Source organism: Sarcophilus harrisii, chromosome 5 (genome assembly GCF_902635505.1).
Source record: "Sarcophilus harrisii chromosome 5, mSarHar1.11, whole genome shotgun sequence".
NCBI lineage: Eukaryota > Metazoa > Chordata > Mammalia > Dasyuromorphia > Dasyuridae > Sarcophilus > Sarcophilus harrisii.
In genome coordinates, this window is record NC_045430.1 from 39,289,899 (window position 1) to 39,515,035 (window position 225,137).

At 34.5% G+C, this 225,137-nt stretch overlaps 3 protein-coding genes and 2 pseudogenes across 11 annotated transcripts in view; 2 read left to right on the forward strand and 3 right to left on the reverse strand.

Moving 5' to 3' along the window:
- LOC116419218 (ankyrin repeat domain-containing protein 26-like) overlaps positions 1–2,173 on the forward strand; it is an 18,249-nt gene extending 16,076 nt beyond the window's left edge. For 2 of the 4 annotated variants that reach the window (XR_004229469.1, XR_004229471.1), the window contains one exon: positions 822–836. Coding sequence is in view for 1 of the 4 variants with exons in the window: in XM_031937985.1 (XP_031793845.1) it covers positions 822–864; positions 1,823–1,938 (159 nt within the window). In the remaining 3 variants the exon portion in view is untranslated. Of the gene's footprint in view, positions 1–821; positions 865–1,822 lie in introns of those variants that run through there. The other 2 variants (XR_004229470.1, XM_031937985.1) reach the window with 2 other exon arrangements.
- A 77,529-nt stretch (positions 2,174–79,702) lies between these two features.
- Positions 79,703–80,273, reverse strand: LOC100934198 (annotated as a pseudogene).
- A 49-nt stretch (positions 80,274–80,322) lies between these two features.
- LOC105750666 (centrosomal protein of 290 kDa-like) lies at positions 80,323–113,988 on the forward strand. Of its 3 annotated transcripts, XM_031938320.1 has the most exons (21): positions 80,323–80,469; positions 81,940–82,056; positions 82,431–82,508; positions 86,625–86,671; positions 87,691–87,834; positions 89,209–89,262; positions 90,638–90,808; positions 91,308–91,397; positions 92,779–92,901; positions 94,525–94,639; positions 102,766–102,890; positions 103,252–103,329; positions 104,712–104,778; positions 105,078–105,124; positions 106,062–106,205; positions 109,136–109,189; positions 109,861–110,010; positions 110,442–110,612; positions 111,011–111,100; positions 112,588–112,710; positions 113,598–113,988. In XM_031938320.1, the coding sequence occupies exons 4-21, from the start codon at positions 86,648–86,650 to the stop codon at positions 113,730–113,732; spliced, it is 1,905 nt and encodes a 634-aa protein (XP_031794180.1). In that variant the 5' UTR covers positions 80,323–80,469; positions 81,940–82,056; positions 82,431–82,508; positions 86,625–86,647; the 3' UTR covers positions 113,733–113,988. The 3 variants fall into 3 exon arrangements, with proteins under 3 accessions (XP_031794180.1, XP_031794179.1, XP_031794178.1); XM_031938318.1 differs by lacking the exons at positions 80,323–80,469; positions 81,940–82,056; positions 82,431–82,508 and adding an exon at positions 86,258–86,329; XM_031938319.1 differs by lacking the exons at positions 80,323–80,469; positions 81,940–82,056; positions 82,431–82,508; positions 103,252–103,329 and adding an exon at positions 86,257–86,329.
- LOC105750667 lies at positions 100,614–101,009 on the reverse strand (annotated as a pseudogene).
- A 15,790-nt stretch (positions 113,989–129,778) lies between the features above and the next one.
- TMTC3 (transmembrane O-mannosyltransferase targeting cadherins 3) lies at positions 129,779–213,361 on the reverse strand. Of its 4 annotated transcripts, none has more exons than XM_031939712.1 (15): positions 213,027–213,361; positions 189,239–189,417; positions 181,855–182,068; positions 178,956–179,174; positions 172,264–172,363; positions 169,850–169,965; positions 169,214–169,386; positions 168,219–168,471; positions 166,726–166,874; positions 161,755–161,875; positions 143,541–143,652; positions 140,300–140,403; positions 136,202–136,371; positions 133,946–134,172; positions 129,779–130,909 (listed from the first exon to the last, which is right to left on the reverse strand). In XM_031939712.1, the coding sequence occupies exons 3-15, from the start codon at positions 182,038–182,040 to the stop codon at positions 130,095–130,097; spliced, it is 2,745 nt and encodes a 914-aa protein (XP_031795572.1). In that variant the 5' UTR covers positions 182,041–182,068; positions 189,239–189,417; positions 213,027–213,361; the 3' UTR covers positions 129,779–130,094. The 4 variants fall into 4 exon arrangements, with proteins under 4 accessions (XP_031795572.1, XP_031795574.1, XP_031795573.1 ...); XM_031939714.1 differs by lacking the exon at positions 213,027–213,361 and adding an exon at positions 212,824–213,010; XM_031939713.1 differs by lacking the exon at positions 213,027–213,361 and adding an exon at positions 190,254–190,273.
- Between the last annotated feature and the right edge of the window lie 11,776 nt (positions 213,362–225,137).

Sequence of the window (225,137 nt, forward strand, 5' to 3'; positions counted from 1 at the left end):
AAATTCACTCCACATATATTAGAGATATCTCGAATTCAGGACAAAATCTTTATATTGCTGCCATGTCAAGTGAATTAGGCTTTTCTTCATCACCCCTTCTATGTGTAATGGGTATGCATATGTGTGTATATTTATATTTAATTTTTCCAGTATTTACTTTTCTGTTTTGCTCCATGTAAATTGATATTCATTTTGTATGTGGACTGTCTGTAGCTTAGTGAATTATTAATATTTATAATTATTTCACAGTTTAGGCTACAGAGTTGATTTTCTTTTAAAAGAAAAATGTTATATTGAGCCAAAAAGAGAAATAATAAGGGTATGATTTCCTCAGAGTAGAAGGCATATATATATTCCAAACCTTGAGACATCATTACTATGCTAACAAAGTTCATGGTTTTTTGCATTAAATTAATAGTGACAAACTCTTGATGCTGTTAGTAATAGTATTATTTTTGTTAGAACCCACCTTCTATATGGAGCCTCATAGCTGAGTGTGGGAGTCACAAAATTATGATTTATTAAGAGTAAATATTTGATTTGTATATGTTTCACATATCTATATATCTGGAGTAACATAAAAATGCATTGTTATTAAAAAGGCGTTTGTGAGTGGTAAAATTTTAAGCCTTATATTATATCTATATATTTTCTGTTGAATGACCAATAGTCAAACTAAATGTTTATGTCTATGTTTATTAATAATTTGTTTGGATGCCTGCAACTTTTATAAAAGATTTCTTGAGTTGTTTGTATTATCTGTAGTGCCTTATTCTTCATTTACTTCATGTTTTTGAAATATAGTTTTAATGTTATTTCAGATACAGCAGGCGATGGAAAACTCTGTAGCTACAAGTGATGATGGTATGTTCAAATGATTCATAAGTAAAATGTCATAGTTTTATGCTATGTCTGATTTGTAAGTATACTTTTAAAATCCTCCTATGGTGTTATTCCAATGCCACTTCCCTCCTCTTTACCACCGTGAAGTGACCTTGGATTATTCTATGCAGGCATTTCACACTCTCTTTAGGGCCATAGATTCAAAGTCAGAATAAAGGTCCAACTCTCACTCTATCAGGTGAATAAGTCATGTTATAGATTTAACCAAAAAGTACTAGGAGTAGGAATAGGAGGAGGAGGAGGAGGAGGAGGAGAAGAAGAAAGAAGAAGAAGAAGAAGAAGTTCTTGTTGTTGTTGCTGTTGCTAATATAATAGTGAAATCAAAGTGTGGTTTACATTTCCTCAGACAGGCAAATAAAATAATTGGCATAATTTGTTTCATCGTGAGCCCAAAGTCAATAATATCTATAATTAAATAGGAAGTAGAGCTCCAACAAGAGCATAAGCAAATAGACAACACAAGCAAAATAGACTACTATGAACGTAACTATAATTGCAGTTTATGTACTGACTTCTACTTCAGAAGGTAAAATGATAATATTATGTGGACAATTTGATGAGTTGCTCCAAAATCAACATAGATCTGAGATGTAATAATAGAAACTGACATTTATACAGGACTTTAAAGTTTGGATTTTGAATATATTATCTGATTTGAAATTCCAAACTACCCTGTATGGTAGATGACTTCCAGAAAATCTTGAAGTCCTCCCTATGAAACATATAGTCCTTGAAACCATGACCAAATCACTTACCTTCAAAACGCTCAGGAAACTCTTAAGACTCACTTGGACCAATGACCATTTCCATGATTTTCCCACCCAGAATTCCTTGATATGATGAATCATTGCTGCCAACACAAAAAATATACATTCACACACATGTATAAATTGCTTTTTATTCTTCCTTTTTTCCACAGCTGTTTCTGAGCTTCCATCTACATCTCACTGGGCTTCACCAATAGGACATACTAGAAGGCCAAATCTGAATTGGGATCCAGTTTCCAGGCCAACTCAGCAATACTTAGGAAATTAAAAAAAAAAAAATTATGAGCTTTAAAAAAAGGAAGAAATAATGTAGATTGAACTTTGAGAACTCTACTCCCATCACTATCAGTTTGATATCAAAGCTCTGTATATAAGACTCAAGAGCTGTGACCTGCAGAATCTGTTAATTTGCTTAATTATAAAAATTTAGTGTCCCTCCGCCATTGTTTTTCCTACTCATAATGACCAAGCCAAGTGTAACAGTTAATAATTAAATGCAAAGTCCTCCCAAAATTTCTTGTACCTCTGAATTAATCACTGGTTTAATAGGAGCAGGTGATCATCTTATGACCACTCAGACCATTCAACACATCATTTGTACCATTTCCTCACACCTATATTAAGGAGAATCCTGTCCATTTGTGAGATATTTCTTATTTCACCCACCTTGCGACCCTGCTGACATATGATTTCACTTAGCTATCACATGTCAATCAGTAGAATTATTCAGTATCTATTATAGCTGTTCTTGAATGTGCAGACATCTAGCCTTATAAAAATCGGGCCCTAGAAGAAGGAAGAATCTCAGATCGTGGGGAAGAGCTGACCTCCTCTCCATTAGAGAGAACTGTGGATCCTTTAAGTCAGTGCTGTTGGCTCAGAGCTCGACTTTAGGCTCTTCTACTGGAGGTGGGATACTCTTAATTTCCATAGTGATAGCTCCTCTGGTGGGATAGTGATGCATGGGCCACAGCCTTTTTTGACCAATCCCTGCAAGGACTCAAAAAGGAAATGCTCACAAAGTGGCATTTTCATGGAAGGATTGTCCAGGGACACTGGCCCCTTGTTATCTGCACACATATTCTCTGCGCCTAAGGTAAATCTCACCCAGATTAGAGAATCTGTCTTGATTAACAATAAATTCATTTTCTTTTAAGAAGGGTCCTTATTTATCTCAATTTATAACCTTTGGACCATTCCCATTCTATTTTATAAAGATTATATGGCTTTCATTTTAAATTTTTCAATGTGCACTATTGGTTATTTTTCTCTACTTTACTTACCTTTATTTTCCTAATTCTGGGGAGAGGTTCAGCAATGGAATTGCCAGTTCTTCACTTTCAGCCAGCTAGCTAATTTTGGAAACTTGGTAGGAGTTCTCCTTTCCCCATTTTTTCAAATAGTTTATATAGTACTGGAATTAATTGGTCTTTGAATATTTGGTAGTATTCACATGTAAATCCATCTGGCCTGGAGATTTTTTACTAAGGGACTTGCTTGATAGCTTGTTCTATTTCTTTTTCTAAAATGGGACTACTTAAATCCCTCTTCTGTTATCCTGGGCAATCTGTTTTTGTAGGTATTCTTCCATTTTACTTAGATTATCAAATTTATTGGCATAGAGTTGGGCAAAATAACTCCTAATTATTGCTCTAATTTCCTCTTCATTGGTGGAAAGTTTTAGCTTTTCATTTTTGAAACTAACGATTTGATTTTCTTCTTTCCCTTCTCTAATCAAATAAAGTAAAGGTTTATTTTGTTGGATTTTTTTTTTCATAAAACCAAGTCTTAGTTTTATTTCTTAATTCTATAGTTTTCCTATTTTCAGTTTTACTAATCACCCTTGTATTTTCAGAATTTCAAATTTGGTATTTAATTGAAGGTTTTAATTTGTTCTTTTTCCTAGTTTTTTAGTTTTTAGCCCAAATCATTCATCTTCTCTTTCTCTACTTTTTTCAAGTAAGCCTCTGGAGATATAAAATTTCCCCTTATAACTGCTTTGGCAGCATCCCACAAATTTTGGTATGTTGTCTCATTATTGCCATTCTCTTGGATGAAGTTATTAATTGTGTCTAGATTTGTTGTTTCCCCCATTCATTCTTTAGCATTAGATTATTTAGTTTCCAATTAATTTTTGGTCTATTATGCCCTGGCCTTTTGTTGAATGTGACTGTTACTTCATCATGATCTGAAAAAAAAAATGCATTTGCTATTTCTGTCTTCTGCATTTGATTTTGAGGTTTTTATGCCCTAACACATGGTCAATTTTTGCATAAGTTCCATGAACCACTGAGAAAAAAGTAAACTCCTTTCTGTCTACATTCAGTTGTCTCCAATCAATGGTCTGTCATACCTAACTATTCTAACATTTTGTTTTACCTCCTTAATGTCTTTCCTATTTATTTTGTCATTTGGTTTATCTAGTTCTGAGAGAGCAAGGTTGAGATCCTCCAGTAGTATAGTCTTGTTGTCTCTTTCTTCTTGTAACTCCCTTAACTTCTCTAGGAATTTGAATACTATGCCACTTGATGTGCTTCTATATTTAATATTAATGTTGCTTCCTCATCTATGGTACCCTTTAGTAAGATATAGTTTCTTTTCTCATCTGTTTTAAATACATCTATCTTTGCTTTTACTTGATCTGATATCAGGATTCCTACCCCTGCTTTTTTTTTACTTCACCTAAAGCCTAATAGATTCTGCTCCAGCCCATTACCTTCACTCTGTATCTAATACAGAGTGCTTTAAATGTGTTTCTTGTAAACATATTGTAGAATTCTGGCTTGGAAACCAGTCTGGTATGTGCTTCCATTTTATGGGGAAGTTCATCCCATTCCCATTCACAGTTAAAATAACATTCTATATTTCCTGCCACCTTATTTACTCTGTTAGGCTTTTCTCTTTTCTTTCCTCCTCCCCTCCTCCTCTCCTCTCCATTATTTTCCTTTTGATGAGTACCTCTCTCAAACAGTCCTCCCCCTTTAAAGTCCCCTCTTTTTTTACACCTTTCCCCTAATATTTGTGTTTTCCCTTCTATTAGTCTTTTCCTTTCTTTTCCCCCTTTCCCTTCCACTTCCCTATAAGGTGACACAAGTTTCTCTGTGAAACCAAATATGTCTGACATTCTCTCTTAGAGCTGAATCTGATGAGAGTAACATTTACACAATGCTCATCCCCCTCCCTTCTTTTCCTCAATTATAATAGGTTTTCTTTGCCTCTTCACAAGATGCAATTTCCTTTATTTTACCTGCCTTTTTCCTCTTTTTCCAGTATAATCCTCTTTCCATCTCTAGTTTCTTTTTTGTGAAGTGGAGACCATCTCATGTCTCCCTTTGGGGCTTCATCTGGAGTTGCTTTGCATTAGAAACCTTAGGATTTGATGTCTATTCTCTCTCTCCATAATTGCTGTCTATGGTGAAGTTCTTTTAGATTTTTTATTCACTTTTTTAAGGCTTGAAGTCTGTTCATTGCAAAAGAGCCACAGCTGCTTTAATTTGCCCTGGGCCATTCTGCTGATTTCCAGTGTTGAGTAATGATAGCTAGGTCCAGCATTCTTCCAAGGCTCAATGATTTATAATTTGCCAAATTGGACAAATCTACCAAACCACCTGCTTGCAACTGGGACAGAGTAGCTTAAGAGGCTCACAGGAGATTGCCAGTTCTGTGGAAGCTTCAAAGCTCTGACTTCCCGCCACAGCTCCTTGCTCCAATCTCCCTGTACTGTAGTCTGGGCTAGGCAGACTGTCTCCCTGCCCATTTGAAATAGACTTGTTCTGAAGTTCTTCCAAGGTGTCTACTTCTGGGAATGTGTTGTACTCCACATATTTGTGGATTCTTAGATTCCAAGACCTGTTTAGAAGCTCAATCTACTGTTAGTTTGAAAGTCAGAGGAGGTCACAGATAATTGTGTTGCTCTCTACCATCTTGGCTCTGCCTCCCAATACTCATCCTTTCAAAACCTTGTGTTACATGTTTTTCTCCCTTCCTCCTCCCAAACTCCTCCCCTAGATGGCTGGTTACCCAATATATGTTAAAGATGTAGAATTCTTCCATATGTATGTATGAATGTGTGTGGGGGGGGTGTGGGTATATTTTCACAGTTATCATGCTGCACACACACAAAAAAAAAATCAGATGAAAAAGGGGAAAAAAAGAAAGAAAATAAAATGCAAGAAAACAATAACGAAAAGGAGTAAAAATATGAAGTTTTGGTCTGCCCTCAGTCCTCACAGTCTTCCCTCTGGGTGTATTTGATTTTCTTCATTATAAGTCTGGCTTGAATCATCTCATTGTTGAGAAGAGCCACAAGCCACATGCATCAGAATTGATCATTGTATAATCTTCTTGTTGTTGTGTATACTCATTTTCTTAGCATTAGTTCATGTTCTACTGATTGTTTCTTCTAGAAAATAATATTGTATAATATTCATCTAACCACAACTTATTCAGCCATTCTTCAAGTGATGGGCATCCACTTCTTTTCCAGTTTAATGCTCTCTTTGAGATATGGATCCAGAACAGATATTTCTGGATCAAATGGTATGCACAGTATGATAATCCTTTGGGCATAGATTTAAATTTTTCTCCAGAATGGCTGGATCAATTCACAATTCGACCAACAATGTTTTAGTGTTCTTATTTTCTCACATCCCCTCCAGCATTGATCATTATCTTGTCCTGTCCTTAACCAATCTGACAGGTTGGTAGTGGTACCTCAGAGTTCCCTCAACTTGAAATTTTCTGATCAATAATGATGATGTAGAGTACCTTTTCATATGACCAGACATGGTTTCCATTTCTTCTTTAGAAAATTGTCTTTTCACATCATTTAACCATGTATCAGTTGCAGAATGACTTGAATTCTTATAAATTTGAAGCAGTTCTGCATGTATTTTAGAAATTAAGCCTTTATCGGAATCTTTGAATAGAATTCTTCCCCAAGTTTATTGCTTCCCTTCTAATCTTCTCTGCATTTGTTTTCTTTGTAACAAAACTTTTCAACTTAATGTAATCAACATTGGCTATTTTTCATTTCATAATGTACTACAATTCTTCTTTGGTCACCAATTCTTTCCATCTCCACAGGTCTGAGAGGACAACTACCCTTTGCTCTTCTGATTTGCTTATAATATCACTATGTCTAAATCATGAACCCATTTAGACCTTTTCTTGGTATGGAGTGTGTTTCATGTGGGTCAGTGCCCAGTCTCTGCCTTACTAATTAACAATTTTCCCACCGATTTTTGTCACATAGTGAGTTCTTATCCCCGAATGTACTTATTTTTTAAAAAATAATAATAATAAGTTAAACCAAATATCTGAATTAATTGATCTGTTGGATCAATTTTTTTTAGTATTTTCCATTAAAATTTAATGAATATTTACAGTAAGGGGGCATAATGAATGGAAGAATAAACCTGGAATCAGTAAAACTTAAATTCACATTTAGCATCAGGAGTTTAGTGGCTGTGGGATAACTCTTTCTGCCTCAGTTCACTCCTCTGTTGCCTCACGTGTAAAACAGGGTTATCACTTAGACCTGCCGCCCAAGTTGACATTAGAAAATGAGAGAAAATCTGTCAAGTATTTGAAAACCTGAAGCCCTGCATAGAGATTAGTTGTGTGGTGTTGTCATTACATTCTGGATTGGGACGTGGATCAGTGTTTGGCAACTTGAGAAGGCAGAAATGGCATCCTTATCAAAATTACATATGACACAAAGGGGAAGATCCTTGACAGGTCAAAACATTAGACCAAAGACAAGTTGAAATGTAACAGTGATAAATATCAATCAGAAATAGATCCATTTCTACCTGGGGAAAGGATAATTAGAAAGTACTTTGTTTTTAAATATCTAAGAATTTACTTGAAGCAGGCTCAAAATAGCCAACTGTGTAAAATGGCACCAACACAAAACGCTCATGTAAGGAAGCACAAATATAAAAATATCATCATCCTTCTCTATGTTTCCCTACTCAGTTCATACCTGACATTTTGTAATCAGTTCTGAATGACATTTTAAAATTGTTACATCTTCTTCCCTGCCTGGTCTCAACTTCATAGAACAAGAACAAGTATATCACTTCTAAATTCACCATCAAGTTGCTGTCTTCGGGCTACTCTTCCCACTGACAGCAGCATTGGAGAATGGAGTACCACACACTTCCTACTCTGTTTCTTTAGGGACAGCAAACCTGGACTCTTACATAACTCTTCTTTGCATCTGATTCCCTAACTGGTTTCAGTTCCAAGGAACACAAAGTATTAGTACCTGGTATCCCTCATGTCCCATTTTTTTCCTGCTTATCCTTAATGTTCATGTCTACACTGTTGCATTGTCTCCTCTTTTAAACTGTAAGCTTATTGAAGAAAGGGAGCTTCTTTTTATTTGTTGTATGCCTAGAATTAAGTAGAATGTGCAGCATATCAGAGACATTTATTGAATGTTTATTGATTGAATTCATTTGAAAGTATCCACAGGAAAGCCAAGAAAAGGAAAAAAAAAAAAAAACTTAATTCCATTCCAGTTGAATTGTTTGAATTGTATAGGATGACTAAAGATGAGTTTCAGTGGGGAATAGCTGCATTCAAGTATTTGGAGAAGAATTTCAACTTGATCTGTTTGGTCCTAAGAGTTCAGAAACAGGAATAAGAGTTAAAGCTGAAATGGAACCAATTAAGTTTGATGTTAAGAAATTCTTCCTAATTTGAGTGTTTTGCCAAATAGATTGAGTTGGTGGTCAATTTTTTTTCATTAAAGGTGTTTGGGCAAAGGCAGGAGGATTAATTACCAAATGTATAATCATGGGGTTTACATTTTTGGTACGGGAGAAGGCCATTAGAAGGCCACAGTGGTCCCTTTCAATTCTAATATGCAATTATGTAAGAGTGCTTGCAGTGGTGGGGTTGAAATAAATGTTTATGGAAATTTGAAGTGTGTATTTAATTGAGTCCTACCTCTTCTCAGTTAATAGATGAAAAAATCAAGGTACAGAAATGTTAAGTGATCTGTCCAGAATCACACAGGTAGTAAGCATCTGAAATAAGATTTGAACTTAAGACTTCCTGAATCCAAGTCCAATTATTTGTCTACTCACCATATTGTCTTGTCAACAAAAAGTGAGGCCGCTGAACGGGGTATCTGGACTTAAGAGAGAGCTTTTGATCTTTTCTCAAATGTTCTTCACTTAATCCTTGGGACAAAACTTAGAAAAATACTTATAAATAGTAGCCGCAGTTTAGTAACATCTCTCCAACTGAAGCCCATTTCTAAACAGTCGAATAGTAAGGACTCCTGGAGAAGAACCAAACCTTCCATAATGTGTTACAGTTATTAGTGAGGCTAGCTCTTCTTAACTAGTACAATTTAATTTTTGTTAAATTTTAATTTTTGAGAACATCTGCCAAATATAAGCTGATGTCAAGATGTTCTTTCTAATGATAACATTGATAAGTCTTTCCACTTAATTCATTCATGCCTAGGGAGAAATTGTTTAAAACCATATTTTCCCCAAAGATATCATGCATTTTTTTTCCATTGCACTGTATCTGGAAAATGAATTCACTTAAAGTTTGACTAAGTAGAGAGACAACAGATTCATCTCCAGGTGATCTTCCTTGATCTTAGAAATGATGTGATGATGCTAAAGAAAACAACATTGAAAAGGAGTGTACTTGGAGAAGCAAAAAGCAGGGATAAAATGGTGTAAATTGCATTACATGAAGAGACACAAAAGAACCTATTACATTGCAGGGAATGAAAGTGGATGAGCATTGTCCGAAACATTCCCGTCAGTTTAGTCTCAAATTAGTAACATAAACCCTCTAGTGAAAATAGAAATGTATCTTATCCTATAAGGAAGTAGGAAAAAGAGGAAAGAAAAGGGAGAGGCTGGATAGAAGAAGAGAATCAGAAACATGGGGAGAAAGGGGAAGGAAAAGGAAAGATGGGTGATAGCATGTTGAGGGAGGGATTGGTCAGAAACAATATACAACTAAGAGACAGGGTGGAAAGAGACACAAAATGTATATACATGTGAGAAACTAAGATGGGGCAAAATACACAGCTGATAAGAGAATATAATTAGGATGAACTCTTAATAAAATGGAAGCAGACATCAGAGTGGATTAAAAACCATAAATTATCTACAAAAAAAATTTTAAACAGCTACAAAATTCAGGGAAAAGTCTACAGTTCAACATATTATGAAAGAAAACGGGTGGCAATTAAGGTCTCAGACAAAGGAAAATGTTTTAAAGACTTAAAAGTAGGAAAATAAAATGTTCTAGGGCAATAAAATCTCACAAATGCAAAAAAGGCAGAAATAATAAATGGATTTTTTATGCAATAAAATTATAATAAAAGACCAGGGGAAAACAGACAAAAAATTAATTGGAAATTAATCTAATCATAAAAAATGAATGGGTGAAAGAGGAAATCATAGACATAACTTCATCAAGAGAATGATGAAACAACATACCAAAATTTGTGGGATGCAGCCGAAGCATAAAGTAGAGAAAGAGAAGATCAATGGGTTTACAACTAAAAAAAAAAAACTAGAAAAAAAGAAATAAGAAATTATAAAAATAAAAGGGGAGATTAATAAAACTAAGAATATTATAGAATAATTAAAACTGAAAGGTGATTTTTTGAAAAAAAACAAAATAGATAAACTTTTAGTTATTTTGATTAGAAAAAGGAAAGAGGAAAATCAAATTGTTAGTCTCAAAAATAAAAAGAGAAATATTTCTACCAATGAAGAGGAATTAGAGCAATGATTAGCATTTTGCCCAACTATATGCCAATAAATTTGATAAACAAAGCAAAATAGAGGAATAGCCACAAAAATATAAATTGCCCAGATTAATGGAAGAGGGAATAAATTGCTTAAATAGTTCCATTTTCAAAAAAGAAATAGAAACAAGCTATTAATTTCCCTAAGAAAATATCTACAGGGCCAGATGAACCAACATCTGAATTCTATCAAACATTTAAAGAATTAAGTACAATACTGTACAAAATATAGTAGTGAAAGAAGTCCTACCAAATTCCTTTTATGACACAGACATGGTGCTGATATCTAAACTAGGTAGGGTGAAAACAGAGAAATTATAGAACTTTTTCTCTAATGAATATTCATGCAAAAATCTTAAAATATTAGCAATGTGATTACAGAAAGTCATCCCCAGGATAATACCCCATGACCAAGTAAGATTTAAACCAGGAATACAGGGCTGGTTCAGTTTTAGAAAAAAAAAAAAAAACTATTAGCATAATTGATTATATCATTAATTAACCAAATTAACAAAAACATATCTCAATAGATGCAGAAAAAGCAATTGATCAAAAGCAACACCCTTTCTTATTAAAAACCTGAGAGTATAGGAATAAATGGACTTTCCTTTACCAAGCATCATATGTAAAGTAGAACTATTCCCTATAAGATGAGGGGTAAAACAAGGTTGTCCACTCTCACCATTGTTATTTGATATTATATTAGGAATGTTAGCTTTGGCAATAAGAGAAGAAAAAGATTAATGGAATTAAAGTAGGTAATGAGGAAACCAAATTATCACTCTTTGCAGATGATATGATGATATACATAGAGAATCATAGAACATCATCTAAAAACCTACTAGAAACAATTCATAACTTTAGCAAAATTGCAGGATACAAAATAAACCCAAATAAATCATTAGCATTTTTATATATTACAAAGTCCAGCAGCAAGAGACAAACAGAAATTGCATTTAAAGTAACCTTTGATAATATGAAATATTTGGGAATCTATCTGCCAACACAAAGTCAGGAACTATATAAACACAACTACAAAACACTTTCTACACAAACAGATCTAAACAATTGGAAAAATAACAAATGCTCTTGGATAGGTTGAGCAAATATAAAATGACAATACTGCCTAAATTAATCTATTTTGTGTTATACCAGTCAAACTCCCAAGACATTTTACATATTTAGAAAAAGTTCATCTGGAAAAACAAAAGGTCAAGACTTTCAAGGGAAATAATGAAAAAAAAAAAAAAAAGCAAATGAATGTGGCCTAGCTGTCCCAGATCTAAAACTATAGTATAAAAACAATGGTTATCAAAAACATTTGGTACCACCTAAGAAATAGAGTAGTGGAATAAGCTAGGTTCACAGCACAAAATAGATTATAGTAATCCAGTGTTGGACAAACTCAAAGACCCCAGCTTTTGGATAAGAACTCATTGTTTGACAGAAATTGGAAACTACTATGGCAGAACTAGGCACTGACCAACACCTAACACCATATAGCAAGATAAGATTGAAATGACAGAAAAAAGTGATATTATAAACAAATTAGGACTTAGAATAGTTTGCCTCTCAGATCTGTGGAAGAAGAAGGAATTTTTGACCAAAGACAAACTGGAGATTATTGATCACACAATAAATAATTTCGATATTAAGTTAAAAAGTTTTTATACACAAAACAGAAATGCAGACAAGATTAGAAGGGAAGCAATAAATTGGGAAATATTTTTACATTCAAGGGTTCTGATTAAGGCTTCCTTTTTAAATATATAGAAAATTGACTCAAATTTATAAGAATTCAAACCATTCCCAATTGATAAATGGTCAAAGGATATGAACAGACAATTGTCACATGAAGAAATTGAAACCATTTCTAGTCATATGAAAAGGTAATCAAAAACATTATTGATTACAGAAATGCAAATTCAGACCACTACACACCTCTAAGATTGGCTAAGATGATAGGAAATGATAATGACAAATGTTGGAGGAGATTTGAGAGAACTTGCACACTAATACAATTTTGTTGGAAATGCAAATGAATCCAACCATTCTGGAGAGTAATTTGGAACTATGCCCAAAGAATTATCAAACTGTACATACCATTAAATATATATATTAGCTTTTTATTGATAAAACATTTGCATGGGTAATTTTTCAACATTGACCCTTGCAAAAACTTCTGTTTAAATTTTTCCCTCCTTCCCTCCATCCCCTCCCCTATATGGAAGGTAGTCCCATACATGTTAAATATGTTAAAGCATATTTTAAATACAGTATATTTATACATATGTATACAGTGATCTTGTTGGACAAGAAAAATCAGATTTACAAGGGAGGTAAAAAATAACCTGGGAAGAAAAACAAAATGCAAGCAAACAATAGCAGAAAAAGTATAAATGCTATGTTGTGGTCCACACTCATTTCCTGTAGAGGGCTGAAACTCTGAAAAGGTGTACTTAAATCTGAGACAGCAGAGCACTTAAGGCTAATTACCTAGTCCATGTGTAGATGACATGGTAATGTGATGGCTCTCCTCAAGATTGGTGCTTGCTAAATGTGTGGTGGTAAGGTAATCATAGGCAAAGATTGGAGGGCTGAGGGAGAAAGCTCAGTGTCGCTCTGCCACAGGAAGAGCAAGAGAGAGACTTCAGTTTCCAGACTCCAGAGTCCAGGATTCATCTCTAATGAGCTGAGTGGCAGATTGCCTGCCTCCTTCACTTCTCCTTGTAAAGATGAAGTCCTGACAGTCAGAGGACTGATCCTGAGGCCACCCAGAAAGCTAGCCCAGACATTGTAGTTTCCCATTGTTCTTTTGCTGGGTGTATCTGGGTGTAACACTGCTGGATAAAAGGTGTGAATATCCTTTGATCCAGCAATGTTCCTACTGGACATGTGTGCCAAAGAGATCTTAAAGAAAGGAGGGGGACCCACATGTGCAAAAAATGTTTGTGACTGCCCTTTCTGTAGTGGCAAGAAACTGGAAAGTCAGTGAATGTCTATCATTTGGAGAATGGATGAATAAATTGTGGTATATGAATATTATGGAATATTATTGTTTTATAAGAAACTATCAACAGGATGATTTCAGTGAGCCCTGGAAAGACTTACATGAACTAATGCTAAGTGAAATGAGTAGAACCATGAGATAATTGTATATGGCCACAGCAATATTATATGATGATCAATTCACATGGACCTGACTGTCAATAATGAGATGATTCAAACCAGTTCCAATGATCTTGCTATAAAGAGAGTCATTTACATTCAGAGTGAGGACTGTATTAGATTTAACATATTTCTACTATGTTTAATGTATATTGGGCTACTTGTCATCCAGGGGAGTAGGTGGGAGCATGAGGGGTAATTGGAACACAAGGTTTTGCAAGGGTTAATGTTGAAAAAGTATCCATGCATATGTTTTGAAAAATCAAAAGTTTGGGGGTGGAGCCAAGATGGCAGAGAAGTCATAGTGATATTCTGAGCTCCTCTTATTACTAAATTCAGCCTCAAAAAAAGCGCTTGGCTGCTAAAATTCATGAAGATTGGAAGTACAACAATTTACCAGCTGAAGATAATCTAGAAGATCACCAGAAAAGGTTTGTCCTGAACAATGGGAGCAGGCCAGCGCATGCAGGGAGATAGGAAAGGTTAGCATACTGAGTGGACCAGGGTGGGGGCTGTCTCTGTGGCTGGAAAATTTACAGGGAGGACTCTACCAAAGGTTGGCTGTCTGCTTTGGTGGCAAAGCAGTAGACCAGAAGATAAATTAAAGCCAAAGGTAGAGGGTACTCTAAAAAAATACCATAATCTAACAGGATCTGGCTACACTCACCCCACATCGGAAGTGAGTGTGCAGCCGCATTCTGCAGCATGGGGATTTTGCCTGGGGCAGTCACAAATCTGCATGGCAGGGGGGCTCAATCCAGGGCAAAATCTAATCTGCTCAGTGGGGGGCTCGACCTGGGGCAATAGAATTTCTACCACATGACTGTGCTCCAGAGGGCAGAGACACTTCTGGGGTCATGCAGGGCTATTTGCAGAGCAACTGCTAATACCCACAGCAGGTTTCTGCCTGGAGTAGTGACACTTTCCCTACTCAGCCTCTATCCCAGCCAAATTGCTAATGCGCACAGTAGGGCTCTTCACAGGGCACTTCCACAGCTCGGCTGTGCTATCCAGGCCTGACGCATTTCCATTGTGGAGCTTTGCCCAGAGCACTTCCACAGCTTGGCCACTCTTTTCAGTCCATTGGCAGGATAGCTACTGTCCATATACCTATCCCTCCTCTGTAGAGGAAGCTGGTAACCTCTTTGCCCTGAAAGCAAATACTAAGGGCTTTATAAAATGAGTAAAAAGGCCAAAAGGATCGTTGATAGCTTCTATACAGAAAGGAAACAGATTTCCAACCCTGAGGAGACTAATAGCATGTCCAGTCAAAACCCCAAAGGGGGATGTAACCTTTTCCCCATCACGCAAGGCTCTCCTAGAAGAAATTATAAAAATTCTTAAAAGAGAGCTACAAGAAAAATGGGGAAAGGAAAGAGAAGTTATGCAAAAGTGGGAGAGGAAAAGGGAAAAGGAAAAGAGTAATAAGGGAAAGGTACAAGAAAAGGGGAGGGATTCAAAAGTGGTGTGAGGTATTTTAAAGAGGGAGAACTGTGTGAGGCAAATGGTGCCCATAAGTTTAGTACTGGGAAAGGGGGTAAGGAGGGGCAAGAAAAAAGAAAAGCATAATCTGGGAATAATAATATTGCAGTTAATAGAGAATTAGTAATGTTATCCATAAACGTGAATGGGGCAAACTCACTCATAAAGCGGAGGCAGTTAGCAGACTGGATGAAAAGCCATGACCCTACCATATGTTCTTTATAGGAAACACATTTAAAGCAAGGTGATACATACAGAGTAAAGGTAAGCAGAATCTATTATGCTTCAAGTGAAGTTAAAAAAAAGCAGGGGCAGCCATCCTTATCTCAGATACAGCAAAAGCAAAAATTAATCTAATTGAAAGAGATAAGGAAGGAAACTATATGTTGCTAAAGGGTAGAATAGATAATGAAGTAATATCAATACAAAACATATATACACAAAGTGGTATAGCATCAAACATCCTAAAGGAGAAGTTAAGAGAGTTGAAAGAAGAAATAGAAAGCAAAACTATAATAGGGGGAGATCTCAACCTTGTACTCTCAGAATTACATAAATCAAACCACAAAACAAATAGGAAAGAAGTTCAAGAGGCAAATAGAATGTTAGGAAAGTTAGGTATGATAGATCTTTGGAGAAAACTAAAAGGAGACAGAAAGGCATACACTTTCTTCTCAGCAGTTCATGGAAACTATACAAAAACTGACCATATATTAAAACCTCAAGACCTCACAATAAATGCAGAATGGCAGAAATAGTAAATGCATTCTTTTCAGATCACGATGCAATAAAAACTTCATTCAACCAAAAGCCAGGGAAAAATAGACCAAAAAAGTAATTGGAAACTAAATAATCTCATATTAAAAAATGATTGGGTGAAACAGCAATCATAGACATTAATAACTTCAGTCAAGAAAATGACAATAATGAGACGTCATACCAAAATGTGTGGGATGCAACCAAAGTGGTGGTAGGGGGAAATTTCAAATCTCTAGAGGCCTACTTGCATAAAACAAAAAAAGAGAAGGTCAATGAATTGGGTTTGCAACCAAAAATGCTAAAAAAAAGTAACAAATTAAAAACCCCCAGTCAAACACTAAACTTGAAATTCTAAAAATAAAAGGAGAGATAATAAAATTGAAAGTAAAAAAAAACTATTGAATTAATTAATAAATCTAAGAGTTGGTTCTATGAAAAAACCAACAAAATAGACAAACTAAGTTAGTAAATCTGATTTAAAAAAGGAAAGAGGAAAATCAAATTGTTAGTCTTAAAAATGAAAAGGGAGATCTCGTCACTAACAGAGAGGAAATTAGAGCAATAATTAGGAGTTACTTTGCCCAACTTTATGCCAATAAATTCGACAACTTAAATGAAATGGAAGAATACCTTCAAAAATATAGCTTGCCCAGCTTAACAGAGGAAGAAGTAAATAGACTAAACAATCCCATTTTAGAAAAAGAAATAGAACAAGCTATTAACCAACTTCCTAAGAAAAAATCCCCAGAACCAGATAGATTTATATGTGAATTCTACCAGAGATTTAAGAACAATTAACTCCAGGGCTATATAAACTATTTGAAACAATAGGGATTGAAGGAGTCCTACCAAATTCCTTTTATGACACAGGCATGGTACTGATACCTAAACCAGGTAGGTTGAAAACAGAGAACGAAAATTCTAGATCAATCTCCCTAATGAATATTGCTGCTAAAATCTTGAATAAAATATTAGCAAAAAGGTTACAGAAAATCATCCTCAGGATAATACACTATGACCAAGCAGGATTTATATCAGGAATGCAGGGATGATTCAATATTAGGAAAACTATGAACATAATTGACTATATCAATAACCAAACTAACAAAAACCATATCATCATCCCAAGAGATGCAGAAAAAGCATTTGATAAAATCCAACATCCATTCCTAATAAAAACACTTTGAGAGTATAGGAATAAATGGACTTTTCCTTTAAATAGTCAGGAGCATATATTTAAAACTGTCATTAAGCATACTATGCAATGGGGAAAAACTGGAACCTTTCCTAGTAAGATCTGGAATGAAGCAAGATTGCCCACTATCACCATTATTATTCAATATTGTATTAGAAACACTAGCCTCGGCAATAAGAGTCGAGAAAGAGATTAAAGGAATCAGAGTAGAAAACGAGGAAACCAAACTATCACTCTTTGCAGATGATATGATGGTATACTTAGAGAACCCCAGAGATTCTACTAAAAAGCTATTAGAAATAATTGATAACTTTAACAAAGTTGCAGGATACAAAATAAATCCCTATAACTCCTCAGCAGTTTTATACATCACCAACAAAATCCAACAGCAAGAGATACAAAGAGAAATTCCATTCAAAATAACTGTGGATAGCATAAAATATTGGGGAATCTATCTACCAAAGGAAAGTCAGTAATTATATGAGCAAAATTACAAAATACTTTCCACACAAATAAAGTCACATTCAAATAATTGGAAAAATATTAAGTGCTCTTGGATAGGCCGAGCGAATATAATAAAGATGACAATACTCCCCAAACTAATCTGTTTATTTAGTGCTATACCAATCAGATTTCCACGAAAATATTTTAATTATCTAGAAAAAAAATGACAACAAAATTCATATGGAGGAACAAAAGGTCCAGAATCTCAAGGGAGTTAATGAAAAAAAAAAAAAAATCAAATGAAGGTGGCCTAGCTGAACTTGATCTAAATCTGTTGGAATCCTTACAGAGTGTAAACTCATTAGAGTTGATAGAGACAATAATTATCTAATTTAGCATGGTACTTAGCAAATTCTCTAGCTCACGAATGTATTTAAGTACTCATTGGAGTTCACAAATATGGGAGATTCAGGAAGTTAACAAGTAACTTTGTGAATTCACACCTCCCTTAATCCCTCCCTCAGAGGAGGAGGAGTCATCCATTTACAGCCAGCATAAATAGAGCTTCAGTGAGCCAATCAGGGCAGTTCAGAAGAAGCCCACTCTCAGAGGTGAAGTCAGATTCATTGCAATTTTCACCTTGGTGCTGGCTGGAGACCTTTGGAAGAAGAAAAGCCAAAGATGGGAGAGACAAAAGATTAGCCACAAGACTTCTTGGAATCAAGCAGAGAGATAGGTCTCCAAGAAAACTAACTGCGCTATTTTGGAGGGAGCAAGGAAAGATCTGAACTTTTAACACCTGGCTGCATTTAGAGTATTACTTTTAACTGAAACTAAGACTGCCTCCAGAAAACTTCCTCAAGAAACCTGCTCCCAGAGAACCATTATTTTAAAGAAGAGCACACTACATAAAACTATATTATAAAGCAGTAATTACCAAAACCGTTTGGTATTGGGTAAGAAACAGATTAGTTGATCAGTGGAATAGGTTAGGTTCACAAAACAAAATAGTCAACTATAGCAATCTACTGTTTGACAAACCCAAAGATCCTAACTTTTGGGATAAGAATTCATTATTTGACAAAAACTGCTGGGAAAACTGGAAATTAGTATGGCAGAAATTAGGCATGGACCCACACTTAACACCATATACCAAGATAAGATCAAAATGGGTACATGATTTTGGCATAAAGAATGAGATTATAAATAAATTAGAGGAGCATATGATAGTTTATCTCTCAGACTTGTAGAGGAGGAAGAAATTTGTGACCAAAAATAAACTAGAGACCATTATTGATTACAAAATAGAAAATTTTGATTACATCAAGCTCAAAAGCCTTTGTACAAACAAAACTAAAGCAAATATAATTAGAAGGGAAGCAACAAAATGGGAAAACATTTTCACAGTTAAAGGCTCTGATAAAGGCCTCATTTCCAAAATATAGAGAGAATTGACTCTAATTTAGAAGAAATGAAGCCATTCTCCAATTGATAAATGGTCAAAGGATATGAACGGACAATTTTCAGATGATGAAATTGAAACTATTTGCACTCATGGGAAAGAGTGTTCTAAATCACTATTAATCAGGGAAATACAAATTAAGACAACTCTGAGATACCACTACACACCTGTCAGATTGGCTAAGATGACAGGAAAAAATAATGATGAATGTTGAAAGGGATGAAGGACACTGATGCATTGTTGGTGGAGTTGTGAATGAACCCAACCATTCTGGAGAGCAATCTGGAATTATGCCCAAAAGGTTATCAAACTGTGCGTACCCTTTGATACAGCTTATAGCCCAAAGAGATACTAAAGAAGGGAAAGTATCTGTATGTGCCAAAATGTTTGTGGCAGCCCTGTTTGCAGTGACTAGAAACTGGAAAATGAATGGATGCCCATCAATTGGAGAATGGTTGGGTAAATTGTGGTATATGAATGTCATAGAATATTATTCCGTAAGAAATGACGAACAGGATGAATACAGAGAGGCTTGGAGAGACTTATATGAACTGATGCTAAGTGAAATGAGCAGAACCAAGAGATCATTATATACTTCAACAACAATACTGTATGAGGATGTATTCTGATAGAAGTGGATTTCTTTGACAAAGAGAAGATCTAACAGTTTCAATTGATCAATGATGAACAGAAGCAGCTACACCCAAAGAAAGAACACGGAAATGAATGTAAATTGTTTACATTTTTGTTATTTTTTTCTAGGTTATTTTTACCTTCTGAATCCAATTCTTCCTGTGCAACAAGAGAACTGTTGGGTTCTGCACACATATATTGTATCTAGGATATACTGTGGGCTATTTAACATGTATAGGACTGCTTGCCATCTGGGGGAGGGGTTGGAAGGAGGGAGGGGAAAAATCGGAACAGAAATGAATGCAAGGGATAATGTTGTAAAAAATTTCCCAGGCAAGGGTTCTGTCAATAAAAAGTTACAATTATTAAAAAAAAAAGCAATTATAGTAATGTGGTGTAACAAACATGAATTGTTATATGCAAGTAGTGATATAACAAACAATATGAATCAACATGGTGTTGTAAAAGATTTCCAAAAGTCCTAGAAGGAGGGTATGTAAATTACAATCACACATATGCCTCCTTCAGCAGCCAAGAGGTAGTTCAAAACCAATCTATTGTCCATTACTTCATGTGTCAGGGAATCCAATGAACCCTGCAACTTTTTGAAGTCTTGCAACAATCTTATCATGTCTCAGAGAATCCAGTGATTCCTCTGGCTTTTCAAGTCCTACAATAGTCTCATCATGTCTCAGGGAATCCAATGATTCCTGAAGCTTTTCAACTCCTACAACAATCTTATGTCTCAAAGAATCCAATGATTCCTGAAAGTTCTGAAGTCCTGCATTAGTCTCATTAACAGTTTTTGATGTCCATGAGTCAATTGCCATAATTGCCATGCTCTTTCAGGGGTGGGCAGTCAGTGATGGAACCACCTGATGTTTCTTAGGTCTTCTCCTTTGTTTCAAGGGTCTGCTCTGTCTCTTTCTGATGGACAAGGTGAATATGGCTCATTGGCACCCATCTGATTCCTTCTTCATCTGTAGAGATACAGCAAACCCATTCCCCCAAGCAGTTAACCTATCTGATCCCTTCAATTCACCACTTTCTAGATCTCTCCACATCACCTGGCAATTATCTAAAGATAATGGAGCTGCTCGCACTGGACACTGCCCTTCCGGTGGGTTATAAAACCTGTCTGCCGGAGCCAGTGCCTCTTTGTCAAAAATCAAGACATTAATAGTATAAAGGGGTAGATTTAGAAGTACTGTAGAGTTGTCTGGGGCTCCCCCTTTCTTTTGTTTTTGGAGGAGTGTCTTAATGTCTCTGTTTCTCCTCTCTACTATTGCCTGTCCTTGAGGACTGAAGGGTATGCCAGTGGTAGGTAAAATCTTATACTGTGCACAAAAGTGTGCAAAATGTTCAGAAGTATATGCGGGTCCATTATCTGTTTTTATTGCTTGTGGCACATCCATAATTGCAAATGCTTGTATAAGGAATTCAGTGACCATGTGGGCTATCTCTTTTGCTGCTGGTATCCTGACTCTGGCTGACCCTGAGGCCCTCCAGGGAGCTAGCCCGTACTTTACAATGATGGACAATGCATATGCAATTCATTTCTTCTGACCTTCTGCCCAAAATATAGTATAAAGACAATGAAATGAGCAGTGAATTTAACACTTTTTCTAACCCATTTTCCTGAATACCTTATTGTATTATTTGATTCATAACCATTCTCCAAAATTTATTTTCTCCAATTTGTCCAATAAGATGTTGCTAGATTTCTTTTGAAGTAGGTACATTCAAGTAGATATGAGATTTCATTTGCTTGGAACTTTAATAGACAGGCAATTTTTCTGCAAATTATATTCTCTGTGAATTAGAATCTTGAGGCATTAAGAGGTTAAGTGACCTGTGTAAAGTCAATTAACCATTTTGTATCAGATATCAGTTTTAAACCCATGAATTATTATTGTAAAGTCCATTTCTATATCTAGTCTTTCTAACTAATGAGGACCTAAAAGAATTCCCTTTGTCTACACAAACTAAGAATTTAAAGTTCCTTCTAATCCCTGATGAATTTTAGAATAAGATTTAGATATGGAGCAATGCATCCTGTGTACCTAGCAACAGTTTCCTGAGTGAGAAATATGATTCTTACATTTTTATCCCTATTAAAATGTAACTGAGATAAAAAAAAATCAGGCTATATTTATTGTGAAGGATTAAAATGGTATTCCTAGGACATGGTCCGAAAAAGTGGAGGATCAGAAAAAGTCAGATAAATTCCTGTAGTGTTCTTTTCTTTTCTAAAATATGATGGTTCGCTGGGATCAGGTTTCTTGGGGAGCTTCTGGAGGCAGCCTTAGTTTCAGTTCAATAATCAATAATCACCTCAAATGCAGCCCAGCTGTTAAAAGATCAAATCCTTTATTGTCTCTTCCAAAATAGCCTGGTTAGTTTTTTTAGAAGCCTATCTCTCTCCTTGGTTCCAAGAGCTCTTGCAGCTTGTCCTTTGCCTCTGCCAGCTTCAGCCTCCAGCTCTCTTTGAATCCAAAGCCTCCAGCCAGCAGAAAGGTAGAAGTTGGAATGAATCTTGACTCCTCCTCCCAGAGTGAAATTGAGGGTTAGTCTTGTGAATCTCCTCGACTTGTAAATCTCCTGATGTCTTCTCCTCTTCCTGTAGGCTTCTAGCTTATATAAGTTTTCTAAAGGTGTGAACTCCAAAGTGTGACCTCTAATGTATAAACTCTCTAAAGGTGTTAGCTCTAATGTATGACCTATACTGTGTGAACTCTCCCAAAGATATGAACTCCAAAGGTGTGAACCAATTACATAAGCATTGTTTCTATCAACTCTACTGACTTAACACTTTGTAAGGATTCTAACAAATTCCTACATAGTAAAGTATCAAGCTCTCCTCCTTTGGTGGATATAGTCAGGATTGATTTTGCTATGGGGCTTTTAAAAATCATAAAAATCATAAAATCCCTTAATTCTGGAGAGGTCTCCAGTCTCATTTCAAACCATAAACATAATTCAGAGAAGCAGTCTTATGTTATGTTATGTGGCAATATGAATTGTACATAACAAGGCAAAGTAGAAGAATCATGCTTTGTGGGCTTCTACATTATTACTACCTGTCCAGAGTCTCTTCTGGAATAGGATCTTAAACAACTTATGTCTCATGGCTTAGAATCTTTTTCCCCTAAAAAACATTAAAAACCACTCAACCTGCACTATAGAATAACCACAAAACATCACTACAATTTGCAATTACATGGCCACACTGAAAAGTGAATCAAGATCAGAGCAGTAGCAGATTGATATGCCTTCCCTTTTTGTAGCACATAAGTAATTAAATTTAAGTAGACAGAAAAACAAAATAGGATAATCTGCAAAACTATTTGTTTAATTTATCTTTGTATATAATGAGTGTATAATAGGAATGGATATATAATTAAGATAATGCCAATAAATAGTAAAATTAATTCACTCCAATAATAACAAATATTATCATTGCAAAATAGGTTTTAAAAAATAGGAATTCCAAATAAAAATCATTATACCAGAAAATACCAGAAATGTTCATCAGATTTTACTATTAATTTTCCCCTTCTGAAGTCATCTCTTATTCTTAACAAAATATTCAAAACAATTCAAAAATTGTTACTCCTATCTAATATTATGTCATTAGATATATATTATGTCAGAAAGTATCAATATAATGGATCCTATCCTATTTTGTTGTATGTAGTGTTGTGGGTTAAGAAAAAAAAATAAAAACACCACTAAAAATGAAATAGAGCAGTAATTGAAATAGTTTAATTATTCTTTGAGTAAAAGTTTTTATTTGGTTATTTCATAGACTACTCTTCCTTGAAATTTGTTTCCTATTGTCTGCACTGGAGATTCTTGCATTTATATTTCCATTTAGGAATAGGCATGAGAGGGATAGATGAAACAATGAAATCGGAAAAAAAAAATATGAAGACAACTTCTATTGCAAATGAAATTTAGGGATTTCCAGTGCGGTCTTTTTGATTAACTAATTATGAAAGTGCAAAAAGAGGAAAAAAGATGATTATTAAAACCATAATGAAATAGAGCCCACTGATTTTCTCTCACTAACCATGCTTTACTTCCTCATTTCAAAAATTTGTGTATCAATCTGTGAACTGGAATGCTTTTCAAAGAAAGATAATCACCTTCCATTCAATTAATGTACCACTTATCATGTGGTTTCATGTGGTTCTCATGTATTTCCAATATTGTTCCTTCTCTAACAGTAATGCTGTTGTACAAAGAAAGTCGTTGGGTGCTAATATTATAGAAAAAGTAGGATTAAAAAGTAAAAAGCAATTTATCCACCTAATTCAAGTAAGTTGGTCTCTTTCCTCCCATGACCATTTGGAGTATGAGTAATAATAATTTTAAGAGAACTTCTCTTTCCTAGAAAAAAATATAAATTATTTCTCTGGCATGTTTTTTCCATTATATAAGGAATGAACAGTTTGTTTAAATCCACTTCACTCTAAAACTACATTTAACAAAATGTAGTTTCTTCTAGAGAATTTACAATATCCATCATCACTTTTACATAGTTATCATGGAAATAAATGATTATTGAAATATGGATATATAGGAAATAAAAGTACAACTCATCTTTTTTTGATATTTATTTAAATATCAAAATAAATATTTAAATATATTATTTAGAATAGTAAAATCAGCTTAAACAAATACAAGCAAATATAGATCACTTTGTTTCTGAATTTTGATGGTAATGAGAATGTTTTACTTGTCTCCTCCGCCACCTCCCCCAATATGACATTTCTTTAAGTTGCCTGAATACCCAAAATTGGGTGTGTAGGCTTTTCATATTCACTAAAGAAATGCAGAATTCTCTGTGAATTTGGACAGAAAAAAATATAGGTTAAATCCCCATAAATCTTGAAAAAGTAATATTGTTTTAAATACTTGCAAGTAGTAAATTTTAAAACATTAACACTCATATAATAAGCAATCACTGCCTGTCAGATTAAAGAATGATTTCATAGAAACATGTAATTTGAACTAGAAGTTTTAGAAATCATCTAACTGAATTCTTTTATTTTAAAGATGAATAAACAAAGTTCAGAGATTAAATGATATTGCTTTGGAATTCCAGGACTTCCTAATTTGAAAGCTAATTCTTTTCCTACCATGGTTAATGAAAGTATATATATTTTAAAATTGATTTTTAAATAATTTTTTTCTTTTATATGTTAGAAATGAAAACAAAATGAAATTTCCAAAACACTGGTTTTAAAGATTTTCCCAACTGTGTCCCCTTTTAATGTTTCTTTGGTTTTTGTTTGCAAAACTTTTTTGATGAGGAAGGAGGAGTCAAGATGGTGAAGTAAAACCAGGAAGCTGCACCCCTGCTGGCTTCCTTTCGGTCCTGGATATATGTGGCCAAGTCCCACATTATGCTGGGGTTCAGGGTCTCACTGTTTGCCTACTGTACTTGAATAGGATATCACAATCTGCTGATCGGCTGGCTTCTGAACCAAGACAAAAGGCAAAATTGCTGTATTTTGGCTATTAAAAACCCTGATTCCTCCAGAAAGCTAAACCCATGGTTCCCCACAGTTGTTTGCATTGAACTGGCCTGGCCTGGGATACCCCACCTTCCCAAATTATTCCCAAAACGTTTCCCAAAGTTCTTCCAAGATATCTTCTTCTGGAAATTTGTTACACTCCAAATATTTATGGGTTTTTATAAAATTCCAAACAATCAAGTATTGATCTGAGGGAAGCCAGGGAGGGTTTAGAAAAAGACCTGTCTAATGTCTGCTAATTTGGCTCCACCCTCATCAGTTCTTTCTTTAAATATTTATTCAATATTTATCCAGTTATGTTTAATTTTTTTATTATTACACCTTTTAATTTTCAAAAGCTATACATGAATAATTTTTCAACATTAAACTTTGCAAAACTTTGTGTTCCAATTTATCCCCTTTACCCCACAGTCCTCTCAGAATTAACAGAATTAATCTGGGCTTTTTATTGAGATTGAGAAAGACCACATTTGTTTCACCTTTCTTCTCTTCAATATATATATAAGGCTTATTATATGCTCAATTAGAAATTTAGATTCATTTCCTACCCATTTGTTACTTTTTTTTTTTAATTTAATATTTTTTTTAGGTTATTGCATGGTAACTTTACAATTAACAATTGCCAAACCTCTTGTTCAATTTTCACCTCACCCCCACCCCCACCCCTCCCTAGATGGCAGGATGACCATGTGTTAAATACATTAAAAATATAAATTAGATACCAATAAATACATGACCAAAACTTTTTGCTTTTCAAAAAAATCAGACTTTGAAATATTGCAATTGCTTAAAATCAAAAATGAGGTGGGGAAAAGGAAAGGGTTGAATTCAATGTAATGGTTTTAGCCATCTCCCAAGTTCTTTCTCTGGGCGTAGCCGTTCATTCATTACTGCTCCATTGGAAATGTTTGGTTGATCTTTGCTGAGGATGGCCAGGTCCATCAGCTGGTCATCATATAATATTTTGAAGTATATAATGATCTCCGTTCTGCTCCATTTCACTGCATCAGTTCTTAAGTCTCTAGGCCTTTCAAATTCCTGTTGGTCATTTCTTACAAACAGTAATATTCCATAGTATTCATAACCACAATTTATTCCCATTTTCCAACGTGGACATCCACTCAGTTTCGTTTCTAACCCTACAAAGGGCTGCCACAAACATTCGTGCACTACAGGTCCTTTCCTTCTTTATAACCTCTTTGGGATATAAGCCCAATAAAATCTGGATCAAAGGGTATCCAAATTTATAACTTTTGGATAGTTCCAAACTACTCCCAAAAGGTTGGATTCGTTCACAACTCCAAACAATGCTAATGTCCCAGTTTTTCCCACATCCCCTCAACAATCATCATTATTTTTCCTGTCATCTTGCCAATCTGACGGTGTGTATATAACTTAGAGTTGTCTTAATTTGCATTTCTCGATTTTAAATTGGAATCTTTTCTTGACTAGAAAAGTTTCTTTCTTCATATGGGTTTCATTCATATCCGTTTTTTCAATTGGAAATAGGATTTTTTAAGATTAGGTTAATTCTTATATTTTTGGAAATGAGGCCATTATCAGAACCTTTGACTGTAAAAATATTTTCCCAGTTTATTGCTTCCTTCTAATCTTGTCTGGATTAGTTTTGTTTGTACAAAAACTTTTTCAGTTTGGTATAATCGAAATTTTTCTATTTTGTGTATTTGATCTCTAGTTCTGCTTTGGTCATAAAGTCCTTCCCCTTCCACAGGTCTGGGGTAAACTATCCTGTTTCCTCTAATTTATTAATAATTTCATTCTTTTCCTGGGTCATGAACCCATTTTGACCTTATCTTGGTGTCGGTGAGGTGGATCTCCAGTTTCTGCCATATAGTTTCCAATTTTTCCCCAATTTTATCAAACAGTAGTTCTTATCCCAAAAGCTGGGGTCTTTGGGTTTGTCAAAACAGGTTTTATATTTGGATTGTTTTCCTTGGACTAACCTATTCCACTGATCAACTAATCTATTCCTTAGCCAATCCAAATGGTTTTGGCTGTTGCTCTATAATATAATTTAGATCTTGTAAGCCACCTTCATTTGATTTTCTTTTCATTAATTCCCTTGAAATTCTTGACCTTTTACCCCTCCATATGAATTTTTTTTTTTCTAGGTCATTAAAATAGTTTTTTAAGTCTGATTGGTATGGCCCCAAATAAATGATTAGTTTAGGTAATATTTCATCTTTATTATATTTTTGGCCCTATCCAAGGCATTTAATATTTTTCAATTGGTTAGATCAGACTTAATTTGTGTGAAAAGTGGTCTGTTTTCCATAAAGTTTCTGATTTTCCCTTGGCAGATAGATTCCTAAATTTTTATTTATCAGTAGTTACTTTAAATGGAATTTCTCTTTGTAACTCGCTGTTGGTTTTTTGTATTAAGAATGCTGTGACTTTGTGGGTTTTTTTTAAACCACAACTTTGCTAAAGTTGTGGATTATTTTAATAGCTTTTTGCAGAATCTCTGGGGTTCTCTAAAACCATCTTTCATCGGCAAAGAGTGATAATTTGGTTTCCTCACCTACTTATTTCCTTTAATCTCTTTCTCAACTCTTATTGCTATAGCTCGTTTCTTAAATATTAAATATACTTTGATAGTGGCCCTTTTTTACTCCAGATCTTTTGGAATGGTTCAGTTTTCTCCATCCCATATGATTTTGATGGTTTAAATAGATGCTGGATTATTTTGGGAAGGAGTCCATTTTTCCTATACTCTCAAGGTTTTTAATAGGAATGGATTTGGATTTTTCAAATGCTTTTCTGCATCTTTGGATGTCAATGGTTTTTTTTTGGTTATTTAGGAATTATATTGATAGTTTTCTAATATTGAACCACCCTGCATTCCTGGTATAAATCCTCTTGATTAGTGTATTATCCAGATGATTTTCTGTAGTCTTTTTGCTAATATCTTATTTAAGATTTTAATCAATATTCATTAGGGGTTGGTCTATAATTTTTTTCTCTGTTTTTCAACCTACCTGGTTTAGGTATTACCATGTCTGTCTGAAGGAATTTGGTAGGTTTCATTTCCCTATTTTATCAAATAATTTATTAACATTGGGGCCAATTTTCTTTAAATGTTTGGTAAAATTCCATTAAATCCATCTGGTCTTGGGATTTTTTTCTTAGGGGTTGTTTAATTGCCTGTTCTTTTCTTTTTCTGAAATGGGACTATTCAAGCAATTGTTTCCCCTCTGTTAGTCTGGGAAGTCTATATTTTTGGAGGTATCATCCATTTCACTTGGTTATCAAATTTATTGGCATAAGTTAGCAAAATAACTCTTTATTTTTCTCTAATTTCCTCTTCATTGGTGGAAGGTTCTCCCTTTTCATTTTAAGACTAATTTCATTTTCCTCCCTCCTTTTTCTAATCAGATTTATAAAGGCTTTTCTATTTTATTGGCTTTTCATAGAACCAACCTTAGTTTTTAATTAGTTCAATAGTTTTTTTACTTTCAATATTTTTAATTTCTCCTTTTAATTTTAAATTTCAAATTTAGTATTTGATTGGGGGTTTTAATTTGGTCTTTTTTTTAGTTTTTTTAGTTGCAAATTATTAATCTTTTCTTTCTTTTTATTTAAGTAAACCTCTAAGGATATAAAATTCCCTCTTATTACCCTTTGGCTGTATCCCACAAATTTGGTATGACATCTCATCAGTATTATCTTGGGTGAAATTATTAATTGTATTATAATTTCCTTCACCCCAATCATTCTTTAGATGAATTTTTATTTCAATTACTTTTTGGTCTATTTCCCCCCTAACTTTTTTTGAATTAGTTTTTTTGCATCTTGATCTGAAAAAAAGCATTTACTATTTCTGCTTTCTTGCATTTAATTTTAGGTTTTTATTTAAATATGGTTAATTTTTGAATAGGTTCCAGAACTGCTGAGAAAGAAAGTATATTCCTTTCTATTCCATTCAATTTTCTCCAAGATCTAACAACCCTAATTTTCAATATTCTTTTACTTCTTTAATTTCTTTCTCATTTTGTTTTGTATTTGTTTGTCTAATTCTGAGAGTGCAAGGTTGAGATCTCCCCAGTATTACAGTTTTGTTTCTATTTCTTCTTCAACTCTCTTAACTTCTCCTTTAATTGGATATACCACTTGGTGCATATATTTTTAATATTATTTGCTTTGTTGTTTATGCTGCTCTTTGCGGATTAAATTCCCTTCCTTATCTCTTTTAATTAGATCAATTTTTGCTTTTGCTTGACCGGAAAGGGATGGCTCCCCCTTTTGACTTCACCTGAAGCATAATAGATTTTCCAGCCTTTTACCTTTACTCTATATTATCTCCCTGCTTTAAATGTGTTTCTTGTAAACAACTTTGGGGGGTTGACTTTTGATCCATCTGCTATCTCCTCCTCTTTTGGGGGAGTTCATCCCTTCCATTTGTTAAATTCTAAATCATTTCCTGCCATCTTAACCCGTTACTTTACTTTTTCTTGCCTCCCCAACCCTCTTTCCCCTTTTTGAACTTATGTACCCCCTTGTATCCCACGATCTTCTCTTTATAATCCCTCCTCCCCTTTGAATCTTTTTCCCCTTCCCACTGTTTTTTCTTTTCCTTTTCCTCTCCCCATTTTTAATGGGGCGGGGAATTTTTCTAAAACAAATGTCAATTATTTTTTCTTTGAGCCAACTTTGATGAGGTAAGATTCCTGTTTCCCCTCCTAAATTCCCTCGAATGATAAGTTTCCTTTGCCTCTTCTGGGATGTGGTTTCCCTCTTTTTTTATCCCTCCTTCCCACCTCATTCTGCCATCATCCCTTTTCCATATCTACTTCCCTTTTTTATGTTATATCATACAATCAAATTTACATGTATTCTTTTTATATCACAACGAAATACAATTCTCAAGATTATTTTTACCTTTTCTGCATCTCTTGAGTTCTATGGTTGGAGATCAAATTTTTGTTTAGTTCTGGTTTTCTTCGAAACAAATGGAATTCATTTGTTTCATTAAATTCCTCTTCTTCCTTGGAAAATGCTCACATGGGTAGTTTATTCTTGGCTGCATTCAAGTTCTTGTGCCTTTTGGAATATCAGATTAGGCCCTTCTTCCTTTAATGTGGGGCACCAGATCTTGGGTGATCCTTATTGTGGCACCTCTTTTTTTGTTTTTTTTTTTTTTGGCTGCTTGTAAAATTTTTCCTTAATGTAGTTCTGAAATTTGGCCCAAATATTCCTTGGGGTTTTATTTTAGGGTTTCTTTCAAATTGTTCGATGAATTCTTTCAATGCCTATTTTCCCTGATTCTATTATATCGGGCAGTTCTCTTTATGTTTCTTGTAAAAATAGTATCTAGGCTCTTTTTTTCATCATAGTTTTTCAGAAAGTCCAATAATCCTAATTATTCTCCTAGATCTATTCAAGTCTGTCGTTTTTTGCAAGTAGATAATTCATGGTTTTCAGTTTGTCATTTTTTTGGTTTTGTTGCTGGCGCTGTCTCAATGAATCATTATTTTCTATTTTTCAGTTCTAATTTTTAAAAGAATTATTTTCTTCATTAGCTTTTTTTACTTCTTTCTGTATATTCCAATTGGTTTTTTAAATGTTTTTTTGGTCTGTGGAATTTTTCCATTTCCTAATTTTTTTAGTGAATTATTTTCTTTTTCAATTCACAGATCCTACTTTCTTAGTGTTCTTTGTCTTTTTCAATTCCAGATCCTACTTTCTTAGTTCTTTGCTTTCTTAAAATCCACTTTCTAGTGAATTCTTTATTTTTTCAATTCCTTCTTACCCAGTTTTTTTTTTCCAATTCTTTTGTTTCCTCCTTCCTGGGAATTTTTAACTTTTTCAATCCGTATTTCAGGAAGTTGTTCTTTTAAAGGCTTCTCTTTTTTTCTTTCCCCATTTTTTCTCTCTTTTGAGACTTTTTAATGGTCTCTTCTTGGAGCATCATGTAAGGAGGAAACGTTTTTTGCTGTTTGCTGTCTCTTCAGGTTTGCTGTCCTGCTATTTTTCTGCATAGAAGCTGTTGATTATTCTTTTCATCTTTTTATTTTTATTCATGTTTTAAAGCCTTTAGGGTAGGTCTCCTAGGCAAGGGGGGTACCAGCTTCCTCTGCAGAGCAGGGAGAGATGTAAACCGATTTCCAGCTCCAGTTTGGAGTGCTCTGGTGAGAGTTTTCCTTCCCCAACAGGAGGTGGATTCAGCACTGGCCGAGCTATCGAAGTGCCCAGTTGGGCTGTGTGGGTTAGCTATTGCCCTAGGCTAGAGACTAAGGGGTGAAAGTGTCACTGCCCCAGGCCAGAGCCTCTTGTGGGAGTGTGAGTATTAGCAGCTGACCACCGACCGCAGACCGCTGATTCTACTGAACTCTGCCCCAGTGTCTTTGCCCGACAAATCAATCCTGGGAAAGCTCTATGGCCCCAAGCCGAGCCCCCCACTGCACAGATTGGAGGCTAACCCGGGCTGTGTCCTCCTGCCGTGCAGGATCACAACTGCCCCAAGGAAAAGCCCCGTACTGCGGTTTGGGGCTGTGCGCTTGTGCTGAGATCTGTGCTTTCACTTTCGGTTTGAGACTCTCCTTGGAACCTAATTTCTCTCCCAGTCTGCACTGATCTCCCCCCTGGCCCCGGAACCAACCTTTTTTGGTGAGACTGCAGATTTTCTTCGGCTGGTGAGTTGTTCTACTTCTTATCTTTATGAATTGTAGCAGTCAAGACTATTTTTGAGACTCAATATAATATTGATAGAGAGGGTAAGAGAAGAGCTTAGAAAGTCACGTGTGCCTTCTCCGCCATCTTGGCTCCGCGCCCCCACTTGTGGTTACTTCTGTGGATTTAGAAGACACTCTTAGTTTCTGTGCTGACCATAAATGTCATAAAGAAATCAGGAAACTGGATGCCCCTCAGTTGGAGAATGGCTGAATAAGTTATAGTATAGTATGAATGTTATGGAATATTTTGGTTCAATAAGAAACAACCAGCAGGATGATTTCAAAAAGACCTGGAGAGACTTACATGAACTGATGCTAAGTAAAATAAGTAGAACTAAGAGAACATTGTACACAGCAACAACAAGATTATACAATGATCAATTCTGATGGATGTGGCTCTTTTCAACAATGAGGTGATTCAGGCCAGTTCCAATAGATTTGTGATGGAGATAGCCATCTGCATCCCAGAAAGAGGACTGTGGAGACTGAATGTGGATCACATCATGGTATATTCACTTCTTTTGTTATTACCTTTCTGTTTTCTTTTTAATTTTTTCCCCATTTTGATTGGCTTTTTCTTGTGTAGCATGATAATTGTGGAGATATATAAAGAAGATTGCTTATGTTTAGCTTATGTTGGATTACTTGTTGTCTGGGGATGGTGGGAAGGGTGGGAGAAAATATTTGGAAGACAAAGCTGAATGTTGAAAACTATCTTTGCATATATTTTGAAAGTAAAAAGGTATTACAAAAAAAAGAAAAAGGAGAGATGAAATGAAGTGTTCTATTATCAAAACTATGAAGGGATCTCTAAAATAATTTTGAAATTTTTAAACTCAGTTTACACTGTTAATTTGTTCTTTCTTATTCTAGGTGTGCCCCATGCTTATCATATATGATTAAACTAGATTGTTTTGGTTTTTTTCTCTCAGAAAAGGGATAAGGAAAATAAAATTGAGACAGGGTGATGTTCCTGGGAAAGAGTTGGCAGAGAAAGGGGAAGCTATTAAAATATTTTTATATACATTTGTGAAATTGCTTAAGCAGCAAAATAATTTATGAGTAATCAAAAAAAGGCATAAAGCAAGGAAGCAAAGAAGCATAAAATGCTTAGAGAGAGCCATAAAGCTGATTCTATAAACAACACATGAAAAACCAGTTTCTTTGCATTATAGTCATAACTTCAAACCTATTTTTTCACTTGTCTTTATATGGAAATTATGTTCTAAATTTTTATTTTAAATTGAAAATATGGACAAATAAAGTTTTTCCAAACACTTAAAATTTCTTTGCGGCAGGGGAGTTCTTTTTAGAATTAGCTAAGGAAAAGAGAATATATGTAGATAAGGCTGTAGATATAAGAATGAACAAATTATATACTGAGTTGCATTTTCTATGATTACTAGGGTCTTCTTCTGCTCTCTACTGTGTACAATAGATTAGTCTGTTGGTTTGAGGGATAAAGCATGGAATAGACACTGTTTGACCATCCCAGTAAAAGATAGTTCTACCTCCTAACTCCAGGCATTTTCACTTGATGTCACCCAAATCAATGAGTTCTCTCCTCTCTCCTCTCTATCTCTTGCCCTATCTAGTTTATTTAAGAACAAGCTAAAATCTTACCTTCTATGAGAAGCTTTTTCTAGTTCTCCTTAATATGATGTCTTCCTCTGTTGATTTTCTAGTTTATCCTGTATGGAATATCATGTTTGAACTTAACTGTTTTCATGTTGTTGCTTTCATTGAAATATGAGTGCCCTGACAGCAAGGATTTTCTTTGTATACCCAGTTCTTAACAGTTACATAGTAGACACTTAATATAATAATTGCTGACTGACTTTTCCTCACATAGTCCTCAGTCTTCTGAACCTATGTCTTCACTGACTGCCTCCATGCCTGGAATGTTCCTCACTTCCACCTCCAGGCTTCTTTCAAGTTTCAGTTAAAGTCTTGCCTTCTACAAGAAGCCTTTATTCACACCACCTTTAAAAGTAGTGCTCTCCCTCTGAGACTTCCCCCACTTCAGCAATCTCTAGTTTATACTTAGTTATTTTCAACCATGTAATTTTACAATCTCCTTTCCTTTCCAATGCATTATATTTCTTCAACAAACATGTTTATACTCCCTGAAACACACTCACTTCATAGTTCCTCAACTTATTTCATACAGTATACCTCTTCATAGTACCTTGGCCAGATGCAAAGATAGTTACATTTTTGATCATCTACAAGTACAGCATTGCCACCCTTACAAATTCCCAGTTTCTCTTATTTGATCACATTCTTTGTTATTCCACCTCTTTCTTTGCCTCGAAAACTTAAACTCTCCCAGGCCATCACTCCTTCATTAGCTCTCCTCTTTTCCCTGTCTTCACTCCTTGGTCACCATTCATTAAGTTTGTCCAACTTTACATTTTCTTCCCTGGAGTCCATTGCCCAAATATCATATTGCCAACTGTGTCCAGTTGAGGCTCAGCCTTGAATCATGCCTACTCCAAGTTGCCTTTGCTTCTATATACATGCTGGTAAATAAAGGTGGACAAAATCAGGCAAATGTTTTTATTAAAACCACTACAAATTTATATTACATAACCTCAATTGCTCTCTCACTGATACAAGACTATCCCTTTATATCTCCCTAAATAATTCACTATGCCACTTAGCACAAAAGCTCTTCCATACCTTTTTATCCCTCCTCAAACCTTCCATGGTTCTTTCTAAACATTCTCAACTAACATCTTTCCTCATATTTTATTGAAAAAACAAACTGAATCCATTCCCTGAGATCCCTCTCTTTCTCATCTAATATCATTCAAATGCTTTCAGCTATTATCTTCTCCTTTGCCTATCTTTCATGTCACTTGATCAATCCATATTCATTAACATCTCACATTTTTTCTGTCTTTTGTAGCTAAATGCCATAAGAGGCCTGACAACAGGTATCTCCACTTCCTCTCCTGTCATTTTTTTTTTAACACTTTATGTTCTGTCTTCCAAATTCTCCAAAGATACATTAGTATCTAACAGTTTCTCAGTTCTCATCTTGTTTACCTCTTTGCAGTCTCCCTTATTAAGTCTCCTATCTGATTGACCTAGAATGCATGGACAATCCCTGTTCCCCCATTTCTTTGTACTTATTGCTGATACATGTAGTAGATGCTTAACAAAAGCAGCAATTTATTTTCTTCCTTGACACTTTTACTATTCACATATCAAGACAATATTTCACCAGATGGGACAGCTAGGTGACAATGAATAAGAGTTCTGGGCCTGGAGTTAGGAAGATTCAGCTTTCTGAATTCAAAAATGAGGTCAGATCCTTACAGTTGAGGGGCAGCTGGATAGATCTTTGGCCCCGGAATCAGGAGGATTTGACTTCAAATCTGGCCTCAGACACTTAACACTTTTTTACTGTGTGACCCTGGGAAGGTCACTTAACTGGGTTTGCCTCAGTTTCCTAATTTGTCAAAATGAATTTAAGAATGAAACAGTAAACCATTCCAACAACTTTGCCAAGAAAAGCGCCCAAACAATAGTTTTAGACATACCAAGATTTCAGTAGAAGAAAATAGTATTTGCTCCCACTGAATAAGAATAAGCTAGTTGGATTCTAGCTAAAAGTAAAAAAGGTGTTTCCCATTCATTAAAAACGGACAGGCAGGAGGGAGGAGGTGACACCAGTTTTCAGGATTTGATATCCTATCTCCAGGAGGCAAAGCCTGACCCTGACCCTGTTCCTGGTGCTGAGGGGATTGCATTTCCGAACATTAGAGCAGGCGTAGGGGACAGGGACCCACGTGGAGGGATGGGGGGAGTGTCTTGGGTTCCTCCTGTGGGGTCCTTCCCTACTCTCCCTCCTCTACAACCCCTGCTCTTACGTTTACGTTTCACTTCAGACAATTCACCTCGTTCCTCCAGAGCAGCAGCTGCTGCTGCATCTTCACTACATTCCCCAAAAAGGCAGCTTTGTGGAGCTTCCCGAGGTTCTTGTTCTGGATCAAGTATTTTGCGCTGGGGTCTGATTCTGAGTCTCCGAAGTAAGTCTGCGGAATGGCGAGGGAGCCAGATGGAGACAGTCCCTTCTTGTTGCCCAAGTTGAAAATCTTCCTGAAAGCCAGCTTCAGGCAGGTTGGGAGAATTCCTGGGGGAGTCCTCTCTCAGGCCCCTCACCTGCTCGGAGGCTTAGCCTCAACTCCAGAATTAAAGGGGGAAAATTCCAATAACCGGAAGATGAAAGTTTAGAAACCTTCAGTTGGCAGCAGTTATAACTAAATCAACCCTAGAGCCGCCTTCAACCCTGGCAAGGGTAGAAAGGGAAATGAACTGCTCGAGATATTTTCAGGTTCACCGTTCATGTGGATGTGATAAAGGGTAAAGTCATGCACAGGTGAGTGCACAGGTGCCCGGAACCTTAGTGCGAGGAATCCAAAATTCCAGGTCGCGGCTGCGGGTGAGATTCTGATTCGAATATTGGAACGCATTCTTTCTTACCCTTGTGAGAATGGGCAAGACTTGGTTTCTTCTGCAAAATGAAGATATTAGCTAATAAAATAATTAGTTAATAATAAGAAGGTATTAGTTAATCTCCTAAATTCCTTGCAGCCCTTCTTTGAAGCTGACGGCGCCCAGACTGAAAACGAGGACCCCAGAGGACTTTGATGGACAAATGCTGTCTAGTTTCCTCTTCTGATTCTTCCTTTCCTTTTACTTCCTTCAGGACAAGAGAAGAAAGAGTTGTACAAGCCCAGCTCTGCTTAATTTAAATTGCCATATTGATGCAATTATTAATGGGGAGTGGAGAGGACATGAGGATTATAGCCAATCAATGGAAGAAGATCTAAAAGTTATGTTTGAAGATTTAAATATACCCTAAGTCCATAGTAATAGAATAATATTGTTTAAATCTTAGAGCATAATAGTCCCATTGATATCTTGGCTAATGAGACCCCGTCCAAAGTATTTTATTTATTTATGGATGCTACATTCTAGGAAGGACATTGATGAATTCAGAGACAAGAGATATGGATGAACCAAGAATGATTAAGATAGAGAAGATTAAGGGAATGCATGATGTTCATTTTCAAATAACTCACACAGATACTTATTAGTTTATATCATACTATTGCAGGCTTCTATTAGGAGAGATCATCAAAATTGACTGTTTTTAAGGTACATATCATGTAGAGTAGAAGTTCACCAACTATAGAGGCAAATCATTAATTAAATCCTGATGGCTTTGTTATAGATATTTGGATGAGTCCAAGGTGACCTTGTAAGTTTCAGAAGTTCATGATGTCTTGGAAGGTCACTAAAGTTGGGGATATAATATCTAGCAAAGTGGTCAATAGTGCTAGTAGCAGATGGCTGGAATAAAGAGGACTCACTTAAAGAGTCACACATACACAAAGTTTGATTAAACCTTGTTCATAAAAAATGTAAAATTGCTAATTAGAAGATTTGCTAAATTGAAGTATGTGTCAAGAATTTCTCTAAGCCTCCTTGAAGATTAACCTTTACAGGTTACAACTAAGCTGCAAGTTCAGCTTCCAAATCCTATTATTCATAAATTTCCAAACTAAGTAAGTGGTCATTAATTTCAAAGTCCTAAAATTAGGACAAAGATTAATCTTAAATGTTATTCTTTTAATCCACACCATAATTTCTTAATACATTGCTTTCTATGTGGGAAGGAACAATCTATAGTATTATCTGATGCATGGGATAGCATTTTTACTTTTTCTCGATTGGGGAAACCCTAGAATCCCAAAGCAATATTACTATAAATAGTCATTATCCCTGTGAAGCAGAAGGGGGGAAGGAAAAGAGAAATCAATGGATGATCTAGCAGGGGTCCTCAAACTACGCCCTCGGGCCAGATGTGACAGCTGTGGACGATTATCCCCCTCACCCAGGGCTATGAAGTTTCTTTATTTAAAGGCCCACAAAGCAAAGTTTTTGTTTTTACTATAGTCCGGCCCTCCAACAGTCTGAGGAACAGTGAACTGGCCCCCTATTTTAAAAGTTTGAGGCCCCCTGCGCCTAATGGCTTCCAATTTCATACCTTTCTTCTGCTATTTGAAATTCAGGTTTCACCCACAACTGAACCCTGGAAAAGGAGTGATGGCAGGTAAAGGACAAAAATTTGTGGAAATTGAGGGTCTTTGTGGCTTTACTCAAAGGAAGATAGCTAGCCATTATACCTGATTGGATCCTTTGACATCATTTTGGAATCCTTTGCATTTGTAAGGTAACTAGGGTTTTCAGTGAATTAAGTGCAAAATAGGAATTGAAGAAGACCTTAATTCAAGTCCAGTCTCAAATAGTTACTAGTTGTGTGGCCCTGGACAAGTTGTTCAAATTTTTATCCTCATCTACAAAATGGAAATAATAATAATAATGATAATAGCACCTATATCACAGAGCTGTTGTAAGGATCAAGTGAGATGATATTCATAAAAGTGATTAGCACAGGGCAAGGTTTATAATAAGCATCATATAAATGCTAGATATGATGGTGATGATTATAAATATTAGCGGGATTCTCCGTGGAGGACTCTTGTAAAATTGGTGGGGATTCCCCATATGGAGAATCTAGCATAGGCTCAACTAGCTACATTTCTGATAGGGACTTTAGATTTCCTTTGACTTTCTTGTATATTTATTTTCTTTAGCAATGGCTCTGAGAATATTGTAAAGGTTTATAGTTAATAGAAGCAAGAACTTATAGTAAGGATGATTGTAATTATACCATGAAGTGTGAGCTACTGCCTAGAGAATAGTTGTCATGGGGAGGGGAGAAGAGACAGAAACTGAAAAAGAAACACATTTAATCAGAGAATGAGAGAGACAATGAGAGTGAAAATCAAAAAGAAAATTCTACACAGTGTAAAACTGTCTGATGAAGGTGAAGTGTGCTGGACTAATTAGCAGCACTTCAAAAATTGAATATTAGCTGATTAAACTATCTAATAGTGATAAATTATGGTCTAATCATTCTATAATTCTTTTTTACTTTGCATTTTCTTTTCTGTCTGGGAATAAAGCTGCCTGGTGCACATTTGAGTTTAACTTAAAAAAAAAACTCTCTCCCCCCTTTTTTTCAGGAAATAATAGACTACAATCAAATATAGAATTGTTTCTGGAAGTGGGGAGGGAAATATTTTGGCTTATTTCCTCTACAAAAAAGTCAGGCTTCCAAAGCCCCATGTGGAAACTTTGACAAACCACAATGACAAGTGAAAGTCCAAGATTGGCCCAGTTGTTGACACTTGGGGCCTCACCTAAGCTATGCCTCATTAGCTACTAAGCTACATATTATCCTGAGTGTACAGAGAGTAACACTGACTTACAGGGCTTCTGTGGAGCCAGGAGAAATTAAGGAAATTAATTTTTCTCTTAGGCAGAACAGTACCAAACTTGAAGAAACCAGTTTTAAACTCTCTCAATATATTGCTCATGGAATTAAATTCTTGTTTCTGTTGCCCTCTCTAGAGGCAGAAGTATAAACCATGTTCTGCAAGAGAGCAAGTCTCTTGCCTTAACTTTGTAAGTACAAAAGGTACAATGAATGAATAGACTTGAAGACAAGTTGCATTCTGGTTGTTTTTGTTTGATTAGAGATTTTAAGTGGGCAAAATTGTTGCTACAACATTTTGTATTAACATAACAGCCCTGAGCAAGATAAAATCAGAATGAAGCAGTTAGGTCAAAATAGTTAAAAAAAAAAAAAAAAAAAAAACATTGTAAATGTAGTTGTATTAATTCTGTAACCTCCTCAAAAATTTTGGTATAAGATGATAGTTCTTTTTGTAGTAATATCAAATCATGAAGACTGTCTTCTAGGCATACAGGAAAACCTACATTATTCCAGGAAATAATGATAGTGATGAAATCTCATTTTTGATATTTTTTTCTTGAAAATGATTGGAACTCATAAATGCCTTCTAGGGATTGTAGAGGTCTAGACAAGTTACATTGTTTTAGGACTTCTTGCCTTCATCTTGACTTAATCCACTATATTTTTATTCCCTTACCTACGATTTTTCATGATGCCTTAATATAATTATTAATAAATAATTATTGGATGAATGAAAGAATGAACAAGCTATGTTCTTCTGTTACAGAAGCAACCTGCTAGTAGCTGCTGGGGATCTAATTCTGACTAGCAGAATATATCCGTTCATGTGAGAGGATGATAACAATACAAAAAGACTGAGAAGCAGTTTCATTCTCTGACCTCTCTCCTCTTTTCTCTTGCCTCTGATTTATTTCATTTCTAAACCACAAGCAACATCTGAGTCAGTAAAAGTTGTTTTACAATTCCTTCAGGAGTGTTATGATTCACAGCTGTGGAGGCTTTCGATCTGCCCTTTCACACTTAGGTGTGGTCCTTAATATTCTTCCATATGGACACACTATGTATTAGCTCCCTGGGATAAATTCTCAATAAGTTATTAAATTATATCTCTAATGAAAATATATATCATCCTATAATTGTGAAACTTTAAGTGCTCAGGTAAAAGAGTTATCAACATGGGGTGAGCATTAGTCACTTAAAGACCAGGCTCCTAAGTCAAATTTCTCAGCAAGGAGAGAAAACATAGAAAAGAAGAGGGAATGGGGGACATAGCCAAGATAGCAGAGAGGAGACAGTCTCTATCTAAATTCATCCCAGTATCCCTCAGATGAACACTAGATCAAGCTTCTGACTTCGTCTTGGAGTGACAGAACCCAGAAGTATTTGGAGAATAACAAATTTCCAGAAGAAGATACTTTGGAAGAACATCAGAACATGTCTATTTCAATCGGGCTAAGGGAGAGGGAATTATTGAAAAAAATTGCAAATGAAGGTGGCTTAACTGTGCCAGACCTAAAACTATATTATAAAGCAACAGTCATCAAAACCATTTGGTAATGGCTGAGAAATAGAGTAGTTGATCAGTGGAACAGGTTAGGTTCATAAAACAAAATAGTCAATAACTATTATACAGTGTTTGATAAACCTGAAAACACCAGCTTTTGGGATAAAAAACTATTTGACAAAAACTGCTGGGAAAATTGGAAATTAATATGGCATTGAAAATAGAAACTAGGCATTGATCCACACCTAACATTGTATATCAGAATAAGGTCAAAATGGGTTCATGATTTAAACATGAACAATGATATTATAAGCAACTTAGAAGAACAAAAGATAGTTTGCCTCTCAGATCTGTGGAGAAGGAAGGAATTTGTGGCCAAAGAAGAACTGTAGTATATTATTGAACACAAAATAGAAAATTTGATTGTATTAAAAAGTATATGCACAAACTAAACCAATACAGACAAGATTAGAAGGGAAGCAATAAACTGGAAAAATTAACATTCAAGGGCTCTGATAAAGGCTTCATTTCTAAAATCAATATAGAGAAGTATTTGGAGATTTGAATATAATTTGGAGTATTTGAATATAAAAATTCAAACCATTCATCAATTGATAGAGTGCTCTCCAGAATGGTTGGATCAATTCGCAATTCCACCAACAATGTATTAGTGTCTCAGTTTTCCCACATGCTTTCCAACATTCATCATTACCTTTTCCTGTCATTTTAGCCAAGCTGAGAGGTATGCAGTCATACCTCAGAATTGTCATAATTTGCATTTCTCTGAACAATAGTGATTTACAGCATTTTTTCATATGACTAGAAATGATAATAATTTCTTCATCTGAAAATTGTCTGTTCATATTCATTGACCATTTGTCAAGTTGAGAATGGCTTGTATTCTTATAAATTTGAGTCCATTCTCTATATGTTTTAGAAATGAAGCCTTTATCAGGACCCTTACATGTAAATTTTCCCCCAGTTTACTGCTTCCTTTCTAATCTTGTTTACATTGGTTTTGTTAGTACAATAAATTTTTAGCTTAATATAATCAAAATTATCCATTCTTTGGCCACATATATTTTCTTTCTCTACATATCTGAGAGGTAGACTATCCTTTGTTCTTCTGATTTGCTTAGAGTATCACTCTTTATGTCTAAATCATAAATCCATTTTGACCTTTATCTTGGTTTAGGTTGTTAAGCACTGACCAATGCCTAGTTTCTGCCATATTTTCCAATTTTCCAAGCAATTTTAGTCAAATAGTGAGTTCTTATCTCAGAGGCTATGATCTTTGAGTTTATCAAGCACTATATAACTATGGTTATTTACTATTGTGTCCTGTGAACCAAAAACATTCCATTGATCAACTATTCTATTTCTTAGCCAGTACCAAATAATTTTGATGATTGGTCCTTTATAATATAGTTTTAGGTCTGTAACGGTTAGACTACCTTCATTTGCATTTGTAAAATTAATTCCCTTGAAATTCTTGACCTTTTGTTCTTCCAGATGAACTTTGGTATTTTTTTTCCAGCTATGTAAATAATTTCTTGGGACTTTGATTGACATGCCACTGAATAAGCAAATTAAGTCGAACTGCCATTTTTATTACATAGCCTACCCATGAGCACTTGGTATTTTTCTGTTTGATTATTTCTGAATTTATTTGTGTGGAAAGTGTTTTGTAACAGTGTTCATATAAGTTCTGACTTTGTCTTGACAGGTAGACTCCCAGATATTTTATATTATCTACAGTAATTTTAAATGGAATTTCTTTTTGTATCTCTTGCTGCTGGACTTTGTTGGTAACATAGAAGTGCTGATTATTTATAAGGATTTAGTTGTTATCCTTCAACTTTGCTAAAGTTGTGAATTATTTCTAGTATTTTTAATTGGATTCTCTGGAATTCTCTAAGTATGTGTTCATCTTATCCTGTAAAGAGTAAAAATTTAGCTTCCTCATTAACTACTCCAATTCCTTTATTTTTTTTTTCTCTTACTGTGAAAGCTAACATTTCTAATACAATATTGAATAGTAATGGTGATGGGGGCAACCTTGTTTCACCCCTGATCTTCTTGGGAATGGCTTTAATTTATCCCTATTACATATCATGCTTCCTGGTGGTTTTAAATAGATGCTCCTGATCATTTTAAGGAAAACTCAATTAATTCCTATATTCTCTAGTGTTTTTGGATATGATTTTGGATATTGTCAAATGTTTTTCTGCATCGAGATATAATTTGTCTTAATTTATTTATACAGTCAATTATGCTAATAATTTTCCTAATAATGAACCAGCCTTGCATTCCTGTTATAAATCCTACTTGGTCATGGTGCATTATTCTGTTGATAACTTGCTGTAATCTCTTAGCTAATATTTTACTTAAGATTTTTGCATCAATATTCATTAGGGAAATCAGTCTATAATTTTCTTTTTCTATTTTGACCCTATCAGGTTTTAGTATCAGCACAATATGTGTGTAATGAAAAGAATTTTCTAGGACTCCTTCTTTCCCTATTTTTCTAAAGAGTTTGCATAGTATTGGAATTAATTGTTCTTTAAACATGTGGAAGAATTCACATGTAAATCCATTGATCCTTCTCAATATTTTTTAGGGAGTTGATTAACAGCTTGTTCAATTTCTTTTTCTAAAATGGGACTATATAGACAATTTATTTTCTCCTCTGTTAATATGGACAATCTACAATTTTGTAAATATTCCTCCATCTCACTTAGATTATCAGAATTATTGGCATACATTTATGCAAAATAGTGCCAAATTATTGCTCTAATTTTCTTTTCACTGGTAGAAACTTCACCCTTTTTATATTTGTTTCTAACAATTTGATTTTCTTGTTTCCTTTTTCTAATCAAATTAACTAAAAGTTAGCTCTTTTGTTGGGGTTTTCCCCCAACAATTAGTTTATCATAAAACTAATTGTTTATTAGTTCAATAGTTTTCTCACTTTCAATTTTACTAATCTCTCCTTTTTATTTTAAAAAATTCAAGTTTGATATTTAATTGGAATTTTTAATTCATTCTTTTTTCTAGCTTTTTTAGTTGCATGCCAAATTCATTGATCTTCTTTTTCTCTATTTGATGCGAAGTAAGCATTTAGAGATATAAAACTTCCCATAAAAACTATTTTGACTGCATCTCATACATTTTGGTATGTCATGTCTTTATTGTCATCTTTTGCATGAAATTGTCAATTATCTATGACTTGTTGTTTCACTCATTCTTTAGGATTAGATTATTTAGTTTCCAATGAATATTTAGTCTCTTTTCCAAGCCTTTTATTACGTGTAATTTTTATTACATCATGATCTGAAAAAGATGCATTTCTATATTTGATTTTGAGGGTTTTATGCCTTAATATATGATCAAGTTTTGTGTAGGTTCCATATACTGTTGAGAAAAAATTATATTCCTTTCTGCCTTCATTCACTTTTGTCCAAAGATCTATCATGACTAATTTTTTTTTAAATTCTTTTTACCTCCTTAACCTCTTTGTTATTTATTTTGCATTTTGACTTATCTAGTTTTGAGAAAGCAAGGTTGAGATTCCTCATTAGCATAGTTTTGCTGCCTACTTTTTCTTGAAACTCTCTTAACTTCTCATTTAGGAATTTAGTTGCCATATCATTTGGTGCATATATTTATATTGATATTACTTCATTATCTATGGTACTCTTTAGCAACATGTTATCTCTTTTAATTAGATCTATTTTGCTTTTGATTAATCTGAGATAAAGATGACTACCCTTTCCTTTTTTTTTTTTTTATTTTGTTTTGTTTTGTTTCACTTCAGGTGAAACAATCGATTCTGCTCCAGCTTTTCCTTTTAATCTGTATGTGTCACTCTGCTTTAAATGTATTTCTTGTAAGTAACATATATTATAGGATTCTGGCTTTTAATCCAGTCTGCTATACACTTCTGTTTTATGAGAGAATTCATGCCATTGACATTCACAGTTAAAATTATTAATTTTGTATTCCTCATCATCTTATTTTTCCTAATTTATATTTTTATCTTTTCTTTCCCCTTTCCCTTCTCACCACTATTTTGCTTCTGACCACCATCTCCCTCAATCTGCCTTCCCATAGTACCATCCTTCCCCCTTTATTCCCCTTATACTTCTATTGTCCCTTCTATTAGCCTCCCCTTTTCCTTTCCCCTTTCTCCTCCTTTATATTACAGTAAATATTACTGATATTCTCTCTTTGAGCCAAATTTGATGCGAGTAAAGTTCATATAATGCTCATCCACCTTCCTACATTCCTTGAATTATAATGTCTTTTTTGTCTCTTCATGTGATGTAATTTCCCCCATTTTACCTGCTCTTTCCTCTTCTTCCAGTACAATCCTTTTTCCACTTTTAGTTTCTTTTTTATATCATCGCAATAAAGTCATATTATACCTATATCCTTTAAGTATACTCATAATAGAGATACCGTTCTCAAATTCATCTTTCCATATAGGGATGTAAACTTAAATGAAAAAGTTTTTTTCCCCTTTTCTTTTTACCTTTTTTCTTCTTCTCTAGAGTTCTGTATTTGAAGATCAAATTTTCTGTTCAATTACAGTCTTTTCATCAAAAATAAATGAAATTTACCTATTTTATTGAATGCCCGTATTTTCCCTGGAAAGATAATGTTTAAATGTTGCTGCATATTTGATTCTAGGCTACAGTCCAAGCCCCTTTGCCCTCCAGAATAGGATATTCCAGGTCCTTTGATCCTTTAAATGGAAGGTGCTAGCTCCTGGGTAATTCTGATTGTGGTTCCTTGATATTTGAATTGTTTCTTTCTGGCTGCTTACAATATATAATAAAGTCAAACCATGCCCCCATTATGACTTTATTTTGGTATGGAGTATGATATATCAGTCTATATCGAGTTTTTGATATATTATTTTCCAGTTTTCCCAGCAATTTTTGTAAAATAGTGAGTTGGTAGTCCAGAAGCTGGAGTTTGGGGGTTTATCAAATACTGGATTATTATAGGTCTTGCTTATTGTGTCATGTGTATTAAATCTATTCTGATCCACTACTCTATTTCTGAGCCAGTACTAAATGGTTTTGATGACTGCTGTTTTGTTATATAGTTTTAGGCTTGGGACTGCTAAGCCACCATCCTTTGTATTTTTTAATTAATTCCCCTGATATTCTTGACCTTTTATTCTTCCAGATTAATTTTGTTATTTTTTTGTAGTTCTATAAAATAATGTTTTGGGCATTTTGATTGATATGACACTAAAAAAGTAGATTTAGTTGGAATTGCTTTTTTTATTATATTACTCATCTTATAAATGATATTTTCCTAATTGTTTCCTAAATGTTTCCTAATTTAGGAAAAATTCCTAATTTTATTTGTTTGAGAAGTGTTTTGTTATTGTGTTCATATAGTTCTTGGATTGTTTTGGTGGATAGACCCATAAGTATTTTATTTTTTTCTACAATAATTTTAAATGGAATTTCCCTTTCTATCTCTTGCTCATGGATTTGTCAGTAAGATAGAAGTGCTGATGATTTGTGTGGGTTTATTTTATATCCTGCAAATTTGCTACAGCTGTGAATTGTTTCCAGTAAGTTTGGGATGATTTTGTAGGATTCTTTAAGTATATCCTCATATCATATACAAAGAATGATAGTTTTATTTCCTCATTGCCTATTATAATTCTTAAATTTATTTTTTTCTTTTTTTATTGCTAAAGCCAACATTTCTACTACAATGTTTAATAATAGTGGAAATAATGGACATCTTTATTTTACCCCTGATCTTATTGGGAATTCATCCAGCTTCTTGCCATTACAAATAATGTTTGCTGTTGGTTTTAGATAGATACTGCTTATTAATTTAAAGAAAGCTCCCTTTAACCCTATTCTCTCTAGTGTTCTTAATAGAAGTGGATACTATATTTTTGTTAAAAGCTTTTTCTGTATCTATTGAGATTATCATATGGCTTCTCTTGGTTTTCTTATTGATATGGCCGATTATGGCAATAGTTTTCCTGATATTGAAACATCCCGGCATTCCTGGTATAAATCCCACTTGGTCACAGTGTATTATCCTGCTGATAAGATAATTAATCTTTTTGCTAATATTTTATTTATAAATTTGCATCTGTAGTCATTAGAGAAATTGCTTTGTAATTTTTTTTTCTTGCTTTTGGCTCATTCTGGTTTAGATATCAGTATCATATTTGTATCATAGAAAAAAATTAGCAATATTGTTTCTTTACCTATTTTTCCAAATAATTTACATAATACTGGAATTTGTCTTTAATTATGTGGTAGAATTCATTTGTGAATCTTTCTGGACCTGCAGATTTTTTCTTGGGTAGTTCATTAATGACTTGTTCAATTTCTTTTTCTAAAATGGGACTATTTAAGTAACTTATTTACTCTTCTGTTAATTTGGCAATTTGCATTTTTTGTAAATATCATCCATTTTGGTTAAATTGTTAGATCTGCTGCTATGCAATTGGGCAAAATAGCCCTAATTATTTTTTAAATTTCTTTTTTATTGGTGGTAAGTTCATACTTTTTATTTTTGATGCTGGTGATGTCTTTCTTTTTTTCCCCCTTTCTTTTTTCTTCCCTTTTTTCTTTTTTTTTTCTAAGCAAATTAACCAAAAGGTTATCCATTTTCTTGGTTTTTCCATAAATCCACCTTTTAGTTTTATTTATTAATTCAATAGTTTTCTTAGTTTTGATTTTATTAATCTCTCCTTTGAGTTTCAGAATTTCTAATTTGTTAATTTAATGGTTTTAATTTGTTCTTTTTCTAGGTTTTTTGTTTTACGTCCAATTCATTTTAGTCTGAAAAGGAAGCATTCACTATTTCTGCTTTTTTGCATTTGATTGTGAGGTTTTTATGCTCTAATATATGTTTAGTTTTGGTATAGGTGCAATGCTCTGCTGAGAAAAAGATGTATTTCTTTCTGTTCCTATTCAATTTTCCCCAGAGGTCTAGCATATCTAGATTTTCTAGGCTTCTAGTAACATCTTTAAGTTTCTTTATCTTTTATTTTGTTATTAGCTTTGTCTGATTCTGAAAGGGGAAAGTTGAGGTCAACCACTTTGCTGTGCATTTCTTCCTGTAACTGGATTAAAATCTTCTCTAGGAATTTGCCTACTCTACTACTTGGTACATATACATTGAGTGTCTTTACTACTTTATTGTTTGCAGTACCCTTTATCAAGATGTAGTTTCCTTCCTTATCTCTTTTAATAAGATCAATTTTTACTTTTGCTTTATATGAAATCAGAATTGCTCCCTCTACTTTTTTTTTTTTTTTTACTTCAGCTGAAGCATAAGAAATTCTGTTCTAGCATTTTACTTTTATATTTGTCTCTCTGTGTCAAATGTGTTTCTTGTAAAGAACATATTGTAGCATTCTCTTTTTTAATCCACTCTACTATTTGCTTCTGTTTTATGGGAGAGTATATCCCATTCACAATTACAGTTATGATTACTGGCTCCATATTTCTTTCCAACCTATTTTCTCCTCTGTATATTCTTTTATTCTCTCTTCACATCCTGCTTTTAGTGGTGTGGGTTTTTTTTTTTTTAATTACCCCACCCACTACTTTATCTTCTATCACCTTCTCTTGAAAAATTAATCCTCCTTTATGACCAAAGAAGAACTAGAGATCATTACTGATCACAAAATAGAAAATTTCGATTATACCAAACTGAAAAGTTTTTGTACAAACAAAACTAATGCAGACAAGATTAGAAGGGAAGCAATAAACTGGGAAAATATTTTTACAGTCAAAGGTTCTGATAAAGGCCTCATTTCCAAAATATATAGAGAATTAACTCTAATTCATAAAAAATCAAGCCATTCTCCAATTGAAAAATGGTCAAAGGATATGAACAGACAATTCTCAGATGAAGAAATTGAAACTATTTCTAGTCATATGAAAAGATGCTCCAAGTCATTATTAATCAGAGAAATGCAAATTAAGACAACTCTAAGATACCACTACACACCTGTCAGACTGGCTAAGATGACAGGAAAAAATAATGATGATTCTTGGAGGGGATGCGGGAAAACTAGGACACTGATACATTGTTGGTGGAATTGTGAACGAATCCAACCATTCTGGAGAGCAGTTTGGAACTATGCTCAAAAAGTTATCAAACTGTGGATACCCTTTGATCCAGCAGTGTTACTACTGGACTTATATCCCAAAGAGATCATAAAGAAGGAAAGGGACCTGTATGTGCACGAATGTTTGAGGCAGCCCTCTTTGTAGTGGCTAGAAACTGGAAACTGAGTGGATGCCCATCAGTTGGAGAATGGCTGAATAAATTGTGGTATATGAATATTATGGGATATTGTTGTTCTGTAAGAAATGACCAACAGGATGATTTCAGAAAGGCCTGGAGAGACTTACATGAACTGATGCTGAGTGAAATGAGCAGAACCAGGAGATCATTATATACTTCAACAACAATACTAGATGATGACCAGTTCTGATGGACCTGGCCATCCTCAACAACGAGATCAACCAAATCATTTCCAATGGAGCAGTAATGAACTGAACCAGCTATGCCCAGAAAAAGAACTCTGGGTGATGACTAAAAACCATTACATTAAATTCCCAATCCCTATATTTATGCCCACCTGCATCTTTGATTTCCTTCACAAGCTAATTGTACAATATTTCAGAGTCTGATTCTTTTTGTACAGCAAAATAACGTTTTGGTCATGTATAGTTATTGTGTATCTAATTTATATTTTAATGTATTTAACATCTACTGGTCATCCTGCCATCTAGGGAGGGTGGGGGAGTAAGAGGTGAAAAATTGGAACAAGAGGTTTGGCAATTGTTAATGCTGTAAAGTTACCCATGCATATATCCTGTAAATAAAAGGCTATTAAATAAATAAATAAATCGTCAAATTTAAAAAAAAAAAAAAAAAAGAAAAATTAATCCTCTCCAACCACCACCTTATCTTCTATCACTCTTTCCCCACTTCTCTTACCTTTTCCCCTAGTGTTTCTGCCCTCGTTTCTATCCTGTCCCTCTCTTTTCTTTCCTCTTTCTCCTCCTTCTTCTTTATAAGGAGAGATACATTTCAATATCCAACTGAATAATTAAGTTATTCCCTCTTAGAGCCAAAACTGATAAGATCAAGTTTCAGACAATGCTCATCCACCACCCTTTTTTTTTTTTTTTTTTTTTTTTTTTTTTTTGCTGAGTCAATTGGGATTAAGTGACTTGTCCAGGATCACACAGTTAGGAAATATTAAGTGTCTAAGGCCAGATTTGAACTCAGGTCCTCCTGATTCCAGGGCTGGTGCCCTATCCACTGTGCTACCTAGCTGCCCCATTCGCTATCCTTCTTTCTCTAGATTGTAATAAGTCTTTTGCATATCTTCATGTGAACTAATTGCCCCATTATACCTCCTCTTTCCTCTTTTTCCTATGCAGATCTTTTACCACTCTTTAATGCCTTTTTCTTTGATATCATCTAGCATTCAGAAACACACCCTCTGAACATCTGATGCCCATTGTGCCACAGTATAGATACAGTTCTCAAGAATTCCAGATATTTTTTTCCTTATCTAGGGTTGTAAACAATTTAACCTTATTAATATATATTTCCTCTGATTGACTTTCTATGCTTCAAGTCCTGTGTTTGTAGATTAAATTTTCTGTTTAATTTTTTTTTAATAGAATTATTGAAAGTCTCTTACTTCCATTGAAGCTCTATCTCTTCCCCTTAAAGATGATACTGAATCTCACTGGGTTATTAATTTTGGTTGTAACCCTACGTCCTTTGCCTTCCAGAATATGGTATTCCAAGCCTTCTAATCTTTTATCAGAGAAGCTTCTTGATCCTGGGTAATGCTGACTGTTGCTTTTTGATATGTGAATTGTTTCTAACAATTTACAGTATTTTTTCCTTGAGTTTTTAGTTCTGAAGTTTGCAACAATATTCCTTGGGGTTTTCTTTGTGGGATCTCTTTCTAAAGGTGATTGAGGGATTTTTTTCAATCAGTATTTTCCCCTCTGTTTCTAGAATATTGGAGCAGTTTTCCTTAATGATCTCTTGTAGAATGCTATTCAGGTCCTTTAAAAAAAAAATTAAATCTATTTTTACTTTTGCTTTATTTAAGATCAGAATTGCTACCCATGCTTTTTTTCTACTTCAGCCAAAGCTTAATAAATTCAGTTCCAGCATTTTACCTTTACTCTCTGTGTGTCTCTTTATGTAAAATGTGTTTCTTGTAAACATCATATTGTAGAATTTTGTTTTTTAATCCACTTGGCTATTTGCTTCTATTTTATAGGAGAATTCATCTCCTTTACATTCACAGTTAGGATTACTAGATCTTTATTTTCCTCCATCTATTTTCTCCCCTGTATATACTTTTGTTTTCTCTTTTCACTCTGTCCTTAGTCTTGTATTTTTTGGTTTGTTTTTTTTTTTTTTTTGAACTGGAGAGAGCCATTCCATCAGACTCTGTTGAGAGTCTTGGTTTCATGTGGTTTTCAAGGGAAACTGGGAGAGCTCAAGCAGTTTCCTACCTTTACTCTGCCATCTCATCTCTACCCTCAGAAGTCCACTTAAGTTTGTTCTTTAGCAAAAAAGTTCATTGCTGTATTCATGTTCAAAATGTTCCATAAAGTTTGTTAGGACATTAAATAGGTTATTCTGAGTTAATTTTTGATAACCAAATGTCACTTCCATATCATGATGCAGCAATAGAGTAGGAATTTAGTAGAGCAATTTATCAATATTATTCCTGATCATTTTCAAATTTACTTTACCACTAAATAAAGCCAGTAAATAAGTGGAAACTCCATTTAGGGTCTCTAGCTGAAAGGTTTAACTTTTAAACACGAGCTTAACTTTTTTCACACAAGTGGCTTTGACACTCTCTCTTTTTGTGTATTATATATCCTTAAATTTGACAATCCCTGATAAAACGTTAAGGGACCAAAAAAAAAAACTTTCTTTTCTATCTTTCATTCTAGTTTTCTTTTTCTTTTTTTTCTTTTTTGCTTTTTGTTGAGGCAATTGGGGTTATAAGTGACTTGCCCAGATAGGAAGTATTTTTTTTTTCTTTTTTTATTTAATAGCCTTTTATTTACAGGATATATACATGGGTAACTTTACAGCATTAACAATTGCCAAACCTCTTGTTCCAATTTTTCACCTCTTACCCCCACCCCTCCCTAAATGGCAGGATGACCAGTAGATGTTAAATATATTAAAATATAACTTAGATACACAATAGGTATACATGACCAAAACATTATTTTGCTGTACAAAAAGAATCAGACTCTGAATTATTGTACAATTAGCTTGTGAAGGAAATCAAAGATGCAGGTGTGCATAAATATAGGGATTGGGAATTCAATGTAATAGTTTTTAGTCATCTCCCAGAGTTCTTTTTCTGGGTATAGCTAGTTCAGTTCATTACTGCTCCATTAGAAATGATTTGGTTGATCTCGTTGCTGAGGATGGCCTGATCCATCAGAACTGGTCATCATCTAGTATTGTTGTTGAAGTATATAATGATCTCCTGGTCCTGCTCATTTCACTCAGCATCAGTTTGTGTAAGTCTCTCCAGGCCTTCCAGATAGGAAGTATTAAGTGCCTGAAACCAGATTTGAACTCAGGTCCTCCTGATTTCAGGGGTGGTGCTTTATCCACTGCTCTCCCTAGCTGGCCCTTTCATTCTAGTTTTCAATGTCATTTTTAATGCTGCACGTGAGTAATTAAAGTAGTTCTATCTGTCACTGAGTACTCATGCACTATATGCATATTAACACTAAAGAATATGAAATGTGCTCTTATTAAAGTGTAGAGGGTCACAGATAGTGGGGAACCCTGCATAAGGCATAAAACCCTTTAGTCCAGGAAAAAGAACTCTGCTGTCAGTGTCTAGTTTGGCTCCTCATTCCCCACTAAAGGTGTCCTTAGAAGCTTTCCTGAGAAGTCAGGGGGAGTGACAACCTGTGTTGTACTTGAAGCAGAGTTATGCTAATATGGCAAGGAAATATCTGCGCACAATAGCAAATTGTTTATGTGGTCCCTCATGCACAGTATCTTATAGTTAGCACGTGAAGAATTCCATAGTTATTTAAGTGTATTACATAAGCATAGAGTATATAAGGCTGAGGAATTTTTGAATAAACAGACTCCTGTTTGACCATTCTTGTGAGTTCCACCTCAGCACTCCTCATCCATGATCAGGATTTGGGCTGGTACCAAAATCCTCCCCCAAGCAGGTCTGGAGAATTGGCATTCAACATGAGCCTCTCAAAAGCAGGGACATAGCCGCTCTGCTGACACGAACAGTGCAAGTTCAGGTGAGGAATCCCCAGGGTCCCCAAGAACACAATAAGTTTAAAGACAGGTAGCGGGAAGATTAGGCATGGGCTAATATAGTCACTTTTGTTTTCCAGTTGAAATGGAACAAGCACTAACAAAAGAGCCTCCCTCTTGAGGGAAGTATGAAAAATGCTTGATTAGGTTAAATAAAAGAGCAAGGTTTGTTAGTAACTCAGAGGCAGATCACTGAGTTCTTAGATACTATGGAGTGCATGTCTCCGTGGCTTCCTAAGGAAGAGACATTGGAGCAAAAGAAGTGAGAGAGAGTGAGAGAACAATTAATTGAATACTACCAAACTCTGGGCCTCAATCCCTGAGCACACATTCGTTATGTACAATGTAATAAAATTGGCTTTGAGAGGTCCTATAAATTATCAAAAAGAGAGAGAGAGAGAGAGAGAGAGAGAGAGAGAGCTTTTAGTGTGCTAAAGGAAAACAAACCAAAAAAGTGTTGACAGCTCTAAAGGATGTGACACATTAAACAAAGTTGGCATTGGGAGGTTGAGGGGAGTGGCACTTTTGCACTTCTCAGCCTGCCTCCACTTCCCACTGTGCCTAAGCCCCTGGTGTACTCCCCACTTCCTGACTCACTACTTTTGCATCCTCTTCCCCCAAGTCTGCCTTTGTGGGTGAGATGGAAGAACGGGAAGGGATTCCCGTTCACCAGGCATCATCAGTACCACCATTGCAGCCATCTTTCCTCTTCCTATGTCCTGATTACAGGAGGCACTAGTTAAGGAAAGGAGGAGGGAAGGGATATATTTGGATTGAGAATGGAAGCACACCCTGTAATTGAAGAAACAGATCCCAATGGGCCTTCAGGTCAAATCAGGAGAAAACACACTCCTTTTAAATTGGAAGTAATCAAAGATCTGAAAAAAGGCTTGTACTCTCTGTGAGTCTACATCACCTTATTTTAGGATATTAGAGAATTTGGCTTTTGAAATCCTAACCCCTAATGACTGGAAATCCATAACAAAAACAGCACAGTGAATCCAAAGCCTTACTTTTTATCCAGTATTTGTGGCTACAATTTTGTTAAAGGTCATTAAGTGAGTAATACAATTATTTGGGATAGGACCAACAAGATAAACACCTTTTATGCCAATGTACAAATTAATGTATGTTGTGAAATCATCCCAGAGTTGGCCACAGCTCCAAATTTCATGCACAGATCCCCCTTAAGGATAGCCTGGTTGTTACATAATTGGCCATCAGTTTTTGAAGTGAAGGTTTCTAAGATGATTCTTAAAGGACCAACCATCTTTACAACTGTGTCCAAACATAAAATTTGTGCTGTATATTCTTCTGATTTAGCTATAAAAAGAGTAGTCAGAACTTCCTTTCAGTTCACTCAACAGAATGAATTGTATCCAATTATGCTAGCTCGTATTTATTATTCAGGGAATGTAAATATAATATCTGATTTGACTTATTCAGTAGATGTGGAATAAAGAACTGCCACAGCCCAAATAAAATTGTAGCTTCTAACATATTTCTGCTTTTTAAGAAACTTCAGGAACAAGTGTGAAACCACCCAGGTAAGTGTTACCTCTTGCATATCCCTTCTCATACTAGTCTTCCAGGACCTATTTTTTTTTTTATGGAAACTCAAAGGCAAATCGCCTTCTCACTATGTTAGCCAACACTTCTCTATTTCAGGCCACTCAAGAATCTCATTCTAAATATCATCAGGCTGCATAAACTTTATGAGTGCAGTTAGAGATCACAAAAGAGGAAGGTAAGAGCATAATAAAAGACTGTAAGGCTTGCCTCCCTTTCCATGTTCCGACGTTCCCTCCAGTGGTTTGAGGTCCAATGAAATTTGGTAGATGGATGTAATCCATTATAAATCTTTTGGCCATCTGTCTTTTATCCATATTGTTGTGGACACTTTCTCAAGATTTATTTTTGTTGTACTAGCAGCAAAAGAACTGGTCCAGGTGGTTACTGACTTCCTTACATAGGCCTTTGCAGTTATGGGTGTGTCACAAGAAATAAAAACAGATAATGGACCTATATATATTTCCAAACATTTCAGACACTTTTGTGCATAGTATCAGATTTCACACACCACTGGCATACCCTTCAATCCTCAAGGTCAAGCAATAGTCGATATGAAGATACCTTGAAAGAGCTCTCTTGTACTGTTAGGAAATAAAAAGATTCATTTTCTAATTCAGGCCATCTCTGATGTTTCAGGTGAACTGTGAATTTTAAGCACACTAATTCTCCTTATAATTCTTTTTTATATTGAGTTTGAGTCATGTCTAGGCACTGAGACACAGATTTAGGAGGAAGAAGTCACTTTAGAGTTTATCTAAGAATATGATTTGTATGAGAAATATAAAATTAAATAATCTGCAATTAGCCCTCATGGGACTAAACTGATACTATTCTGAGTCTCATTTCAGGTATGATCATCAAGGAATCCTATTAGACCAAAGATCCATGATCTCAATAACCCTATGGGATTGATATTCATTAATTACAGAGGGAGTGTTCATGGAAAAAATTGTGAGAACAATTCTTAGCATGAGCTGAGGTTGACTTGTCCTGACTCAATTTGCCCAATATAATATTTCTCTTAAATGGAAAATAATCTGCCTTTTAATCCTGACTCAATAAAATTGGCTCTCTGACTCTAGCCAGAACTGACAAGAACTTAGGGAGGCATTTTCCTTAGTATAATGTCCCTATTTTCTTCCTATGGCAAATTTCTATAGCCATGGCAGATTATCAATGTAAATAAAATATTAAATAGTTTTTAAATAATAGCATTTTATTTTCAAAATACATGCAAAAAGAGTTTTCTATTATAGTCTCTCTAAAATGTAATGTTCTCTTTTGAGGTTTTCTTGGGGTCTCTGGGAGCAGCCTTCGTTTCAGTTCAGTAATCACAAATGCAGTCAAGTGTTAAAAGTCCAAATCCTTTATTGTCTCCTTCAAAGTCTTATCTCCTTCACTTGGGGCTTGGCTAGTTTTCTGGAGGCCTTCCAGATCTTGGTTTCAGTGGAAAAGCACAGGAGGAGAGCCTACCACCACTTCTCTGTCTTCCCTAATTCTGATTCTGGCTGAGTTTGTCTGAGCTTACATGATCTCTTATCAAAGTTGTGAATCTTGTAGAACTTATAGTATATAAGTCCATATGGCACTTTGGACTTTAAATCCAGAACCCTTTTTAGTATACATGAAGCAAGCCTTCTCAAAAGAAAATGTTCTGGAGTTTTGTATAGTTTGGCAATGGTGTTATTCATCAATTGTTTTCATATGCATAAAGATAAGTTTATATGTAAAGTATATTTTCAGATCCTATGCATATATTTTCAGATCCCATATTTTCAGATCCTATCCAAAACCTGTCTCAAGTATGTCCCTTTCAGATGTAAAACCTATGCACCTTTTGGATGCAAACCCATCCCAAGTATGTTCCTTTCGGATGCAAAACCCAAATTGTTTTGTTTCTGTATATAAGTAAGCCCTGAGAAAATGTCTCTGCAATTCTTTGACATTGCCCACTAAGAGAACATCTTAGTGTCTTTCTCTCTTTAATAAAGTGTCTTTTCTTATCACAGCCTTTTGTGTAGCGTTTCTCGCTGCGAACCCGCCCTAACTTGGTGTTTTGGAGAACTAGGAGACCAACCCATATACCTGCCATGATCCATACCTCATCAGTATGATGATTGATTCTGATGGATGTGGCTCTTTTCAACTGAGAGATGATTCAGACCAGTTCCAATGGTCTTAGGATGAAGAGAGCCATCTGCATCTAAAGAGAGGACTTTGGGTGTAAGGGTCCACAAAGGAAACTCACATAGTGCAATCAAGAAGTAAAGAGACTTAATGGCTGAGATACCCAGGTGTGGTTTCTGTGAACAGTGAGGACCACCTGGTGAGTGGAAGCTTTGGTCACATTGAAATCACATCATCAACGGGAGACGTCTCCTTTTCTTACTGGTTTTCTTACTGGACCTAATAGACCCTATATAAGCAGTGAGGACCAGGAAGTAGGTGGAGTTCAACTGGAATTCAACAGGAGTCAGTGGGGGGTCAATAAAAAAGTACAGGAGAGGGCAGGGTGTGAACACATGGAATAAAGATCGTGAGCTTTCGAGCAGCTGTGTCTTTGAGTGCTCTGTTGGACATGAGAACCACCACTGGAAGAGGTGGTGGTCAGAGATCGATTGGTAAAGAACCAATGGATGAGACAGTGGCCAGGGATTTTCTGAAGGCCTGGAAATTAGTTAGGCATGACTGATAACCAGTAATCTCTGGGTGGGAGGTTACAAGTGGTGGCTCAACATGGAGCAGTGCTTCAAGGTTATCAGGCCCCATAATCAGGAAGGTCTGACAGGGCTTAAGTTTACCCATGATCATGCCTGAGGATGCAGCTCAAGTAAATAAGTTAAAGAGCCAGAGGGATGATTCTCTAGCAGAGAACACCTCTGAAGAGGGGCGGGGAGCTTGTTCCTGAGCTCTAAGGTGTCCCACACCTGTTAAGTACAGCTCAGCAAGAAAAAAAATCAAGAGATGATTGAGGTGTTTGAGCCAATAGAACAAAAAATACAAGAGTTATAGGTTGAGTCAGAGAAAAAACAAAAAATCACACTACAGAAACTAGAATAAGAAATGAAAAAATTACAGGTTGAATTAGAGAAAAGCCAAAAAGTTAAGTTACAGCAGGTAGAACAGAAAGAACAAGAGCTCAGCCTACTGGCTGAGACAGAGAAGGAAAAAGAAGCTATTATACAGCAGTTAATAATGGGAGGACCAAGTGAATAATATGGGCTAAAGAATCCCATAAGTTTTAAAACTAGGGAGGATTTAAACTTAACAGCCAAACAAGGAAATATCAGGAAAAAATAAAGCAGAGTTGGTGATTATATCCCCAGAGAGCATAGCTTTAGTTTATTTCCCGTTTCCTGACCCTCCTTCCTCAACTCCGCCTTTGTGGGCAAGAAGGGGAGGAGGAATGAGAAGGGCAATAATATCAGTGCTGCTCACAAAGCAGTTCTGTCAACCCATCACAAAAGGTGGGGCTAGGATACATGGCCCCAGGTAAAACATACTTGAGGTAGCTTGATAGCAATTACACTCAGAGAGTCTTTGAAAATGCAGCCTGATAAGCAAGCCTGTGGGGGAAGGGAATTGCAGTTAAAGTAAAGCTGTATGCCACTGGGACTACAGAGAGGTCTCCTGGAGAGCTAAAACTTGTCTTTGTTCAGCATACAGATCCTTTGCTTCCACATGCAGTGAGCTTGATTGTTTCACCCCCTGAGAGTGCTTATAAGACATTGTCTATCCATATACTGATTTGGGAAACTGAGGAATGTGTAGCTATTGTTCCAGTCACTAATATAGGTAAACAATGTGTGATTCATGCCCCACGAGAAGAAGTAACATTAGGTTTATTGATTCACACTCCTGAAATGCAAATTTGGTGAAATTTATTCAAACTTTGACTCCTGGCAACAGAATTAAGGAATTATTATGGACTGCACATATTACAGCAGAACATTTTTGCTCATTATCTATGTAAATGAATACCATTGAAAAGATTGATAGACATAGGTGCAGATCGTATAGCTATTAGAGTGTCAGTTGTCCTAGTCATTGACTAAAGACTAAATACTGATGAAAGTCATTGACACTTATATGTCTGGCATAAGAGAGTCAATAGTAGCTAAAATTAGTGCTACCCCTTTGAGATGGGAATCTGAAGAAGACACAGGAGTTATTTCTTTTGTAGCTGAAAAAATCCCCAACAATCTATGGGGAAGAAACATCTTACAAAGTGAAAAAATTCAGGCCTTAGTGGATATAGTGCAGGAGTAACTTCACCAAGGACATCTGCAGTCTTTTCTAAGTCCTTGGAACCCCCCTGTATTTGCTTCTATAAAAAAGAAATTTGGAGAATTGAGAATGTTGACTGATTTGAGAAAAGTAAATGGACAGATAGAGATGATGGGAGCTCTTCAGCCTGGACTTCCATCTCCTACACAATTGCCTAGGGAATGACCTCTTTGGATTAAGGATTTTTTTCTATTCTATCCCTCTGGAGAAGGAGGATATGAAAAGATTTGCCTTTTCAGTGTCCAGCATTAATTTAGCTGAACTTTATAAAAGATTTGAATGTGCAGTTTTGCCACAGGGAATGAAGAACAGTCCTACTATGTGTCAAATGTATGTGGCTGCTGCTCTTACTCCTGTGAGAAAAGCATTTCCAAAAATTATGTGGTAACCACCATTATGTGATTTTAAGGGAAGACAGTGCTTTAGACTCACCACACCATCTTAGAAAAGAAGCTCAAGAGGCTCTAAGAGAGACTGAATTGGCTTTTTCCAATGTGGTTGAAAGAATCACTCAAAAACCTTGGAAATATCAGTTTTTGTTACAAATGAGGCACCCACAGCAGTCCTTCCTCAAGGAACAATGTGATGGAGTAGGTGAACCTCCCAACACAACCAGAACAAAGTCTTATTCCTTACCCAGTGCTTGTGCCTAGAATTTCATTAAAGGCCATTAAGAGAGTAATACAAGGGCTATCTGGGATAAGACCTGACAATATATGCACTTTTTATATCAATGCACAAATTGATGTGTGTTGTGAAACCATACCAGAGTGGAAAAATTTATTGGCCACAGCTTCAAACATGGATACTTTGCTTCACAGGGGTCTCTATTAAAGATAACCCAGCTGTTACATAATTGGTAATGGATTTTTGATGTAAATATAACTTCTGATTCACCTCATTCAATAGGTGTGGCACAAAGAATTGCCACAATTCAAACAAAATTTGTAGCTTCTAATACATATAAGTTTTTTAAAGAACTTGGAGAACAAGTGAGAAACCATTCAGGTAAGTGTTATATTTTGCATGTCCACTTTTATAGCAGACTTTCAAATCCTACCTTTTATCATCAGATTGCTAAAGCTTTACATTTGCAATTTGGGATAACAAAAGGGGAAGCTAGGAGCATAGTAAAAGGCTATATACAGTTTGTCTTCCTTTCCAGGCTCCTATGCCCCCTCCAGGGAAGAACCCTCGTGGTTTGAGAACTAATGCTTCATGGCAAATGGACATCACTCATGTAAAGAAGCAAAGTATCCATGTAACCATGGATATGCATTTTCAATTCCTCATGGCTTCACTCTGGAGAAGCAGTTAGGCATGTGATCAGCCATCTTTATCATTGTTTTTCCATTGTACTTAAGACAGGTAATGTCTTATACATCTTATACATCTGTCCAGTTTATACATCTTCTGCCTTTAGGTCCTTTTGCATTGAATTTGGCATTGCTCCTTCCACTGGCATCTCATATAATCCCATTATTGGACATGCTATTTGTACCCTCAAGATGCTCCCGTCTAAACAAGAAAAGGGAGTAGTGTTGGAATTTGCACAACTCTTTACACAACTCAAACAGGCTCACTTAGATGCAGCCATACATACATGTAATTGCTTGCAATTTTCACATTCCTTGAATCTCACTCCAGCAACGCACTTCTGGCACATGCAGAAAGCGTAGCTAACTAACAGACTGGCCAATAAGGACAACAGCCCTCTTTCCACAGTGATGTGGAAGGGCTTAGATGGCATCTGGAAGAGCCCAGGTTGGGTCAAGGGCTTGTGTGCTTCCCCCATAGCTAACCGCTATTCATATGGTGGCCTAGGAAAAGGCTTCACCTGGTTTTCCACTTATAGCCAATGCCTCTAAATTAGTGGGTGAAAAACCAACACGCCCACATGCCAAAGTGAGGAAGTGCTACAGGACAGGACCTTTCTTGTATACTCCTTTCCTCTGTGCCTTTCTTTACTAGATACCAAAGGGTATTCACAATTGAAACCACAGACTTATGACATCCTACCTCCTTGAACATGACTTTTGTGAGTGGGTGGAACACCATGTTATCTTTGCTTGTTTTGGCCCCTGTTGGGCCTAATTCTTACTGTTTTACTTTTGTTTGCCTTTGTCATATATATATATATATATATATATATATATATATATATATATACACACACACACACACACACACATACACACACACATACTCTGTAATCTCATTGATCAAGCGAGCTACTGCTGATGTGATGAGCAGTCCCTGCTATACAAGAGAAGGGAATTGTAAGGGTCCGGAGAGGAAACTCACACAGCGCAATCAGGAAGTAGAGAGACCTTAATGGCTGAGATACCCAGATGTGCTTTCTGTGAACAGTGCAGACTGCCTGGTGAGCAGATGTTCTGGTCCCATTGAGATCACATCATCAACGGGAAACGTCTCCTCTTACTGGCTGTGCATGTGACCTAATAGACCCTATATAAGCAGTGGGGACCAGGAAGTAGGGGGAGTTCAGTGGGAGTTCAACAGGAGTCAGAGGGAGGTCAGTAAGAGTACACATGGAATAAAGATCTTAGCTTGTGAGCAGCTGTGTCTTCAGCTGTCCTGTCAAATGTGAGAACCACCAAAGGGAGAGGTGGTGGCCAGAAATCTCTGAAGATCTCTGATTGGGGTAAAATTAGTAAAGAACCACTGGATTGTGGGATTTTCTGAAGGCCTGGGAATTAGGCATGGCTGATAACCAGTAATCTCTGGATGGGAGGTTACATTTGGAGACTGAGTGTGGATCACAATTTTTTCACTTTTTTATTGTTTTTTGCTTGCATTTTGTTTGATATTTCATTTTTTTCCTTTTTGATTTGATTTTTCTTGTGCAACATGATAATTGTGGAAATATGTATAGAAGAAATGCATATGTTTAACATATATTGGATTACTTGACATCTAGGGAAAGGGATGGAGGAAAGGGAGGGAAGAAAGTTTTGGAACACAAGGTTTTGCAAGATTGGATAGTTAAAAATTAGCTATGCATTTGTTTTGAAAATAAAAAGCTTTAATAAAAATAATTTAAAAAAACAACCTGGGCCTCCATCTATACATTCTTCTTATACGACTTATACTTTGCCCTGCCCTTCCCCAACCATACTTTCTTACCCAGTAAAACTGATCCTGTTACTAGCACAAGATGCTCCATCTCTTCACTCTGGGAATATTCACTGGTTATTTCCCATCATGCGCTCTTCTTCCTCATGTTTGCCTCATGGTTTCTCTGGTTTTATTCAAGTTCCAGCTAAAACTCCACCTTCTACAAGAAGTCTTTAATTCTAGCACTTCTTTTCTGTTGATCATTTCCCGTGTCCTCAGCATGTAGTTTGTATGGAATGATTTGTATAACTGTCTGTTTCCTCAATTAGACTATGAACTCCTTTAAATTGGAGACTGCCTTTTGCCTTTGTTGAATCCTTAGCCCTTAGAACAGTGTCAGGTATATAATGGGTGCTTGATAAATGTTTACTGAACAATTTTGATGCAAAGTTGAACATAGGAGAAAAGAATGAAAATTTATTGAAACATATTAATCAAAAATCAATCTAAAAATCATAATCATCAAGCATTATTAATGTCTATTGTGCCAGGCACTGGGACTACCAAGACAAAAAATGAAACAATTTGTGGCCTTGGGGAGGTTATATTTTACCAGAGCAGATGCATATGCATATGCAAATACAGGTATATATGAAATATAAATTGTGTGTGTGTGTGTGTGTGTGTGTGTGTGTGTATGTGTGTGTATAAATATATTTGAGAAGGGAAGCATTCTCTTCTACTAAGTTGCTGTAGGTCTGGGTTTTAGGAGCCTTGGTTCATATCCTAGGAGTTCCTAATCTCTAAGAAGAGATCAGAATTTTCTTGAATTTTCTGGCTAATTACTTCTTCATAGAAAACTTCTAAAGTAAAGCTAAGTAATGGCTTGTAAGTGAGGTCTACCTAAAGGGGATTAATAGGATGTCTTACACTATTGAAGAAGAAAAAAAAACTTAATAGCATATCTTTTTAATTTATTACAGTTATTTATTCCTTCTAGCACAAAAGAAATGCTAAATAACACAATTCATAAGTATGCACTGACAGATATTAAAAACATGAAACAGTAACCAATCATACTATTATACAATCACAGGAAATTGCTACTTAAAGCATTAAAAGGCAAAAAATTTTATGGGATTGATGAGCTTCCCTGTCTAAGAATATCCATATCACTCTATTTCTGGACAATAATCATTTTTTAGTTTGAGAAGTTGCTAAGAAAATCAGCTTCCTCTTTGGCAAACAGCCAGAGTAAAAAATTTCTTGAAATCATAAGGTTGCTTGCTCCAAGGCAAGAAAAACAAGTCTCAAACTCACTGTTTGATCACCTGTGCTCAGGAATAGACACAGAATAGAAGAGGAAACTATGACAGTGATGTCGAGGCTTATATAGGCAATATGGTCAAGTGATATAGGGTCCCCCAATGCTATTTTTCTTAAAATCTGAGAAAGAGGATGAAGATTCTTACTGTGCTCAACAAAGGAGAGAAAGTGAACAAATAAGAATTGTCTAAGTTTGAGGAATAAAAAAGCTCTTTTTGGATGTTACCAGTCCTCTTCTCCTACTACCAAAATGGTGAGCAAAGGACTGACCAGGGGCCAATCTTTGTTTATTCATATATTTCTGCAAGGAATCAGGGCAAAAGTGTTATTGGAAATAGCCCCAAACTGAGCCAACCATAAAGAAAGAGGGCATTTGCTCAGCTTCAGGGAAATGTTCCAGCCAAACTAGAAGAAAGCAGTTAAGAGAGAATTCAAAAAATCTTCACCACAAACAAAAATAGATACAAAGCAATTTTAAATGGAAAAGTAGAAGCAGAAAGGCAGTCAGAAATTATATTATTTGTAAAATCAGTGCTTGAATTGAGCTTTGAAGAAAACTAAGTACTTGGATAGAGTAAGTCACAAAAGATATGAATTTCAGGTATGCAGAATATCCTGTGCAAAGGTCACAGGGATGTGGGAAGGGAATGTCATGTGTGAGGAGCAAAGTTGTCAATTTGGCTGGGTTAAATTGTGTATGAAGAGGAATAATAGGTAATAAGCCTAGAAGGTATTTTCTTACTTGTTAAATGAGGTAACATTTATAATAAACACTTATCACCGTGTCTTGAATATAGGTTATTATGGTACTACACAAGATGCCACTACACAAAATGGTCTTTGCATTAGCCTTCTATCTAGGAAATCTTACTCAAGAAAATTTTGACTACACAATACTGAAGAGTTTTGCTGCCCCAGTGTCAGCAAAGCAGAATTCTGCTGCTTCAGCATACTAGATCTCACAGCTACAGTGGAGACACTCCTAACAAGATCAGTGCAGAAAAGAGTACTTGTGGTCAGATTCCTAAAAGGATCACTGAAAACAACCACACAAAATCCCTAAAGTTTGGGATGCTCCTCTACCTTGGAAATAGAGCCCTACTTTAACAAAGAATTTAAAAATGAGTAATAATCTAGGCAAATGAGTAGACAAAAAAAAAAAAAAAATTCTGACTATAGTTAGTACCCTGACAAAGAAGATCAAAACACACACTCAAAAGAAAATAAAGTCAAAGCACTTACATCCAAAGCCTCCAAGAAAAATAGGAATTGCTCTCAGGTTATATAGAAGAGCTCAAAAGAGGTTTTAAAAATCAAGTAAGATAGACAGAGGAAAAATTAGGAAAAGAATTGAGAGTGGTGCAAAAGAAAATACAAAAAAAAAAAAAAAATCAGAAGAATGCCTTAAAAAGCAAAATTACCAGTTGGCAAAGGAAGTACAAAGTCTCACTGAGGAAAATAATTACTCTATTTTTATTTTATTGTGAACTAATTGGGGTCAAGTAACTTGCCCAAGGTCACGCTAACAAGTGTTCTGTATTTAAGGTCAAATTTGAACTCAGTTCCTCTTGATTTCAGGGCCAGTACTTTATTCACTGCACCATCTAACCACTACAAAATAATTCCTTAAAAATTAGAATTGAGAGGGGGGCAAGCTAGGTGGTGCAGTGGTTAGAGCACCAGCCCTGAAGTCAGGAAGACCTGAGTTCAAATCTGGCCTCAGACACTTACCACTTTCTAGCTGTGTGACCCTAGGCAAGTCACTTAACCCCAATTGCCTCAGCAAAAAAAAAAAAAAAAATTTAGAATTGAGTAAATGGAAGCTAATGACTTTATGAGAAATAAAGACACAATAAAGCAAAAATAAAAAGATAAAAAGGGGAGGGGGGAAGGGAATGTGAAATATTTCATTGGAAAAACAACTGACCTAGCAAATTAATCCAGGAGAGATAATTTAAAAATTAATCTACCTGAAAGTCTGAAATTCCTAATTTCAATGGTGGAGATGAAAGCACCTTCTATGCCCCAAGGTTTTCAGTTTCTTGCAGAGAAGTTCACAACACAAAGTAATGTTGTCTAGGTTCTTTCTGATGAATATCCACTTGATGTCATTTCAATCAACTGTTGTGGGTAGTAGTTGTCAAGTTTCACAATTTAATTTGTGATGGAGAAATATCACAATTTATAATTTGTGATGGAGAAAATTAAAGCCAGGTTTGTCCAACAAGTAACCTAGACTTTCAGAGAATACGGCAGAGGATTCATAGAAATGCGAAACTTCACACTAGGGACTTACACTACTATAACAGACAGTATCAGTCTAGGAAGGATGGAAAGTCCTCAAAAATGACATTCGAAGGATACAAAAAGTAACAATTTGTGTGGGGAGGATAAGGATTCAAAGAATGAAGTAAATACACAGGGAACTCATAAACCAATTTAGATTTTAAAGACAGGCAGGTATAGAATATGGCAGCAAGATAACTGTAGATAACAATGTACACAAGAAGATGGTACAATCCTGTCAAAATGTCAGAATGCTAAAGTGCAGAATGAGTTTAAGCTGGTGAACAAAGTAAACAACAACAAAATTTTTTTAAAGCTGTAATTTTAAAAGTAAGCTCAGAAGATAAGGTTCTTCAAGGATGAATTTTGAAACTATCTTTGCATAGATTTTGAAAATAAAAAGCTATTATTTAAAGAAAGAAAAAGCAGGCTCAAAGAAAAGATAGAGGACCACTGATGGGGATGTCAAAAATGATGATCAGATAGAAAAGTTGGACCTATTCAAATAAGACACTGCTTCTGTTCCCTCTGTTAAGAGAATGATCTTTAGACTGGAAAGAATTGAATAAAAATGTCTAAATAAAGTTGATTCTCAAGATGAGTAAGGAGATAATAAAGGAATATCAAGCTGCCCTTGAAGAATTCAGGCCATAAGCTTAAATGAAATATGTTATTTTCAAATATTAAAGAACCTGTCATAAAATGAATACCACAGTCAGTGATCTTTGAAAAATTGTGGTGGACTAGAAAAAGAAAATCTCTCAATTTTTTGAGACAAAGAGAGGGAATGGGGAGGAGACTTATAATAAGGCAAAGAAAAAGGAAGGAATTCAATAGTGAGGTTGACTTCAGTTCCTGATAAATTTAAGTATATTTATAATTGGGGGGGAGGAGGGGAGGCAACTAGTTGGTACAGTGAATACAGCATCAGCCCTGAAGTCAGAAGGACCTGGGTTCAAATATGATCTCAAGACACTTAGGTATTTCCTAGGTGTGTGACCCTAAGCAAGTCACTTAATCCCAACTCCCTCATGAAAAAAAAAAAAAAGTATATATATATATATATATATGTGTGTGTGTGTGTGTGTGTGTGTGTAAATCATGAAAGGAGAGTAAATATCTAGAAAAAGAATTACATAGCCAGAATATTAAATTCTGAGCAGATTTTGTCAGTCTAACTCATTTCCATTTTTGGACAGGGTTACGAGATAACTCTGTAATCAGCAGGGCAATAACATAAGTACAGTTAAGCAGTATTTCATCGAAACATTTGATAAATCACTCATCTTATTTTTGTTGAAAACATGTGAGCTAGTTGATAGTATAATTGCATGGGTTCTCCACTGGTTGAATGGTCTGACCCTAACGGCAATCACTAATGGTTTAATTTATCTGCTTTGTAGATGACAGAAGACTGGAAAGAATAGTTAGCACACTGTATAAGAGAAACAGAAAACAAAAATTTTCAAAAGGAAAAATTAAATAAATTACATGCAGAAATAGACAATAGACAGCTAAAGCACCTTAACAGAGCTAGATAAATATAACCATAAAAAAATCAATTAATAAAAAGTAATTAAGGAGATAAGATTTCTGGAGAAAACTGAATGGGAACAGAAAAGAATATACTTTTTCTCATTTGTACATGGCATCTTCACAAAAACAGATCTTGCGTTAGGGCATAAAAACCTCATAAACAAATGCAGTAAAACAAAAATATTAAAAAGCAACCTTCAATCCAAATGCAAAAATAAATATATAAATCACATTCAACAAAGGTCTATGGAAGCAGAGATTAAAAAGTAATTGGAAACTAAATAATTTGATCCTAAAGAATAAGTGGGTCAAACAGCAAATAATAGAAACATTAAGAGATTGACAACAATTAGATAACATTCCAAAATTTGAGGGAAGCAGCCAAAAGTAGTATATAGGGGAAAATTTATATTTCTAAATCCATATATCAAAAAAAGAGAGAAGGAGCAGATCAATAACTTAGCATGCAGCTAGAAAGACTAGAACAATAAATTAAAACTCCTCAATTAAACACCAAAATGGAAGTAAAAAACAAAAACACTGAACTAACAAAAATAGGTGCTGGTTTTATGGAAAAAAAAAAAAAACAAAATAATAAAATCATTAGCTAATTTGATTTTTAAAACAAAACAAAACAAATTGCCATTACTATAAAAGAAAAAGATGAAGCAATTATTAGGAGTTTCTTTGTCCAACTACATATGCCAATAAAACTAAACAAAATGGATGAATATTAAAAAAAAAAAAAAACTTCCTAGAGTTGCAGGAAAAAAAAAGCACCTAAATAATCTTATCTTTAAACAAAATGATATCAAACAAATAATCAATGAGCTCCCTAAGAAAAATTTTCCAGGAGCAGATAGATTTATAAGTGAATTCAATCAATCTTTCAGGTGACAATCCCAACAGTATATAAACTATTTGAAAAAAAAAATAAAACAGGCAAAGGAGTCCCACACCAAATTGCTTTCAAGACACATATATAGTTTTGATACTCAAATTAATAAGAGCAAAAACAAAGAAAAACTAATTTCCTTACTAATAAGGAGATTATAGAAGTATATCACAAAGATTATACACTATGATCAGGTGGGATTTATACCAGAAATTTAGAGCTGGTTCAATATTGGCAAAACTATCAACATAACTGATCATATAAATAATAAAACAAATCCTATGATTATATCAATAAATATAGAAAAAGTCTTTGGCACAATATAACATCCATTACTATTAAAAAAACAAAACACTAAAAAGCAGAAGAGTCAATGGAACTTTATAAGTAGTATCTATCTAAAACCAAGAGCATAATAACAAATTTCATTTAGAAGAATAAAAGCTAAAGAACATCAAAGGAATTAATGGAAAAAAAAAAAAAAAGAATTAAGGAAGGAATTTTAGCAGTACCAGAACTTAAACTACAAGAAAACTATTATCAAAATTATCTGGTATTAGCTAAAAATAGAAAGGTAAGTGAGTGGAAAAGAGTAGATATACAATACCTAGCAGGAAATGAGTAGTAACTTTGTATTTGGCAAATATAAAGATTTAAGCTTTTGGGATAAGAATTAATTATTTGGTAAAAATTGTTTGAGAAAGCTGCAAAGCAGTTTGGCAGAAACTGGGCATAGACCAATATTTTATATTGTTTACCAAGATAAGATCAAAATAAATGCAGAAAAGCAAGATAGCTTCCTTTTGAAATAATATATAGGGGGGCAGCTAGGTGATACAGTGGATAGAGGAGCAGCCCTGAAGTCAGGAGGATCTGAGTTCAAATCTGACCTCAGACACTTAACACTTCCTGGCCTTGGACAAGTCACTTAACCCCAATTGCCTCAGGGGGAAAAAATAATATATAGCATTTATTAGTTTTCCAAAAAAAAAATTCAACAGTGTGATATGTAATTTCATGGTTTTATATCAAATCCTTTTTTTAATGTTATTTAAATAGTTTTTGTATTTAATTTCAAAGTGAATAAAAATTGAAAAAAAAAGAATAAAACACTGAGAGCAGATATTATTTGTAATAAGGATAAACTTGAAACCTTCCCAATAAGATCAAGAGTGAAGCAAAGATCTTCATTATTGTCTGAGAAATGCTAGCTATAGCAGTAAGACAAGAAAAAGAAATTGGAGGAGTATTAATAGGCAATGAGAAAACAAAACTATTACTCTCTGCTGATAATGTGACAGAATATTTAGAGAATTCCAGAGAAACCACTAAAAAAAAGCTAGTTAAAAATATTAACAACTTTAGCAAAGTTGCAGGATATAAAATAAAGCCACAAAAATCATCAGCATTTCTATATACCACCAACAAAACTTAGCAAGAAGGGAAACAGAAATTCCATTTAAAATAACAAGGCAATTTATAAGAATTCAAGCCATTCTCCAAATGATAAATGATCAAAGGATATGAACAATTTTCAGATGTAGACATTAAAACCATTTCTAGTCATATAAAAATGCCCTAAATCACTAGTGATCAGAAAAATGCTAATTAAGACAACTCTGAGGTACCACTTCACACCTCTCAGATTGACTGAGATGACAGGAAAAGATTATAATGAATGTTGGAGAAGATGTGGAGAAAACTGGAACACTAATACATTTTCAGTGGAGTTGTGAACTGATCCAACCATTCTAGAGAGAAATTTGGAACTATAGCCAAAGGGCTATCAAACTGTGTATATCCTTTAATCCAGCAGTATCTCTACTGGGCCTGTATCTCAAAGATATCATAAAAAAAAGGAAAAGGAGCTATATGTGCAAAAATATTTGTAGCAGCCCTTTTTGTAATGGCAAGGAACTGGAAATTGACTGGATATCCATAAGTTGGGGAATGGCTGAATAGTATACAAATGGAGTGGAATATTGTTCTATAAGAAACAATCAGAAAAATGATTTCAGAAAGGAGAGATTACATGAACTAATGCTAAATGAAGTGAATAGAACCAAGAGAACATTGTGCACAGCAACAAGATTATATCATGGTCAGTTCTGACAGATTTGGTTCTTTTCAACAATGAGGTGATTCAGGCCAGTTCCAATGGACTTGGGATGGAGAGAGTCGTCTCCACCCAAAGATAGGACTATGAAGACTGAGTGTGAACTACAACATAGCATTTTCACTTTTTTTGTTATTGTTTGCTTGCTTTTTTTTTTTTAACTTTCTGTTCTGATTTTTCTTGTGCACCCTGATAATTGTGGAAATATATAGAAGAATTGCACATGTTTAACCTATACTGGATCACTTGCCATCTAAGTGAAGGGATGGAGGGAAAGGAGGGAGAAAAAAATTTGGAACACATTGTGAAGTATGGACTAGCTCTCCAGAGGGCTTCAGGGTCAGCCAGAGTTTAGGAGGAGAAGTGAAAGAGACAGCCAAGCAGAATCCTGGATTCTCTAGTCCAGAGCCACCAACTTTTCTCCTCCTCGTCCTGCTGTAAAGTGAGTCTCTCACACCACCCTCTAATCCTTGCCTACGATTATCTTAACACCAAACCGTCAGCCAGCATCAACTGTGAGAAGAGCCATTTATCCAAACATATGCAAACATATTGTCTCATATGGAATAGATAATTAGCCTTAACTGCTCCATTGTCTGATTCAACTACACCTATTTAGAGTTTCAGCCCTCTCCAAACAAAGTTTTGCAAGGATGAATGTTGAAAACGAACTATGCATATATTTTGAAAATAAAAAGCTTAGAAAATAAAATAACTGAAGACAATATAAAATACCTGGGAGTCTTGTCAAAACAAACCCAAAAATTATGTGACATAATTAAAAAATATTTTCATATAAATAAAGATAAGTCTAAACAATTGGAAAAATAGGTATACTCATGAATAGATAGAGCCAATAACATTCTACCTAAAGTAAACTGCTTAGTGTCATTATCAATCAAACTACCAAAGAATTATGTACAGAGCCAACTGTAAGTCCTTTGGAAGACCTAAGAAAGGTAAGGTTGCTTGAAGGATTTTAGGGGACTTGGCAAACATAGTTTCTCGCTGATAACTCATATCTGAGCTCCTTCACATTATTTACTGATTCTCTACATGACTTGAGTATATTTTTAAGACAGGATGCTTTCAAAATGAAAAACAATAGGCTGGGTCTTGACTAATAAAACAAAGGAATGTTATAAACTTAGTTATACTTTCTGTGGTTTCTGGCATTTGTGTAATTGTATAACAAAGAAAAATATGCTTATGGTGGGGTATAAAAGGAAATCTGTAAGAAATAGTCAGTTCCAAGATGTTAGCCTGACCTCACCTGGCCCCACACTCATTTCACTGATTGCTTTGTCCAGCTTTGTCCACTGATGCTTTGTCATGCCAATTCCTGGCAGAATTATTTTATAGAGCTATAGAAAATAGTATCAAATTGATCTGGAAGAGAAAAAGGTGAAAAATACCAAGGAAATCATTTTTTTTTAATGTGAAGGTGAGAAGATTAAATTGATTCTGTATCTTCTTAATTGATCCTTTTTAGAATTAATTGACTGTCCTGTAACTACCTAAGTCATGTTTTTATGTTTTGTATGTCTCTGATCTTTGTGAAGAAATTCAGCAGCCCATAATGAGTTAAGTTTAGAAATCCAATGATCTTGATAATCATTTTATTCTTGCCTCAAGGAATTCTGCTATCCTTGGGGCAGATAGGTAGATGTCAGGGAGTCTGGACCAATACCTTTACACCACCAAGCAATATTTGGTTTGCTATACAAAGAATCTGATCTTTAACTTTGCAGGTGAAATCACATAATAAACACTTTTAGTCACAGGAAGGAAGGAAGGCATTGTTGCTAGTCCCTCATTATAAGCTTCCAACCAATCACATTGTTCCCCATGCCTCAGCTTTGTAACTACTTATATTATCTGCAACCCCATATTACCAACCCTATAATCCTGTTCTGTTTTTTTCCTGTACTCCCCAAAATCTTTAAAAGGGATGCTGACATTTGGTTCAGAGTTTTGGGGCAAGGCAGAGCTACTGATCTGCTTTATTAATAAGTAGTGACCCTGATAATAAACTATTTTTTTTTTTGCTCAGAAAAAATATGTTTCAGTCTACCTTTGTTGAATTTCACTTACAATTAAAATAAAAGGCTAGCAGTTCTGGATATCAAAATATATTAGTATTACCAGTGATAATTTACATTAAAATACAATTTAGTTGTAAACTATATAAAGTGGCAATCATAAAAACAAGCTGGTACTGCCTAAAAAATAGTGGTCCATCAGTGGAATAGGTTAGGTATACAATACGTAGTGGTAAATAACTGTTGGGATCCCCAGCTAGTGCAGACCTGCTGACACCAGCTGGAGTCTGAGCATGTACACAAGTATCGCCTCTATGACCTGCGGAGACAGACGTCTCTGTCTCCAGTTATGACAGAGTAGTGCTGACACCCTTAATGCAGTTAAAGGAGCTGTATTGCTTGGTTACATCATCTTGTCTCTCCTGCTTCCTCTCTCTCCTGCTTCCCTGCTTCCTTCTTCCCTGCTTCCTTGCTTCCTTGCTTCCCTTTTCCCTGTTTCCTTGCTTCCCTCTTCCTTGCTTCCCAGCTTCCTTCTTCCCTGCTTCCTTTCTTCCCTGCTTCTCTCTTCCTTGCTTCCTTCTTTCTCTCTCTCCCTCTGCTGTCCTGTTCTTATACCCCTCTCATCTCCCCTGCCAACATGCCCCAACAACAAGTATGTGTTTAGCTTGTGTATCCAGGAGCCCAACTCCTGAGACAGTGGGGGCGATCTCGATATGGTGTATGCTCAATGCCTGTCCTGGCGTGTCTACAGGGTGTGCCCCAAACCTTTAGCCAGTGAGGCAGAACTCACACCTGAAGCCTCAACATCCATTCCCAAGAATGATCTGACTGAAATCCAACCAGCCAAAGACCACAAGGGTCAAGTTTACACAAGACTTGTCTTTGCACAGACTTGTTGCCTATGCAAATGTGGCATTGTATGCAAGGTACATGATGAAGGGTCTCAAGATTAATGCAGACTCTTGTTATTCTGTTCCCTAGCATTCTTGTTGCTAGGTACTCTAGCAAATAACCACAGTAATCTAGTGTTTGAAAAACCCAAAGATCCAAGTTTTGGGGAAAAACTCTTTATTTGATAAAAATTGCTGTGACAACTAGAAAGCAATTTAGCAGAAAATAGGCACAAACCAACATCTCACACCGCATAACAAGATAGTCAAAATGAACAAATGATTTAGATGTAATGGGTTATATAATAAATAAATGGAAAAATGTACCTGTTAAACCTAAAAGCAAGGGAAGAATTTGTGTTCAAATAAAAGGGGAATATAGGAAACAAAATAGATAATGCTAATGATGAATTTTTTTTAAGTTTGAACAAACAAAACCAATGCAGCCAAAATTACAAGCAAAACAGGAAATAGAGGGGTGCATTTTCTCTGATACAGACTTCACTTTGCAAATATCTAGGTAACAGATTCAAATAGGCATTTTTCAAAAGAAAAGATTAAATTATCAATAGCCAAAAGAAAAATGCTCTAAATCATCAGTGATTAGAGAAATGCAAATAAAAACAACTCTGAAATGCTACTTCACATTGATGAGATTGGCTAACATGACAGAAAAAAGAAAATGTGGAAAAATAGAAACACAAATGCATTGTTGGTGGAGTTATGAACTCAACTATCCATTCTGGAGAACAATTTGGAACTCTATCCAAAGGCAGATAAATTCCTAAATATTTTATTCTATTAGTAGTTACTTTAAAGGGTATACACAGCAACTTTTTTGTGAATGGAGGCAAAGGATTGGAAATTGAGGGGATGTCCATTAACTATGGAATAGATGATCAAGCTGAAGTATATGATTGTGATAGAATAATATTGTGCTATAAGAAATGACAAGCAAGATGATTTCAGAAAACCCTGGGAAGACTTATATGAACTGATGCAAACTGAAGTGAGCAGAACCAGAAGAACATTGTACAGTTATCAGCAGCACTATAGAGTGATCAACCATGAACACCTTAGCTATTCTGATCAAGACAATGATCCAAGATAATTCCAATGGACCCTTGATGAAAAATGCTATCTACCTTCAGAAAAAGAATGCACTCTGAATGCATACTGAAACATACTTTTAAATTTTTCTGTATTTTTCTTTGTTTTTTGTGTCCTTTTTTTTGTAACATGGCTAAAATGGAAGTATTTTGCATGATCTCATAAGTATTTGCCTTTTCAAGGAAGGGGGAAGGGTGAGAAGAGAGAATCTGGAACTCAAATTTTTTTAAAATGATTATTAAAAAAAAATTTTATATATACTTGGGAAATTCTGAACTAAAAATAATCTAAAAATAAAATAATACAAATTATTGTTTTAAATTCTTTTCTCCACAGTTTTTACTGTGTAGTTTCTCTCTTGCTTCATTTCTTATAGGTACTCATATAAAAATTACGTTTTTCCTTTGAGTCTCTGTAATTAGTTATAGCATTACTTTCTTCTAAGCAAGATTTTTGCAAATCTTTCAATCAACAATAATCATTTATACTGATCCTTATCATCTTCCATATATTCATTTCTCCAGTCTTAGTCCTACTCTGCTCCAGCACTAGGCTTTGTCCTTTTTCTGCACTTTTGGATGAAGTGGGCTGGATTTGCTTGTTCTCAACTTAATTCATATGCATCCCTGCACTGACTTTATTTCCCAGGTCTAGTATCCCCTGAATCTTTAATATTCAGAAAGTTGGATGGTGAGGGCCCAAAGTTTAGGACAAAGAGTTAAAAATCCAGAACCCCTGGCCTTGAAGTGTCCCAACCTGAGTGCCACCAGTCATTTTCAAGTCCATATTGTAACTGTCTAATCAGTCTAGAGGAGTGCCCTGTTCTTTCTGCCTCTGAAGACTGAGTCTGGTTATCTCAAGTAAAATAACGTAAATTGCTTTGTAAAACTCAAAGTTCTAATTAATGCTACTGTTGCTAATATTAATGGTAATACTAGCACGACCACTATAAGGATCTTGGAGTAGTCTTTGGTCTTTCTGAGAGGCTATTAGGCTTAGTTTCCTGTGCTGGCATTGACTTTGCTGTTTGAATCCTTTCCTATTACCAACTGGGCTTCTTGCAGATTTTTTACATGCTTCTGAGTCAGAAGAAATCACTTTAATTTCTCATTGGATTTCCTGATCATTTTTCAGTCTGCTGTGATATGATATTTTTGTTGCTGTTGTAGTGGTACAATATAAATCATTTATGCTGCCTGACTTACAAAAACCTATTTCAAATTTTCCCCCTTTTCTCACTTATTTCCTAATACCTTTCTCTCACTCTCCTTTAATCCCTTTTACAGAAATAAAAAGATATTATATTTCCCTTCTTCAGAGATATGTTTTTTTCCCTATCTTCCCCACCTCTCACAGATTTCTCCAATCCACATTTACTTCATTTTCATGATATCCATTCAAATCTTCCTCATCCCAATCTAAACTATTTTCTCCCATACTCTTTGGTATCTGAAATAGTGTTCACAAAGATCATTTAATTATGTATCCAAGAAGGACCAGAAACTTATTAATGTGCATTTTTTGCTTTAAAATAATTATTTTTCTGCATGACCCTCCTCCAAGCAAAGACATTAAATCACACTGTTTGTTCTATAAAATCTTTAAAATTAATATATATATATATATATTTATCTTCCAACCTCAAAAGTATATGTAAGAGTAAATAATCATTTGCTACAAAATATGAGAGAAAAGTCATTAACTAATGTTAATGAGAGCAATAAAACAGCAGTTTTAACATCTTTGCACTCATTGCATATTAGTAACTTACCACTTTTTTTCTGAATTCTGTACGTTATTGGTATTTAGAAAAATACCAAAATACCACAGAATAATGAAAAAAGCAGAAAAGTTTTCTAAAACTGTAGATTAGTTCTTTTATATCTAAAAGTACTAAACTTCATAAAAAGAAACAGAAACTGATATTCAATTTTTTTGTTCATTTGCTTTGTTTTTTAAAGCTAACACTAATTAGGGCAAATATTCTGTTATTTTTTTTGGGGAACCAAACCAAAAACTAAAACTCAATCCAATTTTTTTTTTACCATAAAATTGTAATTACCTGAAAGTCAATTAGGATTTCTTTGTATCTCATTATTAGAAAAATGAGGTCACAAGGAAAAATACTGATCAATGTCAGAAGCTAGACTGCTTGTTTATGCAGTCATAATATCAGAACTAGTGACATCTTGTTTCTCAGCTTGTTAATGTTACTGATCATACCCCACAGTAAAAGACTAAAAGAAAAAGACTTCCAGGCACTGAATGTAGGGAGTGGATAAAGAGATTTTCATTTGAGGATGGGTAAAATCATTCTGCTCCAAGCTTTTTCTGTCCCTGAAGGGATAGTATAACATAAGAATGTGTCTTATCTGGCTTTGGCTTGAAATATGAAAGCTACAATTTTATCCCTCAGTCTCAAGAAAATGGGACTTGATGACAACTCCACATGGAATTCTTTTCTCTCAAAGCAAACAATGTGTATTTTACCAGAATTACTAAGCTGTGAATTGGTAGGATTTGTCAGCCTTTCTTTCATGTGCCTGATGCCTTGCCTTCATAGGATAAGAAGAATAATGGGAGAAGGCAAACAGCACTTTCCCCCCAGTCCTTCCAGGCTGACAATATGTACTAACTTTCTAATCAAAGCCCAAAGTATTTGGGGAACACTGTAGGATGGCTTAGCCTTTCTTTCAGAAGGGGGCAGCACGCTTAGCCTACATGTTTTCTTTGTTCTGCTCTTTCTCCTTGACTCTTCCTTCTTCAGCCACAGCCATTGACCTCTTCCTTTCCTTCCCTCCCCTCCCTGTTCCTAGCGTTCTGGTGAATTTTCACACTAATGCAATTGTGCTGAGAGTGTGCTTTCTTACTTCATGTTTATCATATTGTACCCCATTCCCACCCAATCTGTAAAACTAGATGATTCTCTTTCCCACTCCATCATTAATAATTCCTTTTCTCTTTGGGGTTTCTTTTCTCTGTTTTATCCTCATGGCTTAGTCATGACTTTGCTAGGACTTCTGTCCATTCAGGCCAACAGGGCATAAATAAGGTATCTATTTATTTATAATTTATCCTTTTCTTCCCTGGGGGGGAAAAAAGCATATATGGCTGAATTTTAAAGATTTCACATCAACAAAGTTAATTAGATTTGTATTTGTATTAAGCCAAAATGTCCCTCAAATAGTTTGATTTGTAGCTAAGTCTTTTGGAAGAATTTATGTATGAGCTATTTTATGGGTATATGTGAAAGTGGCAGAGGTCTGTGGAGAGTCTTGAGGTTTCAAAGTCTCATTCAGATATTACAGGTCAATTAAAAATAATATTAATTGATATTTATATAGTGCCTTACTATTACAAATTCCTTCCACTTACACAACTCTGAGAGTTGCCCTTTATACCTCATGCAGTAGGTTTATATTTTCTTTGTTTTTCTTCTCAAATCTAAAAGAACTAAAAAAAAAAAAAAAGCTTTCTATTTTTCCTTAACATTTCTGCCTATGTTGCCTTCCTGATGCTGTACTTGCAGGTCTGTGACACTCTTTTGTATTTATCTTCAGTACAAAACCAACCTCATTTCATTTACTGGGAAGGTTGATGGACTAGCAGCTGTGCTAAAATTTTATTAATGTAAGTACATTTAGATTTTAGCAGGGGTCTCCCAAAGTCTCTTGTGGTTTCGATATTCTTTTGTTATCTGCTTTGCCTATGCAATCCTACCTTTTGACTCCTTCCTACTCTAAAATTAGAGGGCCTGTATTCACATTTTAACTCTTACTCTTACTTTCTATATATCGGGCTAGTCACTTACCGCAATCGAGAAATGTAGGCTCGGCCGCCCTGACTCTGGGACCGGCACGGGCAGGAATAGAGCGCACTGCACAGACCCATGAGACCTGGTGGGGACAATCTGGTCGCCTAGCATCCGCTGCCGCCCCCACCACCTCCCTCAGGAGTAGACCAGTGGTGAAGGCGCGGCACGGGCGCGGCACAGGTTGAGGAAAGACAGAAGCCTCCTCCCCGGGGGCGGGCGCCCTGCGGACTTTCCCGTCGCCACCTCCAGACACTGGTCAGCGCAGTGAGTCGGGTTCCCCGACTCTCCCTCCCTTTCCCCGCTACGTGCCCCTGCCCCGATAGTGCAGCACGTGAGGCAGCCGAAGGGAGGATGCCGCTTCTCCAGTCCCGCATTAGGAGTCAGTCTGGAGGAGTGGGAGTGCGGGAGGCGAACCACGGTGGCATCTCGGAAGATGCCTTGTTCTCTGAATCCGCGATTTCTTCCTGAGAAGACCAGAGTGATGCTAATAAGCATCACTGCCCGTGCTGTGGGAGGTTCCTTAACTTAGTGATCCCCATCACCACCTCCAATCACTGCTGGTGAGAGCCGGACTGAGAGTTTTTACTGACCCTCCCCCAGGACCCGACTATTCACCTGCCCCACCTCTGGCCCCTGGCTTCCTCCAAGGTCTCTATCAGCATCTCATCCCCAGGGCTTGGGGAGATGCCGTCGCTCCGCCATCAGTTACAAAGCGTCTTGCTTGTAGCTGGTGTGTAACGTTGTTGCTTTCTGCTGATGTCCCTCCCCACTACTCAGACTGGGACCTCCTTGGGGCTGTGGATTGAATTGCCTTCCTTTATTTACCCCAGATTTAGCTCCATCCCTTGGCATGTAATAGATATGAATGCTTCAGGATTTGATTCGATAAGGAATCCTCTTTTTTTTTTTTTTTTAAGTAGAAAAAGCATTTTATTTATATGGAAAAAGCTACAGTAAGATCTGTAAAAGGTCCGTGAGAATATTATATTGCCCGTACGTATGAAAAAAATAAAATGTGAATAGCAACAAATAAAAGTTACACATCTTCCTACTTAGCAGTGCAATTAGTTCACATTCTAATAAAATCAAATATGCAACAAAACCAGAACAAGTGTTTCTCTATTATAAGCATTCTGAGAATTAGTGTAGAATGAGAATTAGTGTAAAACACTATGTTAAGTTTTTAAAATCTGTAGTCTACGGAATATCCTAAGCAAGAGGAGACAAAGCGTTCATTCGTTTCATTACTAGCAGTTGTACTTTGTCAAGACTGTGCACAGGAAGAGAACGTCTACAAGGTAAATAAAATATATTTAGTTTATACTGTAAAAAAAAATACAAATCATACAGTGACCTAACAAAAAAGTGAAATCTGAATACAAATTTATAAAACTGACATCTTAGACAAATACAGCATCTCATGTAAAAACATCTAGTATCAACAAAAATTAATTTAGTTGCTTTACATCTGCACTGTGGATTTTGTAAGCTGAAGATGCAGATGTCCAAGTATCATAAAAACCATAATAAATATCTTTTGCAAAGCATACAAAAGGATAAATACTCTCATCACAGTTTTAAGGTTATTTTCGGAAGTTTTGTCTTGCTCCAGAAACACATTTCAAATGGGTAAAAAATGGAATTAAAAAACTGGAATTTTCGGTTCTTCTAATATTGAAAAAAACCTAGAATTTAAGTACTGTGGGATATAGGGGAAAAAAGCTTCCAATTTACATTGAATATTTCTGAGTCCATTCTCTGGCATGTCTGTTATATTTTCCGTTGTCTAATTTATATATTTGTGCAATATCTGGTACTAAGGGGTCCGATTTGGATCACAAAGTAGAGAACCTATGGACAGCAAAACTTTCGATACAGTCACAGCAACTGACCATTGTGACCTCAGGATGTCAAGACAAATACTTCCATTATTATTTATGTTTGGGTGGTAGATTTTTTCTGTGAAAGCAATCTTTGGTGGCTTAAAAGCATAGTCTGTAGGGAAATTTACAGTGAGAAAAAAAACTCCACCTTGATATGCACTGTCAGGAGGTCCCATAATAGTGACTTGCCAGTGGAACCGGTCATCTCCCACAGCTCCTGCATAGCGCTGACTCAGACTGCAAATCACTTAATTCCTTCTGGATCCGCTTCAGCGCCGCGGGTCCAGGGGGCTGGGGGAGCGTTGGGTTCTTCCTGCCTCAGACTGCAGCCAGGCTGAGGAACTAGGGCAGCGTGCATGTGCAAGCGCCGAGCGTGAGTGTGAGGAGCGCGCGCACACACCGCTTTCCCCCAGCTCAGTGAGCCACAGTTCGTTCCTTCTCCTCCTGAAGGACAGGGACTTCCTCGGGGCTCCTGATAAGGAATCTTCTGAACGTCTTTTCTTAGTAGGGATCATCCCACCTCAAAATGTAACTACTTCTTGGGACAACGTTTGGAGAGAGGCAACAGGTGGGAGTGTAAAAAGTGTTGAAGTTAGGAAGAATCCTGTAAATTGTTGTTGCCCTGAGTTTCAGTTATTCCATCTGTAAAACCGGTGTACTAATAGTTCCTGACAGGGCTGTTGTGAAGAACAAAATAAAATAAAATTACTTGCCATTGTAAATATATGAATTTATATTTTGTGATTACTATCTTTGTGTGGGTTATTGTTTATTCAGAGTGTTTTCTTATTTGGGGTTTTCTTTGCCCTGAAACTAGAGTGATTTGTCGTTTTCTTTTCCAGCTCATTTTACAGATGGAGAAACTGAGGCAAACAGGGTTAAGTGAATTGCTCAGCGTCACACAGCTAGTAGTTGTCAGGCCAGGTTTTAACTTCCTGACTCCAGGCTTGACACACTATCCATCTGAATTGTTGGCATCCTAAAATCCTCATCTGTACAAATGTAGTAGAGGATAGGACAATAGGAAATGGTAGTATTTAGCCCCATTTACACTTGATTGTGATTAAACCAGGTCTCTATGCTATAAAAGCTTTTTGTTTCATGTGTTTAGAGTTTGAGTATTTGTGGTGGCAGTGTCTATTAAAAACATATTTATGAATAATATTTGGGACATGGTAGGCAACAGTTTGGTCTGTGATGATTCCTGTTCCAGTGTTGGTGGAGTTCTCTAGGACATTTGGAGTTCCATATAATATGGACATTTGCTGTCTGTTAATCCATGAAAGATGGTGGATTTCTAATCTAATTATACCTAGCTGGTCATGTGTTGTTAGGTATTCCGTGGGTGCTAAATTTTTACAGCAAATAATGTGTTTCACTCTTTGTCCCATTTTTTTTTTTTTTTTTTTTTTGCAAAATTTACCTTGATCACTAAGTCTAAACTAAATTAGTGTTGTTGCTACAGTTCTCATAGTTAAGAAATTTTTCCTTAACAAGTTCAGCTTTAAAAAAACAAAAACAAAAAGTTCAGCTTTTTTTGCAATTCTATTGCTCATAGTTTTTCCTTTTGGAGTTCAGGAGAATGTCCAACTGATCTCTCTCTCTCTCTCTTTTTTTTTTTTTTTCAAATCACTGTTCAGATCTGTAGTAGAAAGAAATTTAGATCTAGAAAAAAATTTTTCTCTCTCACTTAGTCCAACTGCCTCATTTCACATTTGAGAAATTAAGACCCAAGTAGGTTAAATGACAGCCAGGGTGAAACAGGTGTATGGCAAAGTCAAGATATGAACCCAGGTCCTGTAACTCGAAATATAGCATTTCTTTACTATACCCAATTACTTCTAATTCTAGCTGAGCTCTTAATTTTGTTTTAATACATTTTACCCACTTTGCTGTTTTGGGGTTGTGTGTGTATTTGTGCGAAGGTTCCCAGCATATCATGGAACTTCACCTCTTCTGGGATGACCGTTAAGAAATCGAATTTTATATTCATTGTTATGTTTATTGTGAATATGCTGATGTGTACATATTGTTGTAGACAACAGTGAATGAAATCAAGATGTCTTTGGATTGGAAAACATTATGGAGAGTTAGCCCAGATGATTTGCCTCTCCAAGAAGAATTAGCAGATGATTTACTGGTTTCTCTCTCTAAGGTATTTTTAAAAATATATTAAAATATTCATGGTTAAAGTAAAATACACTAAAAGTCATGGACTTCTGAATTGTTAGAATTGGAGGGATCCTTTTTCTATTATTTTTTGATTGATTTAAGTTTTATGCAAAAAATAATTCTCATTAACTGATAATAAACATATCTTCTTCCTCAGGGAAGAACTGAGGGAATATTAGAAATGCAATACTATATATACTCAACAAATAACATTATTCTATTGTGTATTTTTGCTTATTTACTTTTTCTTTGTCTCAAGAAAAGGTTCAGTGAGGGGAGGATAGAATAAAAGTATCAATGATTTTTTTTAAAAAAAAAAAGGAATAATGAATAATGATTGCTACTTTGTTTATATAGGTTGAAGTAAGAGACCTAAAAGATGAAAATCAAGAAAATGTGGTCCATCTTTTCCAAATTACTCAATCTTTAATGAAGGTTTGTATCAAGCAAAATAATTCTTACTGGAATTTAAACTATACCTCATATAATGCACTCAACACACATTAATAAAACTCAACTCTATTAACATTCATTAAATTCCTATTTTTACAAGACAATAGGAATAAAAAGGGGAGATGGACTGTCACATATATAGATATTACTGGAATAACAATTTGATAGTGATAAGATTTGAAGTGGGAGGAATCCACTTACAGTTGGAGGGCTCTAGGAAGCCTTGTGTAGGAGTAATATTCTGAATTGTTAGAATTGGAGGGATCCTTTTACTATTATTTTTTATTGATTTAACTATTTGACTGATTAAAAAATGAGTTTTGAGGGCAGCTAGGTGAAACTGGATAGAGCACCAATAGTGAATTCAGGAGAACTTAAATTCAAATCTGGTCTCCGACACTTAATACTTCCTAATTGTATGACCTTGGGAAAGTCACTTAACCCAAATTACCTCAGCAAAAATAAATAAATAAATAGAAATAAAATTGATTTTCCAGAAGATATTTCACTTTGAAGAAATAGATTTGGAGAGAATCAATTTTTGGCCTAGGGCAAAGCTTCCTAAACTGTGGATTGTGATCCTATATGGGGTTGTGTAACTGAATGTGGGGGTCATAAAATTATGGTTTATTATCAGTAAATGTTTGCTTTATATACTTATTTTATATACTTCTATACTTGGGTCATATAAAAATTTCTTAGGCACAAAGAGGTTGTGAGTGAAAAAAGTTTAAGAACTCTTAGTTTAGGAGACATTATGATAGAGGCCAGGAGATGGGAGAAAGTGAGATAGGAACAGCAGTATATAATCTTTTGTAACTGGAACATAGAGGACATTATGGAAATGAAATAAGAAAAGCATACATACAATTAGATTGAAGTTCGATTATGGTGGGTTAATAGCAGGATCAAGAATGCTTGATATGGGAGACAAGAAGGAGCCACTGAAAGTTTTTAAAGTAAGAATTGACAAAGTATATTAGGAAGCTTACTGAAGTAACTGAAAGAGGGAAGATAATGAGGGCAATAACACTCATAAAAGACTAGCACTATGGACCAGGAGAGATTATGAAGACCTGAACTAGGATCTTTCAACAACAGTAGTAGTGGAAAAGAGAATGGAAACCCAGAACATTGTGGAGATTGAATTGACAGGGTTTGGCAATTGACTGGGTGTGAGGTGAAGGACAAGGAAAATAAAAGATAATTGACATTGAGCCTTGATACCTGGGAGTCTGGTGGGATTCTTCATAGAAGTAACAAGGGTAGGGAATAGGCATAAATTTTGGGGGAGAAGTTGAGTTTGGGAGCTACTAGAACATCTAGAAATATAGTCAGTAGATAAATATGGAACTAGAGCTGTGGAGAGATGATGCTATTAGAGGTGAAAATGTGCGTGTGTTCTTTATAGAAGTAATCACTGAAACGTTAAAATTGAATGTTATTTCCAAGTGAGAGAGAGAAAGAAGAACTGGGCCAGGATAGAGATGTGCTAGACCCCCTTGCCCAAATTAACTAATCTGAGACATCTTCAGATATAAACAGAAAGCATTTATTCAGTCCTTGCCAGTAGAGGCCCAACCATACCTAGGCACACATCAGCTCCCATTTTCCAGCATGTGCCTGTCCTGGTCTGGCAGAAACAGTAAATCTGGTTAAATAGCAAAAGACCCGTCTTTTCATTGGACTGACTAAAAAGGAGGTAACTGTTATTAACCAATAATCAACAATGTTGTCTGCTTCCTGTGTGTTCACATCACGTCATATCACTTACTGAAGCTTGCCTTTCAGACCCCTGGGAATCATGTGACAAGCCTGCAAATTGAGCCAAAAGTATGACTCCTCCATCTCATAGACTTTTTGAGAGACCATTACCTGGCTCCATTCACAGACATGTGGGATACCCATTTTTAAGGGGGAGGGAGAAGATAGAAACCCACAAAGTAGTCAGAAGGAACTTTCAGACAAAAAGAGATAATATATAAAAAATGCTTTGTAGAGTGAAAAACACACTCTAATTATTACTGTTTGGTTCCAGACACCATGCTAGACACTGAAATTACAAAATCATAGTAGGGAATTTATATTCCATCTGGAGAGAAATAAGAGATAAAAGGATTAATTCTAAAGGTTCCCTGAATGCCTCCAGAATTATACAGATGATAACGAGAGGGAAGAAAAAGGAAGGGAATAAGCATTTATAGAGCACTTACTGTGTTCCAGCCACTCCTAAGTATTTTTTACAAACATTATCCAATTTAATTCAATCACCATATTGACAATAGGCTACAAGAGTTTAAAAGAAGGGAGATGTCACTGGAGTTTGGAGCTCTTGAAAAGATTTGAATTGTAGTACAAGGTACTCAGTGTGCAATTTTATATACTGCATATAAAGATAAAAAATAAAATAATCCCTACTTCTTCTGATGTTTTGACTGAGTTAAGGAAGGAAGAACAGAGATGGTACTGAAGGGATGCTTAGTACCAAATCCTAGAAGCAGAACTATTGTGTTTGCTGTCAGTATGTGGTTTAGTTGAACTTGTATAAAATAGATAGGATGAGACTGGATTGTGAGGGACCTTGAATCTCTAGATTTTATTCTGTCCATAATTAGGACAGATTTTGTAGAGATTTTTGAATAGGAAAATAAAATAATGATATCATCATTAGATTTAGAGTTTGAGTTAGCCTTTTGAAACTATTTAGTCCAGTCTCTTCATTAATCTTATAGTTGGGGAAATAGATCCATAGCATCCAAGGTCATTCAGAGCCAAGATGCAGCACCAGGTCTTCTGGCTCTGGTAGTCTTTGTTCTGTTCCCCACTGACTCTCCCTGGTTTTCTGGATATGTAGAAAATTTCCATCTCAAAGCTTATATTTAGGGCCTATCCCACAGATTATTGAGAGGATCAAATGAAGTCATATTTGTGAAACATATTGTAATATTTCAATAGTTATGTGAATGCCAGTTATTATTGTGGCATAATTACTTTAATTTACAAGATGGCTTTAATAAGGAAGTCGTTACCATGTAATAGCTTATGGTATGCTGTCTTTCAGAACTCTGTTGTAGGAGGATTAATTTGACATTTGTAAGGTGCTGTAATACAGAACAAGAAACTAGTGTGATGAACACTTCCAGGGAAAAGGGGGTTTTATTTTATTTTGACTCCTTTTGTATTTGGTTTGAAGTAGATTGGATTTCTCTCTCTGTTTCTTAGCATTGTCTAATATTTGGAGGCAAATTCATACAAAATTTCAAGGGAAATTTGCTTCCTGAATGTCATCAGTTACATTTTCCCCTGGTAAAAGTGTAAGAAAAGCCTGTTTGGTCCTTGAACAGAGAGGGATCCTCTCAACCTCATCAGCCTACCTAGAAAATTTCCCTTTTCTTCAGATTCTTTTGTCATGTAAGTCCCTCAGATATCAGAAAGGCAGAAAATAGCTGTGAAATATTAGCATATTCAAGTACTTGTTTCTAGATCAGATTGAGAGGATTCTGACAGGAGACAGATCATCTTGTTCTGAGGCTCCTGCAATGGCCTGGCTGGAAACATTAAGGTTGTAGAAGATGTAGCAGTTTGAAAAGAAAAAGTGGCAATATCACAAAGGAATTATCTCTGCAACTTGATAGTTACTTATCATTTATGGGGGTAAAGTGTCAAAGGGAATCCAAACCAGTCCCTCTAAAGTGGATAACAAATCATGTTGCATCCCTTTTATTATGTTTAGATGAAAGCCCAAAAAATGAAATTAGCTTCAGAAAAAGTAGAAAAAGCTAGAGAAGAACAGGCCAAATTTGGTGAGTACCTGGCAAAAAAAAAAAGTTTAAAATGAATAATGAGGGAGGAATTAATTTCCTTGACTCCACAAAGAATTGGCTTAATTCGGGTCAGAAAATGTGCATTTAAGTTTGAGCATTGTGATTGACTACCTACTATGTTACTTACTATCATACCAACAACTTTTTCTGATAGTTTTCATCTGACTGAAAAAAACACCCTCATATTTTTCTGGTGACAGAAAAAATAGATTTTAACATGTATTTCTTAGTAAATTTAGTGAAGTTAAATGTTTGTTCTGGTTTCTTTCAACAGGAAATCAGTTAAAAACTAAAGTTATGAAACTGGAAAATGAGCTTGAGGTATGTCTGTCATGCAATGTTAGTCACATCTTTATCATTAATATGAAATCTGTTATTCTCGATTGGGAAATTTCATAAACCTCATTGTGTTCATATTTAGCAAAATCAGTTTCTTTGAAGGGAGTAACCTTCATTGTTTATAAAAATTGTGTTGGCACCTAATGTGTGTAAGATTGAGCACAAATATATTACCTACAATGATTGATTCTAGATCACTTGAGCATCATTGTGTGAATCCTGTAATTGGGTTTGACCAATCTGGTGATATTTCATTTCTGTTCAATGGTGCTTACTGAGAAATGCATATTGTAAAGTATACAAATTTGCTATTAATACTTCTTTTCTTCATGAAACTAATTTGGATTGTTTCCTGGAACAGTTTGAAAAATAGGGACTTTTAAGCAAAGATTTTAGTTAGAGCCACTAAAAAAGTTTGCTAATTCCTATAGTCTTGTGATAGAACATGCCATCCTCATTCATAAGGAGAACTATGGAGAAAGAATGTGAATCAAAGCATAGTATTTTTCACTTTTGTTGTTGTGACTTGTTTCTTTGCTTGCTTTATTTTCTCTTTCTTGTGTTTTCTTTCCCCTTTTGGTCTGATTTTTTCTTAGACTACATACATGTCTGTATGACAAATACAGAAATATGTTGAGAAGAATTGCACATTTTAAACCTGTATTGGATTGCTTGCTGTCCAGGGGAAGAGGTAGAGAGAGAAAAGGGAAAAGTTTTGAGAACATAGGTTTTGCAAAAGTGAATGTTGAAAATTATCTTTGCATGTATTTGGAAAAATAAATTGCTATTAAAAAAGAAAATTATAAAAAGAAATCTGCTAAATTAATGAGTTTAAATATAATCACTAAAATAGGTTAAAATTTTAAATTAATCTTTTTTCTTAACTGCTATCACTTCAGATTTTGAAGTTCTTTTGATTAATCAAATCTGATTTGTCACTATATTTGGCTATTCATCTCAGAAATTGTATTCAGATAAATACATTTTTGTTTTGTTTTAAGGTGGCACAACAGTTTGCAGGTGGTCAGGATACATGTTTTTTGGGAGATAAAATTAATCAACTAGAAATACAATTGGAGCAGAAGCACAGAGAATTAGAGGATATGGAAAAAGAGATGGAAAAAGAGAAAAAAGTCAATGAACAAGTAAGGAGCCTTTCATTCACATTCTTTATATTTCTCTGAAGTTTGTCTTTCCTTGGCCTTTAGGTAGGATTTTTTTTTTTTGGCATTTCCTTTGAGAAACAGCAAAATGTGCAAAAAAGACTGATCTTGGAGTCACAAGATTGAATCCTACCATTGGCAGTACCTCTATAATCCTGGGCTATAACTTAATATTTCTGAAACTAGGTTTCTTTATCTATTAAAATGGAGGTAATAAATGTACAAAATTATTGTTTTAAAAATAAGTATGTTGGGAATTATATAAAAATATGTGGACAGTGGGTGGACTTGGAGTTGGAAGACGAGTTCAGACTGCTTCAAATCCTTGCTAGACACACACTCTTGAGCAAGATGTTTAGCTCATTGCCTCAGTTACTTCACTGGTAAGATGGGGAGCCTCATATCCTCCAGGATTTTATAAGGATACAATGAGACAATATTTGTAAAGCACTTCACTTACCATGTAAGCAACTAAAGGGTATGCAGTTTTACCATTAGGGATCCAATTCATTATTTATGGTAAAGAAAGGCTCACTCATAGTATTATATCTGTTTAAGGTATTGTCAAACTCTGACTATGTCTGGTAGGCACCACAAATATAGTTTCTCCTATAAACCCTGGTATATTGCCTAAGGAAAACAGAGTGGGTGACAGTATGAGGGGAGCATCCTTGACATATATACCATTAAACAGAGTGACTCATGACTTTAATCCTGTTGAGAGATTTCCACTTTTAGTAAATAGTCCATAGATTCCAGTTGAGCTAGCAACACATTGGCATGAGTGCTTGGGATCTTGTCTCTGGTCAGAGAAGGAAAAAAAGAAGTGTTGAGTAGGAATTTTCCTATTTCTAGAGTCTGTAGTGGAGATTTTTAGAGAATGAGAAAATAAAATTTACTATTATAATCATAGCAATTTGCTCATTTAGTTGATATGGTATAAGTACTGCAAATGAAGCCATGTCATTGAAAAAAATCTTTTTAAGTAATGCTATTTCCTTAGTTAATATTTGTTCAGAGTAAAAAGTGTTTGGGGTTCAGCAGATAACAGTAGTTCTTAAACTAATAACTAATCATTTCAGTTATTCATTTTTCCCTAGCAATATTTTTATGTATATATTCCCCCCCCCCCATCTCTGTAGTTCTTATGTTTGTTTACTTCATCTAATTCCTAAGTGGTTTCCAAAAGGTTCAATTTAAAATTCATATTTCAAATAAAATTGAAGTCATCATGTAAAAACTACGTTTTTAAAGGATTTTATTTCAGTTTCATAAGGTTGCTACTATAATTTTCATAATGAAATTGCTTTTTAATTTTTGTTTGTTTTATAAATACCTTTCTTTTTATCATTCCAGTTGGCTCTTCTTAATGAAGAGGCAGAAAATGAAAACAGGAAATTAAGAAGAGAGGTTGGTAAAATGTGATATCATTATATATGTAGATGGTCATCCTGAAAATCTAATAGTTAGTAGTACCTCAGTGAATTCAGATTGTTTTCAAAACATGTATTCTAAGCACTTGTTCTTTTCAAAGTTAATATTTTTTTTATTTGAAATTTTCTCAAAGATTTAGAAATAAGATGAGAAATGGAGACATTAAGCAATTCTCAACACTCAGTAATAAATGGATAAGTTTTGTTTATGGATTGATTATTATATGGTAATTTCTATGATGACAGGCTAAAACATATGACCAAACTTGTTATTAACTCATTTTATTCACTCAGTTAAAAGTTACAATTGCTTAAAAACTCCCAAATTTTGAAAATATTTTAATTGTTGTTTTTATTATTTCTTTAATCTGTCTTTAAGGTAGATAGTCACCTTTTACTTGTTTTCTTTAATAAATACTAAAACTGCATTCTTTGATTATCTAGAATAGTACAATTACTGTTTTATTTTTTTCTTTCTCCTTAAATATTGATCTCTTTATTTTCGTTAATTGTTTTGCTATCCTTCTTTGGAAAACAAACATCTAAAAAAAAAAGATGAGGATTTAAGGATTTAAAAAATCTGGGTATTTAAAGAAAAGCATTGGGGCCATTATTTAGATAATAATTTTATTGCAAGTAATTTTAATAAGTGTTAGGGGGGCTTTGGTTTTAATACAGAATGAACAGCTTTGTCAAAACATCACTGACTATCAGAAACAAATAGATTCACAAAAGGAAACACTTATGTCCAGAAGAGAAGATAGTGATTATCAATTACAATTGTCTAAAAATAATTCAGAACTTGCTCAGTATCTGGATATAATTCAGGTAAAAAAAATGCTCTTTGGATTTTTTAAGAGTAAATTTCAAGGTGTATTCCTGATTTTTTAAAATGAATTTGATTTGGACTTTATATTCTTGAGCTTTCAATGATTTGAGACCTTCAGGTAAGAATCATCGATAATTTATTTTTTCTCATACATGGTGGTATGGAGGAACCTGTCAGATTAGCATTACTTCATGAATTTTTTAAATGCTCACTTTAAAAACAGGAAATAAGTCAGTCCACAAATGCTGTATTTCTTTTACCCTCTTTGCCTATTTTGTTTAGGTTTACTTTAATACCTGTATTGGGAAGCATTTAGTAGGGCCTCTCTACTCAATTTTAAATTTTTTCTTTCATTTAATGTCCACCTACATTCAAATATACATTTGTATAGAATTGTCTTTTCTTTAGTGATTATTCAAAAGGTCCAAAGTTTATTAATACAATTCAGTTATAATATTTAAAATTATTTAACTATGTTCACAAATATCCATTCTGTTCTTTCTGTGGTTTTTATCTTTAAAAGAATTTAACAGAAGCAAATGAGAAAACTGAAATTCAAAATCAAGAAATGAAAAAGAACCTGGAAGAATCAGTGCAGGAAATGGAGAAGATGACTGATAAATACAATAGGATGAAAATTATTGTTCAACAGAATGATGTTCTAATAGATCAGTTAAAAAAAGAAAGGCTTCAGGCAAGAATTATGCTTAACTGAGGTTGTCTTTTTACATAATGGTATGAAGGAAATGGTGTAATTTTGACACAATAGTTGATTTTTGAAGCTTGCTACATGAAGCCAAAATTTTATTAATTTCCTTTAGTTATGGATAGAAACAAATGGATCTCTAGAGCACCATCAGAAAATAATCTTTGGTCAAACTATTTAGAGTAAATTGAATTAATTTTAAAAATAAATATATTGTATATATATCAGTGATGAGTATGTATGAATATGTAGTTGTTTTTCATATTATGAACAGGGCAGTTGTTTTTCATATTATGAACAGGGCTGGGGTTCATACCCTTGATTTTATTTTTATTTTTTTGCTATAGGAAAGTCCCAGATGAGATAATTCACTCATCTGGTCTGTGCTAACATAAGGAAATAGTACATATAAATCTACTATATCCGATTTATTTGTACATTTGGAATAAAATATCATTTCAAAATTTATCAAATTGGTAATTTTCAGGTACAGGAACTTACAGAACTTCTAAAAGAAAAAGATGAAGACGATGATCCCATTATGGCTACTGTTAATGCAAAGGTTGAAGAATGGAAGGTAATTCTTCAAAAGAGTTGTGCAGTTTCCTTATGTTTAAGTTTAGGCAGTGTTCCTCAAATTTTCAATTTTTTATAAAAATTCTTATACCATCTACTTAATTGAATAAAATAAGTGAGTATATCTAAATGTATTTGTGCATGTATGTATTGGTGTGTGTGTGTGTGTGTGTGTGTGTGTGTGTTTTATTTTTCATGGAAGTTCTTTGCTAATGCCTCTTAAAGGCATGAGGTTGATTCTGGCACTACCACTGCAGTGAATCTCTGGTAGGTCTGATGCCCTAGAAAGCCTTCAGGTTTAATAGACTATCTTCTGTTGGAGATTCAAGAATCATAGAAAGTAGCATCTTCATTTGACCATTGGGACAGACCTCCCAGGTCATCTCACCCTCATTTTACAGATAAACAAACTGAGTATTAAGTTATACAAGTAATATTAAGTGGCAAAACTGAGATGTAAGCAAGTACTTGTGGCTCAGAGATAGGGCTCTTTTCACTAGTTAGAAGACTGGGTAGAATTCATGAGGAATTTTTTCTTTGAGAAGAGATGGAAGATGACTGGTTCTGAACCTTACAAAAACAACAACAAAAATCCTGAAATTAACTGTATCTTAACAGTTAGAAAACAACTGAACACAAATATCTGTCAGTTCAAAATCAGTTATCTATGTGCAGTTTATTATTGACTGTTTAAACCAGGAGTTAAAATGAATACTAGGATATAAGAAAGAATAAATTGGGAGAGGGTATTGTGGGTAATTATGAGTGGTTTGAGAGGCATGTAGGTAGAGCAATGAATAGAGTGCTAAGCCTAGATTCACAATGTCCCCTCTTCCTCAGTTCAAATCTAACCCCAGACATACTTAACCTTGTTTATCTCAGTTTCCTTGTCTGTAAAATGAGAAAAAAAATATTTTTTTCCCAAGAATACCCCAGATGGAATCACAAAGGGCCAGATACATCAAAAACAACTGAAGAACAAATGGGGAAATATGTTTAGGGGCAGCTAGATGGCACAGTGAATGGAGCCCTGGGCCTGAGTTCAACTCTGTCTTCAGATGATTACTAGCTGTCTAAAAAGTCACTTAGCCCCATTTGCTTTGGTTCCTCATTCTTAAAATGATCTGGAAAATAAATGGCAAACCATTCCAGTATCTTAGCCCAAAAACTCTAAATAGGATGATGAAGATTTGGACACCACTTAAATAAGTGAACAACAACAATAACAAACTAATCAAACTACAAGCCAGTGGGAATTAGATTTTTAAAATGTGATTGACAATAATTTTGTCTTAGAGATGTAAAATTGCGGCATGATAGAGAGTAAAATAAGCAAGGTTATGTTATTCCAGACTTGAACAAATTCTACATTCTTTTTGCAGAGAATTTTTGCTTCTAAAGATGATGAAATAATCAAATATCAACAAATAGTGTGTAATTTGAGAGAGAAAATTAGGAATGCCCAACTTGATGCTGACAAAAATAATGTTATTACTCTACAAGAGGTAATCTCCAAAGTTCCATTCCTCTCTGACATTTTCAGAAATTTGATGATTTTGCCATGTTTTGCTTTATTTTAATGGCTTCTCTTTAACTATAATAAAAGGATATATTTATGGGTGGTCTACTGAAATTGCCAACTTTCAAATTAGTAAAAACCTTTTATATATTATTGTTGGAATCTTTACAAACTGTTAAGTTATTAGAGTTGATAGAGACAATAATTATTTAATTTAGCATGGTTCAGTAAGATTGATTTGATCTTACAAGGAGATGTTATGGGCCAGAACTTGAAACAAGGTACTAAGTACAACTGATAGAAACAATGCTTGTGTTCACACCTTTAGAGAGCTTATATAAGTTAAAAGTATTTAAGTACTCATTGGAGTTCACACGTTTGGGAGATTTCAGGGTTTAGTATGAGATATCCGAATTCACACCTCCCTTGAAACTCTCAGGGCCAGAGAGCACTCTGGGAGAAACCCATAATCCCATTCTCTCAGAGGAGGAGTTAACCTTTGGGAGATCACATATAAAGAGGCTTTTTAGCTTTGGGTGAGTTACTTCGGAACATTGACTGGGGTCGGAGAGGAACACTCTGGGAGGAAGTCTACAAGCCCTCTCTCCAAGGCAAAAGAGATTCATTGCATCTTCCATCTTGGTGCTGGCTGGAGGCTGAAGAAAGCAGAGGCAAAGGACAAGCTGCAAGAGCTCTTGGAACCAAGCAGAGAGATAGGCCTCTAAGAAAAACTAACTGGGCTATATTGGAGACAATAAAAGATCTGAACTTTTAACACCTGGATGCATTGGGGTAATTATTGATCTGAACTGAAACTAAGGCTGCCTCCAGAAAACCTCCCCGAGAAATCTTCCCCCAGAGAGAACCATCTCATTATTTTAAAGAACAAAAACATCAACATATTATAAGATATTTTAATCTCATGTGAACCATGGCATTTTGTTGTTAACATTTTAACTGTGTCTGAGCATGCCTTTTCATGAGAGACTTAACAGTTTGCACTCTGACCAATTATTGACAAAATCAATCTCCAAATAGAATTTAGTTATTAGTTAAATTTCCATCATTTCTATCATCTAGATGTTCTATAAATAAATTCAAAAGACTGTTAGAATATAAAAGGATAATAAATACTTAAAAGAGATACTCCCTTTTAAGAAGAGGAGTAAAATAGGGAAAAATGAATTCTTCAGGAAAGCATAACAAAGAATTACAGAAAGTTAAAGAAGTATTTTATGATCAAATTAGATCTCACAGAGTGACAAATTAACTTTATTTTTTATTGACATAAAATAAATTAAGTATCAGTGAGAAAGAGATAACTCTGATTTTAAGTACAGGAAAAAAGTTGAATTTAAAAGAAGCCACAAAAAGTTAATATACTATATTCAAAGTATTTTCAATTAATTAGCTCATTAATAACAACATCATCTCTTACATTGTTTTTTCCAAGCAATGTTGGTATACAAAGTAAAATAAGACTTCATTGCTGACTCCCAAGGAGCTTGCAATTTATGCAGGGAGCTGACTTATTCATGTTTAATAATGAGAGAGTAAAGCCATATAAAGTTATATTACAGAATTATTGATTTTAAAATATTTTTTTCAGGGCATACAAGAAAGAGATGGTCAAATTAAGTTGCTTATTGAACAAGTCGAACAGTACACAAAAGAAATGGAAACAAATACACAGTTTATTGAAGAAATGAGAAGGCACAAAGGAGGTAGTTAATCATCACTGTAATTACTGGACTGTGTTATATCCATGTGGGAGTACATATCAAACCTTAACAAATTCTCTCTTCTTCTCACAAATAACTTATTGCATAAATGTCATTAGTTAAACAAATGTATAATTAACATTTTAAGACACTGTTTTGTCTATCTAAATCTTCTCTTTTGGATGTTGTCTATTATCTTTTGGACCAGATCAACAGCAATAAACAAAATTGTTGACATGACCCCTTCTTTAAATTTTAAGACTTTTTTTTACTGATGAATAGAAAAAAAATCTTAATTTTGGAGAGCATCCTTGTTTTCAAGGGTAATTTGATTTGTCATTTTGAATAAGCCTTTACTGCTCTATGCATATGTAGATCCTTTGAACTTCTCATTTAGTCAACAAGCATTATTTTTTTTTTTGTAATTTTGTTTTTCTTTCTTTTTTAATTATAGCTTTTTATTTACAAGATATATGCATGGGTAATTTTTCAGCATTGACCCTTGCAAAACCTTCTGTTCCAACTTTTCTCCTCTTTCTCCCCACCCCCTTCCCTAGATGGCAAGTAGACCAATACATGTTAAATATTTTAAAGTATATGTTAAATACAATATATGTATACATATCTATACAGTTATTTTGCTGCACAAGAAAAATAAGACTTAGAAATAAGGTAAAAATAACCTGAGAAGAAAATCAAAAATGCAAACAGACAAAAACAGAGGGAGTGGAAATGCTATGTTGTGGTTCACACTCATTTCCCAGAGTTCTTTAGCTGGATGTAGCTAGTTCGTTTCATTATTGAACAAATGGAACTGACTGGTTCATCTCATTGTTGAAGAGAGAGCCAAGTCCATCAGAATTGATCATCATATAGTATTGTTGTTGAAGTATATAATGATCTTCTGGTCCTGCTCATTTCACTCAGTATCAGTTCATGTAAGTCTCTCCAGGCCTTTCTGAAATCATCCTGCAGGTCATTTCTTACAGAACAATAATATTCCATAACATTCATATACCACAACTTGTTCAGCCATTCTCCAATTGCTGGGAATCCATTCAATTTCCAGTTTTGAGCCACTACAAAAAGGGCTGCCACAAACATTTTTGTACATATAGGTCCCTTTCCCTTCTTTAAGATCTCTTTGAGATATAGGTCCAACTTATATTACTGTTGAATATAGATTCTTTAGCCTGGTTGAAAAATGAATTATCTCAAGAGCCATCAGCTAGTCTTCTAAATGAAATATGATCAGTTCTTTCAACTATACACATCTTAAAAGTTAATTAAGGACAGATTTATACTTTCAAGTATAAATCCTGAAACTTTACACAGTAAAACAGTCTATTAAAAACTTAATTGGTATATATGTATATGAGGGCAACAGTTTTTGACAAAGATCAAAAAGTTAGGCCATAAATGTTGGCTATCTTATTTCATGACATTTTCTGTAGAAGCACATTACTTGAGAATCAAGTAGAAAAACTAACTAAACTCATTTAAGAAACACCACAGTATTTATTTTTTAAAAATGTTCAATTGTTTGCTTCTCATAACTTGCCTATGCATATCCCCATATCAGCTCAACTTTAATGTGTATTGTAATTTCAAGAACATTATGATAGCTTTGGAAGCTCATCATAAAAATATATAAAGATATTATTGCATATAAATACAAACTTTATTCACTGTGATAACTCCATTGATTGGAATTATACAAGAAAAGTAAACTCTTTAGTTCAAAAAGTGTCATTTGATTATTTTCTATTTTATAGAAGTTGTAAATAGTAGTTGATTGCTATCTATTTTCAACTTCCAATTGGTTCAAAACTATTAGCAGCACTCTCCAGTTCTATATGGAACTGTTCAGAGAGTTCTTTCAACTTCTCTTTCAAAAATATATATTTTTTAACTTCTTCATAATTGTACTTTAGTGTAGAGGGCTAAAACTCTGAAAAGGTGTACTTGAATCAGACAGCAGAGCACTTAAGGCTAATTATCTATTTGATGTGAGATAATATCTCTATAAGCATATATTTAGATGATATGGTAATGTGATGGCTCTCCTCATGATTGGCACTTGCTGAATGTTTGGTGGTGAGGTAATCATAGGCAAGGATTGAGGGCTGAGGGAGAGAGATCAGGGCCCTTGGCTGCAGGATGAAGAGGAAAGAGGCTGGAGACTCCAGACTCCAGAATCCATGATACATCTTTGGCAAGCCATGTGGCAGCTTGCCTACCTCCTTCATTTCTCCCCCCAAAGACCAAGGACTTTAATTGATCCTGATTCTGACTGATCATGAGGCCCTCCAGGAAGCTAGCCCAGACATTATACTTAAGGTTTTCAATTTCTTTGAAAAATGAGGGATTCAAGTTGAAAAGTAGACTAAATATGAAAATTAGAACAACACAAAATGGTATAATTTATAAATTATTTATTAGACATAAAAACAGACACTTGTGAAAAAAAGTATACATTTTTTTTCCCATAAGCTTTTCTCAAATGCAAGTTTCTAACAAACAGGTAATAATCATCTTCATCCATGAAATCTATACATCTTTACTGTATAAATTATGTTCCACATATTACTGATATTAAGACAATTTGAAATGAAAAAATGTGGGGATGCCCATTACAACACTCACAAGTAATTTTACCCTATTATTTAAAATTTAAAGACTTTATTTTAAATTTTTGGTTATTCTTTCTCTAACTTAATTAAGTGGATATTAGCTTATCCATATTTTAGAATAATAGCATTTTAAAGTGCTTTGCATATATTGTTATTAGGCAACTGAAAGGAGGAATTAAGAATTCCCTTTAAAAGTTTTGTTTCAGATTAAATATCTCTCTAGGCACTCTTTTTGAATTCTCCTTTGATTTGGTTACTAATACAAACAACTCATACATTCAAAACATATACTGAGATAGTACAAAAGAAGGCAAAATAAGATCAACTTCATCTCAGTCGTTTTAAAAACTTATGAGGAATTTAATTTTGGATCATTTGCAGAAGATTGATTAATGACTTTTTATGACTGGATAAAAATATTTCCCTGGTTTTCCATTTTTCTTCAGCTCTTTTGTTTTTATAAATGTTGTTCACTATCAAAATAAGGGTCATTAATGGCTGGCTTCTTAACATAAATGCTAAAGAGCATCAAATGTAATTCTGAAACTATAGACTAAGCATTTACAAGACCATAAAAAATTGTTGATTAAATAGTTTACCTTCAACTTTTCCTTTTCTAGATCTGAAATTAGAGATCTCTGTTATTTTTCAAAATCTGTTCAATGTTAGGTGGAAAATATACAATTCTGGAATGCCGATATATATGATTTAACTATTATTCATTCTACTTAAATTCAATATATGGAATTTAATTTTAAAAACTGAAACAAGGGGAATTTTTCTTTACAGTGTCTTAATCTTTGAACTTAACTTTCTGGCCATATTTTATCCTATATGGGTATTAAAAATGTGACTATTGTACTTTAGCTCATTAGATGCAGATAACTAGGGAAAGCCAAATTTTGAGAATTTTGTGTATGGAGTTGGTATTACTGGGCACAAAGGAGAAATTCTTAACAGCTGAAGTACATAGTAGCAATTCTGATTTTTGTCATGGTATCTTGTGATTTCTTTGCTCTAGAAATTTCTAGTGAGGAAACAGCCTCATAATAGTGACTCAGTGGAAGTCCCATTTAGGATCTAGAGTATAATTTTACCCCCTCTTCTCCGTTCCCCCCACCTCCTCAATCCCTATCTCCTTGAAGAGAATGAGGAAGGATATCAGAGATAAGTAAATAAGAATACAAAACAATAGCTGTATGATGATCAAAAGGCCCAAAGAAAAGAGAGCCCTTTTTAAAAACCTAGCTCACAAATAGATAAATTCACAAGCTCATAAAGACAGAGGGAAAAATGTTAAAACTGAGAGAAGCTAAAATACTTGTGAATATCTGTTAAACTGAAAAACACTAAAAATAAAAATCCCTGATTATAAAAAGAAAACTCTGCAGACTCCCTAGAAAATTAAGAAACAGCAACAAATTCAGGAGTGATTTAAATGTGAAATAAAATTATGAAAACAAGTTAGAAATAAAAGATCAGGAACCAGATGCTTTTGATGTTGAACTAAAAAAAAAAAAAAATTAACAATAAATAGATGGGTTAGTAGAGACTCTGAAAAAGAAAACAGATTTTGACCACAAAGATACAGAAAATAAAACTTAGCAGAAAAGGCAAGAATTAAAAAAAAACAAAAACAAAAACATGCAATGGGAGGTTCCTTAACTTAGTGATCCCCATCACCACCTCCAATCACTGCTGGTGAGAGCCGGACTGAGAGTTTTTACTGACCTTCCCCCAGGACCCGACTATTCATCTGCCCCACCTCTGGCCCCTGGCTTCCTCCAAGGTCTCTATCAGAATCTTATCCCCAGGGCTTGGGGAGATGCCTTCGCTCCGCCATCAGTTACAAAGGTCTTTCTTGTGGTGTGTAACGTTGTTGCTTTCTGCAGGTGCCCCATCACCCTGCTCAGACTGAGAGCTTCTTGGGACTGTGGGTTGAATTGCCTTCCTTTGTTTGTCCCAGATTTAGCTCTATCCCTTGGCATCTAAAAGATGCCTAATGAATGCTTCACGATTTAATTCATTAAGGAAGATTTTTTTTTTTTTTTTTACGTAGAAAAAGCATTTTAATTATATGGAAAAAGCTATAGTAAGAGTGGTAAAAGGTTCGTGAGAATATTGCCCGTAGGTATCAAAAAAATTAAATGTGAATAGCAACAAATAAAAGTTACACATCTCCCTACTTAGCAGCGCAATTACTTCCCATTCCAATAAAATTAAGTCAAGTATGCAAGAAAATCAAGTGTGTCTCCATAAACAGCATACTGAGATTTATAGTGTTCATGTTAGGTTTTAAGAATTTGCAATTAATGTATGGAATATCCTAAGCAATAGAATGAGGCAAAGCATTCATTAGTTTCATCACTAGCAGTTGTATTTTGTCAATACTGTGCACAGGAAGAGAACGTCTAATGAGTTGACCCTACATGGTAAATAAAATATATTTAATCTATAAAGTAAAAAAATACAAATTATATAGTGAGCTAACAAAGAATGAAATCTAAATACAGATATAAAACTGATGGCATCTTAGACAAAGTGTCTCACGTAAAAACATCTAATATCAGCAAAAATTAATTAAATTACTTTACATCTGCATTATGGATTTTATAAGCTGAAGATGCAGGTGTCTGAGTCTCTTTAAAAAATAATAATAAATGTCTTTTGCAAAACATATAAAAGGATAAATACTTTTGTGTGGAACAAAGACCACCAAATTAAATAAATCAAGGGTACCTTAAGGTAGAACAGAAAGGAATTTTATTATGATCTCTCAAGAAAAGGCATTTCCATCACCACCACCACCATCACCACCATCACAACAAGCAGTCAGACAAGGAGAGGCAAGGTACAGAAAGCAAAGATTATATACAAGTCTTGGGTAACACTCCCCATAAGGTGGACTTCTGATTAGTCAGGACAAATGACCTCACATTCTAAATCATAAATGAATAAAAGTTTCTAACCCAACCACATCTTTAGGATTACTAAATTATATGGGAATTTTAATGCCAAGATGGCCATAACTTAGTTTCACAAAGAAAGGGCTGTATGATCCATTCTTTATAAACCACTGGATTTTTGAAGAAACTTGGGCCTGGAGCCCAGCCAACTTTCACTCAATTTAAATAGCATTCACAATTCACTTCACTCTTATCACAGTCAAGATTATTTTTGGAAGTTTATTTTGTCTTGCTCCAGAAACACATTTCTAATAGGTAAAAATCAAAGGGTTTCAGGGTACACTGGAACAGCATATGGGGCTCGATTTACTTCTAATATTGAAAAAAAAAACTTAAGAATTTACAGTACTCTGGGATAATACGAAAAAAGGTTGCAATTTACATTGCATATTTCTGAGTCCATTCTCTGGCATGTCTGATATAGTTTTTCCTTGTCTGATTTATATGTGCAATATTTGGTACTAAGGGATCATCTGGATTTGGATCACAAAGTAGTGAACATATAAACAACAAAATTTTTTATGGTCAGAGCTGGTGACCACTGTGACCTCAGTATGTCAAAACAAATACTTCCATTGCTGTTTATGTTTGGGTGGTAGATTTTTGCTGTAAGAGCAATCTTTGGTGCATTAAAAGGATATTCTGTTGGGGAAAATGTACAGTGAGAAGGAAGGTGCCACCTTGATATGTGCTGTCCGCAGGTCCCATAATAGTTGCTTGCCAATAGAACAGGTCATCTCTTACAGGTCCTGCTGAGCAATGGACAGGAGGCTCACGTGCAGATCTCAAGATTCATACTGGATCTGCTACGGTGCCTTTGGGCTCCTCCTGCCTCAGGTGGCCACTGGGCTGCGGGGTGAGGCCAACCTAAGTGTGCAAGCGCCTAGCATTAAGTGTGAAGCCCGTGCACAGCCCCCTCTTCCCCTCCCCCTTTCTTCCCTCTCCTCCTAGACAAGTGGCCGTTCTTTCCTTCTCTTCCCGACAGACGCGGATTCCTCCCCTGCCCCCTCCACATCGGCTCGGGATAAGGAATCTTCTTAACGTCTTTTCTTATCAGGGGTAATCCTACCTCAAGATGTAACGGCCCCTTGGGACAATATTTGGAGAGAGGTGAAAATACAAAAAGTGTTGTAGTTAGGAAGAATCCTGTAAATTGTTGCCCCGAGCTTCAGTTTTTCCATCTGTAAAATCAGTGTACTAAAGTTCTTACCTGACTGGGTTGTTGTGAAGAACAAAATAAAATAACTTGCCATTATAAACATATGAATATATATTATTGTGGTTATCTTTTTAGTGGGTTGTTGTTTATTAAGTGTCTTCTTGTTTGGGGTTTTCTTTGCCCTGATACTAAAGTGGTTTGTCATTTTCTTTTCCAGATAATTTTACAGATGGGGAAACTGAGGCAAACAGGATTAAGTGAATTGTTCAGGGGCACACAGTTAGTAGGTGTCTGAGGTGTCTGAGGTCAGATTTTAACTTCCTGACTCCAGGCTTGACACACTATCCATCTAAATTGTTGGCATCCTAAAACCCTCCTTTGTACAAATTGTACAACTCTCTATTACATTTGTAATAGAGGAAAGGACAATAGGAAATAGTATCTAGCCCTATTTCCTCTTGATTGTGATTATACCAGGCCTCTATGTTATAAAAGCTTTTTATTTTATGTGTTTAGAGTTTGAGTATTTGTGGTGGCGGCATCTATTAAAAACATATTTATGAACAATATTTGGGATATGGTAGGCAAAAACAGTATGGTCTCCGATGATGATTCCTGTTCCAGTGTTTATATTGGTGGAGTTCTCCAGGACATTTGGAGATCCATATGGACATTTGTTGTCTGTTAATCCATGAAAGATGGTGGATTTCTAATCTAATTCTAGTTAACTGGTCATGTGTTGTTAGGTATTCCATGGATGCTGAATTTTTACAGCAAATAGTGTGTTTCAGTGCAACATTTTCTTCAAAATTTACCTTGACCACTAAATCTGACCTTATTACTATTATTGTTATTGTTGCTGCTACTGTTCTCACTATTAAGAAATTTTTCCTTAACAAGTTCATCTTTTTTTTTTGCCAGTAATTCTCATTGCTAGTTTATTAAGTTCAGATCTACAATAGAAAGTTAGAGATTTAGATCTAGAAAAATTTTATCTGTCATTTAATTATACTTCCTCATTTCACAATTGAGAAATTAAGACCCAAATAGGTTGAATGAAAGCCAGGGTGAAACAGGTGGTAAAGGGCAAAGTCAAGATTTGAACCCAGGCCCTGTAACTTGAAATATAGCAGTACTTCCACTGTGCCTAACTGCTTCTAATTTTAGCTGAGTTCTTAATTTTTGTTTTAATAAATTTTACCCACTTTGCTGTTTTGGGTTTTGTGTGTGGGTATGGGTGTATGTGTGTGTTTGTGTGAAGGTTCCCAGCATATCATGGAACTTCACTTCTTCAGGGATAACCAATAGGAAATCAAATTTTATATCCATTGTTACATTTACTGTGGATATGCTGATGTGTACATATTGTAGATCCCTACACAACAGTGAAAGAAGTCAAGATGCCTTTGGATTGGAAAACATTATGGACAGTTAACCCAGATGACTTGCCTCACCAAGAAGAATTAGCAGATGATTTACTGGTTTCTCTTTCTAAGGTATTTTTTTAAATGTATTAAAATATTCGGGGTTAAAGTAAATACTCTAAAAAATCATGGACTTCTGAATTGTTAGAATTGGAGGGATCCTTTTACTATTATTTTTGATTGAACTAAGTTTTATGCAGAAAATAATTCCCAGTAACTAATAATAAAATATACCTTCTTTCCTCATTGAAGAAGTGAGGGAGTACTAGAACCACAATACTATATACTCAATCAAAAACCATTATTGTGTACTTTTGCTTATTTACTTTGTTTTTCTTTGTCTCAAGAAAAGGTTCAGTGAAGAAAGGATAGAATAAAATTTTCAATGACTTAAAAAAAATAATGAATAATGGATGCTACTTTGTTTATATAGGTTGAAGTAAAAGACTTAAAAGATGAAAATCAAGAAAATGTGATCCATCTTTTCCAAATTACTCGGTCTTTAATGAAGGTTTGTATGAAGTAGAATAATCCATATTCATTATTATTAATAATTATTTAATAAAATTATTAAATTAATTTTAATTTAATTTAAATTAAAAATTAATTTAAATTATTAATTTATTGTTATCATATATTATTAATAATTTTATTAATTTAAATTGTTAATTTATTATTATATATTATTAATAATTTTATTAATTTAAATTTAAACTAATAAAATTATTAATAATATTAATAAAACTCAACTCCATTAACATTAATTAAACGTCTACTTTTACAAGGCAATAGGAGTAAAAAAAAAAAGATGGGGGGGGAAATGGACTGTCACATGTATGGATATTACTGAAAGACCAGAATTTGATAGGGATAAAAAGATTTGAGGTGGGAGAAATCCACTTAGAATTGAAGGGCACCAGGAAACTTTGTTTAGGAATAATATTCGAAAATGGGTTTTGCAGAATAGAAGAGAAAGATTTCACTTACAAGAAATACATTTGGAGAGAATCAATTCTTGGCCTAGGGAAAAGTTTCTTAAACTGTGGGGTTTGATTCCATATGGGATTGTGTAACTGAATGTGGGGGCCATGAAATTATGGTTTATTTTTAGTAAATGTTTGATTTATGTACTTATTTTATATACTTCTATACTTGGGTCATATAAAAATTTCTTAGGCACAAAGAAGTTGTGAGTGAAAAAAGTTTAAGAACTCTTAGTTTAGGAGACATTATGATAGAGGCCAGGAGATGGGAGAAAGTGAGATAGGAATAGCAGTACATAATCTTTTGTAATTGGAACATAGAGAACATTAGGGAAATGAAATAAGAAAAGCATACATACAATTAGATTGGAGTTTGATTATGGTGGGTCTTGAATGCTTTATATGGGAGACAAGAAGGAGCCATAGAAAGTTTTTTAAATAAGTGATAATAAAAGAAGTATATTAGGAAGCTTACTTGAGTCATATGAAATCAAAGAGGGAAGATAATGGAGGCAATAAGACTCATAAAAGACTATCACTGTGGACTAGGAAAGGTTATGAAGACCTGAACTAGGACCTTTCAATAGCAGTAGTAGTGGAAAAAGGAGTGGAGATTGTGGAGATAGAATTAACAGGATTTGGCATGATCCATGTATTTAGATCAGGATGAGATCGTCCTGTTCAGAGGATCCTGCAGTTGCCTAGCTGGAAACTTTGAGGCTTTGTAGATGTTGCAGTTTGAACAGAAAAGGTGGCATGGTGGATCTGAGCAATATCACAAAGGAATTATCTCTGCAGCTTGGTGGTTATTTATCATTTATGGGGATAGAGTACAATGTGAAAGGGGATCCCAACCAGTCCCCCTAAAATGGATAACAAATTCAGGTTACATCGCTTATATCATGTATAGATGAAAACCCAAGAAGTGGAAATAGCTTCAGAAGAAGTAGAAAAAGCTGGAGAACAGGCCAAATTTGGTGAGTACCTAGCAAAAAAAAGTTTAAAATGAATAATGACATTTTGAATCATGAGGAAGGAATTGATTTCCTGACTCCAAGAATTCACTTAATTGGGGTCAGAAAATATGCATATGCAATTTGACTGAGCACTATGGTTGAATACCTACTGTTACTAGCTGATACGCGCAACTTTTCTGATTCTTTTAATCTAATTGAAAACAAAAAAGTATTTTTCTAGTGACAGAGAAATAGACTTTAACATGTATTTCTTAGTAAATTCAATGAAGTTAAATGTTTGTTCTATTTTCTTTCAACAGAAAATCAGTTAAAAACTAAAGTTATGAAACTGGAAAATGAGTTTGAGGTATGTCTACCATATAAGTACGTCAGTCACATCTTTATCACTAATATGAAATCTATTATTCTTGATTGGGAAATTTCATAAATCTCATTGTTTTTATGTTTAGCAAAATCAGTTTCTTTTGAGGGAGAAACCGTCATTGTCAATCAAAATTATTTTGTCACTTAATGTCAGGTGTGCAAGATTGAGCTTAAATTGAGTCTAGATCACTGAGAATTATTCTTTGAAGTCTGTAATTGGATTTGACCAATCTAGTGATTTTTTTTTTCCTTTTTGTTCAAAGATGTTTACTGAGAGATACATATTGCAAAGCATACAAACTTGTCATTATTACTTCTTTTCTTCACAAAACTAATTTGGATTGTTTCCCAGAATAGTTTGAAAAATAGTAGCTTTTAAGCAAAGACTTTATTTAAAACCATTAAAAAGTTTGCTAATTCCAATAGACTTGTGATGGAAAGTGCCATCCACATCCAAAGGGAGAACCATGGAGACTGAATGTGGATCAAAGCATAGTATTTTCACCTTTTGTTGTTCTGGGGGTTGTTTGTTTGATTGGGTTACAAGATAATATAGATGAATGATTAGAATAATTGCACATATTTAACCTGTATGGGATTACTTGCTGTCTTGGGAATGAGATGGAGGGAAAATTTTGGAACTCGAGGTTTTGCAAAGGTGAACGTCAAAAATTATTTTTGTATGTATTTGGAAAAATAAAATGCTATGTAAAAAAAGAAAATTATAAAAAAGAAATCTGCTAAGTTTGAGAGACTATAATCACTAAAATAGATTAAAATTTTAAATTACTCTTTTTCTTAATTTCTATTATTACAGATTTTGAAATTTTTTTGACTAAAATCTGATTTGCATTTTATATGTCTGGCTATTCATTCTCAGAAATTATATTCAGACAAACATGTTTTTATTTTGTTTTAAGACGGCACAACATTCTGCAGATGATCAGGATACACAGTTTTTCAGAGATGAAATTCTTCAGCTAGAAAAACAATTGGAGCAGAAGGGAAGAGAATTAGAGAATATGGAAAAAGAGATGGAAAAAGAGAAAAAAGTCAACGAACAAGTAAGGAGCCTTCCATTCACATTCTTTATATTTCTCTGAAGTCTGTCTTTCCTTGGCATTTAAGTAGGATATTGTGATGGTGTTTCCCTTGAGAGGCAGGAACATGTGGGAAGAAGTCTGATCTTGAAGTTAGAAGATCTGAATTTAAATCCTACCACTGGCAGTAGCTCTGTAACCCTGGGCTGTCACTTAAAATCTCTGAAACTTGATATTCTTATCTTTTAAAATGGAGCTAATAAATGTATAAAATTGATGTTTTAAAAAAAATAAGTATATTGGGAATTATGTAAAAATATGTAAAGGACAGTGGGTGATCTTGGTGTTGGAAAGACCTGAGTTCTGATTCTGTTTCAGACCCTTGTTAGCCATGGGACTCTTAAGCAAGACACTTGAGCTTATTGCTTCGGTTTCTTCATTGGTAAGGTGGGAAGCCTCATGTTCCCCCCTGGGGATTTTGTAAAGATAAGAGATGTTTGTAAAGCGCTTCACTTATTATTTAAGTGACTAAAGGGTATATGGCTTTACTGATGACCATTAGGGATCCAATTCACTATTTATGGTGAAGGACTCACTTGTAGTATTATATTTGTTTAAGGTTTGTCAAGTTCTGTGCTTCCCTCTTATATTGTGATTGAACTAGGTCCCAGACCTAGTCTGTGTTTCACTATTCTTTGGGAGAGTTGAAATCATATGATTAATTACAAAAATACTCCCCTTCCTCGGGAGGTCTTTATGACCAAAGCAGAACTAGAGATCATTACTGATCACAAAATAGAAAATTTCAATTATACCAAACTGAAAAGTTTTTGTACAAACAAAACTAATGCAGACAAGATTAGAAGGGAAGCAATAAACTGGGAAAATATTTTTACAATCAAAGGTTCTGATAAAGGCCTCATCTCCAAAATATATAGAGAATTAACTCTAATTTATAAAAAATCAAGCCATTCTCCAATTGAAAAATGGTCAAAGGATATGAACAGACAATTCTCAGATGAAGAAATTGAAACTATTTCTAGTCATATGAAAAGATGCTCCAAGTCATTATTAATCAGAGAAATGCAAATTAAGACAACCTTAAGATACCACTACACACCTGTCAGATTGGCTAAGATGACAGGAAAAATAATGATGATTGTTGGAGGGGATGCGGGAAAACTGGGACATTGATGCATTGTTGGTGGAGTTGTGAACGAATCCAACCATTTTGGAGAGTAGTTTGGAACTATGCTCAAAAAGTTATCAAACTGTGCATACCCTTTGATCCAGCAGTGTTACTTACTGGGATTATATCCCAAAGAGATTATAAAGAAGGAAAGGGACCTGTATGTGCACGAATGTTTGTGGCAGCCCTTTCGTTAGTGGCTAAAAACTGGAAACTGAATGGATGTCCATCACTTGGAGAATGGCTGAATAAATTGTGGTATATGAATATTATGGAATATTACTGTTCTGTAAGAAATGACCAACAGGATGATTTCAGAAAGGCCTGAGAGACTTACACGAACTGATGCTGAGTGAAATGAGCAGGACCAGGAGATCATTATTTACTTAACAACAATACTATATGATGACCAGTTCTGATGGACCAGGCCATCCTCAGCAACGAGATCAACCAAACCATTTCTAATGGAGCAGTAATGAACTGAACTAGCTATGCCCAGAAAAAGAACTCTGGGAGATGACTAAAACCATTACATTGAATTCCCAATCCCTATATTTATGCACACCTGCATTTTTGATTTCCTTCACAAGCTAATTGTACAATATTTCAGAGTCTGATTCTTTTTGTACAGCAAAATAACGTTTTGGTCATGTATCCTTATTGTGAATCTAATTTATATTTTAATATATTTAACATCTACTGGTCATCCTGCCATCTAGGGGAGGGGGTGGGGGGGTAAAAGGTGAAAAATTGGAACAAGAGGTTTGACAATTGTTAATGCTGTAAAGTTACCCATGTATATATCCTGTAAATAAAAGGCTATTAAATAAAAAAAAAAAAAATAACTAGAAAAATACTCCCCTTCCTCCACCTCATGCCCGTATCTTGGTTATGTCTTCATTTCATTTAAGGTGACTATGTCTGGTAGCACTACCAATGTAGCTTCTCTTGCAATTATTGTAAATCCTGGTATATTGCCTAAAGAAAGCAGAGTGGATGACAGTTTAAGGGAGCATCTTTGACATATACACCACTAACCATAATGACTCATGACTTTGAATCTTTCCAAAGGCACTCTTAGTAGTTAGTTCATGGATTCTAATTGGGCTAGACTTGGGATCTTGTGTCTGGTCAGGGAGAAGGAAAAAAAGAAGTGTTGAGTAGGAATATTTTCTTATTCTCTAGAGCCTATAGGGGAGGTTTCTAGAGAATGAGAAAATAAGATTCAAGTGAAACCATGTCACTGAAAACACATATCCTTTTAAGTAATGGTATTTCCTTAGTTAATGTTTATTCAGAGTAAAAAGTGTTTGAGGCTTAGCAGATAACAGTAGTTTTTGAGCTAAAAACTAATATCAGTTATTCATTTTAATTTCCCTAGCAATATATATATATATATATATATATATATATTTATATGTGTGTGTGTATATAAGTATATACATATATATGTATGTATGTATATATATTTCCTTCTATCTTTGTAGTTGTTGTATTTGCTTACTTCATCCAATTCCTAAGTGGTTTCCAAAAGGTTTTGTTTAATATCCATATTTCAGATAGAATTGAAGTCATGATGTAAGAATTTACTGTAAGGAGGATTTTATTTCAGTTTCATAAGGCATTTTAATTTTTCAGTTTTTATTTCAGTTTCATAAGGCATTTTAATTTTCATAATTTTTTATTTATTTTTTTTATTATTTTATTTAATTTAGCTTTTAATTTTTGTTTATTTTATAAATACCTTTCTTTTTTATCATTCCAGTTGGTTCTTCTTAATGAAGAGACAGAAAATGCAAATAGCAAATTAAGGGAAAAGGTTGGTAAAATAAATAAATAATTGGGACATTATCATATATGTAGTTGGTGATTCTACTAAGCTAATACTAAGCTCAGTACCACAATGAACTGAGATTGCTTTCAAAACATTCTTTTCAAACTTAATATTTTTTTAATTTGAACATTTCTCAAAGACTCAGAAATAAGAAGAGAAATGGAGATAATAAAGTAATTCTATCAATTCTGTCAGTAATAAATGATTGATTATTATATGGTAATTTCTATGATGACAGGCTAAACATATGACCAAACTTACGTTGTTCTTAACTTATTTTATCCACTCAGTTAAAAGTTACAGTTGTTTAAAATCTCCCAAATTTTTGAAATATTTTAATCATTTTTATTATTTCTTTAATCTGTCTTTAAGGTGGATAGTCACCTTTTACTTGTTTTCTTTAATAAATAATAATATTGCATTCTTTGGTTAGAGTAGCACATTTAATGTTATTTTTTTCTTTTTAAATATTGATTCCTTTATTTTCATTAATTTTTTACTATCCTTTTTTGGAGAATAAACATCTCAAAAAAAGGTGACAATTTAAGAATTTGGAAAATATGAGCATTTAAAGAAAAGCAATGGGGCCATTATGTAGATAATTTTTATTGTGAGTAATTTTAATAAGGGGAGGCGGGACTTTGGTTTTTATACAGAATGAACAGCTTTGTCAAGACATCACTGACTATCAGAAACAAATAGATTCACAAAAGGAAACAGTTATATCCAGAAGAGAAGATAGTGATTATCGATCACAATTATCTAAAAAAAATTTTGAACTTTTGCAGTATCTGGATGAAATTCAGGTAAAAAAAGTGCTCTTTGGTTTTATTTAAGAATAAATTTCAAGGTATGGTCCTGATTTTTTAAAATGAATTTGATCTGGACTTTATATTCTTGAGCTTTCAGTGATTTGAGACCTTGAGATAAGAATTGTTTATATTTTATTTTTTCTTGCACAAAGTGGTAGGGAAGAACCTCTCAGATTAGCATTAATACATGAATTAATTTTAGGACCTGTACTGGGAAACATCTAGTAGGGCTCCCTACTCAACTTTAAAATTTTTCTTTCATTTAAATGTTCATCAACATTCAAACTATACACCTGGGTATAGAATTGTCTTTTCTCAAGTGCTTATTCAGAAGGTCCAAAGTTTATTAATACAAATTAATTATAACATTTACAATTAATTAACTGTTCACAAACTGTTCTTTCTGTGATTTTTATTTTTAAAAGAATTTAACAGAAGCAAATAAAAAAATTGAAATTCAAAATCAAGAAATGAAAAAGGACTTGGAAGAATCAGTGCAGGAAATGGAGAAGATGACTGATAAATATAATAGAATGAAAATCAATGTTCAACAGTCTGATACTCTAAAGGATCAATTAAAAAAAGAAAGACTTCAGGTAAGAATTATGTTTAATATATGTTGTTTTTCCACATAATGGTATGGAGGAACGGTGTGATTTTGACACTTAATAAGTTGATTTTTGAAGCTTGCTACATGATATCATTAATTATTTCCCTTAGTTATGGACAGAAATAGATCACCAAAGCACAATCTTTGGTCAAATTATTTAGAGTAAATTGAATTAATTTTAAAATATATATTGCATGTTCTTGTAATCAATGATAAGTATATATAAATATGTAGGTGTTTTAAAGGTATTATAAGCAGGGTTGGAGTTCAGACCTTTGATTTTTTTTTGGTATAGGAAAAGTCCTAGATGAGAATTCTCTCTCATAAATGCAGATTTATTTGTACATAAAACATTTCAAAATGTGTCAAATTGATAATTTTCAGGTTCAGGAACTTACAGAACTTCTAAAAGCAAAAAATGAAGAAGATGATCTCATTATGGTTGCTGTAAATGCAAAGGTTGAAGAATGGAAGGTAGTTCTTCAAAATAATTGTGCAGTTTTCTTATGTCTAAGTTTAGGCAGTGTTCCTCAAATTTTCCAATTTTTTTTTTTTTTTTTTTTTTTGCTGAGGTAATAGAGGTTAAGTGACTTGCCCAGAGTCACACAGCTAGGAAGTATTAAGTGTCTGAGCTGAATTTTCTCTTTTTTGTAAAAATTCTTATGCTACTTATTTGATTGTATAAAAAATATGTGAATGTATCTACATGTATTTGTGCATGTATATAATGGTGTGTGTGTGTGTTTGTGGGTTTTGTCCTTGATGGAAACTCTCTTATAATGCCTCTTCATGGCATGATCTTGATTCTCTGGTGCCTACATGGCAATGGATCTCTGGTAGGTTCTGACCTCCTAAAAATTGTTCAGGTTTAGTAGACAATCTTCTGTTGGAGGTTCCAGAATCAAGGAATATAGCATCTTCATTTGGGCATTGGGACAGACCTCTCTGGACATCTCACCCTCGTTTTACAGATAAACAAGCTGAGAATTAGATTATATAGGTGATGCAGTAGAGATGTAACTAAGTACTTCTGGCTCAAAGGTAGGGCTTTTTTCACTAGACTAGGAAGGAATCATGAGGAATTTTTTCTTTTAGATGAGTTAGGAGATGATAGGCTCTGAACATTACAAAAATAATGACCACCAAAAAAACTCTGAAATTAAATTTTGTATCTTAACAGATAGAAAACAACTGAACATAAATATCTGTCATGTTAGAATCAGCTATTTATGTGAAGTTCATCTTAGACTGGTTAAACCAGGAGTTAAAATCAATATTAGATTATAAGAAAGGATAAATTAGAGAAGTTATTTTGTGTAATTATGACTTGTTTAACTGGCAGCTGTGTGGCACAGTGGATAGAGTGCTAGCCTAGGTTTACAATTTTTCCTGTTTCTGAGTTCAAATCTAACTTCAGACATTTTGGGCAAGTCATTTTAACCCTGTTTACCTCAGTTTCCTTGTCTGTGAAATGAGAAAAAAATGGCCAGCCACTCCAGTATTTTTGCCAAGAATATCCCAATGGAGTCACAATGGGACAGATACACTAAAAACAACTGAAGAACAAATATGAAAATAAGTTTAGGAGCAGGTAGGTGGCACAGTAGATAGAGCACTGGGCCTGAAGTTAGGAAGATTCATATTCCAGAATTCTAATCTGTCCTCAGATGTTTATTAACTGACAAGTCATTTATCCCCTTTCCCTTGGTTCCTCATTCCTAAAAAGATTTGGAAAATTAAATGGCAAAAAAAACTCCAAATAGGGTTATGAAGATTTAGATACCATTTAAATAAGTGAAGAATAATATACTAATTGAACTACAAACCAGTGTGAATTAGATTTTTTAAAAGGGGATTAACAATTATGTTTTAGAGGTATAAAATTGCTGCATGATAAAGAGTAAAAAAAAAAAAAGGATGTGTTATTCCAGACTTGAACAAATTCTACATTCTTTTTGCAGAGTATTTTGGCTTCTAAAGATGACAAAATAATCGAATATCAACAAATATTGTACAATTTGAGAGAAAAATTTTTGAATACTCAACTTGATGGTGACAACAATAATATTATTGCTCTACAGCAGGTAATCTCCAAAGTTCCATTTCCCTCTGATATTTTCAGAAATTTGATGATTTTGCCATATTTTGATTTATTTTAGTGGTTTCTCTTTTAACTGTAATAAAAGTGTAATATTTATGCATGGTTTGGTGAAATTACCAATTTGCAAATTAGTAAAAAAAAAAAAAACCTTTTATAATAAGATATTTTAATCTCATGTAACCATGGCGTTATGTTGTTAACATTTTAACTGTGGCTGATCATATCTTTTCATGAGAGACTAAGAGTCTGCACTCTAACCAATTGACAAAAAGAATTTCCAAAAAGAATTTAATTGTTAGTTAAATTTTCACCATTTCTGTCATCTAGATATTGTATAAATGAAAGCAAAAGACCGTTACGGTATAAAAGGATAATAAAGTATTACTACTCAAAAAAAATACTCCTTTTTAAGAAGAGAGGTGAAATAGAGGAAAATGAATTATTCAAAAAGCATAACAAATTACAGAAAGTTAAAGAAGTATTTTATGATTAAATCAGTTATCACAGAGTGACAAATTCATTTCATTTTTATTGACATAAAATAAATGAAAAATCAGTGGGAAAGAAATTAACTTTGATTTTGTTTTGAGTAGATGAAAAAAGAGTCGAGGAATTTAAAATAAGCCAGGAAAAAAGTTTAAGACACTGTATTAAAGGTATTTTCAATCAGTTAGGTCATTAATTACTCAATGATGTCTCTTACATTATTCCAGGTAATGTTGGTTATACAAAGTAAAATAAGACTTCATTGCTGACTCCCAAGGTGCTTGCAATTTATGCAGAAAGCTGATTTATTCATGTGTTAGTAATGAGAGAGCAAAGCCATATACAGATATTACAGAATTATTGATTTTAAAATATTTCTTTCAGGGCATACAAGAAAGAGATGGTCAAATTAAGATACTTATTGAACAAGTAAAACAGTACACAAGAGAAATGGAAACAAATACACTGATTATTGAAGACCTGAGAAAGCACAAAAGAGCTAGCCAATCATCACTGTAATTCTTGATAAACTGTGTTACATCCATATGGGAGTACATTCTAAACTTCAACAAATTTATGATCTGGACCTTCTTTATTTGAAAAACATTTGAATTCTCTCTTCCTCTCATAAATAATTTATTGCATAAATGTCATTAGTTAAACATATGTATAGTTAACATTTTAACATACTGTTTTGTCAATCTATTCCTTCTCTTTTGGATATTGTCTGTCATCCTTTGGCCCAGATCAACAGCAATAAACAAAACTGTTGACATAATCTACTGTTTGAATTTTAAGACTTTTTTTTTTTTTTTTTTACTGTTGAATAGAAAAAAAAATCTTAATTTTGGAAAACTTCCTTGTTTTCAAGGGTAATTTGATTTGTCATTTTGAATAAGCTTTTACTGCACTATACATACGTAGGTCCTTAGAACATCTCGTTTAGTCAATAAGTATTATTAAGTGCTTACCATGTATCAGTGAGGGGCAGCAAATTGGTGTAGCATGTAGAGCACTGAGGTGGAATCAGGAAAACTCCTCTTCATGTGTTCAAATCTGATGTCAGAAATTTACTAAGTGGGAGACCTTGGGCAAGTCACTTAACCCTTTTTGCCTCAGTCGCTCATCTGCAAAATGAATTGAAGAAGAAAATGGCAAACTACTCCAGTATCTTTGTCAAGAAAATTGTGAAATGAAGTCACAAAAAATTGAATACAACTGAAACATCTCAACAACAAATGTGCCAGTGATTGTGTTAAGGATATAAAGAAGAGGCAAAATTATTCCCTGTCCTCAAGAAGCTTACATTCTAATAAGAGAGAAATCCACAGAAGATGTAACTAATACCACTCATATAGCATGCTTCCAACATATTATACTTCCAACTAAGACTAGATCTTTGATGGCAATGACTGTGTTTTATGTATTTTTTTTTAATTACTAGCCTCTTGCACATAGTAAACACACAGTTAAATATTTGTGTATTATGTTGTAAAGCTTGCAAGAGAAAAGTTATTTGTCAGTTTGGGGAAATGCAAGCATGTGGTATTTTTGTTGAGTTATTGTATTCAGCATTTAACAGGAGCTTGATTAATACATTATTTGAAGGGAAGAATAGTCAAACTTTAATTTGTTTATTTTTTTTGTTTGTTGTAATTTATTAATTTTTACTCACTAGGTTCTTCAACTGCATCTCAATTGAATCATTTTGTAGAAATGCAAACAAAGCTTCAAAACGTAGAACAGAAAAATAAAGTTGCTGAGAGGACAGCAGAGCTGGCCAAAGCTGATGCCATAAAGAACAGAGCTTGTTGAGGCTCTGGAACATCTAAAAAATATGAAGCAGTATGGACTTTATGTTAGAGAAGAAAGAGTTTAGACATAATCTTTTTAGCTGAGTTTTTATCATCTTTTTATTGTTACTGCGTTTTATTCACATGATTTTTGTTAGAACCTTACAAAGTAATATTTTTAAGATTTTTTTTTTTTTTTTGCTGAGGTAATTGGGGTTAAGTGACTTGTCCAGAATCACACAGTTAGGAAGTTTAAGTGCCTGAGGCCATATTTGAACCCAGGTGTTCCTGACTTCAGGTCTGATGCAAGATATTTTTTTTAAATTGCTTTTTTTATTTGATATTGCGATTTTATTCTTCTGAAAAAAACTTCCTGAGACATTACCTTTGCCTGACCTATTGGGTAGGATTATAATTTGGGGAAATAGCTGTTTCTATGTGCAGTTTTAATTTCTAGCTTTCAACCATGTTTAATCTAAAAATCAGCATATGTAAAGCAATTAATATTTACTTAAAATCCTTGCAAATTTTACCAACATGCATTTTTATCATAACTGATATTATACCTGTTTAAAATGGTTTCGGAAATAATTGTTTATTTAGCACAGGACTTCTTAAACTTTTTCCACTCTTAATACCTTTTACTTGAGAAAATTTTATGTGACCTTGGGTATAGCACATATAGAATAGGCAAACAAATTAAACATTTACTAATAATGAATCATAATTTCACAACCTCTACATTCAGATATGAGACCCTATTTGGGGTTACAACTCTAGAGTTTAAGAAACTGGTATGTATGTATAAACACAGCCTTTGTTTTTGCTTTTTCTATTTTGGAGTTTAAGTATCATTTTGATATTTCAACAGTGGCTATAACAATGGGTTCCCCTGAAATAGTTTCTGGCCCATTTCTTTTTAAAACTAATTTTAAAACTAATTGCTTTCTTCTTTTCATTCTAACACAATGATGTATTCTAGACGAGGCTGTGGCTGAAATAAAGACTTGTAAGTCTCAAGTTAAAATAAAGGACTGAGAAATTGAATCATTAACTACAGAAATGAACAAACTTTAAAGATGAATGATTTCTTTGATGAAAATGAAGAGCTTTGGGAATGTCTAAGTAAAAATGTCTAAAACTTTCTGTGAAGTGTAACTTTTTATTAAATATTTTGTAAATTAAAATATTTTCATTATAAAGCATTTAGTACAGTACTACATAAATATTGTTATTAACAATGTTAAAACATTTCTACATGATTAACTAGAAATTAGAAGTAAATTCATTTATGCTTTAATTTACTATTAAGAGACCTTGGCACTTCTCCATACTTAAAATGATTGGCAAAATGCTATTGACTCACACAGGTTTATAACTTTCACAAATTTTCTTTAAAGTTTTTCAAAGAACTATTCTATTTACATGCTTGGTTCATTACAAGCAATACAAATTTTTTTTTGGTTTATGTAGTCTTAAATAAATGATGTAATGGGCTGAGGTTTGAGTTGATGCACTGAGGTCCCAAGTACGTGAGGCTAAATAGTAATTGGGCTTTACTCTATTAATATACATGATTGGATAAAGAATGGTCCCCTGCCCCTCTCCGCAAGTCCTGATGTGTTGTATAGGAAATGACGATTTTGGTGGGTGGAGGCAGAGAGAGAGAGAGGAAGAGAAGCTGGGAGAGATTGGGCCTGGGTTCGAGACTCTGAGCTGCTGGTTGTGTGGCTGCTGGTGGAGCTAGCTTCTTGACTCAGCTGCACATATTGCTATCGCCGATTCTCTTCTACCTCCTATCCACCAACTCCACCCTCCGGGATGGAGGGAGGAGGGGCAGTGGGGGGCAGTGACAGCACCAGCACCCCCCCCCCAGCATCCAATCATGAGCAGACTGCAAGAGGGCTTAATGAAGGCCAAAGAAAAGGGTGAGGACATCCGGGAGCTTCAGCCACTTATCTGTCCTGTAATTTCCCAGTCTAATGCCTCAGGTCAACAAAGTCAAAGATATGCCCCTTTAACGTAGAAATTATTAAAGATCTTAAAAAGGCCTGCACTAATTATGGGCTACATCAGCTTATGTTAAGATGCTGTTACAGAATTTGGCTTTGAAATCTTGACCCTGGATGACTGGAAATCTATAGCAAGGGTATGTCTAGAACCTGGACAAAATTACAAGTGACTTTCTGAATATAGTGGAGTTCTGTAGGATACAAGCCCAACAAAATAGTCAAATGTTGTTCATGCTGGGATCACCTATGACCTACTAAAGGTATAGGTCCATATCAGACGTACAGCACAGATTAATTATTTAGTAGCAGCATATGAGCAAATTGTTGCTAATGCTATCAAAGCGTAGGGCTTCTGATCTCACAATAAAATGAAAAGGTGAGGCCTTCACAAAATAACAAAGGGCCGGGATGAACCCTTTGCTGACTTTGTGGACGTTTGCAGACTGCTATCACAAGAACTAATGGGGAAAACCAACAACAGATGTTTTAATAAGGCAACTTGCTAAGGAAAATGCTAATAAGGTGTGCAGAAGGATTATACTAGACTGACAAGGATGCTCCTTAGAGGAGTTCATAAGACGTGTGCCACAGTGGCACAAATGCCTTTTTATAGCCAGACTATGATGAGACTTCCCAAGATTCCAACATGGTAGACAGGGTCCCTTCCGGCAAGGGACTTCTAGAGAGACACGTCAATGCTTCAGTGTGGTAAAGTAGGGCATCTGAAAGCTCAATGTTGGTATAGAGGCAGAGGAGAAGCAGGGTGGGAGAACAAGACCCAGCACCCCATGTCCAAAATGCAACAGAGGCTTCCATTGGGCCTCAGAATGTGACAGGTTCAGAATGATGAGGGCCCAGCCCCAGGCAAAAAACACTTGGGGCATGATGCAGGGCCAAAGCACCCAGAAAGTGCCTAGACGGCCAATACCCCAATATTGACCAATCAGCCAGGAAGCCAATGATGGCAGAGGATTACACAATCAATCAGCCAGAAGCAACCTGATGGAAGAAAGGGATTACAATTAGGGAGAATAGAGTTGTATGCAGCTGAGACAACTGAATACCCTGGAGAGGGAAATCTGTTCCTTCCAGCCTATGGATCCCTTTGCCTCCAGGCACAGTAGGTTTGACCATTTTACCTCCTGAGAGTACGCACAAAACAGTGTCCATCCAATACTGATGTGGAAACTGGGGAATGTGTAGATAATATCCCAGTCACCAATACAGGCAGACAATGTGTGACTTATCACCCAGGAGAAATAGTAGCATCAGGTTTACCATACAGAATCCTAATAAGAGCTTGGTGAGAGTCACCCAGATTCTGATTCCAGATCACAAATCCAGCAATTTACTGGACAGCAGCTGCAACAACTGACCGACCTATGCTCACAATCTATAAAATGGCCTTCCATTGAAGGCTATAGACACTGTGCAGATTGGATGGTCAGAGGTGCCAGCTGGCCCAGTCACTGGCCAAAGATTAAAGCAGACACCACATGTCTGGTGTAGGAGGACCAATAGCAGCTGAAGTTAGGCTGCCTCATGAGATGGACTTTTAAGGAAAACAGGAGTTTTTACCCTTTATAGTTGAAAAATCCCTCATCAATCTGTGGGGAAGAGACGTTTACAGCAATTAGGGTTAAAATGAGTATGGTTTTTTGCAGGGCTGCTGTTGAAGGCCTGCCAACACTTTCACCTGTTCCTATCCAATGGAAAACTGATACACCAGTGTGGATAGAGCAGTAGCCCTTAAGTAAAGATAAAATTCAGGCCTTATTAGATATAGTACAGGAACAGCTTGACCAAGGACACTTAAAACCTTCTCTAAATCCTTGGAATTTCCCAGTGTTTGTTGTGAAAAAGAAATCTGGAAAATGGAAGATGTTAACGGATTTAAGAAAAATGAATGAACAGATGGAAACCATGGGAACTCTTCAGCCTGGACTTCCATCTCCTACTAGTTGCCTAGAGAATGGCCCTTTATAGATATTAAGGATTGTTTCTATTCTATCCTCTGGATAAGAAGGATATGAAAGATTTGTTTTCAGTGCCCAGCATTAACTTAGCTGAGCCTTATAAAGATATGAAAGGACAAGTTTTCACACAGGAAATGAAAAACAGCCCTACGGTCAAATGTATATTGTGCCTTCCAGTAAGAAAGATTCCCAAAATTATGCTATTACATTACATGGATGACATTTTGGGACATGAGGAACAAATGTTAACATATCTACAAAAGACCATAGAAACACTAAGGAATTATAAATTATACATAGAACCAGAAAAATCAAAGACATGTCTTTTCAATATTTAGGATAGAAGTATACTCAGTATAATTCAAAAACTCTCCTTAAGAACAGAAAAGCTAAAACATTGAATGATTTTCAGAAATTGATAGGGAGATATCCAATGATTGACCAGTGTTAGGTTTGACTACCTATCAGTTACAACTGTATATGCTTTTAAGGGAAGTGCTTAAATTCACCACTAGCTAAAAAGAAGCTCAAGAGGTTTGAGAGGGAACTGGCTTTATCCAATGTGGTTGAAAGAGTCAGCAAAACCCTTGGAGATATAGTTTTGCCACACAAGAGGCACCACAGCAGTCCTTCGTCAAGGACACAGTGTGATAGAGTGGTGAACCTCTAGCACAACCAGAACAAAGCCTTACTCCCACCAGTGCTTTGGCTAGAATTTTATTAAAGGCCACTAAGCGAGGCAGTAAATTATCTGGGACAAGACCTGACAAGATATAAACCTTTTATACCAATACACAAATTAATGTGTGTTGAGACCATCCCAGAGTGGCAAATTTTATTAGCCATGGCTCCAAATTTTTACATGGGTCTCCATTAAAGATAACTAGACTATTACATAATTGCGATGGACCTTGAAGAAAAAGTTTCTAAAGTTCCTCTTCAAGGACCAACAATCTTCACGGATGCATCCAAACATAATATTTGCGCTGTGTACTCTCATGATCTAACTATAAAGAGAGTAGTCAGAACTCCTTTTCAGTCCACCAGCAGAATGAATTGTACGTGATCATTCTAGCTCTTACTTATTATCCAGGAGACATAAATATAATATCTGATTCGGTATTCAGTAGTGTGGTACAAAGAATTGCCACAGCCCAAATAAAATTTGCAGCCTCTGATATATATCAGCTCTTTAAGAAAACTTCAAGAGCAAGTGAGAAAGCATCCAGGTAAGATCTATATATTACATGTCCATTCTCTAGTGGACTCAGGTCCCATATTTGATGGCAACCAAAGGCAGCTAGCCTTCTAACTATGTTGGTCAATACCCTTTGTTCCAAGGTCAATCTCATTCAAATATCATCAGGCTGCCGAGCTTTACTTTACAATTTGAATAACAAAGAGGAAGCTAGAGCATAGTAAAAGCTCGAAGGGTTTGCCTCCTTTCCACGCTCCCTACACTGCCTCCAGGGAAGAACCCTCGGTTTGAGACCCAATGAAATTGGCAAATGGATTGACCCATTATAAATCTTTTGGTCGTCTGTCTTTCATCCATGTTGTGGTAGACACCTTTTCGGGATTCACTTTTGCAATGCCAGCAGCAAAAGAGACAGCCCAGTGTCACTGAATTCCTCATACAAGATTGCTATTATGGTGTGCCACAAGCAAAAAACAGACAATGGTCCTTTATACTTCAAAACATTTTTGCACACTTTTGTGCACAGTATAAGATTTTACACACCACGGGCATACTCTTTAATCCTCAAGGAAGGCAATAGTGGAGAGGAGAAACAGAGATATTAAGACGCCTTCCAAAAACAAAAGAAAGGGGGAGCCAAGGAACCCTAGAGAACTTCTAAATCTAGCTCTTTATACTATTAACTTCTTGATTTTTGACAAAGATGCACTGGTTCTGGAGACAGGTTTTATCACCCACCGAAGGTCAGTGTCCAGTGCGAGCAGCTCCACTTCTTTAGATAACACCAGGTGATGTGGAGAGACCAGGGTGAATGGAAAGGACCAGATAGGCTAACTGCTTTGGGGAGAGGGTTTTTGTATTCTCACAGGTGGAGAAGGAATCAGATGGGCACCAACGAGCCATATTCGCCTTTGTCCATCGCAGAGAGAGGAGCAGACCCTTGAAACAAAGGAGAAGACCCAAGAAATATCAGGTGGTTCTGTTTGATTGTGCTCACCATTGAAAGAGCAGGTTATGGCGCTTTGACCCATGGACATCAAAGATTTCGGACTTGAAAACTCTCAGGAATCATTGGATTCTCTGAGACATAGGACTCGAAAACCCTCAGGAATCATTGGATTCTCTGAGCCATAGGACTCGAAAACCCTCAGGAATCATTGGATTCTCTAAGAAATGATAAGACTGTTACAGGACTTCAAAATCTGCTGGAATCATTGGATTCCCTAACACATAAAAAGACTTTGCAGGACTTCAAAAACCTAGGGGACTATTGATTCCCTGACATTGAAAACAATGGACAATAGATTGGTTTTGGACTATTCTTGCTGGCAAGGTATTGTGACTGTTGTTTACATACCCTCCTTCTAGGACTTCTGGTGATCTTTTCCAACACCATGTTGATTTAATTGTTTGTTATTCCGCTTACTTGGTGTACAATTCATGTTTGTTACACCACACGAGCCTGCACTGACTGAGGGGAGGGTCATCCAATAGCCCTTCATGCTATTGCTATGTGCTTGTGTAATACCTCCCTGCTGATGGGTTTTGCATACAAGACCCTTCAGCCCAGAAACCCTGCTAGCAACCCCATTTCCCTTTGTGCTTTTCATCTCCCTTCCTGAGATGTCAGGTAGGACGTGATCATCTCCTTTTAGTGCTTTCACTGCCTTTCTGAGAAGTCCGGGAGGCATACACCTCCTTTCAGTGCTTTCACCTCCTTCTGAGAAAGAAGGCTGTGATCACCTCCTTGGGGGCTCTGACCTCCTGAGGAGCAGGGATGGCATGACCACCTGTGTTCTAAAATAAAAGAAAGCGGAGATGTAATGGGCTGAGGTTTGAGTTGATGCACTGAGGTCCCAAGACGTGAGGCTAAATAGTAATTGGGCTATACTCATTAATATAATGATTGATAAAGAATGGTCCCCTGCCCACCTCCCGGCAAGTCCTGATGTTTTGTATAGGAAATGACGATTTTGGTAGGTGGAGGCAGAGAGAGAAGAAGAGAAGCTTGGGAGAGATTGGACCTGGTTCAGACTAGCTGCCTTTGTGTGGCTGCTGGTGGAGCTAGCTTCTTGACTCAGCTGCACATATTGCTATCACCGATTCTCTTCCACCTCCTATCCTTCTTCACTGAGAATAAAAACTGACGATTTTCCCCTAACCTGAATTCCTGTCTCCTGCTGATTTAAAAATACACGATCTTCACAAAATGATACAATTTTATCATATTTATCTAGCATCAATGAGGAATCAGGTATTATATTTAAGTATTTTTCTAGGGAATTAGGAAGAAAATACTGCATTGTAAAAGTTCTTTATAGGATGTTGGAAGGAACTTAATAGATAATCTTATATAACCCCTATCTGAATTGGAAATTCTTAGTATGTGTGTCAACTTGATGGCACAGTATAAAGCTTATTGGATTTGGTGTGAAGAGCTTATTTCAGATCTTTTTACCTTAGATATTTACTAGCTGTAAACTCTGGACAAGTCACTTAAGGTATCTAAGCCTGAGTTTTTTCTTCTAAAATGGTGATAATAATAATCCCTTTCTTTAAGAGTTGATGTAAAGATAAAATGTGGGGGGGAGGAGGGTAAAGTGCTTTGAAAACCTTAAAGCACTATTGTAAATGCTAATTTTAGTCATGCATCCTGGACAAATAACCATCCATTCTCTGCTCAAAGACAATCATAGCCTAATCCACTTTTGTGGACCATTCCACTTGCTAAGATTTTTTTCTCTCTAAAATCTGTGTCTCTGCACCTTGTGCCCATTGTTTTCAGTTCTATCTTCTAAGACCTCAAAGCAATTCTAATCTTATATCTATTAACACAAAAATAGGGAAAGAGCTATAATTTACTAAGCTCTCTGAACTATTTTCTTCTTGCTAGCATCTTCAATTTCTTTAATCGGTCCTTTAAAAATAGCTTGGTTTGTTTCTTGTTCGGCAGGTCTTTGATCTACCTGGTATGCATTAAGGGCCCCCGTGGGGCCGGCCCGTGCGTCTGTTTCCCTAGACCGCAGAATTGGTTCTCATCTGCAAAATTTTGCAACATGCCCTATCTTACCACAAGCAAAACATGTGGATTTTCCGCCCCCTAGTGGCTATGTGCGGTCTTGGGCTTGGAAGTATCCTTTCCTGCAGCAACTATAACATTTCTTTCCATCATCCTTGCTGTTCATCCCTGGTGTAATTCCCTGGGCTACAGCTGAGGCCATTGCATCTACATTGGCAGCCTCATCATCTACTTCAGTGCATTTGTCTATGATTTCAGAGATAGGAGCTTCTTTAGGAAGTCCAGCCACTATATGGCTACATATTTTATTCATTCCCTCTTTTAAATGTTGCCTGAAAAGAAGGTCAGAAGCACCGCCTTTCCCTATAATCCTGTCAACTGCTGTTCTTAAGTAGGACACAATCTTGGATAGGTCTGGGGGCCCTGTTTTACTGAAGTAAGATGTGGCTGTATTAACCCCTCCTTGTCTATTCTTTCCCAAGCCTGTATAGCACACTGTGAAATAGGCAGGAATACAGTCATATTATACAAATCTGGGCTTCAGTTGTAGAATAGCGGCCAGTGCTAGGTAATTAAAAGCACAGACTCTTCTGGGTCCTGATGATCATTGGCCACAGCATATTTCCAAACTGTTTTAGCAAATTCTGATAGCCATACCACTGATTGACCAGGGGTAAAACAGGCCAAAGCCATTGATTTCCAATCATTTGGAGTGAGGGCATATCTGCTAGATAACAACTGTAACATCTGTATCCTATAGGGGGCATTCGGGCCATAATTAATACAAGCATGTTTCACTTCTTTTAGCATTTTAAATGGGATCAGGATGTGTGTTCAACCTCTGGCCCCATCATTCTCCAGAGGATAGGCCTGGAGTCCCCAATCAGAATCCCATGGAGTTTTATCCTCCCCCTCAGCATCTGCTTTAATCAAAGCTTCCTGCAAGGCCATGTTGGGGGTAGCTCTTTCTCTGTTCTATGGGAAAAGCAACAGGTTCCTGTAAAGTAGCTTTTGGTTTCTTCTCTGACTCAGCCTATAGGCAGAGGTCTTGTTTTGTTCTAACTGCTCACATCCTCCTGATTTTTTCCTTGCTCAGCTGCACTCGATGGGCATGGGACTAGATGCCTCGGAGATCGAGAGCAAGCCCCCTGCTGCTCATCATACGAGTTCTCTGCCACAGAATCACCTGACTCTTGATAGCAACCTGCCTCAGTATACATGGCAGTCGCACAAAAGCTGCTTTCACTATCCCACAAAGGAGAAAATCCTGATCAGTCAAGAGCTCCAGAGTAGTGGTTTCATAGGACATCATTTGTTCTCCTACAATATTCCACCTGTTCTTATCCAACGTAGCAAGCCAGGGGGATGTTTGCTATATATGTTCCACAAAGGCATGGCAAACTTTTAAATGAATCTTTAGCCCCTGCTTCTTAGCTAACTTATATACTTGAGCTGTGTGCACAACTGTATCATTAGGCATGATCATGGGCAAACTCATACCCTGACCCATTATGCTTCTCTGCCTTCCCGTCTTATCAGTGAGGCTGTTGAACCTTCCCTTACAGGGCCTAGAAACTCTGAAAGTGCTATCCCTGCTCAGACTGCCACTTGTGACCACCAAATTCATTGGTCACCAGTCTTACCTTATCCCAGGTTTTTGGACGTCTATGGCTACTGCCTCTTTGAGCAGCAGTTCTTTGTTAACAGAGCACCTGGACACAGGAGCTTGTGAGCACAAGTCTTTGTTATATGCAGTCACATCCTGCACTCCCACTATTTCCTGATCCCACTGATTATATTGGGTCTATGAGATCACACACACATCCAATAAGAGGAGACTTTCCCCTTGATGATGCGTCCTAAATGCAACCAGAGTTTCTGCACTCATGGCAGCTCCTGCTAGTTACAGAAGTCACATCCCGGTGCCTGAAACATTCGCCTTTTTACTTCCTTGTTGTGCCAGGCCAGGTTCCTCCCCTGACCCTTACAGTGGTTCATTTTATATAGCATTTATTCAGACAGAAGTTTAAAAAAAGATTAAAAATAAATGACAAATATATGAATTTCTTAAGTTAAAATTAACTAAAACAGGATTCTAAATAAGTCAAAATATTTTCTTAGTGTTATTTAAATGTATTAAATTATGTTTAATTTTTAAACTTTTTCCCCCCAAGTTTTTAAAATCTAAATACAAAAAAGGTAAATATAGAATTGCACATTAAGAATGTTATCCCCTAACTTACTGTTTGATAAAAATTGCTGGGAAAATTGGAAACTAATATGGCAGAAACTAGGCATTGATCCACACTTAACACCGTACACCAAGATAAGGTCAAAATGGGTTCATGACCTAGGAAAGAATGAAATTATTAAAAATTAGAGGAAATAGGATAGTTTACCTCTCAGACCTGTGGAAAGGAAGGTCTTTAGAAAAGAGAACTAGAATCATTACTGATCAAAAATAGAAAATTTCGATTATACAAACTGAAAAGTTTTTTGTACAAACAAAACTAATGCAGACAAGATTAGAAGGGAAGAAAAAACTGGGAAAAATTTTAAGTCAAAGGTTCTGATAAATATTTCCAAAATATATAGAGAATTAACTTAATTTATAAAAAATCGCCATTTCCAATTGAAAAATGGTCAAAGGATATGAAAGACAATTTCAGATGAAGAAATTAAACTATTTCTAGTCATATGAAAAGATGCTCCAAGTCATTATTAATCAGAGAAATGCAAATTAAGACATCTAAGATAACTACAACCTGTTTAAAGGGAAGGAAAAATAAAATGATTGTTGAGGGGAGTGGAAAAACTGGGAATTGATGCATTGTTGGTGGAGTTGTGAAACTAATCCAACCATTTTGAGAGAGTTTAAATTCAAAAAGTTATCAAACTGTGAACCCTTTGATCCAGCAGGTTACTACTGGGATTATATCCCAAAGAGATTAAAGAAGGGAAAGGGACCTGTAGTGCACGAATTTTGTGGGCCCTTTTGTAGTTAGAAACTGGAAACTGAAATGGATTCCATGTTGGAGAATGGTTTGAATAAATTGTGGATTGAAAAATTATGGAATATTATTTTCCCTGTAAGAAATGACCAACAGGATGATTTTTCCCAGAAAGGCCTGGAGAGACTTAACAACTGATGTGAGGAAATGAGCAGGACCAGGAGATCATTATATACTTAACAACAATACTAGATGATGACCAGTTCTGATGGATCGCACCTCAGCAACGATCAACCAAATCATTTCTAATGGACAGTAATGAACTGAACTAGCTATACCCAGAAAAGAACTCGGAGATGACTAAAAACCATTACATTGATTCCAATCCCTATATTTATGCACACCTGCATTTTTGATCTCCTTCACAAGCTAATTGTACAATATTTCAGAGTCTGACTTTTTACAGCAAAATAAGCTTTTGGTCATGTATAGTTATTGTGTATCTAATTTATATTTTAATGTTTTAACATCTACTGGTCATCCCCATTTAGGGAGGGGTGGGGGAAGAGGCGAAAAATTGGAACAAGAGGTTTGGCAATTGTTAATGCTGTAAAGTTACCCATGTATATATCCTGTAAATAAAAGGCTATTAAATTAAAAAAAAGAATGTTATCCCTTAATAGCTTCCAAAAAGACTTGAATGAAATAATTATAGAATAATTTTACCAACTTATGTAACCTATGAAAAGCTATTTAGCAACAAATCTTCCTTTTAAGAAACAAAGTGATATAGAATCTACCAGGCGATTTGTCATTGCTTTTCCTGAATACCTACATAGTATATATGGCCTTTTAACCATTTACTATACATGTGAGAACATTCAGATTCTACTTGGGGTGAAACGGAAGTGGTAATGAGAATTTTTTTTTAAACTCTCACTTTCCTACAAACCTGTAAACATTTTTCTTTTGCTGGGTTTCCTCAAACTCTCTTTGAATTCTTAGAAAAAGGAAGTTAATATTGACAAAAAAAAAAAAAAAAAAAAAAAACCAAAGGTACAGCAAAAACTTAAAATAATCTTTCATTTTAAAACCTTAAATTTTGATAAATATTTCTCAAGGGATAAATAATTATTTTACACATAGCCCCTAAAATACTATTAACTATCAAATTTTAAAATTCCAATAAGTGTGATGACATACACACATATTTCTTATAACCAAAAACCCTACTGAAATTTTAATTGACGTACAACACAAATAACTTTCAAGAAGTAAGGTACTTTGGAAACACTATATTATAGAAAGATGGAGATTAGCCAGTTTACTAAATGAATATTAAGGTTTTAATATTTTAAATAATTGTGAAATTTTCATTTAGACAGGATGTTATTTACTAGATTGGCCTTAATTACATACTAAATGCCATGTCCTACTTATATCTTTTATTTTTTCACACACACACACGCAAAAATTCTTTTTTGTTTTAGTAATTTATATATATATATATATGTAAATATATATATTATGTATGTATTTTCACAACCCAATGATAGCCATAAGTGCTTTATGAAGGCATATATCCCCTACCACAGCCCAGAAGGATTTTTTTTTAATCCTCAGTTTTTCTTAATAGAGTTCATTGCAATTTCCACTTAGAAATTTTTGGTTAAGTGTGAAGGATTAAATCCATTATGTGTCATTTTTCCACATGGCAATTAGTAGGCATTATATCTTCCTAGATACAAATATACAAGGTAAGGCTAGAAACTAAGCTTCTCTGTCTAAAAAGGGTCTTAGTAGAGAGTACAGAGGTTTCCTTTAGTGACTTGAAAATGATCTGCAGTAAATCATTTACGTACCCACTAAAATTGGGTCACCAGTACGATCCATGTCTATTAAAACACTTTATAAAACTGTCCTGAAAAGTACCATGAATTATTTTTCTGAAATATTTAACTAGAAATTATAAGCCCTATTCAATGACATATTGAAGCTTTAACATATTCTAAATGAAAACTATATTTGCACAGATTTTAAAATTTCTTTATAAGAACATTAACAAAAAAATTTAATTTAAAATAAAAAATATTTATTCTGAAACACTTTTTTTTTTTTTCTGGATTTAAAATTCCAAAAAGTTAAAAGTTAAAAATGATCATCAAATCGACTCTTATGATATTCACAATATTTTGGAAAACAGATGTCAATAGGTAAAGAAGCATTTTTAGTTAATCCACTAAAACATACATGAAAAGATAAACTCATTGAAATAGTAGTTTGGCCAAGAAAAAGTCCAAAAAGAAGGAATGAAACAGATGTATTTAATATAGAAATGGGAACATTTTAATGAATCAGTAGTCAAAATAAATATTTAATTAAAATGAACAAAAATGGTAAACAATAGAATTTAGTGCTTCAAAAGAAACCAAGTGTCTTTTCTTTTCCTCAAAATTAAATAACACTGGCTTTAGTGGTTTTTCTGTTGAATTGTTCACAAATATTTGTTCAACGAGTACATAATTTTAAAACCAAAAACCTCATTACTTCAGAATACAAGACCAAATGACTTTGGGGAAGTCATTTACTATCACAAGTAGAATTTTGTTGTTGTTGGTCAGTCATTTTTCAGGGAGTTCTGATTCTTGGTGACCCTATTTGGGGTTTTCTCAGCAAAGACAACAGAGTGGTTTGCCCTTTCTTTCTCCAGCTCATTTTATAGATGAGGAAACTGAGGCAAACTGGGTGAAGTGACTTGTATAGGACCACTTGTGTTAAGTGTCTGAACCTAGATTTGAAATTGGAAAGATGAGTCTTCCTGATTCAGGTCTTGGGATTCTATCCACTGTGCTACCTACCCACTCACAAAAGTTATAAGTGGTACAAAAATTATACAAGGAAGCTTGATACAATGGAAGGAGCAATAAATAGCGTTAAGAGTTAGAAGACGTGCATCAATCCCATCCCACTTCTCTACTTTTGTGACATCAGGCCCACATCAATGTTCTTGGGCCTTGGTTTCCTCAATCTGTAAAATATGGAGGTTAGACTAGATAGCCTCTTTAGTTCTCTCCAGCCCTAGATTTATAATGCTCTGGCCTTATGAAGTTATATGTATTAAAATTTAAGGGTTTGTAGAGAGTGAAAGACAAAAAGTAATGTGGCGTTATAACAACTATATGATTTACTAGCTGTGCTTAATAAGTATTCTTTCTCAAAAGAAAATGCAGTAAAATTCTATAAGATTACTACCAGAAGGCTGCATGTCAGTCACAGAGGCTTTAAAAACTTTTTATATAGTGCTAATGGATAATTGTACAACTGTGAAAATATATACTGAAATAATGTATTTACATCCTAAACATTAATTGCTTAAAAAAAAAGCACTAAACAAGCACTAAAACAAACAACAACAAAAAACACATAAAAACTAAGCCAGTGCTTTTTTGATAGAGGAAAGTTTCTTACTGAACACGAGTGATGCACAGAAAAAAATACAGTCAAGTAGTATTTTTAATCTACAACTGGATTCTACTAGATGAAAACAGGCTAAAATTCATAAGAAATAGGAAAATAAAAAGGGTTGCATGAAATAAAGTTGCACAAATTGAAACTGCTCTGTGGGATAGTTTCCAATTGACAATATCCAACAATTTTTTTGCCATTAGAAATTTCCTCTGGGCTTTTTAAAAACAATGATTTCTCCACTTTTGACTTAATAAATTTCTCTCATATTCAAAACAATCCCACAATTCAACCTAATACATAAAATTAAGTTGATCTATTATTCTCCACAGATAGAGAAATAACTTATTATAGGCTGTTATGTATTCTTTCCACTTTCTGAAACATCTAGTTTGAGCAAACTTTAATTTAAATGCTACAAATTAAGGTTATTTTCCATACTGTTGTTATCGTAATAAAGAATAAGGTTATTCGCCATTTAAAATACGTTCTATCTCCTCTAGTCTTTTTAAAGCAGCAACTCTTTTTTTTTCAATGTCACTGATTTCTTTTGTTGTTTTTTTGTTTTCTTTCTCTGTATTTTCTTCTGATTGTGTGTTCAATTGAGACGGACTTTTGTTATTATCATTTTGCACTGTCTCGGTGGATTTGTGTTCACTTTTTATTTCGTCTAAGTTTTCAAATGGAGTTTTTTTGCTCCCTTCTACACGAGTGGTCCCAGCTGGTGGAAGATATAACCGTTCTCCACCACCAGCGGAAGAAATTTTAACTCTTACTATGTTCAAATGACGATGTATATATTCTTCATGTGGTGCTAAGTCAAGTGTCTCAAGTAGGCATTTTTCTGCTTTGATCAAGTCCCCCTCCTCAAAATAAACAACACAAAGATTGTGTTTTCCTTGGACATTGTTGGGATCCATTTCTACAATCTTTTCAAAACATTCTTTTGCTCCAACTATGTCTCTCTTCTGATTCATCAGAATGTCTCCCTTTAAGATGAGACCTTTGATGTGATCTGGGTAGTAGCGAAGGAGCTCTTCCAGCACGGGCAAAGCCATTAATTCCTTTGAGGACTGAGAATATAGAAGAGCCAAGTTGAACAAAGCACTTCTGAAGCCTGCCTGCAGCTTGATGGCTTTCTTCATCCACATCTCAGCTTCACTGCTTTTTTTGTCATCCATAGCTAGCATGCCCAGATTGAAGTAGCCATTTGCATCATGGGGTTCTTGACTTACATAGTTGAGCAGTCGTTTCTTTGCTTCAGGCCTAACTTTAGCTTCACCTAAGAATTACAAAAGTAACAACAAAAACTTTTAATCCTTTTGTCACCAATGAGATAACTCGATAAATTCATTTTTCACCAAAACTTTTGGTGAGATAACAGGAGCCTGGGAAAGCCATATAACTGCTTTTTATGCAACTCTTCCCTCAGACTAGTGCTTGAGGCACAAATGAATCCATAATCAGGGTGTGACTAGAAGATTTTGGGGAGCACAGATACTTCTTTAGATGTAAAGGAAAATATAAAACCTTGCATTAATTTTGAATAAGCAATGCCATGAAAAGATAGTGAGTTCATCAAACTCTCAGAATCATTATTCTTATGCAACCCAGAAATGGTGCCCTAAGCATTCATAAAGAAGTGATTTGCCTAGATATAGCTTTTAAAAACTGTATTATTAGCATCAATAGCCACGTATGTAGATCAAACATAGAAGTTTAGACAAAACTTTAAGTAACCAAAGGCTGTTGATCTTGATCTATTTGGTGGAAGGTAGATTGATATTTCACTTTCTTAATAAGAAAGCAAAATGGCATGTGATAGTAAGAAGAGACTGAAATGTGGGGACAGGAACCAGAGATTTGATTTTTAGTTCTATCATTACTTTGATGACTATAAGGCAATTCACTTTTTTAAGCCTATTTTCCTTATTGGCATTAGAAGGCATTTAATAAACACTTGACTTTTTTGCAGAAAATATAGTAGCTATCCTTTTTACTTCAGGATTATTATAAAGATAAAAGAAAAACAAACTCAAGGACAAAATACTAATATGTTTAAGAAAATGAGACAGTAACTATTAATCAAATAGGCGCAGGTGTTACAATAGAATGTGCTTATCAGAAGTCAGAAAAGTTGAGTTTAAATGCTGACTAAGCACCTTATTTTTTAGGCACTCTTGAAGCTCATCTGAAAATGAAGAGGTTGACATCTAAGCCCCCTTACAATTTATATTCTTTTTAAAAAAAAACAAAAACAGATCTGGGGGCAGAGGAACTTCAAGGCATCCTTTAATAATAGATTCTCTATTAAAAGGGATTATTTTACCCCATTGAATTCACAGCTTTTTCTATGGAGGTAAATATTTCAACTTCTCTCTAACAAATTGTTGAACCAAAATGAAAAAGATCCAGGCATAAAGAAAGCATTCCTAATTAGTTATTAGGTAGTATGCTAGAATCAAAGAACATTTACCTTGTTAGTCAGCAAACTTTGGTTCTAAGTCTTTAGCAAGTCTCTTAGACTCTAGTCTGAACCTTCCTGTTCAGTGGGTTAGATAGACTACATGATGTCTATAGTTATCTCTGATCTCCAAAGAGCTAATAAAACTTTATTATCAGATGAATGGAACCTTCTCTCCAAAGCTACAAATATAATTTTGAACAAAATTAATTTCAAGTCTTTCAAATATGTAAAATATTTTGCTGCTATCAAAAATACTGTTCTCAAACATTTAGGGTTAGGGCCCAGAGCCCTCCCTATTCTCCCTTTCCCAAGTGTTGTGCCTAGCTCCCTTAAGATCCCAGTTTGGTGGATGGATATATTCATGTTAGTTCTTTGATAAGTGGGCAATCATGAACTACAATCCTGGCATTATGGAGGATTTATATTTTGTCATTTGTCCTGTAGCAGCCACTTTGCCCTAAAAGCAACTGTACCTTCCTCTCCCTGCTCATTCAGCCTTCAGACTTGCAGGGGCAATGCCAAATGCACAGCCACTAGGTTTTGCCATTTTACTGGTCAGTGATTTCCACAATTAGAAGAGCTCTTTAGAGCAGGGACTATTGATTGCTTTCCTACTTGCAGAAAGCATAGTGTTTGGCACATAATATATACTTAATAAATGATTTTATATTCCATCTTGGATAGCAAAATCCTATCTAAGATACTAAAGATGAAGTTGTTTTCCCAAATGACAAGACTCCCTCCTTAACCTAGCTGCAATGATTTTGTTCAAACAAAAATATTACAATTTTATGTGCTTAAAAGTATCTATTTTTTAAACTTGCAATTGCTTCTATTGTTTAGTTCAGAATTATCTTCTTAACCATTATATATGAAATTATGATGTTCTCTGATTTTTTAATATGAATTTATTTTGAGCTTACAATGTCATATAGCATGAGATACTGATCTAAAAAACCTAATCTGTCAAACTGCTTTTGAGTTTTTCCAGCAATTCTCTTCAAATAAGAAATCTTCTCAAAAAACTTAGTATTTTTTACTTTATCAAACATTGTACAATCAAGCTTAATAACTCCAGATTCTTCCTAATCCTAATTATCTACGTTTCTATTTTTAAACAATATCAATTTTTTTTTTTAAATGATACAATTTAAGGTCTGGAAGTGCTACTCTCCTATATTCTTATATTTTTTTTCTATTACTTCTTTTGAGATTTTAGCCTTCCCCTCCCCAAATAAAAGTGTTTCTTTTTTATTATTATTAAGCATCCACTTAGATACTTTATGACTTTTGTAGTTATTTTGAATAGGATTTTCCTTCCAAAATAATCATGTATTTAAACAAATATAAAAGCACTTACTGTGCTAGATCCTGGGGGTAGGTATATTGCTCAGGTAAGATAAAGTATTTTCCCTCATGTACTTTTACAACAGTTGACGGGGATGGGGTGGGAGTGGTGTGGAAAGAGACATAAATAGGTAACTAGGATAAATGAAAAATATTATTAGGGAGTAGAAAAACTATTGTGATAAAACATCATTACTTCCTAAGAATACCATTCTAACAAATTTGTAACAAATATTTAGTATAATATTGCATTTAGATGCTTCATTGTTCAATATTGAAAAAGTTTCAAGTACTTTTAAAAATTCATTCACTTTAGTCTTATAATTTTATTTAAATCATCAATTTTCCATATATGTGAAGTTTGTTAAAGGGGTAAACAAATACTAGTTAGACTTCTGAATCATGACAAATGATAAATATAATTAATAAAAAGTTTTACTGTATTGGGGCACTGGGGGATGATCCTGATTTAACTAGAAATATATTTAAAATATGCCAACATACCAGATTCTTGCATGAGTAGGGCAGAATTGAATAGTGCTAATTTATGATTAGGATTCATCTTCAAAGCCCGGTCAAAGTTTCGAAGGGCTTCAGTTGATTCTTTAAGTTCAATATTAACAATTGCCAAGTTGTACCAGAGGTCTGCATTGCTTCGGTCAAGATCCAATGCCCTAAGATATGATTCCTTTGCTTTTAAAGGTTTATTCATTTTTAAAAGTAATTCTCCTCTGTGGAAGAAGAAAATGAAAACTTTCGTTTACAATATTACATTTATACTTGCAACTTAAAAAGTTTCAACAAGGTAAGCTCTCCTAGGTACTTACTCTTCAACCTTTCAATTTTTCTCTCAAAAATAACAATCATAATTAGAGAATACAACAATGTCTCTTATTCCTATGTTTACTTCTATGTTTAGCATGTGTTTTGCTTTATTAAGAAAGGTATGAAGTAATTAAAAACAGAGGAAAAAAATACACCAGCTTAAGATGTTAGTTGAACAGAAGGAAAGAGAGGATGGAGAGGAAGATGGGGAGAGAGAGAGAAAAAAGATCTGCCCTGATATTTTCAGGGAGGGCTTAACTAATTTGTCAAAGTAAATATAATTAAATATGATTCCTGAACAAGATTTGCCAAAAGATTTTATCAAAAAAGAAAAAAAAAGGGGGGGGGGGGAAGGCACCATTTAGATATCATATAGATAGGCACCCATGAACACTGTGGACATAGATTATGAGTAAAAATAGAGGCAGCTCAAGTTGAAGCCTTTCTTGATCATTCCATGCTAATGTGACCTCTCTCTCAAATGCATTATATTTTTTGTAATTTTTACTTACTTCTCTATATACTTATCTAAGTACTTATCTCCTCTTAGAATATGAGTCTTAAAAGTATGATAATTTCATTCTTTGAATGTGTATCCCTAGAGTCTAACAATACTTGGTACATAATGGATGCTTAATAAAAGTGGGATAAACAGCAGCTAACTTCACAGAGATATTGTGAGAACAAATAAGATCATACTTATAATTGGGCAGGTACCTGGCACATAATATTTCCTTCTCTCTTAAATGGACTAACCAAATGGAGAAGAATATGATGGAATTAGGAAGTAATGGATCAAGAGCTTCCTTGTCTTATTTTGTTAGAGACATCTAACTTACTCTGAGATTAAATGGAAGGGAGAACAGGTGAAGAGAGATTTTGAGGGTGACGAAGGAATTTATGACAAATTGACTTCAATAACAGAGTAGGAGCCAAGACCATCTACAGAAGGGAAGTATACTAAGTTTGGAGTTTTAGGAGAAAGAAGCAGGTTTCTAACAGCAGCTCTGATGATATGAAAGAGAGTCAATCAGGAATGAACAGAATTGCCATCTATTGGCAAGGGTTCTCCCTCAGGTAGCATGAATTTATAATGTATCCTTTTTGGATAATTTATGACTTTTTTTCCTCCAGTAGTGTTCAATAACTTGAAGAGGTGGAGAAGATAGGTGGTGGGGATGATTCCCAGGTCTGAGGATTAGCAAGATCTAGGATAAAGAAGCAAAGGCAGGGAAGGGGACAGGAGATTGTTAAAATGATTGTGTGTGTGTGTGTGTGTGAGAGAGAGAGAACATCACACCGGTCAAGAACATCTCACACACACACACACACACACACATCCCACACACACAAAATAAATGATCTTGATAGGATAGTGTTAAGAGTTTGAAGGCAATAAATTGAATCCAGAAAGGCACATCAGGATAGAAGAACAAGAAAAGATTCTGACTCAGTATAGCGATAGCATGTTGAGAGTCAAAATTAGGCTTAGATGGAGTGCAACAGTGGGAAAAGTAGAAACACAGAATAAATGGGAAAAAAATTTTCAATTCTAATTGGGATGCCAGAAACACATCCATTCCAAACACCGGCAATATAAGAACTCTAAGAAGGTTTAATGAACATAAAAAAGTTAGGTACACTAAAAGCTCTAATTGAGTCTCAAAATTTACATTAAAAAAATTATTCATTAATTCAGTTATTTCCTAGGTACTCTGAAAAAGATTATTGGGGAAAGTGAGAAGCAAAGAATTAGGAGACATACATCATTCATAATTAAGGAACTACCGATGAGATGAATCTTCATAGGTTTTTGCTTCCTCCTCCCTCCCTCAACTATGGGGAAAAAAAAGTATTATTTCTAATTCAGTCACAATCATTTGCAAAGACAAAACAGACAACCTTATATAAGAATAGTACAAATTAAAGCAATACCTGCTAATATAAGCCTGTTTGAAATCTGGTCGCATACTAATTGCTTGTCGATACAATTGATCTGCTTCTTCAAGTCGAGACTCGTTTACACGAATCAAGTTGGCAAGATTAATATAAACATTTAAATGGTTAGGAGCAATTCGTGCAGCATATTTTTTGCCTGGAATAATCTGGTTAAAAGAAAAAGTACTTTTATGATTTATAGTACCAAGGCAAAACAAATTTCAAGTGAGAGATGAGGCATTCATATCAGGCAACTAAATTAAAAGCCATATATATAAAATATCCACTCAGGATGATTTTAATAAGTGGCATTACTAAAAATATAAAATCCATTTAAAAAGAACAAAATGTTATGCAAATGATTTATGATTTTGGCATGGTCTTGCCCTACAAAAATGCATATTTTGGTCCATTCACATCCGTTTATCCTTGGGACTCATCTATGTCTTCCCATAAATTTGTCATAGAGCTGTGTTTCTTGTTCCTCACCTCCCTGCTCAACTTTTAAAAATATCATAAACATGCTAATAGAACATCCCTCACTCTCATCATATGACCAGCCCATTAAAAATATTTTCTTTCTGGGCACCAGAAGCAGAATAGGTTGAACTCTTAACCTCCCAGATCCTGGGCCACTCCACCTTAGGTCTGGAGAGTAGACATGGCTAGTGAAACTATTTCAAAAAGTTAGGGAGCCATCTTCTCAACAGGTATCCTTCTTCAAGGATACTAGATCTTACCACCTTCCTTGCAGCTGTGTCCTCCAGATTCCTTAGCTGTGTCCTCTTTCCCTGCCATAACACTATGGAACTCTGTGAATTTCCATCTGTCCTGAAATAAAACCTTGTATGTGTTGTCTCCTATAATAACATTTCAATTTGGATCCTCAGTGCTTAGTACATAATAAGAATGCTCCATCAATTCTTTTATTTATTAATTCATTCATTCTAATACCTTTTGAGAGATTAAAACTTATATAACAAAAATCAGAGAAATGAAAGTGCTTGATTCAATTTTAATCTATTGAAGGCTGTAGTGTTCTGTGATTCAAAGCCATATAGCAGAATATCAAAATTAAAAAAAGACAGGATTCATTTGAAGAAGTTTGGTGTTATTAAAGATGCTCTGAAATTTTCCACAGACAATCCAATCCATTCTCCTGTTTGATCCTGGGCCCAATTTGTTGTCCATTTGTAGTTTATATATAAATTCTACAGGTTCTCTATTCAACTGCTGTCATAATCTGAGCAACAGATATTAATCACTGGATTTTTCATTCTGGTGGATGGTTAGGGCAGATTTTTGGGGGAGGATGATTATGGATCAATGTGTTTTTTTCCTTTATGCAATATGCAAAATATTAGCAACTAACAGGAATATTTGGTGAGTCTCGACAATTGGGAAGAATCCATCTTTAATCTGAATTTTGCACAAATCTCCTTCATGACAATGGTAAATACCTTTGGCAGGCATACTTCTGCTTTATGCTTCACAAAGGAACACTGAGAGGACTATCTTCCTTTTAGTTTTAAGTAAAATATTACCTTTATAATTATATATATCATCTACTTCCTAAGTTTTTCATATAGTCTTCTTCCTAGACCCTCAGAAAGATCCAATCTTTATAAAAAAAAAAAAAAACCCAGCAACAACAAAGTTCATCAAATATGATGAATAGCATATAAAACAGTCTGATTGGATTGCAGAATATGTTAAAAAAAAAAAAAAGCACAATCTACAAGGAAGCTGGAAATACAGGTTAAGGTCAGGTTGTGATAGACTTTAAAAGTTAAAAGAAAGGGTGTTTATATTTTTTCGTTTTTTTTCTCTAAAGGCAACAGGGAATCTCTGAAGTTTTATGATTATGAGTATGACATGATCAGATCTGTACTTAAAATTACTATTAAATATGAAGGGGAGAGAATCTTGAAGCTAGAAGACTAATAAGGAAGTCCTGGTTCTCTTTTTCAAATACACTATGAATTAATTCCTCAATGCTTCATAACTTTGATACATCTAAAATACATGTATGTATTCTATATACACTGGTCCAATACTGCTGTTTTTCACATCTCTATTTTGTCTTCTTTATTATTCTCTTACTTTTGTCCTTATTTGTCTTTAGTGTGGGCACATAAGATTTTAAGTAATATGAATCTCTTGTTAGCATGCTGTATATTCTGTTTTGTAAAAGTAGCTTATTTCCAGCCCCAATACACTTTTTGTGTCCCTTCATTACAAACTACAGTAAATTCTCTTTAACCTCACTCTCATTCACATCTCCTTCCTATCTGCTGTAAAGGTCAGTGGGTAAGAGACTGGGCAGAAGTATTATTTATTCATTAGATGAGAGCTGTTTCAATGACTAGTAGTAGAAATGAGACGGAAACTGCTCTCTATACATTTCTGTACAAAATATTTATAATCTGTATTCTTTTAGGATGAAAATAACAAAAGAGTAGCTTTCTAAGGATTAGCCTAAGTAAGTCAGTTTCATCTTTTTTGGTGACTTTAGCTGGTGCTTACTGTAGACAGGAACTTATGATTCGAAGAATCACAATATATTTGGCAGGAAGTTTCTTTGTAAAATACAAGTTTTGGTGTTTTTCATTCATTATTCCTGACATATTTTTGTACTATTTTTTTTCCTGTTGCCATCTTTTCTTACCTTTGCATTAAGAAAGTCATCAAGTCATACAATATTCTGATTTAGTCTGAAGTATAAGCTTAATTACTTGCAGAGTTTCTCTTTTGTAGCTGACACTAGTGACAAAATTTTCATAGTGGATTCTCAAAAGCTAGACCCAGTGGAGTACAAATTCTGGAAGGTTCCACTCTGCTTTCAAGTAAAAGAAGGAGTATGCTGCTGTCCAAGGACCAACCAAGCTAAGTGCAGAGAAACCCAAGACTGCCCCATTTTCTGCTGGTTTGCCATCACAGAACTTTTCACCACATCACCAATTTCTAATCTATCAGTCTTGGTAGAAGATTCTAGAATTGGGTTTAACTGATTTAACTTGAGAAGACACTGAAAATTAGTTCTTGGTATGTCTTACAAAGAATAAACAATCAATTTTATAGTAGTTACAGATGAGAAGCATATAGTTCTGTCAATGACTGGTTTCATTTCACAAATGAACATCTTTTGAAATTCATACACAGCCTTTTAATTAAGTTGCTGCTACAACAAAAATTATTCATGGTTGGGAAAGAAGAAATGCCTTATTTCTGAGTGACAGTAAACTATAATTTGTCAGAATAGTTAAATAATAATAATTTAGCTGAATTATTCTGATTAACTGAACTTTCCTATACACAGATTACTTGCCTAGAAGTTAAACATTTAACAAACTACCTATATAACACGTTAAGTATATATAATCTAATCATAGAATTATAATATATAAAAAGGAACTCATCTAGTTCTCTCATTTTATAGAAAAGGAAATTGTTGTTACATGACTTGGGCAAAATCAGACATTATTAGTGCTTTTTCTGCTCTATAAGATATGAATATTAATGACTATTTTGTGGTACCTTAGGTGGAAAAGATCTGTACTAGCCCTTTAGAATGCTTTTTGAAAAAAATCCCTTCTGTGAGATGGTTTATTATTTATATTTTATAACAATGTAGTGAGGTATAAGAAAAAAATTACGGATATCTCAGACCTGTTTGGGTTGGGAATTTAGAAAGTTAAATCCCTTCATTTTTTTTAAGAGAATTAAAAATGTTGGTTTGTTAAAATACAAACAAAAGTAATATTTTAATGAAATTAAGTATGAAATGTAAAGTGTATTAATAAGACTGTAGAAAATATCAATAACTTGAGTCATTTAATGAGTTAATTAAAACATACAAGGTTTCCCAAAAATCTTAGTGTAATTTTAAGTTATTAATGTTTAAAGCTACCCTATTTGAGGCACTCTGTATTTTTGTACTATAAAAATCTAAAATGGCTAGAAATGATAGCTTTTTTTTGGAGTATTACTATTTTTATTGGATTGTAAATGCAAGAAAAAAAGAACTTAATAAAAAATGTTTGTGCTATAGTAAAACTTAACTAGAATAAAGTTTAAAAAAATAATATTACTTACTTGTGGCATCAGTGATTTAGCAATCATATAAGATTCCTCAGCTTCTTTGGTTCTATTTAAATTTTTATAAGTTCTTCCTACATTCATGTGAGCCCCAATATCATCTAAAATAAAACATTTGATAGCTTCATATAAAAGTATCTTATGAACAATACTACTTATATAATATATATGACTAAATAAAACAGTATTATATAGCACATATATAAACAAAACAAAAACATGTATTGTTCTAGAGACTTCACCCTGTAGTATACAATAAGTATTTAACAGGTGATAATAGTTCCTCCTGTAGGGAACCCAGCAAGAGACAATGACATTCACACCATTTTACACTGTTTTTATTCTAATTTGTATTATGATTTTTTTTTCTCTCAAATTGTAAACTCTTTGAAGGCAGGGACCATGTATTGAGGAACCATGTATTAGCACTTTGGGAGAAAAAGTCTTCCTATGCCAATAGCATAAATTAAGATCTGGAATATGGTGAAAAAGAGTGACAGTATTTTACCTAGCCTCAAGATTTCTATGCATCCAGTTTTTCTAACTGACCAATGAGTAAGAGACCTCCTCTCCCAAGACTTCAGTACATAAAGCTAAACCTTTTCCATTAAATGAGAAAAGTACAAAGAGGACAAGAAGAATAGGGAAAGACAGACAAACATTTCTTTACCAAGGCATACTGCAAAAGCTCAAAAAAATTTTAAATTTTATTTACTTCTTCATAGAGTTTCAAGATCCTCAGAAATCATCCAGTACAGAAAGTTTTTCTAGAACATTTATGATAAATAAGCATGACCATCTCGTCCCTCCTTGAATATCAATGGTGAGAGAAACTTTATTACCTCAAAAGGCAGCCTATTCCATTTGAAAGATCAAATCATTAAGGCATTCTTCATATTAAACAAACATGTTCAGAACAAGCATTCCTTGTTGCATTAACAGCTTTTCATATAATATAGTTTAACCTTGGATTCAGACTTAATATCTTCCTTACTGGTTTCTTTGCTTACGCTCAAGGTCTTTAACTGAGTTTTCTTACTCCTGAGATCTTTGGTGATTTCAGTCTCTTTTCTTCATATTCTCCTATTGTACACTTTTGGAGTCTTTTTCTTGATTGCAATCACCCTGGGGGCTAGACTTCTCTATCTCAGGATCTTCTCAATACCTCAAGTGACTTTTGGGGAAGTAGAACTGACCCCTGCATTTCTTTGCCTCAAGTTTAGTGGAATGCCTTACAGGTACACACATACTGCTACCCTGTATCCTTCTGTAATTGGACAAAACCTCAAATCCTTCATCTAGTTAGTTGCATAACCTGTCTTCTCATCCTATTTTTCTGTGTACTCAATTCCTGTTTGACAATGTCCCAACTAAAATGGAGCATTCTGGACTGAATATAATACTCTAAAAGTTCTTTAACCAACACAGAAGAGAGACATACACACTGCTCTTATCTTAGAAACTTAGAAATATTTCTTCTAGTGTACATAGTGAAATATAAATATTTCATGTCATCTGTACCCCACAATTGGTTCCTATTAACCCGAGCAATCAATTTAAGAACACTTTGTATTTTTCATATAAATTTGCCATTTTTATCCTACTCTCAATTTGCTTTTTTTAAACCTAAGTACAAAACTTTTAAATTTATTCTTACTGAATTTTATCTAATTTTTAATCTCTGCCCAAACAATCTCTCAAACTTTTCTGAATAGTAATTATAGCAATTACTAATTAATAGTAATTATCTGCAAGAAATAAATCAATTTCACCTGTCTCCCTAGCCTAGGACTCTTTCTAGATTCTGATTCTGTAAAACAAAGTTATAAGCCATCTTCTCTCAACTTCTCATTATCCCCCCCCCCCAAAAAAAAGGTGAACTTTTACCTTTTCTTATTTTCTATCATCTCTCTTTACTCTCCAGGTTTCCCTTAAGACTCAACAATTTAGCAAAAATGCCAAAACCATTAAAATTATGTATCAGAAAAAATTATTATACAAATAGTTAAGAGAATTAAAGATTATTTTCTGACAGAGATGGAAGCAAAACAAGGATGAGTATTTCTACTTACTCAATTATCCCTTAATACTAACATCTGTCTTAGGCATTAGACTGATTCCTTCCTTCTTTGCTTTACTTCTCCAAAGAAATCTTTTATTTTCCTTAGCATTATTTTGGAAAGCTCTACTCAAACATGGATTTTTAGCTTAGTAAAATTTTTGTAAGTCTTGTGTTCATCTCTTTGTACCCTATTGGTTATATTCTTCTGGTCCTAATTTTTATAGATTTTTTCTAAAATCTCAGCTCTTTGGAGAGTTCCCTATGAAACAAGGAATGATTTAACTTTATTTTTAAAAATTTTTTTATTGGATGTGTGTGTACATATATGTACATATATGTACACACACACACACACACACATTTTTCATCATGTTCATTTCCTTACCTCACCTAGAGAGCTACCCCTATGACAAAAATTAAAAGAGAAAATAATAAAGTGAAAGTAAACAATACACCAATATTGCATGTACCATCTTCGTAGTAGTTCAGGACTTCAAAGAAAAAAATGAAGAAGACACATTCTCCTTATTCAGAGCCATTTTGGTGATTCTTCTTTCTATTTACACTGTTATATTCACTGAGTATACTGTTTTCCTATTCCTGCTTATTTCACTCTGAATTGGTTCATATTAATGTGGCAGAAGTACTAAAGACCAACTTGCCTGAAAGGCAGATTGCTATCAATCAGAAAGAGTTAGGTTCAAATTTCTCCCTGATACTTACTGAACTAGAAGAAGTCAGTTAACCTCTTAGGGCCCCAAACAATTTTCTATAACCATAAAAAGCAAAGTAATGATGGAGTTTCTTTTCTAGGGATTCCTACACCAAGGAAATCACAGATCCAGTTAAAAGAGGGGGAAAAAATCATCTAGTTTATATCTCCCACTAATAAGAAAATTGAATCACAAAAGGTTTTAAGAGATTTGCTCAAGATCTTACAGATAGTAAGCAATCAAGATAAGAAGAACTTTACCTTTCACATCCCTAAGGCAAAAATTATTCCCAAGCCACAGCAATGGATAATTCAAAATTGCAATGAAGCACTTGATAGGATAGAATTTTTGGAAAACTCAGATAATTTATTACAAAAAATAGTCCTTACTCTTTAAGTATCATCAAATTAAAAAATAATCATAATAAACTACTAATAATTGCTTGAGAACAAATACTACTTACCTGGCTGAACATGTGTTGCCTGTAGGAAGTATTTTAAGGCTCTCTCAAAATTCTTTTCATTTTCCAAAGCATGACCCACATTATTCCATAATTTGGCGTTATTTTTATTTACCTTAAATATACAAAGTACATGAAAAAATAATGTAAATATGAGATGTCCAGTTTATATAGCTCTTTTTAATGCTTACATAGTCCTAACATATTTATATACCATCTTTAAGGTTTTCTCTCTCCCCCCCATATATATAATATATGTGTGTGTCTGTGTACACACACACACACACACACACACACACACACACATACTGTGATGTTAGTAGGTAGTTTATTATTTCTATCTTACAAATAAGGACAGAGAGATCTATGTTTACATAATTAATAAGTGATGGAAGCTGTTACTCAAAATACAAGAGATCTTCTAACACCAAATCCATTGTTCTTTCAACAACTCCATTAAGTACAATATACTTTAAGGTATCAAATATTCTCAGTAGAAAACATAAAAATGCAAAAAAAAATGGTTTTTTAATACAGGGATGTTTAGAATGCAGAAGATCCTTTTTTTTGGGGGGGAAGGGGGGAGAGGAAGTGAGATCACTTTTTAATATGTAGACTAAGAAACAATGAATTATAAACTCAGAAAACTGCCTTAGAGGAACTTTGTGACTGGGAATTAACTACATTCTCTTCCTGCCAGGAGATCCAGCTATATGAAAATAGTAATTATAGTTAATTGCCATTTTACCTTTGAGATAGTACATCCCTAACAGGATTATGTTCTTAACATTAAAGAAAAAACACATTTTTAGGAGCTTTATGAATAAAGAATCATGAATAATATAAACAGTATCCACATTGCTAAATTGTAAATATTAATAATTGCTATTGTAAATATTAAAAGAATCAGACAGAGGAATGTCTCTTGGGTATATTCTCTACAGAAAACTTTATGAGATAAAAATGATAGAAAGACAAGGCATAGATATATTGTGACCTGTACTATTAGGAGTACTTGTACCTTTGTTTAAGTACATGACACCTTTCTAAAAGGGCAATAAACATGAGGAAACAATGAATCTTTATTAGGTGGGAAGAAAATTTCCCTTTTAATATTCCTATCCTATCAAACCCCAAAATACTTAAAGACATATGTAGCTCCTGGTCCTGCTCATTTCATTTTGCATGAATTCATATTTATCTTCCCAGTTTTTCTGTAATCATCTCCCTTCTCATTTCTAGTAACACACTAATATTTCCTCAAAATCATACACTATAAGTTCAGACATTCCTCAATTAATAAGCATCCCCTTGATCTCCAATTCTTTACCAACACACATATACAACCTTACCAAGAGGTCCAAGTGACTTAAACATAAAGGGTATTGACCAGTAAATTAAGAGAGCATAGAAAAATGTACTTTTCAGATCTATGGATAAGGGAAGGGCTTATAAAGAAGAGATACAGAACATCATGGGAAGTAAAATAAATAATTTTGATTACATGAAATATAAAAGTTTTTGCACAATTACCACTAGGTTTGTATCCCAAAGAGAACAAGAAAAAAGGAAAAGGAGCTGTTTGAACAAAAATAGAGCAGGATTTTTTCTCTCACCTCATTAAAAAGTGGGAGAGGAAAAAGGGAAAAGGAAAAAGAGAAATAAGGGAAGGGTACAAGAAAGGGGAAGGGATTCAAAGGGAGGAGAGAGAGAGATACTAAAGAGGGAGAGCTGGGTGACTCAAGTGGGACCAATAAGTTTAATACTAGAGAAGGGGGGAAGGAGGGAAGAAAAAGAAAAGCATAATCTGGGGATATTGGGATTGCAGGAAATACAGAATTAGTAATTTTAACAGTAAATGTGAATGGGATGAACTCTCCCATAAAGAGAAGGCAGATAGCAGACTGTATCAAAAGTCAGAACCCTACAATATGTTGTTCACAGGAAACACATTTAAAACAGGGAAATACATACAGAGTAAAGGTAAAAGGCTGGAGCAGAATCTATTATGCTTCAGGTGAAGTCAAAAAAGCAGGGGTAGCCAACCTTATCTCAGATCAAGCAAAAGCAAAAATTGATCTAATTAAAAGAGATAAGGAAGGAAACTATATCTTGCTAAAGGGTACCATAGACAGTGAAGCAATATCAGTATTAAATATATATGCACCAAGTGGTATAGCATCTAACTTCCTCAAGGAGAAAGAAGTTAAGAGAGTTGGGAGAAGAAATAGACAGCAAAACTATAATAGCGGGAGATCTCAATCTTGCACTCTCAGATTTAGATAAATCAAATAACAAAACAAATAAGAAAGACATTAAAGAGGTAAATAGGATATTAGAAAAATTAGGTGTGATAGATCTCTGGAGAAAACTGAATGGTGACATAAAGGAGTATACTTTCTTCTCAGCAATTCCACATACACAAACATTAACCATATATTAGGACATAAAGGCCTAAAAATTAAATGCAGGAAGGCAGAAATAATAAATGCTTTCTTTTCAGATCACATTGCAATAAAAATTACATTCAACAAAAAGGGGTAAATAGAGCAAAAAGTAAATAGAAACTAAATAATCTCATCTTAAAAAATGATTGTGTGAAACAGCAACTTATAAACAAAATTAATAATTTCACTCAAGATAATGACAACGGTGAGACATCATACCAAAATTTGTGGGATGCAGCCAAAGCGTTAATAAGGCGAAATTTTATATCCTTAGAGGCTTGCTTGAATAAAATAAAGAGAAGGTCAATGAATTGGGCTTGCAACTTAAAATGCTAGAAAAAGACCAAATTAAAAACCCCCAATTAATTACTAAACTTGAAATTCTAAAATTAAGAGGAGAAATTAATAATATTGAAAGTAAAAAAAAATACTGAACTAATAAATAAAAAAAGAGTTGGATTTGTGAAAAAATCAAGAAAATTGATAAACCTTTGGTAAATCTGATTAGAAAAAGGAGAGGAAAATCAAATTAATAGTCTTAAAAATAAAAAGGGAGAAGTTTCCACCAATGAAAAGGAAATTAAAGAAATAATAAGGGGTTACTTTGCCCAACTTTATGCCAATAAATTTGATAACCTAAGCGAAATGGATGACTACCACCAAAAATATAGGCTTCCCAGATTATCAGAGGAGGAAGTAAATTGCTTAAATAGTCCCATTTCAGAAAAAGAAAGAGAACAAGCTATTAATTAACTCCCTAAAAAAATAATACCCAGGACCAGATGGATTTACATGTGAATTCCACCAAACATTGAAAGAACAATTAGTCCCAATGCTTTATAAACTATTTGAAAAAAAAAGGGAATGAAGGAGTCCTACCAAATTCCTTTTATGACACAGACATTGCACTGATACCTAAACCAGGTAGGTTGAAAATAGAGAAAGAAAATTATAGACCAATCTCCCTAATGAATATTGATACTAAAATCTTAAATAAAATATTAGCAAAAATACTACAGAAAATCATCCCTAGGATGATATACCACGATCAAATAGGATTTATACCAGGAATGCAGGGCTGGTTCAATATTAGGAAAATTATCAGTATAATTGGCCATATTAATAACCAAAGTAACAAAAACCATATGATCATCTCAATAGATGCAGAAAAAGCATTTGATAAAATCCAACATCCATTCCTATTAAAAACACTTGAGAGTATAGGAATAAATGGACTTTTCCTTAAAATAATCAGTAGCATCTTTTTAAAACCAGCAGTAAGCATCATATGTAAAGGGAACAAACAGCAACCATTCCCAATAAGATCAGAAGTGAAACAAAGTTTCCGACTATCACCATTACTATTTAATATTGTATTAAAAATGCTAGCTTTGGCAATAAGAGTTGAGAAAGGGATTAAAGGAATAAGAATAGGCAATGAGGAAACCAAATTATCACTCTTTGCTGATGATATGATGGTATACTTAGAGAACCCCAGAGATTCTACTAAAAACCTATTAGCAATAATCCATAATTTTAAAATTAGGTTATAAAAAAACCCACATAAGTCATTAGCATTCTTATATAGCATTAAAAAAAACCAAATGAGAGTTACAAAAGAAAATTCCAAAAGTAACTACTGATTGTATAAAATATTTAGGAATCTATCTGCCAATGGAAAATCAGAAATTTATGAGCAAAATAACAAAACACTTTCCACACAAATTAAGTCTGATCTACCACTGGAAAAATATTAAAATGCTCTCGAATTGGGAGAGCAAATATAATAAAGATGACAATATTACCTAAACTAATCTATTTATTTAGCGCATCCAATCAGACCCCAAAAACTATTTTGATGACCTTGAAAAAAACAACAAAGTTCATATGGAAAACAAAAGGTCAAGAATTTTCGGGAATTAATGAAAAAAAAAATCAAATGAAGGTTTTGCTGTTCAAGATCTAAAATTATATGATAAAGCAGTTATAAAACCATTTGGGTTATAAGAAATAGACTAGTTGATCAAGGAATAGGTTAGGTTAAGGACAAACAGCCAATAACTTTTAATTATGTAGGTTTGAAAACCAAAGACCCCGTTTTGGGGATAACATGTTTTTTGACAAAAACTGCTGGGAAAATTGGAAATTAGTATGGGAAACTAGGCCTCCCACCCCTTAACACTGTACACCAAGATAAGGTCAAAAATGGGTTAGACCAGGATAAAGAATGAGATTATAAAAAATTAAACATAGGATAGTTTACCTTCAGACCTGTGGAAGAGAAAGGAATTTATGACCAAAAATAACTAGAGATCACTATTGACTACAAAATGAAAATTTTGTTATATCAACTTGAAAAAGTTTTTTGTACAAAACAAAAATAAAATTAAGGGAAACAATAAACTGGGAAAACATTTTTACACAAGATTTGATAAAGGTTCTTTAAAATATATAGAGAATTGACTCTAATTTATAAAGAAATCAAGCCATTCTCCAATTGATAAATGGTCAAAGGATATGAACAGAAATTCAGATGAAGAAATTAAAACTATTTCAGTCATATGAAAATTTGGTAAATATTTATTAATCAGAGAAATGAAAATTAAAAACTCTGAGAATACCAAACCCGTCGATTGGCCAAGATGACAGGAAAATATAATGATGAATATTGGAAGGGATACAGGAAAAGTGGGAAATTGATGCATTGTTATTGGAGTTGTGAACAAATCCAGCCATTCTGGAGAGCAATCTGGAATTATGTCCAAACTGTGCATACCCTTTGGAAATACTAAGGAAGGGAAAGGGACCATAAAGTAAAATGGTTGTGGATCCTTTTGGTGAAACTGAAAAATGAATGGATCCCCCAATTGGAGAATGGTTGGGAAATTGTGGGAAGTTATGGAATATTATTTTCTGTAATAAAGACCAGCAGTTTAAACAAGAGGCTTGGGAGACCTTACATGAACCAAGCCCAATGAACTGGATGTTATGAAAAAGAACCAGGAGACTAATAGTTCAACAACGAACTGTAGAGAAATGTTTCTGATGGAAGTGGGTATCTTCGACAAAGAGATCTAACTCAGTTCTAATTGATCAATGATGGACAGAATCATCTACACCCAGAGAAGGAACACTGAGAAATGAGTGTTAACTGTTTGCATTTTTGTTTTTCTTTACAGGTTATTTTTACCTTCTGAATCCAATTCTCCCTGTGCAAAAAGAGAATTGTTCGGTTCTGCACACATATATTGTATTTAGGATATACAATAACATATTTAACATGTATAAGAATGCTTGCTATCTAGGGGAGGAGGTGGAGGGAGGGAAGGGAAAAGTCGAAACAGAAGTGAGTGCAAGGGATAATGTTGTAAAAAATTACCCAGGCATATGTTCTGTCAATAAAAAGTTATATTAAAAAAAAAAAGAAAGAAAGAAAGAAAGAAAAACAAAAGAAAGGGGGAGGGTTTCTAAAGAGGGAGAATTGCTTGAGGAAAGTATTACTGGGGAGGAAGAAAAGGAGAAAAGGAAAGAGAAAAGTATAATTTGGGGTTAATAAGAAGGCAGGAAATACAGAATTAGTACTTTTAAGTGTAAATGTGAATGGGGAAAACTTAAGTGTATAGCAGACTGGATTAAAGCCAGAAGCCTACAATGTGCTGTTTACAAAAAACACATTTAAAGCAGAGCGATATATACAGAGTAAAGGTAAAAGGCTGGACTAGAATCTATTATGCTTCAGGTGAAGTAAAAAAAGCAGGGGTAGCCATTCTCATTGCAGATCAAGCAAAAGCAAAAATTGATCTGATTAAAAGAGATAAAGTAGGAAATTATATTTTGCGAAAGGGTACCACAGATAATGAAGCAATATCAATATCAAACATATATGCACCAAGTGGTGTAGCATCTAAATACCCAAAGGAGAAATTAAGAGAGTTGCAAAAAGAAACAGACAGCAAAGCTATAATAATGGAAGAGCTCAACCTTGTTCTCTCGGAACTAGATAAATCAAACCATAAAATGAATAAGAAAGAACTCAAAAGAGGGAAAGAGAATACTAGAAAACCTAGATATGATAGATCTTTGGAGAAAATTGAATGGAAGACAGAAAGGAGTACACTTTCTTCTTGGCAGTTCATGGAACCTATACAAAAATTGACCATATATTAGGACATAAAGACGTCAAAAATCAAATGCAGAAAGACAAAAATAGTAAATAGATTTTTTTTCAGATCACAATGCAATAAAAATTACATTCAATAAAGGGCCAGGGAAAAATAGGCCAAAAAGAAATTGGAAACTAAATAATCTTATCCTAAAGAATGAATGGGTCAAACAGCAAACCATAGACACAATCAATAATTTCATCCAAGAGAATGACAATAATGAGACAACATACCAAAATTTGTGGAATGCAGCCAAAGTGGTAATAAGGGGAAATTATATATTTCTAGAAGTTTATTTGCATAAAATAGAGAAAGAGAAGATCAAATAAATTGGGCTTGCAACTAAAAAAAGCTAGGAAAAGAACAAATTAAAAGCCCCCAAATACCAAACTTGTAATTTTAAAAATAAAAGAAGAGATCAATAAAATTGAAACTAAAAAATAACCTACTGAATTAATAAATAAAACTGAGAATTGGTTTTGTGAAAAAACCAACAAAGTAGATAAACCTTCAGTTGATTTGATAAGAAAAAGGAAAGAGGAAAATCAAATTGTTAATCTCAAAAATGAAAAGAGAGAACTATCCACAAATGAAGAGGAAATTAGGGTAATAATCATGAGTTACTTTGCCCAACTTTATGCCAATGCATTTGACAACCTAAAGGAAATGGAGGAATATCTACAAATATATAGATTGCCCAGATGAACAGAAGAGGAAATAAATTACTTAAATAGTCCCATTTTAGAAAAAGAAACTGAACAAGCTATCAATAAACTCCCTAAGAAAAAATCCCCAGGACCAGATGAATTTATATGTGAATTCCACCAAACATTTAAAGAACAAATTTAAAGAACAAACATTTAAAAAACAAAAAGAGCAAATGTGAACAGGAAATGAAGGACTCCTACCAAACTCCTTTTATGATATAGACATGGTACTGATACCTAAACCAGGTAGGATGAAAACAGAGAAAGAAAATTATAGACCAATCTCCCTAATGAACATTGATACTAAAATCTTAAATGAAATATTAGGAGATTACAGATAATCACCCCCAGGATAATACACCATGACCAAATAGAATTTATGCCAGGAATGCAGGGCTGGTTCAATAATAGGAAAACTATTAACATAACTGACTATATCAATAACCAAATTAACAAAACCCCATTTTAAAACACTAGAGAGTATAGGAATAAATGACCTTTTCCTTAAAATAGTCAGCACCATCTATTTAAAACCAGCAGTAAGCATCATATGTAATGGGGATAAACTGTAACCATTCCCAATAACATCAGGAGTGAAACAGGGTTGCCGACTATCACCATTACTATTTAATATTGTATTAGAAATGCTAGCTTTGCATTTGATAAAATCCAACATCCATTCCTATTAAAAACACTTGAGAGTATAGGAATAAATGGACTTTTCCTTAAAATAATCAGCAGCATCTATTTAAAACCATCAGTAAGCATCATATGTAATGGAGACAAACTGCAACCATTCCAATAAGATCTGAGGAAATAAGTTGCCCACTATCACCATATTATTTAATATTGTATTAGAAACGCTAGCTATAGCAATAAGAGCTTGAGAAAGAGATTAAAGGAACAAGAATAGGCAATGAGGAAGCCAAATTATCACTCTTTGTCGATGACATGATGGTATACTTAGAGAACCCCTAGAGATTCTAAGCTAAAAAGCTATTAGAAATAATCCACAACTTTAGCAAAGTTGCTGGTTATAAAATAAACCACATAAGTCATCAGCATTCTTATATATCACTAATAAAATCCAATAGTCAGAGTTACAAAGAGAAATTCCATTTAAAGTAACTACTGATAATATAAAATATTTAGGAATCTATCTGCCAAGGGAAAATCTGAAACTTTATGAGCAAAATTACAGACCACTTTTCACACAAATTAAGTCTGATCTAACCAATTGGAAAAATATTAAATGCTCTTGGATAGGGCAAGCAAATATAATAAAGATGACAATATTACCTAAACTAATCTATTTATTTAGCGCTATACCAATCAGACTCCCAAAAAACTATTTTAATGACCTAGAAAAAACAACAAAATTCATATGGAGGGGTAAAAGGTCAAGAATTTCAAGGGAATTAATGAAAAGAAAATCAAATGAAGGTGGCTTAGCTGTACCAGATCTAAAATTATATTATAGAGCAGCAGTTACCAAAACCATTTGGTATTGGCTAAGGAATAGATTAGTTGATCAGTGGAATAGGTTAGGTCCAAGGGATAAAACAATCAACAAATATAGCAACCTAGTCTTTGACAAACCCAAAGACCCCAGCTTTTGGGATAAGAACTTACTGTTTGATAAAAATTGTTGGGAAAATTGGAAACTAATATGGCAGAAACTAGGCATTGATCCACACTTAACACCGTACACCAAGATAAGGTCAAAATGGGTCTCATGACCTAGGCATAAAGAATGAAATTATTAATAAATTAGAGGAAACATAGGATAGTTTACCTCTCAGACCTGTGGAAGGGGAAGGTCTTTATGACCAAAGCAGAACTAGAGATCATTACTGGTCACAAAATACAAAATTTCGATTATACCAAACTGAAAAGTTTTTGTACAAACAAAACTAATGCAGACAAGATTAGAAGGAAGCAATAAATTGGGAAAATATTTTTACAGTCAAAGGTTCTGATAAAGGCCTCATTTCCAAAATATATAGAGAATTAACTCTAATTTATAAAAAATCAAGCCATTCTCCAATTAAAAATGGTCAAAGGATATCAAAGACAATTCTCAGATGAAGAAATTGAAACTATTTCTAGTCATAGAAAAGATGCTCCAAGTCATTATTAATCAGAGAAATGCAAATAAAGACAACTCTAAGATACTACTACACACCTGTCAGATTGGCTAAGATGACAGGAAAAAATAATGATGATTGTTGGAGGGGATGCGGAAAACTGGGACATTGATGCATTGTTGGTGGAGTTGTGAACTAATCCAACCATTTTGGAGAGTAGTTTGAATTATGCTCAAAAAGTTATCAAACTGTGCATACCTTTGATCCAGCAGTGTTACTACTGGATTATATCCCAAAGAGATTATAAAGAAGGGAAAGGGACCTGTATGTGCACGAATGTTTGTGGCAGCCCTTTTGTAGTGGCTAGAAACTGAAACTGAATGGATGTCCATCAGTTGAGAATGGCTGAATAAATTGTGTATATGTATATTATGGAATATTACTGTTCTGTAAGAAATGACCAACAGGATGATTTCAGAAAGGCCTGAGAGACTTACACAACTGATGCTGAGTGAAATGAGCAGGACCAGGAGATCATTATATACTTAACAACAATACTATATGATGACCAGTTCTGATGGACCAGGCCATCCTCAGCAAATCTAGATCAACCAAATCATTTCTAATGGAGCAGTAATGAACTGAACTAGCTATGCCCAGAAAAGAACTCTGGGAGATGACTAAAACCATTACATTGAATTCCTAATCCCTATATTTATGCACACCTGCATTTTTGATTTCCTTCACAAGCTTAATTGTACAATATTTCAGAGTCTGATTCTTTTGTACAGCAAAATAGCTGCTTTTGGTCATGTATACTTATTGTGTATCTAAGTTATATTTTAATATATTTAACATCTACTGTCATCCTGCCATCTAGGGAGGGGTGGGGGGTAAGAGGGAAAATTGGAACAAGAGGTTTGGCAATTGTTAATGCTGTATAGTTACCCATGTATATATCCTGTAAATAAAAGGCTATTAAATTAAAAAAAAAAAAAAAAAAAAAAGAAATGCTAGCTTTGGCAATAAGAGTTGAGAAAGAGATTAAAGGAATAAGAATAGGCCATGAGGTAACCAAATTATCACTCTTTGCAGATGATGTGATAGTATACTTACAGAACCCCAGAGAATTAATTTTAAAAGTTATTAGATATAATCCACAACTTTAGCAAAGTTGCAGGATACAAAATAAATCCACATAAATCATCAGCATTCTTATACATCACTAACATAATCCAATAGCAAGAGATACAAAGAGAAATTCTATTTAAAATAACTATTGATAGTATAAAATATTTGGGAATTTATCTGCCAAGGGAAAATCAAGAACTATATAAGCAAAACTACAAAACACTTTCTACACAAATAAAGTCAGATCTAAGCAATTGGAAAAATATCAAATGCTCTTAGATAGGATGAGCAAATATAATAAAGATGACAGTACTCCCCCTAAACTAATCTATTTATTTAGTGCTATACCAATCAAACTCCCAAGAAACTATTTTACTGAACTAGAAAAAATAACCATAAAATTCATCTGGAAGAACAAAAAGGTCAAGAATTTCAAAGGAATTCATGAAGAAAAAAATCAAATGAAGGTGACCTAACTGTACCAGATCTAAAACTATGTTATAAAGGAGCAGTCATCAAAACCATTTGGTACTGGCTAAGAAATAGATTAGTTGATCAGTGGAATAGGTTAGGTTCACAGAACAAAATAGCCAATGACCAATACAATCTAATATTTGACAAACCAAAAAGTCCCACCTTTTGAAATAAGAATTCATTATTTGACAAAAACTGCTGGGAAAACAGTAAAATGGCACAAAGTTGGCATTGACCCCCACCTAACACTGTACACCAAGATAAGGTCAAAATGGGATCATGATCTAGACATAAAGAATGATACTATAAACAAATTAGAAGAACATAGGATAGCTTACCTCTTAGATTTGTGGAGGAAGAAGGAATTTGTGACCAAAGAAGAAACAGAGATTATTATTTATCATGAAATAGATAATTTTGTTTATATCAAATTGAAAAGTTTTTGTACAAACAAAACTAATGCAGACGAGATTAGAAGGGAAGCAATAAACTGGGGAAACATTTTTACCGTTAAAGGATCTGATAAAGGCCTCATTTCTAAAATATATAGAGAACTCACTCCAATTTATAATAGTTCAAACCATTCTACAATTGATAAATGGTCAAAAGATTTGAACAATTTTCAGATGAAGAAATTGAAACTATGTGTAGCCACACAAAAAGGTGCTCCAAATCACTACTGATCAGAGAAATGCAAATCAAGACAACGCTGAGATATCACTACACACCTGTCAAATTGGCTAAGATGACAGGAAAAGATAATGATGTTGGAGGGGATGTGGGAAAACTGGGATACTGATACATTGTTGGAACTGTGAACAGATCCAACCATTCTGGAGAGCTATTTGGAACTATGCTCAAAAAGTTATCAAACTGTGCACACCTTTTGATCTAGCAGTGTTTCTATTGGGATTATATGCCAAAGTGGGGCAGAGCCAAGATGGCGGAGAGGAAACACACATCTTCCTAACTTCTTATACACAGCAACAAGAAGACTATATGATGATCAATTCTGACGGACATGGCTCTCTTCAATATTGAGATGATTCGGACCGGTTCCACTTGTGCAATGATGAAGAGAACCATCTACACCCAGAAAGAGAACCATGGGAACAGAGGGTGGAACACAGAATAGCATTCTCTCTCTGTAATTATTTGCTTGCATTTTGTTTCTTTTTTCTCAGTTTTTCTCTTTCTTCCTTCTTGATCTGATTATTCTTACATAATCAGATGGCTTTGTGAATATATATACACATATTAGATCTGGCATGTATTTTGGCTTATTTGGCATGTATTGGATTGCCTGCCAGGTTGAGGAGGAGATGGGGAGAAGAAGGGGAAAATCTGTGGCAGGAGGTTATGCAGAGGTCAATGTTGGAAAAATTACCCATGCATAGTTTGTGAATAAAAAGCTTTAATAAAAAAAAAATAATGATGATAAATCTATTTCTAAGTACTTATAACCAAAAACTCCCTCAATCTTCCTACTGTCTTTTTCCTTTTTAAAAGAGGCAATATAATATGTATACAAATAAGTATGAAAAAAAAGATGAATTATGATTAATTATGAACTGCGAAGTCAAAAGTGCTGCTGAGTTCCAAAGCTTTGGAAACTCTGGAATACAGGGAAAAAAATTTAACCATATAAGACCTAATGGGACTCATTATATTTTGCTTGAATGTCTTATTATACTGCAATATAAATGACAGGCATTGTATTTGTTTTTAAATCTAACTGCTAAATGAAGGTCTCCCACTGAAAAGGAATTCCAGATATAACTACTTCTGGGAAGCCCTGAAAGCATTCTAGGACAATTTATAAGGTACAACTACTTGAAGTGGTTATGGTTATTGAGGGTTTTCAATCAGATAATGCCCTGATTTCTTATAAAGAGCAAATGTGAATCTGGCTCCAATGCAAGTATACCTAAGAGGATCATTGTCTATTATGGATAGAGGAACCTTTAATTAGTGATTTCTCCCTCTATAATCTACCCCTGGCATCCCTTTTGATTCCAACTCATCTTACAATCTGATGAGAAAATAATTTCCCTATTACACAGGTCTTATTATGTTATGCTGAAAATCTAGCGCTCTCAGTTACTTAGAAAATTAAAGTCCTAAATTTTGTATTTAGTGCTTTCCATAATGCTGTAATCTACTTTCTCAAAGTTTTTTTCCCCTCACTTTTCTAGTCAATCCAAACTAAAAGTAATCTTCCAATTTAATCTAATTGTATATCTGAGTACTCCACAAGTTCTCTTCGTGGTTCTATAAAAATTCTCTTCTTTCATGAAGACTGAGATGAGGAACGACATCCACTGTGAAATCTTGCACAATTCTACCTTCAACTTGTCAGCTAAAAGCAGCATGCCCAATATCACATTCTTTTCATTGTGTTCAGTCATGTCTGACTCTTCATGATCTCATGTGAAGCACTCTTACAATGATACTGAAATGGTTTGCTATTTCCTATTCCAGATTATTTTATATATGAGGATGCAAAGAGGTTAGGTGATTTGCCCTAGGTCACATAGTAGGAAGTGTATGAAACCTGCCTTATAGAAAATTATTTAAATTTCTCTATCAGGCTGTAAGATCCATGGGCAAATATGATATAATTATTTTTTATCTTTTGCATTGCATGTTTATCAGTTATGTTTCTTGAGTTCTGTAATGCCCAAACAAGACGGATAACTATCCATCTGGTCTTTATTCTCTTCCTAGATGCCCTCATTACTTTTGATATAATTTAGGTTCTTTTTTTTTTCTTTTCCTACCTCTTTTAATGTTTTCCTAATTATGCACTCTCCACCTCCTTTCCATCTGTCTCAAGATTCTTAGATTACTATTTTATGATTTTCAAACATTTTGATGCTCTTTTGGCATTTAACAATGTTGTATAGACTACGAAAAGATATCTAGTCTCAGGTATGGTCAGTTTGGTTCACCTAATAACAAAGGCTCATGTTCATAACAAGGGGGAGGTGGAAAAGAGTGTTGACCAGGTTAAGAAAGGTTACTGTCCTTAAAATAAAGGTGGAAAAGAGACTTGTTTACAATGATTGATGCCAATTGTACATTAAGATTTAGAAAATATTTTACATGAACCAAGAAACCCACAAAAAAGTAATCTGCTCAAAAATCACACTACTGGTAAGAGATATGACCCCAAGTCTTCATTAAAGCTCTCCAATACCCAAAACAATCTATCTTATACAATTCATTTCAAAGGCCTAGACAGGCAAGGAACATGAAAGGCACAAAAGCAAAGCATTTTCTAATGAGACCATTACCCAGGCTTGGGGTCCTAAGAAGGAAAAATTTCTTTCTCAAAAAAGAGACAGCAGTGCTAGATTGGAGTAGGAAAAGTTTTCTAAGTCTGGGCTTTTGAGTTATAGGCAAAGAGATGTTTATTGAATTGGAGAACTGGAGAATTAAGTCCTTGTGATTCTTCCAGATGCTGAAAACCTGGAAAGCAAACTCTTAAAAACAACAATATTTACTACTAGGAACCAAAACTGAGTGGAAATCAAGATAGGAATGAAAAGAATTTTAGGTAGGAGGAAATCTAAAGAGAGTAGTGAATATATTTAACCCATAAAGAATGAGGATGAAACTATAGCAACTGTTACACTTTTAAAAATGTAACTACCCCCTACTTTCTCTACACTTTGTTTCCCTGTAAGGCTTTACAGCTCTGTAATAAATAAATAAATACATAAATATTATAATTATTCAGTCATACCAATTTCTGCTCACTACTCAGGAATGAGTCCAATTTATTTTACATCTTTAAATAGTCTAAAAATATATACTGAAAAATCATCCCATTTCAAAAACTTTACACCAAAACACACCATGGAATAGTGGATAAAAAGCTGCTCTCAGAAGACACAAGTTCAACACCTGCTCCTGACACTATCTGTGACTATGAGTCTATTACTTAGACAAAGGAACAGGTGATATGATATGAAAAATACATAAAAGTATAAAATTATATACAGATGTAATGTACTAACATTGCTGATAAGCCTAATTCCTCATTTTTTTTACTTACTATTTCTAGCTAAATCTTACTATTTCTTTAAATAATCTACATATTATCAAAGTAAAAAGTTTCCATAACACATTTACCCATACATCACCAACAAAATCCAACAGCAAGACATACAAAGAGAAATTCCATTCAAAATAACTGTCGACAGCATAAAATATTTGGGAATCTATCTACCAAAGGAAAGTCAGAAATTATATGAGCAAAATTACAAAAAACTTTCCATACAAATAAAGTCATATTTAAATAATTGGAAAAATATTAAGTGCTCTTGGATAGGCCAAGCGAATATAATAAAGACAACAATAGTCCTGAAACTAATCTTTATTTAGTGCTATAACAATCAGACTCCCAAGAAAATATTTTAATGATCTAGAAAAAATAACAACAAAATTCATATGGAAAAACAATAGGTCAAGAATCTCAAGGGAATTAATGAAAAAAAAAATCAAATGAAGGTGGACTTCTGATCTAAAACTATATTATAAAGCAGCAGTCATCAAAACCATTTGGTATTAGCTAAGAAATAGATTAGCTGATCAGTGGAATAGATTAGGCTCACAAGACAAAATAGTCAACTATAGGTTAGGCTCACAAGACAAAATAGTCATCTACAGCAATCTAGTGTTTTTACCAAATTACCAAAGATCCTAACTTTTGGGATAAGAATTCATTATTTGACAAAAACTGCTGGGAAAACTGGAAATCAGTATGGCAGAAATTAGGCATGGACCCATACTTAACACCATATACCAAGATAAGATCAAAATGAGTTCATGATTTAGGCATAAAAAAGATTATAAATAAATTAGAGGAACATAGGATAGGGATAGTTTACCTCTCAGACTTGTGGAGGAGGAAGAAATTTGTGACCAAAGAAGAACTAGAGATCATTATTGATCACAAAATAAAAAAATTTTATTTCATCAAATTAAAAAGCCTTTGTAAAAACAAAACTAATACAAACAAAATTAGAAGGGAAGCAACAATCTGGGAAAACATTTTCACAGTTAAACGTTCTGATAAAGTCCTTATTACCAAAATATAAATTGACTCTATTTATAAGAAATTGACTCTAATTCATAAGAAATCAAGCTATTCTCCAATTGATAAATGGTCAAAGGATATGAAAAAACAATTTTCAGATGATGAAATTGAAACTATTTCCACTCATATGAAAGAGTGTTCCAAATCACTATTGATCAAAGAAATGCAAATTAAGCTAACTCTAAGATACCACTACACACCTGTCAGATTGGCTAAGATGGCAGGAAAAAATAATGATGAATGTGGGAGGGGATGCGGGAAAAGTGGGACACTGATGCATTGTTGGTGGAGTTGTGAACGAATCCAACCATTCTGGAGAGCAATCTGGAATTATGCCCCAAAAGTTATCAAAGGGTGCATACCCTTTGATCCAGCAGTGCTACTACTGGGCTTATACCCCATAGAGATACTAAAGAAGGGAAAGGGACCTTTATGTGCCAAAATGTTTGTGGCAGCCCTGTTTGTAGTGGCTAAAAACTGGAAAACGAATGGATGCCCATCAATTGGAGAATGGTTGGGTAAATTGTGGTATATGAATGTTAGGGAATATTATTGTTCTGTAAGAAATGACCAGCAGGATGAATACAGAGAGGCATGGAGACACTTACATGAACTGATGCTAAGTGAAATGAGAAGAACCAGGAGATCATTATATACTTCAACAACAATACTGTATGAGGATGTATTCTGATGGAAGTGGATTTCTTCAACAAAGAGAAACTCAGTTTCAATTAATCACTGATGGACAGAAGCAGTTACACCCAAAGAAAGAACACTGGGATATGAATGTAAATTGTTTGCATTTTTGTTTTTCTTCCCGGGTTATTTGTATCTTTTGAATCCAATTCTTCCTGTGCAACAAGAGAACTGTTTGGTTCTGCACACATATATTGTATCTAGCATATACTGTGCCATATTTAACATGTATAGGACTGCTTGCCATCTGGGGGAAGGGGTGGAGAGAAGGAGGGGAAAAGTCGGAACAGAAGTGAGTGCAAGGGATAATGTTGTAAAAAATTTCCTAGGCATGGGTTCTGTCAATAAAAAGTTATAATTAAAAAAAAAATACATTTACCCTATTAATGTTTATGTGGTTATCTTCCATGTGGCCCTATTCTATTTGATGCACTCATAGCACACAAATAAAGTACTTTAGTGGTTATTTTCCATCCACCAAAATTAACAAACTAATTGTATCAAAACTGTCATTTAATCAAAGGATTCCAATAACAAATTTTCAATTTGTACTATGATTTTCTATTACTATTGAAATTAACTTTTCAGTTTTAAATTCTAATACAGTAGCAGAAAGTGTTTTATTTTCAATTTAAGATCAGAAAGTAATATATGAAATATATATTCTAAATACATACCCATGAATAATAAATTCTCTTATTTTAATTCCAGTATAATTTTTTTTTTTTTTTTTTTTTTACTTAACATGAGAAAGGATTAATATACGGTCTGGATCCTCAGCAACGAGATCAACCAAATCATTTCTAATGGAGCAGTAATGAACTGAACTAGCTATGCCCAGAAAAAGAAATCTGGGAGATGACTAAAAACCATTACATTGAATTCCCAATCCCTATATTTATGCACACCTACATTTTTGATTTCCTTCACAAGCTAATTGTACAATATTTCAGAGTCTGATTCTTTTTCTACAGCAAAGTAACGTTTTGGTCAGGTATACTTATTGTGTATCTAATTTATATTTTAATATATTTAACATCTACTGGTCATCCTGCCATCTAGGGGAGGGGGTGTGGGGGGGGGTAGGAGGTGAAAAATTGGAACAAGAGGTTTGGCAATTGTTAATGCTGTAAAGTTACCCATATATATATCCTGTAAATAAAAGGCTATTAAATAAAAATAAATAAATAAATAAATAAAAATATACGGTCTGGATATGTACTTTAGGATCAATAAGTACTTGAATGCAGGTGACTGAGTGAAAACATACCATCAACTCTCTATGGAATTTACAAATCTCTTCTATTACCAAGTCAAAAGTAAAACAAAACAAAAATAGGCTGATTATGTTTCACAAATGTGCTTTTAAAATATGCTTTCCAATCACATTGAAAAACACTTTACCTACCTTTAAGGCAGACATAAACAAGGTATATTCAGATTCCCAGTCCCAGTTTCTGTGAAGCGTTTTTAAGGCATGAGTGATTACCACTATAGACAGACAAACCCACGATAGCTTTTTTAGCACACTGTTTAAAAAAAAAAAAATTTGAATCAAAATTACATAGAAATCTCAGAAGTGACTTCAGATGAAAGTCTGAAAGAAGGGAAAGGGACCTTTATTTTCAACCTGATGAAAAGTTTCACTATAATAAATCAACTTTTTGTTTTATGAAATTGAAGAAAATCTTTATATTTATAAATATCAAAATCAAATCTATTCTACAGCAAAGGCGATAAACCATTACAATGGCCAAAAATTGACTAAAGTTAAATATACTGAAATTAACTTTCAAATCTATCCTTTTAGTATAAATACATTTAAGATATATTAAAATTTCTCCCTGTTTAAGCCAAGCTTTCAAAAACACTCAGATGGCTAAAGGTAGATTATAATGTAAAATAGCTTCTTAATATATAAAATGGTAATAATCTCTACTTTTTTAATGGTGGGAGTGCTCTGTAAACTGAGATGCAGCATATATACATATTATAATGATCACTTCATTAACCACAATGACAACTTAAAGGTGAATATACTGATGTAAACTAAGAAGGTGGAACACACTGAAAAAATATATTTCGAGGTTTAGGATCCTCCTATTAGGAGGTTTTTGTAAGGCTTAAGGTTTTTGTAACTACCCAATGCCTAGCAAAGGATTCAGAAGAGATTAAGTACCTAATAATTACTTGAATTGTATCAAGAAATAAGAGGTCAAAGGTTTGTAGACTACATAGATATCTTGTGCTTAGTTATCACAAATATTTTTTTCAAGTTAAGTCAGAAAACTATGGATTTGGGACGCACAGCATGACATTAAAAGAGAAACTTGCACCTAAACAGAGAGTAAATAATTGGATTTATCTTCCTAAATTCAAATTTGGCCTAAAACATTTCCTAAACCCTGACCAAGTCACTTAACCCTATTTGAACCAGTTTTCTTTTTTCTTTAAAATGTGCTGGAGAAGGAAGTGTCAGACGACTACAGTATCTTTCCCCCAAAATCTCCAACTGGGATCATAAAGAGCTGGATTACTGACATAACCGAATAACAAACAACACGAGCCAAGCACTAAGTGTGGATACTCGCCATACAAATATAGTCCTTGCACCCTAATGGAGGAAACAACATGCCAACAATTATGATGTGTAAAGAATAGGAAAAGAGAGGATTTCTATGAAAATATTGTGACAACAGAACTGACCAGGTCTGGCAAAAGACTGGATATATAGAATAACTCTAAGAGGATAATGGAAGATAACATTGAGATTAAGAGCATAGGCAAATAGAATAAGGAAAGGCGCCTCCCAAGAATGTCACATGTAACTCAAGTTCATTTCAGAAAGATAAAGAAAAGATAACAACTAGGATTACAGCACCTCCAACTCAGTCTCTTTAAACAAGTTATTGACACCAAATAAAATGAGAGTGAATAAAGGTAGGGATTTTAATCATTAATATTTCCTAGAAGGGACTCTTGCTTAATTCAAAATACAAAGGAGCCTAGAAACTGCAAACATCACAAATAATCCAAAAGAACACTAAAGATTAAAAAAAAAAAAAAATTGGCACATGATCTTGTAATAATGGTGCCAAAACGTACAAAAGTTAGAATGATCTCAGGCTGGTAATAAAAATTAATAACAAAGAAGGTGTTTGGTTTTTATTTTAAAAGATAGTTGTAGAAAAGAAGACCAAAGGCCTGGAGACATTTCTTAGAGAGACTTCAATAATATGCAACTACATACTACTAATGGGACATTTCTTAGAATGTGATTACACTAAATGAAGTAAAATCAGCATTGCTCAATCTTTGTTTCTTTTTTCTCTTTCAAAGAGAATGAATGTTTAGACTTTCAAGAATAGGATAAAAAAGGAAGATACTACAGGACCTGCAATCAGAAAGTCTGAATCCAAGTTCTGACTCTACCACTAACTGCACAAGCAAATCATCTCATCAACTCTGTAAAATGAGGAGTTTAGACTGGATTTCTAAGCTCTTGACATTCTATAATTCTGGACTATCAGCACAGAAAACCAAGATAAATAAGAGTACAGCAGAATATGTACATCTTCTCAATAAGTACAATTCACAATGCCTAAACAAACTAGAACTAAGAATTATGAGATGTAATTGCTGATCTAATGCTAGTGGCTTTTAAAGTTTGTTTTGTTTTTTTAATTTTTTAAAGCTTTTTATTTTCAAAACATATGCATGGATACTTTTTCAACATTGAACCTTGCATAGCCTTGTGTTTCAGATTTTCCCCTCCTTCCTCCACCCCCTCCCCAAGATGGTAGGCAATCCAATATATATTATACATGTTAAAATATATGTTAAATCCGATATGTAACATATTTATACAATTCTCTTGCTTTACAAGAAAAATCAGATCAAAAAGGAAAGAAAATGAGTAAGAAAACAAAATGCAAGCGAACAACAACAAAAAGAGTGAGAATGTTATGTTGTGAACTATATTCAGTTCCCACAGTCCTCTTTCTGGGTGTCAATGGCTCTTTTCATCACAAGATCACTGGAACTGGTATCAATCATCTCATTGTTGGAGTGAGTCATATTCATCAGAATTGATAATAATGATATTGTAGCGTACAATAATCTCCTGGTTCTGCTCATTTCACTTAGCATTGGTTCATGTAAGTCTCTTCAGGCCTCTCTAAAATCATCCTCCTGATCATTTCTTATAGAACAATAATATTCCATAATATTCATATACCATAACTTATCCAGCCATTCTACAACTGATGGGCATCTACTTAGTTCCTAGTTTCTTCTACAAAAAGGACTGCCACAAACATTTTTTGCACACGTGGGTCCCTTTCCTTCAAGAGCTCTTTGGGATAGAAGCCCAATACAAACACTGCTGGATCACAGGGTATGCACGATTTGACAACTTTTTGAGTACAGTTCCAAATTACTCTCTAAAATGGCTGGTGGCTTGTAAAGTTGCTAGAAGATTAATATGAAAAACATTGCTTCCATATTCACATGATAGACTGGTAATCTTGAGTTTGATTCAGATAAATTCTAGGACTTTTGTGAATGCTTGGAGAAATGGTGAATTATTATTTAAATTAAATTTTATTTTTACAGAGTCACCTTATCAAAAATGAAAAACAAAACTCCTATTACAAATATGTATCATCAAGTAAAACTAATTCTTGTACTGTCTATGTCCAAAATACAAAAAATCCCAAACAAAACAAAAAAGCTTCAATTTGTGCTGAGTTATCATTCTATCAGAAGGTAGAAGGTGGGAAGCATATTTCACCAAAGTCCTCTGGAACTATGGTAGGTCACTCTGTTGATTAGTTGTCTTTACAATGTTATTTTTAATGTATAGATTGGTCTTAGTTCATTTTGAGACGTAGTAAAATCATAAAAAGCCAACATAAGTTTTATCAAATCCAGTTCATCCTTTCAATAAACAGTGTGTATATATTTGCTTTTACTTCCTTTACATTTATTCACACTCTTTATATATGTATGTATATACACACATACACTCCCACTTATATGTCAGCTCCTTATTAATAGGGATTTTTAATCAATTGTATTTGTATCTCTCTCATGTCATTTATGGATTTCTTAACATGATTACAAGAGTAGTTACTGGAAAAAGTCTAAAAAATGGGAAACCTGGATTACAGAGTAAGGCAGGTGATAAAAATTTCTCATGCTATCCCTGTGGACAAGATTAAAATATATGGATTATTAGGATTCAGAATTCTTTGAAGGATAAAAAGCAGAATAGTGATTAAGATTAATGTCAATCTATAGGCAGAGTTCTATATTATCCTAGGAATCTGGTCTTTGGCCTTTGTTGTTCAAAGTTTTTATTGGATGATAACAGATGACAAGCTTGCAAAGTCTGAAAATGGTAGAAAGCTGGATTAATAATTACCATGTTGGATAACAAATTCAGGAACTAAAACTATCCATAGGATCTCAAGAAGCTAGAGTGATGAAATGTAATAGAGTTGTTGTATACATGGCTTCAAAACATTACTGCACAATTACAGAATGGGTGAAACTATAATCTGGCAAGAATTTGTGTGAAGAAGGTCTGCATTTTAATGGACTTCAAAGTTCAGTATGTCAACAGACCTAGAAGACAAGGCCACTAAAAAGTGTCCAAAGAAGGAGCTGTAAGCAGGGATAAAGCGCGAAGCTAATACCAAACCAGGATTGCTATTTAGAGGGACTAGGGAGGTGGAACTGGAATAAGATAGGTTCCAATTATTAAACACATAGATACTTTTTCCAAGAATACCCATATTTGATTGGAAAGGTAGTTTATTGTAAGATTTTGACTACCACTTATGATTGATGTGTGACTTTAGGCAAATAAATGTGTGTATGCTACTTATTCAATGAAAATTTAAATTGAAGATAACACCAGATTCAGCCTGAATTATGGAACTATTCAGAGTCCAGAGTCTTTCTTGTCATCAGTTTGTTCCTTTATAAAATGAGAGAATTAGAGTATATGATCTTTAGAGTTATGATTCCCCAGATGTCTTGTCTCCTTTATGCCCATAATATATACATCAGTCAATGGTCAATTCATATGACAGAATCTAATATAGACAATTATTAGAGAGGCTAAAAGATCTCCAAAACTGACAGAACAAGCAACAGAAGTGAATGAAACAAATATTGAAAAAGAGAATTTAAAAAAAAAAAGGAAGGGATAAAAAAAAAGATTAAAAGGAGAATTAAAAAAGACAACTATCAAAATAAAACCCAAAACAAGAATAATTCTAGTACACCCAAACATCTACTTCAAAATACTTGGGTCTGTCTGATTTGGTTCTATGATTGCTAATCACCAAATTGAACTAAAATCTTAACTTACTTTCTTTTGGATAATTTCCGCCATCCATGAGCAACTAAAATACAGAATCCCATGCTTGGTACATACAATACTCGCTCTGCAACCACAAAGCCAACTGGAAAAAAGAGGTTTGATGCAGGAATAAATGGCAATGCCATTAAACATAATGCCTATAAAGAAAAATACCCAGAAATTTTGGTAAATTTAATTAGACTAATTAAACACCCAAACCTATCTCCTTTTTAGGTGACTTAAATGATGTAATGACTGAAAAATTATAATGATAATGTGGAAGAGTTACACATGAAAATTATTATAAAACTAACTGAAGCAAAAGTAAGAATATTACCAGGTCTAAGAAAACCTTAAGACTACCTGAAGAGTGGAGTCTACAATAGTGCTTCGTACTATAACAGAATGCATTGACACAAGTGAAACACTTCTACAATTTTTGCTAATGTTAGACTATTCAAGGAGAATTTTGTTTAGGAATAAGTAGGTATAATTACTAAAAAATGTAGAAACTGTAATTTCGTGTGTGTGTGTGTCTGTGTGTAGTGTGTGTGTGTGTGTGTATGCTACTTATTCAATGAAAATTTAAATTGAGGATTATACCAGATTCAACCTGAATTATAGAACTATTCAGAATCTAGTTTCACTGGTTTTCTATGGATCCATTTCTATAGACTTTTATTAAAAACAAAAATTAAGAATAGCATATATTTCTATCTCTACATTAAAGCACACAAATAAAGTTCCTTATTCAATCTCAAAAACTTGAAACATTTAACACATTACTTTGCATCAAGGAATAGATGACTGACAAAGAGTAGTTACCCAAAAAAAAAAAAAAAATTGGAACAGCAACAAATTAGCACAGAACGATTAATAGGAAAACATGAGAGTTTTCTATTGTATTTCTTAACTACTTGGAATAACCATACAATTACACTAAAATTTTGTACTATGAAATAAATTTAATCTCTAAGGACTTCTGCATCCTCATCTATTTGTTATTATTTAGAGTAGCTATGTGAGTGAATCAAAAGTAGGTATGGCCTCAGAAGATTTGAGATAAAACTTATTTTTCTCTTTGCTTCAGGATTTATGAAACAGATGGTTTTTAATCAATCCTTTTTAATTCTATAGGAGTAATATAATACAAAAATAAAACTGAAAGATCTTCATGAATTTTTGTAAATGTGTAGTAATGGAAAAACAATAATGACAAAGAAACACAAAACACCTGACACAGCTTTGTAGATAAAATACCTCCCAAAACTGAAATAAATACGAAGTTTAAAACAATGCATTTACCTACATGGAATTACAATTTAAAACATAAAAGGGAATGTTAAAAAACACCCTTTTCACAAATCATCTGCTTTAATGTAGTTTTGATTAAGCTGTTTTAATGTTTTTTTATTAAAAAAGGAATACTCATTAAATGTCACTAAAAATAAGCAGTATAATACTTTAAAAAATGAAACTATTACTAAGAAAGAATTTCTTACCATTAACACAGTCTTTGAAGAATTACCAGGATATCGAACACTGAATATTAATAGTGATCCCAAAAAGCAAAAGAAAACAAATGTGGCAAGATTTCGAATGTCTAAAAAGGATTCTATAAGTGGTATTGTTCCCATTGTCCAATCACAGCACAGTTCTGAGGGATTAAACAGAAGCCAAGCATTTACAGGAAGGAGATAGTTAAAAGTCAATTGCCTTGTAGGAGTTGGGCTTACAGCTGCTGGATTATCAAACCTAGAGGGATGAGGGGAGAGAAAAAAGTTTTGAAATTAAATTTTAAAGTATTCATAACAAAGCATATAAGTAAGAATTAAAACAAAATCTTAATCCTAACTAATAATTTAAAAGGTTATTTTCTAAGTCAAAGAGAAACCATAATCTGATCAGTTATATTGTTATTTCAAACTTTTTGGTTAAAATAAAAAAAAATGAATACCTAAAGCTTCTTTTAAATAAAAATTATCAAAAAGATTAACTTTAAAAATGTGCTAATATTAGCAAATACAGCAGCTAGAAGTCTACTTAGAACCCAAGATAAGGGAAACTAAGGCTTGGAGATAAGCGACTTGCTCATGGTCAAACAGTTAAGATGAAAGACAGTATAAGCTCCCAAGTCTAGAACTTTATCAATTAGACTCCATTGCCTCCCATGTATTTTATTTAGTATACTTAATTGATCAAATTATAAAGGATAAGGCTTTTTTTTTTAATAATGGTACAGTATTACCATTATACAGATTACACAGAAGTCTCTATTAAATATAATTCTTGTTTATAATGCCAGTTTGTCTAATGGTATTTCATTAACAGCAACTCAAATAGCCCAATAAAACTAAGCTATAAAGATTGGTGTTTTTAAAGAATAAACAGTGACAAAATGTTGGTATAAAATTAAGTGTTTCTCAAATATCTGACCAATTTATAGTTAATCTATCACAAAACCTCCAAAGCATAATCTTCTTAGTATGGCTTTTACCTTGTAAATACTGGAAGTTGAGACTGAATAACCTGGACTCTAATCACAACAAGCAACAGTGTGCTGAACATCAAAACAATAAGTTTTAGCAGAATCTGCAGCAGAGAAAAAGGAATACTGCCCTTTCCACGAAGAATCTGCATAGCAGTAGTATATAATAATGGCAAGGTATACTGGTGAAGAGAAAAGTGTTAAATAGTTAGCTTAGTTCATTAACAAACTTAAAACATTAACACTAGGCTAAACACAAATTTAGAAAGATGTAAAATATAACAAATTCGTAGATGTAAGAAATGGGCAGAAATTTTAAAATGAGATACATTTTAAGTCTGCAAATATAAAACAAAATAATTAAGGCCAATAACAACAATATATTTTATATAATAAGCCTTTGGTTTGAAATTGATTTTAACAATCATATCAATAATTTTCAGAATTGGTAAGGAAAAGGGTAATAATTCCTATTTTAAAATATTAAGCCATATTTATTTTCTATTAAAAATAGTAATTAAAATTATTTTGCCTCTAAAGCAAACAGAAAAAAAGTTGAAATACAGGTGTATTAAATAGTACACAAAATTTAATTGAACTGTAAAAAAAAAAAAAAAAAATGCAAAAGTTTAGATTGCTACTTACTCCTTGCGCTATAAACACTTCGTAGACACAGCATATCCCCACGACAGTGACCCCTTGCTCTTTACATAACGTGGCAATAGCTACTAGAACCACAGTCAATGCAATTGGAGTCCATACTATAAGGAACAAAAACAATTTATGAAATAATCTCATAACAGCATCAGAATAAATTAGATTTGATTGCTATTATTGATTAATGTAAAAATCCTCTACAAAATTTTTGAGCCCTATGTAGCATACTGTCCCCAAAACCTTCTTGTTTAAAATGTGTTATGTATTTCATTTTTATGAGAATCCTTCATTTTAACTTGGCCAGAAATGTTAACTATACTACACTTCTAATTTAAATTTCAGAGGAAATTAGTGCAGTAAAGGACTGAGTTTATTCAAATACTGCCATACAAACTGGCTGATCACTTAAACTCTCAGTGCCCCAGTACAACTCTAAAATAAGAACAGTTAATCTCCTCCAATAGCCAGTGAAGAAAATTAGGCTGCCATACTGAGCAGATTTATTAGAGGAAAGAACCTCATACAGGTCAAGACATATTAATATGAAAGAAAACAAAAATTTTAGAAATGTCTGCTTTTGATCAAATGATTCCACTGCTGGGCACAAATCCTAATAAGGTCAGCAAAAGAAAGGTCTAACATGTCCTAAAATATTCCAAGTGCTACTTTTTTTTTTTGGTAGCAAAGAAGTGCAATCAAAGTTCCACTGTCCACTGACCAATAGATGATTGAACAAACTGTGCTAAGTCAACGTAATAGAAAATTATTGTGAAATGAGAAATGACAAAGAGCAAGTATTCAGCAAAACTCTGGAAGAGACAGGAGGACAAAAAGATATAGTGAAATAATCAAAGGAACAAACATAATTAGTACAGCAATGTAAAAAAAGACCATTAAAGGAAGTGAATAAAAAGCTAATATTTTCTCTACAGAGCAGGATCTAGGACAGAATGTTGCATAATTATTATATCAATTTGGGATTAAGTTTCTTAGACTTCCTCTGAAAGGAAGGTAGAGTCATATAACATGGGGTACATATCCAGAAACAAATGATTTAAACCAAAAATAAAATGTATTAAGACAAAGCAAAATTTGTTTGACAGAAGTAATCTTCAGTGAAGAGGACAACATAGAAGAGGTGAAGGAGAAGAAATGAGAATGGCAAATTCAGTTTCTATAATGATACCTTTATGATTTAACAAAAGGGAGAGCATCAAGAAGCAGTAGCATTCCAAAGGGATCCAAGAGAATGACACACAAAGAAATTACTTTGGTTACTCTAGTTTATTGACCAATTATTGATTGCACATCAAGAATGTCTGATTAACATAGTATACTATGACATTAGACAAATTCATTGTTGTGTGGCCACATTATATAGCTAAAATTCTATATAATTCTGCAAAACTGAGTATTTTTACCTGTTTGCCTGAATTATAGTTGTTAAATCTGGGTCCTTGTCGGGTTCTCACTATCATCTAATGCTGATTAAATTACTTTACTACTCTGGGCTTCAGTTTCTTCATCTATAAATAAAATCAGTTTAAGTACATTCCTACTGAAAATTCTAGAAATATGAAACTTCCTTCAAACATCTGTGAATTCATTGGTATGAATGTGAATTGGATTTAGAAGGGAAAATAAAACCATAACCATTTTATATGCTTAATAACTTTTCTAGCCTTAATATCCTTTCCAGCTCTAAAACCGTATGGTTCTAAACTTATTTTACACACTATTCTTTATCATTTACCCAAACTAAGTAAATGATCATGGCATGGCTAATTGAATAGTGCAGACAACATCAGAATTCTTCAAATTTGCCTTTCAAATGCCTGACACTCTGCAGCATATAATTACAAAATCGTTTTGTATTCTGCAAGTATATAACTTCTAAAAAGATTACAATGTTCTGAATATGTTGGACATTAAATATTAGAATGCCAGTTTGAAATAAAAAATGTTGTTAATAAGCATATGAAGCGAACCTAAAGTGAATTTTTCTTTACACATTTTTATTTATGGGGCTTTTTTGAAGAATTTTGAAGCAGATCTTTGAAGAATCAATAAGTCTCCATCAGAGATGTGTTACCATTATTACTTCAGTATCACGGTTAAAGGAAAGCAGTTAACGGTTAAATTAACTGCACCAAATAGAGATGTTTTAAAAGTAAAGCTGGGAATAAATAAAAGCATTTAAATAACAGGACATTTCTACATATCACAAATTTTTATTTTAAGAAAATAAATATACACAGATATGCTTTCTCCACTGAAATTATATTCTTCTGGTGTTTTAATGATAAATCCAAAAGCAGTATTTGTGTTAAAATAATTCTTATATCCTTTTACAAAGTACTTTTCCTTACTATTCTACAGTCAAAGAAAATGCAGACATTTACCTATGGTATTATTTGGACCTTTAGATTTTGTGTATGACAAAAATGCAGTTAGAAAAAAGATTGATGATAAAAGTTCTGCTCTTCCTACAACACCTGTTACCTAGAATAGAAGATAAAAAAATTTTAGTTAATAAGGAATGCCTCAAATACTTAATTTTCCAAAAAAATTAGAATGCCATACATGTTAATATTCTTTGAGTGCCCTCATGTGGCAAATGTCCATAACTTCAATTTTTTCAAATTATTCCAGTCTAAATATTTTAGGTTTAAATACATCTTTAAGATTTAGCTACTATGTTAGGGACGAATTTCCATCCTTTTTTGAATATTTTTAACACACACAGAAATCTTCCCTGGAACATAATGAGTAACATAGCAACCAAGGTTAAAGCTAGCAAAAAAAAAAAAAAAAAATTATTACATGTGATTCTATTCACAGATGCACTTCGTACTTAAGAAAATCTAATACAAAAATTTGAACTAAAATAAAATTAGTAATCATTATCCAAAATAAGAAAGGATTCTTTTTTTTTTTAAGAAAATTAAATTTAGGTTTCAATGAGCAGCTCTATTCCATTCAACTCTTTAGAAATAAATCTTCTTGATTCAAATGAGATATAATAGTATAAATTAAGTCTTTGAAACACTGTTAAATATTTCTTCCATTATTCTCAAATGAATAGCCTTACTGTATTATAATATCATTTTAGCAAATAATACCTCACTTTCCAGAAGAGGCCAATTTCCCCAAAATCTTCTCATCAAAGAAAATTAGAAGTACCAAAGGCCTCTCAGCAGATTACAAAATCCACACACCAAAGATTCCAGCACTGTACTTAATAAATACTTACTGAATCAAGTAAGTGAATATATCATATTGCAGAACACAGATCTTTCATTAGACATAGTTCTGCAAGCTTGGTTAATCTGATTTTTCAGCTCATGTGAGATGTAAAAGAATACATTAATGAGTTACACTGATGTAATAGCTTTAAGATTTGTTTTCTTTCAGGTAACACTGTGAGGTAGTGTATTTATGTATTTGTGTGTATATAAAATCTCCATTTTATATTTGAAAAAAATGAGGCTTGGAAGGCTTAAGTAACTTGCCCACAGTCACACAGCTAAATAGATGGAGAAGTTGTAACTTCAGCTCTGATTCCCAAGTCCAGGACACTATCTTCATACACAGAATCCAGACTATTAGAGATAAAACAGACACCAAGAGAGCATTTACTGCAGTAATTGCAGTAATGCAAGTCTCTCATTTTACAGATGAGTAACTGGAATTAAGCTTTGAATTGTGAGCCATCATAACACAGTTTAAGAAACCTGAGTTAACTCAATACCACCAGTAAGAGCTATACTCTGCCAGATGATGGAACAACTTTAGCACAGTGAGTTTAACTTTGCCCCTAGGGATTCAATTTAATCAGGGTTAAGATTCACTCTAAGGCTTGGGTAGATCTCTTCTAAAATATTCAAAGAAACTTTTTATAGGCTATTTTTAGAGGAGGATTAACAACTACACGGTTGGTTGGTGTGTTTGTTTCTTTAAACAATAGAACTATTTCACTCAGACCCTCAGGCTCAATTCAAAGTACCACTTCCCCCTATAAACAGTAATTAGTAAGGACTATCACTCAAGCCCAAATAAAAATTAGCAATTTAATGAAGTTTGATTTCAAGTCTAATAGTTTTCTAAGTAAAACTGATCTGAATAGAAATTACAATAGTATATTTGCGAATTATTTTTCTCTGGCAATGAAGAAAGTGCTGGGCTGGAGAGAAGACTTAAATCTATCTCATCTAGATCTCTGATGCCACCAGAACTGAAATCTTAGATCTATATTGGTGGAAGAATTCCCAATGCTGATTATAAATAAGTTACTGTATTGACTGAGAGATTTTAAATAATAATTTATTTTTTAATTTAGAAAAAGGTAAGACTTCTATTAGTTTTAAAAGTCATTTGCTATTTTACTACTAAAGTAACTATTTTATTTGTAAACCTAATCACTAGCACATGAGGTGCTTAATCAATGCTTGATGGTTAAGATTTGCATTAGTAACAAAAAACCCAATAAATTTTTTTAAAGATATGCATCAATTTTTAATCTATTTAAGCCAGTATATGCTTTACTTATTATCTGCAGAGGCAGAAGTTGCTGGATAAGAGCAATGTGAGAAATAGATGGGCATTTTGGTTTCCATAGCTATAAAAATCAAATTGGAAAAAAATTAAACAAATTAGAAAACTGAAACCTACAAAGACATTAAACAATAATCAAAGGTGCAGGTTTATCTTCCCCTTCTAGAAGGTAAGCTCTTTGGGGGCAGGGACTGATTTTGTTATGCCAAAGTTCCCTTTTAATGGGGTGACCAGTTCCTCCAATTGTCCTATTTCGTAATTCTGCCTTAGGTTATAACCATCCCCTCTTAATATGTTTGAGATAAAGGTTTTATAGAAATTCCTTAATGTTTGACAAGATAAAGGTTTATCCATTTCAGATGTCATTAGAATATCAGTAATGTCATCGTTCTTGTTATTCCATAAAAAGCTTGCTGCCCCGATACTCAGGCCTAGACTCTTTGAGATGATAGCCTCGTCTAGCCCTGGGATCAACATGGATGCATTGGTCCCAGTATTTCTCTCCATTTAATAAATTATTGAATTGGTCTCTAATCTGTCTTGCTCAGTTTCTTCGGCATTACATTTGGAGGCCCCAGCGAGATAATTAGAAAATGAGCAGGATGGCTGTGAATCTGAATTCTTGGCCTGGAGAGGTCAGGCCCTCCTGGATTTCTTTCCAGAGCCTCCAGGAAAGAGAGCAGTTTCCAGCCACAATAGCCTGATGATAGACAACCCCTTTCGGCCACAGGAGAGTAAGTTTGTCTGGGTACTTTTTGGGGTACTATCTGGTTACAAGAGGTCCTCCCACTTCTTCCATCGAGTGGGAAGTATATACATTTGAAAATGGGACTCGGTTTTCCTGCTTGGGTCATCCTGTGTTAGAGTAATACCGGCCCCCTCCCACTTTTGCATGGTCAGGGGGCTATCCACAAAGACAGGGGGTTTTAAAAACGCCATTTAGTTTGGCTTTAATGTTAATGTCCTAATAAATGTTGTAATTGTGCAATCTAAGTGTGATCAGTGTGTCTTGTATGTTATTAGACAGTCTAGTTGTGCTCTGTGTTCTATGTGATTTTTGTGAAATTGTTTGTAATTTGTCTGTTTCGGTAACCTAAGAGCTCTGTTAAATTTAAGAACAATGATCAAATTTGGGAATTGGTTATTTCAATACTGAACTCCAGCTGGTGAAAACATTTGATTAGGAATTTAAAGATGATTCTAAATTTGGGAAATGAATTGGTTATCCTTAAGTATAAGATCTTAAAGGAACAATAGCTTGTTAAAAAAGTTCTGTTAACTTGCCTGAAAGAGGTCATGTGCCTCTAACTTTACCTAAAGTATGTAACAAGGACTTTTCTGAAAGTTTCAACTATGGCCAAGTTGGACCTTAGGAGAAGTCCACTGGGAATAATGGCCATATGGGGCCAGAAGGAGAGAAAGAAACTATGTTGTTTTATTATTTGAAATGAAATAGAGATGGATTATATGTTTTAAATCCAGCTCTGCTGGAAATGTAGGTTTTTATGGGATTCCCCCACCCACCCACTGATTTTTGCTACTTTAAATGTTGGGTGGGGTAGAGATCTTTTGTAAAGATTTAAACTCGCCCCCCTACTGCTGCTTACTTCAGCTATAGGAGCACATAGTTAGCCTGGAGTGACTTTGCTCCCCACCCTTATGGAGTTGGGGGAAGGGTTAAATTCTATTCTCCCCCTTCCTCTAAACTGTTCCAGACATTTTAAAAGCAGCAAACTGATAAGGTTATGGTAAATATTTGTTTAGGATTTGTTACTAGAGGTAAAATATCTTGGGTTTGTAGTTAATATGCACTGCATTTTTTCCCTCCTGTAATGACTTCTATAATGGTCAATAAGAAATTGTTAATTTAATTATGTCATACCTTGCTGTTTCCAATCTATGTGTAATCACTATATCCTAAATACTCGAGCAAATAAATATTTGGTCTGGTCATCTACTGGTTACTAGATATTGTGTCTGGATATTCAAGTTTTTTTTTTTAAGGGTTTTAACTAATGAGAAGCCACATCTGTAACAGTCCTTGTGAATCAGTCTTTCTTTCTATCTCAGACTGTCCTAACTTTTCTTTGTTAGATTTGTTTTTATTTCTAGATATATTGACTTGCAATTCTGGGACCTAGATCAAACCTTTGTTTGTCAACTCACCACACTACAGACCCATCCCCCTCCCGGACTGAGCATTGTCCCTGTTCAGCAGGAAGAAGCAATTGACAGCCATCACCCACTTTTCCTGATGTAATTTGGACTGATGGGGGGGGGGAATGGGAAAGTGGTTGACTTGTTAGAATTTTCACTTACTGTAAAAAAAAAAAAAATTACTGTGCTGTGTTTAAGACTTGGAATGGACATTGTTAAACTTGTGTAACTATTACTGTTATGTTTGAGGGACTTTTAGTCCGTTATGTATATGTGTATGATTTATATGTGGGATGGTCATTTGATAATTCCTTTCCAAAAGAAAAAAAAAGGAGGAGAAGAAATAGGAAATTGGCAAAACTGGTATCTTGCTAGTTCAGATTTAATTGGAAGTCCTTTACTCCTTGCTTAAATTTACTAGACTACGATTTGCTGATTGTGCTTTAAACTTGGAAATTCCTTATTCTGTTGGAATTACCCTGGCAGACTCAGTTTTGGGGATTATTTTTTAGAAACAACCAGAAATTGGATACCTGTCTTGGAAGTGGCAGTCTCTCTGAGCTGTTTCTCCACTGCTGTTACCCCAGGTCTTTAATTAGTAGTTCAGCGTACTTAAAAGGACCTTGTTGATATTGAGGCCTCTAAAAGTTTGGGGTTGCCTGCCTTGGTCTAACTGTGCATAATCTGCTCAGAAATCTGTATTCTAGTGGCAGCCCTGTTTGTTCTTCTGGGAAGGACTGGTGGAGCCGCTCCAAGCCTCACCCTCCTCCCCTGGAGCCAGCCCTCTGAACGGGCAACACAACTGCCTTGAGCCTGCTGCTCTTCATAAGCAGAGGCCGAGTCATGCACAAATGACCACAGCTGTCCATATGCTCTCCAACTGCAGAGGATCTGACAATTGATTGTCAGAAATAATTGAAAGAAGGAACTTTGTGTTTTGCTGATTAATTCTGGGGTTATTGGGGAGAGACTTGACCTTGTCATAAGTCCTTGCATTGGTCTAGCTTTATTTTGATTTTTATTTGGTTTATTTACTTCACATAGGGTTGTTCAAATTATAGTGCTAAGGCCTTCTAGAGGAAAGTAATTCAAAGATTTGAATAGTTCCAAGAGAAAAAGGGGGGAATGTTATGCCAAAGTTCCCTTTTAATGGGGTGACCAGTTCCTCCAATTGTCCTATTTTGTAATTCTGCCTTAGGTTATAACCATCCCCTCTTAATGTTTGAGATAAAGGTTTTATAGACATTCTTTAATGTTTGACAAGATAAAGGTTTATCCATTTCAGACGTCATTAGAATATCAGTAATGTCATTGTTCTTGTTATTCCATAAAAAGCTTGCTGCCCCGATACTCAGGGCTAGACTCTTTGAGATGATAGTCTCGTCTAGCCCTGGGATCAACATGGATGCACTGGTCCTAGTATTTCTCTCCATTTAATAAATTATTGAATTGGTCTCTAATCTCTGCCTTGCTCAGTTTCTTCGGCATTACAATTTGTAATCAGGGATGAAGGCCAGAGATTTGAAAACAATTTTTACTTCTTAGCCCTTAGCCTTCTTCTGTACATTCCCCCTTCTGGAATATAAGCTCCTTGGGAGCAGGGACTGGCTTTGTAATGTGGGGTGGAGATGCATGTTGTATAACTTCTGAAACATCCAATTAATGGAGAATCAAGGGAGATACTTGTGCTTCAGGGGAGGAAATAAAATGCAGCCTTTGGAATTTCAATGGTGTGTCTAGTCACTTAAGCACCCATTTTTGCAAGAATGTAAAATAAATCTTCCCTGAATTCATCAATAAATCAGTGGAGCTCTTTTGTTTCTTATAACAAGAACCACCCCATGTTCACTATTATCTAATATGTGGTCTCTTCAATACCCAGTTATTTGGTTAGTAGTCTAGAAAACATTAATAATAACAATCATGATCATTTTTAGAGTGCTCATCCCATTTTCAGAACATACCACTGCTGAACTGAAAAATTATTTTTATATTTACTGTTCAAGAATATCAGGCAAATGATATTTACTACATTTTATTTATTTATAGATATATATAGATATATAAAAAACATACCTGTTGTTTTCATGTTTGAATAAATTAAATGAATTATATTGACTAATTTCAAAGATTTTATTTACATTAAAATGTAGCATGTAAAATTCATTATTTTACCTAGAAATTTTCCTCTAATTATACCAATTTAGAGACTATCATTTTAGTTTCCTTAAGTAACATCTAAATGTCATTTTTAGTTTTTATTTCTTGAAGAAATACTTATATTATCCACAAAGGTAAATGCTATAAGAAATTCACTTTTAAGTTTCAAAGAAAAGAATCATCCATGAGGATTTTTTTTAAATGTATTTTTAGGTTTACCTACCGCTTCTGTGTGTATAGGGTGCACAGCAAACATCAAGGAGGCAATTATACTACTCCTGGAGTCCAGAAATAATTTGCAGACTTTAAGGAAGACCACACTAACCACAGCATGAAAAATGAGATTTAGCAAATGATAAGACACTGGTTTTAATTCACTATATAAATAGTTTAAACGAAACGTCAATACTGTTAAAGGACGATAAGATTTGTGACTTCTTTCCTAAAATAAAAAAAAACATATTCAATAATTATTTAATCTTGATTTCAAATCTACATATAGCATGACCATTATATTCAAAGACACTTATACTTTATTCCTTAGCTCAAAGCTAAGGAAAGTCAAGAATATAATGACTTAAAGCAAATCATCACTGATATAATCTAAATTTTTCTTAGGATATGAAAATTCAGGTAGAAAGTAATTCAAGTTATTTAGAAGTTTGTTTGTTTTTTCCTTTTCAAAATAAGCAAAATAGAAATTCCCCTTTACCAGATATGGAGTGGTGAAATGTGGGAAAAATCAGAAGAAGAATTTGTCAAGCAGTTTCTAGTGCCTAACACAAAAAATTACACATATTAGGAACTAGTTATCTCTTGGAATGACAATTTAGGTTAAGAAGGAAGACTTTCTATGCATTATGAATTCATTATATATATATATATATTTATATATATATATATGTAATCAAGACAGCCAGATAATTTCTAGTTCAATTTCTAAAAGGAGATAGAGTGAATTAAATAAAATGTTCTAGGTACAGAAAAAAGATCTACTGACAAACAGCAACATAGTAAAATAATATAGCCCTAAGGTAAATGATGTGTTGCTTTATGTAAACATTACTTGGAGTATGAAGTTTTACACTTTCATAAATAAGTCATTATGCGGTATATGTACAAGAATTAATTCAAACAAGTAAGTTTAATATATGGAGATTAATTTTGAGGCTTATATAAACTTTTAAAACAAGTGTCTGCACATAGCAATTAATTCTTGATTGTAATAAATTGTTTATTATTTCAACAAAATTATTAGAAAATAAAATATCCTTTATGATCCTCACTTTTCAGATAAGTAATAATAAATATCTAAGTATATTCTTTTTCTATTATCCTGCAAGATCGGTAAGAATAGAGATTATTTCATTCTTTATATTTGTACCCCTAACACATAGTGCTTAACAGTGACTGATTAATAAATTTCTGTTGATTGTTAATGGTCATTGTGAGAAAACAGAATAATATAATTAATCAAATTTACCATTAAGCCAAGGACTAAAAAGATTTGGTAAAAGAGATAGGTTTAAATCCCAACTCCACTACTTATTACCCATGTGATATTGCTTTGGAAACTTATAACCAATTCTAGGCCTCAACTGCATCATTAACGAAATTATGGAATTGGACTAGATTATCTGTGAATCGACTCACACTGCCACTACTATGATTCAAGCAATTGCTACACTGGCCTTTTTTACGACACAGATCCCTTGGGCTATCTGATGAAATCTAAGGATCCCTTCTCAGAATGCATAAAATGAAATAATGCACAAAATAATAGAACTACAAAGAATTCAAATTATATTGGAAAAATTATCAAGATTTTTAAAACCATGTTGATGGACCCCCAATTTTAAATGTATGATTAAATATTCTATTTGCTCATAAGATTGGGGATAGTAGGTGATAAAAATTTGATTTGACTTGGAAAACAGCATATATAGAAGTCTAAAAAAGTTACTAAAATTGCATCACCTGATTTGAAATAAGGAGGGAGGAAAGTGAGATCATATTTGAGGGGGAAAAAAAAGTTTGTGACATCTTAGAGGAGCCCAGCTCACTAAAAAAAAAAAAAAGGTGATAAATTTGGGGAAGGGTACATCCACTATATTAGGATACTCTGGCCCTATGGCAGGTTTGAGATAAAATCCATTTGTAACTTCTTCTATTAATTCTTTTCTAATATCACATAAGTTTCCCTTACTACAGAATTCTCTTTTATACTTAAGTATGTTTGGTGAATGAAATACCTGAATCTATAACAATAAAATAATCTTTAATATATGTACATAATCTATATTGATAAATATAAAAGCACATTATAGCTTAACTTATTATCTCTATCAAGAATGACAAAAGTACAATTCAGAACAGACATATAATTTCAAGGTTTGTGTTCCTTAATGATGATAATTATACGATATGAGGTTTTTCTGAGGTAATTTCTGAATTAGGTATTTAATTTGATCATAAGATGACAGATTTTTGAGTTGCAAGGGACTTCAGACATATATCCTACATCTTAGACTAACAACTTTTTAGGGTAGACAGTAGACCTTATGCATGGAGATGCTGGGGCAGAATAGATGATAATTAAAGAAGTAAGGCATCTTAAAGAAAAGGAAGTACACTTCTGGTTTCTCCCTCCTGCTCCTGCTTTTTGTTTATTTCATGCTACAAGGCTGGAGCCTGTGAACAGATTTCATCATCATATGATGGTAATTCACTTTTCTGGCAAACATGTATATAATAGATTAGATTAAAATACATAGGAAGACTAAACAAAGGTGGTGCAACAATTTCTAACAGGGAGAAATCTACCCCAAATTTGCCTAGTTTCCCAAAATGAAAAGCATAAAGTAAGGCAATCATAGACTCTTCTGTCTAAAAACATACTGGTTTTTATCCATATAAAGCCCAAGATGATCTGATCAAGAAATGAACCACGTTGGTTAAAAATAAAAGGCACCCAACATGGTTATATCTCCTGTTTCTTGTCAACAGAATGCATCAATAACTCACTGAACATTTTCTTTTAATATCAATTTCTGAGACGACTTAAGAGTAGGGGAAGCAGGAAAAAAAATAAAAATAAAAAGCACTACCAAGAGGAACCTTACCTCAGACATAGGAGTTCCCCAGAAGTCATTGTGAAATAAGTTTTTTAAAGGTGTAGAAGGATGTAAATCTTTGTTGTCCAATATTGCTGAAACATCATCAAAAACAAAACCACAGAAGAGGCTATTCCAATAGCAGGCTATAACCACACTGACTATTAAGGTTACTTCTTTCAGGCTAACAGCCATTGTTTCCACCAGCTATCATGGACTAAAACTGCAAAAGAAGATTGCATGAAGAGATAAAATAAATTCAACTAAAAAAAGTTAGTAATTCAGTTTTGAAGGAAAAATATAACATGAAGTTCAGTGTTCTTGTTATTTATGGATCTTATTTAACATATTTGTACTTTATGACTAAGCTGTGAATATGAAACCAAATTAAGGGGTTTTATTATAATTACCAATATATTTATTATTGCCAGGCACATGCTTGTAATTCCCTGTTACTGGAGTAGACTAAAGTTAGTGGATCCCCGGAATTTGGGAGTTCTGAGCTATAGTACAGGTGAAGCTGATCAGATATCCAAAATTGGTACTTTTGTGATAAGTCCTTGGGAGTAGAAGGTTACCACACTGTCTAAACCTGAATTAGACTTGATTGGAAAAACAGAGCAAGTTAAAAAATTTTATGCCAATCAGTAATGGAACTGAATTTTTCACTAATTATTAAATTTCTATCCTCGATGAGAGATTCAGTCTTAAAAAATATATACTATCATTAATATTGGCAGAATGGTGATATAAAGTAATAAAATCAAACATATACTGATTTTAAAAATGATAAAGTAATGTAATCTACATTTTACTGGGTTTTTTTGTTAAAATTTCCCAATAACACTTTAAAATGATTTGGACAGCATTTAAGAATTTTGGCTCTATTGATAAAGAATTCTGACACCACTGGTGTAGAGAATGAGAGCTGGTCTTGAAATCAGGAAGTTCTGGGTTCAAATATTGTGTGGGATATATACTGGCTATGTGTTGTTGGGCAACTCACTTAACCTGTCAGTACTCTAGGCAATTCTCTCAGATTAGAAATTGCAAAGATGTTGACCTATAATGGTAGAAAGAATGTTCTCAGTAGAGAGCTTCCTTTACCAATGAACTGACAGGCCCAGTCCTTATCCAGTTAAACTGGCTGATTCTCTCTCCACTTGGAAATTTTCTCTTGAAAGTGCTAGGCAGAGGCTCATAATCACCTACCCTTTTATGTCTACAACTTTCTGTGACATCTGGATTGGTGGATAACTATCCATATGTACATTCATATGTGGAAGAAATGACTTTTTTCTCTTAATAACCAATTATTAAAACAAGATAAGGTTTTCCCTTTCTATTTCTTCATTATGGAATCAATCCCTGTGTAGGTCACTCAGCCAGTCTCTGAAAGGCACTGCTGATAGATGAGATTGCCCATATCCTTGGGGTACCTACTTTTCCATCTTGGGTGGGAGGCCACTCAACTAAAAGACCTTACAAACAGAATCCAATCTGAGTGATATATTGCCTTTAAGAAATGAGTCTTTATCCTTGGGACCTTTCATTAGAATGAAGGCCAATTCAATTAGGAAGGGGAAAAATCAGACAGGATGGTCTAGGTAGAGATGGATTTTTTTGTTCAGATTACTGAGAAAGGTCAAGTTCTGAGCAGGAGGTAATAAAGATTTTTTGCTCATTAATATGTCTACCCCCTCACTGATTGTTAACCATCAGAGTTGGTGTCTATCCTCAAGCACACAACTTTTTCCAAAGACTTTTTAAGTACTAAATGTCTTCCAGGAAGGTGTTTTTGGTTCCTGAAAATACCACTAATCTCATTTTATTAATTATTTGCTAGGAATAATTAATAAATTAAATAAATATTAACTACCCAGAAATTATATCTTCTGGACTTTTCAATCAAATGTGTATATATAAAATATATCTATGTGTTTCTGTGAGAGGGAGTTGAGATCTTTCTACCATTCATTCTATTTTTAAAGTCTTGATCAAAATCACAAGACTTCTGATAACAGATTTTTTTCAACCCTGTTGAAATATTAAAGTTCAAGTTACACATTTCCATATAAGAAGCTATAACCCAGAAGTCCAAATTCTGTTCTTATATACGATCTTCACTACCTGCTCACTACTCAAACTTGTCTATCTGAAAATCCCGCTTTCAATGAGAGGATATTCAATTTCTATGCCCCAAGATTTTCAGTTTCTTGCAGAGTTCACAATGCAAAGTAATGCTATCTGGGTTCCTTCTGATGGTATGCAACTTTCTGTGCCCACAACACGAAAATAAATAAATAAATCACATTCAAAAAAGGATTTTGAAAGCAAAGATTTAAAAGTAATAAGAAACTGAATAATTTGATTTGAACTATAAGTGGGTCAAATCATAGAATCATAGAACAAATCATAGGAATAATCACTAATTTCATTAAGAGAATTACATTCTAAAATTTGAAGGAAGCAGCCAAAGTAGTATCTAGGGGAAATTTTATGTTTCTAAATGCATATAAATGACACAAGAAAGAAGGAACAAATCAATAACTTAACAGCATGCAACTAGAAAAACTAGAAGAACAAATTAAAACTCCTCAATTAAGCACCATAATGAAAGTAAAAAATAAAAAACATTGAATTAACAAATACAAGTAGGCACCGGTTTTATGGAAAATCAAAACAAAATAGATAAAACCATTAGCTAATTTGATTTTAAAAAGAAAACAACAAATTGCCATTATCAAAAAAAAATAAAAAAATAAAAAGAAAGAAAGAAAGATGAATGCCCTTGAATGCACTGAAGAAAATGAAACTAAAAAAATTATTAAGGAGTTACTTTCTCTAGCTACAGTAAAACTTGGTGAATATTTTAAAAATTTCCCAGAGTAACAGAAAACACTTAAATAGCCCTATCTTTAAAAAAAAAAATTTTTTTTTAAAAAGACATTGAACAAACCATCAATGAGCTTTCCAAGAAAAAATTCCAGGAGCAGATGGATTTACAAGTGAACTGAATCAATCATTCATGTGACAATTAATCCCAACACTATAAACTATTCTTTGGGGGGGAAAAAAAACAAGTCCTACCAAATTACTTTCATGACACATATGTAGTTTTGATTACTAAACCAGGAAGAGCAAAAATAGAGAAAATCTAATTTCCTTACTAACAGCAGTATATCGCAAAGATTACTACCCACTATGAGCAAGTAGGATTTGTATCAGGAATGCAGGGCTGATTCAATATCAGGAAAACTGTCAGATAACTGACCATGTCAATAACAAAAGAAATCCTATGACTATATCAATAGATGTAGAAAAAGCTTTAACAAAATATAACACCAATTTCTATTATTAAAAAAAAAAAACACTAGAAAGCATAAGAGTCAACAATGGAGCTTTATGATAAGTAGTATCTATCTAAAATTAAGAGCATAATAACAAAATTCATTTAGAAAATTATAAGGTAAAGAACATCAAAGGAATTAATGAAAAAAAGAATTAAGAAAGGGGTTTTAGCTGTACCAGATCTTAAACCATAAGACAATCATTGTCAAAAATATCTGATAGTAGCCAAAAAAGAGAAAGGTAAATGAATGGAAAAGAATAAATATATAATACATAGTAGAAAATGAGGACTAACCTTGTATTTGACAAATGTAAAGATTTAAGCTTTTGGGATAAGAATTATTTCATAAAAATTGTTTGGGAAAGATGGAAAGCAGTTGACAGAAATTGGGTGTAGACCAATATTTTATCTCATTTTCCAAAATAAGGTCAAAATAAACATAGAAAAGCAAGGAAGTTTCTTTTTGAAATGACTGTAGCATTTATTAGTTTTTTAAAAATTCAACAGTGTGATATGTAAATTCATGTTTTTATACTGAATCTTCTTTTTATGTTATGTAAATGTTTTGTGTTTTGCCTTTTTTTATTTAATTTCAAAATGAATAAAAATAGAAGAATAAAACTAAAACTAAAACACCAAGAGCAGGTATTATCGGCAACAGGGATAAACTTGAAACCTTTCCAATAAGAAAGACTAGGAGTGAAGCAAGAATCTTCAATTTTGTTCTAAAAATGCTAGTTATAGCAATAAGACAAGAAAAAGAAATTGGAGGAGTATAAATAGATTATGAGAAAACAAAACTATTATTTTCTGCAGATGATGTGACAGAAAACTTAGAGAACTCCAAGGAAACCACTAAAAAAAAAAAAAAAACTAATGAAAACAATTAACAACTTTAGCAAAGTTGCAGGACATAAAATAAAGCCACAAAAATCATCAGCAATTCTATATTTCTATATACCATCAACAAAACCTGGCAAGAAAAAATTGCTATGAGAACTAGAAAGCAATTTGTCAGAATATTAGGCACAGACCAACATCTCACACCATATAATAAGATAAAGTCAAAATGAACAAATGATTTAAATGTAATAGGTTATATAATAAATGGAAAAATGTATTTGTTAGACCTAAGCACAAAGGAAGAGTCTGTGTCCAAATAAAAGGGGAATATGGGAAATAAAATAGATAATGCTAACGATAAAATTTTTAAAAGTTGGAACAGATAAAATAAATGCAGCCAAAATTAGAAGGAAACCAGGAAATGGAGGTGGGGGATGCATTTTTTTCTGATAAAGACATCACTTTTCAAAAATCTTAGGTAACATTTAAATAGGCAGTTTTCAGAAGAAAAGATCAAAGCTATCAATAGTCAACTGAAAAATGCTCTAAATCATTAGAAATTAGAGAAATGCAAATAAAAACAACTCAGATGCGATCTCACATTGATCAGATTGGCTAACATGACAGAAAATGAATGACAAATGGTGAAGATGTGGAAAAATAGAAACACGAATGCATTGTTGGTGGAGTTATGAACTCAATTATCCATTCTGGAGAACAATTTGGAACTCTATCCAAAGGGCTATCAAACTGTGCATACCCTTTAAGTCAGCAATGCCATTACTAGGTCTATATCACAAGGAGATCAAAGAAAAACAGAAAAGGACATATATGTTCAAAAGAATTTATAGCAACTTTACTTTTTTTGTGGAAGCAAGGAACTGGAAATTAAGGGCATGCCCATTAACTGGGAAATAGATGAACAAGTTGAAGTACATGATTGAGATAGAATAATATTGTGCTATAAGAAATGATAAGCAACATGATTTCAGAAAAACCTGGGAAAACTTATATGAACCGATGCAAACTGAAGTGAGCAGAACCAAGAGAATATTATATACCATATCAACAGTACTACAGGTTGATCAATCATGAAAACCTAAGTTATTTTGATCAAGATAATGATCCAAGATACTTACAGAGGACACATGATGAAAAATGTTATCCCTCTCCAGAGGAAAAAATGAATGAACTCTTGTAATTTTTCTTTGTTGTTCTTTTTATATCTTTTATATCTATAAGATCTAAATCTTACCTATGTCTTTTGGCTTAACTGGCCAAGAAACAGAGACTGACATTAAGTTTTTGGTTTAAGTGCTTTCTTTTTAAATCTAATACTTACTAGGGGAAATATTCTGAAATCCTTTGCAGTTTTTTGGGGGAGAAGGAAGGGGAACAAACCAAAAACTCAATCCAATTTTTTTAAACTATAAAATTGTAATGAACTGAAAGTCAATTAGGATTTCTTTGTATCTCATTATTAGAAAAATGAAGTCACAAGGAAAAATGTGGATCAATGTCAAAAGTTACACTTTTTGTTTATTCAGTCATAATATCAGAACCAGTGACATTTTGTTTCTCAGCTTATTAATGTTACTGACCATACCCAAGAGTAAGACTATAAGAAACAGACTTTTCCAGGAACTAGATGGAGATTTTCATTTGAGGACAGGTAAAACCATTATGGTCCAAGATGATTCTGTCCCTGTAGGCATAGTATACCCTAAGAATGTGTTTTGTCTAGCTTTGGCTTGAAATATAGAAACTACAATTCCACACCCCAGTCTCAAGAAACTGGAACTTGATGACAACCGGCCATGGAATCCTTTTAAAGCAAACCTTTTAAAGCTAACCCTTAGCAGAATTACTAAGCTGTAAATTGGTAGCATCTATCAGCCATTCTTTCATGGGTCTGATGGCTTGCCTTGATAGAATGAGAAGAATAATGGGAGGAGACAAGCAGGCACTTTCCCTCCAATCCTTCTAGGCAGACAATATATACTAACTTTCTAACCAAAGCCCTGAGGAATACTGTAGGAGGGCTTAGCCTATGTGTCTTCTTGACTTTCTCCTCTTCCTTTCAGAAGGATACAGCACGCTTAGCTTGCATGTTCTTTGTTCTGCTCTTTCTCCTTGATTTTTCCTTCTTCAGCAACAGCTACGACCTCCCTCTCTCCTCCCTCCCTCCATCTGTTCTTCCCCCTAGAGTTCTGGTGAATTTTCAGCCCAGTGCAGTTGTGCTGGGAGCGTGTTTTCTTACTTCATGTTTCTTATGTAACACCCCATCAATACCCAATCTATAAAAATAGTTTCCTCTCTCTTTCCCACTCAAACATTCTTTATTTCCCTCCTCTTTGGGGTTTCTTTTCTCTATTTTATCTTCATGGCTTAGTCTTGGCTCTGCTAGGTCTTGTGTCCATTTAGGCCAAGAGGGCATAGGTAAGGTATTTATAATTGATCCCTTTCTTCTCTCAAAAAAAGCATATACGGCTGAATTTTAAAGATTTTACATCAACAAAAGTTAATTGGATCTATATCCGTTTGTATTAAGCCAAAATGTCCCCCAAACAGTTGATTTGTGTCTCATCTTGTACATTCTTCAAGCATCCCCTTTTTAGAAGAATTTATGGATGAGCTATTTTGAGGTAGATGTGAAAATGGCAGAGAAGGGCAAGAAGTGATAAAAGATTTATTGAAATATACTAATAACAACCATCTATGATATTGAAAGTATAAGGTTTGCTGTGGAGGGTCTTGAGGTTTCAAAGTCTCATTCAAATATTAAATGTGAATTAAAAATAATATTAGCTGATAGTTATATAGTGCTTTACTATTAAAAATTACTTCCACATATACAACGCTGAGATGCCCTTTTCATCTCATGTAGTAGCTTTATATTTTCCTTGTTTCTATCCTCAAACCTAAAAGAACTAAAAAATTCTAGCTCTTATCTGTGTGATATTGGGCTTACCTTCTCTTACTTTAATAAATATCTTTTCCTGTAAAATGGACAATTTAGACTATTTAGTCTCTAAAGTTCCCTCCAACCCAATATATGATGCTATGCAAATTACTATATGATAGAATCAAAACATGAAGGGTCCTTGTAGCCTTGCAGAACATTAATCTAATAAGAACACTAAAGAAGAGTAAAATGATGCATTAAGGCTAATAAAGCAAAAGAAAGCAATCACTTACCTTATTCACCAAACCTGGCTCTGAAAGATTTCTGACTGTTGTCAAAAGGCTGAAAATCTGCCATTAATAAAGTCATTAAAAATAAGGTACCCCAGGTTCTGAAGGGGTATTCTTGAAGATAATACTCATGTACAAGCTGAATCAATTATTTTCATATTCCAGGGCAGCATACAAGATCACTATTGGAGAAAACAAATTTATAATAAATGTGATGGTCTAAAGCATAAAGACATTAAATTCTAATCTATACTCAAGTTATTTTATTCAAAGCAGATATGAACTAAGGATAAATGACTTTTATGATAATATATTTGCATACACTGCCATTCTGACACCAGTATGCCCAAAACACAAGTTCAAAGACCATTGCTGAAGATACAAACAATAGAGTTGCCAAGAATTCTGAATCATGGAAAGAATTTTTTTTTTTTTTTTAACACTATAGTAATGGGAGGGAGTCATAGGACAGATTGGGAGAATAGTAAGAAAGACTGAGGAAGAGAAGAAAATTTAGAACCAAATAAAAATAATTATTTTCAAACACAGTACTACTTATTTATAAGATTTTTTTTTTTTTTGGAACATCCAAACTACCTTAAGATATGAAGCATAAAATGTAGTCTGTTGCCCATAAAATCGTTGTCTGATATATCAAATTTAAAAGTACATATCACTCAGACAATTATTAGAAATGTGTAAGGAATCTTCTCTCTCAATTTTTTTTAAATTAAATAACTTTTTATTGACAGAACCCATGCCAGGGTAATTTTTTACAACATTATCCCTTGCACTCACTTCTGTTCCGATTTTTCCCCTCCATCCCTCCATCCTCTCCCCAAAGATGGCAAGCAGTCCTATACATGTTAAATAGATTACAGTAGATCTTGGATACAATATATGTGTGCAGAACAGAACAGTTTTCTTGTTGCTCAGGGAGAATTGGATTTAGAGGGTATAAATACCCTCTAATGGGTAGAAGAAAATGGGAAGAAGAACAAAAATGCAAGCAGTTTACATTCATTTCCTAGTGTTCTTTCTTTGGGTGTAGCTGCTTCTGTCCATCCTTGATCAATTGAAACTAAGTTAGATCTTGTCTTTGTTGAAGAAATCCACTTCCATCAAAATACATCCTCATACAGTATCGCTGTTGAGGTATATAATGATTTCCTGGTTCTGCTCATTTCGCTCAGCATCAGTTGAGATTCATTTCTTTAAAATTTCAAGACTGTTTAGGTCTTGATTTGTCTGAGTACTTCCAAACTCGAACCAAGTGTATTTCTGTAGAAGATGGAAGAAACTACAGCAAGCAAAAATGGCAAAGAATTTACTATATGTCACACAATATCCTCATCACTATGTTGTCTGAGGAATATGCTCAGAAGAAACTTATACCAAATCTTTGGACTCTACATCTAAAAAACGTTTGCATTCTACAACATCTAAAAATCCTAAGTACTCATTTTCCAGAGAGATAATACAGCAGTTACATCCTCAATCAATTATACTTATGCTTCTGAATATATCATATCTAATGCTACCATTCATTCAGCTTCTTCTGTGAAGTCTAGTCAGGACTAAAACTCAATTCCTTAACTCTAGACCCAAAATCAAGAAGCAGGCCGAGTGAAAAGAAAGCAATGCATCTTATGGATTCATTAATGAGGAAGATAATGCTTCTCAAGGAACAAGTGGCATGATTTTTCCAGAGATATTCTGGGCTTGGTCTTATTTATAAAGTTACTATCACCTTTTAGTTTTTCCTTTCAAAGCTGGCTTGTGGATTTTCCTCTTAGCTACTATTATCTTTTCTAAGAGGGATAGGGTTTTATTTTTTCTAGTGCCTAGAGGAATGGAAATTCCTGTTTTCAGATTCTTCCCATCCTATCTCTAATGCAAGCCCTTCTATAGTTTTTACTATAAGTAATAGAGGGAAAAAAGACAAAGTGAAAATTAAATTTTTATTTCAAGCACCTCACAATAAAAGCTGTTTTCAGGCTCTGCTAGAACTTAAGTGGAGCAAAATCCTGATCACTTTAGGACTCTAACTTTGTTTTCACATTTCACTAACCTACTTAACCTCTCTCGGCACTTCTTACTCTTGGGGGATGGAATTCCTGCTTCATTTTCTAGGATCCCACCTACTTAAAATCTACATGGAAAGATAATCTTACAAAAAGGAGATCATGTCAGAAAAATGCAAATTGAGATAACTCTGAGATACCATTACACCCCTCTCAGATTGGCTAAGATGGCAGGAAAAGATAATGACCAAAGTTGGAGGGGATGTGGGGAAACTGGGACACTGATGCATTGTTGGTGGAGTTGTAAATGGAGTCAACCACTCTGGAGAGCAATTTGGTACTATACTCAAAAAGTTGTCAAACTGTGCATATACCCTTTGAACCAGCAGTGTTACTTTTTGGGCTTATATCCCAAAGAAATATTAAAGATATTAAAGAAGGGAAAGGGACCTATATGGGCAAAAATGTTTATGGCAGCCTTTTTTTTTTTTAATAACTTTTTATTGACAGAACATATGCCTGGGTAATTTTTTAAAACATCATTCCTTGCACTCACTTCTGTTTCGACTTTTCCCTTCCCTCCTTTCCACCCCCTCCCCTAGATGACAAGCAGTCTTATACATGTTATATAAAATGTTATAGCAAATCCTAGATACAATATATGTGTGCAGAACCGAACAGTTCTCTTGTTGCACAGGGAGAATTGGATTCACAAGGTAAAAATAGCCTGGGAAGAAAAACAAAAATGCAAACAGTTTACACTCATTTCCCAGTGTTCCTTCTCTGGGTGTAGCTGCTTCTGTCCATCATTGATCTATTGGAACTGAGTCAGATGTTCTCTTTGTCAAAGAGATGCACTTCCATCAGAATACGTCCTCATATAGTATTGTTGTTGAAGTGTATAATGATCTGCTTCTGCTCATTTCACTCAGCATCAGTAAATGTAAGTCTCTTATGGCAGTCTTTTCTGAAGTGGCTAAAAACTGGAAATTGAATGGATGCCCATCAAATGGAGAATGGCTGAGTAAATTGTGGCATATGAATGTTATGGAATATTATTGTTCTGTAAGAAATGACCAGCAGGATGAATACAGAAAGGCTTGGAGAGACTTACATGAACTGATACTAAGTGAAATGAGCAGAGCCAGGAGATCATTATATACTTCAACAACAGTACTATATGAGGATCAATTCCGATGGAAGTGGCTATCTACAACAATGAGAGTATCCAAATTAGTTCCAATTTATCAGTAAGGAACAGAACCAGCTACACCCAGCGAAAGAACACTGGGAAATGACTATGGACCACAACATAGCATTTACACTCTTTCTGCTATTATTTGCTTACATTTTTGTTTTTCTTCCCAAGTTATTTTCTTTCTAAATCTGATTTTTCTTGTATAGCAAGACAACTGTATAAATATGTATACATATGTTGTATTTAACATATATGGGACTACCTGCTATCTAGGGGAAGGGGTGGAGGGAAGGAGGGGAAAAGTTGGAACAGAAGTTTTTGCAAGGATCAATGTTAAAAAATTATCCATGTATATAGGTTTTGTCAATAAAAAGCCATAAAAATAAATAAAGTAAAACTCAAGGCAAAAAAAAGATCATATTCAGTCTTTGAATATATAATGAGATTCTTCCACTCTTCAAAAGAAAACCTAAAAGTTAGCCTCTCTCTCAATGTCTCCTATTTTCTCTTGTTTTAGAACACAAGTGGTCATACCCTCCCTGACTTTTCAGGAAGAGAGGTGAGAACACCAAAAAAAAAGGGTGATTATGTCCTCCCTGACTTCTCAGGAAGGGAGGTGAAAATCACCAAAGGGAAATGAGGAGTCAAACCAGATATTGTTAGATTTCCTCAGGGCTGACATTGAAAGCGTTACACATAAATCCATCACCATGGGAGGTATTACAAAAGCACATAGTAATATAACACAGGCTAGTAGTGATGGCTCTCCCCACAGCTGGCATAGGCTCAGTGTGGTACAACACACATTAATTATATGTGCAAGTAGTTATATAACTAACAATATGAATCCACATGGTATTGTAAAAGATTTCGATAAGTCCTAGAAGGAGAGTATGTAAATAACAATCACACATACACTCCCTTCAGCAACCAAGAGATAGTCCAAAACCAATCTATTGTCAATTACTTCACGTGTCAGAGAATCCAATGATTCCTGCAAGTTTTGAAGTCCTACAATAGTCTCATCATGTGTCAGGGAATCTAATGATTCCTAAGGGTTTTGAAGTTAAGCAACAGTCTTATCAAAAATTTTTGATATTCAAGACTCAATGTCTGACATAAAAGGATCAATAGCAGCTGAAGGTAGTACTACCTCTTTAAGATGGATATTTGAAGGTTGAAATAGTAGCTTTTACTCCTTTTATAGTAGAAAAAAATCCCCATTAATCTATTGGGAAGAGACATCTTCCCAATACAAAACAGCTAGGATTACAAATAAGTACTTTGGCTTTTTAAGCAGGTTTGCTACTGAAGGCCTGCCTGCACTCTGACCTGTTTCCATTCAATGGAAAACTGATACACTAGTGTGGGTAGAACAGTGAAGTGACCCTTAGAAAGTGATAAAATTCAGGGCTTATTAGATATACCACAGAAGCAACTTGACCAAGGACACTTACAACCTTCTCAAAATCCTTGGAATTCCCCTGTATTTGTAATAAAAAAGAAATCTGGAAAATGGAAAGATGTTGACTGATTTGAGAAAAGTAAATGAACAGATGGAGACATTGGGAGCTCTTCAGCCTGACCTTCCCTCTCCTACTCAATTGCCTAGGGACTGTCCTCTTTAGATTAAGGATTGTTTCTATTCTATCCCTCTAGATAAGGAGGATAAGAAAAGATTTGACTTTTCAGTACCCAGTATTAATTTAGCTGACTCGTACTATGAATGGACAGTTTTGCCACAGGGAATGAAAAATAGCCCTACTATGTATCAAATGTATGTTGCTGCTACTCTTACTCCAGGTAAGAAAAGCATTTCCAAAAGTTATGTTATTACATTACATGGATGATATCTTGGGGTGTGCACCTGAGGGACAAATATTGGAAGCATGTCTACAAAAGACCATAGAAACACTAAGGAACTACAAATTGCATATAGCTCAAAAAAAAAATCCAAACACATGCTCCTTTTCAATATTTAGGATATGAAGTATATCCTAAGGTACTTACAGCACAAAAACTTTTTTTAAAGAACAGAGAAGTTGAATGCTTAAAGTGACCTTCAGAAATTGATAGGAGATATCCAACGGATGTGTCCAGGGTTATGCTTAACTACCTATCAATTACAACCATTATATGACATTTTAAGGGGAGTCACTGATTTAAACTCACCATGCCAGCTTACAAAAGAAGCTCAAGAGGCTTTGAGAGAAATTAAACTGGCTTTATCCAATATGGTTGAAAGAGTTACTCAAAAACCCTTGGAAATATCAGTTTTTGCTACAAAAGAGGCACCCACAGCAGTTCTTCATCAAGGACACAGTGTGATAGAGTGGTTGAACCTCCCAGTACAACCAGACCAAAGCCTTACTCCTTACTCAGTGCTTGTAACTAGAATTTTATTAAAGGCCATTAAGCAAGCAGTACAATTATCTGGGATAAGACCTGACAAGATATACACCTTTTATACTAATACACAAATTAATGTATGCTATGAAACCATCCCATAGTGGCAAATTTTATTGGCCATATCTCCAAATTTTATATATGGGTCTCCATTAAAGATAACCCGGCTATTACATAATTGGCAATGGATTTTTGAAGAAAAGGTTTCTAAGATTCCTCTTAAAGGACCAACTATCTTCATAGATGCATCCAAATATAACATTTGTGCTGTATACGCTCATGATTTAACCATAGAATAGTCAGAACTCCTTTTTAGTTCACTCAGCAGAATGAAATGTATCCAATCATGCTAGCTCTTATTATCCAGGAGATATAAATATAATATCTGACTCGGCCTATTCAGTAGGTGTGGTACAAAGAATTGCCATGGCCCGAATAAAATTTGCAGCTTCTAACATATATAAGCTCTTAAGGAAAGGGGCCTGTATGTGCAAGAATATTTGTGACAGCCTTCTTTGTAGTGGCCAGAAACTGGAAACTGTGTGGATGCCCATCAATTGGAGAATGGCGGAATAATTGTGGTATATGAATATTATGGAACATTATTGTTCAGTAAAAAATGACCAACAGGAGGTTTCAGAAAGGCCTGGAGAGACTTACACGAACTGATGCTGAGTGAAACGAGCAGGATCAGGAGATCATTATATACTTCAACAACAATACTATATGATGATCAATTCTGATGGACCTGGCCATCTTCAGCAATGAGATGAAGCAAATCAGTTCCAATGGAGCAGTAATGAACTGAACCAGCTACACCCAGCAAAGAACTCTGGGAGATGACTTAAGAACCATTACATTGAATTCTAATCCTTATATTTTGCCTGCCGGCATTTTGGATTTCCTGCACAGGCTAATTGTACAATATTTCAGAGTCTGATTCTTTTTGTACGGCAAAATAACGGTTTGGTCATGTATTTTATTGACCATACATTTTATTTTGTATTTAATTTATATTTTAATATATTTAACATCTACTGGTCATCCTTCCATCTAGGGGAGGAAGTGGGGGGAAGGAGGGGAAAAATTGGAACAAAAGGTTTGGCAATTGTTAATGCTGTAAAATTACCCATGCATATAACTTGTAAATAAAAAGCTATTAAAACAAATAAACTGAGTCAAGCCTGAAAAAAAAAAAAAAAAGAAAAGAAAAGAAATGACCAGCAGGATGATTTCAGAAAGGCCTGGAGAGATTTACATGAACTAATGCTGAGTGAAATGAGCAGGACCAGAAGATCATTATATACTTCAACAACAATACTATATGATGATCAATTCTGATGGACGTGGCCCTCTTCAACAATGAAGATGAACCAAATCAGTTCCAATAGAGCAGTAATGAACTGAACCAGCTACACCCAGAGAAAGAACTATGGGAGATGACTATGAACCACTACACAGAATCCCCAATTCTTCTATTTTTGTCCACCTGCATTTTTTATTTCCTTCACAGGCTAATTGTACACTATTTCAAAGTCCGACTCTTTTATAAGCAAATTAACTGTTTGGACATGTATACATATATTGTAGTTAACTTATACTTTAACATATTTAACATGTATTGGTCAACCTGCCATCTGGGGGAAGGGGTGAGGGGAAGGAGGGAAAAAGTTGGAACAAAAGGATTTGCAACTGTCAAAGATGAAAAATTACCTATGCATATATCTTGTAAATAAAAAGCTATAATTTAAAAAAATTAAATTAAATTAAATTTGAAATAGATTAGCTTAAAAAAAAATATATATATATATATATATATATATATATCAGCTCTTTAAGGAACTTCAAGAGCAAGTGAGAAAGCATCCAGGTAAAATTTATATCTTGCATGTCTACTCACATAGTGGACTTCCAGGTCCTATTTTTAATGGAAATTTAAAGGAAAATCACCTTCTAAATATGTTAGCCAATACTCCTTTCAGGCAGCCCAAGAATTCCATTCTAAATATCATCAGGCTGCTCCTTTGCAGTTTGGGATAACAAAAGAGGAAACTAGAAGCATAATAAAAGGCTGTAAAACTTGCCTTCCTTCCCATGCTTCCTTTCCTCCAGGGAAGAACCCTCATGTTTTGAGACCCAATGAAATCTGGCAAATAGATGTAACCTATTATAAATCTTTTGGTTGTCTGTCTTTTATCCACATCGTGGTAGACACCTTTTCAGCATTTACTTTTGCAATATCAGCAGCCAAAGAGACAGCCTGAGTGGTCACTGAATTCCTATACAAGCTTTTGCAATTATGGGTGTGCCACAAGCAATAAAAACAGACAATGGACCTTCATATACTTCTAAACATTTTGCACACTTTGTACACAGTATAAGATTTTACACACCACTGGCACTGCTTTTAATCCTCAAGGACAGGCAATAGTAGAGAGGAGAAACAGAGACATCAAGACACTCCTCCAAAAACAAAAGAAAGAGGGAGCCACAGGTAATTCTAGAGAATTTCTAAATTTAGCTCTCTATACCATTAATTTTTAAATTTTTGATAAAGATTCACTGGCTCTGGCAGACAGGTTTTATAACCCACCAGAAGGGCAGTGTGCAGTGCAAGCAGCCTATCTTTAAATAATCATCAGATGATGTGGAGAGACCCAGAAAGTGGTGAATGGAAGGGACCGTGTAGATTAACTGCTTGGGGGGAGAGGATTTGCTTGTATCTGTGGTGAATGGAAGGGATCATATAGGTTAACTGCTTGGGGGAGAGGATTTGCTTGTATCTGTACAGATGGAGAAGGAATCACACGAGTGACAACGAGCCATATTCACCTTGTCCATCTGAAAGAGACAGGGAAGGCCCTTGAAACAAAGGAGAAGACCCAAGAAACACGGGTGATTCCATAATCTGACCCCGTCTCCTCTGCCAGTCTGCCAGTCTCCCTTCTGAGTCTGACTCTGTCCCCGGTTTAAATACCTTATTACAATTATATCAATTGTATAACTATTACATTACCATGCTAAGTACTAAATATATGTAAACTAGAGAACCATTATCTCATCAATTCCACCGAGTTCACACCTTGTGTCAAGTATATTTCTTTCAAGTAAATTTTTCCAAAGTTCCCAACTCTACAAATGTCTTCCTTAGAAACATAAAGATGCCCTGGGCTTATGATCTGATTTATCTTGTTCTTATATCTTACACTATTTGTTTATTTTCAACAGATCAGAGAAGTTAATGAATTAATAGCATTGACTTTTACATAAAATCTTCATATTATACAGTCTGTGAAAATCATTTACTGTAATGAAGGCCGATGGGGTAAAAATTGATCATAGCCCAAAACAGCATAATCCACATTTAAAAAATTCTTGTTGCCTAGAATTGGAAAAGTATTACTATTCCCACTCCAGTGAAATTGTGGATAAACTGAATTCCTTCTTTATTCTAAGTCACTTACTTGTCACCCTCTCTCCAGTAACTTATAGAACTTTTCCTTTTACATCCCCAATCATAATCTACATACAATGAAAATCCAAATAACACTTGTGTTTTGTAGTTGATTGACTGAACCCTGTCTATAATCTCTTGAGAAGATATACAAGGACACAAATATAATGATCTGGTGATTTATACCATAAAGCTATCTTTAAGCCCACAGTCAGTTTTGTTTGAAATATTCTTTAGGATTAACTATACCATGTTAGAAAATATTTGTTGAATTTACAGAATAATCTATGTTGGTATTACTAAGGAATGGGGGTTCCTTAAAAGAATTTATAAATGGTTATTAACAAATTTCCCACTCAACAGTAAATGGGAGAAAGATAGTTGACCTGAAGAATAAGTTGAAAAATTCTCTTTTAAATTAGGAAATCTTGCAATTATATTAAGTTTTATTAAGACTTAGTATACAACTTATTGTGTATCTAATTTATATTTTAATATATTTAACATCTACTGGTCATCCTGCCATCTAGGGGAGGGGGTGGGGGGGTAAGAGGTGAAAAATTGGAACAAGAGGTTTGGCAATTGTTAATGCTGTAAAGTTACCCATGTATATATCCTGTAAATAAAAGGCTATTAAATAAAAAAAAAAAAAAAAAAAAAAAAAAAAAAAGACTTAGTATACAGCTAATATTTGACCTAAGCTTGTATATGGGACTCAGAGGCAATGAAGAGATTGACAAAATCAGTTAATCAGAGCACTAGAAAGACTGAACAGAACTAATTTAAGGGACATCTTAATTACAGTGGCTGAAATAATAAGAGATTTATATTTAAATATATATTATAAATATAAATATTAAATATATATCACCTAGATGGCAAGCTCCTTTGAAGAGTCTGAAAAGATTCAAGATAAATTTAAAAAGAAAATTATAGAAAGCTGAACAAGAATAAGAATAGGATATAGTTTGATAACTTGTATCTTAGTTGATAAATTATACTAAATTAGCACTAAATTATACCAAAGCTTGCTTTATAAAAATTATCTATTTAAACATTTTCAATAATGAGCTATTTTTATAGTAAGTTTTTTTTTTAATTTGAAATATTCACTTGTAGACTACTACAGTATAACACCAATGTATCAAGTTATCTACTGCCATTTGATGGGCTCTAATTTTATTAGCAGTACTTAAAGAATAAGAGAAAAAGGACAATAAATCTCAAATGTTGAGTGTGCAAGCTAATTTATAAAGTGATGACAGATTTTGCAACTATACGACAGGACACACTGGCATGTTTTCTTAAAAAAAATTGGCAGTCTTCTCAATTAACTCAAAATTCAGTACAAAATTAAATTAATTTCTGTTACTGGTGGACATAGCAAGAAACATTAATGGAAAAGTGCCATCTAGAGAAAGAACTATAGAGGATGAATGTAGATTAAAACATTTTCACCTTTTTTTGTTATTTCTTTATTGTGGTTTTTCCCATTTATTTTGATTTTTCTTTTACAATATGACTAATACATAAAAATGTTCAACATGATCATACATATATAACATCAGATTCCTTAATGTCTTGGAGAGGGAAGAAAAAAGTCTGAAACTTAAAATTATACAAGAATGAATGTTGAAAACTATCTTTACATATAATTGGCAAAAAGAAAATTATATTAAGCTTATTCCCTTACTTGATCATATCTATTTTTTCATTTCACTCCATTTACACTGACCTTTCAATATCTTTTTTGGTACTGGATGAAATGACTTTAGTATCCTCCCCCCAAATATCAGATCAGAAGAAGTTCTGGTTCTGACTAGTTCCATTTATGACTGTTTCTCTTAGTTGGGTAAGTCATAGTCTTTCTGAACTCAAACCTAAAAACACATTTAACATTCTCCATCTCCACAGAGTTACTGAGAAGATTATGTGAATGAACATTATATGCTGGATTAGGGAAAAAAAACCTGGGCTTTGGACCAAGTCTAACAGAGTTTGACTCTTTCTCTGGTCCTTAGTATAAAGGAAACAAGAAAACCAGGACAATCTTAGGAAACATTGAGAACAAAGAAATTATAGCAATGATGTGCCCTGTCTTCCCTGATCGAGCTGGGTGTTCACTTTAGGAAGGTTACTAATAAAATGGAGAGCAAGTCCTGAGGAGACTACTAAGGATGATCACATTCATACCATATTAGAAAAATTTGCTTAGCTTGGAGAAGATAAAAGTGGGTGGCAGGTAATGAGATGGTTTGGGACAATTAATTTCAAGCAATTGGAGAGCTCTCCTATGGAGGAAAAAATTGACTTATTTTGCTTAGCTTCAGAGGAGAGAAGTAGGACTAATGAAGGGGAAGGTATAAGGGAGTAGAATTACAAAGAGGCAAATTTAGAATGAGGTAAGGAAAAACTTCCTAAAAATTAAAGATATTATGAGTAGGCCTTAGCCTATGCCTAAATGATAGATTTTCTCTTATTATGAACATCTTAAAGCAAAAGATGGATTATGATCACTTCCCTATTTTGTAAGGAAGTCTCTTATTTAGGTATAGGTTAAACAATCGCCACTAAGATCCATTCACACTCTTAATATCCATCATAACCTGTGTGGCCCGAGATTTCTCCTCTCTGGGCATCAGTTTCATCATTTGATACATGTCAAAAAGCAATATAAAATTAGCAGTGCTTTAAAATGAATTTTTATTTATTAATCAAGTACAAATGTATACATCTATCTATAATTGAAAAAAAAACGTAAATATGAGATGCAAAAGGCATTTAGTTGATATAAGGTACAACTTAACATTTATGGATAAACAGACCATTGTCACCATAGGTTGGGACACACTGATTACAAGACTTTTAAAAACTTATGACCTGCAGTGTCTGAACAAAAACATAGAGTATAACATTTTTCATTATGGTCAAAGGGAGTTACATGGGTTCTCAAAGTAAAAAACAACTTAGTCATGGATATAAATTTTTAACTAAATGCCTGTCATTTCCTCAAACTTTCAAAATCACTGTGATTTTTAATTTCCACAACTTATTTCGATTCTCCACTCCTTAGTTTTATCATTTTAGCTAATGCTCCAGAGATTCAAATACATTTACATTTTTATCATATCCTAAAACCAATGTTAAATATTTTTAATTTCCCTATTTTTTCTTAAATTTCAAATTAATATTTGTCTTTGAAATACCATTAATTTCTCTTGGACTTCTAATACTAATAACTATCATTTATATGGTGCTTTAATGTTGGCAAAACTACAAATATTATCTCATTTGAGCCTCACAATAACTCTGGGAGGTATTATCCCATATTACAGATGAGGAAAGTGAAGTGGAGAGATTAAATGATTTGCTAGGTCTAGAGAGTAGAATTTGAGCTCAGGTCTTCCTAACTCTACAGATAGCATTCATTTTTTTCCATCGCCTGACTCTTAGTCTGAATTCTATTTGTGAGATATTTGAGGCAACGATTTAGATTTTATCTCTATATACGATCCCTCTATACTTCTCCATAGCCATCAGAGACAACTTGAATTTTCCAGTTTTAGGAAGCAACTTTCAAACACAAAGGATGATTTCGTAAAATGATTTGTGATTAGTATTATCACCCAAATCATTCAAAACACACAATTTTTGAGAAATCAACCAACTCATCTGCACACATCTGAGTTCTAGGCATGACCTACTGACCTCACAATACAGAGCTCTTGGATTTAATCATCATAACCTCATAGTTTTATTTACTTTGGTTTTCATCGCTATGCCTCTTCCTTCTCACTTTTCCCACAAGTATGTTTCTCTACTTCATTCTTAAGGCCTTGTCTTCACTTCCAACCTTTTTAAGGTGAGGCCTTTGGAAATATAAGTACAGACTCTAGAGCGACTATGAACAAGACATCCATCTCTCTGCTTTGGTCATCTTCTCTGTCTGTCCCCCATGCCTGGAGTACTTCCCTTCCTTTGCTCCAACTGACTTCCTCTGCAACCACTCAACTCTCTCACTTCCTTTAAAACACAATTAAAACCCCATCTCCTACTTAGTCTTCTGCTTCATTCCAGCGCTGTGCTCTATATTTCCTATTCATTCTATACATGGGGTTTGTATATTTCCTTGCATGTTGACATCTCTATTAGACTGTTCATTCTTCAAGGATAAGGATTGTCTCTTGCCTTTTTGTCCCCCAGAGTTTAGCAGAGTTTAAGCAGGCCCTTAAAAATGTTTGTTGCTTAAGACACAGAGGACTAATTGTTAAGAGTGTGTCAGTGCCTAAAACTATATTATAAAGCAGCAGTCACCAAAACCATTTGGTATTGGTTAAGAAATAGATTAGTTGATCAGTGGAACAGGTTAGGTTCACAAGACAGAATAGTCAACTATAGCAATTTGGTGTTTGACAAACCCAAAGATCCTCACTTTTGGGATAAGAATTCATTATTTGACAAAAACTGCTGGGATAACTGGAAATTAGTATAGCAGAAATTAGGCATGGACCCACACTGAACACCGTATACCAAGATAAGATCAAAATGGGTCCATGATTTAGACATAAAGAACGAGATTATAAACAAATTGGAGGAACATAGGATAGTTTATCTCTCAGACTTGTGGAAGAGGAAGAATTTGTGACTAAAGACGAACTAGAGACCATTATTGATCACAAATAGAAAATTTTGATTACATCAAATTAAAAGCTTCTGTACAAACAAAACTAATGTAAACAAGATTAGAAGGAAGAACAAACTGGGAAAACATCTTCACAGTTAAAGGTTCTGATAAAGGCCTCATTTCCAAAATATATAGAGAGCTGACTCTAATTTATAAGAAACCAAGCCATTCTCCAATTGATAAATGGTCAAAGGATATGAACAGACAATTTTCAGATGATGAAATTAAAATCATTACCACTCATATGAAAGAGTGTTCCAAATCATTATTAATCAGAGAAATGCAAATTAAGACAACTCTGAGATACCACTACACACCTGTCAGATAGGCTAAGATGACAGGAAAAAATAATGATGAGTGTTGGAGGGGATGTGGGGAAAACTGGGACACTGATACATTGTTGGTGGAGCTGTGAACGAATCCAACCATTCTGGAGGAGCAATCTGGAATTATGCCCAAAAGTTATCAAACTGTGCATACCCTTTGATCCAGCAGTGTTTCTACTGGGCTTATACCCCAAGGAGATACTAAAGAAGGGAAAGGGACCTGTATGTGCCAAAATGTTTGTGGCAGCCCTCTTTGTAGTGGCTAGAAGTCTGAAACTGAGTGGCTGCCATCAACTGAGAATGGTTGGGTAAATTGTGGTATATGAATGTTATGGAATACTATTGTTCTGTAAGAAATGACCAGCAAGATGAATACAGAGAAGCTTGAGAGAAATTACATGAACTGATGCTAAGTGAAATGAGCAGAACCAAGAGATCATTATATACGTCAACAACGATACTGTATGAAGATGTAATCTGATGGAAGCGGATTTCTTTGACATAGACCTAATTCAGTTTCAATTGATCAATGATGGACAGAAGCAGCTACACCAAGGGGAAAAAACAAAAACACTGGGAAATGAATGTAAACTGTTTGCATTTTTGTTTTTCTTCCGGTTACTTCTACCTTCTGAATCCAATTCTCCCTGTGCAACAAGAAAACTGTTTGATCTGCACACATACATTGGATCTAGGATATACTAGGACATATTCAACATATATAGGACTGCTTGCCATCTGGGAGGGATGGAGGGTGGAGGAAAAATCGAACAGAAGTGGAGTGCAAGGGATAATGTTGTAAAAAAATTACCTGGCATGGATTCTGTCAATAAAAAGTTACTATAATAATAAAAAAAAAAAAAAAAAAAAAAGAGTGTGTCAGTGTAATATCAGAAAGTAACTTGAAAGTTGAATACGTTTGCTGAGAGTCCAATAGAAAAATATTTAGTGGTTGGAGAGGGTTAGATGTTACCAAAATATCATTAAATATTCAAAAGTCATTTACTTACTTTCTCTCATAAATTAAAATTTAAATTCTAAATAAAAAAATTACTAGCATCCACAAATTTTTAAATATAAGAGTATGTTGAAGTCTATTGCAAGTACTAAAGGGCTTTGCAGAAGAATTACATCAGCCAGTTTACAGCCTCTTTTAGTTGGCATTTTTAAGAAAAGGTCTCCAGAGGGAAAGTAAAACAGAATCAGGGATAATACTATAAGAATATTAAGTCAGTTCACCGAGTCCCTCTGAACACTGGGGTTGGAAATCATAATTCCAAACTCGGTATACTAAGGACTTTGACTCAAAGTTCCAAAGAGGAAATAGCAAAGGCAGAGACCAGTTAGAACTTGAACCTGAGATCTTAAGCAAGACAGTCTTCAGGTCATGCTAAAAGGGAAAACCACGATGACCCAGTACTTCTAGTTCTACACTACCACTACACCCCTCTCAGATTGGCTAAGAAGACAGAAAAAGATAATGATGAATGTTGAAAGGGATGTGGGAGAACTGGGACAATGATGCATTATTGTTGGAATTGTGAATGAATCCAACCATTCTGGGGAGCAATTTGGAACTATACTCAAAAAGTTATCAAACTGTGCATACCTTTTGATCCATCAGTGTTATTACTGGGCTTATATCCCAAAGAGATCTTAAAGAGAAAAGGTCTCACATGTGCAAAAATGTTTGTGGCAGCCCTTTCTGTAGTGGCTAGAAACTAGAAATTGAATGGACGCTCATCAATTAGAGAATGGTTGGGTACATTGTGGAATATGAATGTTATGGAATATTATGGAATATTACTTTTCTGTAAGAAATGACCAGCAGGATGAGTTCAGGGAAGCCTAGAGAGACTTACATGAATTGATGCTAAGTGAAATAAGCAGAATCAGGAAATTATACACAGAAACAGCAAGATTATATGATGATCAACTCTGATGGATGTGACTCTCTTCAACAATGAGATGATTCAAACCAGTTCTAATTGTTCAGGAAACAAGAGAATCTGCTACACCCAGAGAGAGGTAGAAAGGAAAAGAATGAATTACCTTTCAGATTCCTAGAACATCTCAAAGAGGAGATTCAAAAATATTCAGGAATAAACTTAGAAGATCCACCAATAGAAAGTGTGCTAAAGCTATATTTTGTGTCCAATTCATGGCCAGACGTAAATAATTGGAAGGAAATTGGAATTGGAAGGATGGAATAACAAGTCAATTGGGGAATTATTGAAAGAAGCAAAGAAGATATATGTAAGGAGAGATTGGGAAAAAGAAAAGAAAGAGAATCAAGGAATCAAAATATTAGTTCAGACTTTACAAGCAGCCCAAGGACAAGGTGTGACCCTGGGCAAGTCACTTAACCCCAATTGCCTCAGCAAGGAAAAAAAAAGAATGACTGATTTGTAGGAGCAATTGAGGGTTTGAATGATTTCAGGAAGAAAGAAAGAGAAAGGGAGTGGATCTTTTGTCTTCATAGATGAAGTTGTTTAACTCACCTTCTTCCCTTCCTCCCCACTGCTTTCTGCTACTTTAGCAATGGAGCATCTAGTTAGAAGGGTTATTGGTTTGGGAGTTTGTTTAAAGTATATAGCAAGAGGAAAGGAGAAATGTTGAGTAGGGGTCTGGAGGTAGGGAGAAATGCCAAGTGGAGTAGGGGAAAGGTGGCAGTGGAAAGAGCTTGTTAGTGTTGCAGCAGCTAGGCCCTCTGCTATAGAAAGCAAATTGTGATTTAGAGACAGCCTTACTTTTACTATAAGAAGTTAATTTTGCCCAAGTATTTGTTTATACAGAATAGTTTCCTTGTTTAAGGAATATGGTCATAAATGTGAGCTATAATTTGAAAGGGCTATTTCAAAAATTTTGAACTTTTCAGATTCATTTATGTGAAAATGGGATATTCTGTGAGTTTTAATTGATTGTTATACCATTTTAAAGTTGTACCATTATTTAAAGGGACTCTGAGAATAATTTTTCCCTCTGCCCCTTTGAAAATGTTTCTGTTATGAACAATATGTAGAACAAACTCTTTCTTTCTTTTGAAACAAGACTTGCATAACCAAGACCCTAGTGTCAAAAAAAAAGCCTACCTATATTCCAGAGACAAATAAAGGAATAAAGTTTGGTTTGCCAATGATTTTAGGAGGATTAGCAGAAGTGGGTGGGTGAACAGTTTCTGTAATTTTTTTTTCCTCTCTGACCCACTTAAATTATCTCACAAACCTTTGTGAAAGCAACCCTTCTCCTCTGAAATAGACTTCAGTGAGAGGACTGTCCATTTCTAGAGAGATTCTAATAAAACTTCTATTCTTCACTTTAAGGTATCTCTGAATATTTTTTAATTGGGTTTGCCATACCACACAATAGGGTTATGGAAATTTAGCAAACATGGGTTATAATCACACTTGACTCAAGTCTGATTAATTTCCTATCCCTAGGTTGGGAGGCAGTGAATAATCAAACCAAACCACAACAAAACAAAACGCTTCAAGGACAGACAAATCTCTGACCATGAATAGGAGACAAGAGATTGTGGAAATCTGCCAAAGAAAGAAAGCAAAGTGATATGGCACAAAGAATCCTGATTTTGGAATCAAAACACTAAAAGATGAATCCAAGTTTTGCTACTTGGGCAAGTCAACTTCCCTCTAACATCTGCCCCTCAGTTTCTTTACCTATAAAATAAAAGGAAAGGACTAAAATGATTTTTGAATTCCCTCTCAATTCTGAATCCTATGAATTTGTCTATGTTCTTTGTTAACAGAAACATGTAAATGTTATGTGTAAAACCAAACACAAATTGCCATGCTATATTCTCTTTTATAAGTGCAGGATATTTAGTACCTGAGGGGGTACTCTGACACAGTGGAAAAGTGTCATTAACAATTAAAAAAAAAAAAAAAATCAAGCCTCTCTTATGATTAGTCTGAGTGTTTTATAGTTTAAATTTTGAAATCCACAGCTTGATATCATTAACAACAGGTTGTTAATCTAGGAACAATAAAAACTAAAATAAAATAATACATTGTAACTGATCTTAAAAAGTTTACACAAATCAATATACAAAATCGTCTTCAAGTATACACGATGATATATTCTAGAGGTCTTTCAAAGTTTACACAAACCACCTAACCTGAAACATTTTACAAAGGTTGATGTTTTTTCCTCCTTACTTCACATTTATTTAAAAGCATTGTTTCAAACAAGTACAGGCCTGTATGTAGCAAACTTTTTCCCTGTGAGGCAATTAAAAATATAACAGCAATGTATATTATATTTATTTTAAGTGTGGCATAATTTATTTTAGTCACAAGAATGTGGACTAGTGCTAATTTTAATGACATGGAGGCAGAAGAGGAAAAAGGGTAGCTTCTAAAAAAAAATCCAAATAGTTTCTTGGGGAGAATAAAGATAGAGGTGTAAGCAAATGTCTTTCCTGTTTAAGTATTTCAATAGAATAAAGAATTCCTAAATTTTAAAACAATAAAAGACCCTAAGGTAAATGTTTCTTTAAAAAGTGATATCAAATGTTCTTACTTTAAACCAAATATTATTAGCCAAAGAAGGCAATGATGAAGACAATGTTTCAGAGCTAATTTTATAAAATTTTCTCAAGATTAATATAATATATATAATTACAACTATATTCAGGTCTCATAATTCCAAGTGAGTTACATGCCCAAAATACAAAATTTCTAAAACAAAAAGTTTGTTTTCATTTCCCCTATAAAATAAACTGAAAACACTAATAATTGGACAGATAAACAATTTGATGCTATTATATATTAAGTAAAGTATTGCTGAATAAGGTTTATATTCAGTTTAAAATAATCGGTCTTGGTTTCTGGCATATAGAAACAAACTAGGTTAGCAGAGGGAATGCCAGACTTGCAAGTGAGGATAAGTTGGATTGAAATTCTGCTTTTAATTCTTCACTGAATCTAAGTTATATTTTAATATATTTTAACATCTACTGGTCATCCTGACATTTAGGGGAGGGGGTGGGGGGGTAAGAGGTGAAAAATTGGAACAAGAGGTTTGGCAATTGTTAATGCTGTAAAGTTACCTATGTATATATCCTGTAAATAAAAGGCTATTAAATAAAAAAAAAATAAAAAAAAAAAAATTCTTCACTGAACCGATGATTCTCAGTTTCCTTATCTGTAAAATAGGGATAATCCCTGCAGTACCTACCTCACATGATTATGACGTGGGATAAAGTGTATTAAAAAGTCTCTTGTATAATTTAAAATACTATATAAATGTCATTTACTTTTCCTAGACTTTTGAGGTTTTGTGCTCCTTTAAATCATAATATTGATGACATCAAAAATTTAAATTTTTGGCTATGGATATTTTAGATAAATTTATGGTTTGTTACAGTTGTTAAGAATATAGCATTATTTTCAAAAAGGAATTTCTATTATTAATGACAAGCACATAATTCAAGATAGTGCCAAAAAGCAAGTATAAAGACAGATTATCTATACTGCAGACATCTTTTCTTAGAAAAGCTATTCTCTCCTTCCCTTACCCCCCCAGAAACTTTTCAAGACAATGTATCCTTCCCAGTTTTCTGCACTTACTAAAATTCAAATAATTTGTGTTGTCATCAATTTGGACATTTTTCCCATGAAGCAAATTGTAACTTGCTAATGTCCAGCCAGGGCTTTTCTTGTTTCCTCTAGTAAAGGCTGTTAAGGCTTGCTCTTTTCATGAAACCTGCCCTAGTCTTTCAGTCATACATTTTTATCCTATTCTCCAAAGTTCCTTATTTCTAATTTACTATAGTGTGCTCACATTGCCAGTGCCATCTTTCTCCATCGAATTCAACCACAATTCTTTGGAGATTGCTATATTCCATATCTGAGAAGTCTTATATACACATATACTTTGCGCCCATACTTTTTACTACTTTGAATGGAGCTCAAAACTTCTCTCATTCCCTTTCTCCTTAGTTATTACTCCTTATTCTCTGGCTCCTTTCCTGCACTTATGAGGCCCTCCTCTCACCTCCCCCATTCTTAAATTTTTTACTTGATTACATCCTTTCTAAGTGCCTTACTACTCTTCTCACCTCCCCTTGTTCCTCCCTTACCTACAAATACAAAAACAGTTTTTGTTTTCTCTTTTGCATCTCTGAATCTTTCCAACATATCTTGGGGTTTACTGGCTAGATTTCTTTCTTGAGGACCATGCTTTAAACCAAAACCAATATGATTTTGAATGGCTATCAATAGGTCCTAGCCCAAGCTCCATTTGGTTATACTTAGGGTCCCAACAGACTCAAATTGAATGTAAAAAGCAGCCATTTCTGCTTTGACCAAAAACCCTGAGGGTCTTCCCCTCCCGGATTCATTCATTCATTTATTTATTTAGATTTTTTTTCTTTTTTTGAACAAGGTAAAAGAGGAGATTCTTTGCCTCAATTGCTACCTAGCCTTAATCATGAAATAGGTGCAGCCTTGGTCAAACCAAGACCTGTTGATGACTTTAGCTTAAAAAGGTCCCCATTTCATCCAGGGCCATCTCCAGTCATTTAGATCTCTATCTTGTTACTGGACCCAGATGGCTCTGGATAGAAAAGTGCAGTAGGTGAATTTGCCCAGCCCTCCCTCATTTCAATCCAAGTCATTTGTATGTCATGGCATCACCTTTCTGTTGTCATGGTCCTCTTCAAGATCGAACAATAAATAACAACCTCCCTTTCACACCAAGACTTAGAAAAGACAGCCTATATATATATATATCATTGTCTATATTTTTTCACCTCAGTTACTTCTCTCTCTGGAGTAATTGCAAAATAACACAGCATACTTAGTCCTCATTCACTTTGACTTCTAGTAACACGCGCCAACCATCTTTCTCCTTTAGTTTTCAGAATTGTGTTCCCTTCTGGTTCTGGCCTAGCCATCTCAGTTTCTTTTACACGATTATCATGATTTTCCTACCTCCTATTTTTATATATATCTCAGGGCCCTCTTCTCTTCTTCTCTCCACTTTCTTGATGCCATGAGTTTATCACTTCTATGCCGACGACTTACATATTCTATTTATATATCTTTTATATAAAAACATACACCATCCTATTATCTCCTCTCATCTCCAATGGGTGTTTTATAGGACCTTCAAGTGATATCCAAAAGAACTTTTATTATCTTTTCCAGTCTGTGTCCTCTTTTTCTAACTTTCCCATTTCTATTTTAGGGTACAGCTTCTAGTCATTCCAGTTTGTTACCCTGGTCTTCCCCTCTAACTCATCCAATCAGCTGTGAACTCTAATAAACGCTTTAGCCACAACATATTTTCCATCCATTCCATTCTTTTCATTCATATGACTACCAACCTAATTGAGGTGTTTATTATTTCTCTGCCAAATAACGGAACTATTCCAATAACAGTCTTCAGTCTTAGCTTGTCCAAAGCTGTTAAACTATGTCACTCTATAGCTCAAGAAGCTCCAATGACTCCCTCTGTCCTGAATTAGCAAAACAAAAACCCTAATAACAAAACACCAAACTTCATTTTCATTTTTAAAACCCTTCACAAATGACCAACAGGATGATTTCAGAAAGGCCTGGAGAGACCTCCACGAACTGATGCTGAGTGAAACAAGCAGGGCCAAGAGATCATCATATACTTCAACAACAATACTATATGATGACCAATTCTGATGGACTTGGCCATCCTCAGCAATGAGATCAACCAAATCATTTCCAATGGAGCAGTAATGAACTGAACCAGCTACACCCAGTGAGAGAACTCTGGGAGATGACTAAAAACCATTGCATTGAATTCCCAATCCCTGTTTTTGCCCACCTGCATTTGTGATTTCCTTCACAGGCTAATTGTACAATATTTCAGAGTCCGATTCTTTTTGTACAGCAAAATAACGGTTTGGTCATGTATACTTACTGTGTATCTAATTTATATTTTAATATATTTAACATCTACTGGTCATCCTGCCCATCTGGGGGAGGGGGGGGGGGGAAGGAGGGGAAGGATTGGAATGAGAGGTTTGGCAATTGTGAATGCTGTAAAGTTACCCATACATATAACTTGTTAATATAAGGTTATTAAATTTAAAAAAAAAAAAAAAAACCTTCACAATATGATTCCAATATACGACAAGTATATCCAGACAAGTGTCTAGACTTAGTGCACATTCCTCTCCTTCATTTGCTCTCTCTATTCCAGTAAAAATGTCTGGTTTGCCGTTTTCTGAGAAATTCCATTTCCTATCTCCAAACCTTTGGAAAGGCTGTCTTTTAATTCAGAAGATTGGTCCTCAGCTTCACAGAATCCCTAGTTTTCTTAAAAGGTTAGCTCTTAAAAGGTGCCGCCTAAAGGCAGTTCCTCTAACCCACTCTTTGGCTAATCTTCCAATCTTCCCCAATCTTCACTCCACAAATTATTTTATTTTGCCTCTTAGCCTAAAGTCTAGTCATTTTTTTCTTACCAGAGTTTAAACTCTGCCTCTGGGACTCAGAGCTCAAGGCACCTTTCCAGGTACCTCTTCCAGGCCATTTCCAAATCAAGCAGCTAGGTACTTCCCTGACCACCTTTAGGCTTTTTATTCTTAAGACTGTAAAATTCCGGAGGGCAGGAACTACACTGCTGGTTAATATCTGTAACCCTAACATTTAATATATGGCCCACAGCTCCCACTTTTCCCAACTTTCCCCAGTAAGGAAGACCGACGTTCAAATCCAGTCTCTGACTTACTGGCATTCATGTTCATTCTGAACATGCCACCTAACCTCCGTTTGACTCAATTCCCCCCACACACACACACACACACAAAATAATAGCATCTTTCTCCAGAGTTGTTGTGAGGATCAAATAAGATCCTATTGGTGAAGCACATGGCACATGATAGGCAGTATGTACATGTTAGCAGCAATTATTTTATCCTCAGCATTTAGCTAGTACAATGCCTAGCACACAGTGGACACCATATAAATGTTAAACCCAGTATTAAACCCAGTACTTAGCGAACAATGCTGGCAAACAGCAAACGCCATAGAAATACTGGCGGTTACTATCTGTGTACCCAGCATTTAGTTTAGCACGGTGCCTAGTATACAGGATGTGCTATGTAAATAAATGGTAGCCATTATAATCTCTATCCCTAGCACTCGGGAACACTACCTGGTGCACGATATATTTATATTTTGTATATAATTTGATATATAACCCAGCATCTAACTGGCACAGTCACAGTAGGAGCTTAACGAATCCCCTCCGGAGCTGCCCAGCTGCACGGGATAGGAAGGAGACTAGAACTCAGATCTTGCAGACTCTAATCCACTATTCACAAGGTACTGAGCCAGTTCCTTCCCGAGCTCCGCAGCTAGAGAGGCAGGAAATAAGGAAGGAGAGAACTGGAGTGGAGAGAGCGGAGGTGTGTTCTTCCCTCCCCTCCCCCTCTTCCCTCCAATAGGTGGCCCCCTTTTCTCGCCCAGTTAATTGAGGCAGGAGAAACTTTTCTCACCGCGCGCAGACGATGGTCAAGGAGAACCCGGCGCTGGCAGACGATGGTCAAGGACAAGCCGGTGCTGGAGGAGGGTAAAGGTGAGGCGCCGCTCCCCGATAGTCCCCCTCGCCCAATTTCCTGAGGAGGAGGCCTCAGCCGAAAAGTCTGAGGGGCGACCACCGGGCCCCACGCTCCCGAATCCCGCGCCAGCTGTTCCTTACCTGTCCCCCAGGAGGCGAAGACACGAGAAAAGCTCACTTTAAACACCAATCCCGCGGGAAGTTCCAACTCGCAAAGGGAAGGGGGAAGTCCCTCTGGAGCGTGGCTCGAGACGCGCCGGGGACGCTCCTCACACCGCTCAGACGCGGCGCACTGCACGCCGGGTACTGCCCAGCTTCGTGCACTCGCTCTGGCCTACATTTCCCGGCATGCAAAGCGCATCCTCCTCAGGATACGGTACACTCGGGAATCAGCGCCCTTCCTTCATCTCCTATCCCCTCCACAGGCGGTGGGATCTCGTTTCGAACTCGGGCCGTAAAGCGTCGCCCTGTAGTCGTGAAATGTAGACTCAGCATCCGGGACTCGGGCCGAGCCGGGGCAGAAACAGTGTTCCGCTTCGCGCCCCTATTAGATGGGCTGAGAAACCCTGGGATCGCCTAGGAGTCGCTGCCGCTGCTGCTGCTTTCCCTCCCTTCCCCCCCTCCCTCCCGCCCGCCCCTGCCCCTCAGGATTCAGCGCTGTGGGAGGCAGAGCCGGGATTTAGTGACATCCCCTCCCCATCCCCCATCACTGCCGTACTGAGTGTTTTCACTGATCATCCCGCAGGACCCGAGTACTCTGCCTCACGTCTGCCCCCTCTCCCCTCTCTCTTCTCCCCGCTTCTTCCGAGATCTCAGCCAGAATCTTATCCCCAAGGCTCGGAGAGATAGATGCCCTCCCTCCATTATTAGTTACAAAGTATCTTGTTTGTAGCTGGTATGTAAGTAACATTGTTGCTTTTTGCTGGTGCCCCTCCTCCCTCCTCAGACTCCTTGGGGCTGTGGGTCAAATTGCCATCCTTTACCCCAGATTTAGCTCCATACCTTGGCATTAGCAGGTTAGATTAGATTAGCAGGTTTCTGAAGGGCCTCACTTGAAACAGGTATACATAATATCAACATGGGAGGTATTACACATAATTACATAAATTACATAAGCATATAGAAATATAGGCTAGTAGTGATGTAACAAATAACATGAATTAACATGAGGAATTATACATATGCATAAGTTCTAGAAATAGTCCAAAACCAATCTATTGTCCATTACATCATGTGCCAGGAATCCAATAATTGCTATAAGTTTTGAAATTCTGTAACAGTCTTATCAACATTTTTTTTAATCTCAGGAAATCCAATGATTCCTCCTGGTTTTGTACTTCTGCAACAGTCTTATGAACAATTTTTCATCTCAGGGCATCCAATGATTCCTGCTGGTTTTAAAGTTCTATAACAGTCTCATCAGCCATGCTCTTTCACTGTCAGATGTTTCTTAGGTCTTCTCCTTTGTTTTGAGGTTTTTTTCTCATTTTCTGTCTCTCTCTGATGGGCAAGGTGAATATGGCTTATTGGCACCCATGTGATTCCTTCACCATCTGCAGAAATACAAGCAAGCCCTCTTCCCCAAACAGTTAACCTATCTGGTCCCTTCCATTCACCACATTCTGGATCTCTCCACATCACCTGGCGATTATCTAAAGGTACTGGAGCTGCTCACACTGGACACTGCCCTTCTGGTGGGTTATAAAACCTGTCTGCTGGGGCCAGTGCATCTTTATCAAAAATTAAGAAGTTAGAGCTAAATTTAGAAGTTCTCTAGAGTTACCTGTGGATCCCTCTTTCTTTTGTTTTTGGGGGAGTGTCTTGATGTCTCTGTTTCTCCTTGCTACTATTGCCTGTCCTTGAGGATTAAAAGGTATGTCAGTGGTGTGTAAAATCTTATACTGTGCACAAAAGTGTGCAAAATGTTTAGAAGTATATGCAGGTCCATTGTCTGTTTTTATTTCTTTTAGTTTTAGAAGTGATAGAGCCACAATTTGAATCCAGGTTGTCTGACTCCAAATGCCATGAGATAATCCCATAGCTTCTCATCCAGTCATGATTAGTGAGCTTATGTTCAGTGCTTTACTGCACCTGATTGCAGAGTGCTTGGGAGTTTTAGCTCTTCATTTGGTTGGAAACTCAATCCTAAATCCTTTAGCTTCTTCTTACATATATTAGAACAATCTCTTAATCTTAAATCCTTCCCTCCTAAAAAATAAAGTTCTCTCAAAGTGTTTTGTCTTTTCTTTCGGCTTTTCCATAACTTTTTTGTGGAATTCTCTCTATAAACTTCTTTTCCAAAGATTTTCTCATTTAAAAAAAAACCCTTGAGACTATTCTTGTAAGAAAGTGGGCCATTTCTCCCATTTTTTCCCATGTATTCTTCATCTAGTCCTATGGATCAGGAGTAATGCACATGCATGGATGCCACAGGGAGAATTGCTTTACTTCAAACCATTACTCTAGCACTAAAAGGTGATAGTAACTGTGAGGGATAGAAAATCCTATCCAAAAATGACTACTCAGAGACCTTTCAAAGTAAAAAGCAGAAAAGTTGTTTATTTAATTAACTCTTATGAGAATGAGCAATTCCACCGTGAGGAGGGAAAGAGAGAGAGCTCACAGTAGAAGGGCTAAAGAAGGGGAGAAGGTATACAGTTTTTATAGGTTTTAGATACAAAGGATTACATCATGAGTTGGAGAACATTGAGATAGGTGCCCCCTCCCCCTTAATTGGATGTTATTCGTGTCAAAAACAGCAGATTCCTAGTTCCAGGCAACTAATTGTCCAGATGTTAGTGACTTGAACAGCAATAAATGTCATCATTTGAGGTTAACTACATATGTCTAAAATCTAAGTACATATTGGCTACCACTCAACATACTCACGCAGGTCACAAAGACCTAGAGAAACTAAAATATAGAAGAGGAATTTAAACATCCTTGGAAGTTCTTCACCTTATCTTTACTACACACAGCTGCTGGAAGTTCAACTACACACACACACAGCAACTTTATAAATAAGACCAAGCCCAGAATATCTCTGGAAAAATCATGCCACTTGTTCCTTGAGAAGCATTATCTTCCTCATTAATGAATCCATAAGATGCATTGCTTTCTTTTCACTCGGCCTGCTTCTTGATTTTGGGTCTAGAGTTAAGGAATTGAGTTTTAGTCCTGACTAGACTTCACAGAAGAAGCTGAATGAATGGTAGCATTAGATATGATATATTCAGAAGCATAAGTATAATTGATTGAGGTTGTAAGTGCTATATTATCTCTGAAAAAATGAGTACTTAAGACTTTCAGATGCTGCAGAATACAAACAGTTTTTAGCTGTAGAGTCCAAGGATTTGGTATAAGTTTCTTCTGAACATATTCCTCAGACAACATAGTGATGAGGATATTGTGTGACATATAGGTAATTCTTTTCCATTTTTGCTTGCTTTAGTTTCTTCCATCTTCTACAGAAATACACTTGGTTCGAGTTTGGAAGTACTAAGACAAATCAAGACCTAAACAGTCTTGAAATTTTAAAGAAATGAATCTCAACTGATGCTGAGCGAAATGAGCAGAACCAGGAAATCATTATATACCTCAACAGCGATACTGTATGAGGATGTATTTTGATGGAAGTGGATTTCTTCAACAAAGACAAGATCTAACTTAGTTTCAATTGATCAAGGATGGACAGAAGCAGCTACACCCAAAGAAAGAACACTAGGAAATGAATGTAAACTGCTTGCATTTTTGTTCTTCTTCCCATTTTCTTCTACCCATTAGAGGGTATTTATACCCTCTAAATCCAATTCTCCCTGAGCAACAAGAAAACTGTTCTGTTCTGCACACATATATTGTATCCAAGATCTACTGTAATCTATTTAACATGTATAGGACTGCTTGCCATCTTTGGGGAGAGGATGGAGGGATGGAGGGGAAAAATCGGAACAGAAGTGAGTGCAAGGGATAATGTTGTAAAAAATTACCCTGGCATGGGTTCTGTCAATAAAAAGTTATTTAATTAAAAAAAAAAAAAAAAAAGAAATGAATCTCAGAGACAAACATTGAATTTTTAGAAGTATTTACATTTACATGTAGAGGGTCTGTATTGAGTAAGTTCATGTGCAGGAAGAATCCTATTCAGATATTACTTGAGACCCCCTCTCTGTAAGAGCAAATAATTTAAAGCCTTGGCTTATCACCTCCCTTAATGAATCAAAGACGTACTCCAGAGAAATTTAGGATAATCTTGATAGAGAATTCATGACAGGAACAAGGCAGCACAACTATGCTATTTACAACTCGGTTTTGGCAAATATCTTATTGTTGATAGCTACTGCTATTTTTGACTCTGTTTTGACAAATACCTCTTTATTAATAATTACTCTTATTTTAGACCCTGTTATGATAGATACCTTGTTGCTGTTAGTCAAGGTCAAACTGAAATGTGGAAGTATGGTCTATACATTAAACCTGGAGTGAATACAGCCCCATCTGGAGCGAGCTGGTATCAATGTAACACTAGCTTAAAGAGTATATAAACTCTGTTCCTCAGATTACTAAAGAAAATTGCAAAGCAAATCTTTCCATCTGGACTCATGGATATTCAGTTCAGATTCACAATCTAGGTATTCACTGCAGCTGGACTCCAACGTGTAAAAATGATTGAAAATGAAACAGTAAAACTACTATTATTGATAATTCAATGAATTTGAAATTAATTTTTAAAACTTTCCTCAGTTTAACATCGTAAATTGAGCAAGAAGATCCCTCACAAGTTTCTAATAATTGTCTGAGTGAAATCTATTTTTAAATTTGATTTACCAAATAAAAATTTTATAGGCAAATTAAATTGTACAGACTACATATGCTTCATATCTTAATGTAGGTTTGGACCTTCCAAAAAATTCTTATAAGTACTGTGTTTAAATTAATTTAAATTTATTTATTTTTATTTATTTTTTAATTATTTATTAATTAATTTAAATTTAAATTTATTAATAAAATTAAATTAAATTAAAGTAATTATTTTTACTTGCTTCTAAATTTTCTTCTTTTCCTCAGTCATTCTTATTATTGTCCCAATCTTTCCTATGACTCCTTCCCATTCCCATAGTATATTTTTTTAAAGGCCAAATTTCTTACCATGATTTCAGAATTCTTGGCAACTGATATTTTATGCTATAAACATTATTTTTCCTCTCTACTGTTTGTATATTCAGTAATGGTCTTCGAACTTGTCTTTTGGGTATCAGAATGGCAATGTATACAAATATATTATTATAAAAGTCATTTATCCCAAATTCATTTCTTGTTCCAGTCTGTGCTTGGAATGAAATAACTTGAGCATAATTAGAATATAATGTCTTTCTGCCTTAGACCGCTAGCTTATTATAAATTTGTTTTTTCTAATAGTGATCTTGTGTGCTTCCTTGTAATATGACATCACTGATTCAACTTGTACATAACTTTTATCCACAAGAATACCCCTTCAGAACTTGGAGTACCTTATTTTAATAACTCCATTAATGGCAGATCTTCAACCTTTTGACAATAGTCAAAAGTTTTTCAGAACCAGGTTTGGTGAATATGGTGAGTGATTGTTTTCTTTTGCTTTAGTAGGCTTATTGCATCATTTTATTCTTTTTCAGTATTCTTATTAATGTGCTGCAAGCCTATAAGAACCCTTTTTCTCTCTTTCCATCATATAGTAATTTGCATAGGATTGGGTTGGTGGGGACTTTAAAAACTAAATAGTCCAAACTTTCCTTTTTACAGAAATTATTTTTACAGAAACTAAGAGAAGGTAAGTGACTAGCCTAATATCACACAGATTATAAGAATAAGAGCCAGAGTTTGAATCTAGAAGTACCAGGAAGAAGTCAAAAAAAAATATAGGTAGCACTGTATTGACAAGGCAATGACAAAAGAATAGCAAAATCACAAGAGACTTTGTGTAGAGGGCTGAAACTCTAAAAAGGTATGCTTGTATCACACAAGAGAGCACTTAAGGCTAATTAACCTATTTGATGTGAGACAATGACTCTATTAGCATATATTTGGATAAATGGCTCTTTTCACTGTTGGGTGCTTGCTGAATGTTTGGTATAAAGATAATCAGAGGTAAGGATTGGAGGGCAGAAAGAGAGGGGCCAGAGAGTCACTTGGTGGCAGGACAAGGAGGAGAGAGTCTGGACTCAGGACTCCAAAATCCAGGCAAGATCTTTGGCAAGCCTCATGGCAATTTGTCTCCTCCTTCACTTCTCCCCCTAAATACCAAGGACTTTAATTTATCCTGACTCTGGCTGACCCTGAAGCCCTCCAGGAAGCTAGCCTATACTTTAAACTTTGGGAGATGCCTTGCTAAAATCTAAATGTGCTACTTACCATACTACTTGTCCATCAATCTTCCCAATAAATAAATTAAGATTAGTTTGGTATGGCTTATTATTAGTGGACTGAAGATAAATGTAAAAGAGTGTCACAGACCTTCAAGAACAGCATCAGGAAGACAGACATAGGTAGAAATGCTAAGGAAAAATAAAAAATCTTTTTTTAAAGTTCTTTTAGGTTTGAGAAGAGAAACAAGGACAATATAACTACTACATAAAGTGAAAAGGCCAACTCAGATTTGTGTATGTGGAAGTAATTTTTAATAGTAAAGCACTATATAATTATCAGTTAATATTATTTTTAATTCACATGTAATATTTGAATGAACTTTGAAAGTTTAGGACTCTCCATATCAAACCTTATACTTTCAGTATCATAGATGGTTGTTACTAATATATTTCAATAAATCTTTTATCACTTCTCGCCTTCTCTGCCATTTTCACATATACCTCAAAATAGCTCATCCATAAATTCTTCTAAAAAGGGGATACTTGAAGAATGTACAAGATTAGATACAAATCAACTATTTTGGAGACATTTTGGCTTAATACAAAAAGATATAAATTTAATTAATTTTTGTTGATGTAAAATCTTTAAAATTCAGTCCTAAATGCTTTTTTCATAGAAGAAAGGGATCAATTATAAACACCTTACCTATGCCCTCTTGGACTGAAGGGGAACACAAGTCTTAGCAGAGACAAGACTAAGCCATGAGGACAAAATAGAGAAAAGAAACCCAAAAGGAAGGGAAATAATGTTTGAATGGGAAAGAGAGAGTCAGCTAGTTTTACAGATTAGGTGTTGATGGGATGTTACATAAGAAACATGAAGTAAGAAAGCACACTCCCAACACAACTGCACTGGGCTGAAAATTCACCAGAACTCCAGGGGGAAGAACTGATGGAGGGAGACAGAAGGAGAGAGAGGTCATGGCTGCTGCTGAAGAAGGAAAAGTCAAGGAGAAGGAACAGAACAAAGAAAACATGCAAGTTAAGCGTGCTGTGCCCTTCTGAAAGGAAAGGAGAAAGGCAAGAAGACACATAGGCTAAGCCCTCCTACAGTACTCCTCAGGGCTTTGGTTAGAAAGTTAGTATATATTGTCTGCCTAGAAGGACTGGAGGGAAAGTGCCTGCTTGTCTTCTCCCATTATTCTTCTCATCCTATCAAGGCAAGGCATCAGGCCCATGAAAGAATGGCTGATAGATGCTACCAATTTACAGCTTAGTAATTCTGTTAAGGTACACATTGTTTCCTTTGAAAGGATTCCATGGCCAGTTGTCATCAAATTCCACTTTGTTGAGACTGGGATATGGAATTGTAGTTTCTACATTTCAAGACAAAGCTAGACAAAGCACATTCTTAGGGTATACTATGCCTACAGGGACAGAGCCTTCTTGGACTAGAATGGTTTACCCATCCTCAAATGAAAATCTCTATTTAGTTCCTACATTCAGCGCCTGGAAAAGTCTCTTTCCTATAGTCTTTTACTCTGGGTTATGGTCAATAACATTAACAAGTTGAGAAACAAAGTGTCACTAGTTCTGATATTATGACTGAATAAACAAGCAGTGTAACTTCTGACATTGATCAGCATTTTTCCTTGTGACTTATTTTTCTAACAATGAGATAGAAAGAAATCCTAATTGACTTTCAGTTCATTACAATATTATGGTAAAAATAAATGGATTGAGCTTTAATTTTTGGTTTGATTCCCCCCCCCCCAAAAAAAAAAAAAACAACAGCAAAGTGTTTCAGAATATTTGTCCTAATATTAGCTTTAAAAAACAAAGTAAACAAACAAAAAGTTGAATATCAGATTCTCTGTTTTATGAGGTTTAGAACTTCTAGATATAAAAGAACAGATCTCTAGTTTTAGAAATTGTTTTCTCCTTTTTCCCCATCATTCTGTGACATTTTGGTATTTTTTATAGTAGCTTTAACAAACAGAATTCAGAACAAAAAGCACTAGGTTACTGATGTGCAGTAATGAGTGCAAAGATGTAAAAACTGCTGTTCTTTTGCTCTCATTAACTTTACTTTGTTTTCTCTCATATTTTATGGTGACTTTACTTTTATGCACTCATACTTAATAGATATATTAATTTTAGAACACAGAACATATCTTGGGTTGGAGAGGGGTACAGAAAGATAATTATTTTAAAGCAGAAAATGCAAACAAGTCAGTTTCTAGTCCTTCCTGGATGTAATAATTAAATGATATTTGAGCACATTTTCAGAAACTAAAGATTATGGGAGAAAATAGTTTTAGATTGGGGTGAGAAAGACTTGAGTGGCTATCATGAAAAAAAAAAATGTGTTGCAGAAATTTATGGGTGTTAGAAGACATCTTAAGAAGGGAATAGAATACATTTTATTTCTGTAAAAAGGGATTAATGGAGAGAGGGGAAAAAAGTATTTGGAAGTGAGAAAAGGGGGGAAAGTTTAAAATAGTTTTTTTTTAATTCAGGCGATAAAAAATGACTTATATCGTACCACTACAACACAAGAAAAATATTTTTATCACACCAGATTGAAATGTTATGCCACAGTTCTCTTGAACTGTTCTGGCTCAGTTTCCCTGCACTATTTTCCCTTGTCTCAGTTTCCTTAACTGTTCTGTCTCGATCCCCTAAGCTGTAAAACTCCCACTCTGGTCCATTAAGACTGAGGACCATTTGCTCTAAGGTTGTAAATTGTTAATGCAAGCAAGATAAACAAGAAAATAGACCTCCTGACTCTTTTCTGTCCTCAAGAATTTACACTATCCCTCTAGAATATTCCAAGATACCTCACTGACATATTTACCTCTGTGTATTCAGACATCCTGTCTCTGGGTTTTTAGGATTTATGGCCTCCCCCATCCTCACAGAAGTTTTCCCGTGCTTTTTACCCCTTCCTTTGTTTAGAGTAAAGGTATTTAAGAAGTTGGGTTTCTCCCATTCATCGCTGGAGGCTGGCTGCTGGAGGCTGGAGGCTGGATGCTAGATGCTAGATGCTGGACGCTGGATTCTTTGAAATGACTGTCTCCTCCAGCCCTGGGACCAACATTGATTCCTTGGTCCCAGTATATATCTCTGTCTGACTCGATAATTTGAGACAAGAGTCCTGTCTAATCAATTATGCTCTCCAATTAATAAAATATTAAAAAGCTCCCTAATCTCTCTCCTGCCTTAGTTTCTCTGGCATTACAGAAAAGTAATCAGGAAATCCAATGAAAAATTAAAGTGATTTCTTCTGACTCAAAAACATTAAAAAAGTCCACAAGAAGCCCAATTAGTAATTGGAAAGGGATCAACCAGCAAAGTCAATGCCAGCACTGGAAACTTAAGCTTAACAGCCTCTCAGAAGGACCAAAGACTACTCAGAGGTTCTTATAGTAGTAGTGCTAGCACTATTATTAGCATAGCAAAGTTAGCATTAATTAGTACTTTGAATTTTGCAAAGCAATTTACATATGATTTCACTTGAGATAGATAAGACTCAGTATTCAGAGCAGGGCACTCCCCTAGATTAGACAGTTACAATGTAGCTTTAGGAAATGACTGATAGCACTTAGGGGAACAGGCTCTGGGTTTTTAATTTTGTCCTAAACTTTGACTCCTCACCATCTAGCTTTCTGAATCTCAAAAATCCAAGGGAAACTAACCCTGAGAGGTGGAGGGATGCAAGTGCCTTAAGCAAATACAGCCCACCTCATTAAAAAGTTCAGAAAAGGGCAAAGGCTAGTACTAGAGCAGAGTAGGAACCAAGACTGGAGAAATAAGTTGATGACAAGTATCAATGTAAAGGGCTATTGTTGATAGATTTGTAAAATATCTTGCCTAGGAGAAAGTAATGCTATAACATACAAAGATTCAAAGAAAAAATAATTTTTACATAAGAGTACCTAGAAGAAATGAAGAGATAAAGTGTGTACTAAAAACTTTGAAGAAAAGAATTTAAAACAATAATTTGTATTTTTTATTTTTATTTATTTTTTAGATTATTTTTAGTTCAGAATTTCTCAAGTACATCTAAAAAAGTTTTAAATAATTGTAGAGGGGAAACAGTCAGTGGGGAAACTCTGGGTAAGGTATAAGACTCTTCAGCCCAGAAGGAACAATGTCTGGTTCAGCTCCCCATCTCCCTTAAGGGCTCTCAGCCTTCCCAAGAAGTCAGGGGCCGGTGACAACCTGTGTTGAAATTGAAGCAGTGTGATACCAGACGGAAGAGTGATACCAGGTGGGAAACTATGTACAATAGCAAGTTGTTTATGTGGTCCTAAGTGCACAGTGTTATTTTTGTTACATTATATAAAGGGGATAGTCCTTGAAATAAAGGAACTCCATTTTCCCACCATCTTCAGGAGCCCTGCCTTATCACTTCTCCACTAGGAAGGGATATTTTAATCACTCCGGTGTGGGAGCTCTAGAAAGCAGGACAATATTTTAAACACCCCAAATTGGGGTGCCCACCAGAAGGGCAGTATTCAGTGTGAGCAGCTCCACTATATTTAGATGATTGGCAGGTGATGTGGAGAGATCCAGAAAATGGTGAATGGAGGGGACCAGTTAGGTCCCAACTGCTTGGGGAAGATGATTTGCTTATATCTCTACAGATGGAAAAGGAATCTGATGGGTGCCAATGACTTGTCCATCAGAGGGGGTGGGGAGGGAAGACCCTCAAGGCGAAGGGGAAAACCCAGGAGGCATTGGGTAGTTCCATCCCTGACTGTGCCCAACACTGAAAGATCTTGGCAGTTAACCCCTTTGTGTACTCACAAACATCAGAAATAATTCTCAAGACTGATGCAGGGCTTCAAAACCCACAGGAATCATTGGATTCCCTGACACATGAAGTGATGGACAATAGATTGCTTTTGGACTATTTCTTGGCTGCTGAAGGTGGTGTATGTGTGATTGTGAAGAGTTATTTTTAATACCTTCCTTCTGGGACTCATGGAAATCTTTATTTTGTTTATTCATATTATATTACTACTTGCTTGTATGATATTACAACTTGCTTATGTGATTCCTCCCATGGTAACGGATTTAACCACTGGTATATACCTAATTTAATTAAAACAAAAGAAAGGGCAAGATGTACAAGGTTACAGTCAATGGGGAAACTCTGCATAAGATTTAAGACCCTTCAGTCCAAAGGGAATGTGCTAACAATTAGTTTGGTTCAAGTATATTAGTGATAATAAAACTCTTAACCTGGTTTATTTACAGCTTAGTCATGAACTACAAATATGTTAAATAGATCCATAAATAATGAGAACACTGGACTTCATGTTATATTTTTCCATCAAAACCTAATTCTTCACTGTTTTTTTTTAAATTTGAATTTATGGAGATCTGTTCTCTTTTTATGAAATCTTCTTTTGGAGTTTTAGTCCATGAGAGCTGATGGAAACAATGACTGTTAGCCTCAAGGAAATTACCTTTATAGTCTGTGTGGTTATAGCCTGCTATTGGAATAGCCTCTTCTGTAGTTTTGTTTTTGATGATGTTCAGCAATATTGGATACCTTTGAAAAACTTATTTCATAATGACTTCTTGAGAACCCCTATGTCTGAGATAAGTGATAACTAAAGTTCCTCTTGGTAGTGCTTTTTTTTGTTCTCTTCCCCTACTCTTAAGTTGTCTCAGAAATTGATATTAAAAAAAATGTTCAGTGAGTTATTGATGCATTCTGTTGACAAAAGGAGATAAAACCATGTTGGGTGCCTTTTATTTTTAATTAACATGGTTCATTCAGATCATCTTGGACTTTCTATGGATGAAAATCAGTGTGTTTGTAGGATGGAAGAATTATGATTTCCTTACTGACTTTATGCTTTTCATTTTGGGGAATTAGGCAAATTTGGGATAGAGT

Bases quoted from the DNA above. Each gene is read 5' to 3' on its own strand.
- LOC105750666 (XM_031938318.1), top strand. From the start codon at position 86,260: ATGAAAGCCCAAAAAATGAAATTAGCTTCAGAAAAAGTAGAAAAAGCT. The intron at 87,835-89,208 runs GTAAGGAGCCTT...TTATCATTCCAG, and splicing joins AGAAAAAAGTCAATGAACAA to TTGGCTCTTCTTAATGAAGA. The intron at 111,101-112,587 runs GTAGTTCTTCAA...TTCTTTTTGCAG, and splicing joins CAAAGGTTGAAGAATGGAAG to AGTATTTTGGCTTCTAAAGA.
- TMTC3 (XM_031939712.1), bottom strand. From the start codon at position 182,040: ATGGCTGTTAGCCTGAAAGAAGTAACCTTAATAGTCAGTGTGGTTATA. The intron at 179,175-181,854 runs GTAAGGTTCCTC...TTTTTATTTTAG, and splicing joins GGGGAACTCCTATGTCTGAG to GAAAGAAGTCACAAATCTTA. The intron at 136,372-140,299 runs GTAAGTAATATT...TCTTTTAACCAG, and splicing joins CTAAATCACTGATGCCACAA to ATTATTCCAGGCAAAAAATA.